This window comes from Phocoena phocoena, chromosome 11 (assembly GCF_963924675.1).
Source record: "Phocoena phocoena chromosome 11, mPhoPho1.1, whole genome shotgun sequence".
Taxonomy (NCBI): Eukaryota; Metazoa; Chordata; class Mammalia; order Artiodactyla; family Phocoenidae; genus Phocoena; species Phocoena phocoena.
This window is the reverse complement of record NC_089229.1, coordinates 31787611-32075968: the sequence shown is the minus strand read 5'-3', so window position 1 is coordinate 32075968 and position 288358 is coordinate 31787611. Positions and strand designations below refer to the sequence as shown.

The window sequence follows — 288358 nt, the reverse complement described above, 5'->3', positions numbered from 1 at the left end:
AATCTGGCTAGAGTGCAGCTGCGGGGAAAAAACAACATATGCCTTGGAATATATACAATGTGTGATGCTGTGTTGAAAGTAAACAGTGTGTGTCTATAACATAAATAGAGAAGTGCAGATAGAATCCATGTGTAGACAAATACAGTAAGTGGGTTTTTTTTAATAAATGTGAACACTTATTTTTTTTAATGAATTTATTTATTTATTTATTTTTGGCTATGTTGGGTCTTCATTGCTGCGAGCAGGCTTTCTCTAGTTGTGGTGAGCAGGGGCTACTCTTCATTGCGGCAGCTTTTCTTGTTACGGAGCCCAGGCTCTAGGAGCATGGGCTTCAGTAGTTGTGGCATGCAGGCCCAGTAGTTGTGGCTTGCAGGCTCTAGAGCGCAGGGTCAGTAGTTGTGGCGCATGGGCTTAGTTGCTCCACAGCATGTGGGATCTTCCCAGACCAGGGCTCGAACCCATGTCCCCTGCATTAGCAGGTGGATTCTTAACCACCGCGCCACCAGGGAAGTCCTCAGTGTTAAGAGTGGTTAAAAATGGGTGGTTGGATATCTGCAACTTTAACATTCTTTATATAATTTTCTATTTTTCCGGTTTTCCTGTGATTAAGTATGCTTTATAATATACAGTGCTTTATAATAAGAAAAGTTAACAATGTTAAGATGATTTTCATCTTTACTCTTATTTGGTCGACAAAAATCCTGAAAAGCAATTGGTACATTATCAAAATCCTCTGGATAGACATGCAGGAACAGCAGCTTTAGAAATTCCAAAACTACTGAATTTTTCTATTTGAATTAGCACTTTAATGTATAAGGTTCATTGTATGTCCAGCATTATCTCAACGTTATAGAATAACAGTCCATAAAATCTTTTATTATTTTTGTTTCAGCACATATCTACTTACCAAATGAGCTTATTATTTTTTAAAAACAGCTGCTTATTCTTTCAAGAATGAAATTGTAAAAGTTTGCTTTTAAATCATATTATTGTATAAAATTATATAAATAACTACTTCTCTAGTTGAATTTTATCTTTTATTTATCACCCAGATGCAATGGAGAAAAAAATTAAAAAATAAAATTCTAGGCTATATAAAAATATTGCTAACATAACATTTACTCTCCATTTAAACAGCAATGCAGGCACACTGCAGAGGAAATATTTCCATATGGCATGCATAAACACCCTGGTTAGTGACCCCTTAAGAGTTTCTGTGCTGTAATATGTTTGAAGACTGGGGGAATATTTCTATAGCATTTTCCACATTTTTGCATTTTTTTCTTATTATAATTTTTTCATATTTACTCCAAATCATATGCCTCTATTACTACTTTTTTGTGTATAGACTACTCTTAACTACTATCAAAATTGTTGAATATCTTTGGTTAGTGTGTACTATTTACCTTTGAAGCTAGAAAACTGATTTCTAGGGAGAACCAAAGGTATATAAATATAATGTATGCATGTATACCTATGTATATAGGTGTGTATATACATACGTACATATATGCATATATATACACACCGATATACATACATACAGGACATCATGGGATTTTTGCTTGAAAAATAAATTATGGCAGACCAAACACTGGTAGGAAGAGATGTGACTGAGACAGGAAGAGGTTTGCCCAGGGAGAATTGATATCAAATTCAGGAAAAACAAGTAAGGTTGCTTTATTCCCCATCTCCCTTCCATTTTTTTAATATATCTCTGTTAATATATTTCCCATGGTGTTTCTCAGAAGTTTAATCCCTGGAAATAGTACTAGTAGAAAAAAAAATATCATGGTCAAGAAATATGGGGAAAAGCTACACAGTAATATTGCTTTCTGTAAGAACTTTAGAATATTAAAGGCTCTGAGAAGTTCTGTAATAATAAATCTGTCCAATTTTTCCCGAATCTCTTAACTGCAATGAAGATATTTTTTAAATAATATTAAATAGCACTCATACAACACATTATCCAATCCTTGTCTGTCATTGTCACACTTACCTTTTAGACATTAAATTCATAAATGTTCTAATTTTTAATATTTTTCTGAGTTTTCTTCCTATTTTTTTATCCTCTGTATCTTTCCCCCATTTCTTATTCCTCCACTTGCTCACCCACCTTTAACTGTTTCATTTGTTTACTTAGTCATTAATGTTTATTTAAAACACCTGCACTGTTCGTTGCATTCCGTTCATTTAACGTTTTTCTCATTCCCCTTCATTCCTCTCTTTGTCACTAATTACCTTTTACAAAACCAGAGCATTTGCATGGACCCTTCCTTCTGTTTCAACTATTTTCCCCCAACTTCACTTCCCAAATTCCTATTTATCCCCTTCCACCACACATACACACATATGCACAGGGTTAGGTATATTCACTATGTTGGGTGTTTTCATTATCACAGCACATTTACGGTAATTGGCTTTGTATTTCTCTCTCACACTACACACTCTGAGAGGTACAAACCATGTCTGTCCTTTCCATTGTTAAATCCTCAGAATCTACCATGATGTACAGAGTATATACACATGTTTAATTGTTAAATTAATGAATGGATAATACTGCTAACACAGCTGTATTCTTCAAAGACTCTTGAATATGTTTACACAGAGTATATTATTATAAGTATTTCATTGTTTGAGTGCAGTTGCTTATGCAAAAGCTTATGTTGTTGAGTAGGTTGGTATTTTTCATGGTTGAATAGCAATTTGTTTATGGGCCATTGATTCCATGGAGACAGGTAACAGCACTTTGTCTTTTGAGTTTAACAATTCTTTACAAATACTAATCTGAACCAATCAATTTTTGAAAAGTGACTTTGTATTGATAGACATACCTAGTCAGAACAGTGAAAACATCCAAAGCTGTTTGGTGAAAAATATATATTTTTTTGCTTGTTAATAAAGAATGTCAGACCCCCAAAAATCCCAAACAAAGATACATTTAAAGTCATCTACATTTGAATGAAAAATGTATGGTTATTAACTATATTATATGCTTGGTTTATTTAAAATAACACTAACATGTTGTAAGGACCAAAAAATTCTATTTACTAAAAGTGGGTTATATCTCATTGCAATACAGCACACTAGAAATTTAAACACGGAAGAATAATATAATGAAAAAGACTTCATGAAATGCAACACTAAATATTAAATATTTATTATGGCCTGATAGGTTGAATCATTTGGATTAGCAATAATTAATTACTCTGAAAACTTCAGATACTTTATAAATATCAAAGACTTAATAATTACTTTACAAATCCTAAGTAGCATAAAATCTACAGACTTCATATATCAATGGAAATGAATACAAGTTAAAAAGATGGGTGCTTTAAAATGAATAAACTAAATCTAAAATATTCATATTTTGAAATGTTTGCTCTTATAAAGAAATGAGTGTGATGACAGGAAGGTAAAAATAATACCATCTCTAGACATGAATAGAGCATATGTGTGAGCAAAAATGCCAACAGAGCAAACTTGCTGCCAGTTCCTCTTTTGAAAATATTAAATATGCATCCAACTCACAATTAGTCTGGATAGAGGAGGAAGAAATAATTCACAGATTATCACTTCAGCCATTTGTATTAACGCTCTTCTCCAAATATATAAGAAATGTTAGAATTAACCATGTTGAATTTCAACTCCTTTATGTGTTTTCCTTTCAATTGTAATAACCATAATTTTGAGGATTATAATAATGATTGATATTGGTTTCACACTTATTGGGTAGACAATGCCCCATACCAAGAACTTTACATATATAATCTCATTTAATTCTCTTAATAATTTATTGGTAGATTTTATTATAGAAAAACCCCACCATAATGTAATAGGTGAAGTATAAAACTTTCAACTGCATAATATAAACTAATGTTATTGCAAGTGTAATTAAATGACTAGGTTGAGACTGCACAAGATTTTTTTGCTGGGGGGAAGGGGTGAGATGCAGAATGCAGCCATCCTGGTCCCAGCTGTAGCTTGGTATCACATTATAACCGTTGTCAACTCTGGCTTACATATCTCTGTGTGTCTGACAATGATGGTTTGGACTCCTAGGTCATAGGCAGCAGTTCCAGGAATCTTTCAATGCCCATTTGGTCAAATAGATATGAGGTGATTGGGCTGAGAAAATGCCAGGGACTTGGGGACTCACTCTCCTTCCTCTCACAAAAATAGGCTAGCCTGTCATTCATTCACCTGTCCTTTTGCTCCCATTCAAATCCCATCATGGCTACTCTCCACATGTAGTATGATTAATAGAAGCTAGACAGAGAAGAACTCAATGCTAATTGCATTATCTGAATTTGTATTATCCTCAAGTATTACAATTTTGTCAAACTTGTTTTAAGGAAATAGGAAACTAAAACTTAAAGAAGTTACATAACTTGCCTAAAATCATTCAGTAAGTAAATAAAAATTGAGAATTAATCCTAGGACTCTTTTCTTTGAAAGTAACAGAGATCAATGCCAGTTAACGAAACACAAAAAGACGAAAACTAGTTTACAATAAGGATTGGGGTATTGTCTCTTGACCCTGTAATTCAGAATACAAACAGGAAGAAACTGGAACTAGCTGAGCTGTACCACAGGTGACAAAGAAACGTCTCGATCTTTGCTTCTCTCTACATGTCTGCTTCATTCTACTGTTGTTACAAACCAGCTTTCTTTGCTTCTATTCTTTGTGGCAGAAATAGACATCATCAGCTTCCAAATATTATTTCTTCCCTTTAAGGGATCAGACAGAATAAAGTTAACATCTTAAGAGAGACCCTTGGACAAAAACAGAAACTCATGTATTGAATAAGAAAGAATTTATTGAGTATCTCTTGGGTTTCAGATATTTTTCTGGGTGCTGGACTTTCAAAAATAGATAAGATATGATTCATGTTCTTGAGGAAGCTATAGTTTAGAGGAAAATGAATTTATATAAGCAAATAAGGTCTACATAACATGGAAAATGCTAAAACTGAAGTGCTTTAAGTGTTTCCTTTCTTCCATACTTCCCCCTACAATCAATATACCTCATAGAGCCTCATAGTTTACAAATCTGACCATGGAATTTCCCACTTTAAACCTCCCATAAACTTCTCATGCACTTTGACTAAAATTCAAACTCATTATCACAGTCTAAACTTTCTACAAGAAATAGCCCTGTTTATCTTTCCAATTTCATCTCCTCCCATTCTATCCCTTGCTTCTTCCACAAGCCAAGCTCATTCCTACAACAGAAGACCTTTGCCCTTACTAATCCCTCTGCAAGGAAAATGCCAATCCTAGATCTGGGCTAATATCTTCCTGTAATTCATTTCATGTCAAATGTCATCTCCTCAGAGAGGTCTTCTATAACTAAGATATAATAAAGTACCCCCTCTTTAGTTACTCTTTATTGCCATGCCCTGTTTTACGTTCTCACAGCACTTATCACTAATGTGTGCGCTTGTTTAATGTCTGTGACTCCCACAGAGTGAATTCTATGAGCAGGAATCTTGTCTGTTTTCTTCACTACTATGTGCCCCACCATGTAGAACATCTCCTGGCACATAGCAGGCATCCCACACAATTCTTAGTGGAATGAGGTAATGAATGTATAGTATGTGGGACAGGCAAAGAAGAGGGGCCTTTGGACAAACACAGAGATTCACGTAAGACTTCCTAGAAGAGCAATTGCCTTCAGTCTTTTATTCTTTATACTCAAAATTTCAGATACTTCTAATACTTCTTCCGATAATATGGTTTCTAGACCTCACCAGTTTCACAATCCAAATGGCTGTCTCTTTGACAAATCCCAGTTTTAAGTCTCTTAAAATATGATTCAAAACTGAATACAGTAATGCCAAAAGAGTCTGTCTAGGACAGAGAATAGTCGGGTATGTACTTTGTATGATTTATTTCTTGCATTTCTATTAGTCCAAACTAAGAACGGGCTAATTTTTAAATAGCATAAACCAACAAAATATCATTAGCTCAAATTCAGGTTATAGTGAATTAAAACTTGCAGTTTTCTGGGCTTCCCTGGTGGCGCAGTGGTTGAGAGTCCGCCTGCCAATGCAGGAGACACGGGTTCGTGTCCCGGTCTGGGAAGATCCCACATGCCGCGGAGCGGCTAGGCCTGTGAGCCATGGCTGCTGAGCCTGCGCGTCCGGAGCATGTGCTCTGCAACGGGAGAGGCCACAACAGTGAGAGGCCCTCATACCGCAAAAAAAAAAACCAAAAAAACTTGCAGTTATCCTGTCACTAGTGGAACAGCAATTCCCTTGGCTCTTGCCCTCTCAAGGGAGAGAATTCAGGCAAGAGGCATAGAGCAGTTTTAAGTAGCAAGAGTTTTATTAAGCAAAGCAAAATTATGCTCCCAAGAAAGGATGAGAGTGAGCTCTCCAGAAACCAGAAGCAACCCCGCAATGGGGTAGGGTTGTATTTTTCGTTTTTTATTTTTTGTTTTTTTTTTACAATTACAAATACAATTAAGGAATGCTTAAAGAAATAACTTTAAGAACCCACTAAGAAATTAGAAACAACTCTAGGTATTTCAAGCATAAAGGGAATTAATACAGAAAAAAAAGGAAGTTTACAAAATAATTGGAAGGGCTCAAAGAAAAAAAAAAAGAAACAGCTACTAGTTCTTTAGATCACAAAGCAGCAAACTGTAATCAAGAGGTCAGGAAACCACCATACAAGTTCAAAAAGCCACAGTTGCTCTCAACCCCCAAGCCAATGACTGGCAGTAGAACATGGAGTCCAGCTGGATGCTGCAGAAGCACACATCTGCTCAAGCTTTATGCACCTGCCAGAGGAAGAATGGTTTCTGCTTCTCTTTTTCTTTCCAAGTCTCCACGAGTGCATCTTATTAGAACATAAATTGCATCAAAACTGTTGAACCAACATATTCTAGAAATGTAGTTCCCATACTTTCAGCCCCCTGAGAAAGAGTAGAAAGCATAGAAAAAGAGTGGAAATGAATAACACAACTAACAAAGAGATTGAGAGAGTGTTCAACATCAAGAAATTGCAACATATTTCTAGAAGATGTAAATCAGATGGAAGGGTTCTGATAAAGAAACAAAGTGGAAACTACTGAAGCCCACCCGCCTAGAGCCCATGCTCCACAAGAGAAGCAACTGCAGTGAGAAGCCCATGCACCACAGCCAAGAGTAGCCCCCGCTTGCTGCAACTAGAGAAAGCCTGTGTGCAGCAACGAAGACCCAATGCAGCCAAAAATAAATAAATTTATATTAGAAAAAAATGAAAGTGGAAAAGGCAGCAGTCTAGAATATGCAGATAATTGGGCTGCAGTGAATGAGGCAGCCTATTCTTGCAGTGTAATTATGACCAGGCATAGCCTCAGGGTGTACAGGTATAGAAGATAAAGAAAAGGTAAAGGTACAGAAAGAGATTAACTGAAGATCTTTTTATTAACCACTATGCCAGTTGCTCCCATCTCTACACTCTCATGCATAGAATCAATAAAAAGCAGTTTAAATTGGCCAAAAATTAATTTGTTTTCTCTTAATACTTGTGTGATAGTAAATTAGGGGGATTCTCATGAGAGTTAATACCCAGTGCATATCCCTCATCATATTATTTGTGAGGCAACTGACCTTTAGTACCTCGAAAGCAACATAGCTATAATATTTTGCAGCTCCTCCTATTGAGAAGTAGAATCTCTTTTCCCATCCCTGGACTTCTCCTTGTGACTTATTTTGACGAACAGAATGTCACAAAAGTGACCCTGTGCGAGCTCTTGAAGCTCCTGTCTTCATCCACTTGGAATCCTCCTACTTCTGTCATCGTGAGAAGAAGCCCAGCATGGAAGACCACATCAAGAAGACTGCCCGGGCTTCCTGCCTGTCCAGCCCTGACTTCTGAGCTTCAGAACTTGAGATCATCAATCCCAGCTGAACTTCCAACCTAATGAACCCACATGAGTGAGCCCAGGTGAGACGAGCAGAAGAGGATGAGAAGTACTTTATGGCCATGGAATTTAGGGGTGTTTTGTCTATAACCAAGGCTAAATTTAACATTACTCAGACAATCCTCCACTCCCTGCACATTCAATACAATTAAAGTTTATCCTATCCACAAACTCATTACCCCTTCCCTCACCTCCTTTATAACTTGTTCAAATACCTGATACTCAAGGAGGTCTTTTCTAACTACCTTATTTTAAATTATAACCACAATCACCACCACCCTCTTATACTCCATCTCTACTTCTAGGAGACAGAGATTTCTACTTGTGTCATTCCCTACTATTTACTCACTGCCTGCCTTGTACCTGCCACATAGTGGGCACTCAGTAAATATGTGTTCAGCAAATTAATGAATGAATTGATAGGGTACGAGTAGTAAAATATCAATTCTAGGAACACTCTCTTTTGAGTGAAAGAGGGATCATTACTTTGGCCCTCTAAAGATGAAAATGCAAATCTAGCATACCCTAAGGGAACAACAGGGAATAAGATTTGCTTTATGACCATAATGTGAATGCTATTTACTGGTTTTCATATTTTAAAATTAATCTATAGATAAGTTATACAAAACAATTATAAAATAAAATGTAAATGTTATTAACCTCAACAACAAAACAATAAAAGCCTCCATAATAGTTATTAGAAAAAAAAGTGGGGAAGGAATAAGGTTATAATAACCCTGTTGTGCATAATGGGAAAAGAAAAATAAAAGCATTGTCTAAAGCCAGTGGAACAAGAATTGGGTGCTTAATCTAGTATTAAATTGCAAAGGTGACTTGTGGGAAAAGTGAAAATAATGACTATCAAAACATGGGAGGATAGCAAAGGCCAGGTTGGAATAGAAGAGGCAAATGCCTGAGTACAGATTAAGTTTCCTTATTTTCCAGAGAGAAGTTAAGTTGCTAGTAAGATAGTGTAAACATATTGTTTAGATTTTCAAGTGTAGCCACCAGAAGAACCAAAACAGGGACAGTTAAAAGAATTTACCTCTGGGGTATGGGCCTGGAATAGGGGAGGGTACCTGTTGTTTGTCTTATAAGCTCGATGGTAAAATTAAATTTTTCACCATATTCACAATTTTTCTATTTTTAGAAACAGTAATGATAAAATGAATGAATAAAAATTACTTAAGTATAAAACAAAAATGAAATGTTCATCTTGAGGAAACTGAAAATCATTGAACTTTTCTAGACATTCTTTATAGACCATAAATAAATCTCCATAGTTTAAAATAAAAGAGAACTCATCTATGAGATACTAAAATTATTTAACATACAGGGGAGTTTGGAAAAATAAGGGTGACAGTGTCACTCATCGTCTTGTTCATCTTTATGGTGCTCACAGATGTCAGAAGAGTAAAGCAATGCAAGGAATCCTGTATAAGTTTCCAGTGTTCTTGCTGACCTGTTTTACCAAGACCTCTCTGTAACTTTGATCTTGTAACTCTTTAAGTTATTTCAGTTTGATTTTCTACAAACAGGAATTCAATCTCTGTGAACACACTGAATTTGTAGGTCAGGCAGCAATCAGATCAATTTTTACTTCTAACTTAGAAGAACAAAATGTTTTCTCTGGAATTGTAGGGGAAAAGTAAATGTTTCTACTGGGTCTTATGATATTCAAATTGTCTTAGGAACTTTAGAAGAGTTCATCATATTCTCCCCTCCTAAAGTTTTCTTTCTGACTTTGCATTTAAAACTACATCCTGAAACTTGGCAGAGCTGTAAATTTATTGAGTGGTTCCATAGACATAAAGAATCTTTTTAAAATCACAATAATTTTTGAAGTAAATCAGAAGAGAGAAAAGCAGCAAAATTGTATACTCTCTAGTCAAAACATGATTTAAAATTAAGAAAAATCACAAAATTGATGCACCACTAAATGCAATGTAGTATCCTGAATTGAATTATAGAACAGGGAAAGAACGTGAGTGGAAAAACTTGTGAAATCCTAATAAAGTCAGAAGTTTAGTTAGTAGTAATGTACCAGTGTCAACCTCTTAGTTTTGACTAATGAACCATATTTATATGAAATGTTAACATCAGGAGAAACCGGGTAAAGCAGAAACTGTCTACTATCATTGTCAGTACCTGGGATGGGGAGAGTGAGACAGGAACTAAGTATTACTGTGACTTTGTAAAGAAAATATTTGACACAAGAGCAAAATGATTAACCTGTTCTATCCAATAGAAGCAAGGAACAAAGAATGTATTGAGTTAGCTAGACATTTACACCTGCCCCACTTAGTGTCCATTCAGGTTGCTATAACAGATACATACCATAGACTGGGTAGATTATAAAAAACATAAACTTATTTTTCATAGCTCTGGAGGCTGGAAAGTCCAACATCAAGACCCCTTTAGATTCAGTGTCTGGTGAGAAGCCACCTCCTGGTTCACAGATGGCTGTCTTCTTACTGTGTCCTCACATGGTAAAAGGGATGAGGGAGCTCTCTAGGGTTTCTTTTTCAAGGCCACTAATCCCACTCATGAGGGCTCCATCTTCATGTCCTAATCACCAAGTAAATGCACTACCTCCAAATACTATTACATTGGGAATTAAGTTTCAACACATGAATTTGACAGGTACACAAACATTCAAGCTATAGCACCCATTTATTATATACAATAAAAACTTGAGAAAACAAAAGCTCTTATGTAGAAACATTCATTATTTTTCCATACATGATCAGCTTCATAAAGCTCTAGGTCATTGGGGACATAGTAGGAGTTCAGTTAAATTTTGATAAATAAAGGATAAATAATTTCTCATTAAATATTGCCTTTGTGTTCATGGCATTTTAAAGTTCTAACATATCACAGAGTGAATTGACTAAATGGAATTAGACTGGTTCTGATTCATACAGTCATACTATGGAGACTGACTTGTTATGCATTATAATTATCAGTAAATTCATATCTAGGTAGGGTGGTATTATTAGGGTTGTTAATGATAACAATGACTATATGCAGAAAAATATTTTGCTATAGTTGTGCAGTTGCTGCTTCCAACATGGAAAGTCAGTAGCAAAAAGAGTCCAGGTAGCTTAAAAACAAACTCTCCCTATGATAATAAAGAAAGATTAATAGTTTTTAAATATGAAAGGATTTAGCTTTGTACCATACCAATAATTCATTACTTGTGACTGAATGTTAACACATCTCTGAAAAGTAACTGTACATGTTATTACCAAAGATAAATATATCTATGATTTGATAACTTGTTAAGAAAGCTGATTCTGGATTCTGGGAAAGTTATTTCCCTATTCGAGTTAGACATTCATACACCTAAAGCTACCACCATTTAATTTATTATATCTACTTAGACATATAACAAAATATCTAACTTTGTAATCATTAGAACAGTTTAATTATTCATAAGATTTTTAACAGTGGAATTTACTTCAATGAGATGGAGATTATGAAATGTTTTAATGGGGTCATTCATTTGAAAGAAAGACTTTCATCTTACAATTAATTTTCTGGTTACCAAAATGTTAAATTAATAAAATGTTCATATTTTTTTCATGTAATTACAATGTAACTTTCACAAAGCTCAATGCCTAATGCATTTTCTTTTGCATGACTTATTTTCTGATTGGACCAAAAATATACAGTTACGTAAGAGAAATTCAAGAAATACATTGCTCACTGGAGAGTGAGGATCATTCTATGGTTCTTATTTTCTTGACTTAGAGCAAGTCATCTGTCACAATATTTATATTCACTCTTTATCTTATTGCTGTCTTTACATGTGATACTACAATCTAGTTTAAAGTGTTGCTACTACCTGGTATTTCCAAAGTTTGGAACCAAAATTTAATTAACACATAAAGGTCTTGATAAACATTTTAAAATACCTCTTTTCATTTGTTTCTTCTAAGTAGAACAGTATCCTTTTTCTAATATAAATTCTACATTTGGTAAATTACCCCTAGACAACACTACAATTGTTGATTTTTATGAAATAACTCATTTTGATGGTCTACATCTTCATTCACTAAAAATAACACTTAAATAAGGTTCTTCCTAGTTTTTTCTAAATGTACTAACAGAATGAAGCTCTACTTTAATCACTGGATGGCATAATCATCATTATGCACTTAATGGTCCAAAAGTTAAAGAACACATCAGAGTACCTCATTTATTTAGGAATCTATAAATATCAATATATTATATAGATCCTAAAGACATGTATAGACTTTATTGGAGAAAATTGAGTATAGATTGCCTAGGGAGTTTAAATTACTTCAGCATTGATAAAAGGCAATAAGAATAATTCAAATGCAGGATCCTTATTTAATCCTGAAAATCAAAACTCTTTCAAATAAGAAGATAAAGGTAAAGTATGAATATGAATGTCAAGAGTTTTCAAAGGTTCTTAGGGAAAAATTAATGAAAATTTTAGAAGTATGGGCCCTGTATTAGTTTCCTAGGGCTGTTGTAACAAGCTACTGCAAATTGGGTGGCTTAAAAAACAGAAATTTATTTTCTCACAGTTCTGGAGAATAGAAGTCCAAAAGCAATGTGTCATTAGGCCATCCTCCCTCCTAAGGCTATAGAAAGAGTCCTTCCTCAGCTCTTCCTACTTTCTGGTGATTGCCACCAATCCTTGGCTGCATCTCTCTAATCTCTGCCTCAGACATGGTCTTCTTCTCCTTGAGTGTATTTGTGCCTGTTTCTCTCTGTCTCTGTCTCTTCTTATAAAAACATCAATGATTGGATTTAGATCCCCCCCACCCCGATCCAGTATGATTTTATCTTGATTTGTATGGTAATTATATCTGCAAAGACCCTGTTTGCAAATCAGATCATATTCACAGGTACTGACAATTAGGACTTGAATATATACCTTTTTGGATGATAGGATTGAACCCCTGAAGGAAGGAATGTACAGGCCCTGAAGGAAAATTACATTGAAGAGCTTTTTCTTAAGAAAAATGTGGCATAACAAATAGAAATAAATTTAGGTATGAGAACCAGTCTGTTAGGAGTGTTCTTTAGTTGTTTACCTCAATGTGGACATCAAGAAAGGAAGTGCAAATATTTGTCAGGCCAAGGATTTCCAATGGACACAACTCCAGCGGTGCCATTCACAGAAGCTATAATGGTGCTTCCAGGAGTTGCACAGTGCAAAGCCTGTGTCTCAGTTTCAAATCCTTTACAGGAGCAAACTATTGGAATAAATCAAGCCAATTGTAAGATAATAATGGGGAGTGTTAGGGACTAGAGAACACTGGAGTGCCCTGTCCAAAGGCTCAGTGTTACTCAACTCCATCCTACTCTTGCCATGCACGAATGCAGGCCCAGTGCAACTAGGAAATCCATTTTTCTAAGGAGAGATATGAAATTTGTTTTAAATATAAAATGCCCTCATATTTAAATAATGAAAACCAAGTTTTAAAATGTTGCAACTGTGTAAAGGCTTAAAAAAAAAAATCCATCTACAGGACTACTCCAGGTGGTGAGTCACCAATTTGCAATTTCTCTGATTTGGGCCCACCTGATTCAAGTGCATCTCCCTCACATACATGGTTTCTTATGTTAAGAATTCTGACCTTGAAAGGAAAAAATTGTGAAGACTTTAACCCAAATGATCTCATAAACTATACACCTTCAACCTAAGCATAAGTATACTCTAGTGACTTGCTTTTCATTTCCCTGCAAAAATGGAAACAATCAGTAGAGAATTCTCCTAGTGTTGCCAAAAAAACTGCCAACATCTGTCCCTATTTCCCTGTTTCCTCTGCCTTCCCTCCTGTTACAATGGATAAATGATCCATGCTCCTCTCTAAGGCCAACACATACATTCACTTGTGTCATCACTCTTTTCAATCACATTCGTTTTTAACTACTCAAAGCATTGCCTTTGCAATGCAATGATGTTTCTGTCTCTTTTTCTCTCTCTCCTGTGATTCTCACACAGCACAGTTCCTTAGTATTGTTCACATTCAACAGTCTCTACTTCCACTCCTCATGTTCTCACTTGAACACACTCCATGATGATTTTTTCCCCCAAATTCACTGAAAATATCAAAATCCAAGGTCAGCAATGACCTCTACTTTCCCAAGCTTTATCAATTCTCAGGCCTCATTTTACTCAGTCTATCAATACATATAACATAGCTCACACTCCCTTTTTAAACACATTTTCACTTGACTTCTGAAGTAAATGTTCAGCCACATCCTTGACTTGCCTGGGGCCCAGGAGTCCTATGGGTAAGAAATTTGAACACAACCCATAAATGAGGTATAGGTAGGCAAACAACTATCTAATGGACTGGGGGCCCCAGTGAAAGCTGATTTGGAAAGAGATTAAAAAGGGGGGAGCTTCATAAAGATAAAAAGTACCTGAGTGAAGAAGTCTGGCAAAATGGGTGAGACTGGGCAACAAGGATTGGAATGCAGAGGGAAAAGTTATTCCAGGTCCACTATGAGGTGCTACTTAGCTGGCCTGACCCAGCCGCTCCTGAAACACTCTCTCCACCCTGCAACCTCAAGAAGGAAGAAGAGAGAGCTCACATGTCAGGGGGGATTAAGGTGTACCTAGAGGCTCAACAGTTCTCCCAAAGGGAAACCCTCTAAGTAAACTGAGCAGGTCTCAAGAAGCTGAAGGAGCTTTATTGTCAAAAGGTCATGGAAGTCAGGGGTTTAAAGGAGGTTGGCAACACAAGGGTACCGATACAGGCAGCCACCATAGGAGAGAAGGCAGCAGCTGTCATGGAGTAGAAGAAGAGTAGAGCAATAGACACTAGAGAGGAATGACAGCAAAAAGGACCAGCTGTGACTCTCATTTACAACTTTTCCAAGGACTCTCAGAGGGAAGAATTGGGGAGAACAATGTTAGTCAGCCTTTCTATAAGTCTCAAATTATGTCAAAATATTTTTTAAAATTCAAAGATCCCCATAATGCACCTGGTTTTTAACCTCATAAATGTTTTTGATTCCTTTTAAAATTTTTTTATGAAAAATAGACTTTCATTTAGAGCGATCATAATAAAGAGCCTCCCTCCATTTTGGATGTTTGAACACAAAGCTTTCCGGCCTCACCCCTGGCCCTTTCCTCTTGCCTTCATCTGAGAAAGTCAATAAAAAGGCCCAGGTACTCCTTCTCTTGATGTCAGTGGGAAAGTTCAAAGCTCACAAGCTTGGAGCCCTTCCAGGAACCCTCACTGGGACCCTACCCCCTAACCCAAGCCATCATCCATCCCTTTGCTCAGGCCATCCCAGACTTGCTTGGGTGCCTGCCCTGTTCTCCCTACAAAGTCTCATTATATGAGTAATAAACCTTTCCATACTGTCTTTGTGCATGCATGGTGTCCTCAGTCTCCATATCAAAACCAGTTTTGGTTTTGCAGGGATTGATACCATGCCCTCCACAGGCTACAACAAAATAGCAGTATTATGATAGAGGATAATAAAAAGTCCTCTAAGACATAATATCTAGAAAGAACAGGGAAAATACAAAAAAAAAAAAAGTTGAAAGAAAAATTTTAAATGAATGGCAGAAAGTGAAATATGAGGGTTAATTTCATCACTTCTCAAGGATAACTTTTTAAGTTGTACCTCATTTATTAGTATTAGTTATAAATAAACCCTTAGAAGTGTTTCCGGTCAGCCATTACAAAGGCAGAAGTCACCCCTCAGAATTCACAGAATATTTTTCAGTCACATGCCATCAAAGTTCATGATATTTTAAAATATGTAATGAAATGAACACTTTGCAAAGATATTTTGTTGCCTTAAGAAGTAGTTCCGGGCTTTCCTGGTGGCGCAGTGGTTGAGAGTCCGCCTGCCGATGCAGGGGACGCGGGTTCGTGCCCCGGTGCGGGAGGATCCCGCATGCCACGGAGCGGCTGGGACCATGAGCCATGGCCGTTGAGCCTGTGCGTCCGTAACCTGTGCTCCGCAATGGACAGGCCACAGCAGTGAGAGGCCCGCGTACCGCAGGAAAAAAAAAAAAAAAAAAAGAAGCATTTCCCTCTCATCTCCAGCATCTAATTATGTTTCAGGTGCTATTCAACACAAAACACTCCAATTTCTGCAAGTGTTCACAGACTTTTTGTAGATGATCACAATCTATTCATACCAGCTGACAATCGTTGCAAAAATCTTGCTATCCCTCTGAAGGGTAGAGTAAGCATGAAAAAGAGCAAGTCTGATTAAAGGCTCCTTGCCTAAGGAAAAAAAAATTCATTGACAAATCCTGAGGGATCATTGATTTTTAGGTGAAAAACAAAAAAAGAAAAAAAAGAAGAAAGAAAATAAGGCAAAAGAAAATTAAAGCCTGAAAATAGATGTTGGACATTGTTTGCAAGTAGAAAATACTTGTTCCTATTCAGAAAATCAACATCTTGGGGCTAAAATGTCACTGGTTTTGGATGAATTCTTAGACCAAAAATCCAGCATTCTGCTTGCCATGAGCTACATTCTGAATTTTATTGACTATTTTAAAATTCTGACATGGTTTTCAACTTTAATTATTTAAATGTTAAAATAGATGTCTGAATAAATAGCAGGATAAAATTCACTTTTTAACCTTTGCAGCTGAGCTCAGATTTGGTAAAATATCAATTCTAGGGCAAACCAGTTTTAAAAGTCCTTTAACAATAGTTCATTAGTTAAAAGCATCTTTAAGGCTGTGGCAAGATATTACACTGTCTTGCAGACAGAAAGTAAGAGACATAATTCACCTTCCACAGAATTTTCATTTTGCACAACTGGAGAATTCTAAGAACTAGTGGTCTTGTATAAGGTGGCATTTCAGTAATACTAAAGCACTAAAAGTATTTATGCTACCTTACTTTGGTCATGACTTGGGCACTTAAGTACCTTATATTTAATTAGGGTAATTTATACTAATATTGTATCCCTCTCACACATGATGCCTTTATTGATAAGAAATCTCTCTACTTCCCAGAAGTTCTCAGAGAATAGCAATGAGCAGATGCTTTACCCATGATGGGCAAGTGCCTAGCTTAGTGTTTTGAAAGCAAACAGTAATAACACATAATAGATAATAGATAAGATGCTAACAAGTGAAAAATAAGATGGTGAATTGGTTAAAGGCTGCACTCCATTAATACCCTTGAATAACCAGTTCACTTTATGGTATTTTGATAAATGCAGCTGTTGGAACATCCTCTATAAAGCTTCCCTCTGGATTTTTTCTCACTTGAAGAGGAATACATAAAGGCTTCTGGGGATTAGGCAAAAAGCTATTTCAGCTCTCTCTTTTCCCTGCCTCAGTAAATCACTCTCCGTAATTGTGTTGGCAAAACAAAATTGTAGTTGTGGGAATTAAGAAAAGGGAGTATAGGGATTTACAAAGGACTAAGACTAAGACTTTTCTGTCTCTGAACAACCTTTGATAGAAGCAGAAGTTTGCTTGCCATCTCCATCAGACAGACACGGCAAAGAAGAAAGGATTAAAGAGAAAATCGGGAAGCTACTACAGAAAAGATCTGTTGTTTTAGAGTTTAATTCTTCTTGACCACACAGGAGCATTTCTGGGGTTTTTTGTTTGTTTTTCACTTCAACCACAGAAGCAAGATTAATACGCTTTTCTAGGATTCTGAAAGAGAATAGCAGACTAAAGAGAATGATAGTACAATCTATGGGATGGGGTCATACCCAAAAGAGGTCAGGGTGTGGTCTTTACTGGCTATAAAGCTTGACTGGTGATATGGACATTTGTTGGTAGTCTTACCAGAAATCTTTCCTTCCTGCCACTTCCCAAATTATTAAAAGAAGTGAAGGAAACCCAGGAAAATGGACTCCAAACCTAGTCCCATGTTGAAAAAGAAGCTCATTTCCTCTTATTAGGCAAAGGATTTAGTCCAGGGGTAAGCTATGACCAAACCAGTGTATCAAGGAGTTATTCTCTTCAACTCTGATCCAGGAATTCTGGATCCAAATCTGTCTCTTGTCTGATGGACATTAAAAAAAAAAAAAAAAAAAAAGACATTCGTAGTTCTGGTAGCTGTTGGCAACCATTTCAAGATGGTGAGGGAACAATTACTGAGGAAATGTTGTCCATGCCCAGGGCTAGGCTGAGAGAAAGAAGTTGGTTTTTTGTGATACCCAAAACCTACTCTACCTCTGATCTTTTCACTTATATGACTCAATAAATTTGCATTATTGGTTAAGTATATTTGAGGTAGGTTTTCTGCTATTGCCACAGAAGTATAGTGAGACTGGTAACACAACAACTTTAGTCAAATTTGTTAAAAATATTTTTTAATTTATTCAGCATTTATTTAAAATACATACCAAACCCTGTGTTAAGTCCAGAAGGTGCATGCTGTGGTAAACAAGACAAGCATGGTCTTTGCCCTCCCAGAATTTAGAACCCAGTGAAGTATTTAGAGAATAGGCAAGATAACATGGTAAGTGTCATGAGGAGGGAAGCATAGAGTACTGTGGGAATAATCATAAGCCACAACATAGTGGACATTTGTATTTTTGAGGACCCTTGCTTTATTCTCCCTTCCTAGAGCTCCTGGATTTCCTTTTGGAGAATTACCTTTCCATTGAGTATTGATAGAATCGTAAATTCATATGCCTGACATCCTACAGAAATGAAAATGTTCAAGTTCTTTTTTTTCACAGCCCAGTTAATTCAGGGCACAGGTATGTTAGCTTAACTCAGTAATCGGTTGCTTTTTTCCAGAGCACACACCTTGAGTGAGTATTACAAATATAGAAGAAACTATTGGAATTCATTATTCATCCCCAGTGAAGCAGCCAAAGCAAATGGTTGCTGTTATAAGATAGTTGCTGAGCTTCCTGCTTCTGTAGCCTCCAACACTTTTCCCCTAATTATCAGTTCTGAGAGCCTTCATCGTCATCTTATAAATTCTGTTGTGCTTCTGTTAGCTGAAAGTTGTTGTTGCTTGTGATTGAGCAACCCTAACCTGTACTTTGGGTGTCAAGGAAGACTCCTGGTGGAAGTGACAACTAGGTTGGTATCTTTTTCTTGTACGTCCATAAATGCAGTTTATTAAAGGAGGGATTTGCCTAAGGTTAGTTTCAGGGGAAGATAGGTAGCAAAATGTGAAACTGTAACTTTGAGAGCTTAAGGAAAAAGAAAGAAGCAGAGAAACAAGGCTATGCACAGAGCGAAGTAGTACAATATATACAGAAAGCAGAGACAACAGGAATAGTAAAATTGTTATGGCATGGTCTTGAGATAATAAACTGTGAGAAAATGCAAAGGAATTTAGAGAGCTCCTGAGTTCAACCAAGGGGAAACAGCATATTCAATAAGTAAGAGGCAGAGCAAATGGTGCAGAATAAAAGGGAAGTGTAAATTCTGTCATTGGCTATAGCCATCCATGGTAAGAAGAGTTTTCTAATCCATTTGTAAAGGATTCATGATTAATTGAGAGCACTCTTGTTAGTCAACTGGCACAAGTAGTATATGTACATGGGCATATCTTACCTATGGTTAATTTGTAATAAATGGATATTGATGAATATTTAAATAAATCTGCAAATAGCTAACCCATAGTTCCTTTGGCAGTCTTCTCAAGAAGTGTATCCTCTTATGTTTCAGAGATAACACTGTGGTATTGGGGCTGAATATATCTGAAATTTGTATCCAAATGACCAGCTGGTCATAGTTTAGTGCCAATGTTAAAATAATTATGTTTTATTGATTCCTCCAGGTCACCTGTCACGGTTGACATGCAACTCGCATACGTAACCTAACAGTAGCTCCACCTCTTGTCTCTTACCACCTGCAGTAAATTCTATATAATCAAGTCAAAGCTACCTGGCTTTTATACTATAATAAATAGAATCATAACTGTTCATCTGAGGAATTAAAATTTCCCTGGCACTGAATTGTAGGAGCAATTTGTATTAAGAACTCTTATGTAAGAGCCATGGACTATGTCTTCACATATAAATTTGTTATTAAAAAACCTTAGGAATGCAACCTTTTTCTTTTTTTTTAAAACATCTTTATTGGAGTATAATCGCTTTACAATGGTGTGTTAGTTTCTGCATTATGACAAAGTGAATCAGTTATACATATGTCCCTATATCTCTTCCCTCTTGTGTCTCCCTCCCTCCCACCCTCCCTATCCCACCCCTCTAGGTGGTCACAAAGCACCGAGCTGATCTCCCTGTGCTATGCAGCTGCTTCCCACTAGCTATTTTACGTTTGGTAGTGTATATATGTCCATGCAACTCTCTCCCTTTGACCCAGCTTACCCTTCCCCCTTCCCGTATCCTCAAGTCCATTCTCTACTAGGTCTGTGTCATTGTTCCCATCTTGCACCTAGGTTCTTCATGGCCTTTTTTTGGTTTTTTTTTTTAGATTCCATATATATGTGTTAGCATACGGTATTTGTTTTTCCCTTTCTGACTTACTTCACTCTGTATGACAGACTCTAGGTTCATCCACCCCACTACAAATAACGCAATTTCGTTTCTTTTTATGGCTGAGTAATATTCCATTGTATATATGTGCCACATCTTCTTTATCCATTCACCTGTTGATGGACACTTAGGTAGCTTCCATGTCCTGGCTATTGTAAATAGAGCTGCAATGAACATTGTGGTACATGACTCTTTTTGAATTCTGGTTTTCTCAGGGTATATGCCCAGTAGTGGGATTGCTGGGTTGTATGGTAGTTATATTTGTAGTTTTTTAAGGAACCTCCATACTGTTCTCCATAGTGGCTGTGTCAATTTACATTCCCAGCAACAGTGCAAGAGGGTTCCATTTTCTCCACACCCTCTCCAGCAATTATTGTTTGTACATTTTTTGATGATGGCCATTCTGACCAGTGTGAGATGATATCTCATTATAGTTTTGATTTGCATTTCTCTAATGATTAATGATGTTGAGCATTCTTTCATGTGTTTGTTGGCAATCTGTATATCTTCTTTGGAAAATGTCTGTTTAGGTCTTCTGCCCATTTTTTGATTGGGTTGTTTGTTTTTCTGATATTGAGCTGCATGAGCTGCTTGTAAATTTTGGAGATTAATCCTTTGTCACTTGCTTCCTTTGCAAATATTTTCTCCCATTCTGAGGGTTGTCTTCTCATCTTGTTTATGGTTTCCTTTGCTGTGCAAAAGCTTCTAAGTTTCATTAGGTCCCATTTGTTTATTTTTGTTTTTATTTCCATTTCTCTGGGAGGTGGGTCAAAAAGGATCTTGCTGTGATTTATGTCATAGAGTGTTCTGCCTATGTTTTCCTCTAAGAGTTTGATAGTGTCTGGCCTTACATTTAGGTCTTTAATCCATTTTGAGTTTATTTTTCTGTATGGTGTTAGGGAGTGTTCTAATTTCATTCTTTTACATGTAGCTGTCCAGTATTCCCAGCACCACTTATTGAAGAGGCTGTCTTTTCTCCACTGTATATTCTTGTCTCCTTTATCAAAGATTAGTTGACCATATGTGCGTGGGTTTATCTCTGGGCTTTCTAGCCTATTCCATTGATCAATATTTCTGTTTTTGTACCAGTACCACATTGTCTTGATTACTGTCACTTTGTAGTATAGTGTGAAGTCAGGGAGCCTGATTCCTCCAGCTCCGTTTTCCTTTCTAAAGATTGCTTTGGCTATTCGGGGTCTTTTGTGTTTGCATACAAATTGTGAAATTTTTTGTTCTAGTTCTGTGAAAAATGCCATGGGTAGTTTGATAAGGATTGCATTGAATCTGTAGATTGCTTTGGGTAGCAGAGTCATTTTCACAATGTTGATTCTTCCAATCCAAGAATATGGTATATCTCTCCATCTATTTGTATCATCTTTAATTTCTTTCATCAGTGTCCTATAATTTTCTTCATACAGGTCTTTTGTCTCCTTAGGTAGGTTTATTCTTAGATATTTTATTCTTTATGTTGCCATGGTAAATGGGAGTGTTTTCTTAATTTCTCTTTCAGATTTTTCATCATTAGTGTATAGGAATGCTAGAGATTTCTATACATTAATTTTGTATCCTGCTACTTTATCAAATGCACTGATTAGCTGTAGTAGTTTTCTGGTAGCATCTTTAGGCTTCTCTATGTATAGTATCATGTCATCTGCAAACAGTGACAGCTTTACTTCTTCTTTTCCAATTTGGATTCCTTTTATCTTTTATTTCTCTGATTGCTGTGGCTAAAACTTCCAGAACTATTTTGAATAATAGTGGTGAGAGTGGGCAACCTTGTCTTGTTCCTGATCTTAGTGGAAATGGTTTCAGTTTTTCACCATTGAGGACGATGTTGGCTGTGGGTTTGTCATATATGGCCTTTATTATGTTGACATAAGTTCCCTCTATGCCTACTTTCTGGAGGATTTTTATCATAAATGGGTGTTGAATTTTGTTGAAAGCTTTCTCTGCATCTATTGAGATCATCATCTGTTTTTTCTCCTTTATTTCTTAATATGGTGTATCACACTGATTGATTTGCGTATATTGAAGAATCCTTCCATTACTGGGGTAAACCACACTTGATCATGGTGTATAATCCTTTTAATGTGCTGTTGGATTCTGTTTGCTAGTATTTTGTTGAGGATTTTTGCATCTATATTCATCAGTGATATTGGCCTGTAGTTTTCTTTCTTTGTGACATCTTTGTCTGGTTTTGGTATCAGGGTGATGGTGGCCTCAATAATGAGTTTGGGAGTGTTCCTCCCTCTGCTATATTTTGGAAGAGTTTGAGAAGGATAGGTGTTAGCTCTTCTCTAAATGTTTGATAGATTTCGCCTGTGAAGCCATCTGGTCCTGGGCTTTTGTTTGTTGGAAGATATTTAATCACAGTTTGCATTTCAGTGCTTGTGATTGGTCTGTTCATATTTTCTATTTCTTCCTGGTTCAGTCTCGGAAGGTTGTGCATTTCTAAGAATTTGTCCATTTCATCCATGTTGTCCATTTTATTGGCATAGAGTTGCTTGTAGTAACCTCTCATGATCCTTTGTATTTCTGCAGTGTCAGTTGTTACTTCTCCTTTTTCATTTCCAATTCTATTGATTTGAATCTTCTCCCTTTTTCTCTTGATGAGTCTGGCTAATGGTTTATCAATTTTGTTTATCTTCTCCAAGAACCAGCTTTTTGTTTTATTGATATTTGCTATCGTTTCCTTCCTTTCTTTTTCATTTATTTCTGATCTGATCTTTATGATTTCTTTCCTTCTGCTAACTATGGGGGTTTTTTGTTCTTCTTTCTCTAATTGCTTTAGGTGTAAGGTTAGGGTGTTTATTTGAGATGCTTTTGTTTCTTAAGGTAGGATTGTATTGCTCTAAACTTCACTCTTAGAACTGCTTTTGCTGCATCCCATTGGTTTTGGGTTGTCGTGTTTTCATTGTCATTTCTGTCTAGGTATTTTTTGATTTCCTCTTTGATTTCTTCAGTGATACTTGGTTATTAAGTAGTGTATTGTTTAGCCACCATGTGTTTGTAAGTTTTACAGATTTTCTCCTGTAATGGATATCTAGTCTCATAGCTTTGTCGTCATAAAAGATACTTGATATGATTTCAATATTTTTAAATTTACAAAGGCTTGATTTGTCACCCAAGATATGATATATCCTGGAGAATGTTCCATGATCACTTGAGAAGGATGTGTATTCTGTTGTTTTTAGATGGAATGTCCTATAAATATCAATTAAGTCCATTTTGTTTAACGTATCTTTTAAAGCTTGTGTTTCTTTATTTATTTTCATTTTGGATGATGTGTCCATTGGTGAAAGTGGGGTGTCAAAGTCCCCTACTATGATTGTGTTGTCGATTTCCCCTTTTATGGCTGTTAGTATTTGCCTTAGGTATCCAGGTGCTCCTATGTTGGGTGCATAAATATTTACAATTGTTATATCTTCTTCTTGGATTGATCCCTTGATCATTAAGTGGTATCTTTCTTTGCCTCTTGTAATAGTCTTTGTTTTAAAGTCTATTTTGTCTGATATGAGAATTGCTACTCTAGCTTTCTTTTGATTTCCATTTGCATGGAATATCTTTTTCCATCCTCTCACTTTCAGTCTGTATGTGTCCCTAGGTCTGAAGTGGGTCTCTTGTAGACAGCATATATACGGGACTTGTTTTTGTATCCATTCAGCCAGTCTGTATCTTTTGGTTGGAGCATTTAATCCATTTACATTTAAGGTAATTATCGATATGTATGTTCCTATTACCATTTTCTTAATTGTTTGGGGTTTGCTATTGTAGGTTTTTTCCTTCTCTTTTGTTTCCTACCTAGAGAAGTTCCTTTAGCATTTGTTGTAAAGCTGGTTTGGTGGTGCTGAATTCTTTTAACTTTTGCTTGTCTGTAAAGGTTTTAATTTCTCTGTCAAAACTGAATGAGATCCTTGCTGGATAGAATAATCTTGGTTGTAGGTTTTTCCTTTTCATCGCTTTAAATATGTCCTGCCACTCTCTTCTGGCTTGCAGAGTTTATGCTCAAAGATCAGCTGTTAACCTTATGGGGATTCCCTTGTGTGTTATTTGTTGTTTTTCCCTTGCTGCTTTTAATATTTGTTGTTTGAATTTAATTTTTGATAGTTTGATTTATATGTGTCTTGGCATGTTTCTCCTTGGATTTATCCTGTATGGGACTCTCTGTGCTTCCTGGACTTGATTAACTATTTCCTTTCCCATATCAGGGAAGTTTTCAACTATAATCTCTTCAGATATTTTCTCAGTCCCTTTCTTTTTCTCTTTTTCTTCTGGGACCCCTAAAATTCAAATGTTGGTGCGTTTAATGCTATCCCAGAGGTCTCTGAGACTGTCCTCAATTCTTTTCATTCTTTTTTCTTTATTCTGCTCTACAGTAGTTATTTCCACTATTTTATCTTCCAGGTCACTTATCCGTTCTTCTGCCTCAGTTATTCTGCTATTGATACCTTCTAGAGAATTTTTAATTTGATTTATTGTGTTGTTCATCAATTTTTGTTTGCTCTTTAGTCTTTCTAGGTCGCTGTTAAACGTTTCTTTTATTTTCTCCATTCAGGTAGACTGCCTATTTCCTCTTCACTTGTTAGGTCTGATGGGTTTTTGCCTTGCTCCTTCGTCTACTGTGTGTTTCTCTGTCTTCTCATTTTGCTTAACTTACTGTGTTTGGGGTCTCCTTTTTGCAGGCTGCAAGTTTGTAATTCCTGATGTTTTTGGTGTCTGTCCACAGTGGCTAAGGTTGGTTCAGTGGGTTGTGTAAGCTTCCTGATGGAGGGGACTAGTGCCTGTGTTCTGGTGGATGAGGCTGGATCTTGTCTTTCTGGTGGGCAGGTCTACATCTGGTGGTGTGTTTTGGGGTGTCTGTGGCCTCTTTATGATTTTAGGTACCTGCTCTGCTAATGGATGGGGTTGTGTTCCTGTCTTGCTCGTTGTTTGGCATAGGGTGTCCAGCACTGTAGCTTGCTCTTCGTTGAGTTGAGATGGAAAACTCTGGGAGATTTTTGCCATTTGATATTAAGTGGAGCTGGGAGGTCTCTTGTGGACCAGTGTCCTGAACTTTCCCCTCCCACCTCAGAAGCACAGCCCTGATGCCTGGCTGGAGCACCAAGAGCCTTTCATCCACATGGCTCAGAATAAAAGGGAGAAAAAAAAGAAAGAAAAGAAGAAGATATAATAAAATAAAGTAAAATGAAATACAATAAAGTTATTAAAATAAAAAATAATTATTAAAAAAATGTTTTTAAGTAATAAAAAAATAGAAAGAGAGCAACCAAACCAAAAAATAAGTCCACCAATGATAACAAGTGCTAAAAACGATACTTAAAAAAAATACAAAAAAATAAAACAAAAACGCACAGACAGAACCCTAGGACAAATGATAAAAACAAAGCTATACAGGTATAATCACACACAGAAGCGTACACATACACACTCACAAAAAGAGAAAAAGGAAAGAAAATATACATATCATTGCTCCCAAAGTCCACCTCCTCAATTTGGGATGATTCGTTGTCTATTCAGGTATTCAACAGATGCAGGGTACATCAAGTTGATGGTGGAGATTTAATCCGCTGTTCCTGAGGCTGCTGGGAGAGATTTCCCTTCCTCGTCTTTGTCGCACATCTCCTGGGGTTCAGCTTTGGATTTGGACCCGCCTCTGCATGTAGGTCTCCTGAAGGCGTCTATTCTTCGCTCAGAGAGGATGGGGTTAAAGGAGCAGCTGATTTGGGGGCTCTGGCTCACTCAGGCTGGGGGGAGGGAGGGGTACAGATGCGGGGCGAGCCTACGGCAGCAGAGGCCAGCATGACATTGCACCTGCCTGAGGTGCACGTGTGTTCTCCCAGGGAAGTTGTCCCTGGATCCTGGGAGCCTGGCAGTGGCAGGCTGCACAGGCTCCTGGGAGGGGAGGTGTGGATAGTGACCTGTCCTCGCACACAGGCTTCTTTGTGGCAGCAGCAGCAGCCTTAGCGTCTCATGCCCATCTCTGGGGTCCGCGCTGATAGCCGCAGCTTGCGCCAGTCTCTGAAGCTCCTTTAAGCGGTGCTTTTAATCCCCTCTCCTTGCGCACCAGGAAACAAAAAGGCAAGAAAATGTCTCTTGCCTCTTCGGCAGGTCCAGACTTTTCCCCGGACTCCCTCCCGGCTAGCCATGGCGCACTAGCCCGCTTCAGGCTGTGTTCACACAGCCAACCCCAGTCCTCTCCCTGGGATCTAAGCTTCGAAGCCTGAGCGTCAGCTCCCAGCCCCCGCCCGCCCCGGCAGGTGAGCAGACAAGCCTCTCGGGCTGGTGAGTGCCGGTCGGCACTGATCCTCCATGCGGGAATCTCTCTGCTTTGCCCTCCGCACCCGTGTTGCTGCGCTCTCCTCCGTGGCTCCGAAGGTTCCCCCCTCCGCCACCCACAGTCTCCACCCACGAAGGGGCTTCTAGTGTGGAAACCTTTCGTCCTTCACAGCTCCTTCCCACTGGTGCAGGTCCCATCCCTATTCTTTTCTCTCTGTTTATTCTTTTTTCTTTTGCCCTACCCAGGTATGTGGGGAGTTTCTTGCCTTTTGGGAGGTCTGAGGTCTTCTGCCAGCATTCAGTAGTTGTTCTGTAGGAGTTGTTCCACATGTAGATGTATTTCTGATGTATTTGTGGGGAGGAAGGTGATCTGCACGTCTTACTCTTCCGCCATCTTGAAGCTCCCCTGAACCTTTTTCTTGTGGACATTTATATGTCATATTTGAGTGAGAGGGGTTTTTTGGTGATATTTTGTAATGTAAACTCCTTTTATATGTTCTAGTTTCTCTCATTCAAATCCCTAGTCATTTACTGAGGATGTAATTTGTGCAAAGGCATTATGCCAGGTGTTAAATCACAGTAGTTCTCTTATGTCAATCATCAACATGGTGAAAGCTACCTTTTTTTTCAAAGTAATCTTGGAAGGCTTTAGAAATTCAGACTCCCATGTTCCTGTGAAGACATTGTGATTCAGAGGGTCTACTCTAGGTGGGGAGCATCCGTATTTTTTTTCAATCTCCCAAAGTGATCTTACTGAAGACTCAGTTTTAAGAATAGTGCTATAAGTAAATCAAAGACGTAGATGATACAGCTCTTACCTTTAAGCAGCTCACAATCTAGTTATGAAAATATACCACATACTCTCATAATCAGATTATGGGGAAATTGTGGTAAATGCTATAACAGAATTACAACTGAACCCCAAAGCTTGTGATCCTTTATATTATGGATTTTTATTGACTTCCTGAAACAGTGTTCTATGACAGGGGTTCTTGATCTGGGGTCCATTAAATTCAAAGAGGTCCATGGATAGAAGGAACTTGGTAGACTAAGGTGGGAAAAATAATTATATCTTTGTTTTCATTAATTTCTAACTGAAATTTGTAAATTTCTGCATTTATTAATGTATTAATAAATCCACAGTAGTATTAGCAATGTCTGAAATCATAAGAGAGATCTTAAAATATTGTTTACTCTTATCACTACTTCAAAGTTACGTAATTATTATTATATATTGTGCTACTAAAAAACAAAACTATTATTATACATAATAGTTTGGTGTTTTACTAACTACATGCCAATATAGACTTTTTATTTTGCAATTATTCTGAGGTGTCAAAAAACGGTTGAGGGCTTCCCTGGTGGCGCAGTGGTTGAGAGTCCGCCTGCTGATGCAGGGGACACGGGTTCATGACCTGGTCCGGGAAGATCCCACATGCCGCAGAGCGACTAGGCCCGTGAGCCATGGCCACTGAGCCTGAGCGTCCGGAGCCTGTGCTCCGCAACAGGAGAGGCCACAACAGTGAGAGGCCCGTGTACCGCAAAAAAAAAAAAAAAAAATGGTTGAGAACCTCTAACCTCTGCTCTCTGATGGAAAGCCATAGAGATAAAAAGGATGTTACTAATCATTTAATCCATCTTCTTCATTTTATAATTGAAAAATAAAATGTAGTGAATACCGTAGTTGACTCACTAATATTTTCCTCCCAATAAGACGTAAAAGTGCAGTTTTTACAATTGACCTTAAATCAAGAGTAAAGTCTGATTACTTAAAGGAAAACTATCCCTCCTATAAGTGATTCCTCTGTAATGGGCTAGTATCCACTTCAGTGGAGAGGAATGCTAGAGTTTTCTGGGAAAATTCTACTTTATTCCTTAAATAAGAAAGCTGGGATTCTGTTCTCTCTCTTTTACTTAAGTGAGTGTGGAGAAAAGTCACCTTGTTTTGGCTGGCAACCATCTTTCAGTTAAGATAGGAGCCATCCTTAAGACAATCATACATACAAAAAGGGGTAGAACCAATAGAAAAGAGAAAAAAGGAATCTGATCCCTGAACTGAGACTGGTGCTGACCCTACTCCACTTTTTAATTCTCAGTTATGAGTGAACAGATTCTATATTGTTTTTTTTTTTGTTTGTTTGTTTTTCTCTTTTTTTTCTCTATATTGTTTTTAATCTAGTATGAGCTGGTTTTAAATTTATGACAAAACTGATTTAGCATTTTTCCACCTGCATTTTTAAATTCAGTATTAGCATAGCACTTACTGTATGCCAGATACTTCCCTAAGCAGCTTACTTATACTGAATTCTATCTTCTTCACAAAAACCCTATTAATAGCCCCATTTCTATAGATGAAGAAATCAAGGTAGAGAGCAATCAAGTCACTTGCCCAAAGTGGTCCAGTCAGTAATGAATGGAATTGATCTCTGAAACTTCCAAAGACTTGGGATTCACAATGGATATGGCAGCTCCCTGCTGCCCATCCAAGACAACCCTGTAGCTGGAATAAAATAGTATTATAGTATGTATGAAATAACAATAATAAGATTAATATGAATTTTCTCTCAAGGAACTTATTATTATGTTCTATAGAACCATGGGGGATATTTAGTTACATCTATTTTACTTATGCATTTAAATCCCCTGAGAGGAGATGTAATTCAAAGTAAAAAAAAAAAAAATTCAAAAACTTAAAATTACACTAACTTAAAATGTGATAAATGGTTTTACATAGTTACAACATCAGCGTTCCCACAGGAATTGCTATTTTGTGACTCCGGAACACCTGGGTATGAAGTAAACTAGGAAACTCCATTCTGGGAAGTGAGGGGCTTCACTGAATTAGGTTTAATTTTGGTGTAAATTAGTAGCAAAGGAGAAAGAATGAGTCAACACCAAGCAGTGGCCACCTCCAAAATGATAACGTGGTGGGCCCCAGAGGTTGTCAGCACAGGCGAATGCATGAAACGATTCTGGGAAGTGAGCTGTGGGAAAACAGAAAATCAACTGCTGAGCCAGGGACAAGCCAGCAGAGCTCAGTTCTGCATAAATTCTAGCAACAGTTAAGTAATTAATGAAGCCGGTACGTACATATATACAATGGAATATTACTCAGCCATAAGAAGGAACAAAATTGGGTCATTTGTAGAGACATGGATGGACCGAGAGTCTGAGTGAAGTAAGTCAGAAAGAGAAAAACCGATATCGTATATTAATGCATTATGTGAAATCTAGAAAAATGGTACAGATGAACGTATTTGCAGGGCAAGAATAGAGATTCAGACATAGAGAATACAGGTGTGGACACAGGGGAGTAAAGGGGAGGGTGGGATGAATTGGGAGATTGGGATTGACATATATACACTACCATACGTAAAATAGCTAGCTAGTGGGAACCTGCTGTCTAGCGCAGGGAGCTCAGCTCAGTGCTCTGTGGGGACCTAGATGGGTGGGATGGGGTGGGGGGTGGAAGGGAGGTCCAAGAGGGAGGGGGTATAGGTACACATATAGCTGATTCACTTCGTTGTATGGCAGAAACGAACACAACATTTTAAAGCAACTATACCCCAATTAAAAAAACAAAAAAAGCCAGTAGGTGTGCAATAGTGAATAGTATGTAACCATTTTAAGCCAGTGTTTCCAAACGTGTTAAATCACAAGAGTTGCAAAGAGTATTGGTTAAATAGATTCATGGATCTTCCTCTGTAGAGGTTCACAGTGGGTATCAGATAGAAACAAATATTTGCATTTTAAACAAATATCCATAATCATGAGTCTTGAAATCTGGAAGATTTAGGAACCACTGACTTTAGACTAATTAAACCAAAGTTTATGGTCATAACTATAAAACAGGGATGCAATACAAGTCAGTTTAGTAGAGATTTGTGCACATTCTTTTTAGTTTAGAAATGTGTACTATGTACATTCATGAGCTATTTGTTGACTATGTACTACATGCTAGCCATGGTGCTGTAAGTGGAAATTTGTGATGAACAAGTGGCGGCGGCTTTTGTTTACTAAGCACTTCCAGAAGAAGAGATACACAGTCAGTAGGCAATTATAATACACTTTGATAAATTCAATGTTAGAGTTAAGTATACAGTTTTACAGTAGCAAATAGAAGCTTGTGACCTAAATTTAGGAAGCCATACCTAAATTGAAAGTTGAAAGGCAAATGGAGAATAAATGGAACATGTGCAAAGACTGAAGGTCTTCCATGGCTGCCATGAGGTGGAGGCAAAGTACTCAGAAGTAGGCAGGAGAGGTACATAGGAAATAGATAATGAAGGGTCTTCAGAAGATATGTAAAGTCACTGGAGAGATTTAAGCAAGGCAGTGACATAATCAGATTTGTGTCTTGGAACAGTGACTGCAGAGTAAACAATGAATTAGAGTAGGACCAACCTCACAGAGGTTAATTAGGAAGCTGGGGCACTAATTCAGCCTTTGATGATAGTCACCTATTGTATTAATTTTCTTTTGCTACATAATAACATCACAAACTTTGTGGCTTAAAATAATACTTGTCTGTTTCTGTGGATTAGGAGTTCCATGGCTTCCCTGGCTCAAGGTTTTATAGGTTTATGAAGTGTCAGTCAGGGCTGTGTTCTCATTTGGAGACCAGGAAAGGATCTGCTTCCCGACTTTCATGGTTTTTGGCAATCTTAAGTTTCCTGTGGTTGTAGAACTAAGATCTTCAGTTTTTACTGACTCTTGCCAGGGGCCATCCTCATTCTCAGAAGCTACCAGCAGTTCTTTGCCATGTGGAGTTCCCCAACATGGTTTGGGTGGTAGAGGCATCTTAAGATCTGTCCACCACATCTGAATTTTTAAAAAATCATTAGGATTGGAAAGAAGTAGATAAATTTGAGCTATGTTAGATTATTTTAAATAAGAGATTACATTGTTTACATCAATTACAATTGAGCCACTCATGAACCTGTATTACATTCATTAAATGTAAAAACAAAAATATCTGAAACTTCTCTTTTGGAGGGATAATTTACTCTATTAGATGCAAGTGCTGGGTTTATAGAATAATTGTTTTCACTACCATGCGATGATTATAAATTGTTTGCTCTAAGTAGAGAAATAGACTGGGGAGGAAAATTCTCCCCTAAGGACAGTGAGTTTGAAGACAGTCTTTAATAACCAAGAAAAGGTGCCCAAGAATGACGTGCTTTTCCAGCAGCACTAACAGCAGGCATTAGTCATAGTCTTGGCACACGAGCAGATGCTAGAGTCCTGGAACTTCACTTGCAAGTAGTTAAAACCAAGCACATCATTTCGACATGTCACAGTTATTTGACATTTCAGGAAAGAGATTACCAATTAGTTTAAGTAATCTAGCCAAAACCTTAGGAAATTTTTCCAAATTATTTCCACCTTGTAGCCTTGCCATATGTGTGTCTAAATTCTACTTCTCCTATATATGTCCCAGGTGTGTTATTATTCAGAAAGATAGAAACCTGTTCAAATCATTCACAGAAATCCCATAAGCTCTAGCAGTATCCTGGGCAGTTAATAAGACTAAATTAGGAATCTTTCATTTATCTTCCATGCTAAAAGTTCAAATTCTTGTGTGTTGATCTAGCAATAAATTATGAAGTGTTGCTCAACAGTTATACAGATCAAGTATTATTTTTCACTGATTTCCCATATCATTGTTAGCATATAGGAATAAAAATGGTTATTTCATTGGTATTGACACCGCTAGATGATATCAATTTGAATTTTAAATGCCTTCTTGATCACCAAGGTGTTATATCAGACATGAAAACTGGATATGCCCACAGTGAGCACTCCAGCAGGTAAACTGAAGCTGGAAACTGAATGTTGCCCATGGATGTGTTGGATTATACAGAGCAGCTGCAGAATAGCCTCGTGCTCACTTCCCTTAATAGAGTTTTATTTTCTCCAGTTTACTGCTCCTGCAGGCAAGACACATGGGTAAGGAAAGCAAGCGCTGCTTTTAGTCTACAAGTATAAGTTAGACTTTAGAGAAATAGATACAGCTAACAAAATAATGATAACAATGCTTTATATTATTAATTGTAATACTAATAGTGACAAATAATATAATTATATAATAATGCTAGCTAAGAATAATAATAGCTAATATTTTGGTGGTATATGTAGCTAAGGTGTTGAGGTACGTAACCACCCTAAGCCTATTCTTAGTCCCCATTTTAGAAAAGAAACTGAACTTTGGACCTATTCATATGTTTTATCGAAGATATCTCACTCATAAGTGCCAGAGGCAAGATTCACACTCAGGTGTATCTTCCATGAAGTTTTTGAAGTCCTTAAAGATATACAGTATGGCCAATTTCACTCCAAGGATATGAAAAAAAAATAAAACAAAACACACAACAATCTGAATAAACTGCAGGTTGAAATAAAAGAAACTTTTACAGCACGTACGGTCTCTTCATTATCATGTGTAGCAAAGAACACTTGCCAGTAAACCATTACCTCCTAACGCACTAAAGTTCAAGCCTGTATCACTCTGCTTATGACTTTCTTTCCTTTTCTTCTTAACTTGAATTCTGGACACATAATTATGCCATTATAAATACTGCCTGTGGGAAATGAGGAAGTAGAGCCATTTGTATACTACACCAACTGATATACCAGATGACAGCCAAATGCATAGCATTTAGCCAGTAAAACAAACAGAAACCACATTGAGCCTTCCACACATGGAGGAGAATTGCAAGCATATGCTCACCGTGCCTTTCTTAATGGAAGCCGCTCAGCTTATGCTAGATATAGAATATTTTTTTTCTTTTTCTTTTTGCGGTACGCAGGCCTCTCACTAGTGTGGCCTCTCCCGTTGCAGAGCACAGGCTCCGGACGCGCAGGCTCAGCGGCCATGGCTCACGGGCCCAGCCGCTCCGCGGCATGTGGGATCCTCCCAGACCAGGGCACGAACCCGTGTCCCCTGCATCGACATGCGGACTCTCAACCACTGCGCCACGAGGGAAGCCCTATTCTAGATATTTTATGTATCATGTTCCACCCAGAGCATTACAGAGGGTGTGAGGAATGGGATAAATAGTACAGAGAAACAGTATGATGTTTGGGAATGAAGACAACTTTCCAGTGAAACAATTGCCTCTCTTTCTACTTGCTTTTTCTCATTTTCTTCCATTCCCTACATATTGAGAACATGTCTAACTAACCAGTAATAAACTGAGAGTGAAGTCAATGCCTAGCACATTATCTACAGCTCCCTCCTCAAAGTCTTTCTTCTTTCCCTTTCTCTTCTTTACTCCTGGAGAGTCTAATGAATAGTCCACAGCACAGTTGAGAAATATTGTACTTCTTAGTACCCATCATCATTTCAATACAATCAGTGAACACAGAACACAGCTTTGTGGGGAAAGTAATTCTGCCACATATTAAGCCACTGTCTCTCAGCTCCAAACCCACCTTCTCCTACTCTTTGTGATGGGACTCTGCAAACCACTTTTCTTGTTCGCAAAGTGCTGCCTGTTAAGCTCTGACAGTGAGAAGAGCTAGAAGGAGCCTTCTAGTTTGGAGGAGGAGAAGGGCCTTGCTTTTTCCTGTTCTCTATTGGTTTCTGGTTGGTTTCCTGACTGCCATGGTTCCTGTAAGCATCATATCAGCAAGGCTTCTTCACCCTGGCAGTGGCAGTTTCTTCTCTTAGAACGATAGAGGAAGAATGGGAAGCCAGAACCAGAAAAGGAAAGCTTATTTGCATGTGTTCCCTGTGTGCTTCTTCTGGGATTCCTCTTTGCCTTAGTTTGCTGAGAGCATCACACCAGCAGCACACTGTCACCCGGACAGAGGCAGTTCCTTCCCATCGAAGCAAGTGAATCCAGTTTTCAGTCTCCCCAGCAATTGCAGAACCAGCTCCACTGATACCAGCTCCATCTCACTGGTACCCCCTCCTCAGAAGTCTGGCTTACAGCCCTGTGGGACCCCTCTTCTGAGCTCAGAGATGGCCGTACCAGCTGAGCAGCACCCTCTCTTCAGAGAAGTGTGGCATAGCTAGAGCCTGGCTTGCCCCGGGCCAGGATAAAGATGGCTGAATGACAAAGTATCAGACTCTGTCTGTGAACTCTAAAGATCTTCACACTTTTGCAGAGTGTGCTAGCAGATTAAACGGGAGCTAGAGATCATGATTTAAAGCTGAAGAATTAATTTTTCAGATGCTGTTAAACATTTTTTACTCTGTTTTTAGAGCTTGTTAATATCACTGCCTTCACTAATTTTAACTGATCCATTTGCCCTAAGAGCTTATATATCTTCGAAGACCAGTATTGTAAGCATGTAGAGGGTAGGAACCTTCTGTTTTGTACGCTCAGTACATTGACAGTGCTCAATATATCTGAAATGACAACAACAAAAGAATTGCTTGGCTTCTGCTGTAATTCCTGATTTGTGAACAGCAGTTTGCTGGAAAGGCTGTCTACCTGCAGTGTATGGAGATAGGGTTGTCCCAAAGGAATGGAATGGTAACAATAACAACCTTAATTCAAAGTGTCAGCAGGGGAGAAAATGTAAGCAGCAGCAAGAAATGGCAAATTGCAGCTTCTCCATGGCAAAGGGAAAAAAGAGCCAAAGCAAATACAAAACCCAAGAAACTCAGGACAGTTATATTAAGATTGCTCCAGTAAAGCTTTCTTAAAAGAGCAGTCTCTGGCGCCTGCCTGTTGCCATCATTAATATCATCGGCTCAGAATAGATGCTGTGAAACGCTATGAAGCTTCCAAAGAGTGAAGAGAAACTGAAGGGGTGAATAATACACTGAAAGCACAGTACTGCTAGGCTTCTAAGGCTGTTTATTCTGCAGCAATTTCATCCAGAGCAAGCTGATCGCTTTTCTAATGCCTTGAACAGCAGGTATCTACAGCCTCAAGAGGCATTAAGTTAAGAGGTAAGAAGCATTAAGCATTGGCCAACTTTCAGACTTGAAACATTGCAGAGGTGGAGTTGGAAGACTTCTCAGGGTGGTTTTTCTCCCAATTATTTTTTTCCTTTTTTTGCCTTCATATCCTAAAAACTGATAAGAATACAATTCCACTTCCCTATCCCTATGTTGTTGTGAATTTCATCATCTTCCCTGTACAAAGATGAACACTTTTTATATGATTCATGGCCTAAATTTCAGTCAAAACCCGTGTAAGTGTTTTGGAAATGTTTATACTCAAAACACTTCTGTTCCTTTTTTTTTTTTTTTTTTTTTTAAATAGAAGCCTATAAGGTGGAAATTCAAGATTAAGATAAAATGGGCTGTGGTCCTCTTACTTTCTCTCTACAAATGATAAATCTTAAGAGATATTGGCATCAGTTCTGGAGAAGTTTCCATAGGAAAATGTCCTGGACTCAAGAATCATACAGCCAAAATCTCAGTATTAGAAGGGACCCAAAAGGTCATCTAGATCAAGAAGCAGCACACTTTTCCTGTAAAAGGCCAGATACTGAATACTTTAGGTTTTGTGAGCCATAGAGTCTCTGTTATAATGTTCAGTTCTTCTGTTGCAGCATGAAAGCAGTGTCTACAATACATAAACAAATAAGCATGGCTGTGTTCTAATAAATTGTTATCTACAAATACAGGAGGAAGTGGGCTGTATTTTGCCCATGGGTCAAAGTTTGTGACCCTTAATCTAGACTATTCAGCCATGAGATGGAAAAAGAAAACAGAAAGAAGAAACTCTTTTAAGTAGGAAAACAAAAGAGGTCCTAAATATCTGACCTCTATTGATTATTCAACTTTTTATTTTTTTAAGGTATAATATTCCAGCAGTTAAGGACATAAATCTTATATGTACAGCTTGATATAGTTATTTAAATATATATATATATACACACACACACACACACACACACACCCCTGTAGCATCACCCAGATCATCATGATATAGAACATTTTCAACATCCTCAGAAGTTTCTCTTATCTCCCTTCTGAATTCACTACCCACAGAAGTAACCCCCATTCTTACTTTATCAATATAAATTAATGTTACCTATTCTTGAATGTCATATAAAAGGAATCAGGTAATTTATAACTTGTTGTGTGAGGTTTCTGTTGCTCAACACTATGACTGAGGACTTACTATTTTATAAAATTCTTGCTCTAAAATGTGAAATTTCGAACATGTTTATTACAGCATTACTTATGTCAGTAACCTATATATTCAATGATAGAGCAATGGTTACATAAATGTGGTAGATCTTTTTGTGCCCACTGTATTTGTTTATAACTTAAATTATATTAGAATTGACTTGAGCCTCCACCTAACATACTGGCAAAAGTTTTATCACACTCTTGGGACTCCTTCTCTCCCCATCAGCTCATGCCCCTTACCCATCATCCAAGAGCCATAAGGGCTTATGCAGTACAAAAGAAGGCTGGGCCAGGCTTCCTTTCCCAGGCTAGGGAGAGATCCACTGTATACCAGTCTGCAGCTGCCATCACTGTAGTTGATCCTCCCAACCTCACAGGTGTGCTGTGCAGAAGGGTTTACCCCAGCCCTGCTGGCCCATGCCACAGTGAAGTCTCTCCCCAGGTCTTTCCAAGTCTTTGAAAGAGACCAATCTACCAGCAACTCCACTCTCTCCAATTTGGGCTAGGCCACAGACAAACCACATTTAAGGTCCCAAAGTTTTGTAGTGCGAAGTTTTTAAGGAATTCACACAGCTAGTTACTTCCTCGGTGTACTAACCTAGAGGAGAGTCAGGACCCTGAGAGGCAGTTTGAGTGTAGTAGTTAAGAACATGAACTCTGGATTCAAACAGCTCAGATTCAGTTTCTGGCCCCTTTACTTACTAGCTGTGTGAACCTCAGTAAAACACTTAACTAATCTGTGCCTGTGTTTTCCTGTGCCAAATGGGGATGATAACAGTACCTACCTTATAGGGTTGATGTAGGATTCAATTAATTAATGCACATAAAGCACCTGGAATGATAGAATAATGCCTAACACATAGTAAGCTACACTACAGAGCAACAACAATTAACTTTGAAATGCAAAGTCTTCCTGCTTACCTCTTTTGTAAAATAATCTAGGTATTATTATTCTAGGCCCCATAGTAATAAAACTTAATTGCCCAGATAGATTTAGTCAAAGGTTCCAAACTGGGCTGATACAGAAATGAAAAGAATAAATACAAAACTGAATATATTGGTAGTAATTAGGGGGACGCTAAAGATGGCAGACGAGTAAGACGTGGGGATCACCTTCCTCCCCACAACTACATCTAAAATACATCTACATGTGGAACAATTCCTACAGAATACCTACTGACGCTGGCAGAAGACCTCAGACTTTCCCAAAGGCAAGAAACTCCCCTTGTACATGGATAGAGCAAAAGAAAAAAGAAAAACCAGAGACAAAAGAATAGGGATGGGACCTGCACCTCTGGGAGGGAGCTGTGAAGGAGGAAAAGTTTCCACACACTAGGAAGCCCCTTCACTGGTGGAGACAGGGGATTGGGTGGTGGGGAAGCTTCGGAGCCATGGAGGAGAGCACAGCAACAGGGGTGCAGAGGGCAAAGCGGAAAGATTCCTGCTCAGAGGATTGTTGCCAACTAGCACTCACCAGCCTGAGAGGCTTGTCTGCTCACCCCCTGGGGCAGGTGGTGGCTGGGAGCTAAGGCTCCAGCTACGGAGGTCAGATCCCAGGGAGAGGACTGGGTTGGCTGTGTGAAGACAGCCTGAGCGGGCTAGTGCGCTACAGCTAGCTGGGAGGGAGTCCGGGGAAAAGTCTGAACCTGCCTAAGAGGCAAGAGACGATTGTCTCGGGGTGCACGAGGAGAGGGGATTCCTTCCACATGTGCCCACAGAAGGCAGAATACCGCCTAAGTGAGTTCTAGAGACGGGCGCGAGCCACGGCTATCAGCTCAGACCCCAGAGACGGGCGTGAAACACTAACACTGCTGCTGCAGCCACCAAGAATCCTGTGTGCAAGCACAGGTCACTATCCACACCTCCCCTCCTGGGAGCCTGTGCAGCCCGCCACTGCCAGGGTCCTGTGATCCAGGGACAACTTCCCCAGGAGAACACACGGCGCAACTCAGGCTGTTGCAACGTCACGCTGGCCTCTGCTGCTGCAGGCTTGCCCCTGCATTCCAATTATGACTACCCTACCCCTCCCTCCCTGTACCCCGGCCAGAGTGAGCCAGAGCACCCTAATCAGCTGCTGCTTTAACCCCGTCCTGTCCGGGAGGGGAACAGATGCCTGAGGGTGACCTACACGCAGAGGTGGGGCCAAACCAAGGCTGAACCCCAGGAGCTGTGAGAACAAAGAAGACAAAGGGAAATTTCTCCCAGCAGCCTCAGGAGCAGCGGATTAAATCCCTGCAATCAACTTGATATACACCCTGCATCTGTGGAATACCTGAATAGACAACAAATTGTCCCAAAACTGAGGCAGTGGACTTTGGGAGCAACTGTAGACTTGGGGTTTGCTGTCGGCAACTGATTTATTTCAGATTTTTATGTTTATCTTAGTTTTTAGCGTTTGTTATCATTCATGGATTTGTTTATTGGTTTGGTTGCTCTCTTTTCTTTTAATTATTTTTTTAATTTTAATTATTTTATTTTCTTTTATTATTTTCTTTTATTTCTTTTTTTCTCCCTTTTCTTCTGAGCCATGTGGCTGACAGTCTTGGCACTCTGGCCTAGTATCAGGCCTGAGCCTCCGAGGTGGGAGAACTGGGTTCAGAGCATTGAACCACCAGAGACCTCCCAGCCCTAGGTAATATCAATTGGCGAGAGCTCTCCCAGAGATCTCTGTCTCAACACTAAGACCCAGCTCCACCCAATGGCCAGAAAACTCCAGTGCGGGCCACCCTATGCCAAACAACTAGCAAGACAGGAACACAACCCCACCCATTACCAGAGAGGCTGCCTAAAATCGTACTAAGTTCATAGGCACCCCAAAACACAACACTGGACGTGGCCCTCCCCACCAGAAAGACAAGATCCAGCCCCACCAATCAGAACACAGGCACCAGTCCCCTCCACTAGGAAGCCTACACAAGCCATGGAACCAACCTCAACCACTGAGGGCAAACACCAAAAACAACAGGAACTATGAACCTACAGCCTGAGAAAAGGAGACCACAAACACAGTAAGTTAAACAAAATGAGAAGACAGAGAAATATGCAGCAGATGAAGGAGCAAAGTAAAAACCCACCAGACCAAACAAATAAAGAGGAAATAGGCAGTCTACCTGAGAAAACGTTCAGAGTAACAATAGTAAAGATGATACAGGGCTTCCCTGGTGGCGCAGTGGTTGAGAGCCCACCTGCCGATGCAGGGGACATGGGTTCGTGCCCCGGTCCTGGAGGATCCCACATGCTGCGGAGCGGCTGGGCCCGTGAGCCATGGCCGCTGAGCCTGCGCGTCCAGAGCCTGTGCTCTGCAACGGGAGAGGCCACGACAGTGAGAGGCCCGTGTACCTCAAAAAAATAAATAAATAAATAAATAATAAATGCTAGAGATCAAAAACACTGTAACAGAAATAAAGCCCTTGATGGGCTCAATAGTAGACTTGAAATGACTGAAGAAAGACTCTCTGCATGACAGAAAACGATAAATGCTTCATGATCTCATTTATATGTGGATTCTTTAAAAAAAAAAAACTGAGCTCATAGATACAGAAAACAGATTGGTTGATGCCTGAGGAGGGGTGAAGGGGGTCAAAAGGTACAAATTTCCACTTATAAAATGAATATATTGAGTTGGCCAAGAAGTTCATTCAGGTTTTCTGTAAGATGTTATGGAAAAACCCAGACAAACTTTTTGGCCAACCCAATATTATGAAGGTGTACAGCATGATGAGTATAGTTAGTAATACTATATTGAGTATTTAGAAGTAGCTAGGAAAGTGGATCTTGAAAGTTCTCATCACCAGAAAAAACATTTTTGTAACTCTATGGTGATAGATGTTAACTGGATTTATCATGGTGATTGTTTTGCAATGAGAATCATTATGTTGTACACCTGAAGCTAATATAATGTTATCTTAATTATACCTCAATAAAAGAATAAAAGAATCTCTGCACTTAAGGATATGACAATAGAAACTTCCAAAACTGAAAAGCAAAAGGAAAAAAGAGTGAAACAAAAAAACAGAATATGCTAGAACTGTAGGACAACTAAAAATGTGTAAAAATGTGCATAATGAGAACACCAAAAAGGGAGGTGGGGGGAGGAAAGGAGGGAAGGAGGTGGGGAGGAAGGGAAGGAGGGAAGGAGGTGGGGAGGAAGGGAAGGAGGGAAGGAGGGTGGAAGGAAGGGTTTGAAGCGATAATAACTGAGAATTTCCCCCAAATTAACATCAGACACCAAACCACTGATCCAGGAAGCTCAGAGAAGAGAACATCAAGCAGGGTAAATGCAAAAAAAAAAAAGACCTCACCTACTCATATCATATTCAAACTTAGAACATAAAAAATAAAAAATCTTGAAAGAAGCCAGAGGAGAAAAACACCTTACCTGCAGAGGAGCAAAGATGAAAATTACACCTGACTTCTCCTCTGAAACCATGCAAGGAAGAAGAGAATGGGTGGGATGTTTAAAGTGTTGAGAAATAAATCACCAACCTAGAATTCTGTATCCGAAAAAATATCCTTCAAAAAAGAAGGAGAAATAAAGACTTTCTCAGAGAAAGAAAAATTGAGGGAATTTGTTGCCAGTAGACTACCTTATAAGAAATGTTAAAAGAAGTTCTTCAGAGAGAGGGAAAATAATATAGGTCAGAAACTTGGATCTACATAAAGAAAGGAAGAGCATTAGAAGAATGAATAAATGAAGATAAAGACTTTTTCTTAATTTAACAGCAGTTTTTTTCATAATAATAATAGCAACAAATGTACTCGGTTATGTATGCTTATGTATATATGCGTGTGTGTTTATGTAAGCTTATGCATAAGTAAAATGAGTGACAGCAGTGATACAAGGGACAATAAGAAGGAATTAGGATTCTTTTGTTTTTGTAAGGTACTTGCACTACCCCTGTAGTAGTATAGTGTTATTTGAAAGTGAGCTTAGATTCATTGCAAATGTATATTGCAAACTCTAGAGCAACCACTGAAAATATAGTTTTAAAAGGAGCATAATTGATGTGCTAAGAAAGGAAAGAACTTGCTAAAACTTTGAAGCAACCAAGATGTTCAGTAAGTGAGCAGATAAACTGTGGTACATCCAGACAATGGGATACTATTCAGCACAAAAAATAAATGAACTATCAGTCCATGAAAGGACATGGAGGAACTTTAAATGCATATTACTAAATAAAAGGAACCAAACTGAAAGGCTACGTACTGTATGACTCCAACTATGTGACACTCTGAAAAATCAAAAAACTATGGGGACAGTAAAGGTTTTGAAGGGAGGGAATAGGCAGAGCACAGAGCTTTTTTAGGGCAGTGAAACTATTCTGTATGATATTGCAATAGTGGATACATGTCATTATACTTTTGTCAAAACTCAGGATGTACAATGCCAAGACAGTCCTAATGTAAACAATAGACTTCGGGTGATAGCAGTGTTTCAGTATAGGTTCATCTTTTATAACAAATGAACCACTATAGAGTGGGATGTGTGGCAGGGGACAGGTAATATATGGGAACTCTGTACCTTCTGTTCAATTTTGCCCTGAACCTAAAATTGCCCTAAAAATAAAATTTAATTTAAAAAAATATTATAAACCATACCTCATCCTTCAAGAGCTAGGGTCTCTCTAGATTTTAACAGGATGCAAACAAATAAACCAATTCGTAACACTGAAAGCATTCTCTATTGTATTGAACAGTTGGAAAATAGGCAGGGGAAGACAGTCACTCAATTCTTCATTGCAAAAAAATTATTCTATATTAGCTACAGAGGTAGTTGAGAAAGAGATCTAGCAATGAAGGAACTAGAAGTGAAATAAGAATCACAAAGAAGGGCTTCTCTGGTGGCGCAGTGGTTGGGAGTCTGCCTGCCGATGCAGGAGACGCTGGTTCGTGCCCCAGTCCGGGAAGATCCCGCATGCCGTGGAGTGGCTGGGCCCGTGGGCCATGGCCGCCGAGCCTGCGCGTCCGGAGCCTGTGCTCCGCAGCGGGAGAGGCCACAGCAGTGAGAGGCCCGCATACCACAAAAAAAAAAAAAAAAAAAAAAAGAATCACAAAGAAAAGAAGTAATGTAAGTGTTCTATAGAAACATGAAAAAGGATATAATGAAGGGTGAAACTGTAGTGGCAGCACGGTAATTTTGAAAACAGCAACATAAATACTTCATGCAACCTACTCACTATTTGATGATTATGAATTTTCATGTGTGTCATTTGACTTCTCTAATCCTTTCATCGTATGTATAAAGTGAAAATAATGATGAATATTCCACTGGGTTAGGAGCTTTAAAATAGAGAAAACGTGAACTCCTTTGATATAGCATTTATTGAGCAGCACTTTATTTGTGCTCATATCTGTCTATCTAACTGATCCTGAGTTTCTTGGGAGCAGGGATGATTTGTCCTCTTCAGCTCTCTAATCTTGCCATCTAGCATAGTGTCTGCCATATAGTGAGCTTAATACATGCTCATTAAATACAAGAAGACAGGAGGAAGGGTGGGAGAGAGGGAGGGAGGGGATAGAGGAGGGAAGGAGCCAAGAAGAGAGAGAACAAGGGATGTTGACAAGGAAGAAAGAAGGGAGACAAGGAGGAATTAAGGAAGGATGGAAGGAAAGGAGGAAGTCTGGCTTTAATGATCCAAGAAAGAAAGAGAAAGCGGAACAAAATGTATCAATACCTAAAGTCCTAGTCAAAGTTTTTTATATATAGGAGATAGGGGGACTGTGGTTGAAAGGAACAAAGATATATAATTGATCTCACAGGTGAATGAAGTAAAGACAAAAGGAGAACTTCACTGTGGATGCAAATAATGAGTTATATTTATAGAACTTTGTAATCATGTGTGCCTGATTGGCTTTAATAGTTTTTTAGTCCATTTACCTCTTCAGGGTTTGGGGGCAATAAATTACAATGCATTTGTCTTGTATCCCTGTAAAAAATATAAACATTTATATATTTCTCTATTCCACAGAAAAAATGAGGCAGCAGTTTTGACACATAATAATGTCATTCTGTGGCATCATATTTTTAAATACCATTGTGAAGAACCATGAATGTATTTTTAGCATTATAAATAGCAGTTTAACAGAAGGTAAAGCAGTACCTGGAAAAACAGATATTCTGTGTCTCTGCCTCTGTATTTCTCACACAGACACAGACACACACACACACACACACCTTTTCAATTTGTTTATCAAAATAACTAAATTTCTCCAATAGATAATCACCCTCCCTCAAATTTAAATCTAGTACATTACCTCCTGGTCATTTACTTATCTGTATCAGTACCTACTCTATTTTCTAACAAAAATAGATACACCACCTATTTTACACAAGTCTGTGTGTTCCTTTCACTCATTTTCAAATAAATAAATATTTCTTTTTTCTCATTCTTTCCAGCAGACTCTAAAGTTTTATTACTTTTGCCGTGACCCTGCACTTTCTTCCTTTATGCACTATTTCTTTTCATTTTATTTCTTACATCTTCCTCTATTCCCTGTTGGAAGGAAGATTACCATCCCTGACTCAAGCACTCATGACCTACTGGACCCAACAGCTACAGCCGGTTTAAGTAGGGCCTCAGGCGGTACTGTCACCTTTCTTAGGAGGCACGTATACCAAAGCTGCAGCCTGGCCCTTGAGAGGAATACCAGCTTGCTCTGTTCTCTACCCTAATGTGATTAATTGCTGCCAGCATGATTTCAGCAAGGGCATCCAGAGAAAAATATGCCCCAGAGTGTCCTTTGCTCCATCTATCTTTAGGCTTTTATTTTCAAATACTATAGAAGCCCCCAAGCTACGTTATAGCTTCTATGGATCCTTACAAACTGAAATAAATTATTTTTTCTTTATATAAAATGTCTTCGATGAAAAGGTTATGCTTTGTTTTTATTCCTGAAGACTCCTACTGCTAGCATCAGTGAGTTAGAAATAAATGTTCTCAAACTGTCTTATTGTGGTTTCTACCTAGATGCGTTTTCTGTTTGTGTGATACTGCTGACCTCTAGTGTTCAGAACACCAATATTTTCTTTAACTTCACTTGTGTTTAGTATTTTCGAACTTCATGGGTTTGGCTCTCCTTTTAGTGGAATCTGATAAAAATTCTAAGTTTAGTAATAAGTAAATGACTGTCTTTTTAATATAAGTACTGAATCTTAGAATTAAGATGTGGGGTCTTTTTAAAATATGAATTGTTAGAAGAGATGTAAACATTTTCAGTTGTCATCACAGGCATTCCCTTTGAAGCATCTCAAACTGAACATAACCCAAAACCAAACTCCTTATTCCTCTTACAGTCGCCAGCCTGCCATTTGTAAATCTTGCAGTTAACCTTGAATTCTCTACTTCCCTCATGGGAACCCATGAGAAATCCTATGGGTTCTACTGCTGAACACATCAGCATCCAGCCACTATTCACCCTCTTGCCACCGCCCTGTCCCAAGCCACACCCTCCCTCACTGGGATTGTGGTGATAACCTTCTAACTGGTCTCTCCCAGGCTATAGCTCTCCTCCTACACGGAGTCTGTTAGCTTTAGCAGCCACCGTGCTCCTTCAGAATAATGGAAGGCAGATCGTGGCATTCCTCTGCTCAGAACCTTCAGATGGCTTCCTGGGCTCTCAGAGAAAAGGCTGAAGTCTAGAGATGACAGCAAATGCCCATCTGACCTGCCTCCACAGCACACCTCTCTAACCCCATCGTTCACAACAATCCCTTTCCCTCTCTTTCCCTTCCATCCAGCCGCACTGGCTTCTTGGCTATTTCTTAAACAAAGACACTGACCAAGATGACCTGAAAGTTCTCCTCAGCTTGGCTAAAGTTTAGACAGTGTTCTTCCTGCCTCTAGGATTTTGACTTCCCTTTCCTAGTATTATTCACTTTGCAAAGCATCCAAATGAAAATTTGAACCCTCCATGACCGTTTTGTAATAACAAAGAAGAAAATTAGTGTTTACAAGACTGAACACAGAGGTTGAGAACATAGATTCTAGAATCAGGAAGACTTAGGTACAAAAAGGAGCATTACACTTATTGGCTATTGACTCGAGTTACTGAGAAATTTGGAATCACAGCATTCTCATTTATAAGGTGGAAAGGTAAAATTAATGCATATTTGAAAGAATAGTGTGAGAATTAATAATATAATTATTAAGAATTATAATAATACATGTAATTAACTTAGCATATGCCTACCACGGAGTAAGCACTCTATAAAGTTTTGCTATTACTGTTGGTGTTATTGCTGTTATTATTTGCAGAATCACAATCAACATATAACACTTCAATAAAATATAACTTTTGCTAGAGATAAAAGTTATTAATTATAGTATTATGGATTTTATTATAATTTAATATTCAACTTTAGAAAAATACTAAGGCTTGTTAATTATTACATGCTGTAATCTGTTTTTCTCCTTAAGAAACATTTTGTTTCATTTTCTGATAGACTGTAATCTTGTTAAAGACAGAGATTGAGTCTCCTTCATTTGATTCAGCATCCTTATCGCCTACTGTGTGTCAGCCATCGTTCTAGGCTCAGAGAAATCAATAATAAACTAAAAAGAAAAATTCCTTACCTTCATGATGCTTTATTCTTAAGGATAAAAACTGGCAATAAACAAACAGACATACAATATGTATATTATATAGTTAGTGGGATATCACCAATACCTTGAATAGGAACTGGTTCAGAATAGGCACTCAATTAATATGAATTAAATTTAATTTGATTATGTTAAATTATTTTATTATTACATAGAGAATATGCAGAGATGTGCTGGAGTGAGTGCTTTCCAGCTCAGGAGAGCCAGTTGTGTGCATTCCTTCCTAATTCTGTGTTCAGTGACTTCAATTTGGTAGCTTTAAATCAACCGTGGTGAGAGTTTTTACACTACAGAAATCACCAGTGCTACGGACTGAAGCCGTTTTTCCTGAGAATCAGTTGTCAAACATTTATCAGCAGACCACTCGATAAAGGCTGACAAAGTGTGGAATCTGTATTTTATGCACTTCTGAAAATAAGTAACCCTTAATATATCACATTAATACATTAACATATATTAATATAATAGTACATTAATATGTTAATGTTTCAGAGAGTCAAATTTACAAATTATATAACACAATGCTAGTCTGAAGATGATTCAAAAATATATACTTAGTTAAATGGAGCTATTTTCTCCCAATAATGAGTAACCATCTCTTGATTATTCAGGCCCATGCAAGAAGCAATAATGTGGATAACCCATAAAATCAACCAACTAACAAATGTTCTCTCTATAATTTTAAATATAGCTTTTTGATAAAACAATTTGCAATTTGAATAAGTATTTAGTATGATGAAAGCAATTTTATATCCTTTAAACATAACCCACTAGCTATGGAGGGAAAAAAGAAGCTTCTGGATGTCAGGAGGGAGCAAATTTGAAATTACTTCCCTGTGGAATGCAGAGCTATAGTGCCCTGGGCTAAAAATGTCCCGGGGCCGCATGCCTGGGGAGCATAAATTATTAAGTCATAATTTTAAAAAAACTAAAAAGGAATCTTTTAAAAATTCTCCTACAACTTATGACCTGGTATTTAATTTTTAATGGTATAATGTATCAAATTTATTTTCATTCTTATTGTGTTTTATATATATATATACCTATTAAAATTGGATATAGATTTGTTTTTGAATCAAAAATATAAGAAAGGGAAACATTTCTGCATCCTTAGTTACCAGATCTCATGGGAAAGGAGCAAGTGAGTCTGAGAATTATCATTCTGTTCTCAAAAACAACTTCAAACTGTATTTCTAGCCTATGCTCCAGCAGAAATATACAGATTTTATTATACTAAGTTGCTGTTTAATATCAGGCAAAGATTAAGTCCTAAGAGTATGGTCACATTATTTCTATTATATTGATCAACAAGTAGTGGTAACCTGTCAGATAATTTCCAGTAATAAATGAGTATCATTTATTCAAAACCACCTCTATCCCAGACACAACTCTTAGCACTTCATATATTATCTCTAATGCCCGTAACAACTCTATCAGGAAGGTGTTATTACAAATGAGGACATTTATGCACAGAGAGACTAAGTATTTCCTCCTAGGCCAAATGACTAGCAAAAGGCAAACCCAGGAGCCCAAAAATGTCCTCTGGCTCCAAAGCTCATGTAAGTTTATTGAACTCCTTGGCAATTACCTACTCTTCTTGAAAATCACCCTTAATTTGTTCTGTGGCAGTTTTTCCCTGGGGGAAAGAACATAAATATCAACTTGGCAATAGGGACAATTATCTTCACAAACACTACCATCCAAAGCCAACCCAAAGCAGATTGAATTGGAACCAGAAGTTCTCCCAGCCTACTGTGGATGATCTGTTCTGATTAGCTTGCAAATGGTACAAATTGTCCTGAGTTTATGCCAGGAGCAAAGTAGAAGTTGTGGCTTTTATTTTTTCAGGCAGTTTAAACTCCAATTTGTGACAAAATAATTGTAAGTAGGAAGAAACTGATTTCCAGGTCAAATGGCAGCCTCTGGTAAAAGGAGCCAAAATTCATTTTCAAAGGAAATGCTGTCTATAGAAAACTTTTCTTAAAGATAGCATAGATATGTCCTAAGATTAGAAGTGAAAACAAGCTATTTGGATCCCTCAAGTAAATCTAAGAGGATTTAGGTAAAAATGTATAATAGTCCTATTGTAAGATAAGAAGTTATTTACATCAAAGGAATAAAGGCTTTTAAATAAGAGAAATAAAACATAGCCCCTTAAGTGATAAATGCAAGAGGACTTGTGCCTAATTTTTATAAATGTTTATAAAAAAACATTTGGAAAGTATATTTGTTTATTTGGAAAGTATATTTAGGGGGTTCTTGTGACTTTAGGAGTGGAACATGCTTGCCTGTCCCTCTTCCAGCCTTCCTTCCTTTACCCAAATATTGGCAAGCATAGCAGTAAAGAGAGGTTTATCAAACTTTTCATTCAGTGGTACATTTCTAAATATTCTATGACTCGTGTATACATTCAACAAGCAGTTTTTGTAGAGTTTAAGTTTTGCCTGTGCCATTGTGTTTGATTCATTTGAAATTTACTTCTTGTGTGATATTAGGGATCCATTGTCTTTTTTTTCTTTAGGGATACTCAATTTCCCAAAACATTTATTTAATAACCTCTTCTTTCTCTACTGATCTACAATACCATTTCTGCCATATGTCAGATTTACATAGATAGGTAGGTTGGTTTTCTAGGCTCTCTGTTCTCTTCAATTTTGCCTCAGATATCATAATAATGTCAATACTATGCTGTAGCAGATATAAAATATAGTTTTATAATATTAGATAGCTTTAGAGCAAATCGTGATATATGACAGGCAAAGCCCCACACTTTATTCTTTTTGGTATTATCTTGTTTATTCTTAAGGCTTCGGAATTTCATATTAGTTTCAGAATAAGCTTGTCAAGTTTCATGAAAAAAGCCTGTTAGGATTTTGATTGACATGATGTCATGACTAGGTCAATTTGCAGACAACTGACATTTTTTTAACATATTGTGTTTGTCTATCCATGATTATGGTATAGCATTTCATTTATTTTTTTTAGGTGTTGTTAGAAACTTTCCTTAAAGTTTTATAGATTTATGCACAAAATTCTTGCCCATTCATGAGTCAGTTACTTAAAATAAATTCCTTTCTCCTTACACACACACACACACACACACACACACACACACACACACACCCTATTGGTCATGTTTCTCTGGAGAACCCTAATAAAAATTTTGGTACTGAGAGTGGCTCTATGGGAACATAACCTAAGGATAAGTTTTCTGAATTGGTTCTAGGGTTTCTGCCCTTGGATCTCTAATCTAACTAGTTTTAAAGGCACTAATTACTCTATTTCTAGCAGTAGAGCATTGATAATTAATGGTGTTATGTGGCAATAGAAATATGCAAAAATACCATTGGATACTCATAATCAAACACTTCTATGGGGCAAGGATCTAGGTAACCATGTATATGATACTTCTGATCATTTTTGTCAAACTAACAAATATAATGAGATGGGCTGGTTGCTCCTAATGTCACTGAACAAAATGAAAAAAGAAAAACAAAATGAACTCAGGAAATTGAATATTTAAAAACAAAAAGGAACAAAGAGTACCACTCACCATCCAGTTATACTAAGGGTTAAATCTCAACCCACCGCAGTCACCCACTGACAGAGCATGCCCTGAGAGGAATTCAGGATGGAAAAAACAGGATGAGACATTCTGAGCTTTGGAATAAACAGACCCCTAGATAGTTAGATATATATCTCAGGAAGAACTTCAATAATCCCAGATTCTTGCATCTTCCCATACATAGAAAAGCAGTAAAATCATTTGTTCTTTGTGGTTAGCAGTAATCTTTTACTAAGATACATGCATGATTGATTATGTTTTTTCTAGCCAAAAAATTCATATATATATACTGGCTTCTCCCCTACTTCTCCAGAGCTGGTTACTCAGAGGTACTAAGAAGCTATCTCCCAGGTGGTAGTCCTCAGTAAGATCCTGAATAAAACTTAAACTCACAACAGTCATGTACATTTTTCTTTACATTGACAAATTCCTAGCTCATACATCACATAGAAGGTGAAACCTGAAAATTTCTATGTCTGCCCTGAAAGAAGGCTCTTTATTTGTCATAGGCACAGGGTTGAGAATGCTGGAAAACAAACCTAAAATCTCATCCTGGAGTGACTGAATTACAATGCAAATTGAATTCACAGGCTCACAGGGTATTTACTGTTACAATTATGGCATTGATTGTGAAGGAACATAATCCTGAAAGTTGAAATAGGAACATATAGGAAGACTTGATGAAACTGGGAACCATGAGGAAGTATGCTACACTCCAAAGTAGCTGCTTGAGTTTTCTAATTTATACAGACAAAAGTCCAAGGAATGTGTGTGGGAATGAATTTTAAAGATGTGGAATAATCACGGAAGGAACATAGAATTGGATCGAGCCAAATTTGTTGATATGGGCCCACTAAGCAGAGATTCTGCACTTACGTGCAGCTTGGGAAATTAGAAAGTGTTCTAATTGGTTGATTGGTTGGTTGGTTTAAATATGGACTAAAAGGTAGTCCAGAGTGAGCAAATCCAGAGTGAGTCCAGACCTGCCTTGATTTATTGTAGAGGAAGGGATTTAAATGTTTAGAGAGATTGGAGTGTTAGAGTACGTTTGTCACTTAAAATCTACTCACCCACCCTGGAAGGGTCCCAGAGCCACCTTCGTGTCCTCCCAAAATTCATATGTTTTTGAAGGCTTAACCCCCAATGCCTCAGAATGTGACCTTATTTGGATATAAGGTCTATACAGAGGTAATCCAGTTAAAATGAGGTCATTTGAATGGGCCCTAATCCAACATGACTGTGTTCTTATAAAAGAATAAATATGAACACAGAAACACACATTAAGGGAAGATGATACGAAGAGACACAAGGAGAAAACAGTGATCTATAAGCCAAGAAGACAGTCCTGCAATAGATCCTTCAGAAAAAACCAACCCACTGACACCTTGATTTCAGGCTTCTAGCCTCCAGATTTGTGAGACAATAAATTTCTGTTGAGTCACTCAGTTTGTGGTACTTTATTATAGCAGCCCTAGCTAACTAACATACTAAACACCCAATAAATGCTATTTTTATTATTATTTTTATTACTGTTGTATTTTGAAAAGAGTCGAATCATTGAACACCAGTGAAATTCATTGAAAGCTTTTGTATGTGCCAGATACGCAACTGCCCAACAGTGGCACTGTGGAATTGAAGCTTAAATGCACTACTTGTATATTTAGGAGTCAGTAAGCATTGCATCTTGCTGGCTTCCAAATGTTTGGTTGTCCACTTACCTTTGTCATCCCCTATCTTTTCTTATTTTGGGGTTTGTTATCTTTTTCCTTCCTGGTTACTGGTTTACCCCCATTTAAATCAAGTGCCATTTCTCTAAATCACAAACATTAAAACAAGGTTGATTAATGCCACTGTCTGACTTGGTCCTTTAGACAAAGTTTATCATAATAAAAATGTACATTTATTCAGGAATTATACATGTACACATTCAGAAGAATCACATTCAAGCCTTCCTTTACATTTTCCTCGTTCCTCATTGATTCTTCAGCATTGGGCATGCAATGCAGATACACACTGAGAATCTGTACTTCAAGAAAGAGATCTTGAATTTCCTTCTTTGAACCCCTCCTTCTTCATCATTAGTTGAAAAGTTTTAGAAGGACACAGATCTGTCTGTTAAATGGAATTATAGGCTGTTTCCTATCACCTTCCATCTAGACATCTTTTCAGCTCAGCTCTTTTCTTACATCCCTCTCAAACTATCTTACCAAGATACTTTGCTGACACAGTTTTCATTTCTATCTGCTCTATCTGTAAAAAAAACAAAGTGGCTATAACCTCAAGTTTTTGCAAATGTGGAGACAGAGCACCATTAGAAGCCAGAAACTAGGGTTTATTATTCCACAAGCTGGAATCACACCATATAAAATGTTTTAAAATAATATATTTCTAAGAACCCTGATTGCCTCCCTTCCCCAATAAATATTGAACAAGAAGCTACCAATAACCACAAGATGCATGCAAATATAAAAACAGGGTGTTCTAAAGACTTAGTGAAGTTCTGAGCCTTCATAAACTCAGAAGTATAAGTCTTACAAACTTAGAAAAACATCACTTGAAAGGTTAATTACTTATATTGCTCTCATACTTTTTTTTTAAATTAGGGTATAGTTGTTATATTTGTAAACATTTATACTTCTGGAGTTTACTGAAGCCTTAAAAGCTCACTCTAGACTTTGTGGATACCATGTTATTAATTCACTTTTTCTTTTCCATTTACAAGTTCTTTTCTCCAGTATGATCATATAATTTTTATTTTCATGGTAGGAAAATGTTTATTTTTCAGTTTTGAATGTAGCACATTTCAGCAGATAGATTTTGTAGTTGTCAATTAAAAGACATTGTTCAGCAACTTCCCTGAATAATAAACCAATCTTTGTCTCTTTCTACAACACACTGAAGTGTATTTCTATTAGAATTCCTCTCATACTTACCACCAAACTGTAATCCTGGGACTTCATTGAATTTGTTTACATTTTATCTGTAACTATCACGGACGCCCAGCTTAAAATCTAGGTAAAGAAAGAAAATGTGAGGTTTCTTCCTTAAAGAATATTGCAAAATAGAAATCAAAGGCACAGTTTTACTCCTCAATCTGTGCAATCTTAGTTTACAATTAAAGAATGATTTTAATTGTCAAACTTTTAAATTTTATTAAATGTTTGTGGCAATGCATTGAATGAATTCCAGACTTATATAAATACACAGGCAGCTGTTTGTAATTTGCATTTTTATCAGTTTTGAAAGAGCACAATGTACTTCCTGCATCTTATTTTCAGAATTTGCAATTATCATATTTGGCTATCCAGTATACAGTATGGACTACTTGAGTATCTCATTCTTGGAATTTTCATTTTGATTGTAAACCAGATGATCTCTGGCACTTTTCTCTTTTCTCATTTTTCAACCTCCAGGTTTACTTCCTCCCATTTCTTCTTGGCTCTAATAATAAAGTAGAAAAAATATTTCAATTATTTTCTTTTTCAGGGTACCGAAAATTTGCATTTCTTTTGCTAATCAGTTACCATAAATCTAAAGACAAAACAAAAACTAAGCTTATCGTTCTAATTCATAAATTTTCAGAATGCCATTCAAACTAATTCCACTTCTTTCTGAAGCTCGCTCGCTGTGATTTGAATTTAGATGGAGGGGTGGAGAGGAATGGAAATAATACTACAGTATGTAGAAGGCTGCACCATGGGGCACCCAGAATGAACAGAATGAATGTCCCCTCCTCTGGAGAAAGGCACCTCCAGTCACACCAGCTGTATGTCTATCAGAAAGGACAAGTGGCCTCAAGGAAAGGCTGACAATGACATCTCTAACTGCCTTCAGCTCCTTTCCTCGATTCCTGCAGACACATTTTCCTCTTCTATTGCATTAGCCTCATAGCAGCCAACATTGTCCCAAAGACTCCTCTCACCCAGTTACACTTCTGAGGCCTTGGCTCCAGATATTCCTTAGAGGAGTAGACTAGTGGCTCTCTCTAGCAGTCCACCTGTCCCCTGGGAAACACTGAAATCTCTCCTTTGTGCCCTGGCAGGAAGTGCAGGGGAGGAAACACAAGCTACTCTTTCTCTCCCTATTCTGGTGATGACAACAACAACTGGAAAGGATAAGAGTTTAGGGGTGGGCTTCCCTGGTGGTGCAGTGGTTGAGAGTTTGCCTGCCGGTGCAGGGGACACGGGTTCGTGCCCCGGACCGGGAAGATCCCACATGCCGCGAAGCAGCTGGGCCCGTGAGCCATGGCCGCTGAGTCTGTGCGTCCGGAGCCTGTGCTCCGCAACGAGAGAGGCCACAACAGTGAGAGGCCCGCGTACCGCAAAAAAAAAAAAAGAAAATTTGCATATAAACTTAGTCCCATTCAGTGCTTTCTTAGCTACTTCACATGTATATGTCAATCACATTCAGATTTGAAATTCTGAGGGTTTTTCTCCCTCCCTTACCTTCCTGCTGCTTATCCTAATTTCTAGGGTTGGGACTGGGGAGGATGGTTGCTGCTGTGTGACAGGTAGGAAAAGAATGTCCTCTCAACAATCTTGGGTTTCAACAAGGTGTGGGTCCTGTGCTGGTGAACAGTGGCCCAGATAACATAGTCTAAGGTTTCTCAGGCTTTAATGTGTATCCTAATCACCTGAGGATCTTGTTAAAATGCAGATAATGATTCAGTAGGTCTGAGATGGAGATTCCACACCCCTAACAAGCTCCCAGGTGATATCACTGCTGGTGGCCCCCAGACCATACTTCACGTAACAGGGGTTTGATCAGTGGATGATGGCTTGGTTTCTAATCGACTTCCTGGCACAGCAAACAGTTGAGTTTCCAGCTGAGTCCTCCCCGGAATAGCACCCAACCACAAAGGCATCTTTTTGATGCTATCCCTTTAGGCCTAGCCAGAAGACTTTGTGTAGACCTGCTGGTCCTCTCTCCCAGGAACTCACTCTCACTTGAAACTCACAGGGTTATGTGATGCCCTCCCAATCAACCCTGGAGCTCGGCAATCTCAAGAGGCTCTGTCTCCAGCCCTCTTGCGTTAGACGTGCCTCGTCCCCCCCACAACCCCACCACCAGATGGCGTTGAGAAACTCTCTCCAAAGCTTCCCCCCTAGATTGCATCTGGGAAGTACAATGCAGAGCCTCTTTATACTCAGATTCTTAAAAGTTCCAGAGGAATTCTATCATAGACCTTTCTATCCCTGGGCCCTGGCATAGCTGGAGGTGGTGGGAGAAGGGGAGGAGGGAACTAGTACTGTGTAAGTGGCTTCACAGTTTCTGCTCTCCTGCTGTCTCACCATACCCTCCTCCTTACTCTTCAGATTGAAAGAAAAGAGCAGTTTTGTTGGCTCACATCCCCTGTCACATCCCTTTTCCTGTGGCATATGTGGATGGTATGTGCTTCATACTCTCAAGTGACCCCTCCTTCCTCCAAATCCTTTAGTGATTCATGTTTCACTGTGTGGGATGGGAGGGGAGAAGGCTGCTGCAATACAAGAGTAGTCACTGGGACAGGAGCAGGGGGGTGAGAAGCACATCCTTTAATACTTCAAATAACATTCCACCCACAAGGAAACGGTGGGAGAAAAAGATGTGACTTGACAGTTGGTAGTTTTATCTAGGATTTTCATTGCCTTTTCACCTCCTTCCCCCCAAAATTAAGTGCAACCCACATGAAGTGAAGAGGAAATATAATCAATGAAATAGTGCCACAGCAGAGTTTTCTTGCAGTACAATATGATTTGGGAAGAGATGGGAAAAAAGAAAACAACTGACTCCGGTATAAATATATATACAGGTCTGAATACTGCATCACAGTTATAGTCAAGAGTTTATAGGGAAATACTGCTTTAGAAGATCTTAGCTGTTTATTTTGGAAAGTGTACAGTTTCTAGTCTGGATGTGTTCTGATTCATTCTGGGAACCTCTCATATAAGAGTTGATGGATTTCAGATGATTCTGAAAGTTCTAGGCTACTGATTTAGGTAGGAACTCCCTATCTAGGTCTTTTTCTGAAAGGTTCAGCTTTCCAAAAAATAACTGAAACCATTTTATCCTGTATGGTTTTCCAAACCCACTGAGCCAGCCCCAGAATAAGCTGGGAGAAGACAACAAGCTTTTTAGTATAAGAACCAGATCCCAAACCTGAGGCTGGATCTGCTACAAACCTTTACACTGAGGAGGTTCCTGGAATCCCTACACCCTCCCAGAGCACAGAGCACAAGGCGGAGACCATAGTCACTTTGAACCTCCCAGCCTAGAAACTACGTCTTAGATGCCTTGTCAGCCAGCACCAGCCAATATGTGTCCATGGTGGATATAGTAGGGCTTTAATATTTTGTGTCAAAATATGGATTTATATATTGCTTTGTAGTTCAACAAAGAATGCATCTTATATTACATAACTGCTGAAACTGCTATGCTTCTAAGGAGAGAAATATATCAAAAGATTTCTGATAAAATTAAAATAGGCAAAGGAAAACACAATAAAAAAGTAAAATTAAATTGCTAGTAGAGAAGATATCTACTACTAAACTCCAAGTAATTATGTTCAGGTATATGGTGAAAACTTTCTAAATTTTCTAAAATATGTTCCTTGAGCTTAAAAACTTGTCATTTATTTTCAGAATTGTATGATACATTAAAATCACTAGTAAATATTTACCTGAATATATCTTTTCAGTTTTTGAATATGTTTTTGAAAAAGGAATTCTTTTTTGCCAGGCTGAACCATTATATGATGCTGACATATATTTATCTGAGAGAAAAAGGAAACAGGAATTAAATATTTTATAATGTTAAAATCATATTCCAGGAGCATTTCAAAGTTATAAATGTCTCAGAGGTGAAGCTATTCTCTAATAATTCATTTTACCATTTCAAAGCTAAGGCATCAGGGATACAAGTGAGCTTATTAAAACCATTTAAGTTATCAATGAACACGGTTATACATCTCTTAATTGACTGTTCAGTTCCTCAAATAAGGCTTGCTCCCACGAGGCTAAGCTAGAGAAGAGTATGATATGTGTATGTAATCAAAATGTTTCATTGCCTGGCTTTACCATGATTTTACATAAAATTCTGTTAACATTTGCAGAGCTAAAGAAAGGAAGGAAGGAAGGTAGGTAGGTAGGTTGGTGAGGCCACCTTAACACAAATCTAGACTGTGGCATCAAACTGTTCTGGTAGTTACTGTATTCTTCACAGCTAACTACTCACAGTAAAATTATAATAAAATTAATAATAAAATAATAGTAGTAAATAAAATTAAAAGTCTGTTTCACTTAAGAATATCCTTATTTTTATATATAAATCCATACATCATTCCATTCTAAAACAAATAGAAGAAAATAATTTAAAAGCTAACTTCTATTTAAACTGTAAAAGGAGGACCTAAGAGAGACATAGAGTTTTCACTTATGTTTCAGAAAGTACACAACATTCAGAACTCTACTAACTAGACTATGCACACAGGAGAATACAAACATGAAATTACAGGGAATTGAGTGACCTTTTGTTAAGTTGAGAAGACAAACCCAACTTTAAAAAGAGCCAAATTCATCTGAGAGAGGGGAAAAAAAAAAAGAGAGATTTGGTTCCCTCCTCCCTTGTGTCCTTGTACTTCCTGAGAAATACTATGACTTTGCCTATTACATGATGAAATGATTTAGAAGCAATCTGGGCATGGGTGGGAGAGATGAGAGGTTGTCAAAAATATTGCAGTTAACCCCCAAACTAACCCTTTCAGAAAGTAATCATGAAGGCCTAAAGAAAAACCACAGCACTAGACAGAAAGTGATAATTGAACAATGCAGTCAGTGGAACAAGAAAATGTCAACCATTCAAAAACAATCCTCAAGAGTGAAATAAAGTTATCCAGGGGGAACAAAGTGCAGTGCTCTGAGACAAAATTCTAGAGAGGGTCATGTCAAGCCATCTGCATCCAACATGTTTTCTCCAATATCCTTTAAATCACGTGCACTCCTGCACATAGACAAAAATCCTCTTACTAGTTTTCTAAGATGTTATGGTGGTGATTGCCTGGAAAAAGAAGGGGGTGGATAGCAATTAAGATTAGTTGGACCATCAGGAAATTCCATGGGAATGCAAACCACAGACATGAGTAAAGAGCCTATATAAGTGTAGAACTCCACCTGAACAGAGGTTGAATTTGGGTTCCTTGTTAACATCAACTTTATTGTAGGACCCGTTTGTGGGCCTGCTGCGGGGAGGTGCATTCATTGAGACAGTTCTGACAGCATCTCTCTGACCATGGATATAGGAGTCATTCTCAGAGTTTCTGTTTTTATTATTGCGATGGTAACTCATTTTATTTTTGGGATTTGGAGCCTGTACTGCTATAAAAGAAAGGGGGAAGAGAGTGAGGGATAAAACAAGCTGGTTTCACACCCGTAAATAACATATTGCACTTTAAATGTTTGATAGCACAATGGAAGATAATGTAAGCTAAAAGAACTAAGTTTATAAGAATTGGGCTGACATCTAAAATAACATGTTGCATGACAATGACTTGTTTTTCTGCTAGAAAAAAAATTTAATCTCTTTTCAAATTACAATTTAGGAATATCAAATACATAGACACTTTACCTCTCTGCATTTCTGGGCCAGGAAAGTTCTTTGGTTCATCATAAATCCATTTTCTTTTTTTCAGGCCTTTAAAATGAGGCTTCCTCACTGGCTGGACATCATTTACTTAAAGAAGATACAAAGTTTTACAGTTTTTAAAGAGACACTTTCATCTGAAAATTACTGAAGGTGATAATTACATATCTGTGCATTCACATGTCAAGCAAGAGAAAAAAATAAATGTACCACCCCAATACTTTACTTTCTAGAACAAAGGGTTATTTAATTTTAAGTACCAAAAAAATCTATCTTGGAAATTGATTGATGAGAAAACTTTCAATAAGTAACATTCCTTTGGAGAAAAATGCTTTTCTCCAAAGGAATGTGTGGATCTTTTTAGGTTTAAAAGAACATAAAATTACAATCCAAATATAATTATATATCTCATTATAATGTTATTTTTAAGTAGTTTTAGAATAGTTATTTTGAACATAAATCTTTTTGTACTTTTTAAGCCTAAACTACTACTTCTTAAGAAGTTGCATTAGTGTAAAATACTTTAATGACTATTACCTTACTGTTTTAAGATCTTAAGAAGTTGGGGGTATAGATAGTTTGGTGAAACAAGCCTCAATAATCAGAATTTGTAAGTGCTAATATCACTAAGTTATTCACTTCTTGCTTGCATGTTTTTACGTGGAAAATTTTATGTGCATGCTCAATTTTCCAGGAATTTCTAAGGTACATTTCTCCAGAGTATCTTAAAACGATCTAGTAAAGAGGAGCATTTTTTATTATTTCTCTGTGTGGAGATCCTAAACATTCACAAGTAACTACTACACAGAGAAAATGAACATCAAATTCACTATGTAGATTACATTAGCTCTCTACAGTGGGCTGATTAATCTCTCTTTGCCCTAGCTCTCATCTTCAGCTTCAGCAGTAAACCTTCAGTGAAGCTCTGATTCACCACCTCCTCTCCAAACATCATGCTCCACCCTTACTCTCATGCTCCCACTCCTAGAACTTGGAAACCATATTTTTCACAAGTGTCACTAAACTAAGCTGCTCTGAGGTAAACCATCACGGTTCCCTTTGTTTCTCAGCTGGGGCTGAAGAATATTACAGGGGTTCAATAAATGAAATAAGGAAAAGGAAGGAAGGAGGGAGGGAAACAGGAAGATTCATGAGTCTTAATTGTATCAAGAGAAGAAGCTCCAAGTACTAAAAAGCAAGGAGAAGCCCAATCAAGAAAAATAATCTGAAACATAATAAAAATTTGTCAACGTATCCCAGCACGGGTTAAATTTAAAATGTACTAATGAAGCTTCAGAGAACGTAGTATATTATTAACTTTAATATCTAAATTAAACTAGTGGGAAAGTGTATAATTTACTAGGACCTACATCACAATTCATTGTCAATTAGAAGAATATTGTGTCTTTAATTCTTAATCCTGAATAGTTTTCAAACCATCCTTTTTTCTTTCCTTTTTAAAATTCTACTGCAAATAAGCAAAATAAATCCACAATAAGGCAAATATATCTAAGGCCAAAAAGTGATAGAGCTGATGTCTCACTTGAAGAAGGGTCCTCTCTGCACTTCATACTGATATTCTCAGTAGCATTTAATACATGCATTGTAGGTACTAGTCGGGTAGTTAGTGAACGCTTTGGTTGAGGACTGTCCTTGTTATCTTTTAAAGCAAATTAAGAAAATAGAATGTCACTATTAGTAAAAGGAAGTGTTTCCATTGGTATTTCACTTTGCAAGCATTATATGATGGGCATACCTATTTAAAATATATATACGTATATTAATTTTTAGAACCCACCACTGAAATTCCCTAATTACCACATTGAGTCCCCCAAATTTGTCACTAACAAAACATTAAAAATTCAGAAATAACAGCCAGTATCTTCAATATGTAAATTATATATTTGTGGCAATATTTTTAATACCTCTGTATAATAAAATACAAAAAAATAAAAGGTTATCAATTTTACATCAAGTGTGCCAGTTTAAACCAAGGATGAAGAAATATCTGTAACAGTCGTCATTTGTTCTAAGCTTTGGAGCAGGGCCATCCAATAGAGTTTTCTACAATGATGGAAACATTCTAAATCTGTGCTGTCTGAAATGATAGCCACTGGTCACATGTGGATATTGAGCACTTATAATATGGCTGGTGCAACTGATGAGCTGAATTTTAAATTTTTATTTAATTTTAATTAACTTAAACAGCCACACGTGAATGGTGGCTATGGTTATTAGTGTAGTTAGAGGTGTGTGTTTTTTGATGGATTGAGCAAAAGAGAGGAAACAAGATTTACATATAATTCTCCATAAGGAGAATTTGATCACAAGTGTCTTCCTGTTCTTGAGAATATTTATTTAATGGTGGGGAAAACAGTAGATGTAACTGGTTAATATTTAGATGGAGAACATGTAAAGTTCTCTAATTACAGGACAGCTGTACTGCCTGTGACTGAGAGAGCTGCCCAGCAGAGGTCCCAGCTGGGGGATTCTAAGCACAATAAAGGCAGCATAACACTATAGAGGGTGTATTTTATTATCATATCTCTGGATTATTCACAGACTATAATTAGTAATAATCATAAAGTGGGGAAGTCAGCGTGAGAATTGATACTCTTCTCAGTATATATATCTTCACAAGTCTTTCTAAGAAAATTCAATCACACTGAATATTGGAAGATGAAAAAAAAAAAAACAACTAAAGAGGACTGGGTATTACCATTTAAGAGGACCAATAACTTTAGAGCTAGCAAGACTCCTAGAAATTATGTAGTCCAACAGGCTAATTTTTCAGATAAGGAAACTGAAGCTAAAAAAAGATGAAGCCCCATAGGCAAATAATTAGGGATAGAGCCAGGACTGGAAACTTAGGGCTTCTGACTCCTCTCTAGTGTATTTTGTGTATATTTTTATTTATAACCTTGCCTCTACAACAATCATGCTTTATATTTAACTTGTCTGTACAAATTACAAATGGATCAAAATATAGACTGGCTTATTACCTTTAGCATTTGAATATTTCGACATCGTGATTTCTTTCTCTTCAGTTAAAGCTTCATTTTCATCTACTCCAAGAAATATGATCCTCTGTGGAATGTAGCAGTCACCTCCTATGACAATAACTTACTGTCAGTGGCAATGATGGCAGAAAATTGTACAAAACTATCTTTTAATACAGGATAATCCTCCCCTAAAATACCCCTTTTGCACAGTTTTATGTAAATACTTCTCAGTGATACCATCACCATCTCTATACATATCATATATGTTTCGATTAATACATGTGTATATATATATATATATATATATATGTGTGTGTGTGTGTGTGAAAATACAGTATGTACACTTACAAATAATTGGAAGAAAATTCACACAGTCAACACAATTTTCCACATAACAATCTTTACCACATTTTAGAGATACTCAGAGTAAATATAATTTATCTTCCACACAATTTCTTCAGATATATGAAAGCAGTTTTTATGTTCCTTAAAGATCTTCTATATTCCAGCATAAATATTCATAGTTGCTTTAAATATTACTTAAATACTTAATTTCAGATCCTTGACCATACAAGTTACCCTTTCTTAACATAAAATATTTGTTTCAAGTAACCTTGTTTAAAAATGATGCCCAACTTCCTTGGTGGCACAGTGGTTGAGAGTCCGCCTGCCGATGCAGGGGACACGGGTTCGTGCCCCGGTCCGGGAAGATCCCACATGCCGCGGAGCGGCTGGGCCCGTGAGCCATGGCCGCTGAGCCTGCGCGTCCGGAGCCTGTGCTCCGCAACGGGAGAGGCCACAACAGTGAGAGGCCCTCATACCGCAAAAAAAAAAAAAATGATGCCCAAATGTGGACTACCCTGTGAAGAAATCAGTGGAACTAGTATAATAATAGATGACATTTATGGAGCATCATTCTATAAGTTATACACTCTACTGAGTATTTTAAATGACTTATCACATTTAATTATTTTCCTATACTACTCCTAATAATTCAATGTAAGTTTACCTTAGCTATTCGGTAGCTGACACATGTTACTGAATTATATTGAAACCTTATGGCCAACAAAAACATTTTTTTTTCCCTCACAATATATGTCAGGTCTTTCCCAGCTTGAAGAGAACCTACCGGTAATGTCTTGGACTTAAATACAAGAGATTTTGTTTTATCACAGTTTGAGTTTACCTTGTTAAATCTGGCTCATTGTTCCAGCATATTAACTTCCAGTCATCTGTAAATTTTATAAACGCGTCTCTATACATCTAGTCATTCAATTGTTTAAACGTAAAATCATTTATTCTACAAATATTTACGGAGTGCACATCATGTGCCAGACATTCTACTAGAGATTTGTCCAGAGCAATTGATTATACACAATTCCTGACCTCAAGGAGTTATCCAAAGCCAATGAATAAAATGCTAAAAAGATGTTGATGAAACAAATCAGTTATGAGAGAGAAAATTCAGACTCATTTATTATATGGTGACATACTCAGAATCAATCAGTAATAAACTAATTCACCTCCATTTTCAAAAGCAGCAGTATCAGTCCTTGGTTTCCTATCCAGTGATGCTTTTATCACACCTTGCCTTTCAAATAGGCTGAATTTTGTTGGAACTGTCAGACTGTCCCCTAGGAAAAAAAAAAAATCACTCTAGGAACCATTAGGCGTTTACCTAAGTTTATTATAGAATTTATGATGACAGTAAAAAGCCTAAAAGTTAATGGAAATATTGTTTGCACAGTGATTTGATGAGCAATAAATTTATAATTATACAAATTTTAAGCCAATTTATAATTAGAAGGAAAGCAGAAGGCAAGTTTATTTCCCTATGTGGAAAATGTATCAAGTGACAGTTTAAAAAGTTAAGCAATCTAACTCTATAGTGTATGTATATTTAGTTTATTTGATGTGCTTTTCATATAATGAATTTTGTAATATTTGTTTTGTTTTCATCTACTAACCATGAACAAAGTAAAAAGTATTAGGGTCAACTACTGATTAAAAAATGCTAATTATACTGATAATTAATTCTCACCATTTCCTTATACATCTCTAGCTAATTTTCTCTGAAAATAAAATATTAAAAGGAGAATAAAAGAGCTATGACAATCTGATACAACTCGTGATTCTGGACTGGATTCTAAACCAGGGAAAAAACTTCATTTTGTTTTAAAGGACATTGATGGCACAATTGGTGAAAATTTTTTTAAAAAGTCTTTAAATAATATTGAATCAGTAGTAATTTCCTGATATTGATATTTATACTGCATTTGGGTGAGAGTTATGTAGGGGCATCATGCCTGCAACTAACTCTCAAACAATTTGAAAAAAATAACAACAATGTGTGTGTTGTGAGAGAGAGGGAGAGAGAGTGAAAAATCAAATGTGTAAAATGCTAACATATGGGGAAATCTGGGTAAAGGATATTCATTAGTTAACTGAAATTATTTAAAAATAAAAAGCTTTTTAAAACCATAATATAAAGCAAAAATGCATATAATTGTCTTTAAAATCTGCCATTTTTAATATTCATTGCTAATGTGTTTGTTTTTGTTTTGTTATTGTTTTAATTTTTCTTGTCTCCATAATTCAAGAAATCTGTCCTTCACTAGATGGCTCCCATTTATCAGCTAGGTCTCTTCGATTGTTCTACCATCTGATGGCATGTTGCTGCCACCTACTGCCATATGTTTAAATAGTTTGCCACACATATGTACTTGCAAGACAGACACTCTACTTTTTACCCTATGCTCATATTGATCCTGGGAGACTTTGCCAACTATCTCTTTTTTTTTTTTTTTTTTTTTTAAGAGGAGAAAAGGACTCAGATCTCTCCTACTCCTGCAAAACTTGTTTTTCAGCTCATCCCAGGGGCAAGAAATCTACTTAAACTCATGGAATCCATGGATTTTTTTCTCTGAGTTCCTTTTTTTTTTTAATTTATTTTTTTATACAGCAGATACTTATTACTCATCAATTTTATACACATCAGTGTATACATGTCAATACCAATCGCCCAATTCAGCACACCACCACACCCACCCATCCATGGCTTCCCTCCCTTGGTGTCCATACGTTTGTTCTCTACATCTGTGTCTCAATTTCTGCCCTGCAAACCGGTTCATTTGTACCATTTTTCTAGGTTCCACATATATGCGTTAATATATGATTTTTGTTTTTCTCTTTCTGACTTACTTCACTCTGTATGACAGTCTCTAGATCCATCCACATCTCAACAAGTGACCCAATATCATTCCTATTTATGGCTGAGTCATATTCCATTGTATATATGTACCACATCTTCTTTATCCATTTGTCTGTCAATGGGCATATAAGTTGCTTCCATGATCTGGCTATTGCAAAGAGTGCTGCAATGAACATTGGGGCGCATGTGTCTTTTTGAATTATGGTTTTCTCTGGGTATATGCCCAGTAGTGGGATTGCTGGATCATATGGTGATTCTATTTTTAGTGTTTTAAGGAACCTCCATACTGTTCTCCATAGTGGCTATATCAATTTACATTCCCACCAACAGTGCAAGAGGGTTCCGTTTTCTCCACACCCTCTCCAGCATTTGTCGTTTGTAGATTTTCTGATGATGCCCATTCTAACAGGTGTGAGGTGATACCTCACTATAGTTTTGATTTGCATTTCTCTAATAATTAGTGATGTTGAGCAGCTTTCATGCACTTCTTGGCCATCTGTATGTCTTCTTTGGAGAAATGTCTACTTAGGTCTTCTGCCCATTTTTGGATTGGGTTGTTTGCTTTTTTAATATTGAGCTGCATGAGCTGTTTATATATTTTGGAGATTAATCCTTTGTTGATTCGTTTGCAAATATTTTCTCCCATTCTGAGGGTTGTCTTTGTGTCTTGTTTATGGTTTCCTTTTCTGTGCAAAAGCTTTGAAGTTTCACTAGGTCCCATTTGTTTAGTTTTGTTTTTATTTCCATTACTCTAGGAGATGGATCAAAAAAGATCTTGCAGTGATTTATGTCAGAGAGTGTTCTTCCTATGTTTTCCTCTAAGAGTTTTATAGTGTCCGGTCTAACATTTAGGTCTCTAATCCATTTTGAGTTTATTTTTGTGTATGGTGTTAGGAAGTGTTCTAATTTTACTCTTTTACATGTAGCTGTCCAGTTTTCCCAGCACCACTTATTAAAGGGGCTGTCTTTTCTACATTGTATATCCTTGCCTCCTTTGTCATAGATTAGTTGACCGTAGGTGCGTGAGTTTATCTCTGGGCTTTCTATTTGTTCCATTGATCTATGTTTCTGTTTTTGTGCCAGTACCATATTGTCTTGATTACTATAGCTTTGTAGTATAGTCTGAAGTAAGGGAGTCTGATTCCTCCAGCTCCGTTTTTTTCCCTCAAGACTGCTTTGGCTATTTGGGGTCTTTTGTGTCTCCATACAAATTTTAAGATTTTTTGGTTCTAGTTCTGTAAAAAATATCATTGGTAATTTGATAGGGATTGTACTGAATCTGTAGATTGCTTTGAGTAGTATAGTCATTTTCACAATATTGATTCTTCCAGTCCAAGAACATGGTACATCTCTATATCTGTTTGTATCATCTTTAATTTCTTTCATCAGTGTCTCATAGTTTTCTGCATACAGGTCTTTTGTCTCCCTAGGTAGGTTTATTCCTAGGTATTTTATTCTATTTGTTTCAGTGGTAAATGAGAGTGTTTCCTTAATTTCTCTGTCAGCTTTTTCATCATTACTGTATAGGAATGCAAGAGATTTCTGTGCATTAATTTTGTATCCTGCTAATTTATTAAATTCATTGATTAGCTCTAGTAGTTTTCTGGTGGCGTTTTTAGGGTTTTATATGTATAGTATCATGTCATCTGCAAACAGTAACAGTTTTACTTCTTCTTTTCCAATTCATATTCCTTTTATTTATTTTTCTTCTCTGAATGCTGTGGCTAGGACTTCCAAAACTATGTTGAATAATAGTGGTGAGAGTGGACATCCTTGTCTTGTTCCTGATCTTAGAGGAAAGGCTTTCAGTTTTTCACCATTGAGAATGATGTTTGCTGTGGGTTTGTCATGTATGGCCTTTATGATGTTGAGGTAGGTTCCCTCTATGCACACTTTCTGGAGAGTTTTTATCATAAAATGGTGTTGAATTTTGTCCAAAGCTTTTTCTGCATCTATTGAGATGATCATATGGTTTTTATTCTTCAGTTTGTTAATATGGTGTATCACATTGATTGATTTGAGTATATTGAAGAATCCTTGCATCCCTGGGATAAATCCCACTTGATCATGGTGTATGATCCTTTTAATGTGCTGTTGGATTCTGTTTGCCAGTATTTTGTTGAGGATTTTTGCATCTATATTCATCAGTGATATTGGTCTGTAATTTTCTTTTTTATAGTATCTTTGTCTGGTTCCGGTGTAAGGGTGATGGTGGCCTCATAGAATGAGTTTGGGAGTGTTCCTTCCTCTGCAATTTTTGGGAAGAGTTTGAGAAGGATGGGTGTTAGCTCTTCTCTTAATGTTTGATAGAATTCCCCTGTGAAGCCATCTGGAACTTTCGTTTGTTGGAAGTTTTAATCACTTTCGTTTGTTGGAAGATTTTTAATCACAGTTTCAATATAATTACTTGTGATTGGTCTGTTCATGTTTTCTATTTCTTCCTGGTTCAGTCTTGGAAGGTTATAACTTTCTAAGAATTTTTCCATTTCTTCCAGGTTGTCCATTTTATTGGCATAGAGTTGCTTATAGTAGTCTCTTGGGATGCTTTGTATCTCTGTGGTGTCTGTTGTAACTTCTCTTTTTTCATTTCTAATTTTATTGATTTGAGTCCTCTCCCTCTTTTTCTTGATGAGTCTGGCTAATGGTTTATCAATTTTGTTTATCTTCTCAAAGAACCAGCTTTTAGTTTTATTGATCTTTGCTATTGTTTTCTTTGTGTCTATTTCATTGATTTCTGCTCTGATCTTTATGATTTCCTTACTTCTGCTAACTTTGAGTTTTGTTTGCTCTTCTTTCTCTAGTTCCTTTAGGTGTAAGGTTAGATTATTTGAGATTTTTCTTGTTTCTTGAGGTAGAATTGTATTGCTATAAACTTCCCTCTTAGAACTGCTTTTGCTGCATCTCATAAGTTTTGGGTCATTGTGTTTTCATTGTCATTTGTTTCTAGGTATTTTTTGATTTCTTCTTTGATTTCTTCAGTGATCTCTTGGTTATTTAGTAATGTATTGTTTGGCCTCCATGTGTTTGTGTTTTTTACATTCTTTTCCCTGTAATTCATTTCTAATCTCATAGCGTGTGGTCAGAAAAGATGCTTGATATGATTTCGATTTTCTTAAATTTACTGAGGCTTGATTTGTGACCCAAGATGTGATCTATCCTGGAGAATGTTCTGTGCACACATGAGAAGAAAGTGTAATCTGCTGTTTTTGGATGGAATGTCCTATAAATATCATTAAGTCTATCTGGTGTATTGTGTCATTTAAAGCTTGTGTTTCCTTATTTATTTTCATTTTGGATGATCTGTCCATTGGTGTAAATGAGGTGTTAAAGTCCCCCACTATTATTGTGTTACTGTCGATTTCCTCTTTTATAGCTGTTAGCAGTTGCCGTATGTATTGAGGTGCTCCTATGTTGGGTGTATATATATCTATAATTGTTATATCTTCTTCCTGAATTGACCCCTTGATCATTATGTAGTGTCCTTCCTTGTCTCTTGTAACATTCTTTATTTTAAAGTCTATTTTATCTGATATGAGTATTGCTACTCCAGCTTTCTTTTGGTTTCCATTTGCATGGCATATCTTTTTCCATCCCCTCACTTTCAGTCTGTATGTGTCCCTAGGTCTGAAGTGGGTCTCTTTTAGACAGCATATATATGGGTCTTGTTTTTGTATCCATTCAGCAAGCCTGTGTCTTTTGGTTGGGACGTTTAATCCATTCACGTTTAAGGTAATTATCGATATGTATGTTCCTGTGACCATTTTCTTAACTTTGTGTGGGGGGGGGGGGTTGTTTTTGTAGGTCCTTTTCTTCTGTTGTGTTTCCCACTTAGAGAAGTTCCTTTAGCATTTGTTGTAGAGCTGGTTTGGTAGTGCTGAATTCTCTTAGCTTTTGCTTGTGTGTAAATCTTTTGATTTCTCCATGGAATCTGAATGAGATCCTTGCTGGGTAGAGTAATCTTGGTTGTAGGTTCTTCCCTTTCATCACTTTCAGTATATCAAGCCACTCCCTTCTGGCTTGTAGAGTTTCTGCTGAGAAAACAGCTGTTAACCTTATGGGAGTTCCCTTATATGTTATTTATTGTTTTTCCGTTGCTGCTTTCAATAATTTTTCTTTGTCTTTAATTTTTCCCAGTTTGATTACTGTGTCTCAGCGTGTTTCTCCTTGGGTTTATCCTGTATGGGACTCTCTGCACTTCCTGGTCTTGGGTGGCTATTTCCTTTCCCATGTTAGGGAAGTTTTCGACTATAATCTCTTCAAATAATTTTTCTGGTTATTTCTCTCTCTCTTCTCCTTCTGGGACCCCTATAATGTGAATGTTGTTGTGTTTAATGCTGTCCCAGAGGTCTCTTAGACTGTCTTCATTTCTTTTCATTCTTTTTTCTTTACTCTGTTCCGCAGCATTGAATTCCACCATTCTGTCTTCCAGGTCACTTATCCATCCTTCTGCCTCAGTTATTCTGCTATTGATTCCTTTTAATGTAGTTTTCATTTCAGTTATTGCACTGTTCATCTCTGTTTGTTTGTTCTTTAATTCTTCTAAGTCTTCGTTAAACATTTCTTGCATCTTCTCAATCTTTGCCTTCATTCTTTTTCCAAGGTCCTGGATCATCTTCACTATCATTATTCTGAATTCTTTTTCTGGAAGGTTACCTATCTCTACTTCATTTAGTTGTTTTTCTGTGGTTTTATCTTGTTCCTTCATCTGGTACATAGCCATCTGCCTTTTCATCTTGTCTGTCTTTCTGTGAATGTGGTTTTGTTCCACAGGCTGCAGGATTGTAATTCTTCTGGCTTCTCATGAGTTCCTTGTTTTATATGCAGAAAATAACGTTCTTCTTATCTTGCCTTCAAGGGCAAGATGTTCACCAACAGAAAAGTAAGATTCATCAGAACATAAGATCCATAAAAGGCACAGCTTTGGAATTATTCCCCTGCTTTGCCCTTGAAATTGGCTGGTACACAGGAGGCACTCATTCAATGAACAAACACCCTTGTTCTGCTGCTAACGTTGTTCTATGATCTCCCTTTTGTCCTTCTAGGGCTAAGTTGTCCCTTCTACTTATAAAGAAAAATCTACACCTGTTTCACAGGGAGATTTATTTTCGTAGCCAAATAAAATGGTAAAACCAAATTATTTACAGAATTATTGCATGGGGTGTGTAGTGCTACCATGTGTTTATTAAGTCTATTCATTCTGTGGTTCCTCTGGAAATACAATTACATTAATAGCAGCTTTTCATATTAAATTTAGGTCATCCAATAAAATCACTTCCTTCTCACTCTCAATTCTGATGTATTATCATTTGCCTTCAGTGCATACTTTACTAAATAATTCACAGCCTATCATACCAAGTACCTCTTATTCATCACCTTGAAATGCTTCCTTTTCATTCCTTACCTTCCTGCAATTCACTTCCATTTTCCAAAGGCTTTTCTAACTCTTTTTCCACTGTAGAGGCTATGCTTTTAGATGATAAAATATCTGGAGGAGTATGAAATCTGTAGTATTCACCTAATCTCCCACAAGAAAATTAACAGTTAGTGTACGTCTCACATCAAATATTAGAAAATCCACAAATGTTTGATTCCTTACCAGATTTATGACACATCTCCTTTATTGCTCTTTTTTCTTCAATTTCTTCAGGAGTCTTTGTCCATAAACTAGAAGCATCTATAGGATATATATATTTTAAATTAAATTGTCCCAAAACCAAATAATCTGAAAATGTATAAACCACAATGAAACATCCCACACATTGTTCTCATGAATGGATTACTGTTTTAAAAAACATTTAAAATCAATACTTTGCGCATTGTCAAATGTTTCTCATTGCTATTTTTTACATTTTAGATATAATCAGTCAAGAGGAAGGAAATGACTATACGTTATGTGTCTTGAGATGAGAAGCTGCAGGTACAGATTCACATTTGAGATCATCTTTGTTTGCTTGCTTGCTTGTTTGTTTGGAGAAGGAAGATGTAAGTATGGGAGACCCAGAGGTACAGAAGAAAAGGACACATCTCCTTCCTCCTCTTCTTCCTCAAAGTCAGTTTTTAAAATTAAAGGATGGTGAATGGGTTGCAATATATCCTCCTGAGGTTTCAGGGGCTCCCAACTCTGGGACAGAGGTGCAATTCCCTCCTGAGTTTGTTTCTGTAGTAAAACACCTACAGAAAATATGTCACATTTCAATTTCTCAATGTGCCCACCTCCTGTATCTCCATGGAAAGACATATTCCAGGGTAGAGACAGACTGAGAGTTTATTTTTCCACATGCCTATCTTGTTTGTACATACTTATTGGCACTGCAGGGCTGTGACGATATGGGAGGAATAGCATGGGCTACACTGCAAAAGACCTGGCTTCTAACCTTGTTTATACTTTGGCAAGGATTACCTGGGATAATGCAGATGATAGTGCTTTATAAATTATAAACTACTCTATTGATCTCTATAACTTGAAGGATTAAATGTGAGACAGATGGATATAATCATGTAATAGATTGACACTCATGTATATCAATGTTAAGTTATATATAAATAATAAAGGTTATATAAATCAATGTTATCAATATTAAGTTATATAAAAGTAAAACAGGTTATTAGTATACCTACAAGCAACTGTGCATATTTAAACATGAGATCTGTCTTCTAGCCATCATACAACAAAAAACTTCCAATCCAAATGATAAGCATATGTGTACACATAGAACAAATTAGAACATAATGAATTTAATATACTTAATAAAATGAAAGCTATTTTCTCACCCAAATCTGCCTTATATATTACATTATACACTTCTAATAGTTAAACAAATATGTAGAAAATACCATGAGGTTTTTGAATGCGCACTGTAAATCTGAGAAAAGTTTTACTAACCATTTTGTTCATCTTCTTCCTCCTCTTCTTCCTCAAAGTTTGTTTTTAAAATTAAGGGATGGTGAATGGGTCGTGATATATTCTCCTGAGGTTTCAGAGGTTCCTGACTCTGGGTTGGGGGTGGAATGCCTTCCTGAGTTTCTTTCTGCGGTGTGATATCTATAGAGGAAATGCAACATTTCAGTCTTTTCAAGGTACACGTTTTGGTGCATGTTCAATGATCAACTGTTGTCCTCCTGATTAACTGCATATTTGTTAAAAGGTGTCTTTTCTTATTTCTGGAAAGGTTATTGAACTAACTTGCAAAACATATCAACATTTTGCTGGTAAGGTGTGGAAAATATGCTAATTCATAGACTTTAGATAGTAATTATAACCATGACTTGGTATATATGATACTTTGATATAAATACAAAGTGATCATAAGCATTCCTGTATTCTTACATTACATCCATGGGATAAGAATAACTTAACTAATCACATTACAATAATTTAACAAAGGCAAACTCATATAAGACATAGCTTATAATGGCAGAGTATACGTGTTCAAAAGAGGAAAAAAATCCAATGGCTGGGGGTTGATAACTTCAAAATGAGATTGACCAAAGCTCTAGGTCATATTTAAATGTTCTGTAACCTTCAAAACTAACCAGCAAATAATAGAAAAAGCCAGTGAACACATGTATCGTCTATCATTACTTATTCAATTTTCTTGGTTTTTCAAACCAATAGTTATCAAATTTGGCTAATTATCAGAATCAAATTTAAAAATTATTCAAATCATCTTTTGGGTCTCTGTTTTTCAAATTTCTGATTCAGCAGGTCTAAATTAAAGCCTAGAAATATGATACTATTTTTAAATGCCTCAGATAATTACAAAATCAGTCAAGTTTGGAAACCACGGCCCCGAATCAATGATCATCTATGTGGGGTCCTGGGTCATGGGAAGGCTTTCAGTGGGTTTGCCATCCCAATAATTTGAAAGCAATCTATCGTATTCCAGATCCTTAATTTCCACATCCATTTTCACCCTAAAATTAGTTTGCCTGAGAGCAAGCCTCAGTTCACAGTAGCGTTTCTCCATTTTACAAAATAAAGCTCTACTTTACCCATGCCAAAATTTTCTATAACACATTGCCCGAAAAAGAAATCCTCCTTTACTGATTAATCAAACCACCATGAACTCATAGGGCTTTTTCCATTACCTTGACTTATACACATTTCTACCAGCAGAAAATCATTTTGTGATAGGCAGAATAATGTTCTCCCAAAGATGTCCAAGTCTTAATCGCTGAAACCTGTGTATACATTAGGTTATACAGGAAAGAGGAATTAAGACTGCTAATCAGCTGACCTCAGAATTGGCAGATTATCCTTTTATAATTCAGGTGGGCCTTTGAAAGTAAAAGAGAGATGCAGAGGAAAAGAGCCAGGAAAAGAAGTGTGACAGTGGAAGCTAAGTCAGAGTGATACAGTGTCAGAATGGATACATTGCTGACTCCGAGGTGGAGGAAGGGGGACATGAACAAAGGAATACTGAAGACCTCTAGAAACTTGAAAAGGCAAGGCAACAGATTCTCTCCCAGCAATCTCCAGAAGGAATGCAGCCCTGGAGACCACCTTAATTTTAATTCAGAGAGATCTCATCAAATTCCTAAACTATAGAACTACAAGACAATAAACTTGAGTTGTTGAAGTCACTTAGTTAAGGGTAAATTGTTACAACAGTAACAGAAAATGAATACACGGGGTATTAGAAAAAAGTCCTATCTGGTTGGAATGTTCTGAATTCAAATGCATAATAGAGTATGTTGCTAGTTAAGAATTTTTGTTGAAAAATTTTGCTTGCTCCATTTCTAGACTATTGTGAAAGAATATGTCACTCTCGAAAAAAAGTCTTGTGGTGTCAATGAAAAGAGAGCATTAGTAAGAAGCTGTGAAGGAAATACATATTCCCAAGACTTGTCATTAGCTTCAAAGAAAAGCTTCACCGAACATTCAATACAAGTTAAAATCACATTTTATAAAAGCTTTATTGAGATATAATTCACATACTATGTGATTCCTCATTTAAATGTATAATTCAATGTTTTTTAGTATATTCAGGGAGATGTGCAACTATCACCATGATCAGTTTTAGGATATTTGATCACCCCAAAAAAGGAAACCCATACCAGTTAGCAGTTACTCTTCATGTCCACCCAATGTCCCCAGTCTTACACAAGCACTAGTATACTTTGTTTCTACGGATTTGCCTGTTCTGGATATTTCATATAAATGGAATTATACAATATGTGGTCCTTATACATGACTCCTTCCACTTACCGCAGTGTTTTTTATAGCCAAATAATATTTCACTGTATGCATATACCACAATTTATCCATTCATCACATGATGGACACTTCTGTTATTTCCACTTTTTTTGGTTGTTATAAATAATGTTGATATGAATATTGTTGTGCAAGTTTTTGTGAGGACATATCTCTTAGGTATATACTTAGGAGTGAATAAGTAGGACATATAGTGACTCTATGTTTGATCTTTTGAGGAACTGCCAGACTGTTTTCTAAAGCAATTGCACCATTTACATTCCTACCTGAAATGTATGAAGATTCCAATTTCTCTACATCCTCGTTAACTCTTATTATCTTTTTGATTAAACTATTCTAGTAGATGTGAGTGGCATCTCACTGTAGTTTTGATTTACATTTATCTAATGGTTAATGATGATGAGCATCTTTTCATGAGCTTATTAGCCATTTGTATATCTTTGAGAAATGTCTATTCAGAGTCTTTGTCCATTTTGTAATGGGATTGTCTTTATATTATTGAGTTGTAAGAGCTCTTTATATATTCTAGATGTGCCTCTTATCAGATGAAAGATTTGCAAAGATTTTCTCCCATTCTGTAGGTTGTCTTTTCACTTTCTTGATGGTATTCTTGAAACACAAAAGTTTATAATTTTGATGAAATCCAATTCATTTTTTTCATTGATTGCTTGTTTTTCTGGTGTCATAACTGAGAGGGGTTTGAGTAACCTACAGTTTCTTATAAGAATTTTATCATTTTAGCTCATATTTAGGTCTTTCGTCTATTTTGAGTTAATTTTGTACAGTATAAAGTCTAATTTTTTTTTTATGGCTATCCAGTTTTCTTAGCACCATTTGTTGAGAATACTGTTCTTTCCCCCATTGAATGGTCTATGCACCCTTTTCAAAAATCAATTGACCAGAAATTGATTTATGGAAAGGTTTAGTTCTGGTCTCTCAATTTTATCTCATTGATCTACATATTGATTTTTATGCCAGTACCAGATGGTCTTGATTACTAGTTTTGTAGTAATTTCTACATTTCAAAATCAGTAAGTATGAGTTCTACAACTTTGTTTTTCACTTTCAAGATTGTCTTTACTATTCTGGGTCCCTTGAAATTCTATATACCATTGATCCTTGAACAACACATGCTTGAACTGCAAGGGTCCACTTGTACATGGATTTTTTTTTAAAATAGTAAATACTACAGTACTTGACAATCCAAGATTGATTGAATCTGAGCATGCAGAACCATGGATATGGAGGAACTGCAAATTCCAGAGAATCCTCTGAATCTATAGTTATCTGAGTATAAGTTATACTCAGATTTTATATGGCTTGGAGGGTCAGCTCCCCTAACCTCCTCTGTTGTTCAATGGTCAACTGTACATTTTAGAATCAGCTTGTCAACTTCTTCAAATAAGTCATTGGGGATTTTGATAGGAGTGGCATTGAATCTATAGACCAAGTTGGGGGGTACTGCCATATTAGCAATAAAACCAATCTATGAACATGGTCTATCTTTCCATTTTTAAAGTTTCTTTAATTTTTTCAACAACGTTCTGTAGTTTTTGAATGTTTTGTTCTTCTTTTGTTAAAGTAATAACTAAAATTTTTTAATGCTGTTGTAAGTGTAATTTTTTTTTCATTTCATCTTTGCTTTGTTCATTGCTAGTATATAGAAATACAATCAATTATTGTATATTAATCTTGCACCCTGCTGAATTTATTACTTCTAATAGTTTTAAACAAGTTTTTAGATTTTTCTAAATGAAAGATCATGCCATATGTAAATAGAGATCATTTTATTTCTTCCTTTCCAATCTGAGTGCCTTTTATTTACCTTTATTTCCCAATCCCCCTGGCTTTAATATAATTGGCAAGAAAACATCCTTATCTTGTTTCTGATTAAGGGGAAAGGCTTTCAGTTATGCCAGTAAGTATATTAGCTGTGGATTTTTCATATATGTCCTATATCAGGTTGAAGGAGTTTCCTTCTACTTTTAGTTTGTTGAGATTTTTATCATGAAAGAGTGTTGGTTTTTGTCAGTGCTTTTTGTTCATATACTATGATGACCATGACCATGGTTTTTTTGCCCTTTATTCTATTGATCTGGTGTATTACATTATTTCATTTTTTGTAGTTAAACCAACCTTGCATTTCTGGGATAAATCCCACTTGGTCATGAACTAAAATCCTTTTTTTAATGTTGGATTTAGTTTCCTAGAATTTTATCAAGTATTTTTGTGTGTATATTCTGTATAATCCTATTAATATTATATTACATCTGTAATGTGTTACAAACCCCCAAACACATCGTTATAATTATTACTTTCTATAACTTTATATTTCTTAAAGTAGTTGAGAGGAGAAGGAAAATACATATCTATAGAGTTTGATACATTAGCCTTCTTATTTATCATTTCTAGTTTTCTTCATTTGAGTTATCACCTGGTATCATTTCTTTACAATACAGGTTTGCTTTCGCATGCCTCTTTTGTGCTGTTATTGTCAAATATATTACATTTCCAAATGTTATAGGTTCAAAATACAATTATATACATGTACATATATATATTTTTTTCTTTCAGTACTTTGAGTATGTCATCCTACTGCCTTCTGGAGGACTTTTTTTCTGGAGAAGTCAGCTGTTAATCATACTGAGGTTCTCTTATATATGACAAATCATTGTTATTTTGCTTCTTTCCAGAATTTGCTTTTGTTTTGGCATTTACTCTTTTAACTATGATGTGTCTAGATGTGTCTATCTTTGGGTTTATTCTACTTAGCATTTGTTGCGCTTCTTGGATATGCAGATTAATAATTTTCATCAAATTTGGGAAGTTTTCAGCCATTATTTCTTTGAATATTTTTTTCTATTTTCCCTCCTCTCATTCTGGTACTCCCAGTAGGCATGTCCCACATTTCTCTGAGGTTCTGTTCATCTTTCTTTTTCTTTTTTTTAATTGAAGTAAAATTGATTTACAATGTTGTGTTAGTTTCACATGTACAGCAAAGTGATTCAGTTATACATACATATACTTCTCTTTTTTTCAGATTCTTTTCCTTTATAGGTTATTATAAAATATTGAGTATAGTTCCCTGTGCTATACAGTAGGGTCCTTGTTGGTTATCTGTTTTATATATAGTAGTGTGTATATGTTAATCCCAAACTCCTAATTTATCCCTCCCCCTCCCCCTTTCTCCTTTGGTAACCATAAGTTTGTTTTCTATGTCTGTGCGTCTATTTCTGTTTTGCATACAAGTTCATTTGTATCTCCGCCCCCCTTTTATTTTTTGGATTCCACAGATAAGTAATATCATATGATATTTGTCTTCTACGTCTGGCTTACTTCATTTAGGATGATAATCTCTAGGTCCATCCATGTTGCTGCAAATGGCATTATTTCATTCTTTTTTTATGGCTGACTAATATTCCATTGTATAAATAAAGGGAGAGGGCCCAAATCAATAGAATTAGAAATTAAAAAGGAGAAGTTACAACTGACACCACAGAAATACAAAGGACCGTAAGAGACTACTACAAGCAGCTATATGCCAATAAAATGCACAACCTAGAAGAAATGGACAAATTCTTAGAAAGGTACAATCTACCAAGACTGAACCAGGAAGAAATGGAAAATGTGAACAGACCAATTACACGTATTGAAATTGAATCTGTGATTTAAAAACTCCCAACAAACAAAAGTCCAGGACCAGATGGCTTCAGAGGCAAATTCTACCAAATACTTTTCTTTTCAATTCTATACCTTTTTCAGACTATATGATGTCCACTGATCTATCTTTAGTTTACTGATTCTTTCTTATGTCAGCTTAAATCTGCAGTTGAACCCGTCTAATAATTTGTCATTTTGGTTATTGTTCAACTCTAGAATTTCTATTTCATTATTTTTCATAGTTTATATACTTTTCCAATAAAATTCTAATTTTATGTGCAGTAATTATTTATCTAAGTTTGTAATGTAATTATGTTATTTTAATAAATTATATATCAATAATAATTGCAATGACAACTCAATCCTAAAGAAATGTATTAAAGAGATAAGTTAATGACTATAAGTCTCCATAATGTGGAGTCTTGTTCTTATAGTGAATTTAGATTTTAATTTATCCTATTTTATTTTTTATTATATTTAAATTTGACACCTATTTGCTTTTAAACTTGGAGATGATCACCAGAAGGATTAGGCCTCTTTTGAAAATATCTGGTTTAGCAACAGTTAAATGAAATCTTTTTTTTGGCTGTGATGGGTCTTGGTTGCAGCATGCGAGATCTTCGTTGCCGCGTGCAGGATCTTCATTGCGTCATGCAGGATCTTTAGTTGCGGCGTGTGGGATCTTTTAGTTTGGCATGCAGAATCTTTTTTTTTTTAGTTGCGACATGTGGGATCTTTTTTTTTTTTTAGTTGTGGCATGCGGAATCTTTAGTTGTGCGTTCAAACTCTTAGTTGTGGCATGTGGGATCTAGTTCCCTGATGAGGGATCAAACCCAGGTCCCTGGCATTGGGAGCATGGAGTCTTAGCCACTGGACCACCAGGGAAGTCCCTAAATGAAATCTTTTTCAAGAGTCCAAAACCTTTTTAAATTTGTTAGCAGATTAAAGTTTAAATTGCAAAAAGACTAACTGGCAGTTTTATATTCCCAGACAAAAAATGCAGGACTCAAGTATTGAACTGAGTGCTTAAAGATAACAGACAATGGCAAATCAACTAATGGGAAATTGCTTTTGGCAAACACCTCATTCTGGAAGAGCACAGCTGGTAATTTAGATAGCATTGCTGTGGCTCCAACTCACCTACTTAATATGGACCACGTGATGGGTCCTAATTCCTTGATCAGAGGCCCTAGAAATTTTCACAGATTACACATTTAAATGCGTAAATTTTATCTTATTTTAACTGGCTACAAACTTACATGTGAATTGCATAATGCTATGTATGAAACAATAGTTATATTTCGCTACCAAAAAATCGTCATTAATCCCACCCTGATCACATGCACCTATTGAAACATAAAGGTAGATTTTAAAATAAAGATATAACTTTGTAATTTAATTTTTGCCTAAGGTGAGATGATTTATTTTCCCGGTTTTGGTTAATATGAACCTTGGTAGGTAAATGTCCCTGGAAATATTTTAGGAAATATTAGGTCTACAAAAGATCAAATTATACCTTCTGAGGTACTGAAATATTTTTAGAATGAACAGATGATGCAGTAGGTTCAACACATAATTCAAATGAGCTTTGTAGTTTCCTCCAGTCTGGAAATTGAATCCTATTTCCTAGAGCACAGACATCTGTCTGGGCAGAGAAAAAATATTTACCTGCTTAACATGAATAAATACTTTTCTGGACTTCCTGGGATAGAATTAGCCACTATGTGAAAGGTAGTACTATGTACCTATGTTTCATTGGGATTCATCAGTAAACAAAATAAAGATTCCTACTCTTATGTTCATTCTATAGGGAGGAATCAGACAACAAACAATAGATGTAGTGAAGAAATAAGTTATATTTTATCTGAGAAAATAAGGGAAATGGCAAAAGAAAGCAGAGCAAGGCCAGGAAGAATGTGTAGAGAGGAAGTGGGAAGGCTGCCACATTTCAAACAGAGTATTCAGGGTAGACCTCATTAACAGATGATATTTGAGTAAGGGCTTGAAGAGGTAAAGGAGTTTACCATAAAGCTGTTGAGAGAAGGGCGTTTCATGCAAAGCCCTTGAAGCAGGAGCCTACTAGCAAGGAGAAGCAGGGAAACTGGTATGGTTGGAGCAGAGTGAGCAAGTAGAACAGCTGCAGGAGATAAATTCAGAGAGGAAACAGGGCACCACATCAAGTACAGTCATTTAGGCCTTTGTCAGGACTCTGATTTTACTCTGAATGAAATGAAAACCAATTGGAGGGGTGATGTCTGATTTATGCATAAGATTATCACTGACTGTGCTTTGAACAGACATAGAGGGACAAGAGTTGAAGTAGGAAAACCATTTAAGCTATTGCAGTAATCCAGTCAAGAAATGATGTCTGTGTTTTGGCCCAAGGTGGGAATAGTAGAAATAGTGAGAAAAGACGGATTTTGGATATATTAAATACAGTAGCGATAACAGGATTTCTGTATGGATTGGATGTGGGATATGAGAGAAACAGAGTTTGAGGATGATTCAGTTGACCTGAAGGATAGAACTGCCATTAAACCAAGATAGAAAGCCCATGGATATAGCAGGTTTGGGGATATAGGAGTAAAATTGTGAGTCGAGTTTTGAATGTGTTAAGTGGGAAATATCTACTCAAGTTAAGAGCCCAAGTGAAAAGTTGAATATAAGGATCTTTGAAGTTCAAGAGAGAGGTCTGGAATAGATATGTAAATTTAGGAGTAATTTACATGTGGATCATAATCAAAGGCATGAGACTGGATGAGATTACCAAGGGAGTAGGCAGAGAAGAAAAGAGAACAAAGAACTAACTCCTAGAACATACCTCATGTAAGAGGATGGGGAAAAGAGGAAAAACCAGTGAGGGAGAGCAAAAACAGAATACTAGGTAGATAGGAGTAAAACAAAGAGGTACAGGGTCTTGGAAGCTAGATAAGGAAATTATATCAATGAGGGAGGAGTGATCAAGTCTGTCAAATGCTGCTAATGGTTCCAGTTATGGAAGGACTGAAAATTGACCACTGGATTTAATAATTTGTATATCAATGGTGAAAGAGGCTGAAAAGGATGATTTACATGGGATTAAGAGAGAATGGGTGGGGAGGATTTGATAATACCAAGTCAAGGATAACTATTTTGAGAACTGCTACAAAGAGAAAGAAAAAAATGGGGTGGTAGCTTGTAAGAGGATGGATTAAGACAAAGGAGATTTTTTTCCCTCAGTTCAAGTTTAACAGAAACTACAAAAGATCAAAAGTGACACCCTACCACTGTACCCATCAGTTGGCCTGTCCCATAATACAGCCCAGGCCATTTCCTCCAGAGGAAGAAAGGCTGGCAATTAGGATTTAGAGTATAACTGAGAGAATGACTGAGATGGGGAAGGGTAAGCTCAGTGGAGGAATTGAGTTCGAGGAACTGAGAGGCTAGGGTGGTAGATCACATACTTACATATTGGAATCACCAAGAATTGACACAGGAGTACAGTTAGACTGACTATGAGCCAGGAGTTCATACTTCTGAAAAATGGGGAGGAAGGATGTGGACAGACGTAGACAAAAGCAAAAAGAACAGCAACGCCGAGGGGGGATAATGGCATGAGATACAAACTGGATGGTTTTAAGGAGAAGTGATAGAGAACAATCTGAAATTGGCAATAGGACCCAAGGAAACCTTCTACGTCATCTCCAAATCAAGTGGTACTTGAGAACTGGGGATAAAAACAGCCACCACTTGGAGAGTGCTGCTGGAGAAGGAGTGGGGAGTGACGCTTACATTCGACTATGAAGACAAAGGGAAAGTTCAGGGAAGAAGTTGAAAAAGAATTCTGTTGATAATGAAGTTTGGGGAGGAGTGGATGAAAGGTGCCAAATAGGGAGAGGAGTGAGTCATTTGAAAGATGGGGTTTTTGACTGATGTGAAATAATAGAAAATACATTGGTCTCTGCCCCCAGTTCCTGGCACAGAGTTCCTAAAACCTTCGTGATTTCCTAAGTAAAAGGAGCACTGGGCACATCTTTTGTTCTAATATTTGGCCTTTGACCCGGGTTCCTGACACAGAACTTGAAAATCCCTTAGAGTTTCCTCAGTGATGGGAGTGTCCTTTGTTCTAATGAGGTGACTCTGGGTGGGCTCCTGGTAGCTTCATGAGTAGGGTTTGTCACCAGAAAGACCAAGCCAGCATTAGAAGCTTAGAACTCTCAGCCCTGCCCCCCTGTCCAGGAAGGGGAGAGGGGCTAGAGGTTAGTTTAATAATCAATCATGCTTACCTGACGAAGCCTCCATAAACATCCCAAAAGTATGGAATTCAGAGAGCTTCCAGGTTGATGAACACATCCACGCACTGGACGGTGGCACACCCCAACTCCACAGGGACAGAAGTTCCTGTGCTCAGACCCTTCCAGACCTCACCTTATGTGCCTCTTCATCTGGTTGTTCATCTGTGTGATGAACATCCTCTATTACAGTAGAGGATGCCATCCTCTATGGCATCGTCTATTACAATAAACTGGTAAAGATAAGGAAGCGTTTCCCTGAGTTCTTTGAGCTGTCTAGCAAATTATTTAATCCAGGGAGAGAGATCATGGAAACCTCCAATTTGTACCCAAGTTAGACAGAGGCTGTGGGTAACCTAGGGACTTTCTACTTGCAATTAATATGAAAAGTGTAAGGTAATCTTTGGGGATACAGCCATTAATCTGTGGGATGTGTGCAAACTCGGGTTAGTGTCAGAATTGAATTAAATTATAGGACACCCAGCTAATGTCACAGAGAATTGATTGGTGTGGGAAAAAACCCACTTGTATGGTGTCAGAAGTGTTGTGAGTATGGTACTAGTGTGAGAATAAAGGAGAAACACACAGGAGTATTTTTTTTCCCCCTGGGGAAATTGACATAAACTGGAATACAGGGCAGAATAAAATTAGTCCTGGTGAATTCAAAACACATACGTGGATTTGTTCCCTGTAGACAGATTAAAGGAGGTTTGAGGAAGTAGGGTATTAGCAGCCTATGAAGCCTGCTTATCCCCTCTCATGATGGAGGTAGAATGGCTAGGGGAAGGATTTGGTCCCAGTGCATGGATCTGGTTTTGACCCTATTGAGAGAGAGGAAACCTTATTCCAAAGCCAGGAGCAGTTTTGACACATGTTGAAGAAACTGAGACTTCCAGAAAAGCTAGAATTTATTTTTGATGTCCAGATTCTATGCCTAATAAATGAGAATAATAAAATGTATCCCTACAGAACTTAGCCCAGGGCATGTCTTATAGTGGGGAGCCCAATAACTGTTACACAGACACTCTACCTTTCCTTTGCCCAGAGATGGAGTGTTTGTTTTCCTCTAGTCCTAAAAGAATTAGTTTGAAAGATAGCAATTTTATCCATAGACCTTTAGGAAGCAAACTATTACACTATATATAGGGAATTTAGTACAATGTCCTCATGAAATAAAATCACACTAGATGTAAAACAATGGGATCAAGTTAACCACTTAGTAAGTGTAATAACTTTCATCCCAGTAGGTTACCTTCAGTAGTTATCTATCTATCCCCATCCATCTATCCATACATCCAATTTTATTGAGCATCTGTGCTCCAGACATTGTGCAAAGCATTGGTAAGGAAACTAGTTATGATCCCCATCCTTGTGATGTTTACAGTCTAGTGAAGAAAAACATTGATCAAGGTACCACATGTATAATGAATGCTATGAGATCAGAGTTTTCCAGAAGACTATAACAAAGAAACATAATTTTTAGTCATTCATTTGCCAAGGATTATCTGAAGCCACGTTTTCAAATCCAAAGGACTGATATTCTGTAAACTCATTTCTAGAATAATTCCATCGTAAGAAATATGGTGGCTACAGCAGGAGAGTGGCACAGCTATAGCACCAGGGAAACCTGACAATCCCAATTTCTTAAGCAAGGTTCTTGCCATTCACTGTTATAGGGCATGGTGTCTTCCCTATCCCCTTCCCAGAACCTAGTTTAAGGTTCATCACATAGTAGAACCTCAGTGTCATTTAGCTGGATTGAAGTATGCCACTCATGCTTACTCTGCAACAATGGGATTGCATTTTATCCACAAATGAAGTCTTAGGAAGAACCACGCATCGAGCTGTTCTTCTAGAAGCAGAAGTGTGCAAACCAGAGCATGCCCTTGCTCTCCCCACCTATGAGATAAGGGCACAACGGTGAGGCCAGTTGTGCGATGATTTGCTGAGACAGTTCCCCTCTACCTAGTGAGGTCAGTAGTCCTCTCACTTTTCAGATGAATAAATCCACTTTAGAAACACAGAGAAAGTTTGACTTGCTCTTTGTTCACTACATTTTTGTTGGCTACTTGATGGCTCATTCTAAGCTTCATCTCATGATTCTTGATAGAACCATCCCAAATCATTCAGTGGCTGTTAAACTGCATTACTCACCTTTCATACTTTATTTAACGTGTCATTCTATGCTGCTACTCCAAAACCAGATTATAATATGGTATATCCGTGTTATTCAAAAAAAATACTCACTGCTACTTGGTGGCAAAAATAATCCATTGATATTTCGAGGTTTGCTGTGATAAAAGATACAACTGATCTTCACACATCCAAGAGGCTGAGTTTCCCAGAAGCATGAAATGCTGCAGTTTTGCTAGACAAAGGAGGTGGGGGAAATGTAATGATCAGATGCCATATTCACAATAAATACAATGTGCTACAACACAACACAATGTGACAAAAACTACTGCAATTGCCGATTTAAGATCACGTGTGTTTCTAGGCTTTGAGTGTTTCTAAGCGAGCAAAGTGCAAAATGCCTAAAATTAAGTAATGGAAGGAAAAATCATTTCTTCTCAATTGTGTTGTAAGAGTATAGTTCAGTATTATCGAAGGGAGATGCTTTTAACAAACACGATGATGCTGAGTAATTCTACCTGCATTTCCATGTGTCTAAATCTGCAAAGTGGATCTAAACATTTTCCTTCTCTCCATAATGAGCACACAGTGTCACTGCCAAGGGCCTCTTCACAGTGTCGGAATCGGCACTGGGAACCCTAAAAGGAAAAAGTAAACAGTGTAGAAAACTCAATATATGAATGTTAGTGTTTAACAACGGATTACTAATCAACTAAAGAAAATATGAGGAGATCAAATTAAAATTTTAAAAAATACTACAAATACAATGCCATAAAGTCTAAATTCTAGCAAAGCAGTCTAATTTTAATGAAAGACACAAGATAATCTAATGATTAAATAGTACAACACGCCATGAGTCACTGATAAAATTCTCCTTCTTGTTATCAGTTAATCCATATGGCTCACTAAGGATAAACATACAAAAGATCAGTGACACTCTTAATCACAATCCAATGACAGAAGGATCTAATTTTTCTTTGTTAAGAAAGCCAGAATTTTTTTTTTAAGAATCATCATCCATATTCTAATTGTAGAGATGATCTCTATTAATCATATCTTTTATTAGATAATTGTTTTCTTACTTTATGGAGATACTAAGTGTATTTATATAGGGAAAGTGAATGGAGCTTAAACTTTATATTATTGTGGAATTTTTAATAACTGGTACAATGTGCTATGTTACACGTATATGCTATATGCCCTTGGTCTACAATTGTGTCTATACATTTACACATTTACATCATTATATCCCAACAAAAGCAGGTATGGATTATTTTAAAGGGCTGCTATTTTTTTATTTTGTATCTTTTACACATAGATCCACAATTGGGAAAACATCAGGTCATTGGCTTTTGGGGCAGAGGGTGGGTAACATAGAATAAAAATATCCTATTAAACTCATCCCTTTTTTAGACACGTGTTTCAGGGTTGTTCCTTATTTTTTTTCCCACCCTCTTACTCTCTGTCTTCAGTCTCTCTCCCTTTTAAGGTGGATCTGTAGGTCTCGTAGTCCAGGATAGTAGGCAGGAACCAGATAAACTGGTATTTGAACTCTATTTTGCCCATAATCAGAAAGTCAATCTGTTACTCACCCTCTCTGTGCCTCAGTTTCCTCACCTGTAAAAAGGGAATAAAGCGCCCTCCTCACAGATTGTTGTAAAAATTATGGGAGATAAAGTATTGTCATTGCTATTATTTTTTTTATTTTTTCATTTATTTATTGAGAACTTACTAAGTATTTGAGGATACAGCAGTGAAATAGACAAAACTCTCTGCCCACATGGAACATAAGTTCTATTATTTCTTATCAACCTAGGGTTTAATCTTAAAGTAACAGGTAAGAGAAGTAGATCTCGCTCTTACACTCAAGTTGACTCCATTCAGTTGTCCTAGCAGAGATGAAATGCTTTAAACCAGACACAGCATGTCTTTCACTGGGTTCATTCTGATATGAACATGAAGCTCCAAACTCTGAATTTCTACATTTCTTATTTGGTTTCATTGAGATCCATTAATCCTAATCACTTAGATTAAATATTTTTTCCCATTTTAACTTTATAAACTTCAATTCATGTTTGGCCAATTTGTTTGTATTACTTTCTTTTCCTTTTTCCATAATATTATTTGCTGTTACTTTGACAGGGGAAAATTCAGTAATTTCGTTAATAAATTTCAAAATAGGGGGTAAATTAGATTTATTTAACTGTTTGATAGTGACCTGAATTTATTCGAATTTATATGACTGGAATCACATTAACCAAAACAGTACGATGTATCATATAATGTTTCAATATTAGGAATTTGATGTTTCAAGGAGCCATAATATAGACAAAAGTGCCACACTGAGGACTAAAAAGCCAGGGGCATATAACTGGCATATAGAAGGGTAGTTTCAAACAATTTTAAGTTATCCCAGATTTTATCAGAGAAATTCAATATATCAAAAATACATGATAAGGGGCTTCCCTGGTGGCGCAGTGGTTGAGAGTCCACCTGCCGATGCAGGGGACACGGGTTTGTGCCCCGGTCCGGGAGGATCCCACATGCCACGGAGCGGCTGGGCCCGTGAGCCGTGGCCACTGAGCCTGCGCGTCCGGAGCCTGTGCTCCGCAGCGGGAGAGGCCACAACGGTGAGAGGCCCGCGTACCGCAAAAAAAAAAACATGATACGGATTTACTTCAGATTTTAAATACATAAAGTATTTTGTGGGAAAATAGTAAATTTTGATTCAGCAATGCAAATTATTGCCATATCTTCCTTCATTCTACTAAAAAGCTTAAGCATGTGAAGTACCGTAAATTGTACAATATTTACCTTTATGCATATGGAATTAAAAAAGAAATAGCAGTCATTCCCAACTTCTGCCATTTTCAACTCTCTTGCTACTAATCCTATGTTTTTTAATATAAGAATTGCAGGAATGCAAATATAAGAACTATGAGTGTGTACGGGGAAAAATAATTTCTCTTCCACACTCTTTCAGGCTATCAGTAGTATTTTTAAAACTGATCTCCTGTTGACAGTATATTACACAATAGATAATTCTTAAATAAATTTAAATTAGAAGATACCTTCTCTAGCTTGGCAGAAATGTTGAAAGTGGTTGCTATAAGCACACAAACTCAAACTTCCAGAATTTTGCTCACTGTTACCTAATCCATTATTTGCTCATCATAAATGACCTCACATCTAACTGTAGGCTAGGTTACCTTAGTGAATACTGTACAGTAATTTCTCTTACTCAATTCTAGTATATTGACCAGAAAAAGCTAATAAAAATAAAATAGTATGTTTTATCCTTCAATGTTCTGATTGAAATTGGAACATAAACTAGTTCATACTTTCATAATTAAGAAGTATTAAGTATTTCACAAGTAAATATTTTCTAAACTCTTATTTCTATACATGATTTGGAAACAAAACTAAAATTTTTAAATAGGTAAATATACTAATCTATATTTCAAGATAAAAGTAAAATTATTTAATTATGTACTCACCGCTATCCACTGATTTGAAAAAAATCATTCAGATTGTGATATTTAATAGATGCCTGAAAATAAATTGGACTACTTATTCATCTTGTAGCTATATTCCATTTACTCTTCATCCATCATTAAAAGGGGAATAGCTTCTTCCTATAGCAGAAAGATTCCAGAATGCTTGCAAATTTTGAGAATTTGTTGAAAGCAAAATGAAGTACTCTGATTCCCAGAATGAGACATTTCAGTCAGTAGTTACTGAGGTCTTCATCTTAGTATCTTTACTAAAAGAACTAGAACCTAGCAGAAATTAATAAAAATATCCATAGAAGGTAACTTAGAAAATGCCATAGAGAAGACAAATTACAGTAGATCAAAATATATTTTTAAATTGCAGTGTACTTTTAATTGTAAATTTAAAAGATCAAGACATATAGATTTTCATTTTGGTTAAGTAAAAAAGACTAAGTTGGTATGAACTTTTTGAATACACTGCTTTAGGATAAAAATCTAGGAAATAAGCTAAAATTTAGAAAAGAGTTATTCACCTATAACTGTAAATAAAAGAAAATAATAAAAAGAACTATGCATTAGAAGTAAATCAAGTAGAGAACAAAGACTTGACTAAAACCTTGGAAATAATAGCAATGATATATAGAAAAATCTAATATCTCAACTTTTGTTTTGCCCTACCTTCTAACTCTAGAATAACAATGTACCCATCTTAAGCACATAGGTTACTGGGAGAAACACCCCTAAGAAATAGCTTTAAGTGGTCTTTGCCTCCAGATAAACTTCCTCTCCACCTATGAACTTTTAGCTGCATTGGACTATTTTCAAATACTGTTACCAAACACCATTGTTGCATGATTACATTAACATCATGATTAAAGCCATTGTGAGAACCCATGTTTTACACAGGGGAAAGCCTGAAGAAATGCTTTTACCTCTTGAAGTTAGTTTTGAACAATTATGTTCCATTAGAAACAGCAAAAACACATCAAACCCAGAAGGGAATTTTTTTTTTTTTGCCATTGTAAATAGATCTGTGCATTTCGGTAGTGTCTAGAATGCCTGGAACTCTAATTTCTTCTTTTTTTCCAACTCTCTTTTCTTTTCCTTTCTTTCTACCCTTCCTCTCCCCCGCCACACACACCTTTTCCTTATTCTCTTCACTCCTTTCCTGTAGTGAAATTCATTCTAGTTTTTCAGGGAAAGCTATGACTATACCCAGGACGATTTTTTCTCCCTGTAATGGGTAAAGAAGAGTTATGAGAAATTTGCCTGCACAGCTCACGGTAGGCCTGAAAATTCTGTGTTTCTGTGTTGGCCAGAGTACACTCTGCACTGAATCTTTCATTTTGGGTTCGTGTCAGAACACTAACACATGAGAGAAAAAAGGCTTTCTTCCAGTTTGTGTTAACACCACTTTAAGTACTGGGGCTGGTAGTCACTCCTTGCTGACTCTTCAGACTTATGAGAATCGGGCAAAGGGGTCGGCTGCTACCCATCAGAGAGAGTAGGAGTCCAGATTGTAACTGTGAATGGGTTCTGTGGCTGTCCCCTGCGTTGGACTCCCCTGTTTCTGCCAGAAGCTTTGCTCCAGGCACTGATGAAATCAAAGCACTAGAAATAGAGTGCTTCCTAAAAAATGGTTAGCTTTGCTGCTACTTTCAAACAGCAAGTGGAATGTTTTGGAAGATGATCTTTTCTCAGAAATGATAGAATGTTGGAACTAAAAGACTGTGGCAGTTTGGGAAATGACAGTTGAGAGTTGTGACGGTTATTTAATTGTTGTCTCCTTGAGACCAATGAAACAAGCTGCTTTTTAGGATTCTTCTGGAGGAACAAAGTCACTGGTTTTTGACTACAAAATGCTAAGACGTTTCTGGTCCCAGGATCTCACATCAGGTGTTTTCGCCCCTAACCCCCTTATTTATTTATTTAATTTATTTTTCCTATGAGAAAATCAAAGATAGCAGAAGAGAAAGTAAATACTTTTATACAGCAAATCTCTTCCATCCCTCCCCTCTGAATCCAGCAATCAAAAACCAGTGAATTTTTCGGAGGGTTATTTTATTCTTTGGGAATTTCCTTATACATGGATGACTCCAAGTGAGATATAGTCGTTTAATTTCATGAGGGCTAAATCAGGAAACTGCTGGGCAGTCTGATACCTGCAGATAAGACAATTATAGGAATGAGACCTGGGCATTGTCCAGACACATAAAAGATGGCAGTAATCAAAACTCTCCTACTAGGGACTACTAGCTTCAATGAGATAGAAAGGCTACTATTACTAAATATTTAATATTTATTAATTTTTATTCAGTCATTGACTGTCATTACTTACCCTCCAAAGTTCTTTTGAACAATAAGTCAAAGCTGTTTTTACCTCTGCAGGTGATTGACGACAAGTACTCAAGCCATTCGGACTCTGTTGGAGCTCATACTTAACTAAGGTAAATGAGGTTCCTATGAAAGATGGAGATTGAAAGCTGGATGTTGGTATTCGTGTGGTTTTGGATTGGTCTAAGGCTACACTTTGCATTCACTCTGGAAAAGACACCAGAACCAATTTTGACCATATTATGCCGCACAATGAGGCGTAATACAAACGGTAATATTTCTTTCTTGGGAGGGTCCTAGATGTTTTAATTGTAGCGTTTTCCAACATTTTTCCAGGGAAATTACTTTTCATTTCGCCTTGAGATGTCTCCGGATATTTCTAAGCTTCTACAGTGCTTCTCCCAGGAACATATTAAAGGGAACAGGCAAATCGGTTTCATCAAAATGGTGTTAAACCGCCACCTAAAATCACTGATTACTTATCACTTCATAGCATTTAATTTTCATAAATATCATCGGCTACTAATACACACACACACCAGAAACGGATCTTCGTGTTTTCAACGTCATCACAACCCTGAGGGACGCTCGCGAGAGCACACACGGAGGTACCTTTTGCTTCCGCACTACAACTTCCAGAAGGCTCCGCGGCCAGGAGGCCGCTTCCGGGCGTGCGTCCCGGCCCACCTCGGTGCCGGGGGACGCGGGAGCGCGGCCGTTGGGCCAGCGCGCGGAACGTGCGTGGCTTGAGCAACTCGGCTGACTGCTGTGGATGTTGTCCTGGTACGGACCCGGCGCTGTTCGCAAGCGCGCTTTCCACTCGCACTGCCTGTGGACCCACCATGAGGCGCCTGGGCTCGGTGCAGCGGAAAATGCCGTGTGTGTTTGTGACGGAGGTGAAAGAGGAGCCTTCCACCAAAAGGGAGCATCAGGTACCGAGGAGCGCGGGGCCCGCGGGGCGGCCGCGGGTGGGCTGCTCCCCGTGGCGCGGGCTACGTTTGAACTCGGAGAGGGCTCCCAGGCGCGGTGGAGCCGCCCTGTAGACTGGGGGCGGGGGCGGTTTGCAGGTTTCGCTGGGGCGGTCTAGGGTACGGGTCTTCTACGCCCCGAGCTCCAGGTTCTTGTACCTTCTTAGTTGCAAGGGAGGGAATCTACGGGAGAATTTTTCTGATCCGGCGATTCAAACTTGCCATCGCATGGAAATTGAAAACCCGCATCTTAAATAATGTTCCTTTCTTCTTAGGTTACCACCTTTTGAGGAAAGTCCCTTAAGTAGTCGTATAGTCACCGCAAAACAAGCTTTCCTACTTTTCACGAGTGTGGTGTCAAAGTGGAGATTTTAGAAGACTTGCTTCACCTGTTCAAACCTGGGAACCGATGACAGTGTTGACAACTAACCTAAATAGGTCACTAAAGATCAGACCTCGTGTATTGTTACCAGTAATTAACTACTTGATTCTAATTTTGGTGTTTCCATCTCAAGGTTTTCTATTCTGGCAGCAACGTGTTTTACACATGGAGAGGGCCCTTAATAAATACTGGTGAATGATCCTGTATCAGGATAACTCTTTAATACATAGTAAAGTCCTTGATAGCAAAATCACCACTTACCGGTTGGGTGCTTCAGCTCATCATACAAAATCAGCATGTGCATTTGACTCCACCTCTACTTCCTGTTAACGTCGTTCACACTGGCCTTCTTGTCTCCCAGGCTAAAAGACTTTTAAGGCCAAGACTGCTGTGTTATTTCTAGTCCCAGTTTTTAGGACCTGGCACATGGTAGGCACTGGATAAACCCTGGCGTCATTTCATGCCAGCTTTCCATTTACCTTGATGCTTTTTACCTTATAACGTCTCACTGCCACTGCTATTATAGTTCTTAATATTTTACGCCCTTTTGCACTAAATTGTTCTTTCTTGCCGCTGAGAATGATCATCATTATTCTTTCCTAGTCAAAACCCTGCAGTTACTACTAAATGTCTGTAGCAGTAGTTGTCAAGATTTTATTTTTTAAGCCCTAACAAACTTAATTCATACGAAACAATGGCATCCTGAATAGTGGTTCGCTGTAGCTGTGATTCTCAACTTTGTATGTTGTGGGTGAGAGGCGAGTAGTTTGTGAAAGCACTCTCCACCAGGAAAATAAGCCCCTTCTCTTGTCCCTCTGCAGTCAAGTATAGCTTATAGTGTTGTTTATAGCATAGCATTCAAATTCTTAACTGCAATTCAAGGATTCTCATTAATCAGGCCCAGTCGTAAAGTGCCTGTTAGGCCCACAATGAGGTGCCTGAGCTCAGTGTAGTGAAAAATGCCGTGTGTGTTTGTGACAGAGGTGCCTACTTAAAGTGACATATCTGTTCTAGCAAAGTCTGTTTCATCCTGTGAACATAGCAAGCACAATCCTGTCTCTCTGCTCAGGCTACGCACCCTGCCTGGATCACTTCCAGGATTTTAAAAATTTGGGATCAGAAGTTCTCTATGAAATCTTTCATCAGCTTACTTATTCTAGTGATTTCCCCTACCAAGAAATTGTAGAGGATCACTCAGTTGATACTAGCTATTACTTTTTATACACACATGCCTTCTGTTTCCAGTCAGAGTTTAAAGATTTAAGTAACAGAGAAGGAGAACTCTGCGTACCCCTTGGTATCTTATGCTGTCCTTTGGACATGTCAGTAGCATGGAGTGGTAGGTAATTCATTCTTATGGAAGGGATATTTGTTCTTATCAAAAACTCCATAAAGTCATCTCCTCCCTAGAATCTTTGATAAATTTAAACACACACACGCGGAGAGCTATTGGGCCAAACCTTGGTCCTACTGCCACAGGTTAAATTGATATCCTCTGATACCAATGTTATAAGTTACTGATAAATCCCTAACCATTCAGCTTTATCTTAAAAATACTGAATCAGTACCAGAGTGGGGCTAATTTCCTAAGTTTGCCAGACTCTGAAACAGTACTTCATTTTTTAGTCTTAAGCCTATCACACCAGTATGTTTATATTGTACAGTGTTTTTTCACATTATGTAAGGTGAGTATTACTTCAGATAATTTAGACTAAAACAGTGGCATAGTCTTTTCTCATAAATGAAAATAAATTACAGATAAAAAGTTGGTAGGAATCCTAGAAAATGTCTTTTCCTCCATTCTTGATACTCTTGGCTTGTCTTCCTGACAGTAGAAAAACCGTAAGTTAAATATGCAAACAGTTCACTACTGATAAAGCTGAAAGGGTCCGCATTTGTTTTTCTCCTCAGCACTTACCATAGCTAACATTGTACTATACATTTTGTTGCTGTTATCATCTCCCTCCTTAAAATGAACCTTCCACCAAAGGCAGGTCCTTTTTTGTTCACCTCTATCCCAGTGCTGAGGACAATACTTAACCCATAGGAGGCATTTAGCAAATAATTGTCAAGTAAATGACTGAACACACTTAACACCTGTGCTAGGGATGTAGCTCTGCATAGGACATGGTTCCTGTTGTCAAGCTTATTATGGTGGATAAAGAAACATGTGAATACAGTTGACCCATGAGCAATGCCAGGGTTAGGGGCTTGGATCCTACTGCAGTGGAAAATCCGAGTATAACTTGTGGTTGGCCCTCATATTCGAGTTTCCTCCATAACCAGGGCTCTGCATCCAGGATTCAACCAACCTTGAATGTGTAGTACTGCGGTATTTACTATTGAAAAAAAAAATCTGTGTATAAGTGGTCTCATGCAGTTCAAACCTGTGTTGTTCAAGTCGACTCTGATTACAAATCTGTGTGGAAAAACATGTATTGCTATGATAGCATAGAAGGGGAGTGGGTGATTTGTAAGAACTTCACAGGGGAAATATTTTGAAGGATAAACTGGTGATCATCCCTTAGAGCTAGTGAAATTAAGAACTTCCAGGTAAGAGTGTGTGCGAAGGTATAGAGGCTATTTATCTTAAACCAGTTTTCTCTTTCTCTTTTTTAAGCCATTTAAAGTTTTGGCAACTGAAACTATAAGTCACAAGGCATTAGATGCAGATATACACAGTGCAATTCCAACAGAAAAAGTGGATGGAACATGTTGTTATGTTACTACTTACAAAGGTAATATAAAACTGTACTACAAATATTACTTATTTTTCTTAGTCACTTAAACTATATATATCTGAAATGGGGCATTGCTCTTCATAAACCCTTGGAAACCTAAGTATAATAGGAAAATAATAAAATCACAATTGGTACATTATACTTATTTATTATATCATTGTATCTTTCTCTTGGGGGAAGAAGGAAAGATAACTAATATTTACTTAATACCCATTAAGGGCCAGACAGTATGATAAATGCTTTATATGTGTTATCTCTAATTTGCACAATAAGCCTCTCCATTTCACAGAAATGGAAACTGAAGCTCAGAGAATGTAAATAATTTGTTCGAGACCATAAAATTAATGAAGGCTCAACTGGTAATAGGGTTTATCTGACCCTAAAGCTTGTTCTTATTCCACTGGTCCCAGTGCTGATTCCATTGTTTTTATTACTATTGGCAATGTCTCTAATTTATTTCATTTTAATGTACTTTAAACTCAAATAGAAATTGTCAACTATGTTAAGGAAAAAAATGCATTGAAAAGAGAGAAATAATCTTTGTGATTTTTTTCTGGATAGTGAAATTACCTCTCAATTCCAGCAAGAGAAATAGAACAGTTAAATGCATATTGAACACATTCTTTATATCAGGAAATCTCTTCTGAAGTGCATCTTCTTTCATGTTTAATTGTGATAAAATACATATGACATAAAATTTACCATGTTAACCATTTTTAAGTGTACAGTTCAGTGGTGTGTACAGTTCTTATCGTTGTGCTATCGACACATCCATCTCCAGAACTCTTTTCATCTTGCAAAACTGAAACTTCCTACCCATTAAACAACTCAGCATCCCCACCTTCTTCCAGACACCATTCTACTTTGTCTCTAGGGTTTTGACTACTCTAGGTAACTCATATAAGTGGAGTCTTAACAGTAGTTGTCTTTTTGTGGCTGGCTTATTTCACGTAGCATATTGTCCTCAAGAGTCATCCATGTTGTAGTACATGTCAGAATTTCCTTCCTTTATAAAAGGATGAATAATATTTCATTGTATGTATATACCACAAGTTTGTATATACTACATAATTGTGTGTATATACCATTCATCCATCAGTGTGTACTTGGGATGCTTCCATCTGTTGTTGGCTGTTGGGAACAGTGGTGCTATGAACATGGTGTACAAATATCTGAGTCCCTGCTTTCAATTCTTCGGGGTATGTATCAAAAAATGGAATTGCTGGATCATATACTAATGCTTTTTAAAATTTTTTGAGGAACTGTCATACTGTTTTCTGTAGCAGCTGCATTATTTACGTTCCTAGCAGGACTTCAGAAGGGTTCCAGCTTCTCCATATCCTCACCAACACTTGTTTCTTTCTATTTTTTTGATAGTAGCCATCTTAATGGGTGTGAGTGCAATGCGTTCTTTTATGTTTATTGTGAAAAGAACAAAAGGTCCATTCAACAGAAATGACAATGTAGTTTTAATCTGGTTCTTCATATTATTTATTGGTATAGCTAATGAGTAATATATAGTGCCTAAACCAAACTTTAATCAATAATTTTTAAGATAAGTCTCTGATTTATATGTTTGAAGAAACTAAAAGATTTTTTTAGACTTATATTAAGAAACTTCAGTGTGCATCATATGTGTAATCATGTATAATGGTAGCAGTTAAACAAGATTGGATTGCTAAAGACAACTTACGGAACCCAGAGTGACAGTGCTTGCAGAGTCACAGTTTATTACAGGTAAAGGATAGGCAGTGCAGCAAAGGCATTAAAAGGATGCGCGTCACACCAAAGACTCACAGCAAAGCATATGGTGGGACCAGGTGAAAGTCCCGCCCCGACTCCTCCCCCACCTTCCTGACAAATCCAGGCAGGACACACTGTCTTAAAGCAGGGACCACCACTGATATAGACAGGGAACACCTCAGAAACCGGGAATCTGAAATGGAGTCTCAGCTGGGGATTTTTATATTTTGCTGGCCCTGAAGGTATCTTCCTGCTAAGTAACCAGCCTCAACATCAGCCCTCCAGGAGTCTCACTGAGACCAGGTGCAACTCATTAGCCTCACTGTTGTCAATAAAGAGTGCTGGCACCTGCCCTGAAACTTCTCAGATCCCTGACTGTAAAGCATTGTTATCAATCAGTGTTCCTTGCCTTGACCCCAGGGGTCAGAGCCATGCAAAACAGTTTAGCCTCACTCCACATTTTTGGGAATTAACCCTCATAGCACATAGTTAGGTTTCAAGGAAAGTGTGAATACAATTTTCTGGTTACGTTTCCATTTAGTATAGAGGTAGCTTCGGTTTCTCACAATTGCTAGTTTCTAATAAAATATGGCTGTGGAATGTCCTTATGAAAGAGTCACATTTGTTTTTTATCTCATCCCCATCACTCTCTAATCAAAGACTTAAGTCTTATACATCAGGTACTGTTAGGTAGGATGTCTGTTATACTGCTTATCTCCCTTTGTCTTCTGGGTTGCTTCTCTTAGAGGAGATGACTCCTACTGTTTATTGAAAAATTTTATATGGAAATGTCTTTCAAGATAAATTTTATTGTTTGCCTCTTAAACTTTTTTTTTCCTTTCATTATTTTTTAGGTCAGCCATACCTTTGGGCTCGGCTAGATAGAAAACCTAACAAACTAGCTGAGAAAAGGTTTAAAAATTTTCTACATTCAAAACAAAACTCTAAAGGTTAGTGGGTCCTTTTTTTCTTTTTTTTTTAAAGCTTTACATGATTTAAGTTGAAATTTTTGGCTTATTTCTTGCTATGGTGTTCTTTATATTATATGCTTCTTTACAATTTAAGCACCTTGGGAAAAGAAAAAATTATAATTGAATATCTTTATATGTAAAAGCATATTCTTGAAAAATATTTCAAAATATTTTCCTAACACTTCTGTGACTCTTCATTGTAGCATGTCCATTTTATTAAAACATACAAATTATTGTGTGTGCGTAGATATATATATATCTACGCACACACATATATATATATATAAAATGAGTGACACATTTTGGTTTTGTCTCCCTAAGAGACAAATGGGTAATTTTATAAATCAGGCACAAATCTCAAAGGATTATTAATATTTTTAATTATTACAGTAGATACATACATTTATTGTTATATATCCACTGATTCATACATATAATCTTTATATATTTATATTCATAGTGCATTAAAAATTTACCATAAATCACACATGCTGGAACATTGGTTGCTTTAGTTAGACTGTTACTACTGTTACAGATAGTGGTGGGTTCAAAATTGAAAATTTAAAGTGTTAGTACCTTAACCCTGAGTAGTCACATTGTGGTGGTAGTGAATGGAGACTAATTATATGATACCTGACATTATGGGGTTCATTAGCTGTTCCCACTTTGAATTTGTTCAGTGTTATATGTATTTTTTTAAAGTATCGCCACACATAAGATTGTTTAACTCTTTTAGAATTTTTTTGGAATGTTGAGGAGGACTTCAAACCTGTTCCAGAGTGCTGGATACCAGCGAAGGAAATAGAACAATTAAATGGGAATCCAATGCCTGATGAAAATGGACACATTCCTGGTATTATTATACATTCAATTGGAAATTACAGAACTTAATTTTAATATGGTTCTTCATGGTATTTATCTGTATAGCACAACTTTTCTAAGTCTAATTTAAGTTTAATGATACCAAAGATGTTTCATATCAAGAACGTCCTCTCAAGTTTAGAATCTTTTCTCAGGTGGACAGTTTACTACCTGTAGTCTGTGAAGATTAATAAAGCATTGAGTGTGGGAATAGCCTTGAAGTGTTGTCACGATGATGGTATGTTCTAATCTGAAATGGGATATTAAGCTTTTTACTTTTTAGACTGGGGATAACAATATGTATATTTTTTTGCAAAGATCCTAGAAGACTGTCTCGAAGGGAAGTGAAAATAGGTGTCTCACAGTAGTTTTTCTGGAGATGGGGAAATTTTGCAGAAGTGTGCTGAGTAGAAGGATAACTCCAGATTAAAAGAACCTATAATGTGCAAAGTACTCTTTGATTCTAGTAATGCAAAAGTGAGGAGGATCAGAACCTTTATCCTTGATGATCTTTTAGACAATAGGAAAAATCTACCAATAATAGTATGATTTAAGAACTAAAAGGAAATACACAGGGTACAAATGGAGAAAAGAGGAAGAACTCCTAGTTCAACCTGTGGTGGTTAGAGGAGGCTTCTAAGTAGAGTGGACATTGAAACTGAAGCTTAAGAACCAGGAAGTTAGTTGGCGAGGGAAGGGAGAAGGTCAGCTTAGGCAAACTCCCATGAAGGGGAGAGATCATGGAGTCTTTGAGAAATTTTAAATAACACCTTATTGTGGCTGGAATGTTTAGAGTGTATGACACTTGAAGCTATAAAAGTAGAGGCTGGAGATGTGGAATGGGCTCAGATCTTAAAGGGGTTTATATTCCATCTGAAGAAGTTTGAAGTTTATCCTGAAGATGATTATTAAGCAGAGCTACAGCAGAACTAAATTTAAATTCTTGAAATAGAATTACAAGGGAGATAGTAGATCAGCAAAGAGGTTATTATAGTAATCTGGGTGAATAATGAATGCCAAAGATGTGACGGTCATAAAAGTGTTTATGCCCTAGTTTGTCTTTTTTTTTTTTTTTTTTTGGTAAGGAATTCTCCACAACAAAGAAGCCTAATCTGCCATCAGTAGTTAGGAAGGGAGTAGCAGTAACATTCAATAAATGTAGAATCAATAAATTGTTCAATAAATACTGGAACAATACAGTAAATTGCGGAACACTTGCATCTGTCTATCGTCCCTGAAACTGGAGAGAAGGTAGAGAGAAAACTTAATTTAAGAAAAGGTTTTGGTGCTGTGTCTTAGAATGGTGCTCAATTCTTATTGAAAATGTGAATTTTCTATTAAAAGAATGCTGAGTGCTCTGAAGTGACTAATCAAACAGGTTAATTCCTCAGCAGAATCAAGAATGAGACCTTATGATTAAAGAAAAAGATTATGATTTACAAAGTAGTAAAACTGCTAATATTTCCACTGATGTTAAAAGTGATACCTATGTGTGATAGAACATCCAGAAAATACAGAAAATTTGCAACAAAAATTAAAATTACCTTAGGTCTTAATCCAAAGAAAAACAGTGCAATAAAAAACACTTTTTTCTTTAAATGATAGGTTGGGTACCAGTGGAGAAAAACAACAAACAGTATTGCTGGCATTCCTCTGTAGTAAATTATGAATTTGAAATCGCCCTGGTACTGAGGCATCATTCTGATGATCCTGGTCTTTTGGAAATTAGTGCAGTGCCACTCTCAGATCTATTAGAACAAACACTGGAGCTTATAGGAACCAATATTAATGGAAACCCATATGGTGAGTAAAGCCTTTTTCTTGTTTAGTTACGGTAGTCATTTTTAAAGAAGACTTCCTAGGTTCAGCTGAAAAAAAATACACACTAAAGAAATGACTAATAAACTTGAGTTATTTGTTTTGGTTTTTAGATTCCATATATAAGTGAAATCATACAGTATTTGTCTTTTCCTTCTTTCATTTAGCATAATATCCTTTAGGTCTATCCATGTTGTTGCAATTGGCAGGATTTCATTCTTTTTTATGGCTAATATTCCATTTTCTGTGTGTGTGTGTGTGTGTGTGTGTGTGTGTGTACACACACCCCATATCTTTATCCATTCATCTATTGATGGGCACTTAGGTTGCTTTTCATGGCTAGGTAATTAGTTTAGCATTAATTAACAGCTAGGAGTAAAGTAAATAAAAGAATTAGCAATGGATAGTATATCAAGCATTAGAATATACACCATGATGATCTGAGTACAAGTCCTGAGGGCACTATGGAGTATTGTTAACCCAGGGATGAAGACAGACCCAAGGTCATTAAAGCTGGAATAGCAAAATCCTGTATAGAGATCAGAAGCAGACTGATTGGCAGGTGAAAAGAATCTAAGACAGTAATTATACAAGTTATCAGATACAGCGTGGCTGTTTGGTAAATACTGAATGATAGTTGAATGTGGCTAATGGTGTAGAGCAGCAGTTGGTGGACTTTTCTATAAAAGGCTAGACAGTAAATATTTAGGATTTTTGGGCCATATCTCTGAAAGAGGCCATAGAGAGTACTTAAGTGAATGGGTTGGCTGTGTTCCATTGAAACAATTTACAAAAACAGGCACCTGGCTGGGTTTAGTCATAGTTTGCCAATTCCTGGTATAGAGCACACAAAGGTGGAATTTAGCTTTAATGGGATAAGGTGCCGACTTTTGAGTGAGGGCACTTGTCTCTGTTCAAGGAATTAAACTTTTTGGTAAATTTATTCCTCAGTGTTTTAGAGGCTTTTTTTAATTTGGAGGGAGAAATTTCCTCATTCTTTTTGAAACTTCTGTATGGCTAATGGCAAAGTTTTACAATTTTAGGGTTAGGAAGCAAGAAGCATCCATTACATCTTCTTATACCACATGGAGCATTTCAAATAAGAAATCTACCTACTTTGAAGCACAATGATCTGTTGTCCTGGTTTGAAGGTTGCAGAGAGGGTAAAATTGAAGGAATCGTGTGGCACTGCAGTGATGGCTGTTTAATCAAGGTAACGGCAGAAAATAATTAGTGGGATTGTCATTTTATGTTCTTAAAGTAGAAGTGGCACTAAAATGCTCTACAAATTGCAGTAATTCTGATTTGCAGTAATTTAATTTCTTCATCTCACATGCCACCATCTTTATATGATAAAGTTGTGTTTCCCAATATGTATTTATTCTGTGGGGCGTTGGTTCTTCTAGATGTGTTTCAGAATTAAAGTGATGAAAATGTCCGGAAAACCCTGCATACTATGTATTGCCTTCTTGTATTGAAATTCATGTTGAACATTAGTGTTCTCTAAGACATCTGTACTAATAACTTAGTTTAACGCAGCATTTCTCAAAGGTACCTGATTATAGAATTCATTGAGTTAAAAGAGTGCCAAGGTGACAGTTAATATATACAGAATGAATTCTTTTACCCTTTGCACCCTTTCTGTCTCCTGGACTTGTCTGTTTGATTTCACATAGGTTCTAGTTTGTAATGTTCAAAACTGGACCCTAGTCCAGTTTGGACCAACCCCAACTCCAAACAATTCACTGAAGCCAAAAACTTAGATATCATTTTTAACCCCTCTCTCCATCACTTCCTACATCCGATTATCAGTTCTAAAAGATTCTCATCTGTTGCATCTGTGTACTTCTTACCAACCAACTGGCTGTTGATTTTAATTTAAAACAAGATTCATGCTTGAATTATTTTGTCACCCTCCTCAGTGTTATCTTTCAGTCTTATCCCTGTCCTGTCCGTGCTTCACAAATGAATGAGAATACTACTTCCCTGCATAAAAGTGTTCAGTGACATTAAGATTTTTCATGATCTGGCCCCTGCTCAAATTTCCAGAACTCTTTACCCCCATCTCCCAAACACACCCACGCTGTATATGTTCTTAACTAAATGCAACCAGAGCAAAAACACGATTCTATCACATGATATTTCTTTTGGTTAGAATGCCTTCTGCCCACATTTTTGAATTGGCTAACTTCTGCACTCAGCAATAGACTCTATTATTCATTACATTTTTATGGAGCCCCTGATTATGTTCCTGGCATGTTTCCAGGTGCTGGAAATAAGAGTCAACAAAACAATGCCTCTGCCTTCATGAAGCTTACATTCTAATGGGGAAGATAGACAATAAGCAAGTAAATATGTAATATGTCAGGAGAACAGCTATGAAAAAAAAAAAGGGTAAGATGACATGGAGCCTTAAATAGTGCCTGGGAGATAGTAGGCACTCAAAAAATTTGTAAGTGAATGAAGATAATACAGGCTAAAAGCTAATGCCCTTTTTTTTTTCCTTTTCAGGTCCATCGCCACCATCTTGGTTTATGCTGGCCAATCCCAGATACCTATATGAATTCAAAACCAGTTATTATCAACATGAATCTGAACAATTATGTGTATGCCTTTGATGCTAAGTGTTTATTTAATCACTTTTCAAAAATAGATAATCAGAAATTTGGTAGGCTCAAAGATATAATACTCAATGTATAAACTGGAAATGCAATTAAAAACCAGCTTCTTTGTTATTATATTTCAATATTGAATACTCTGCCATGTTTAGAAGGTAAAAATATCTGAGTTTCTATTTATTGTTCACTGTCTAATATAGCATCATGTCTTCTAGCATTTGAAGAAATGAATTTCCCACCTGCAAATATCTATTCAAAATTTTATTGAGAAACAGCAAGTGAGTTTTTAACGTCTGGAATTTAAAATATAATAGTAAGCTGCCCAGCTTGTACAAAGGTTAGATTCAGTCCATTATACATGGGTAGTAGCATAAAAGACAAACCAACAATTCTGGACCGTTTACTTTAAAAATTAAATAGTTCAAGCTGAATTTAATACTGCTAGACATTTAAGAAAACTTATGGCTCAACTTCATAATGTATTTTTATCTATATATATACACACACACACACACACACATATAATTTGAGAATATGTAAGTATATATAAAACCCCAGTTTTAAATGTTTAAGAAACTTAAAACATTATGAATGTATAGGAATTCACCATAGCTCATTGCCTATTTGACAGATATAACTTATCCTAAAAGTCTTCAAAAATACACTTTTCTAATACGTTGAAATTTTCGTATAATTTTATTTACTAAAAATTCCAATTTAGTTAAAGGTACAAGGTATTGGGAAGGAAATCATGTAGGTCAGAGACTTGCCTGATTGCCAGATGGAACTTCCAGATGGAATTTTAACTTATAAAGTTAATAAACAGTTAAATAAAACTATAGTTAGAGGTGGCCCTTAGTATATGGGAAATTAACAGGATTTTCCTCCTCTTCATCTTCAAACTCTTCGGAAGCAGCAACAGGACTAGTTAATTCAACTCCAAATTGTTCAGAAAGCTTTTTTAACTTCTCTTCTAAGAGAATATTTTTTTTCACTTCTTCTTTGTAATTATACTTCAGATCTTCGATTTCTTCAAAAAATGAAGGATCAAAATTTTCCAGTTCTTTTTTCAGCTTTTTTATTTCCTCCTAATAAGAACATATTATCTTTAAAAGGTATATATAGGAAAAAAATACATTCTTTAGGTGTGAACTAAAGAGATTAATTACAAACATGAAAGCCAAAGTAACCTGAATAGTCAAATATACGGCAGAAGTATTTTCTTAAGATTTTATTAATAAGGTTTCATTGTACAGTGTAAGTAACTAACTTGTTAACTGTCAAATTATTTGTTCTCTAAGTTATGTCCTGGTCTTGGACTAAAATTTATCAGCTCTTAAATCAGAGGGGATTTAATCTTTCTCCAAAAGAATATTAAGATACTCTCAATGAGGCAATCAAAAAACTTGGCTATTCACAACATTGAAGTTATTTTGGTTAAGATTCTTTGGTTAGGCTTTACTTGTATTTTCTTTACAAATATCTAATTTTCAATGAATAATGGTCACTTGTTATAAATATATTTATGATCAGGTAAACTGTTGGGCTTCTGCCTGGCTAAAAGGCATCTGGTAAAGGAACAATTTGAGCTTTAATGACCATGTAGAATAGCCAGTGATCACTAGTTAATTTTCATATTTATGCTCTCTTGTTCTGTTTACAGATTCTTAAAGAGATAAAGCATATCAAATATCTTTCTTTAAGGGAACTATTCCTGAAAAGAATTTCTAAAGGAAATAAAAGACACTTCCCAATGTGACCCAAAACTTAGAAAAATATTAAAATAATGAGCTATATTTGTGACAATTAAAAATATTTACTCTTTAATCCTATTTGTCTCAATTTTTTGATGGTTCTGTTTTAATAAATATTTTTAATACAGTCAGATGAATATAATCAACTTTGTAGTATCAAGGTTAAATGTAAGTATAAAATGTGATCCCAGGAATATTTAGGATACATACTTAAAACTCAGAGATGGTGAGCATAAAAACAGTTTTCAACAGCTGTTTTCACAAAACATTTATAATACTATAATTAAAATAGTTACCTTCAAATGCTGCTTTTCTAGATCTGAGGTTTTGAGCTGTGTCTCTAGATCTTTGACCTTTTCCTTTAGTTGATCAGGATCTGCCTCCAAAAAAGTGAAAATTAGACTAAGCTTTTCCCACTCTGAATAAGTTCAAGATAAAGGATTTATTTTAGAGGATAAGGAGGAAATTTATGAAACTAGAGCCTGGAAAATGTTGTCTTTTATGGTTGAAACACTTTTCAGGCTGTGAATTCTGTATGCTACCTCTGTATCAGGTATTATAATTCCATAAGCAGACAAAGAGAAGAGGCATACGTTAGATGTTTGTTAGAAGTATAGATCCAGGTTGATTTTTTACATGGAAGAAACCATTATTTTCAGAGAAAATTTCTAGAACCAAGAAAATTTGTTAGGTGCTAATAGTACAACATTAGAATAAGTAGACTATTAGGGAAGGGGCTACAACCATAAGGTGGCCAAATGCTCCTGTTACCCAACAGCTTTGACTATTCCGTGTACTTCAGTGCGTATTTACTGTAATTATTGGGTTGGCCAAAAAGTTCATTTGGGTTTTTCCGTAAGATGTTATAGAAAAACCTGAACGAACTTTTTGGCCAACCCAATACTATGTGAAAAATGTGCTGGGCAGGATGGATAACACAAAGATGAATAAGTCCTGATATTTTGGTAGGAAAACATAAAAAGCACAAGGGCTTTAATTTATTGATTTCCCCCAGAGTTAACATATCTCTAATTTTATAATGAGAATCAATGGGCAATAGTATTTTTGCTTTTATTGCCATCTTTGCTAGAAACGTACTTTCTTTAAACTGCATATAATGTGTCATGTGGTCATATTTTACATCCATTGAGGGGTAAAATTTTTAAAATAACGCTGAATTTTGAGAAAATAATGGTCAGCAAATACATTTTCATGAATGGGACAGGAAGCATATTCTATTAAAGTGACCTTGGAATGGTCCTCCAATTACTGTTAAGTTGGAGACAAATATTTTCCTCATACTTTTCAAAGCTTCCCTCACCTCTGCAGAAAGTACTAATGATTTTTTTACAGAGTTGATTTTTGATCACTGGAATGCTATATTGAGTTGTCTTAATCAGTGGGATGCTATATATTACATAGCTTGGCAATGAAATTATGCAGTAAAAGTGATTATTATGTATAGCACTTTCCAAAAGTTAGCTTAATGATCATGTATACTTAAATAGTGCTTTAAAATTTCCAAAACAGTTTTGGTTTGATTTTGAGCCTTAACAGTCTTTGGTAGATATCCTTATTTTTAAATAGAAGATGAGAAAATGAGGGTTCAGAAATTCCTTCTCAGGAAACTGAGGTTTAGAAAGAGAACTTGCCTAACATCAACAGCATTAACTGCTCTTTGGTGCTGTGTCTGGTTTAGTACACCAAGCTGGCTGCTGGAAGAGATGTTATCAAGAGAGGTTTACGTATGTACTTCTAGTCACCAAGAGAGGAGGCAGTCTAATGGTCAATAACAGGAAATGGCAGGGAGCTTTGGAGTTTCACAGATTTAGGCTTCATCCTGCCTCTGCCACTTCCTAGCTGCTTTGAATCTGTTTAACACAGGTAGAATGGAGACAGAGGTACTCAAAATTCAGGGCTATAAGAATTAAATTATAAAACGCTTGTAAAGCATTTAGCACAGTGTCTGGAATGACTCATACATGACAGCCTTAATACAAAGTAGCAACAAGACTACTTGCTAGGATATTGAAAAGCTATGTGAAATAGTCAAAAACTGTTTAGATATAAATTGGTATAACCCTTTGGAACAGAATTTGGCATTTTCATAAAAGCTATCAAATACAATATGCATACAAACAATTGATTCTTATTATTTGCAGTAGTTATGTTCTATAAAGTCAACATGAACAATGAATTAGTGAATACTGAACCACTGCTCTTAGGGAAAATAAACCTACATACACATACATCTCACATAGATTTCATAATCTTAAATCCTGGAAACAACTCATCCTGGTAGGTCCTATTTTCTTTGTTATACAGGAGAGAACAAGGTTCGGAAGTATCAAGTGACTCCTGAGGCTGCCCTAATGACAGGCATCAGAGCTGAAATTTAAACCCAGTCCAGCTGGTCCCAGAACCAGAGGTTCCTGCCCTGTTCAGCAGTGCCCCCTGTTGTCTCTTCCTCTGGTCATCCTTGTATGAGAGCTGAAACAATGCAGAGCATCACCTTGCTGAATCTCATCTAGGAAAGTGTGGATCATAGAACTTAAATTTTTCACTGCTCTGTGTGTATGTCTGCAAAAGTACCACACAGTGCTGATTTGGGGTTACAAGTAAATTTACTGAGTAGGTGAATATGCAAATACAGAATCTGCAAATAATGAGGATCAACTATTCACTGTATGTGTGTTCACGCATATACATATACATTACATACCTATGTGTATATGTGCATGCCTATGCACACAGGAACAGGGGAATGATTAGTAATCACTTCTGAATGCAAACGGAAGAGGGTAGGATAGACTTTTTTACTTTGTAAAAGGAAAAAAGAAAGGATATAGGCAATGTTTACTTATATACATGTAGTTTTTAAATTAATAAGATGAAAGTAACATTTAGAAGAAAATGTTCAAAGGGCTTAAAAGGGCCTATACTGAGAAACTGGAAGCAACAGACCTAATATTTATTACTTAGCATTGTATCACGGTTAAATCCATAACATCCAGATGGAATACAAGGAGAAAGACACTTGAATACTTGCTACTCAATATTACAGACAACTCAAAGGGCTCAATGGGAATATTGTTTCGTGGAAGACAGAGAGACAGCTTTAAAAACTTAAATCAAGGATTTGATTTTATAAAAGGAAGACAGTTATCAGAAATGTGTGAACAAACAAGAAAGGCAAACCCTAATTCAAAAACTTGGGTTATCTAATATGCTATGAGTGTGTTAAAAAATATACTACCGGGTATGGTGCTTTCAGGTCCATTCTGGTCTTTGTTAACTTCTATCTGATGGATTAATTCTTCTTTTTCTTTTTCCAGCTGACTGTTAGCTAATCTAGAACACAATGATAATGTGTTAAAAAAAAGACAAACAGACATTGCTCCACAAAATACATGAGCATTTCTTTAATTGTGTGATGTACAGTGCTTAGAACTTGCTGATATTTATAAAGGTAAACATTTGTCCATTTACTCTCCCTGCTGCAATGCTACCATTCTCAGAGATCAGAGAATCAAAATCCTTCATGTTCCTAAAATCTGATCTGATGTCATTTTCAAGAGTAGTTTTTCTCTTGCAGGGAGGAGCCTCACAAAAGTACGCTACACAGAGCCTTGGAAGATTTTTTTTCCTCATTTCAATTAACATTTGCCTTTGGAAGCTAAGGTTTAATATATTCTATGCTATTAAGAAAGTTTAAATTACAAACTTGACACCTATATTAAGATCTGGTTTACCCTTTTTTTTAGCATCCATTATATAAAAGAGTGATTGGCATTAGAAGGATGAAATAAGGCTGAAAAACCTATTAGGTAGCAAGGTTGAAAAATCTTAACTGTCTAGATATACCAAATGTGGTTATATTGAAAAATAATTTTTAAAAAGTAGTCATATGAATAATATACCTAAGAACTTGAAGCTCCCATTGAAGGCCTTGCTCTGTTTCATCACCTTCAGGAACATGTTTGAGAATCTCAATCTTTGGGCACAATGAAAAGTTAGAAGACAAAGTTTGACACGGAAATATGAGGTTTTATAAAGATACTTTCAATGAAGCATAATTTTAAAAGTTGAGTTTTCAAAAGTTCATATGATCGTACATCTATGGTGATCTATCCACTATTTATTCAACAATTATCTACTGAGGAACTACTGCATGCCAGGCATTGTCCTAGGCACACTGGATACAGCAGTGAATAAGCAAATCCCTTCCTTCATGATCCTGTGGTCCTTACATTTTTAGTGGGGGAAGACAAACAGTGAGCATGTGATGTGACTCGATAACACTTCAAGATGGTGGGAAGGGCTATTAAGAAAAATAACCTAGGGTAAGAGGACAGAGTGATGGAAAGTAGTATAGGTTTGGGAGGGTCTGAGGAGCTTGCATTTAAGCAGAGACATGAAGTGCAGGAGTGAGCTATGAGAATATTTGGGTAAACAGTATTCTAAACAAGGGGAACAAAAGCAAGGCCCATAAGTTTGAATGAGTTTGGTTTTCCCGAGGATTGAAAGAATGTCAGCGTGGCTAGAGCACTATGAGTGCTGGAGAAAGTAAAGGTGAGGCTAGAGAGGAAACCAGATGCCATACCATGTAGGTCTTTGCAGGCTATGAAAAGAACTTTAGGATTTTGTTCTGGGGTAATGGGAACCACTGGAAGATTCTAAGGATGGGACTGCTATGATTTGCTTTATACCTTTAAAAGGATTACTTGGCAACTATGTGGAAAATAGGTCAGGGATAAGGAGAAGGTGAAACAAGGCAAGAGCGGAAGCAGGGAGACCAGTTAGGAAATTACTGCTATTCAGGTGTGAGAGAATAGCTTAGACTAGACTGGCAGTGTTGGAGGTGCTGAGACATCATCAGATTTGGGATACGTCTGAAATAGAGCTGACAGGATTTAATGAAAAAGACACGGGGTATGAGTGAAAAGAAAGGAGTCTATGATCCAAGGTTTTTGACTTAAACAAATAGGTGAATGGTGGGGCCATTCACTTAGATGGAACTTGTAGGAGAGGAATTAGTCCAGAGTTCATTTTTACCTACATAAGACAATGAATGCCGAGGGGTGGTTTGAAATATGATGCATTATTTTATCACATTAAAAAAATGACATTACTTGCCTGTTGCTCAAGATCTTCCGTGTATTTCTTAACTTTTTGTTCCCTCTCTGTTGCTTGTCTTACAAGCTGTTTAAGATCAGTAAGGCTTTTAGTTTTTTTGGCAATATCAGTTTCCAATTCTTTCAACTTGGTTTCATACATTCTAAAAGTATAAAGAAAAAAAAATGGTGTAGACATGGCAAATAATTTCTCTAATTCATTTAAAAGCTAGTTCAAGTTACTGCACTAAAAATAAAGAATATCTTATTATACTGTGTCTTCTAGTCAAATCTTTTCCTACATATTTACTTAGCATTAGGTGACAGCAACGGATAAGTACCCCTAATTAACAGGCCAATTAAATGGAGGATTTAGATGTTTCCCAAAGTTGTAACAAGGATGGAGCCTGAATTTTACCACTGTCAAAGATTAAAATCAATACCTTTTTTCAATCACAAATAGAAATTAAATTCATAAGAATATCAAATTCTGTATTATTGAATATTCTTAGGAATATACTTGGAGATAACAAACTAAAGCATTTAATACACACACACACACACACACACGTAGGAGGTATCCAGGTAGAGCAAAACCAAAAGAACACTGCTGGGAGAGGGAAAAGAATGTGTAAAAGCAGGGGTAAGAAAAATGGCATAAGATGGAGGGATGAAGCTTGTAAAAATGGCATAAGATGGAGGGATGAAGCTTGTAAAAATCTGAATAGATTTGTAAATTTTCAAGAAATGATCAATAGTTCAAAAAGAAATCCAGACTCCAAAAGAAACTTCTAAAACACTGAGCCAAAATGGTTTTACAAACCCATCATACCACCTTAAAGGAGACAATGCTTATAACATTCAAATTTTTCCAGAGAAAAGGAAAGAAGGAACACTTTGGCAACAAAATCAGGTAAGGACAGGATAAAGAAGGAAAATTATTATCTCAGTATTACAACAAAATAATACAATTATTATCAAAGAGCTTGTGATAAACCTTAGGAACCTAGATTAGAAGGCAACGTTCTTAACCTGACAAAAGCTATCGAAGTGGTGAAATATCTGAAGCTCACTCTGTCATTCAATTCCCAGCTCTAAATGCCACCCAGTCAGAGAGGCCTTCTCTGACCACCCTATCTAAAACAGCTCCTGCATCACCCCGGCCTGTCTCAGCAGTCAGTACTATAAAGCTGGATGTGGAATAGATGTTATCAGTTTGTTGAATAAATAACAGAGCAACTATAAAGATTTCAGCGTGAACATAATGGTTAATGGGTACCAAAAGATTATCTCCAAACCACTTTACCGAACTGGGTGTCTAATCCCATCTGCAGACTTCAGCAATTTTTTTGGTGGATTTAGAGAGGCTTGAGGCCAAAGATGAGAATTAGCCTCTGTCAAGTGGATTCTACTAGGACTTAGTTTTTTTAAAAAATGCTTACTGAAGGCCTACTCTATACTCAGTAATCTGTACAGTTCTCAGATGAAAAACACATAAATGATCTAAAGGGCAAAGTCATTTTCAGTTATGGTTAAATCTCATCACCCCTTAAAATATTTATAAACTTTATAAACCCTTTTCACATTAATAACCTTTTCTGCAGCCCCAAAGAGCCCTTTTTTAGAAAAGAAGAGGACAGGGATTATCATTTCCACAGCTTTAAAAAACCTTAAATTCACAGAAGAACTGTAATTTACTTAAGGGCATAGTGAGAAATAGGTATTTCTAAGCCCTGGAAGCTACCTGGCTCTCTGAAGGAACCTAGTCAAAGCAGGCCTTTTAGAAATACATCTATGGCTTCCCTGGTGGCGCAGTGGTTGAGAGTCCACCTGCCGATGCAGGGGACACGGGTTTGTGCCCCGGTCTGGGAAGATCCCATATGCCGTGGAGCGGCTGGGCCCGTGAGCCATGGCCGCTGAGCCTGCGCGTCCAGAGCCTGTGCTCTGCAACAGGAGAGGCCACAACAGTGAGAGGCCTGCATACCGCAAAAAAAAAAAAAAAAAAAGAAATACATCTAACATAAAGCAGAGTCTGGCATGCAGCAGGTACTGAGTAAAATACCTGCTGGATAAATACATCTCGAAGCAACTCAAAATTCTTTGAGTCCATGTGTGATTGTAGAAGGAAATAAAGGGCCAACCAAGAAATCAACTGATAGGGTTGCTGGTTGAGAGCCTCTGCTGGAGTCCAAGTAGGCAAAAGAAGACCCCTTCTCCCCTTTATACTATCACACATATTATTTCATTTAGCCCTCACACCAGCCCTCTGACAGAATTAAGAAACAGTTATGGGGGAAGAGTAGATTCTGAGTACTCTCAGTATGATGTTGGGACAGGAACCAAGGACCCTTCTCCAAGACTGCCTGGCCACCTGGGCCTTCTAATCTACCTGCAAAACCTTTCTCTTTTCTCCTTAGACTTGTCTGACAGGGTCAAGTGAGTGCAACAGGCCCACTATGGGACCTGCTGTGGCCTCACAGTGCTAAGATTCCCATCCCAGCTGTAGTGATGGTGACTGCCCATCCACATCAAGTCCATTCTGAACAGCAGGTAGATATCCAAGGGGATACTGAGATGCACAGACAGAAGAACTCTAGGAATATGGTAAAATAAAGATATGTTTGCCTTCTGAAATGGGGCCGGTAGATGTCAAGAACACCACTTCACACAGGATGACTTTATTGGGACAGGACACGGGCAGGATGTCACTGGTCTCTGGCTTCTACATATACTCCTTGAAGCAGCTGCTTAACGTTGGAAGTGAGAATGACACCAAAGCCTTTTACTGACTCATCGGAGTTATGATGAACCACCTCCGGGGATAGTGACAATGAACATATGAATGTTTACTACTGAATTCCTATCACCTCTTTCATAGCCACAAAGTTGATTTGACAGGCAGGAATTGCACATACTTTCAGAAAAGGCTCAAGGGATGGGAGAAAATCAAGTGCCAGAAAGCAGAGGCCAGTAAGACACTAAAACTGTTTGCTGAATTCATCTGTTGAGGCTACTTGAAGAGCAAGATGCCCAGAACATAACTCCAAAATTGCAGTTGTAGCTGGAGAAAAGCAGAAGAAGAAGCTGCCAGGAGAAGCTGGCACCATCAGTCCAGGCTCATGGCTGACGGCAGCTTCACGATGCCCACCCAGCTCCAACACCCTTAGCCCAGCCCCAGCTCTCCTCTGTCCCATGCCGACACCCCAATTAGCTAAATATTTTAAGGAAGAAAAAGTGAGGATCATGCTAAAACAAACAACCAAACAGTTCTTCACGAAAGAACTAAGTGAATCAGGATACTGTCATATTCTTTAAAAACAATAATGGCAGAATTAGAGCTCATTAAACTGTGCAAATTTTAAACTGTTTGTTCCTACCTTGTAACAACAATTGATTTCCATCTCTTGCTGTCAGCACCTTCAAGCTGTGGACCTCTACTTTCTGCCAACTGTAGTCTCTTACCAGTCTCTTCTAGTTGAACTGTCATCTTCTCATTTAATATCTCCAAATTATTCTTAGCTATCCGTAATTTTTCTGCAGCTTCAGTTTCCTATCATTAAAAGCTAATTAGTATATTATGCCAAAATGTAATACTGTTCTCATGGACATAGTATATTCAAAATTATCAATCACTACAAACTAGAAAGAAAATAACCTGGAGTTCTAAATGCTGATTAAAATTCCAATAAAAATCCAATGTTTCTTTTACTCTAAAACAGCAATATGGCCATAATAATTAGAACAGATCACGTAAATGAGGTTAGAAAAATACATTTACAATATTTTACTCTAGTGGTTACTTTAAATTTGTCATATTTGTAATAGTTAGAGAAAATGGGATAGTTTATGTCTTTAGATTTTTTTCATCATTCACTGAGTATTTTAATTTCAATACCATTACCCAAACACAATTTTTCTAAGTATTTAAATAAATTCATAAGGTACATATATCCAGTTAATTAGTTAATGGGATTAGATTTCAAGTTGTTTTAAAATGCCGTGGGGGAAATGTCTTTAGATTTTTAAAAGATGTTTTGACTTTTTAGTACCTGAGAGACATAACTGTAAGTATAAACTATGTGTAATTACCACAGATTATTTCCACTATTAAACATCCACATTCACAGCACAGTATCACTCTGGCCTCACAATACATTCATATACCACTGTAACTAGTTTAAAAATATTAATTGCAATTTATTCACTGGATCATCCATATAAATAACAACACCTATTTTTCTGGGGCAAGGAGTATATTTTGCCACTTAAATAGAAAGGAATCTTACTGTTTAACAAAATACTTTCATATACTCTTTTTTTTTTTTTTTTGCAGTACGCTGGCCTCTCTGCTGTGGCCTCTCGCACTGCGGAGCACAGGCTCCGGACGCGCAGGCTCAGCGGCCATGGCTCACGGGCCCAGGCACTCCGCGGCATATGGGATCTTCCCGGACCGGGTCAAGTACCCGCGTCCCCTGCATCGGCAGGCGGACTCTCAACCACTGCGCCACCAGGGAAGCCACATATACTCTTTACTGTACATCAAGCATTATTCTAAGACATGTGCATAAATATTAACTCATTTAAACCCTGTAGCAGCTCTGTGAAATAGATATACTCAATATTCCCAGTTTTACAGATGAGGAAATTGATAGGAGAGGGAATAGTAGATTCCCCTAGCTCCCACAGTTAAGAAGTAATAAAGCAGGCTTCCCTGGTGGCGCAGTGGTTAAGAATCCGCCTGCCTATGCAGGGGACACGGGTTCAAGCCCTGGTCCAGGAAGATCCCACATGCCGCGGAGCAACTAAGCCCGTGAGCCACAACTACTGAGCCTGCGCTCTAGAGCCCAAGAGCCACAACTACTGAGCCCTCGCGCCACATCTACTGAAGCCCACGCACTCTAGAGCCTGTGCTCTGCAACAAGAGAAGCCACCGCAATGAAAAGCCCGCGCACCACAACAAAGAGTAGCCCCCACTCGCTGCAACTAGAGAAAGCCCGCGCACAGCAACAAAGACCAAACACAGCCAAAAATAAGTAAATTTATTTAAAAAAAAAAAAAGAAGTAATAAAGCTAGGATTTGAATACTGGCTAAGTGGCTTCTACATTATACTGCCTCTGAATTTATTAATTTTTTATTTTCAATGTTCCTCATAGTGAAAGGATGGTGGGCATAAAAACACAATTCCTGGATGAATTGGGAGATTGGGATTGACATATATACACTAACATGTATAAAATAGATAACTAATGAGAACCTGCTGTATAGCACAGGTAAACTACTCAGTGCTCTGTGGTGACCTAAATGGGAAGGAAATCCAAAAAAGAGGGGATATATAGCTGCTTCACTTCGCTGTACAGCAGAAATTAACATGACATTGTAAAGCAACTATACCCCAATTAAAAAATAAATAAATAAAAACAAAACAAAACAGCACAATTCCTAAATCTCTTAATACCTACTCTGAGTAGATACTCTCATCAACTTTTTCATTCTGTTTTCCCAAAATGTAGCAGTTAATTAACATAAAAATAAGTATAGTCAGTAATGAAAGCCATACTTTTTTAAGTTCTTTACGAAGCCTTTCATTTTCAGCAACAATTTTCTCTGTGCCTTTGGTCTTGGATTCATAGTGCATGCTCAACTGATGTCCAAGATGAACTTTGAGTTTTTCTAATTCAGCCTAGTAATTTAAAAAACCTACATTATCAAAACAAGGAAATAAACGATGATCTTGTAAACTCATAAAACTTAGTTTAAGGTGGTTTTAGAGACCATATTTGATATAATTAGAATTAAATTCTTCCCTTTAATACTGGTCATCTAGAGTAGAGGTTCCCAATCTTGGCTTAGAATGAGCTGATGACTTTAAAAAAGAATCACAATACCAATGGTAGGACCAATCCCAAAATAATCTGATCAATCTCAAAATTGGGGGCTTAGGCAGATGTATTTTTGAAAATAGATACAGTTAATTATTTTATGCTGCCAGACTGAGAAGCAATGGTCTGGAAATAATAAAATGACCAAGTGGTGCTACTCTAACTACTCTTAGCCTTGTCTCCAACATTTTTTTTTCTGTATGTGTAAAATATCTACTGCATCCATTAAAGCCACTTTATACACTATATTTTAAATTGTCTTTAAAAATTATATCAGTAAAACATTCTGTACAAATGACCACATTAAGAATATTACCTTCAGTTTTTCGTTTTCCATTTCAATATTAGCCATTTTTTCACTGGTTAATATTCCTGATGTTTTTTTCAGCTGTTCATTTTCCCTTTGGACTTTTTCAACTACTTTTTTCATTAAACCAATGGTTTTTTCTAGTTCTGGGATTGTCTTTCCACTTCTACCAGACTAGGAAAAAATGTTAACTTTTTATTTAATCAAATATTTTAGAGAGTATAACATAAAGTACCAAGAATATAAGAGGTTTATTATTAAACTCATTGTTGATTCCTAACATTTGAAGCCAAGGCTTGTACGACTTCAACTCGTTATAATAACCCTGTGAAAGAGGAATTACCCTTACTTTGCATACAAGAAAATCAAGACTCAGAGAATTTGATATTCCTAAAGTCATGCAGCTAATAAGTAACACCTTAAACCCTAGTATACTGGAAAGAACATTAGTATAGTAGCATTATAACTAGGAAGCTGCCATGGATATCATAAAAAAGTAATTATAAAATGTTAGAATCAGACCAAGGAGCAGTTAGCAGTTACCTCAATGAACAGATGGAAGATTCCTGGAAGTTAAATGTTTTCAAGGTGTAGAGGGATATGCAATGAAAAAAGAGATGGTATAGAGTCCAAGTGGGATAAAAAGCATGTAAGATGAGACAGATGATAAAATACATTAACTTGAAACAGAGAAAGCTTAATGATGTTTTACATTATAGATGCAGCAGAATAAAATTGAAACTAGAGGCACTAGTAAAGGCATATCAATACTGTTATGACATATCCAAACTTTTTTTTTTCATTTCCAGCTTATCACTTCTGAAGCCAAAACAAACATATGGCATACTCTCACATACTCACCCCTCTAACGTGGCCAAGTTTCCTCTCTACTTCTGCTTTTTCTTTCTTAAGAAATTCACACATTTCCTTCAAATCCCTTACCTGATTCTAGAAGATTAAAGAAAACATGTAACAATTTAACATAGCTATAGCCATTGAAAAGGAAAGGCAAACAATTCATCTGACCTACCAGTCTCTTCAACTGTATAGCTGAATTAAACAAGTGGGTCTTTACACCAATGAGGAGGATTTTGAACCATGACATATGCTGAATTAATATAACAGCATTTTGTATATGAATTTCAAGAAATATTTCCTGCATTATTGCCTTAGTATACAATAGAAATTTGAGTTTAAAACTCCTGATTTCAACTCTCCCAGAGACTACATATGTAGAACCTTACCCATATAGTACAGAGAAAGAGACAACTGATCTTCTGACACTGGTTCTAAGTGTAAAAATCAGAATGAGAGAAGCAGGATATAGCTTAATTATACTGTTACCAGTGGAATTAACAGATTGCTGATATTCTAAGTTAAAAAACACAAATGAAACAATCAGTCAAGAGAAAAGGACTCCCTTAAATAGGATAAGATTTGGAAAACCAAAAATAAACTTATTATAAACATCAAAATAAATTTCTAAAAGAGACAATTATCCTAAAATATTTTAATTTAAAGACTATATTTTTAGAGCTATCCTAATATTTTAAAGTGTGACAACTGTTAATTAAATACACCAACCATCATCTTGCCACACACATGACATTTGAACTTGCTATTTCTGTTGCCTGGAACTCTTTTTCTAGTATCTGTATGACCTACTTCCTTACCTGTCCCCTAGCTCTCTGCTAAAATATCACTTTATTAAGGAAGCCTCCCCTTACTACCCTATTTTAAAGAGCAATCCCATATTCAGTTGACCCTTGAACAATGTGGAGGTATAACTTATAGTTGGTCCTCTATATCTGCAGTTCCTTTGCATCCGTGGGTTCAACCAACCACGGAAAAGGTAGTATAGCAGTATTTACTACTGAAAAATATCCCCATATAAGTGGACCCTCGCAGTTCAAGGGTCAGCTATACCTCTATGCAACACACACACACACACACACACACACACACACACCCCCTTCACACTAACTGTGCTTTTTCTTCTTAGCACTTTAACATCAGCTGACGTACTACATATTGACTTGCTTACCTATTATGAGCCTCCCCTTACTGGAATGTAAGCTCTACAAGTGCGAGAATTTTTTTGATTGCTGTTTACCAACACCTAGAAGAGTACCTCACACAAAAAAGGCCCTCAACAAATAACTGTTAAATGAGCAAATGTAGAAAGTATAACACTACCATGATATTTTATGAATATGAGTTTCTGACTTCTACATAAGCTAACATGGTAAACATAACAATTAAGTAGGGAGAAAAAGGCATTAGATTTCGTAACTATAATAAAGAATATTAAATTTACCTTTAATCTTGGCAAATCTTTATTTGCTTGTTCAAGCTGAAATTTTAATTCAATATTTTCAGATGACAACTTCAAGTTTTCCCTCTGGAGCTCCTGTTCTCTTTGATAATGATCATCTGACTCTATTCCTGAAGTCTTCAGGAAAATGAAGTTAGGAATATTTTTAAGGTGTAACAAATAAAAGCTACGCTGAAACACTACGCTGAAAAGGAACATTTTTCCTCAAAGGAATGAGAAAATTGGAGAGCTCTAGAGAAAACAACCATAAACAAACAAACAAACTCACATGAGAAAAGGTAATCAGTCTGTTGTAATTAATACAGAAAGCAAAGTCAGTGTGATTTAATAATGTCCACACATATAATGCCTCCATATATACTCTCATAATGACTAAACGAATTTGTAGTGGTCCTTCCATCCAAAAATAAAGTACTGTTACCTGTTACAGATTGTCTCATGCCCCAAGCCCCACCCAGCCCCAAATTCATATGTGAAGTCCTAACTCTCAGTACCTCAGAATGACCTTATTTGAGGATAGGGCCTTTTCAGAGATAACTAAGTTAAAACAGGGTCATTAGGGTGGGCCTTAATTCAACAAGGTCTGATGTTCTTATACCAAAGGGAAATGTGGACATACAGACATACATAGAAGGGAGACACTGTAGAGATGGGGAGAAGCTAGCCATCTATGAGCCAAGGAGAGAGGCCTGGAACAGAGCCTTCCCCCACGGCCTAAAGAAGCAATCAACTCTGCCAATATCTTGATTTTGGACTTCCAGCTTTCAGAAGTGAGAGAATACATTTCTCTTGTTTAAGTCATCAACTCCGTGGTGTTTTGTTATGGTGGCCCTAGCAAACAAATCTACAAGCCTACAAAAAGTGCCTCAATTCCTCCTCCTTTAGAAAGCTATTCATCATTCCTTGAGCTAAAGTAATCACTCCCTCCTCTGAAATCCAGTAACACTTTATTTGCATTTCTTTTGGCATGAATCCACCTTGGGTTATTATTTATGTTCAATTTCAGTTCTCACTCTAAGCTATAGATTATTTGAAAGAGAAATCTGTGCTTGGTTACTTTTTCCTATAAAGTGGATAGAATACCCCTTACCTTCATAAACTTGTTAAGAGCATTATATGAGATAATTTTCTGAAAGCACTCAGAACAGCTTTAGTTTTTTCTCCCCCATTCCATTCTCTATTGGCTTGATTGATGATCAACTCAATAACTCCACAGACATTATGATGATTATCATATTATTATATAATACAGTTATATATTACACATTTCATTATTATTAAAGTATAATATTCTATAAATACATTTATTATACATGGCTCTGTAACATCTTTTTAATTAGCACTAGGTTAAATACATTCTGACATATTCACCATTAGGTTAAAAAAAAAAAGTAAAAAAAAGAAAAAGTTTTCTTAGGTAAAATGCAGTAAAAGTAAAGAAATTAGAAAATAGGATACAGAAATGTAAAGAAATTCTGGGCTGAACTTTGATTCTGACCTGAGGGCATACAACACAACACTGGCAGAAACATTGCATGTATCTACCTGATTTCTAACTGTTTGAGGGAATGTGTGTGCATATGAACATATACAGTGGCAAGAAAAAGAAGACAGACATATTTCATGGTGTCAGTAAACTAGAGCAATATGTTCCTACTTATTCTCTGTCAGATAACCCAAGTATACATTCTGATTCTACTACTATTAAGGTTAACACTAGGCAAATCATGCCACCTGCAAGGTCCTCTGTTTTTTTGTGGGTTTTTTTTTGCAGTACACAGGCCTGTCACTGTTGTGGCCTCTCCCGTTGTGGAGCACAGGCTCCGGACGCGCAGACTCAGCGGCCATGGCTCACGGGCCCAGCCGCTCCGCGGCATGTGGGATCTTCCTGGACCGGGGCACGAACCCGTGTCCCCTGCATCGGCAGGTAGACTCTCAACCACTGCGCCACCAGGGAAGCCCCCGGGTCCTCTGTTTTTGCATCTTACAAATGAAGGCACTAGACAGGATGATTTTTAAGGTCTCTTCAGACGTGGAAATCTATAGTTCCCTATCCCTGAGCTCTTCTGTCTCCCTTACTTCACCTCTTCAGTCTATGATAGCTATTTAATAAATGATAATAAGTACCCCTAACTGATAAATATAAAATATACTAAATTTCATTCACAGAAGAGAATAATTCTATCTGATGATATTACATGAACTGCTGAATTTTTTCAACAGTTCTCCTCACTAAAATATGGATGCAATTCTTTGTGTAAGTGAATGTGGATCATTTTTTCTTCCTATTCTCAGAAAACAAAACTAAAAGTATTAGTTGAGATTGTCCAAATTTTTGGAAAATAAATTCTAATGAAACTTCTATAAAAGTTAAATAAAATTCTTGTGTAATCAATTTTGGGGGGACTTCCAAATTGTTCTATAGAAGAAGAATCCTGTTAAAAGGTATACACTGCCAAAAGTCAAATTCTTAGTGGATGAGAGTTAGTGATAACACACAGTGGAAGTCTCAAATTCTCAATTACTTATTATCAAGTGAAAAAAAGAAGCATTATGTACCTGGATAAGGAAACGAAATAAGAATTAAGACATTTTCATCCATTTTCTCTTAATTTAAATGTCTGATCTAATGAGAATGAGGACTTAGGTGACTGGAATATCCAAAGTGGAAAGGAATGAATGAATGAATGAACGCTATTTGATTTCAACTGGGAACAAACTTCTTATTCTGTTGCATAAATTGACCAAAAGTAGTGTGTGTATGTAGAAAGTTCATAAACTGTAGAATCAGACCTCCATTTAAATCCTGGTTCTGCATCTTCTTGATCACTAGAGATGTTACTTATTCTCCAAGCTTCCCACATAAAGTAGAAATAATTCTCTGCAGGGTATTGTGAAAACTATACCTAGGCAATACACGTAAGCTTCCTTTTCTCATTATAAAAAAGCATCTGTTACAAGGCAAAAAGACCATTAAAGGAACTTGCTATATATGTTAGAATGTTACACAGCATCATAACAGATTTTTACTGATATTATTCATTGTAGTGAAATTTTACTCACAGTGAGATTTTACAGCATGCTGAAGTAGGAATTTCTAAGGCAAAACGAACTCATCTAAAGTGCCTTATTTTTGTTATTCTGTTATCTAATCTAATACTTGGTAAAACAGTGAGTACTAATGGCAATACCAATACCAATGGTAAAACAGTGAGTACTAAAATGAATCGGGAAGTGTACAACCACTAAGTTTTTGTAGGAACTAGTCAAATATTAGGGTTTAAGGAGAAGTTTATTAACAATTCATATTCTTTACAAATCCTACACAGTTTGTTTCCATTTGCACCAAATATGTACACCACTTGCTATGAGAAAACTCAGCCAAGAGAAATAAAGGACTGCCATGTACTCAAACCTGGGACGCTTCATTTCTTGGCTGGACTGACACAGCAGTTTCAGAGTTTGCCTGTGCATCCTCCTCAGCACACTGCCTCACTGCAGCAGCGCTTGTGGCGTAACCACAGTCCTCCCCAGCAGATTCTTCTGGATCCATGTGGTGGTTGTGACTCACATCTTCAGCTATGTGTCCCTTTTCTTTCTCATTCTTGCCTAGCTCATTCTCTTCCTTGTTTTTATATTCCTGTTTATTATTTTCACAACAGTCTTGATTAATTTTTTCAACTTTACAATCTGGTTCCTTTTCAAAATTGGAGTTAAAATCCATCAAGGTACCATTAGTTGACCTAAATGGACGTGATTTATTATTTGGTCTTGACTCAGATTTATTTAACTCAGTAGGATCTACAATATCTTCTGCTTTGTGTTTTTCTTCATTACTGTAACACTGTAGAATATTCCTAGGTACCTGATGATATAAGTTGCCCCTAACATCTATTCCTTTCCTAGTTTTGATTCTGAGTACTGTTATGGGTTTTTTTTGGTTCCTGTGTAAATTGTTCTTTTTGTGAAAAATATTATGACTGTATTTATTAACACTGGTAGCAAGAGGAGAAAGCGTAGCTGCATCACATAACAGATTCTGCTTGAAGCAGACGAAAGAGAAGAAACAGGAAAAGAAAAGGAAAAAAAATAATAAAAATATACACATGAATGTTTTAAAATAAGATACAACAAATAATTCTACATTAATGAGACTTTATAAAGAAAAACGAGAAATGTATCACATATTTGAATGGAAATAATGTTATAACACACCTTCCTATTTTATCTAACTATATGTTCTTGTCACAGCAAAACTCATAACTACATTTAAAAATCTCCAGAAATCATTGGTAATGACATTTTATGCAAAGCATAAGAATCATAAGTTTACCATTATTATGTAAAAAGGATTATAGAAGTTAACATACATCATTACCTAGTAAAAATAAAAGTTGGATTTATTGCATTAATATGAATGAGAAGGATCTGTTTTTAGCTAGCTAAAGGTAGAAGTTGATTTCACTTTTAAACTTTAGAATACAAAAAATGAAAAGATGTGCACTTACTGAAGGCCTAGAATATGCATCCTTTGAAAACTGTTTTTCTAAAGCATGAAGTTTTTCTTGGAGGTATTTATTTTGTAAACGTAAATCTTCTATAACAGAATCTCGAGGAAGGGCCTGATGGGTCCTATGAACAACAATCACAGACTCTTTACTGTTCAAACTTCCAACTTTTTACTGTTTTATCATATTAAAAAATAGAAAAAAATATTTTTAACACTGTATTTCTTTTAAATTCTACAAAACTTGAAAACTTTACAAAATTAAATTAAAACATGACTATATTATAAACTGATCCTCTACAGAGGATTCACGGCTGGCCTCCTTTAAACTATGAATTAAAAAGGGTATTTTGATTTTAAAAAAATACATTAATATATGTAAAGAACATGCATCTATTTTGGGGATTGTGTAAAATAGCTGAATAAAAATACCTACTATTTTTAAAACATTATATAATAATTTCATAACATCCATGCACTTCTCAAGATGGTCAAGCATTTTATAAGGTTCTTAGTGGAGCCAGATAATAATCTATTTCTTCAATCTATACTACTCACCTGCATGGCCTACAAGGCCCTCCGCTATCTGGCACAAGCACACCTGTTCAGCACATTTGTCCAGGACTCTTCCCTTACTTCGGCAAATAAATCCACTCTTACCCACACATGAAAGATTCACTCCTGCCACTATGTCTCTGCTAGGGTTCTGTTTTCTCAGAATGTCCCTTCCACCTCTAAAATCTAGATCTGATTCATAAAATTCGGAAATTCACATTTGAACTGAGAAGACAAGTTCAATCTCTTTTATAAAGTCTTCTCCAATTACTTCAGCCTCCACAGATTCATATTAGAAAAAAAGCTATTAACGAAATTGAGTTATTTGTAGTGAGGTGGATGGACCTAGAGTCTGTCATACAGAGTGAAGTAAGTCAGAAAGAGAAAAACAAATACCGTATGCTAACACATATATATGGAATCTGAAAAAAAAAAAAAGGTTCTGAAGAACCTAGGGGCAAGACGGGAATAAAGACACAGACCTACTAGAGAATAGACTTGAGGATATGGGGAGGAGGAAGGGTAAGCTGTGACAAAGTGAGAGAATGGCATGGACATATATACACTACCAAACGTAAAATAGATAGCTAGTGGGAAGCAGCCGCATAGCACAGGGAGATCAGCTCCATGCTTTGTGACCACCTAGAGGGGTGGGATAGGGAGGGTGGGAGGGAGGGAGACGCAAGAGGGAAGAGATATGGGAACATATGTATATGTATAACTGATTCACTTTGTTATAAAGCAGAAACTAACACACCATTGTAAAGCAATTATACTCCAATAAAGATGTTTTAAAAAAGCTATTAAATATCTAAAAGTATTAGAAGGTTTCAAAACTAAAATATTTTGATCCTTGAGAAAACTGCAAAGGAGAATAAAAGGATTCGGTTTTATTCTGAACATATGTTTAGACTAAGAAAAACAGGGAAGCTAGGACCAGACAGTAGCTATAAATAGATGTCAAAACAAAGAAGAATGTTTCATTTTGTTCTTCTCCATCAAGGAAAATTCTGAAGAATTTAAGAAACAATGACTTAGAAGGAAATGAGATGGAACGTAGGTTGAAAGCTCACAAGGACCTTGAAAAGTAAATATTTTACAGGTTGGGACAAAACACGAGAATCTGAAATATCAGCAAAGAGGTGGTAAATTTACCTTTTCCTTTCCTCTAGTATTTCCTGACCTGAACACAACACAGCTTGAAACCTGAAGATGAGCCTCAGCACAGAGGGAGAGAGCTCCACAGGCAAGGCTTAAAGTTCTAGCTCCAGTAAGGAGAAAGGGTGCTTAACAACTCTCACAGACAGTGCAAAAATCCCTCTTATTTTTCTCTTCTATGCATTCTCTCATGTCCCAACCCTCAGGCCATTCCAAGGCAGTGGTGGCAGAGGCTGCAAGGGGAACTCACAGGAGCCAAAACTTTTAGGGAGAGGAATCTTCTTCTCCAATTGGTAGAGCTGTAATTAATAAGGTGGGAAGGCAAAGTAGTGCCCCTCCCCCTCCGCCATGTCCCCTTTCTGCCCTCCAGCTGCTGGCTTAGCTGCAGACAAGATCACAATAGCTGAAGTGCACGATGCAACAGGGCAACAGATTTGGTTCGAAGTACCAGAAAGGGGAGCCCGAGAGAAACCAAATGTATCAGGGAGATCAATCACAGAAGGAAAGGAGCTCAAGAAAGGAACCTTATAAAGTTGCTCATGAACTTCTGGGCTCACCCCTGAGCATGAATGCATGGATCTGATCCTAATCAGAATATTAAAGAGTCTGAGAACTGAATAGAAGACAGCCCACATAGCAGACTGTCAATAGGGAGTTGCATAGGCAGAACAGAGCCAAAGAGCATTGTAAAAGCTTTGAAAATGATACCGGAACCACAGCCCACATAAATCAGGTTAGCACATGGGGCCTGAACCTATCCAGACTTGCTAAAACAAAAATATACCTGCATTTTCCATACAATTTAACCAAGATCCAGAGTCACAGAATATAATATTCAAAAGTTCAAGAATATAATCCATATTTATGTGGCATAAAAAGAAGCAGGAATATTTCAACTCACATAGGAAAAGAATCAACAGAACCCAAGCTTAAGATGACACACATTTATTATATCAGTTTCTATATTTCCATGTATTAGCTTACCTCATATATGATATGTCATTTTCTAGGTCAAGATTTCTCTTCTTTAATTCTTCTAACTCTTTTTCTGACTGCAATGCTCGCACTTCCATAACATGATCAACAGTCATGCCAGTTGTTTTTAGTTTCCTCTGCAAAGTAAGTTTCTCTTTATCAGCTCTGTGGGATTTAATACAAAATCATGAAAAGATACCATTCACTGTTTGGCTTGTTCAATTTATTAAATTGTAGCTTCCTTATTGTAAGGCCAATATACAAAAATTGGATCATTCTGTATTTGCTATGAGCTAATTTATTTCAAAATTATAGGAAACTACACTTATAAATTGTTAAAATATATTTAATACACATTTTAAAGAAAATAAAAATTGAACTATAGATAATAAATGATAATTAAAACTAAAACATTTTTCATATTATCAAAAAACTAACTTCCAGGTCAATTAAAGACTATACATAATTAATTAGGTTTACATTAAATTTAAACTCACTTGGCAAAAAGATCCTTCAAAGTATTCAATTGCTTTGTTAGAATACAGACTTCCCCCTCTTTCTCTTTTAACCTGTTTCGAATTCCCTCTATTTTGGTTTGCCATTTTTTACCTTCTTCCCACCTAATTACTTCTTCTCTGGCACTCTGTAAATAATAATAAAGGAGGAAGAAAATTACCAATATTGTTTTTTAGAATGATCAATTACAATTTACTAGAACAATGGTAAACCAATATTTCCTAAAGAATATGTAAACAGGTTCATTTTGCTATGTCACTTCCAGAATCTTTAGGCCTGCCAAGCTGTAAGCAAAAATGCCCTTCAGTCTAAGATTCTGTATTCTATAACTTGACAGATAAAATTCTGGGGAACAGTCTGGACTAATAGCAACACTCCTAAAGGAGTCTAATACAAATGGATGATGACTAAAGTAAACTTCCAACAAAAAATGTATATGTATAAATGACCAACCCGATCTTGTCAGCCCATAGCAATCTCCTAGTGCCACAACTCCTTCAAATCTTCAATGCACATTATTTCTCTTATTCAAGAGATATTTACTTATTAGCATGAATCATGCACCAGGTACTACTCTAAGTACTAGGAATAGAAACAATGAATAAACCAGACAAAAAAGGCTTATCTTCATGGGTATTACAGTCTAGTTTATGTTGGTTGGTTGGTTGGTTGGCTGGATTAGGGGAAGGGAGCAAAATACAGACAAAGAACAAGAAAAAAAATTTTTTGAAGTATGTTAGCTGGTGATAAGTGCTTTAAAAAAAAAAAGGGGGGGAAGGAACTAGGATACTTCAGGGCTAGGTGTTATGGTTTGTTATAATTGAGATAAGGTGTCCAAGGAAAGTCTATGTAATGCAGAACAGTCCCATGTACTGAAGAAATATCAAGTGTCCTACTGAACATTCATATAGTTAAAAATTCTGTTCACAATTGTCTGAGCTAAGAATTTATGTCCTTTCCACCAAGCAATTTTTTAATGGTTTTATTATGTACTGAATTTTCTAGGAATACAGCAGTCTTATAAAAGTAAAGACTATAGACGTCATTTTGCTGAGAACTACAGAAACAACTGTTTACCACTTTGGAAATCAAATTAACAAATGGCAATGCCTTTGTGACATGTGGGGAGCCAACAGACCACATTTGTATTAGTCTGCGTTTGTAGCTCTGAATTCACATCGATGTTTCCTAAAGGTGGAAGCACATGACTATTTCATTAGGTATTCTATGAAGCATTTACATGGTGAATTATGAAAAATATATTAATATGTTTATTATTTTTATAAATTATTTTCCTTCTATGTTTCTCCATATTTCATTTAGGGCATTTATGGTGAAATTTTGAAATTATGCACGTAGGTAGTTTATATTAACTAAAAATTTCATTTGGAATAGTAAAGGGGACATTATGAAACACTGTATTTACTATAAAAGAGAATGTTGGGGCTGAAAGGATTAAAAGCCACAGTTTAAAGTCAAATACCCAACTAAGATAAGTAGCCCTATCAAAACGATCTTCTCCCATAGTGGCCAATTTTTTACCTTATTTATCTAGTTCAGCTAACATGTATCCTTTAAAAAAATGTAAAAGACTTCAGTAAGTGTTTGATAGTTTTTAACTTCTATTTTTTCTAAAATACATACAAGGAATTTTGTGTATTTCCAGAAATGTAAGTATTAGTTGAGGGCAAAAGGTATATGTAAACAATTCTGCAGCATGGTGTATTCTGTAGAGATTGGGCAGTTCTATCCCATCTGATATTATTCTCTGAAGTAGGAGTGAAGTAGGGAAACAAGACTGAAGTAATTTAAAAATAAACAGAAAAACAACAAAGGCAAATGTCACCAACGGTCTGATCTTGACTGGGGGAGAAAAGAGGAGAAGAGAGGACGAGAAGTTCTCTTTTTGTATTTTCTGTACCAATAGCTTCTTATCATAAATTTCAGGATAATGTTATTGCATTTTAAAATTTTCATTCATCCAACGAATACTGAACATCTACTACGTGACAGGGACTGTCCCCGTGGCTGAGGATACAAAAATAAACAAAACCAGCAAAGTTCCTGCCATCAAAGTTAACAGTCCAAAAGATGAACACATGGATAAGTAAATTTCTAGTATGTCAGATAGTAATAAATGCTACAGAGACAAGCAGAGAAGTGTAAGAAACACAGGAATGTAAGGATTGGGGGTGGGTTTTGTTATCTTATATAGATAGGCCTCAAACATTGTTTCTTTTTTAAATTAATTAATTAATTTTTAAATTAATTAATTAATTTTTAAATTAGTTTATTTTTGGCTGCGTTGGGTCTTCGTTGCTGCGTGCGGGCTTTCTCTAGCTGTGGCGAGCGGGGGCTACTCTTCGTTGCACTGTGTGGGTTTCTCATTGCAATGGCTTCTCTTGTTGCGGAGCACGGGCTCTAGGTGCGCAGGTTTCAGTAGTTGTGGCACGCAGGCTCTAGAGCACGGCCTCACTAGTTGTGGCGCACAGGCTTAGTTGCTCCGTGGCATGTGGGATCTTTGTGGACCAGAGCTCGAACCCATGTCTCCTGCACTGGCAGGTGGATTCTTTAACCACTGCGCAACCAGGGAAGCCCCTCAAACATTGTTTACAGAGAAAAAGGTGTTGAAATTTCAATATGAAACCATTTTTTGAGTAAAAAAAAAAATTAGAAATGACCAGTGCTGTGGAATCTGAAAGAATAGTCTCATCAAATTCCTGAATATAGATTGTAATATTATTGTAGCTCTCTGTGTTCTCACTCTTTTTCTAATATCATACCCTGGTATAGACTTGAAGGCTTACAAAGACTTTCATATATTATTTCATTTCATGTCAAAATAATCTTGAGAAGCTGGAATTACAAATAGTATTATTTCTATTTTAAGGAGAAATAAAGTGAAGCACAGAAGTTAGAGGTCTAGGCAAAGCCACAAGGCTACTGAGGTATTTTGATAGGAATCAGGTTAGGAACTAGTACCCAAGGATTAGACTTAAGGCCAAGTAGGGAGGCAGCAAAGAAAGCAATCCTGAAGAGTAAGGACATTTTGACCTTGCAGTTTTCACCAGCAAAGCTTCTGACAAGTATGTTGTGGTTCCATGTATATAAATGCAAACATTTAGATCAAAATTATACTGACAATGATAAATTTTCATGAGGAAAATGTTTTTCTAGAACATACCCTACTAAAACATTTTAATCCCATTACCTATTTTCTATTCAGTGCCATTAAAGATACTTAATTTTCTTTCATGTTATTGAAATTATCTTATAGATATGAATCTTTTCTGGGTAAACGTTACAATAAACATTCTTCCTAACTATGGCTCCTCCACTGAGATTTTCTTCAGGGGCAAACATTACTACTAACACCAATATTTCCAAGGTCACTTTTGATCTTGTCAATGCTACTTATATCTTGTCTCCAGTTTATTATTTACAACATATTTAATTATGTGGATTTTAGCCAGTTTTAGTTTTTCCTTGGGTTATGTCTATCAGTAATTTTTATTACAAAATAGCTTACTAGTTAACTTGTAAGAAAATTTTAAGCTATTTTTCTCACATTACAGAATCAATTTATGAGTGGGTTGGTTATTGATTATTACTGCAAATATTGAATATACTCCAAGTCACTTTGTTTACCCTGAAATAATAGTCCAGTTCATTGAAGGATTAAAAAGGACACATGTGGGTCAAGATAGTAGAATAAAAATGCCCAGCTTTCTTTCCCAAAGGTCTATATAAACCAATCTATATAAACAATTATATTGAGAAAAGTGATAAATACAGCTGGGTATGTATGGTATGAAGGGATTTGGGATGTACTGTAACGTCAGGAAGATGATATAGTAATTTCTGAATAAGAGTTACATTATTGGTGTCTCTTCAAGCTGATCTGTAAATTCCTAAAGGACTGAAACTTGTCTTAAACTTCTCTATGTTATCCAGTACCATTTATGGTATATGTATCAGGTCCTCAGATCAATGAATTATCTGTTCTTCAATTACATATTTAACTAAGTCCATCACTACCTTAAACATATCAGTACATTTCTTCACGTACCTTTTCTTTCATAGGTTTTATTTCTACCTCATCCACCTTTTTTTCCAGTTGGCTTTCTAGCTTTTTAATTTTCTTTTGGAGTTCTTCAATTAAACTTTGTTTGTTATCTATCAGAGCTTTGCCCTGAAAAATAAGATGTATTTTTACATTTTACAAATAAAAAAGTATCAAACAAAATACACAACAAATACTCCAGTTGTAGAAACTTTCTGAGACTACAGCTAACCATGCTTTCTAAATGACACTATTGATATTTAAGAATAACATAGTAGCTACTTCTGTATTTTAATAAGATATGCTACCCTGAAACTACAAATACAGTAAAGGTCACTGAGAGAATTAGCAACTACATTAATCAAAGTGATTTGAAAGCTAGTTTCAGCAAATATTATAGACAGAATTAAAAAGTGGGAATAAACTACTACCTGTATATTATAAATCAAAACATTATCACAATTAAATATAAAATTACCTGTAATCCACTGGTTAATCTTTTAATTTGCCTTTTCAGTTCATCATTCTCTTGATCAATTCCATCTTTCTCTCTAAGCATTTTATTATAGGCTTTTTGGTTTTTTTGTAGTTCACTGGTTAGGTCATTCAAATTATCAGTTAGTAAGTTCTCTCTGTTTTTACTTGTTTTAAGAGCTTCTTTAAGTTTAAAAATTTTTTCGCATAAATCTTCAACTTGTGACTAATACAAGATAAAGAAAGGTTTAATTCATGAATCTTCAGCAAGTATCAATGATAAAAGCAACAATAATAGAGAAAGTACACCATTAATACTTACTAAAAAGAAAGTTTCAGTCTAAATTTTTAAGCACATACATGCAAAAAAAACCACCACAAACTACATAAATTTTTCTAGCTTCATTTCAAATGAACCAAGTTTACTTTGAGGGGAAAAAAAAAACAAAACATGAAGAAGCTGTCTAAAGCAATTCATCTTTAACAAACACCTAGAACCAAAATTTCATCAAATAAGCAAATGTTTCATTATGGCTGAATTAATTTATTAGAAAAACAAGTACATATCAACGTACACAGAAATTTCTTTTTTGAACACTGAAGCATAAGAGTAGTATAAAACAAAATCTTTTACTCTAAGTAGTTTCTAATCTACTTTGTAAAGACAAGACATAAAAGGGTAGCTCACAATACTAGACAGTATATATAAGCCACTAGAAAGGAGTTCTTAGCTGTCCCATATAGTAACATTGATGGGAATACTGGTACTTATTATATGTCTTGTTGAGTAAATTATTACAGGCCAAGAGGGATTACCAATAGCACTAATAGGAAACTAGTAGTATTATAGTGCAGTTACGAGACAAACAAACTCTCCTGGAGAGTCAAAAAAGGCTTCAAGAAAAATGACTGGAAGAATGTAAAGAATTCAGAGCAGAAATTTCAGGCAAAGAGAAAGGTACTGAAGAAGACATCATCAAAGGGCTATACCTATTTATAAATTTATTACTGAATGGATTTTTACTGTCAACTATGCTAATAATCTTGATAGGCACAAGAGATTTTAAAAATCGGACTAAAATCCAGTCCTTACATGGTTTAATGGCAATGAAGGGTATATGGTTTAATGGCGATGAAGGGTATATACAAATAAACCAAGAGCAAATAAAAATTACAAACAAAACATATACAAAGTAAATTTTTCATTTTACTCAAAATATACTATATGAAACTTTATGTGAAGAAATTTGAAAATCATCATTAAATGTATATGTTTTGGAGAAAAAATTTTATACAGTTCCAAACGTAACAATTGGGTAAGAAAATAATAAAATACATTGTCAAAAAATAATAAATAACTTCAAAAAAAGGCTTTAAAGTTAGGCAGCTCTGTAGATTAAATGTCAAGGACCACATGATTTCCATAAACTATTTCAGGGGCTAAAAAGGGAAAGCTAACTAACTCATATTATGAACTTAGCAAAAACTAAATGGAAAATTCTGTAAAGGCAAAAGAAATAAAACAAAACAAAGGAATCTGTACACCTATCTTGCTTATCAATATAGAATTTAAAATCCTAAGAAAAATGTTTCTTAAATTTAATTCTGTTAGGAGAAATAGCTTATAATGGCCTATCCTTTGCTAATCCCCAAGATGCTATTCAGTGAGTACAATAAACATGCTTAGTGTTCAAAATTGTGTGTAGGATTTCCCTGGTGGCGCAGTGGTTAAGAATCTGCCTGCCAATGCAGGGGACACAGGTTCGATCCCTGGTCTAGGAAGATCGCACATGCCACAGAGCAACTAAGCCCGTGCACCACAACTACTGAAGCCCTTGCACCTAGAGCCCATGCTCCACAACAAGAGAAGCCACTGCAATGAGAAGTCTGCGCACTGCGACGAAGAGTGGCCCCTGCTCACTGCAACTAGAGAAAGCCTGCCCACAGCAATGAAAACCCAAGCAGTCAAAAATAAATAAATAAATGAATTTTATTTTTAAAAACCCCAACTGTGTGGACATGTGTATATCCACCAATAATTCATTAGAATAAATTCCCTATTCATTATTAAAATTACTATATATCCAAGTGGATTCTCTTCCAATGGGAATTAGCAGGAATTCTGTTATATTAATGCACATGTCGATACTCACCTTTAGCTCTTTAGTATGTTGATCAACAATCTGTTGAACATTGAGATTTGCCTCTTTCTGAGAAGTCGTGGAAATAATACGTTCTTCAGCTGCTGCTGTCATTTCTGCCCGAAGTTCCAAAAGTGCCCGACTAAGGGCCTAAAAGTTACAACATACGTAATATTTTTAAAAAATTGGTATTTCATATAAGCAATACAAAATATATATAAGCTTTATTACTTTAAACTGTTTTCCTAAAATACCATGTGTTTAATCAAACAGAATTCACAAACTAACAACCCAACTTTTTCAAATGAATTTCCTTTAGTAAGTGAATTCAATTCTCTCCAAATTGAGTGTGAATTCAAAATCTTGATAATAATAATTGTGAGAACCCAGCATCGAATCAAGCAATCTGTACTACAAAACCCAGGCATGTTTTGTTTTCAAACTTCCAAGTTGAAATATTTATTTAAATTACTCACTTAGTACATACTTCCATGTGAAATTAATTGAATGTAAGTAGACAAGGAAAGTTACAAGATTAGAAGACTTAAAATTTGCCAATAAATTTCATGAGCTAGCACAGAAAAACAGCAGCACCTTCTAAAACAGTTAAGTGTATAAAATGAGATAAATAAAAAAACTAATAAATCTGTTAATCCACTGACCAACTCCTTTTCATAACACTATCTCTGCGTCTCCTTCTTTAACCTTTCCTCCTCTTATCCTAACTCCCTCTTAATCCCCAGAGTTACTTAAAATTTTTCAATTATTCAAATTGTTCAAAATAGCCTCAGTAACATACAATCCTAATAGGAAAGGAGAGAAAATAAATAATGTAATGAAGATTTCCCTTTATTTCCTACAGCTAACCCACAAATCAGGTTGAAAACATAAAAAGATAAATTAGACTATATCTGAACTTAAAAACAACACCTATCTATAAAGCTATTTAAAAGAATTATAAAGACCCAACCCTGTTCAAGATAAGGCTTATACTTTTTATTACGAGAGAGATACATGCTATCATCTTCTACAAATCTTTTGTAAAAGCAATCTACCACATGTTTTTCTTAAATATTGATAATTTTCTATTGTTACTTACTTTTTGTTGTTTCTCTTTCAAGGCTAATTGGCTCTTCAGCCTTTCTACTAGATTCCTCATTGTAGTTGTTGGAGCTCTTGAATTTGCTTCTTTTTGAGCCTGAAGTTCAGATTTTAAACTCTGCGACTCTTTTTGTGACTGGGCCAGAAGACACCTCAAATCCTCTACTTGTGCTTTTATTTGTTTCACTTCATCTGCATGATTTTCTTGGAGCCTAATATAAAGCAAACATATATACTTAATAGAGTAGTTGCTGCAATTAACAATTTGATTGACACAAATTTTACAAAGAACAAATGTTTGGTCCTCAGCATCCTTAAAATCTAAGGTTTGGGGCTTCCCTGGTGGCGCAGTGGTTGAGAGTCCGCCTGCCGATGCAGGGGACACGGGTTCGTGCCCCGGCCCGGGAAGATCCCACATGCCGTGGAGCGGCTGGGCCTGTGAGCCATGGCCGCTGGGCCTGCGTGTCCGGAGCCTGTGCTCCGCAACGGGAGAGGCCACAACAGTGAGAGGCCTGCGTACTGCAAAAAAAAAAAAAAAAAATCTAAGGTTTGATCCAAATCCAAAAGATGAACAATTCTTTATTCTACTTAACTACTCTTAAACTTAACATAAAATAGAGTTTTTTCTTCCAGTTTCTACTATTTTTTGCAGCAATTGCATCAAGTAATTTGTGGCTCTAGATGAAATAATATAGAGAATGAACAAAATTACACTTTAAATATTATGGTTCCTGCGAGATGTGACTGCTTCCTTTGTATCAGGGATTTCTCAACCATGGCACTATTGACATTTCTGACTAGATAATTCTTTATTGGGGTGGGGGTTACTGTCCTATGCATTTTATTTTATTTTATTTTATTTTATTTTATTTTATTTTATTTTATTTTTTGCGGTACACGGGCCTCTCACTGTTGTGGCCTCTCCCGTTGTGGAGCACAGGCTCTGGACGCGCAGGCTCAGCAGCCATGGCTCACGGGCCCAGCCGCTCCGCGGCATGTGGGATCTTCACGGACTGGGGTATGAACCCGTGTCCCCTGCATCGGCAGGTGGACTCTCAACCACTGCGCCACCAGGGAAGCCCTGTCCTATGCATTTTAAAACATATTTAGCAGCATTCCTTGCTTCTACCAACCAGATGCCAGTAGTACCTCCTAGTTGTTCATCAAAAATGTCTACAGGCAATAATAAATGTCCCTGGAGCGGGGAGAGGAGAGCAAAATTACTTCCACTTGAGAACCACTGCCCTATAACAACATGTTACAAAGACAAAATATAAACCTTCACAGAAATCACATGTATTATGGTTCTAAAGTCACTAGTATTGTATCTATAACTCTATAGCTGTATACTATATAGAAGTAGATACTATCAAAAGACTTAGTTAATTCAATTAATCCTACTGCCCAGTCAGTATTAATTACCCTTATAAACTGAATTATATCCAGTTCACTGTGCTTATATAGACACTGCATTAATAAGGTCACCAATATGGAGATTCAAATGATTAAACTTTGATCAGTGAGAGGAAGGTCTGTTAAACCACGAACAGGTATTAAACACACTGAGACTTGTTGCTTACAGCAAAAACTTAAGTCACTTTAAATAATCATCAAAGTGTAAAAATACAAGGTTTCACTAAAAAAATGACAAAGAACTATAATTTCTTAAGACACATTAAAATATGTATGCCAATGTGCACACAGAGAATAGAAGTATAATTTTAGGCTAAAATGACATGGTAAGGTACAAAACAACAACTTCAAGTATTTCATGTGGCAAAAAATTATATATACAAGGTAATGTCAAAAAAATGATTATTTTCCACATCCAGGAATTAGATTCAAAATGCAAGAAATTAAAAAAAACATTAAAAAAAATGCAAGAAATTTTATGCTCTAAAATATGACAGAAACTTACTATATCAAAAATAGCATCTCATGTATAAAATTTAACAGAATGGGGAAAATCAGATTGAAAATATACCATATGCTATTGCTAATTCTCTTTTCTCTTAGAGAATAACTTATTTAAAGTAGCAGCTTCTTAAGCACAAATAGTGTTAGTTTTGTCAGAAGCATCTTGGATAAATGAAAAAAAGAAGCAAAGGTTCTAATAAGGGCTTCAGAGATGGAATGGAATTATAAGTCAAGTAGTTAGCTTTCTTATTTTTTTCAGATACGAAACTGAGCCTCAGAGAGATAGTTCTACAATGATTACAAAATACCTAAATATAAACCTATTTTAGTTTTAAAATACACATTCTGATAAATGGTTGAACAATGTTTCGAATCTCTAATATAGAGAATGCTGTGAGCCCTCTACCGTCACTGTGGTTAATAAAAAAGATTGGTTAATTTTTCATTCAACAAATATTTGAGCCTTTAATGTATGCCAGAAACTGTTATAGGTATGTAAATAGAAGTTTTATATTTATATGTTACTTTACAATTTTCAAATTACTTCCACATACATCATCATTTGGCCTTTATATAACCACCTTGAAAGAGCCAGGGTAAGCACTGTCATTTCACTTTTTAGATAATAAAATGGAAATTTAAAAAGGTTAAAGATGAGATTCTATATAAGAATCTGAGTTGGCTCTTGAGTCAGACTGACTAGATTCAAATCGTGGCTTTCCCATCTTCTCCTAGGCATGTAACTGAGGCTTCCTATAGCCTAGTTTCCTAACTGCAAAATGGAGTGAATATGCTATGTCACAAGTAGTATAAAATGAGATAATATATTCAACATTTTTAGAACAGTGCATGACATAACAAATGCTTACATTTATCTTTATTATATCATTATTCCCATTTGCCAATATCTACATTTCTAAGACTTACCGTAATTTGATATTTTCAAACTCTTTGACTTTTAATTCAGTGACTTCTCTTTGTCTCTCTAAATCCTGAGATACATTTTTTAGTTTGATCACAAGTGAGGAGAGAGAGTCATCTTGTTCTGCTACTCTCTGTTCCATCTCAGCCAAATGAATAAAATGCTTGTTGGTAGGAACTGGAGTAGGAGACTGTTTTATTAAATCCTATGAAATATGGTTGGTTATATTAGCCATGAGCAGGTACAATGCAATGCCATACTTACTCCATAATTTTAACTTGGTTCCTTAAATGATCAAAATATAATATCAAATCTAAAATGTAATGATTTAATAGGTAATGAAGGCTTAAAGAAGATAGGAAATATGGATCTTATTCTTTGTATTCCCAGTATATGGCAAAGTGCCTACATGTAGTGGGGGATCAATAAATAAATGTTGATTGAATTAATGAGTTAAGGCTTGAGGAAGCTAAGGTTTGCTTAAGGTCATTTCGCACATATAGAACACAGTGATCAAAAGAGGCAAGAATGAACTGAATTCAGAACATGGAAAGCAGTTAGACACAGGTAAACTTAATGTGCAGATTTGAAAAGAAAGATTGAGGTCAGATCATGGAAGGCTTTGAGTACGTGGCTAAGAAACATAAACATGATTTTGTAGGCAGCAGTAAGCTACTAACAAATGTCGGTTTAGGGAAAAAAATGATTACAGCTGTGTCTTCAGAAGATTATTCTGGCAAAAAAAAAAAAAAGGTAGGATGGCTTCTAGTCCAAAAAAAAAAAAAAGGGAGAGCTAAATTTTCAATTGCATGGTCTCAAAAATCAATAAAGAATAGAACAAAGTTCTTAGAATCTTACCCAAGTTGTTTCTTTGAATTTACTGAGTGAACTATCAGCCTGTAGTTCTAATTTATGATGAAGAATATGAAGTTCCTCTTCATGTTTCTTAACAATTTCTCTTTGTTCCTGTTTTACAAGAAATCAAAACTATATCTTATATTATGATTCAAATAAATTCACATTCTAAAGGTCTTAAATATTTTCTTATCTTTACCTTCTAAAATCCTTATGAGATAGGGAAGGAACAACATCTGCATATATTTATTTATACCTGTATTTCCCCTAGCACATGTTCAAACTGACAAGCCCAGCCTTAGAGCATAATTTATTGTTAATATTAGAATAATATGTATCCATCAGCTTTTAACTTGTTTCTAGCAAATTTTTAAATGTCAGATTTTTTTTCCCCTCCAAGTTCTAGCAAATTTGATGTCCACTGATACCTGTGTGACAGATTTCATTCTAACTTACTGCCTCAGTCTTTACCTATTAACTCAAATGATATTTTTCAAAATCACACAGTTTCACCATGAAAGCCTAATTTAGCAATTTAGTCGGTCCATAACACAACTGCCAGTTTTACTGACAGATCTGTAATCCAATCACGTGAAAGTAACAATACCTGAATAGAATCATTTGAAAACAAGAAATGAAATACCACTTCAGGGCAGAACAGTATTTGGCATTTGTCTAAAAAACATCATAATAAATAAAAGAGCATAACATAATATAATAAAATACCTCTCTGGCTTTTTCTAGAAGATGTTGATACTTCTTTAACACTTCTTCCTTTTGATTTAACCTTGCTTGCATGTTTGCAATGGTCTGATGAGCAAGTTTCAATGTGTGATGAGATTTTGGTTCCACCTCTTTTCTTCCTAGCTCAGCTATAAGCTTTTCTCGTTCTGCAGTGGCAGGCAATCGAAGCCTCAGTTCATTAATTACTTTGTCTCTTGACAAAATATTTTCCTCTGCTAACCGTAAAGCAGATTCTTTTTTTTTTAGCTTCTGCAATGATCAAATCATAAAAAAATACATTTTTCTTTTAAAAATGCTTCATCTGAATTTTAGTCAGATTAGCTATAAGCAAGGAAAGGAGTTTCATTTTATTTTTCACATCATACTTATAATAGCCAAATGATACTTAATAAGGTTAATCGACTATTTCTATGTGACAGCAGTTATCTACATGTATATTTTACTTATTTGTAGATTATCACATGTGTTAGAAATTTCACTGTTATGATGAAAATGAAATTTACTTACAGTACTTTATTTAGGTCTTATAGATTTAGAACTAGAAATGTGTGGTGGTGATAGATTTAGAAAGAAAATGTAATAAACCATTCCTTTTATTTTGGTCCACTGACTACTAAAGCACTAGAAGAGTAACCTATAAAGTCAACAAAGTATAAAAATTGGAATTTTAGTGGCCTGAGTCAATGGGTCACTATTATAAAATCTGCAGCTTATCAAAACAAAACAGAAGAAAGTGTGTTCTCCTCAACAGAATTAAGGCAGATATTTAAAATCTAGTACACTCAGCGGCAATACACATAAACAACAAATTTACAATTACAGAAGACAATCTAAGTTTCCTCAGTTGGTTTAGAAGTGCACAATTTAAAAAATTATTTTAAATGTATTTACAGTTAATATGATTTTCATTTTAGTTGACATCGAAACATACTCAGTTTATACTATTTTCTGTAGAATTTAATAAAGAAGACAGATCTAATCATCTATTAACCATATTTAAGACCTAGATTAAACTAAGAAATAATTTCTAATTTACATTCAAACCCTTTAACTATCTACAAAAAGGAATAAACTGAAAATTGATTCAGAGTATAAAACATGCACTTCAAAATAAAACATAAAAATAAACAAGGATGAAAACAGTTCTTGATCATAGAGAGGAAAGAAATACATTGCTCATAAAGCTACAGTCAAATGCTCTTTTTGTTTCCTTTCACGCTAGCAACTGAAGAACATGCCCAAAAGTGGCAAATAATGATTAAAAGGAGAGTAATTTCAAATTAGCCATATCTGCTGTTCTTTATCAGCTACTAGAAACATTATAGGAGAATAAAAAAGGAGAACAGAATAAGCAACAGATTCATCATTTTACGCTTCATCCTCATTTAAAAATATTACTTAGAAAATGCCACAAGCATACCTAATAATGCACTAATCAAAATGCAAATTCTTCTAATTACCTCTTCTAGTGATTTGCACGTTGCCTGTGTTTCTAGGATTATTCGAATATTCTCCTTAATTTTTCTTAGAGCAATCTCAAGTTGATTTGGAAGGGGCAAACTAGGGTCTGGCATTGATCCTGTAGCCTCTTCAAACTATTGAGAAATAGAATTTTTTTAAAAAAGCAGTTGCAGCATTGAGAAGAACAATATTAATTTTTACAACTGTATGACATGACATGGTTAAACTCCACTTACAGTTGAAACATAAAAAGATACCATCAATTAAAATTCCATCCGACCTTAGAAAATATTTCTATCTGTTAACATTATAGGCCGTGCTACAGAGTAGCAAACAAGACTAATCATTCATACCTTTTGTGCTGCGCTTAGTATTTCATTTTGCTGACGGTCAAAAACATCTAGTTGACGTTCTAGCTCAACTTCTCTCTGATCCCAGGCCATTTGTCTTTCTTCGTGAAACTGAAAAAGACAGTTTGGGTCAGACACACACAGAGATACTCACCAGGAATTTTTACACACATTTTTCTTATTTAATCCTCACAACAACCCTTTGAGGTCACTATTATTTTCATTTTATGGAAAAAGGAAGTAAATTCAGAGATGAAGTGATTTGCCTAAGATCACAGAGACAGGCAGATATGGAGTCAGGATTTCAATCCATCCATATACCCATCCATCCATTCATCCAAAACATGTTTAATGACACATTCTGTGTGGCAAGCACTATTCAAGACAATGAGAACACAGCAGTGAACAAAACCAAGTACCTTTCACTACAGAACTTATACACTAGTGAGGGGGAGATAGTCAATAAACAAGTAAGTATGTAATATGTCAGAGCGTGATGAGTGCTATGGAGTGAAATGAAACTAGGTAATCCCTATTCAGGGAATCTTGATGATAAGATTTACTGTTGTAGACCGAGTGGCTAGTGAAGGCCTCACTGATAAGGTAAGACATTTGAGCTAAGACCAGAAGGCAATGAAAGCATTATCAATACTGTTATCTGGGGTAAGAGCAATCTAAGCAGAAGGAACAACAGAATTTCTGAAGCAAGCAAGCATGTGCTTAGTGAATATCATCTGCCTCCTTAGTGAATATTCTACACCAAGCTGCCTTCTCCTATTCCATCAGTGAGAGCCAGGAGAAACTTGTAACCATGAAAAGTCAAATAACTAATATTGAAATAAAAATTAACTTACCAAATAAGTTTGCTTATGAATTATTCCTTTTAAGACTATTAATGCAACTAAATAAATATGCATTTTTAGAATAGTTTAAAAAATAACGAACAGAATATTTTATAACAATAATAATGGGAGCTACACTCAATTAGGAAAATAATGTAGTCACTCATGCAATGTTGTTATGTTAAAAATCTTAGCAACAAATACGAAAGTAAATACAAAATGAAACCTTATTCTGTTGCACAATATCTTCCTCCAGACTACTGATTGTATGCTCATATTCAGAAATTATATTATTCAAATATTTTATTTCTTCTTTATCTTTGACTAATTCTCGACTGAGTTTAAGCTCTTGAAGACGGAGTTCTTCTATCTTCGTATGCCAAATGATTACCTGAAGATTCACAAATTATACATACAAATGTAAATACTATATAAACAAATATTTCTCCACTGATCTTAATGATTTTAATTCAAATTAATGGACATTCTATAACAAAATAAGATATAAAATTATCCTTGGTTGTTCCACAAGGAAAAGTTTATTTAGAATTTCCAGACTTTTCTAATATGTGGGATCTTAACATAAAACATTTTTCAAATGATGTTGGAATGGATATCACTAACATTCACTTTCATTTATTCATTTACTTTCACATATTTACTGGGTCCTTAGTGTATGTATGTAATTGCAACATTCATTTTACTTTCGTAAATAAAAATCCTAAATGTTTCTAGCCTAGAGAATAAAATTTAATTTCAAAATAATTATTTTTCGTTTAATTCCTTCCAAATGAGGGCAAAAACAAATTTATCTTAAAAAATAAATGTGGGCCTACTACTTGTAAATAATTTTAAACATAATAATTATGAAGAGTAGAATTCAACTAACCACTATAATGTTTAAGAATAATTATAATTAGTATTTAATTAATATATAAACTTTCCTAGAGTGTTTAAAATTCTTTGATATTATACAATCTAAGCATTTCTATTGAAACCATGGCTTAGAGGAGTCTCATTTTATTTATAAAAAGATATCCAAATAGCCCAAACTCCTAATTTATAAAACCTGAATTAATAAATTATACATGGAATTTTGTTCATATATTAAGCATTATTCACAAAGGCACATATTAACTCTAAGTTATTACATAACTCTTTTGAAAATACTGAACTTAAAATCAATGTTTTACCTTTTGGGCTCCCCTGGCATCCTTTAAAGTGCTTATTAACTCTTCCAGCCCCTTTAACTTTAATTCCATCTCCAGTGTTCTGTTCTTCATATTTCTATGTTCTTGTTGAGAATTTTTCATTTCTTGCATTATCTTCAGTTTGTCGTTTTGTAACTGAATCATTGTTTTAGAGAACGTTTCCTGCTGTGCCAAGGGTAAAGCTCCACTAAATTGCCGTCGTAGAGACTGAATTGTTTGGCGCAGATGTGTTGCTCTGTTTCTCCCCTCCAAACGGGCAGAATAGAGAGCTTGTTCTTTTTCATCAAGTTTCTGCTCTAAGCGCAAATTATGGGCCTCCATCTTCTGCAGCTTAGACGTAACCGACTCCAACTTACCAAGAGCGGTAGCCTCACTAACTTGAAGAGAGACAACGTGTTGGTGCAGCTTGGCAATTAGTGCCTTTTCATCAGACTGTGCCTAATATAAAAAATATATGTTTGTAGGAAGTTTCAAGTTTTCCCAATGAAACTTATCATGGTTTTAAAATCACAATTTACTAAATAAAATTTAAAACAGGGTGCTACATGAGATCCTACAAAAATCTAACCTTGTTTTAATTGCAAAAGTGTAGAAACCTAGAATCAAACTTATTTAAAATCTAAATCTGGCATCTAACAGTTGGAATATTACTGTTTTTTTGAAAACTTCCATATATTAATAACAGTACTGATAATAATACTAATGCAGACAATGTGGGGTTTTTTAATCCTAAAAAAACTTATAATGTGAGAATATGTGAAAAACTATATATAAATACAAGAGAAAATATTGTTATGAAAGACATGTTTCTCCTCACTGTCTGGACTTTGATCAGCAGCCAGCACAATGCATCTGTAAGCATTTAAATGCTTTTCTGTGTTATGAATGGCATTTCAAATTAACGAGTTTTTCTAATCAACTTACAACTAACAAAAATAGGAGCCTCTATCTGATATATCCTCTGATTAAAACTACAAAATCATCCCAATATCTAATGTAAATTTAGGAAAAAGAAAAGAATCTATATAGAAGAGTTAATACTGCACATACCTGATAGTCTAACAGCTGCATTCTGATGGACTCTACTTCCTTTTCCCTGGACTGTTGTTGTGCATTCAAAATTTCAACTTGCCTTTTGGCAATGTCAGAAATCTCTTTTAGTCTAGGAAGTGATAAGATACTTCAGATACAACTGGGTACATTTTCTAAGTAAATAAATATTAAAATTTCAAATTTCTAGACCCTTGGAAAAGCCATTAGTTTGCAGCATCTCTTCTTTGTATGAAATACTAAAGTTTCCTGAACTGTTTCATGAAACATAATTCCATGAGGCGCTAACAAATGTTCTGTAAAAAATACTCCATTCCCAACATTCCTCTCCCTTGAAGACTCATATGCATATCATATCAAATGCTCTGAGAAGTTCTAGAGTAAAAAATTATTTCAACCTGTACATTTTTTGCATTTTCCAAATGTATATGGTCAAAGAACTCCTCTCTCACACTTTTTTTCATGAGATGCTTATTATCATGGTTTGGTATAGACGGAATAAGGTATTAAGTAGGCTTACTTGATAAACTGTACAGTTAAGAATACAGAAATTTAAAATTGCCAGGTTCCCTAGATCAATTAATGTATGTTTTGATTTGCTTTAATTTGCTAGTTACCAGAAATGTGAAAAAGAGATTACACAATTACTACAATTGCAAAAAAAGGGTGGAGCTTGATGGTCAGTTATTAAATTTCCTATATGACTATTTTGATAAGATTAAACAGGTAAAATAAAATGCATTTTACTTTGGGCTGGAATAACTTTAGTTCAGCGTAACAGATAAGTCAGGTTTCCTCATATTGATTAGAAGCTCTTACCGCCAGTTATGTAAGTTTTCACCAATTAAAATATAACAAAATGAGTAATTATAAATTAGTTTACTTCAAAAGATGAAGTACATGAGGTGAAAGGAAGAATAAAAAATGGGGTCATTCATAGTGAAAAGGGCTGGGAATAACTGATATTCCCAAAAGGACTATCAAGACTCTAAAACAGTGGCTATAACTTTATGGGTAAGCCATAAACCCTTTTTACTAATTATCTGTGCTAGACAGATCAACTCAGGGATCCTCATACTTTTCTAATGAAGTAACACATAATTACAAAAGAGTGATTAGACAGCATCTACCTGGTATACACAGTATCTCCTCCTTACATATATTGACACTTTGAATTCTAAGAGAATAAACTGTTTCCTTATGTAAAATGAAAACAACACTGTTATCAGGGTTATTAAGTGTAATTAGATGAGTCAGTATATGTTTATGTTTAATAGATGTAAACTGAATCAAAATCTGTATTTTATTTCTATTTTTACAGCAACCTTATAAGTATTATTACTCCCTTAATAAATTAAGTTTAAACAAATTAAATGGTCACAACCCTTCCCTCCAAAAAAATATTAGTATGTGGAAAAACTAGATCTCAGAGAGTCTTGATTTCAAGTTCAGTGTTTCCTGTAATACTATTCCTGGGCTCTGAAAAATGTAAATCTTGAGAAGTTATTTCCTCTTCAATATTATTACTTATGCTAGTTAAAAATCAATCTTGTTAATATTGTTTAACCCTGTTCTAATAAAAAGAAACCAGTAACAATTGCCACTACGGATACTACCCCTTTACCACTGTAATTAGAGTTCATAAACACAAATTAGAGTAGACACAGCTAATCAAATGACTAAAAACTCCACATGAACTTACTTTGATACTTCAACTTTTAGTTCCATTTCACTCTTCTCTAATTCTAGAATATGTTGCCTATCAGCGTCACTTACTGTCTTGCTCACACTATCAGCTAATTCATCTCTTAACATCTGTTCCACTTTCTGCGCTTCCAAATTGATTTTGGTAAGCTGAGAAAAAGTAACAAAAACCGTTCAGAAACGTTAGTTTTTGGCGACATTTTCCTTTTATTATACCTTTCAGCACACTGCAGTCCTCTTTACTTTGCATTAGTCCAGATACTGCATTGGGTGTGAAGTATTAAGAATAGATTGATGAAGATAAGGGGAGAAAAAGCCAGGAACAAATTATGAAAACTCTAGTTGTATGTCAACCCACCCGAAGTCATTTATATTAATCAACTCACAATCTAATAAGATATGAATCTCTGATATTCTTAATTTACTTGAAATGCCATATGCTCATTATATTTTACTTCAACTATATCATCTATAAATAAATCTAAATAGTTAATAAAATCTTATTAATATATAATGACATTTAAAATAAACAAAATAACATGAATGATTTGAGAAATACACATCCTCAAGGTAAAGGAATATTATGAGTGCTACTTCATCATAAATTATTGAATATTTGCAAACTATATTATTACCAGCCAATTTAGTAATTTTGACCATATCAAAAGTCTAAAACTTCCTATTAGAATGAAGTCCCTGAAAGGAGAGATTACTGTCTATTTTGTTTCATGCTATAACTCCAGTTCCCATACAGCATCTGGCATGTACTAGGCACTCAGAAATAATAACTGTTAAATGAAGGGATGGTAGTGGAAGGCAATTCCATTATTAAGCAAATAACATCTTTTTGCACATTAAATCTAATAATGTAATGCTGGTGAGAAATAAAAACTCAATCACAAAAATACCTGCTTTCTTTTTAAACATTTCAGATTTAAAAATATATTATTTACCCATTACATGAAACACAAGCACTATATTAATATGCTACTTCTGAGTTACAAACAAACCTCTTCCAATAATACAATGGCTACCATGACTAATTTTTTTACTCTCTAACTGCATGAAAAAAATTATAATATCAAACCTCAGCAAATTTGGTTTCCAGTTCAAAATTACGTTCCTCCACTTGCTTCAATGAAGTCTTCACATGTTCATACATTTTTTGAGAATGTTCAGCCCGCTGCCTTTCATTTAATTCCTTCATCTCCAGCATAGTGATTTTTTTTGAAATAGAAACAATCTCACTATTGGTTATTGATTTCTTTGCCTTATCCATGTTAGATTCATTTCCTAAATGCAACAATACTTTGGTAAATCTCACACTGTTCTTATCTAAAGCTTATCCCAGATATTTTAGACATTGTATGTAAGGAGGCAATATTGTTCTGCAGAAAACACATGAGCCTTCTGAATTATGACAGACCTGGACTCTAGAGTCTCAGCTCTGTTACTTCTTATCCGTATGCTGCCTATCCTAATCTCTCTGGGATTTACATGTTTCGTCAATCAAATGATAACACAAATTATTCTTCATAGGATTACAGGCATACCTTGTTTCATTGTGCTTTGCTTTATGGAGCTTCGCAAATACTGCATTTTTTTGGTTTTGTTTGTTTTTAAATTGAAGGTCTGTGGCAAACAACCCTGAGTCGAGCAAGTCTGTCGGTGCCATGTTTCCAACAGCATTTGCTCACTTCATGTCTCTGTGTCACACTGGTAATCCTCACAATATTTCAAACTTTTTTATTATATTTGTTATGGTATCTATGATCAGCATTTTTTAGCAATAAAGTATTTCAAAATTAAGGTATGTACATTTTTTTTTAGACATAATACTGTTGCACACTAATAGACTATAGTATAGTGTAAACATAGCTTTTATAGGTACTGGGAGACCAAAAAATTCCTGTGACTCATTTATTGCAATATTTGTTTTGTTGTGCCAATCTGGAGCCAAACGTGCAATATGTCCAAGGTATGCCTGAACTGAAATAACAATGTAAAAGATGTAGTGTAGGAGGTGTCACATGCAGACAGTCAAAAAAGGGCAAATAAATATATTTTTTTAACTGAAAGGAGATAAACTGTATTAAGAGGCAATACAGTGAAGCAACACGACTTTGTGAATACAAGTGCAATGACTCAGAGTAAAAAAGTAAAATCTGAAGCCATGTGATTTAGGGATTTCGCCAAGTATCTTCTTTAACCCTGACTTTTTTCTGGCCTTTGTATACATCTAATATCAAATATTTTATTTTAAATTATTTTATCAGTTATTATACCCTTATCTCATGTATGCAGTTGTATAGCTTATCTTTGGACACAGAAATTTGTGGTTAAATGAAAAGAGAACGAAAGCCCCCTCATTGACCATGAAAAGGCATCACGTAGGATTATCATAAGTTAGTCACCTTTTAAGAAGAGAAAACTAATACTTTTGCTTTGCATAACACACATGCTCCAGGAAAAAAAATTTGGTAGTTTTATTTTTTTTAGAGAGTCAATTAACCATATGTTCAGGGAAGCCAATTATTTTAAGGAACTAATAAGCAGTGATTTACTCTGTAAACAGTCGTAACACCAATAATGCCACCTCCTATCTTTCTAGCTTCACAAGCTTGAGTTTTATAACTGAGTTTGCTCAAAGAAATATATGTATTTTTGAAACTAAACTGTTTTGGTGTCTGTCTCAGCTTTAAGAAGTGCTTCATTTTGTTCTGTATGTGTCTTTAAATAGTATATGATTTTAGAATAGCTGCTGCAAGCAGTGATCAAATAGCTAACAGTAATGTTACTGAAAGAAGCTAAAAGTGTTAGGAAACCATTATGGTACAGAGATTCATTCAGGCAACCCTAAGCACCATGAAGAAAAGAAAAAAAAATTGCAGTAAATACAGATATACTAGGAACATAAAAACTCTTCTCCACTCTCTTTAGTGCTAAACTTTGATAATGAAAAGAGGCACATCACAGGGGCTGCAATAGACACTAGTCTACTCTATATTCTTGTGTTCGGAGTGTCCTAGAGAGAGGGTAACAGTCCAACACCAATCAATTCCTGCATGGAAAAAGCTAAAAAAGTGACACTTTTAAACAAAGATATAAGGGCACCAGGAAATAAAAGCTTTTAAACTTCAGTGATGTATTGTGGAGTTCCAGAATTTGGAGCGAAGCTTCTCATGTCTCTGTTCAGAATTGAGGGGTTGACATTCGAACCTCGGCTTTGGAAGACAGGCAATGGTGAGGTCATTCCAAGGTAAGGAAACACCTTAAACAAAGGTATTTAAACCACCTCAGAGCTGCCTCTCCACAGGACCTTGCTGGAGGCTGTACTTCTTCTCTGGCTTGTCACAGAGCACTACAGGATGCATTCAGTGTGCTTTTCTGGCAGCCCAGTTAACCTTTATTTTTCCTCTATAAGATTTGGACCCTGGAGCCAAACCAGGGAGCTAGCAAGAATAAGGCATGCTTTTAAAATTACAGCCATGTGCAGCTGTACAACAACAGTACTACCACTAGCAGCTGTGTTAAAGTATTTATAGAGAGAAAATTTCAGAACTAAGCTGAGTAATGTAGTGGATAAATATTTGTGAAAAAATTTATTTTTTACTTATTTTTTCTGAGAGGGATTGAAACTGTAAGCCTCATCTGATGGAAGATATGAATAATTCACCTATGTATGTTTGAGGTTGACAGACTTGTAAAATCTTTAAAAAAAATAAAGCTAGACTTTATATTAAAAAAAAAACTTCAGTGCTATAAAGCCATGTATTGGAGAGATTAAGGTATTTGAAAATTAAGGAATTTCTATAGGGAATTCAGCACTTATTAAAGAAACACAGGATAGAATGAACAAAGAGCTTACTAAAACTGTATATAATATCCTTTTCTATATCTTAGTTAAAATGGTATCTTCTTTTGTGTAAGAGCTACATGGAAGTCAATTCACTGTTAATCTTTTAATGAATTAAAAAGTACATTTCTAAGAGTAGCTTATTTTAGACTTCCCAGTGTTAAGCCTCTCTAAGCTACATGTCTCAGTTACCAATTTAATAGTAACAGAAACTTTGAATAGCATTAGCACTCTAAGGTCTAGAAAACAAATTAAAACATTTTATCCAAAGGGGCAAATTTATTTGAAAATTATAAAGCATAATGCTAGTGAGATAAAATTATTTAAATGTTGTGAACTAGGATAACCATTTGAAAAACTAACATGGAAAATCCTAGCAGAAGCCACAAAGATTTTAATACCCTTTAAGACAATATCTCTGTTAGATGTAAATGAAGATGTTCACTGCAGCACTATAAGCAATAGCAAAAACTGGAAAAGCTAGTGATTTAATCACCCAAACACAGTAACTTACTGCATGAATATTTTTAAGTATGATGAATAAAAAATGAAATATTTTGATATCTACTAAATATAGCATATAATGTTTATTATAATTTAAAGTATATAAAATATATAAGCATGTATAAGGTCATACAAAAAAATGATACAGTAGTGGAACTATGAGCAATATAAATTCTTCTCAAATTTTTCTGATGTTCTAGGTGATCTTTTAATTTAAAAATATAAAATGACATATTCCTAATATAACTTTATACAGTGAAAAAACTCATAATACTATCATTAAAATACAGGTATTTCAAAATTATCATCAGTCTTAATTGTTAAATGGTTCAGTATAGCTAATGCTCAGTCATACATTTTTAACATATATGATTTCATTAGAAACAACTCCAATTTAATAACTAAAAACCTAACTTTGGTAAAGGTTAGTACAAGATATTATTCATCAACTGCCTGTTAAATTAAACTGTTAGGCAGAGAGTGAATTTTTATCAAAATACTTCCGTTTTATCTGGTATAGAAAGGCACTTTAAATGAAAAATATTCACTATCAGACCTTAATCATTTTATATTATGAGTCATAATACTTACCTAATTTAGTTTCTTGTTCCCAGGCTTGTTCAATAGTGTGAAGTTTTTCCTTGGTAATCTCCAGTTCCTTACTTACAGACTCCATTTGTTCTTTTAGGGATGCATTTTCACACTGAATAAAATAGAAACATCACTGAGCAACTACATTGTAATTCAGATTAATACCACAGATGTGACACTGTCTGAACTTTATATAATAATCTCCTAAAGCTCACAATCTAGTTTTTTTTTAACGAATGTAGAAGTTCCTCTGCATGTAATACAGATAGACATACACATAACATATGTTGTATACACACACATATATTATTTTAAAATAATCATCAAAACCTTGTATATCCGATATGTGGCCCTAAACTCCTGAGTATTAGCTTCTGCCATGTTCACTTTGGCCAACGTGGAACACTGAAGAGTCTCACAATCTTCATAAACCAGTGCTTACTTCCCTCATTCATACCAAGGGTTACTAAGCATCCATAGCATGCCATCGGTGACAGGTACTGTATGTTCATGATGAAAAGAAACAGACAAACTTCTGGCCTTCATAGGCCTCACCATTTGGTGTCTGTGGATATATGTGTGGTAGGAGTTGGGGAGAGTGTGGAATGCAGCAGAATGTGAACAGATAATCAAAGAAAAAAATTCACTAAACAGGTCAAGATCTAGAAAGAAACAGAGTACAAAACCAAAGAATAATAAAAAGTAGCATATCCAGATAGAGTGCTTAAAGAAAGTATTAACCACTGAAGAGGTAGTATTTAAGCTGAAACTGATGGTAAGAGAAGGAGCCAATCTTGACAAGAAACCAGCCATGGAAAGAACTGATATACTACTGGTAAACCCAGATGCTCCAAAGCAGGAAAGAGTCTGGAGTATTAGAGGACTTGAACACAGTGAGCAACAATCAGAGTGAAGAGGAATAAAAAAAAAAATTTGGAGAGATAATAGGGGGCCATACCAGGCAAGGCATGGTATGTCAAGACAAGTAACTGGAATTTAACTTAATGTATAACAGGAAATCATTTAAAGATTTAAAGGAAGAACTTTTAACAAATCATTCTGAATAAAATGTGGAGAATCAATAAAGGGGTAAATAGAGAAATGAGAAATTAGTCAGGAAGATACTGTAAAGTCCAGATGAGAGATGACACTGGTTTAGATTACAGTTATAGCAGGGAAGATGGAGAAAAGAGGACACATAAGAATTAATTACATTTGGGTGGAAAATGATAAAGGAAAGGAATGACTAGAGAATAATTCTAAGATATCTGCCTTAACTAAATGAGTAGATAATAGTGGCATACACTGAAACAGAAACAACTATGACAGAAATAGATAGACATCAGGAATTAAATTTGGACATGTTAAATTAGAGATCCCCTTGAAACATGAGTTGTTAAGTAGGTAATTCCATACAGAAGAACAGAGTTCTGAGAAGTCAGGCTGGAAACATAAAATGTAGGAGTTGGCACATAAGTATAATATTTTAAGCTAATTTATTCTTCATTTTAACAAATAGAATGTCTACTACGTGCCAGGTATTCTAAGCACTGGACTGCAATGGTAAACAAATTCCATCCTAAAACTTGTATTTTAATGGAGCAATTTGAAAATAAGCCAATATACAACATACTGTCAGGTAATAACCATTATGAAGAAAAATAAAACAGGGTAATGAAATTTTTTTTTAATAAATTTATTTATTTATTTTTGGCTAGGTTGGATCCTCGTTGCTGCATACAGGTTTTCTCTAGTTGCGATGAGCGGAGGCTACTCTTCGTTGCGGTCCACGGGCTTACTCATTGTGGTGACTTCTCTTGTTGCAGAGCACCGGCTCTAGGCGCACGGGCTTCAATAGTTGTGGCGCACGGGCTTAGCTGCTCCACAGCACGTGGGATCTTCCCGGACCAGAGCTCGAACCCGTGTCCCCTGCATTAGCAGGTGGATTCTTAACCACTGCGCCACCAGGGAAGTCCCGAGATTGTTTTTTTTTAAAGGGCGATGTTATAATGAAAAGGAAGATAAGGGAATAAAACATGACTCTCTGGTAACACGCACAATTACAGCTCAGTTCCTAGGTACTGTAAATTCGTAGGAGAAAAACAAAAAAGGGCTTAAGGTGTTTTAAATATCTTGCTACCCTTTTTGCTTCTCTTACTTCCAGACTCTTTCAAAGGATAACTGTGGCCTTGCTCCATATCCCATTTCCATACTCCTGCCCTGGTACTGCACCCTCATTTATTACCACTCTTACCTCTAATATTCAATCATTCTCTCCCTTTTAGCTCTAAATTTTCTTTTTCCTCTCCTCTCAAACTTCATTGGTCTCCTTATCAAAAAAAATTTTTTTGAAAAAACACAGCAAATCCTCTTCTTAATTTTACCTTAGTCCATATCTATTTCTCTTGTCTGCTATTATCAAAATTTCCATGTTTTTAATTGCCTTATCACCCATTCGGTTTTTTTATTTCTTTACCACCCACTCTGTTTTTCATCTTTTAAAATTTGATTTTCATCACCTTTATTCAATCCCTGAAGTTAACATCTATTAGCTCTAACTCTGTGCCAAACAGCAGGTACCAAACCCACAAAAATGAACTAAGTAGAGTTTCTGATATCAAGAGGCTTATATTCCTGTAGGAGAGGCACACGTATAAACACATATAATATGATGTGATATAAATAGCAGAACTAGGTACAAAATATAGAAATAACAGAGAGGGTGAGTTTTTTCTATAAAGAAGGATGCTACAGGAAAAGAGGTAGTGTCTGAAAAAAGTTTTGAAACATGAATAGAAATTCACTGAGCAGAAAAACTGGGAGAGGAGGAAGGGCTTTCTAACCAAAGAAAACTGCATGTACAGAAGAACATACGAAACACTGTGGTGGAGAAAACTGGTAGTTCACTTTCTAAAACATTAATTGTGAAACTCCTTAGAATGTCACAGTAGATGACATGAGTTACGTGCGGGCTAATCACAAAAGTCACTTATTTTTTAAGTGACTGGCAACTTTTGAGAGGTTTTAAGCAAGGGAAGGACATGGTCAGATGCAGGTTTAGAATGATCACTTTGGTGGCAGCAAGGAGGATACAACACTGGAGGTAATGGTATGGGTAATGGTTACCACAGTGAAGATAATAAAGAATAAAACTAAGACATTGCCAACAGAGAGGGACATATGTTCAGAATTATAACTGAGATACAGGAAGTAAAGGAGAGAAAAGGATACAATACAGAGACAAAATTTTTTAAGGTTTGAGTAGAGATGAAAAATATTATCTGGGAAAATAAGTTTTAAAAGTTAAAAATTACTCATTGATACGCTACCTGCAGGAGATTTCTTATCTATGATTGTCTAATGCTAGAGAAGAGAAGACAACAGACATGAAAGATGGGAAAAAATAAATTTTTATCACACTTAAATATTTAGAATTTTCCATAAAAATTAACATAATCATCTCTCTTCAAAAGTAATAAAAAGTAAACTGATCATGATTATTTCTAGTTAATATTAATAAATAATGACTCAGATAACTTTGTAGGAGTCATTGAAAGCTATTCAGAATGTTTTCTTGAATGTGTCCCCCTAAGCAAGTGAGAACTTTTGAGCCAAAAGAATTATATCTCCTTCCATTCCAATGAGAGGATCATAAAAGAGAATGAACCAAAAGACATAAGCCTTTATTTTTCATAAAGATAAACAAAATCAGGAGCTTGTTTTGCCTGCTGTAAAAGGTACGAAGGTCGAGTGGCTACAAGACAATTACAAAGGGTCTGGGCCACATTCATAGACTCCTTTAATTAAACTAATGATACTCCATCCTATTCTTCTCTCTCTACAGTAAGAAAGGATAGGGATTTGCAGAACTCATCCAAGGTCCAGGAAGAACCATGGATATCTCATCTACTCTCTGCTACATCCACCCCAAAGAGCCATGGACCATGAGGGAATAATTTACACTGGAATCAGGGCAAGAGAAAGGAATGGGTACTTAATAATGCTTCCTCTTCTGACTACATTATCCTATCTGTTCCATGTTCTTTTTTCTTTTTTAAGTACCTGATGGAAAGAGATTTCATTCAGCTAAATCACACAAGTGGGCTAAGGAAGATAACCTGGAAGAAGTCATCCAGAAGTCATTTTGCACCTATAGATAAGATATCACCAAAGAAGAATGGCTAAAATCACAAGGTTTAAGGATCACACATACTTACCTCTAGGTGTTCCAAGTTATTTGTTCTTTGAACAAGCATATTATCTTTTTGCAAGATGTCTCTGTACTTAGCAGTCAGTTCATTGTATTGTTTATTGGCCAATGCTAGTTCAGACAGAGAGACACTATTATCTATAACTTTTTGGAGTGCTGCAATCTTGAAAACAGCCATTTCCTATGTAAATAAAGATACACTGGATTAAGGTGGTGTATTTTTTTCTGGTAAAGGCACTAGCCACTTATGAGGATAAGATAATACAGCTGAAAGCAAAACAGATTTTAGAATAATTTAAAAAATTAGATTTCTCAAGTAAGAATTGCATATATTGCATATATTATAATATATTACAATAACTATTAAATACTTTCATACAAGAAATAATATTTGGAAATTTTAAATCATAATAAAAATAAAGTGAATCTTTTTATAACTCCTGTCATAGTTAAATGAAATTCAGTTAATTTGAGAAATGCGTAATATACAGCAGCAAAAAAACATATCACTTAGAATATATCTTTGGATGGCTTTTCTAAATTTCATAAGATTAAAAAAAAACTTGTCTTTTAAATGGCAAAATTTGCATCATCACAGGTAACATTTCCAACTTTGCTATTTCTGCTTATTTATAATTAATAACAAGCTAGCTTTATAATAAAAGAAAATTTTTTGTTCACAGGAAAGAAACATTATTTAGGGAAAAAAAACTTCTCTGCATCAGAGCTATCTGTAACAAATAATATCAAAGGCTTTAAATTACTTGGTTCATCTTCAACTCTTTAGCTACAGAGCTATAAGAGTCACTATTCAAAGACACTGTATTAACACCAAAAAGAAATGACTGAACATAAAACCAAATTTATGAAGTGAGGAAGAAAAAGAATTTATGAGTTCCCTGGAGAACTCATAAATTGGTTAGGACTCAGTGCTTTCACTGTGGTGGCCTGGGTTCAATCCCCGGTTGGGGAACTACGATCCCGCAAACTGTGCGACTTGGCCAAAAAATTTTTTAAATAAAAAAATTAAAAAAAAATAAAAAGAACTTATGGTTATAATTCATTCTGAAGTAGAGTAATGAGGGGAAAATATTTGTAATAGTGCTTCAGATCTCAATTTGAAAACTTCTCTATATAAATAAATACAACCTAGTCTACCTTACCCTTGGGATTCAGTTTCACTTTTGCTTTGTGGTGAGGGAAATCATGTTTCCCATCCTTAAAAATATCCCTCTTTTTGGCTTTCCAATTGTTGCAAAAACAAACAAAAAATCCAGGTTGAACAATCAGGTTGAAGAGGAAGAAGATTCTAGTTCTTTCTTCCCTTCTATCTCAAACACTAGCTATATTTGTAATACTCTAAGAAAAGTACATTCTACAAAATCTAACACAAAATAAAAACAAGAACATTTCATATTGAAAATAGGTTTATTAGCATGACAATTTCACCCATTACTATATTTAAAAGGGGGTGGCAAGGAACTCAAGTTCATTTTAATTTTACTTTGAATTCTTCTATTTACATGCTCCTATGTAAATTTAGACACGTCAAATGAACATACACATGCTTAAATAAGGTCTGATCAGATGTAAAGCAAGGTGCAGAAGAGTTGCATGGCATGCAACTTTTTGTGTCTTTGTTAATAACTTGCAAAAGGAAACATTAGAAGGATTATCAGTTACCTAAAGGGGGTGGAAGGATGAAGTAGAATGAAGTGAAAGGTATAAGGACAGACATCAGATTTCTCTGCTGACATCTTTTGTACATGTAAATGTTTTATATATTCAAATTTAATTTTTTAAAAAGTTATCCCTAAAACTGAAAACAAATGTAAAATAAATGAACCTAACTATATAGCAATTGTATGGCATAACCACACAAAGAGGAGAATTACTTCAAGTCACTATAGAATATGTTACCATGACGATACATCCTTAGTGAGAGATATTCTAAAGAAAATAAGAACTGTAAAGAAACTTTATATCTAGTAACACTGGTATTGTTATTGTTAATACCAATACAAGATTATTGTTTTCAAATTAATGTATGAATATTGTAGTATAAAAAAATAATGATTTTAATGTTATTTTAATAGATTTCCGTGTTAAAAAAATAAAGTACAAAATCAAAGGTTAGTAAAAACTCCATACTCTTACTTATCCTAAAATGTTAAATTTGAATTAAAAATAACAATATGAACTCATGATTTAAATCTATACATATTTTCCTAACTGGACTAGTAGCAATGACACTCCAAGAGCAATGACACCTAGGACTAGTTTTTGGTATCTAAATGCTGTTCCCACTAAAACGAACCAGGGCTCTTTAGAGAAATGGCTTATTCCAAGCCTGCCTAAGAAGTATACAAGGTACATCCTGGACATATGTTGTTCCAGAAAACAAACTAAGTTTTGCAGCTTGGTTCAAAGACTAATGTATTTCTGTCAAATAGGATACAAGAATCTTCTTTAAAGGGCTCTCACTGGCCAAAGTTGAGACAAAAGAATAATGACTACACCTGAGTAAAACACACTGAATATTTAAAAGTGTGTGAGTCTGTTATGATACTTAAAGAAGAGAAAGCTGGAGGGTGCAGTGGGTGGGAGGGGATAGGCATAAGCAGACTATACAAACTCTGTATTCTGAAAACTGGTCATTAAAAGGAAAGAATGACCAGTTTTTATCTTGCCTTTCTAGTTAGGAATCATACTTCAAGAGTAGCCCAAAGAGCTTGGGCTAATGAGGAGAAGCTCTTTATTTTATAAAGAATACCTGCTAGTAAATGAAGAGAACATAATATAATTAGAAAATCATGATTTTTGCAATTCTTAATGAAATAATTGGGTCAGGCAACAACGATCACCAGTGAACACTAAAACCATTAGGAGAATTGATGAAGAACTGGTTATTTGCATGGTATCAAAATATCACTGAAGAATTAACTAAATCACTTAATAATAGAGATATATGGCTGTCTCCCCCTTAACAAAGTAATCAATCATGAAACATGGGACTACCAGACATTCCATCTCTTGAAGTGATACACTATAAAGTATTACTTATAAAGTACAAAACATTACTTAGGAAGTGTTCTTGCCAAAAATGTTTAACCTTAATATAACCAAGGCTTCAAAGCTAACTTTTAGTAAATACAATGGATACAGGAACAAGTAGAATTATGAAAGAAAATAATCAGATAAATATTCATTATTTTTCAGAGAGAGGAGGAAAAAAAGGGGGAGATTCTATATTTAAAAGACTTAGGACATGTAACATCCAAATACAATGCAGGGTCCTTGACTGGGTCCTGGGACAACTGAGGAAATGTGAATATGATCTGGATGTTAGATAATATAAGGTATTGTTGTCAATTTTGTTAAGTGTGATAAAGTTATTGTGGTTATGTAAACAGAAAAAGACTTTTTTAGAGATGCATACTAAAATATTTAGGGGAGAAATGTCTGCAATTAAAATATTCTTACAAAAAAACAGATGAAGCAATTAGAGTGGAATGTTAATAAATGTTAACTATTAATCCAGGTGATGGGTATTCATCATACTATCCTTTCTTCTTCTTTTTTTTTTTGCGGTATGCGGGCCTCTCACTGTCGTGGTCTCTCCCGTTGCGGAGCACAGGCTCCGGACACGCAGGCTCAGCGGCCATGGTTCACGGGCCCAGCCGCTCCGCGGCATGTGGGATCTTCCCGGACCGGGGCACGAACCCGTGTCCCCTGCATCGGCAGGCGGACTCTCAACTACTGCGCCACCAGGGAAGCCCTATCCTTTCTTCTTCACGTTTGAAAATTTTCAGAGTTGAAAAAAATCAGACATACCTTAAAACGTTGCAAACGTCCAATTTTTTCACCAACTTCAGCCTCCATTGATATCAATTCATTCTTCTGTTTCCAATTTTCTTTTCTAAGCTGTCTCTCCATTTCTACTAAAGTAGTATATTGCCTTATGAGTGACTTTTCATTCACTTGTAAGACTGTGATCTTTCTGCTATTTTCTGAAAGTGTTTTTTTTATTTCATCTGAATCCATCTGAAGAGCACTGAGCAAATTCTGCACAAAGTCACATTTATATTACTTGTTAAATCTAGCTATTTTAGTTTGTATGGTATTATATATTGATTTTAAAAGTGCTTTACTTACATTATATTCTTTTATTTTTATAGCATCTTGTTGGATTTGATCCTCAAGTTTTCTCTTTTCCTCTTTCATTTTTTCAGATTCTGTTTTCCAGGTCTCCTTTTCACTTAAAAAAATAAAAATGACAATACAGTAAACCTAATAAAATATTTAACTATAGGAAGAGATAGCTATAGATTATGGAAATTTAGTTTCTATAAAATAAGAGAAATCATAACTAGTCAATATCTGATAACATAAGTAGAAATGCCACTTGAAAGGATTTATCCTGAAAGTTATATTTTTATTTAATAAATGAGAGGTAAAGAAATTATTTTATCAAATTATTTTCATTAATCTACAAATTATTACTTTACAATTGTTACAATATAACAATTGCAGCTGAATCTTATAAACATTTTATTAAAAACAGAAAACAATTAAGAAAATAATCAATACCCCAAACTAATTCTGGAAATCAAGTCTCAGTATTCTGACCCTACTCTTACAGTAAAATTCTTTTTTTTTTTTTTCGGTACAGGGGCCCCTCACTGTTGTGGCCTCTCCCGGACATGCAGGCTCAGCGGCCATGGCCCACGGGCCCAGCCGCTCCGCGGCATGTGGGATCCTCCCAGACCGGGGCACGAACCCATGTCCCCTGCATCGGCAGGCGGACTCTCAACCACTACGCCACCAGGAAAGCCCCTGACTGTACTCTTAAAATTTGAGTGTTACTTATAAAATATCTAGAATACAAACAAAATGAGAAATAATTAGACTTAAAAGAAGGTGTATAAGACATTGTTGCCTACCCAGACCTGCAATCTGCTTGGCATAAACCAATTATGGTGTCAGCATTCTCTTTGAACTGAATGATTCAAACCTGGACATATGACTTGGACAGCTCATTAACCCAGTTCTGACTAATGAGGTCTAAGTCTGCCAGCAGCCTCTGGAAAAAGTTTCATGTAAAAATAAAAAGTTATGTGAAAAAAAAAATGCCCCTCTTCTTCAATGGTCATGGTTCCATCTTCCTTAACTCCTTCCTTCAGCTATTTTATAACCAACATAGGAGATAATATGACCTATATTATAAGACTCCCAAACATGACCTACCCTATAATTAGCTTTGGTTTTCTTGTTAGATCAAATCGTAGTCACTCTTAGTGTTTAAATCACCTTTAATCAGGTATTCTAACTATTACTAAGGATATTAGTCCATTGGTACAGATGAGATGGCAGAGATAAGCACAAACAGGTTAGTTCCCCATGAAAATATATGAATAACGATGATGGTGACGATGAAGAATGATGCAAACAGCTGACATTTATAAACAGTTCATATGTGCTATAATATTCACAAAATGCTCATATCTGGGCATTTTCACATAATTCATTTAAGTTTCATAATAACCCTATGAAAAAGTATTACTATCACAGAATTTTATACATAAGGAACTAAGACACAAAGCGGAGGTGAAGAGGCAGGAAGAAAAAGTAAAAGAAAATATCTAAATATTTTTTGTTACTTAGCTTTAACACGAATATTCTTCAATTATATTTATAAAGTTTTGCTAACACCTATACCTTAGGTATTCTTTATATAATAAGCTCTGTTGATGACGAATTACTGCGAATTTTCTGTTATAGTCTTCAAGAGAATCTTCTAAATTCTTTAACTTATTTTCTTTATATTCTAGTTCCTAAAAATTGGTTTAAAAATGAGAATGAAAAAAGCATCAGGACATATTTTAAATTTGAATGTATAAATTCATATTCTGACAAGATTATAGAAAAATATACAAAAGATAATAGCAAATCCATAAGCAGCACAGGTCATTTCTATGATTATTCTGAACACCTTATGGCATATGGAATGAGGTAATATGTGTAAATGAGAAGTGCTATGAAACAGATAAAATTATTTTCATCATACAGAATAGTTACAGTAACCATACAAATCATCAGATACAGTGGTTACAAACTTACCTTTAGCCACTCAGTCCCACATACCCTTTAGTGAACATATGCATTCATAGCTCCAGTCAAATTGTCCTTTCCAATTATTTCATTTTGAAGATGAAGAAACTTGAGACTTAGAAAGATCAAGTAACTTACTCAACATTAAAAAACTCATTAATACTACCCTTGGTAACCATTTTCTAAGCACACATGCCAAGCTCAGTGCCAGGTGCTTTACATATTGCAGATCTAACACTTGCAGTCAGGTCTGGCTGACTCCAAAGACCTTGCTACTTCTATCACTCTATGCTGCCTTAGGATTGGGAGTCCAAGTACTTGTTTTGCCACTTTGAACAGGTTTTCAGATTCCCAATTGGTTCTCTAATCTACCACAATGCTTCTCATGTGTTTTTTATATAAAGATGAAAAAAATGAATCTTATCACAAGTAACATGACAATGCAATACTTCTATCACTTATTGACAATGTTCCTGTATTGAAGAAGAATAAATTCATGAAGAATGCTAAAATTATAAATTTAAAAGTAATGATATAACATGAATTATAATGTTCTAATAAGTAAATTCTAATACTCAAAAAATGATTAATTAATATACAAATACAAGCATCTGATAATCATAATGCAAGTATATTCACAAATGGATTATTTAGGAAAGGGAAACAGCAGTGCTTATAATCAAAAACTTACTTTCATTGATTCTGAACACATTTTTGTGATTATATTTGCAGTGTATGTGATATTACAGGTATTCACACTCAAATGAAATAATGAAAAGCATCTCTCATTATGCCATTCATAATGACTGTAATATAGACAGCAAAACTGAGAAACAAACACAAGGCAAGCAGTATCCTTTCTAATTTGCTAACAGATTAACTAACACCTTACAGGGTAAAGGGAAGAAAGAGATAAAAGACAATTTTGTTTAAAAGTTTCTTCTCGTAGTTAACACACAAAAAAAGGAACGATTCTAATCACTACGCAAAAAGCTGTGTCAGACTTTATTCATGTGAATTGCTTTTCCAACCAGCAATAAATAAAAGAGCTCACCTTATTTATACATTACTACCTCATAGTAGCTGCATGTTATTCTATCTGTCAATCATATATTTCATATGAATGGCATGCATGCTTCTCATTCAGATGAATGGAATAAACTGCTTTTATTCATAACATTCCATCTAATATCAAAATCATTAAAAAAATTTTCACTGTTAATATTCTAAGAATGCAAAGGAATATATGATGATTAAATTATAAAACATACTATCAACTATTTTTGTTACTCACATATAAAATTTTCAGTACCTGTAAGATATGTATTAAATATTCATTCTGAGAATTAATGATATTGGCACTAGATGGTGCTACCCCATCAGGTAAGTCTACTCCTTTAAACACAACATTTGATCCTTCTGATTGTCGTAAAAGACTGGTCTCTTTTTCAAGATGATCTATCTGCAAACGAACAGTTCAGAAATCAGAATCTCATCTCTTATACCCAAAGAAAGACAAATTTAAAAGCAGTAACTAACACTTCCTACTGAATATCTTGAACAAGTAGATATATGAATGCTCTGCCAAGTATTAATTAAATTATAGTTTAATTTATAATTACTACTACTTAGAAATGTCTAGGAATATATTTAGAATTTTTGTATCCTTTTATGTTACACAGTACTTATTTTTCCACTAATTTAATTAAAAAAATTCAAACAGAAGCTTTCCGAATGTTGAAAGAATTAATTCAAGGGGCATTTTCTCATAAAATAGTCATTTAAAAAAAAATTAAATGTTTCACATTAAATCTTTATTCATATGCTTAGCATTTTCTTTTATATAATAAAATTCTCACCTTTAAATTTGCTTTTGTCAACTGCTGAGAATAATTTATAGCCTCCTTCCGAGATTCCCTGAGCTCCTGTCTTAATTCTTCATTCCTTCCAGTAAGTTGATCAACTTGGGCTTTTAAATGCAGATTGGCATCAAATATTCCTTCTGCATTCTTTGATTCTATAGCCTAATATATTTAAATTATATAGAAGAAATGTGAAGAAAAACACTAAAGTCATAGTAAAAAATCTATGTTTAAGTAAAATTCACATTTAAGCATTTTACTATTCCCATGTATAATAAAATATACCAAATCTATCTCTTATTTATAAATTTAAATTGATAAAATACCAGTTTAACCTACAACAGTATTACCAAGCATACTAATCACTTCTTTCTAACAATTAACAATATCTAGCTAATCCAAACAGACTGGTAGACCAGAAAAACAGCTAGACAGGAACAACATGACTAGGGTTCAAATATTAACCAATCTCTTATTTGCTGGGCAAGTGACTTGAAATTCCTTATACCTTAGCTTCCTTAACTCTAAAGAAGAGGAAATAATGTTAGCTCTGTCAACTTCACAAGGTTTGTATACAGTCAAAATGAGATAATTTATATGTAAATGCTTTGAAACCATGAAGCATCTGAATTTAAAGCATGAGCAAAGGAATGAAATAGCTACTACATTTAATTAATTAAATTTTTCATTGCTTCCTCTCCAGTTGAAGCATACATAATAACAAAGGCAAAGTATGATAAAACAGTGTTATCCAAGAGTGCTGGATAAGCAAAAATAATCTGTCAAATATTAAAATACTATCCAAGAGGCTTCACTGCTCCTAATTCCCCAATAATGGCATATATAAATATACCTACCCCCATGTACACATATACACAATACATACATACCAACAGATCTGGACTTTATGGAACAAAACTGTTAAATACAAAGTAAAGCTTCAGAAATGAAGGCAGAAGACAAAGAAAGTAAGATGAGTAAAATCATATGTAATATCCTATTCAGGAGGGTGATCTGGGATTTAACTCAAGGCAGTAGGTCTGTAAGAGTAAGCCTTTACCCTAAGGAGATGAGAGCAGGCCATGTGGAGTAATAATTTATACTAATTCAAAGGGGATAGCAGAAAGAGGTAGGCAGAAGGAGGTATTCTGACAGATGACAAAGTAGTCTAGTTAGTTGTCTTGCTGAAAAATAGCAACATGTTATCTGTAGATCCTTGTGGTAAAATGAGATTGAAGTAGATGGTGATTAGGGGCCCTGAAAAACACCCTATAGCAATAGAAAGTGAACTAAAGTGCAGAAGCTGGAATTATCTGATCTAAAGTGTCATTGATTCTGATGATTTCTTAGAGGACGTACTGTTAGGTCATTCAGATGGGGCATATCAATCAGAAAAAAAAATGATAACCCAGAAGAGAAGCAGACAAAATCGATGGAAACAAGAATCCTAGGAAGGCCACAGGCTGTCAATTAAAATAAAAAAACTTAAAAAATAAATAAATAAAAATAAAAAAACGTAGAATCTTTCTCGGCTATTATTCTGTTTCTATTTGGTCACTAAATAGAGTTTCCCTTGTAGAACAGAGTTTGATCTGAGTATTAGTAGTGGGCAGCATCACAGACAAAAGATGTTCACATAAGAAAGTATGAAGAATCATTTTAGATACTTAAAATAGTGGAGAAAAAACAAAGTCACCAACCAGAGAAGAAAAGTCAGAACTATAAAGGGATATATAGGGAACAAAGGGAATCAAAAGGGTTTCATAAATTTTGTTAAATGATTTTCTACCTCAGAAAGATTTTAACATATTAGTATCGCTCTCTGCTAAAAAAATGGTATTATTATAAAAAAAAGCATTCCATGCAAATGGGAATCAAAAGAAAGCTGGAGTAGCAATACTCATATCAGATAAAAATAGACTTTAAAATAAAGAATGTTACAAGAGACAAGGAAGGACACCACATAATGATCAAGGGATCAATCCAAGAAGTAGATATAACAATTAGAAATATATATGCACCCAACATAGGAGCACCTCAATACATAAGGCAACAGCTAACAGCTATAAAAGAGGAAATCGAGAGTAACACAATAAGAGTGGGGGGGGCTTCCCTGGTGGCTCAGGGGTTGAGAATCCACCTGCCGATGCAGGGGACACGGGTTCGTGCCCCGGTCCGGGAGGATCCCACATGCCGCAGAGCGGCTGGGCCCGTGAGCCATGGCCGCTGAGCCTGCGCGTCCGGAGCCTGTGCTCCGCAACGGGAGAGGCCACAACAGTGAGAGGCCCACGTACCGAAAAAAAAAAAAAAAAAAAAAAAAATAGTGGGGGACTTAAACACCTCACTTCACCAATGGACAGATCATCCGGACAGAAAATTAATAAGGAAAGACAAGCTTTAAATGACACAATAGACCAGTTAGATTTAATTGATATTTGCAGGACATTCCATCCAAAAACAGCAGATTACACTTTCTTCTCAAGTGCACACAGAACATTCTCCAGGATGGATCACATCTTGGGTCACAAATCAAGCCTCAGTAAATTTAAGAAAACTGTAATCATATCAAACATCTTTTCCAACCACAATACTATGAGATTAGAAGTCAATTACAAGGAAAAAAACATAAAAAACACAAACACATGGAGGCTAAATAATATGTTACTAAATAACCAAGAGATCACTGAAGAAATCAAAGACAAAATCAAAAAATACCTAGAGACAAATGACAATGAAAACACGATGATCCAAAACCTATGGGATGCAGCAAAAACAGTTCTAAGAGGGAAGTTTAGAGCAATACAAGCCTACCTCAAGAAACAAGAAACATCTCAAATAAACAACCTAACGTTACACCTAAAGGAACTAGAGAAAGAAGAACAAACAAAACCGAAAGTTAGTAGAAGGAAAGAAATCATAAAGATTAGAGCAGACATCAATGAAAAAGAAACAAAGAAAACAATAGCAAAGATCAATAAAACTAAAAGCTGGTTCTTTAAGAAGATAAACAAAATTGATAAACCTTTAGCCAGACTCATCAAGAAAAAGAGGGAGAGGACTCAAATCAATAAAATTAGAAATGAAAATGGAGAAGTTACAACTGACACTGTAGAAATACAAAGGATCATGAGAGATTACTACACCAACTCTATGCCAATAAAATGGACAACCCTGAAGAAACAGACAAATTCTTAGAAAGGTATAACCTTCCAAGACTGAACCAGGAAAAAATAGAAAATATGAAGAGACCAATCACAAGCGCTGAAATTGAAACTGTGATTAAAAATCTTCCAACAAACAAAAGTTCCAGGATCAGATGGCTTCACAGGTGAATTCTATCAAACATTTAGAGAAGAGGTAACACCAAGTTTCTCAAACTCTTCCAAAAAATTGAAGAAGTAATACCCCCAAACTCATTCTATGAGGCCATCATCACCCTGATACCAAAACCAGACAAAGATACTACAAAAAAAGAAAATTACAGACCAATATCACTGGTGAGTATAGATGCAAAAATCCTCAACAAAACACTAGCAAACAGAATCCAACAACACATTAAAAGGATCATACACCATGATCAAGTGGGATTTATCCAGGGTATGCAAGGATTCTTCAATATATGCAAATCAATCAATGTGATACACCATATTAACAAACTGAAGAAGAAAAACCATATGATCATCTCAATAGATGCAGAAAAAGCTTTTGACAAAATTCAACACCCCATTTATGATAAAAACTCTCCAGAAAGTGGGCACAGAGGGAACCTACCTCAACATCATAAAGGTCATATACGACAAACCCACAGCAAACATCATTCTCAATGGTAAAAAACTGAAAGCCTTTCCTCTAAGATCAGGAAAAAGACAAGGATGTCTGCTCTCACCACTATTATTCAACATACTTTGTAAGTCCTAGCCACAGCAATCAGAGAAGGAAAAGAAATAAAAGGAATACAAATTGGAAAAGAAGAAGTAAAACTGTCACTGTTTGCAGATGACATGATACTATACATAGAGAATCCTAAAGATGCCACCAGAAAACTACTAGAGCTAATCAATGAATTTGGTAAAGTTGCAGGAAACAAAATTAATGCACAGAAATCTTTTGCATTCCTATACACTAACAACGAAAGATAAGAAAGAGAAATTAAGCAAACAATTCCATTCACCATTGCAACAAAAAGAATAAAATACCTAGGAATAAACCTACCTAAGGAGGTAAAAAACCTGTACTCAGAAAACCCTAAGACACTGGTGAAAGACATCAAAGATGATGCAAACAGATGGAGAGATATACCATGTTCTTGGATTGGAAAGATCAATATTGTGAAAATGACTATCCTACTCACAGCAATCTACAGATTCAATGCAATCCCTATCAAATTACCAGTGGCATGTTTTACAGAACTAGAACAAAAAATCTTAAAATGTGTATGGGAGGGAGGAGCTTCAAGATGGCGGAAGAGTAAGACGTGGAGATCACCCTCCTCCCCACAAATACATCAGAAATACATCTACACGTGGAACAACTCCTACAGAACACCTACTGAATGCTGGCAGAAGACCTTAGACCTCCCAAAAGGCAAGAAACTCCCCACGTACCAGGGTAGGGCAAAAGAAAAAAAATAAATAAAACAGAGACAAAAGAATAGGTATGGGATCTGCACCAGCGGGAGGGAGCTGTGAAGGAGGAAAAGCTTCCACACACTAGGAAGCCCCTTCGTGGGCGGAGACTGCAGGTGGCAGAGGGGGTAAGCTTTGGCACCATGGAGGAGAGCACAGCAACAGGGGTGCGGAGGGCAAAGTGGAGAGATTCTTACACAGAGGATCGCTGCCGACCAGCACTCACCAGCCGGAGAGGCTTGTCTGCTGCCCCGCCAGGGCGGGCGGGGACTGGGAGCTGAGGCTCGGGCTTCAGTCAGATCCCAGGGAGAGGACTGGGGTTGGCTGCGTCAACACAGCCTAAACAGGGCTAGTGCGCCATAGCTATCCAGGAGGGAGTCCGGGAAAATGTCTGGAATGGCTGAAGAGGCAAGAGACTTTTTCTTGCCTCTTTGTTTCCTGGTGCGTGAGGAGAGGGGATTAAGAGCGCTGCTTAAACGAGCTCCAGAGACGGGCGTGAGCCGCAGCTATCAGTGCGGACCGCAAAGATGGGCATGAGACGCTAAGGCGGCTGCCACCGCCACCAAGAAGCCTGTGTGCGAGCACAGGTCACTATCCACACCGCCCCTCCCAGGAGCCTGTGCAGCCTGCCACTGCTAGGGTCCCGTGATCCAGGGACAACTTCCCTGGGAGAACACAGATCCTCAGGCTGGTGCAACGTCACGTGGTCCTCTGCCGTCACAGGCTCGCCCCACACTGTACCCCTCCCTCCCCGCAGCATTAGTGAGCCAGAGCCCAGAATCAGCTGCTCCTTTAACCCCATCCTGTCTGAGCGAGGAACAGATGCCCTTAGGAGAGCTACACGCAGAGGCGGGTACAAATCCAAAGCTAAACCCCAGGAGCTGGACGAACAAAGAGAAGAAAGGGAAATCTCTCCCAGCAGCCTCAGGAGCAGCGGATTAAATCTCCACAATCAATTTGATGTACCCTGCATCTGTGGAATACCTGAATAGACAACAAATCATCCCAAATTGAGGACGTGGACTTGGGGAGCAACGATACATATTTTTTCCCTTTTTCTCTTTTTATGAGTGTGTATGTGTATGCTTCTGTGTGTGATTTTGTCTACATAGCTTTGCTTTTACCATTTGCCCTAGGGTTCTGTCTGTCTGTTTTTTCTTTCTTTTTCTCTTAGTATGGTTTTTAGCTCTTTTTGTCATTGGTGGATTTGTTTTTTGGTTTGGTTGCTCTCTTCTTTCTCTTTTTTGATTACATTAAAATTTTTTTTAATATTTTTATTTTAATAACCATTTCATTTCATTTTATTTTATTTCATCTTTTTCATTCTCTCTTTCATCTGTCCTCCCTTTTATTCTGAGCTGTGTGGATAACAGGCTCTTGGTGCTCCACACAGGCATCAGGTCTGTGTCTCTGAGGTGGGAGAGCCAAGTTCAGGACATTGGTCCACCAGAGACCTCTCAGCTCCACGTGATACCAAACGGCAAAAATCTCCCAGAAATCTCCATCTCAGCCAAGACCCAGCTCCACTCAATGACCAGCAAGCTACAGTGCTGTACATCCTATGCCAAAAAACTAGCAAGACAAGAACACAACCCCACAGATTAGCAGAGAGGCTGCCTATAATCATAATGTCAGAGACACCCCAAAACACACCACCAGACGTGGACCTGCCGACCAGAAAGACAAGATCCAGCCTCATCCACAAGAACACAGGCACTAGTCCCCTCCACCAGGAAGCCAACACAACTCACTGAACCAACCTTAGCCACTGAGGGCAGACACCAAAAACAACAGGAACTACGAACCTGCAGCCTGCGAAAAGGAGACCTCAAACACAGTTAAGTTAAGCAAAATGAGAAGATAGAGAAACACATAGCAGATGAAGGAGCAAGGCAAAAACCCACCAGACGTAACAAATGAAGAGGAAATAGGCAGTGTACCTGAAAAAGAATTGAGAATATTATTAGTAAAGATGATCCAAAATCTTGGAAATAGAATGGAGAAAATATAAGAAACGTTTAACAAGCACCTAGAAGAACTAAAGAGCAAACAAACTGTGATGAACAACACAATAAATGAAATTAAAAATCCTCTAGAAGGGATCAATAGCAGAATAACTGAGGCAGAAGAACGGATAAGTGACCTAGAAGATTAAATAGTGGAAATAACTATTGCAGAGCGGAATAAATAAAAAAGACTGAAAAGAATTGAGGACAGTCTCAGAGACATCTGGGACAACATTAAATGCAACAACATTTGAATTACAGGGGTCCCAGAAGAAGAAGAGAAAAAGAAAGGGACTGAGAAAATGTTTGAAGCGATTATAGTTGAAAACTTCCCTGATGTGGGAAAGGAAATAGTTCATCAAGTCCAGGAAGCACAGAGAGTCCCATACAGGATAAATTGAAGGAGAAACATGTCAAGACACATATTCATCAAACTATGAAAAATTAAATACAAACAAAAATTATTAAAAGCAGCAAGGGAAAAACAACAAATAACATGCAAGGGAATCCCCATAAGGTTAACAGCTTATCTTTCAGCAGAAACTCTGCAAGCCAGAAGGGAGTGGCAGGACATATTTAAAGTGATGAAAGGGAAAAACCTACAACCAAGATTACTCTACCCAGCAAGGACCTCATTCAGATCTGATGGAGAAATTAAAACCTTTACAGACAAGCAAAAGCTAAGAGAATTCAGCACCACCAAACAAGCTTTACAACAAATACTAAAGGAACTTCCCTAGGCAGAAAACTCAAGAGAAGGAAAAGACCTACAATAACAAACCCAAAACAATTAAGAAAATGGTAATAGGGACATACATATTGATAATTACCTTAAATGTAAATGGAGTAAATGCTCCAACCAAAAGACACAGGCTGCCTGAATGGATACAAAAACAAGACCCATATATATGCTGTCTACAAGAGACCCACTTCAGACCTAGGGACACATACAGATTGAAAGTGAGGGGATGGAAAAAGATATTCCATGCAAATGGAAATCAAAAGAAAGCTGGAGTAGCAAATCTCATATCAGATAAAATACACTTTAAAACAAAGACTATTACTAGAGACAAAGAAGGACACTACATGATGATCAAGGGATCAATCCAAGAAGTAGATATAACAACTGTAAATATTTATGCACCCAACAGAGGAGCACCTCAATACATAAGGCAAATACTAACAGCCATAAAAAGGGAAATCGACAGTAACACAATCATAGTAGGGGACTTTAACACCCCACTTTCACCAATGGACAGATCATCCAAAATGAAAATAAATAAGAAAACACAAGTTTTAAATGATACATTAAACAGGATGGACTTAATTGATATTTATAGGACATTCCATCCAAAAACAACAGAATACACATTTTTCTCAAGTGCTCATGGAACATTCTCCAGGATAGATCATATATTAGGTCACAAATCAAGCCTTGGTAAATTTAAGAAAATTGAAATCATACCAGGTATCTTTTCTGACCACAACGTTATGACTAGAAATCAATTACAGGAAAAAATCTGTAAAAAATATAAACACATGGAAGCTAAACAATACACTACTTAATAACCAAGAAATCAGTGAAGAAATCAAAGAGGAAATCAAAAAATACCTAGAAACAAATGACAATGAAAACACGACGACCAAAACCTATGGGATGAAGCAAAAGCAGTTTTAAGAGTGAAGTATAGGGGCTTCCCTGGTGGCGCAGTGGTTGAGAGTCCGCCTGCCGATGCAGGGGACACGGGTTTGTGCCCCGGTCCAGGAAGATCCCACATGCAGCGGAGCGGCTAGGCCCATGAGCCATGGCCGCTGAGCCTGCGCATCCGGAACCTGTGCTCCGCAACTGCAGAGGCCACAACAGTGAGAGGCCCACGTACAGCAAAAAAAAAAAAGAAAAAGAAAAAAAAGAGTGAAGTTTATAGCAATACAATCCTACCTTAAAAAACAAGAAACACCTCAAATAAACAAACTAACCTTACACCTAAAGCAGTTAGAGAAAGAAGAACAAAAAAACCCCGAAGTTAGCAGAAGGAAAGAAATCATAAAGATCAGATCAGAAATAAATGAAAAAGAAATGATGGAAATAATAGCAAAGATCAATAAAATTAAAAGCTGGTTCTTTGAGAAGATAAAGAAAATTGATAAACCATTAGCCAGACTCATCAAGAAAAATAGGGAGAAGACTCAAATCAATAGAAGTAGAAATGAAAAAGGAGAAGTAACAACTGACACTGCAGAAATACAAAGGATCATGAGAGATTACTACAAGCAACTCTATGCCAATAAAATGGACAACCTGGAAGAAATGGACAAATTCTTAGAAATGTACAACCTTCCAAGACTGAACCGGGAAGAAATAGAAAATATGAACCAACCAATCACAAGCACTGAAATGCAAACTGTGATTAAAAATCTTCCAACAAACAAAAGTTCAGGACCAGATGGCTTCACAGGAGAATTCTATCAAACATTTAGAGAAGACTTAACACCTATCCTTCTCAAACTCTTCCAAAACATAGCAGAGGGAGGAACACTCCCAAACTCATTCTACAAAGCCACCATCACCCTGATACCAAAACCAGACAAAGATGTCAGAAAGAAAGAAAACTACAGGCCAATATCACTGATGAATATAGATGCAAAAATCCTCAACAAAATACTAGCAAACAGATTCCAACACTACATTAAAAAGATCATACACCATGATCAAGTGGGATTTATCCCAGGAATGCAAGGATTCTTCAATATATGCAAATCAATCAATGTGATACACCAAATTAACAAATGGAAGGAGAAAAACCAGATGATCATCTCAATAGATGCAGAGAAAGATTTCGACAAAATTCAACACCGATTTATGAAAAACATCCTCCAGAAAGTAGGCATAGAGGGAACTTATGTCAACATAATAAAGGCCATATATGACAAACCCACAGCCAACATCGTCCTCAATGGTGAAAAACTGAAACCATTTCCACTAAGATGAGAAACAAGACAAGGTTGCCTACTCTCACCACTATTATTCAACATAGTTTTGGAAGTTTTAGCCACAGCAATCAGAGAAGAAAAAGAAATAAAAAGAATGCAAATTGGAAAAGAAGAAGTAAAGCTGTCACTGTTTGCAGATGACATGATACTACGCGTAGAGAATCCTAAAGAGGCTACCAGAAAACTACTAGAGCTAATCAATGAATTTGGCAATGTAGCAGGATACAAAATTAATGCAGCGAAATCTCTTGAATTCTTATACACTAATGATCAAAAATCTCAAAGTGAAATTAAGAAAACACTCCCATTTACCACTGCAACAAAAAGAATAAAATACCTAGGAATAAACCTGCCTAAGGAGACAAAAGACCTGTATGAAGAAAATTATAAGACACTGATGAAAGAAATTAAAGGTGATACAAATAGATGGAGAGATACACCATGTTCTTGGATTGGAAGAATCAACATTGTGAAAATGACTCTACTACCCAAAGCAATCTACAGATTCAATGCAATCCCTATCAAACTACCACTGGCATTTTTCACAGAACAAAAAATTTCACAATTTGTATGGAAACACAAAAGAGCCCGAACAGCCAAAGCAATCCTGAGAAAGAAAAACGGAGCTTGAGGAATCAGGCTCCCTGACTTCAGACTATACTACAATGTGACGGTAATCAAAACAGTATGGTACTGGCACAAAAACAGAAACACAGATCAATGGAAAAGGATAGAAAGCCCAGAGATAAACCATGCACCTTTGGTCAACTAATCTATGACAAATGAGGCAAGGATATACAATGGAGAAAAGACAGTCTCTTCAATAAGTGGTGCTAGGAAAACTGGACAGCTACATGTAAAAGAATGAAATTAGAACACTCCCTAACACCATACACAAAAATAAACTCAAAATGGAATAGAGACCTAAATGTAAGGCCAGATACTATAAAACTCTTAGAGGAAGACATAGGCAGAACACTGTTTGACATAAATCACAGCAAGATCTTTTTTGATCCACCTCCTAGAGTAATGGAAATAAAAAGAAAAATAAACAAATGGGACCTAATGCAACTTTAAAGCTTCTGCAAATCAAAGGAAACTACAAACAAGACAAAAAGACAACCCTCAGAACGGGAGAAAATATTTGCCAACAAATCAACGGACAAAGGATTAATCTCCGAAATATATAAACAGCTCATGCAGCTCAATATTAAAATAACAAACAACCGAATCCAAAAATGGGCAGAAGACCTAAATAGACATTTCTCTGAAGAAGACATACAGATGGCTAAGAAGCACATGAAAAGCTGCTCAACATCACTAATTATTAGAGAAATGCAAATCAAAACTACAATGAGGTATCTCCTCACACTGGTTAGAATGGGCATCATCAGAAAATCTACAACAACAAATGCTGGAGAGGGTGTGAAGAAAAGGGAACCCTCTTACACTGTTGGTGGGAATGTAAACTGATACAGCCACTATGGAGAACAGTATGGAGGTTCCTTAAAAAACTAAAAATAGAATTACCATATGACCCAGCAATCCCAGTACTGGGCATATACCCAGAGAAAACCATAATTCAAAAAGACACAGGCGCCCCAATGTTCATTGCAGGACTATTTACAATAGCCAGGTCATGGAAGCAACCTAAATGCCCATCGACAGACGAATGGATAAAGAAGATGTGGTACATATATACAATGGAATATACTCAGCCATAAAAAGGAACGAAATTGGGTCATTTGTTGAGATGTGGATGGATCTAGCGACTGTCATACAGAGTGAAGTAAGTTAGAAAGAGAAAAACAAATATCGTATATTAACACATATATGTGGAACCTAGAAAAATGGTACAGATGAACCGGTTTGCAGGGCAGAAACTGAGACACAGATGTAGAGAACAAACGTATGTACACCAAGGGGGTAAAGTGGTGGGCGTTGGTGGTGGTGGGATGAATTGGGAGATTGGGACTGACATATATACACTAATATATATAAAATAGATAACTAATAAGAACCTGCTGCATAAAAAAATAAAATAAAATTCAAAAAAAAAGTATTCAACTATTGACTAATCATAAAAAAAGCAATTCAATGAATAAGACTTTTTTCTATATAAATCAAGCATAGTATAATAATTCATGTTAAGTATGTTCAGATCATGTAACTGACATAGATTTAAATATTAAGAATCTAAAAATTTATGTTTTATTCAAGTTTATATAACAGACACTCATCAATACTGTAGAACTCTTTAGTCCCTATATGGTAAATATAAATAGAACATCATTTAATGGCTAAAATCTTTCTCATAGTAATTCTTAAGTCTTTAAGTATTCAAAATATTCTTACTACATCCTATTACCTTCTAGGTTTGTGGTGTAAGGTCCTAACAGACCTACCCTCCCACATTTAACAAGTGAATACAAAAAACTACTACATAAAAGTTCTAGAAAATGAACAAAAGCAACAGATTTTGGAGGTGACTTGAAACTTGGAAGACAGGACTAGCAAGCAGTAAATTTGTTGTTTTTAAGGCTTAACTGAGAGGGCAAGCTGCAGTTCCAGTGACCTGTCTTCTTTCTGGCCTAAAAACCAGAGGATAGGACCCAAAGCCACAGAATAGTGAGAGGGGAATTCCAGAAAGAAAAGAACCAACAAAAGTGATCTTCAAATTCTGTGTAAAAGCTCTGCCAGGTCTCAAGCTGACCGTTAAAACAGAAAAATGGAGATGACAGAAGCAAGTATCAGTGAACTTGAAGATAAATCAATGGGAATTATCCAACTGGGAACAGAAAAGATAAAAAATTAGGAATGAAAAAATGAACAGAGCCTAAAGAAGTTGTGGGACAATACCAAAAGGTCTAACTGTTTCAGTGGAGTCCCAGAGAAAATGAGGCAAAAAAATGACTGAAGAAATTAATGGCAGAAAACTTCCCAATTGTGGTGAATAGCATAAGTGAACAGATTCAAGCTCAGCAAACCCCAAACAAGCTACACACACACATACACACACACACACACACCCTTAGCACATTGCAGTCAAACTGGCAAAAACCAAATAAAAAGAGAAAGTTTTGAAAGTAGCCCAAGAAGAACTACACATTTCATACAGGAGAACAATGATTCAAATGACAGCAAATGTTTCATCAGAAACTGTGGAGATCAATGAGAATGGAACAACATCTTTGAAGTGATGAAACAACAAAATAAAACCATTAATATAAAAATAACTTACATTAACTAGTCTTTCAAGACTGGGAATAATTAGAGATGTTTCCCCTCCTTTAACATCAGGATCTTTCTGCATTTCCTTAATAGCTTGCAATATTTCTTTCATACCTTCTTCAAGTTGCTTATTTTCTTCAACTAATTCTTTTACTAAAATGAAATATTTTTTTCATTGAATGAATAGATGTTTTTACAATTTACACTATGCTATATAGATTACAAATATTTCACACACAGTAAAAATAACCCATTTATAAAATGCAAATGCAAATAAATGTACAAAAAATTCAACTATAAATCCAATGTGTGAATAATGAAGTTAAATCACACACCTATTTAAATCCTGTGCATATACATATATATCTCATGGCTGAAAGAAATAAACCATAAGCATACTTTGCCTTTACTTTATATTAAAAATTTCTTAAATTTGTTTTTCTAACTGTACTTTCATTAGAGAACAAAAGAGAAAAATAGACTTATTTATCATCACAATAAATTCAGACTAATAACATGCTCTGAAAATGAATATAGCAAGGCAAACCAAATAGATGAATGAGAGACTGAAGTCTATACATTATAGTTAGTTAAGGCTAAAACAGACTAGAAAACAGAATGGAGTAAAGTCCTTTCAATCCCATAATTTTCAGTACAGACTAAATAAATAAGAAAACTAAGAGATAATAGTGACTTACATTTATTCTGAAACTTGGCTATTACTGTTCTACTTCTTTCTAAATCTCTTTCCTTTTCAATTAGTTCTCTTGAAAGAAATTCATTCTAAACAAAACATAAAGAGAAAAAAAATGATTTAAAAAAAATGACAATAGTTTTGAAGCTTAAAGAAGTTTGACCAATTGAGGTTTAACATACCTACAGCAAGCTACAGAAACGTAGCAGCACTCACAAAAATAAAATAAAATCTGAAAGGTAAAACAGATAATGATCCTCCTCCCACCTTCTCCCCCCGCCCCCCGACCCCACACCCATGGCAAAAGGCAAACAGATAAGGAAAGTTTTTGTCTTTGGCACTACAATCATCTCTTTTAATGATCTGCCTTTACACTACCCGTTCTGCCTGGCTTCTATGACGTTCAAGCTCTATTTCTGCATTTCTACTTTGTGCTTCTTTGATCAATAAATCCTGTGCTATGGCTTCATTCTAAAGAAACATTTAATAAATTAGGCAAGTCAATGAGTTCATTTCAGATGTATTGCATTTTTAGATCTTTTAAAAGACAGAATGTGTATAAATTAGTGTTAATGTGCAAACATAAAAGAATTCTTATTATAATTGCTACTTATCGAATTCTGTTAGTCATAAAAAAGAATTTAAAAAAAAAATCCCAGGAATGTAATTTGGAGGAGAGCTCACCTGAGATCTAAGAAATACTAGTTCTGTCCATAGCTGTTCTATAAGATTTGCAAGTGGATCTATCTGAGATAATTTTGATTGTGCAGTAATTGGCACAGGGTCCAGAACATTAACTTCAAGATTACTTTTCAAAATCTCTGTCTGTACGGGTACTTCACTTTTTCCTACATCTTCTTTGAAATTGGTATAAGCGTAGTTTATTGGGGTACGAACCTGTTCATCTTCTGATGTTGCTACTTGTGATTTAGCCACGTCAGCTCTATTTTCATGAATTTGTTGACAAAGTATTGCAGATTTTTGCCTAAGTGATAATTTCTGCATTAAGTCTGAAGCTGTTGATAAGGCTCGTAAAGAAGAATCACTTTTTTGTGTGAAATTAGTCTTCTCAAGTGCCTGATGGCTTCCTGATACTTTCTTCATAGATTCATCAGAAACAGAGTATAAATGGTCATTTATTTCTTCATGATTCTCCCTACTAAAGGTATTGACTAATGATTCTAGATTTGTTAAAGACTATAGACAGGGTGCTTTAAAAATCTCTCTTATTGTAATAGTTTCTGGAGGTGAAATATTATCTTTCACTTGTATAGATGAAGAATGTCTAGTTAAAGAGACAAAAGGATCCACTTCACTTTCTACACTATGACGAATTTCAGATAACATTCTTGATAATGATCCTATGGTCATATTCTCTTCAGGCTCATTCTGACATGACTGTGGAATATTGAATGATGGTCTCCTATGCGGCAGCTCTACTTTATCTGAACTCCTAATCTGTATTCAGAGTAAATAATGTCTCATTAATGAATCTTGGGATTGACAGGTTATTGAAATAAAACATTTTCCTTTTATTTAACAAGTATAAAAAGAAGCAGTGTCCAAAATGAGACAATGGGGGCAGAAATGAAAGCCCTGATAATAATATTTTTCTTTATTCTCTTCACCATAGCAGTACCTTACTATTTACCTTTGATTGTGCTTCACTCATATTTTTGAGGCTCATGAAATCAAATTTTCTTCCTTCCATTTTATTCTCTTGAGAAAAGTCTTCAGTTAGGTTCAGGTCCTCAACAGTTAATCCTACATATAAAAGAATTAACAAATGAGAAACATAAAAATAACTCTGCTATTATTCCAATACTTTAACTCTTAAAAACTAGAATCAAATTTTAACTCAAACAAAATGTAGAATAATTATTTCCAAAATCCTTGATCTATATGTAGCCTCCTATACAACTTCCTGATTTAGCTCACTTTTAATAAGATATTAATAAGTTGTTTATTTTTTGATATTGAGCTCCATGAGCTGTTTGTATACTTTAGAGATTAATCTTTTGTCTGTTGTTTCATCTGCAAATATTTTCTCCCATTCTGAAGGTTGGCTTTTCTTCTTGTTTATGGTTTCCTTTGCTGTGCAAAAGCTTTTAAGATACAATGGAATATTACTCAGCCATAAAAGAAACGAAATTGAGTTATTTGTAGTGAGGTGGATGGACCTAGAGTCCGTCATACAGAGTGAAGCAAGTCAGAAAGAGAAAAACAAATATTGTATGCTAATGCATATATATGGAATCTAAAAAAAAAAAATGGTATTGATGAAACTAGTGGCAGGGCAGGAATAAAGATGTAGACATAGAGAATGGACTTGAGGACACAGAGGGGGCATGGGGGGAAGCTGGGACAAAGTGAGAGTAGCATTGACACATACACTACCAAATGTAAAATAGATAGCTAGTGGGAAGCAGCCGCATAGCACAGGGAGATCAGCTCAGTGGTTTGCAACGACCTAGAGAGGTGGGATAGGGAGGGTGGAAGGGAGGCTCAAGAGGGAAGGGATATGGGGATATATGTATGCATATGGCTGATTCACTCTGTTGTACAACAGAAACTAACATAGTATTGTGAAGCAATTATACTCCAATAAAGATGTATTCAAAAAAATAAATAAAATATAATAAAAATAATCTTAAAAAAGATATTAATGAAAAACAATTACAAATTTTATCTTCGCTATCATTCTTTTCCCATATTAATAAGTACTTAAATAGTTAAAAGACACATATTAAGAAAGTAGATAAGAATCATGAATAATGACTAAATTGCTTAATACACTAATAAATTATGAAGTTTTGCCCTTCTAGAAATGTTTGATGTATTGTACTATAGACAGCATAATGCTAAAAAAAAATAAAACAAAAATAAACAAGCAAAAAAAACCTCTATTATTCATAGATACTTATGGGCTTGGGCCAAGTTAGAAAAAAAAATGCCTTCTCTATGGTCTTACAAAAAAGCACTGTAATAGCTATTAAAAAATAAACCAGCTGTTCTCTTTATATCATGTAAGATAAAACAAAACAAAAAATTGTTAATTTTTATTCAATAAAACATTACTTTCACTTAGTAAAGAATAATGTACAATTAAAGCTTCCAATGCATAGCTTTTAAAGAAAAAGAAAATATTAACAGTAACATATATTAACAAAAATTACTGTTTTATCATTACTAATCACAACATACTGGGATTGTCTAGAAATTAATACAGACTATATTGTAAATTTTTCAAAAGTCCATGATTCTGATGTTTGTTTTTTGTTCACTTATCATTCTTTTAACTGTTTAGATTTAGGACTAAACTCAATGACACTCACTCATACACTCTTCATCAGGCCATTATTTTCATTTATCAAACTTGTAGCAAAACCACAGTAATACAGCAATACTATTTCTCACATACAGAAAATAACAGATCCAGACAATTCATTTTCCAATGATTCTTTTAAAGATTTGGAATAACAGTATACCTGAAGTTGCAGTTCTTTTTCCTTTTTCTTGAGCCATTTGACGAATTTTTTTCTTCAGATCAAGTCTTTCTTCCTCTAGGCTTTCAATCTACAAAATTAAAATTGTTAGTATTTTTCTTTACTTCAACCAGGAAAATAACCAATTGACTACTACACTTGCCTCTTTCAAAAGAATCTGGTTTTCAGCTCTGTACTGCTGCTGTTTTAAACTTTTGCTATTTCTAAATTCAGTTAAATCAATCATTGTCTTTGGTTCAAGGCCTAAAATAAAAAGCAGAATGATTAAAACCTTATTAATATTCAAATGAACTACAAAAACTTCATACGGCAACTGATTATCATCAAGCAACTGGTTATAATCTATTTAGCCACCATCACTGAAGAATGGGGGATTTTTGTGCAAGAATTTTTCAGGTATTTGAACTGTAACCATACAAGCTAAAATTTTATCACAATTATTAATGGAAATCCTGACAAAGACATATTATGATCTGTCTTCCATGTTGGACTGTCAGAGAGGTACTATAATGTACTAAGAATAGAAGCTTTGTAATAAAACAAAGTTGGGTTCAATTCCCACTTTCAACTATTAACTGGTTGTAAGGATAATACTATATGTAAGTACATGTGTATGAATGTATACACGTATTTCTTTTTGGCTTGTTGTCAGGGGTATAATAAAATTAACCCAAATAAAGTACTTATAGCAGTGCTTGGCACATAGTAGTCAATATTAATATCATTATCAATTATATTTTATCATGACTAGACTGATGCTCTCAGTGTGCCACTTTCCTAACTTCCCATTACTAAGCAGCTATGCTCTGAAAACCAGATATCAAGATTGTCTCAAGTAATTATAAAGCAAGATTTGGGGCCTTTAAAAAACAGAAAATCTGGTGTTTGTGACGGCTCAGTCACCTTTAGGAACGTCCAGATTGAAGTTGGCCATGATCTGGTAGATCAAGTTGATTAGACTAAGTCTAACTTGAGGTCCTGGCATTACTCTGGGTCCTAGATAGACACTTTTTTACGAATAAATAATATGTATAAAATATTTATTTTTCCTTCCTTTAGAGAATAGTTTTTACAGGTGATCATTTTAACTCTAAGAAAGCATTAACTGGTATTTACCAAGTATAATGAAATCATGATTTAGATATTTATTTCCATTTTAAAGTAGCAATTTAGATTGGACTGTCGTAACATTCAAACTAGTAATATTCACTAATGAACTATTAATTGATATCAATATATAAACTCTCAAGCTATATTTATTAATTACTTCTTAGAATCAATAGTAACCTTAAAATACTTAACCCAAGTAAAACTTAGTGCCAATTATAAAAGTCAAGTATTTAAAAGTCTTAAAAAGGATTAAACAGTATTTCTAAATGTCCCCATGCATTCATCTGAAACTAGAGCATTTTGCAAACTAACACACTACTTTTGTTGGAAAAAAAAAAGGTTAATTTCTAATAGTGGTATTAACTAAGTAGCTTTCCATTTTTTAAGCATGCAATTATTATTGAGGAGATCTCCGACTGAATATAGCAGTGCTCCAGGTCTGTCCAACCACCATCGCAGCTCCATCAAATCCATAATCCCACTTCAACTGGAACAGCTCCATTTTTACTTGTTTTAAGTATTTTTATAGGAGGAATTATTAAATTAAAAAAAGCATCCAAATATTTAAAAATAATCACATGCAAAAAAAAATGACGTGACAATTAGGTTGAGCAAACTACGTATCTTAAAAGATGACTTACCCATACGCTCTTTAAGTGCCTCATTCTCATCAAGGAAATCATTGATCTTCAATTCAAGTTTATTGATTTCCTTTGTCAATACTTCAATCTCTTGATCTCTTATTTTAATTTGGTTTTTACAATTCTTTATTTCAATAACAGCATCTTCTAAGCCATAAACTCCCTGAAAAATACCCAATGTAATTTAAATATAACATTGTTTATTTGAATAAACTGTCAAATTCATGAACTTGTTTTCTTATTAAGTCTGAGGGGAAGTACACATATAACTAAGATTTACAACTATAAACTGTGTTTTTTACTGTACTTTTAAAAAACAAATCCAGTAATAATAATAACGGGAAATGGAACAGCTGAAATTTCCCTGTATAGCATCCTAATGGCAAAGTGACTCAGAATATTACACATAAAACACTTAATAAAATACAGAAAAGGAATAGTAAGGGAGAATCAGCAATACCATTAGAATATGTAGGTTATTAGTTGCCTGACTTAGCAGTAATCAGATTTAAAAATATAAAAAGTACAAAGTAAGGCTGTGTTGGCACAGTAGGTGGTAAAACTGTCTCTGTTACAACTTTTAGACAACTCATCAGTGGTGTCACATCTACATGGTGGTACAATGACACAGATTACAAAGAATCTAATCCTGCTGCCTCACCAAAGCTGATTATCTGGGCAAAATGCTTTAATCAAATGGCTTGAAAACAATTCTGCCAAAAAGTAAATGCTGCACAAAAGTTTGAACACTTCAGTATAAATCAATTAGGATAATCTTTATCACGAGATACTTCTGGAATGTTTTTAAATGGTATAAAGAAAATGGCACAGAACAGTCTATAAGTGGCAAGATAATTCTAAGCTCCTTGATTGACAAGATAAAAATACATACCAATTCATAATCTTTTAATCGCTTCAGAGTCTCAACTAGTTCTTTATCCTTTTCCCTAGCATCAGCCTCAGCCAGTTCAGCTGTTCTCTCAGCCTCTTTAGTTCTCTCTTCTAAAATTTGAAACTTAGACTGAATTTTCATATAATGAGTCCGTTGAGAAAGTGCTGAAGCTCCTACAGGGTAAAAATTAAAATCATGAATGAACTGAATTGACTACTTACTCCTATAAAACACTGGTTGAAGCATGGGAAGCAGGAAATGTGGTATGTCACTAAAAAAAGTCCATTTAATATTATAATTTTATATTTGTAAAATAAAGTTTTGATTTGGTTTTATTTATAAAACTAAAAAGGAAATTTTAATAAAATCTTAGCTGAAAGGGTATGGATTATAAAAGATTGGAAAACACTGCTTTACAAAGAATGATAATTGTGGCAAAGGCTGCTGTTTCTAATAGTTAGCTCCCTTTCGTCCACTGTAATAGAACTATGGATTTTTAGACGGACACATGGCCACTTGAAATAAAGACTAAATTTCCACTTACATTCCAGTAGCTAGGTGTGGTCATAAGACTAATAGGATATAAACAGAAAGACCATGTGCACATTTCAGGAAATGTTTTTAAAAGAGAGGAGTGAAATTTTCTTTTCTCCTTCCTCCTTGCTGCCAGCTGGAATATGGACATTAGGGCTGGAGCTCAGTCTTCTTAGAACATGAGATGGAAACCTCATGCTGATAGTCAAAGCAACAAGATACAGGGTCCCTGGTATCTGGTATTTGTACAAGTAGCACACCTACACTAAACTAGTTGCCTCAACTTTGATTATATCACGGAAAAATACATTTCCATCCTGTTTAAACCATTGTTACATTCGATTTTTTTCTGTCAGTTGCAGCTAAACTCAACTGTAACTAATAGTTTAAAAATTCCTACTTGTACATCTTAACAAACTGTTGCTAAGACCAAAATATAGTATTCATATCATTCTAAAGTGTACTGACAATCATTCTTACACTCATCCATAATAAACATCTACTGATTTATAGGTCATATACTTACATACAGGAACTGGACTAGTGTGGGAGATCACACACATTTATAAGAAGTGAGCCCTGTTCTCTGGAGTTAACAGCCTAGCTGGAGAATGTGACAGAGGCTCCTGTCCCCAAAATCTATTCTCCCTTTCTTCTGCAAGGCCCTCCACAATATATTACCTGCCTATCCTTCAGTACATGCTCTTTGCTTCTTGCCTCCTCTTCCTCTACCTCGCTGTTTGGGATTGGATGTGAGGGTAAAGTTCCATTTTGCATGAGGCAGATGAAGGCAATACCCTAGACTGCCTAACTAGACCAATACACAAGTGAGAAATAAACTTCTATCTTGATTTTGCCACCATTTTTCAGATGCTTCTACGAGCTAAAACTAATCTTAACCAATGAAAGGAGACCACCATTAACTGTCATGCACAAGTTAAATTCAAGATACAGAGTATAGTCTAGTACACACACCTTCTGTGGACTTTAGGAATTACATGACTATGGACTGACAGAAGCGTCACTATATAAGACCTTTCCGTATTTGACAGCAGAAATCAACCGCCACTTTTTCTCCTGGTGACTGGAATATGCAAACCCCACAACATCAGTGATCCTTTTAAAGCAATTTAAGCTATTGTCAAAGAATAATTCTAGTACATACATAATACAGACACATGTAGAAATAAGTATAGCAAGTGGGGCTTGACGCTGCTCAACAGTCACACTATATTTCCCTAGTCTGGTTCCTTCTTCCAGATGACCATTTCCTACCTTCTCTTTACTTCTCTCTCCTCAAACTTCTAATATATCTGCCTCTATCCTCACTTTCAGCTGAGAACCTTGCTTCCTCATTCACTGAGAAAACCAAAACTTTTACTGTCAGGACATCTACCCAGCCACATCGGACAGTAACTACACACCCCACCCTTCTTCCTGTTACTATGGATGAACTCTCTGTGCTCCTAAGCCAACTACTCCACTGAACACTAGATCCCATCCCATTGCCTTCTCAGGAATATTACTCCAGAAGTCCTTCTCTCCCTCCCTTGCTTCATCAATTCATGAATTGCTTCCTCTTTAATGGATCTTTCCTATTAACTTAGAAGCATGATTATTTCTTCCATTTAAAAGAGAAAAACATTTTCTTTATCCCCCTTTCCCCTCAGGCTACCACTCTATTTTTCTCCTTTCCTTTTCCTCAAAAGTCTCTGTATTGGCTCTATTTCATCTCTACCCATTTTCTCTTGAACCAAAAATGACTACTGCTAAATCCAGTGGTCAATTTTTAGTGCTCCTCTTGTCTTATCAGCAGCAATGAATATAGTATGGAACACAGTTGCTTAGGCTCTTCCTTGATGACATTCCACTGTGAGTTTCAGGGCTCTACGTGCTCCCGGTTTTCCTCCCATCTCTCTGGTCATTCCTTCTCAGCCTTTTTGGTTGTTCCTTTTCATCTCCCCAAGTTCTAAAGTAAAAGCATCCCAAGGCTCAGTCTTAAGATTTTTCTTTTTAACCAACATTTTCTGCTTTGATGATCTCAGCCAGTTTCATGACTTCAAGTACCATTTTTATGCATAAAGTTCCCAAATTAATATGTTTAACCCAGACTGTCCTCATGAACCTCAGACTTCTATATACAAGTACCTACTTAACACTTTCACTCAGATGTCTAATAGCCATCTCACACTTAACATGTCCTGTTTAACTAAGTACCTGACCACCTCTAAACCTGCTCTTTCCACAGCCCTCCCCAGCATTCAGACCAAAAGCTCTGATAACTTTCACATCCTACATCTGATCTGATCTGTCAGCAAATTTCATTTCTATCACCTTCAAAATACATCCAGAACTGACTACATATAACTCCACTGCTACCTCCATGCTTTAAACTACCATCACCTCTCTCCAGGTTATTGCAGTAGTCTTATAACAGGTTCCCTGCTTCTCTCCTTACCACTCCTAGAGTCTATGGCAGACACAGTCCAAGTCAAAATATATCACTCCTTTCTTCAGAAATTTTTTGATGTCCATTCTCACTTAAAAGAAAAGCCGAAGTCCTTACAATGAACTGTAATGCCCCATATGATATGGCCCCTCGTTACCTCTCTGATCTCATCACCTACTACTGCCCACTTGCTCACCCTGCTCCAGCCACAAAGGCTTCTTTGTTGTTCCTCAAACATGCTCAGTACACTCCTGCTTCAGGGCCCTGCACTTATCCTCACTGCTTAGGGACATCCACATGGCTCACTCCCTCATCTTCTTTAAGTCTTTGTTCAAATATCTCCTCAGTGAGGCTTTTGCCTCACTACCTAAATTACAACCACACTACCATTATTTCACTTACACACAAACACACACTCATTATTTCCCCTTTGTGTCTAATTTTTTTTTATCTTCAGCAATTACAATAAATATGTCATGAACTTATTATGAATAGTTGCATTAATGTGTTCTGGTATAACTACAGTATATAGTCTTTTGGAAATACAAGATCACTAATGTTGTAAGGGCTTACATTCAAAGGATTTGATGAGTTAGGTAAGCTAGCATGACCCAAGGTAGGGAGAATATGATGACATATCAAGTTGGGTAAGGTTAATTCAAATGTTGACAAGTCAATTACTTCTGAAAAATCTCTGCAATGTTGCTACACTGATCAAAATTTTATTTTCTTCCATTCTTTGTTAATTACAAAAAGGAGGATAAATACAATTATATCACCATTTTTCATTTCTTTTATACAGCCAATCTGGTAATAGGGGTTAATGTAGTTTTCATCAGAGAAAAACTACAGAAAATACTGCCATCATTTACATGTGTAAATACTAATATCATATATACAGTAGTCAATAATACCTTGTACAATTTTTTAAGAATACAAAATTCAAATACAGAAAAATCATTAATATATCTGTTGGCATAATATAATTTCATTTTAATAAAAATAAAATATTTTAAAAACTTAATGGTATATAAAATGACTATATACTTATAAAACACTGAATTACCTTTGTTTCTTTGGAGCTCATTTTTCAAATCTTCAATAATAAAAGTATTTTTTTCCATTTCTTTTGTATATTGCTCTACTTGGTCAGTGAGCATCTTAATTTGACTATCTCGTTCTTGTATACCCTGTAAAATATTTTGAATATTACATATTATCACTTCATGAATATTAATCTACATTTTTAAAGTAAGAGAAAAGGTAGGTCTTGTTTTTTTCAACAAGACTATAGAATATATTTCTTGTGAGTCAAAACTGTGCTTTTACTATTTTGTATACCTCAACTGCACTAATCACTGTAGGAATACTGCTGTCACTCTAGTACTTAAAGATGATATAAGGGCTAGCACTCTCACAAATACAAATTCCAGAACTCTCTAATATTTGTGGCTTCTAATAACTCCTTTTGTGTTACTTTTCCTCATCATCCAATTCTATCTTTTTATCATTTTATGTTTGTGTTTTACCTTGTGCTTTTTCCTTTACTCAACTTAGCTTTCACCCCTGCAGTACTTCATTCAAAAATCTTGTCCCTTGCGATCGTCCTTATTCTCCAAATACTTTCCAAATTTCCTTCTTTCTTTTGGACTATGACTAGAGAGCACAGCTGATGCAAGTGTAACTTCTTTCTATATGAATATATTTGTACTATCAATAAAAACAAAAATTTTATATAGTACAAATTATAACCATACTTTAGCTTATTTCACATTGTACAGGATATTTCAGCACTAAAACACAACATAATAGACTTTAGTAACAGAGAATTAAGATATTTTTTTAATTTCTAAAAGTTTTTAAAGTTTCTTATTAAATAATTCCCAAGCAAAACAATAAATGTATTATCTGCATCAATAGAGAAAAATACATAAAATAATTTTATTCCTAACTCTAAACTTAATTCTAATTTTTTCTTGGGACTGGACGGTGTAAGAAATTTCAAAAGACTTTATTATATACCCAAAAGTGCAAGTGACTAGATTAGGCACAGGAAATAAATAAGACATAATTTAGAGTTTCATTGCCAACTTTAATAAACCTCGTTGATAAACCAAATTTTGAGAAAGTTTTACCTCTTGTAGAGCCATAATATTACTTTTATCGGCATCAAGTTGGGCATTTTTCAGTTTCTCCCTCAGGTTATGTAACATTTGCTGGTACTCAATAATTTCATCATCTTTAGAAGACAAAATTAACTAGAAACAAACAAAATAGAATCTGTTACATAAGAGCAAAATTAATAAACCATTCCTCATTTATGGTATTTTAATATATACCATTAGCAGATTTCGAGAAAATACAGGAAATAAAATTCTTTGAAGTGAGAAAATAGCAACTATTGGAATGACCACTGTTCTTTTGTGCATACAACCTGAAATTCAAATAAGAAATGATTCAAAAATATACACTGTATTTTTTGCTTTTTAAGAAACTCAATCTTTTAAACAATCTCTAGTTTCCAAAACCCATTCCTAGAACACTAAGCTATAAATAACTCCCTGCAATTATAAAAGGTTTTGTACAACTAATCTTTTATGAAGAAAACATTAAAATGACACTAAGAAGCATAAAATATCTTGAATGAATAAAAGGTATCTTGTTATGTTGTATGAAAGGAAAAGGCTAGCATTCCTCTGGACAAGAATGGAAGAGGTCCTCAGGCTTGACAACATGCATATGGTTAAGGCATTGCCATCCACTTCATGGCCTCTAATCATCATTTTTTTTTTTTTTTTTTTTTTTTTTTTTTGCGGTACGTGGGCCTCTCGCTGCTGTGGCCTCTCCCGTTGTGGAGCACAGGCTCCGGACGCGCAGGCTCAGCGGCCAAGGCTCACGGGCCCAGCCGCTCCGCGGCATGTGGGATCTTCCCAGACCGGGGCAGGAACCCGTGTCCCCTGCATCGGCAGGCGGACTCTCAACCACTGGGCCACCAGGGAAGCCTCTAATCATCATTTTTTAATACTGTACTGCATATTTGAAAATAGCTAAGAGAGTGGATCTTCAAAGTTCTCATTACCAGAAAAAAAAAAATTGTAACTATGTATGGTTACAGATGTTAACTGGACTTACTGGGGTAATCATTTTGCAATACATACAAACATCGAATCATTACACTGTATACCTGAAACTAGTATCATGTTATGTCAATTTTACCTCAATTTTAAAAAAATGAAAGGTACCTTGTGTTCTTTGCTAGGACCAAATATCAAAATCAATCTATAAATTAATTTATAAATTTAATATATACCCAATAAAATACCTAAAATATTTTAAAGAACTATTTCTAAAATTTGTATTTAAAAAGCACATTTATAAGAATCTAAAAAACATAAATAATGAGAACAGCTTTTTCAAATATTTAAGCATAATAATTAAAACAAGTGGGGCTTCCCTGGTGGCGCAGTGGTTGAGAGTCCGCCTGCCGATGCAGGGGACACAGGTTCATGCACCTGTCTGGGAGGATCCCACATGCTGTGGAGCGGCTGGGCCTGTGAGCCATGGCCGCCGAGCCTGCGCGTCCGGTGCCTGTGCTACGCAACGGGAGAGGCCACAGCAGTGAGAGGCCCACGTACCGCCAAAAAAAAAAAAAAAAGTGTACATGGTTAGAAAACAGATCAATCAATATAAAGAAGAGAGTCGCAAAATAAATTCAAATTCAACAGTTTTGTATGTAATAAAAATGGAAGTGTATTTTAGTAGGAGAAAAATGAAATGTTCAATAAATGATGTTTAGACAACAGAGTAGCTCGGTTACACCCATATCTCACTCTTCATAGCAAAATAAATAATATATGCTTCAAAGATTTACATGTAAAAGATGAAACTAGAAGATACTAGAGAAAATATAAGAAAATAATTTTATACTCAGAATCCTTTCTAACTATGATACAAAGGCCAAAAGCCATAAAAAACATTAAATTTATGCAATATAAAAAAAATACTTCAGGGGCTTCCCTGGTGGTGCAGTGGTGGAGAGTCCGCCTGCTGATGCAGGGGACACGAGTTCGTGGCCCAGTCCGGGAAGATCCCACATGCCACAGAGTGGCTGAGCCCTTGAGCCATGGCCGCTGAGCCTATGCATCCGGAGCCTGTGCTCCGCAACGGGAGAGGCCACAACAGTGAGAGGCCCACATAACACACACACACAAAAAAAATTCATAGTAAAAAAACACCATAAAGCCAAAAGACAAGTGACCAACTAGAGGAATATATTTGCAATATATATCACAATTACACTTGTAGCATTTATTCTACAGATACACATTTTCAAAATGAATATACAAGGATATTCATTAAAACATTGTTTCTAATAGCAAATATTGGAAACCTCCTAAACGCCACATAATAGGGAATCAATAACATACATATCTACAAGAAAAATTACATTAAAAAGAACAAAGTAATACCATACATACTGATATAAACTAAGTAAAAGATACTAAGTAAAAATGAAGTGCAGAAGAATACATTTGCTAACATCTCTCCCCCAAAATTAAACGATTAAAAACAACTCTTTTTTTCCTGGTGTTGGTAAACTATGGCTCACAGGTCAAACTTGGCCTGCTGCCTGCTTCTGTAAAGTTTCATTGGGAAAACAGCCTTGCTCATTTATTTATGTATTGTCTATGGCTGCCTTCATATTATAATAGCAGAGTTGAATAGATACACCAGAAACCAAATATTCTAAAATATTTACTCCCTGGTCTTTTACAGAAAGTTTATTGACCTCTGATTGATTCTATAAACTTCATTTCCACTGCTACTGCTCTTGTTTAAAATATAGGTTAGCTGAGATTCCCACATGATAATTTCAAATAGCCAACAAGATTTATGTGAACCTTGTTAGAAACAAAGACTATAAAAGTGATAGCTTTTAAAATTAGATTTATTCAGAATCATTTCAGATTTTTCAAAATATATAATCATCACAATCCTAACTTCTGATATGGTAAGGCTTGGGGTTGTGGTTGGAGTTAGAGAGTGGTGAGGAGGAACAGACTTCTGAAAAGACTTCTCAGGTAATTCTGAAAGATCCCTTCCCTTACTTCCATTCCTGATCCACTTCCTTACTCCCATTTCCACTGAATGCCAATACCTTGATTAATCTAACATGGAAGGAGAGCCAGAAAAACTAAAATTAAACCTGGAACTATATAACTAATATATACAAGGTACCTATGGTTTACATGAAAACATTTAAATTTTATTTATAATTATCTATTTTAGATGACATATTATATTTTAGACTTAGATTTCTATCAGAAAACTAAAAATTTTTAATTTAACTCATTGATGTAGAAGAGCTCATTCAACAACAGATAAGCTAGAGGTCTACACACGAGTTTTATTTAGAGTTTTCCAGCTAAAACATTTAATACACTTTTTTAAATGCCTAATAAAAATGTCATTAACTAGTACAAGAACTTTAAAGAAAATTAAGACTAAAAAATTGAAATCTAAAATGAAAATGAACAAGCTATTATAGCAATTGAAAAAAGCACCTTCCATTCTTCTACTTTTGCGTTGACAGCTGCCATGATTGGATCATCTTCTTCATTTTTTGCTTTCAGAAGATTTGTAAGCTCCTGCACCTAAAAGGCAACAACTATTTCAAGAACTGTTGCAAATTAGTGTACTATACATGTATTTGTTGTATATGAATATTTACACACATGATAAGCATACACATGCACATATATACATATACATTACAAATGCATATTCATTATGGGAGCAGTTCTGTAGTTAAGGTGACCTTTAATTGTTTGTGCATCTTTACAGTTGTATAATTATTTTTTGTCATTAGAGAATTGTATTTTTAAGTATTACTCTACTTTTTAAACAAGTTTAATCCCCTGTAAGTAGTAAACAATATATTGGTTTCTATGATACTTAGAGTGTATTTATTTTAAGGTATAAAATTAAGCTTGATGATCCACAGGACTTCTAAGAGGCTTTAGCAGAAAATTTGCAGGATTGTTATCTACATATTCATTCAGGTATCACCCATATACTCTACATGGCAGTAATTACAAGGTATATGTAAGGGGACTAGAGAAACACATAGAGACAAGTATATTACCATGGCAACATATTACAGTATAAGATGACATACTAGAGCATAAGACAAAAATTCATACCCTAGAAAGTTAAAAGTACTTTCTAGTTTCATATAAATAGTAATGAGGCAATATGAAGTTTGCCCAAATAAGTCAAACAGGAATTCTTACTTGAAGCTGGTAATGATCATTTTCTTTTTTTAACTGGTCCATTATATTATCTGTCTGATGCACAATAGCTTTCATCCTATTATATTCATCAGTCATCTTCTCCATTTCCTGTACAGACTCTTCTAGATTTTTTCTCATTTCTTCATTCTGAAGTTCAAGTTTCTCATTAGCTTCTGTTAAAGTCTAAGAAAGGTAAAGATGCTACAGTTAAAAACAATTTAAGAAACTAAAATTTAAATTAATACTAAATGGAGTCATACGTGTCTGCTGGAGAAAACAGAATTCTTCATAGATATTTAGTATCAATTGCTATTGGTCAATTAAACCAAATTAAATATCAAGAAAAGTGTAAGTATCTTAGTTCTTAAACAATGCCCAAGATAGGCATATAACAAGAATGAATTTGCAAGATTTGCAACTTCAAAGATGCAATTTATTTCATGTTTTACAAATACATAGTTGCAGATTTATACTAAATATATTGAAATGTAGGGCTAAATACTAATTTTATATTACAATGAAATTAAAGCTTTATAAAGATCATTGCTTTGCAATGACTTCTATCCATTTTACCTGAATTTCATCTAGATATTGGACAAGTTCATAGTTTTTTTTAGACAATTGTGATCGGTAGTCACTGTCTTCTCTTCTTGATGAAAGGGTTTCTTTTTGCGAATCTATTTGTTTTTGATAGTCAATAATATCCTGACGAAGCTGTTCATTCTGAAGGCAGATCAAACACAGTATTCTATTAAAAAAACTATCCAAAGAAACAAAATTTCACCCTCTGAATAGTGATCTCAAAACACATCTTTAAAATTCCAAGGTTTCACCACCCTTAAAGCCTCACCTTTTTCTTTAGACGTTTGTTCTCCAGAAGAGGACAGGAAAAAGTTAATTAGAAATAAGAAAGGCAATATATAATTAAATATAATAATTAGAAATTAAAGAAAACAAAAAAAAAATTTTTAGGAGAATGAGATATTATTTTGGATAATCAAAGAAAGCAAGAATACTAATTACCAACCAAAACAAAAAAACATTTTGATTATGTTAAAAAGATAAGCACTATCAGGATAAACAATGTACAAATATTATTTGCCTCAGAAGAACCAAATAATAATCAGAATTTGTAATATTTAATGAGAAACAAAAGTTTTAAAAGAATGCCAGATAAAGTAGGAGGAAATAAGGCAGAAATCCAGTCATATATTCAGTTAGCAAACTAGCAAAGAACAGCTTAAAAAAACAAAGCAAGATTTACCCACATAGACCTAAGAGATGAATGTAGTACTTAACGGCCTCACCTTTCAACTTATTTTCTATTTCCCTAAGACAAAGTCATATCATAAAATACGGTTTGAAAACATCAATTACTTAGACGATGCCAGTTCTGGTTACAGAATTAATTTATGAACACTTTTTTAATAAGTATCTTTGTTGAACCACCACAACTACTAAAATTTATTACCAACCTCTCTCCTTAATTTGCTGTTTTCATTTTCTGCCTCCTCATTTCGAAGAGCCAACTAAAACAGCAAAAAACAAATAAGATAAAATTCAGCAGTAGTTCTATGTAATGCCAGGTTTTCAGTTCCTTTCCAATAACACAGAGAATGTTTAACTACTGAGGACTTCAGGTCGACCCAAGACATGAATTATATGCCAAAATTTTGAAAACGAACTAACTAAGGATTAGGAAGGATGAAGCAGGTTGAGTTTAAAAGATTATAAAACAAAAAACAAAAACCTCTAACCAAAGGATACAGAAAACAAAACATTACCCTCTTCCCCCAGCGTAAAACCTAAAAATGAGTAGTCTTCCAAACAAGATCTTCATCATTTTGCAGTTCTATTACCAGAGCTAGAATACTCTTTGCTCTCAGTGAGCATTAAATTACTTAGAAATACAAAGCAGTAGAACATAATGGTTAAAAAGAAGCATGGATGCTTGGATATTGGGTGGGGAGACTAAAAGGACATTATTGGGCCAATAGAGGAAATCTGATTATGGACTACATATTAGACAACAGTACTGAATTGATATTACATTTCTGAGTACGCTAATTATATAAGTAGCTATATTGGAAAATATAACTACTTATATAGTTATAAAGGAAATATAACTACTTCCTTTCAGTGGAAACACACTGAAATATTTAAGAATGAAATATCATGATATTTGCAATATTTAAGTATGAAGTATCATGATATCTGCAATTAACTCTGATGTCTTAGCAAAAAAGAAAGGAGGGGAGGGGAGGGGAGGGGAGGAGAATAAGTCTGTGTGTACAAAGATAAAGCATATGTGGCACAGTGTTAACAGGTGAACCTATATGAAGACTATGTGTTTACTGTTTTTCTTACCATCTTTATGAAGATAAAGTTTTCAAAAAAAAAGTTTAAAGAAAGTTCATAATAAAATGCAGTGTGCTATACGAATCTTAGAATTTTACCATTATTACTATTATCATCTGGGAGTTAAGAAACAGTCCCATCCTGTTTTGAATTGGAAAATTTTAACAAGAAGAGGCATGTCAGGAACTTAAGGCTGAAGTATTTAATACTACTGATGCTCCTTTTCCTTGGTTTTGAAACATCATACTCTTGATATTTGTCCTTTCTTGGTCTATTCTTGAAGCACCACTTCCTCTTGCATTAGACTAGACATCTGCCTTACAATCACTTCTATTGCTTCAGTATCTATGCTGATGACCCACAAATTCTTATCATCTATCCGGTATCTCTGAGTTTCTTATCCAGATATCCTTTCTGAATATGCCCACAGGGACCTCAAACTCAACATGTACAAAACAAATAATAATCACAAGCCTTCTAAACTCCCCTTGTGTCACTTCTAAGTGAATGGCGCTATCTACCTATCCAGTGGCCCAACCCAGAAAATTAGGTGGACTACCCATTCCTCCCTCTTCACCAACAACCAATCATTCATCATATCCAATTACATCTACATCCCTCAAACATGTCTATGTCCCTAATCCCCCTCAGTCACTAATTAGTCCATCGTCACACTGACTTAGCATAAATGTCTCCTTACTAGTCTTGGCCTCCTTCAATCCACTCTCCACAAAGGAGAGTAAACTTGCAAAGTACAGATCTGATCATGATATCCCTGAGTTCAAAATCCTTCATTGGCTCCTTTTTGGAAAAAGGACCAAATTCCTCAGGTACCGGCCTTTGCTTATCTCTCTAGAGGATCATAAATGTTAAAGCTGGAAAGGTAGGGTAGCACAGTAGATAAGAGCACAGAATTTGAGTAAATCTGGATCAAATCCTGGCTTTATCATTTATTAGTTGTATAACCATGGGCAATTACCTACCCTTTCTGTGTCTGTTTCTTCATCTGTAGCCTGGGGGAAATGTCACCTCTCTCATATAAGTATCAAATGAGGAATAATGAATTAATGCATATAAAGTATCTGGCACATAGTAAGGACTCTACACTAGCTATTTTTACCTATATTCCAGCCAGAATGAGTAACTGTAGTTCCCTGAATACACCATGCTATCTCTTACCTCTAGGTCTTAGTAAACACTGTATTTTCTACGCAGAATGCCTTTTCCTTAACCACCACCTACATCTCATTCCCTCTTCCAGGCTAACTCTTATTTCAGGTCTCAGTTTATAGATCATTTCTTGAACCTCAAGACTGACTCAGGTATACCTCTCCAGAGTACTCCAGAGTATTCTTATATCCTTATGTATCCCCAGACTATCATATTATCTTATGTTACCTTTGTTATTGACAGTGAATAACGTTGAGAAGCAGAATAGCGTTGCCCACTGTATCCTCAGTATTTAGCACAGTCTCTGGCATGCTATAAGTACTCAGTAAAACTGAATGACTGGTTAAGGGCAAAGAAGAAATTGCTAAAGCAACTCATATCCATATTCTACTTCAAGAAATCTAGCAGCTGGAAAGGTACATAAGCCATATATTCAAGTTGTCTGTGTGTGTGCCTATGAATGAAGATAGTAGTCTAAGATATGAATAGACATGGTGGTTCTGATTAGCTAACAGTGTGTGGTATCATTGGTGAGAAGCTGACTAATATATGGGCTAGACAAAAGAACAACAGCCCAGAAAAACACATACACGGCCACCTCCCTAAGCAATTCTATTACTGTATAGCATAGGTTGGACCCTTTATGATTAAGAAATCTATAGATCTGTTATGTTTCTCTGAGTCAACTAAACACATAATCCTCTAAGAGCTTATTCCTAACCTTCAGGTGGCAACAATCCATACTTTTTCCACTGCAAAAACTGTACAGATGGCTCACTTTTACGTGACTTCCAAACTATATAATAAAATAGATATATCAAGAATGGGGATGCTTTTCCTTACAAATCAGTCTATGATGAATTCTTTTTAAATAGCAATGTTACCTCATAATCAATGTCATTTACTTAAAATTTATAACCATCTATTTCCAAGAGAACAATGGACAAAATAAGATTATCAGGATGTGATACAATATTGACCTTATAAAGGACACAAAGGTAGAAAAAGCTTCTGGGCACCAGGGATGGGACAGTTAATACATGCACCAGATTTTGTACTAAGTTCACTGACAGCTGAGGCAAAAAAAGAAAGCATACTATTTTCTGACAGGAAATACAAACTTATCAGCAAAAAAATAATTTTTTCCTCAAACTAAATTTAAGTGAACATTGCATGAGTTATTTTGTAAATAACAAGTATAACATAAGAGGTAATAATAAACTATGCTTGTATAAAAGATGACATGTCATGGTTTAAAATATGAATTGATTTACAAAATGGTGAGATTAACACTTTTTAAGAACCTACGTATTACATAAAGCGAGGTACACCTGAAAATAAAAAACTTATTATTGAATACATCACTAAAAGATTAATTTCTAAGTCTACTACTAATATAGATACAAATAAATATCTTTTTTCCCAAAATATATTATGAAAAATAAGAAAATAAAAAAACTTTTTAAATTTTATTTATTTATGTTTGGCTGCATTGGGTCTTCATTGCTGTGCATGGGCTTTCTCTAGTTGCAGCGAGCGGGGGCTACTCTTCATTGCGGTGCACGGTCTTCTCATTGTGGTGGCTTCTCTTGTTGTGGAGCACGGGCTCTAGGGCACGGGCTTCAACAGTTGTAGCAAGCGGACTCAGTAGTGTGGCTCACACGCTCTAGAGCGCAGGCTCAATAGTCATGGTGCATGGGCTTAGTTGCTCTGTGACATGTGGGATCTTCCCGGACCAGGGCTCGAACCTGTGTCCTCTGCATTGGCAGGCGGATTCTTAACCATTGTGCCATCAGGGAAGCCCAAATCAATTGTTTCTGAATGCCTATTAATTTCTTCATACCAATATTCCAGATCAAATCATCAACTTTATGTGAAGAATTCTAACATCCGGAGAAAAAGGTACCTCCATGTATAAAGAATTAATCTCTAGGTCATATTCATTCACTAGATGTACCTGATCCATTACATTTTAAAGACATGATGACAACATGAACTGTTATATAAAACCTTATTAATAAGCATACATCAATTCCCACAAATAACATAAAACATAAAAATTGAAACTGTCAGTAATAATTATAAAAAGCATAAACAGGTGGTGTTTTTGGTAACTTGAACAGTTAAGAGTCATTAAAAAACTGGGCCTTACTTGCTCATTAACTTTCTTTTCTTTTTCTAACTCTTTTTCCATGTCCTCCAATTCTCTATCTTTTTGTTCCAATTGCTTTTCAAGTTGGCGAATTTCATCACGTAAAAAGCGAGTGTCACGTCCACCTGCAGAGTGCTGTGCCATCTTAAAGTAATAAACCAAAAGTATAAATTAATTCCATTATATCTGGAGATTCAAATGAATCAACAACAAAAATAATTATCTTGACTTTAAATTTTATCATAATCAGCACGAGATGTTTAAAATCATGTTGCTTAAAAACAATTTTTTAAAATTAAGCATATTTAAGCTTTAGTTCACAGGCTGACAACCCCTTAAGCTCTTCCTGAGCCATCCAGAGTATGAAGAATTAACAGTCAATCACTCAGGCTCTGTTATAGCCGCTGAGCCACAGACACCAGGGTAAAGTGCAAAGGCATACAATGATCCTTGAGATGAACTATCTAGGCTTCCCCTGAGTATCAGAGCTCTGAAACCAGGCTACAAATCACCAGAGCCTCCACCCTAGCCACTGAGCCATGGTGCTCTTAACCTGTCCTTTCCCTCATACCACTGACTATTTAGACCAGTGTTCTCTAAAAGGACTTTCTAGGATAAAGGAAATGTTCTCTACACTGCCCAATACAGTAGCCACTATCTACATGTGTCTACTGAGCACTTGAAATGTGGCTAGTGCAACTAAAGAACTGAATTCTTAACTTTAACTGTAATTAATTTAAATGCTAATGGCCACATGTAGCTAGTGCTACCATATTGAACACCCAAAATTAGATTATCTTTAAAAGTTTGCAGCAGACTAAATACATTTTGCTTCATTTTCCTGTTGCTTTGGGTCATAGTCAAAAACATCAAAAATCCTTTAGTCATCTAATCTGTCTCACATTCATCTCCCTAGCATACAGTTGTGTTACTCTTCTACCTTAACTAAACTTTTCTTACTCTTAACCTCCTTCAAAAAGCACTTTCTTACCAACATCTCCAACTGTCCTATCCTTCTATTCTGTAGTAGTTGCCTTGCTAAACACTAACACAGAATCGACCTTACTTCATAACTCAACAAGTATTTATTGAGAATGACTGGTATTTCCCTAGAAGCTGGATATACGACAGGGAATAGAAAATAAACCATCTAAATTCGCAGAGTTAACATGCTAAAAAACCAGGGTTTGAACGTAAACTATCTGACTCCAGATCCTGAAATCTCCAGTTCATTCCCCACCATATTTCTGGTTTTATCTGACTTCTTTAAAATTTGACCACACATCTTTCACTCTTATTTTTAGCAGATGACCTCTCCATCCTCTCAAATTCCAGGCACTAAACCTACAAACATCAAAAGCTTCTGTTCATATCCATTCTTCCTTCCTCCCTTTTACCAAGGAAAAAGGTCCTTCCTCCTTATAAAGGCTAATCCATTTCTATCACATTCTTTCCCACAGTCTCAGTAATCTCAATGTATTCAGTTCCTTAACGATACATTCACATTTTGGCTCTTGGCTTTCTCAAAAGCTACCTCTTCTCCTATACCCTTCTGTCACTGTTCCTCAAATTCCAACATGCCTCATTCCACCTCAGTTATAGTAATCTCTCTGTATATTTCTCTGTACTACAAGCTCCATGAGGTTATTCAATGTTTTTATTTTGTTCACAATTGGATGTGCAATCCCTAGCAGAATTTAAGATACATAAATAGGCACGTAAAATATATACTGAACAATTATAAACACAATATCATTCCAGTGACTTTTTCCAGCTAATTACAATGAAAAAATTTTTAGAAAATAATATTTACAACGATTACACCCTAAGGAATACAAAAGAACATACCTCCAGTTCATTTTCCAGTTTCATTACTTTAGTTTTTAATTGATTTTCTATTGAAAAAAGATAAATATTTCAATTGGTCAGATTTATCTCAAAACAAACTTTTCAATAATTTTCAATAAAATAAAATTAAGTTTTAAAGATTCCATCATGGTTGTAATGATAAGGTAACATAAGAAAATAACTATTTTGTACCTGATCCATGAAATAGGAGTTGTAGAAAAATATTTCAAAATAAACTGAGTATACACATTTTATAAAATATTGGGTTGGCCAGAAAGTTTGTTTGGATTTGTCCATAAGATCTTACTTTTTGGTCAACCCAATATATTAAAGCTAATTCTTCACTGCTTAGTGAATAAATGAAATCCACTATTTAACACCATAATAATCTTTTCCCCAAGGCATTTACCAAATTTTGCTTGTTCTTCTCCAGCTTTTTCAACTTCTTCCAAAGCTAGCTCTACTTCTTGAGCTTTCATCTAAACGTTAAGAATAAAAAAAAGTTATTTCAGTATGCCTTTACACTAGAATGTAAGCACTGAAAATAAGAATTTTGTTTGTATTTGCTATCCCAATACTTACTGCCTGCAATGCCTGGCACAAGGAGACATTCAGCAAACATTTGTTGAATGAATAGATGATTTTCTTAAGGCTATAATTTCTAGATTCCTAAGAGTTTGAAATATCTTTTATTCCTCTTTTCCCTCAAGTCTTACATCTAGTATTGCAACTTTTCTCTTTGTAATGTTTTCAACTATCTCTTTTATTCTATTCTAATTTTCATTATTCTAGTCCATAATTTTGTCTAACTTCCTTCATAAGTTTAACCCTCTTAAGACATATTTTTGTATCTACCAATTAGAAATCAAAAACCTTTAATGGCTCCTAATTGCTGATATCATAAAATACGTCTTTAAAGGCCCTAGACAGCCTATTCTAAACTATAGCCAACATTGTTTCCTCTACAACCTGCTATTATAAACTTTCTGCACTTGTCTCGATAAATGTAAAGAACATGCATACTTTCTATTCCCAGTTTTTATTTATAGTAACCTCCAGCTCTAGAATCTCCTTAACATTTTATCACTGCCCTCCACTTACCTAAAACTATTCATCAGTCTTTCACCCTTACAGTCTTCTCACACCTAAATCTCTTCCCCTCCTAACAAATCCCAAAAGTAGTCAGCTACTGTAACAAGCTGTATCATAATTAACATAGGACCTCTCTATGCTTTTTTAAACATAACTATTCTGTTTCCCCTACACACTCTTTTAGGAACTTTAGAGCAGAAACTAGTAATGTTTTTCACCTAAAATTCTCAGTTGACATTTGAAGATATCTCATTTTTTAGTGGTCATTTAGATTTTGCAAAGTACTTTCACAGAGATTAAATTATCTAAGATGAGATTCTTACACTTTCTCTAATAGTCAAAGCTATTATTAAAACCTACTGTATACAAACCTTCATTAGAGACTGAGTAATTCTGAAAAGGTGTATCATATTTTCTTGACTTTCACTTTTTAGCTCATTTACTTCCACCTAAGTAAAGAGAAAAGCAACTATTTCATATTTTATAACCCTTAAGCAAAATACAAGAAATCTTCCAGTTGTACCATTCAGTGATTTCAGGGACAACTTAGACTATCATAGTTGTATGTATATATCTATGCATTATTTATCAATTAAGTACCTTAGATAAGGAAATCAATAAATTATCTGCCAATTCTTCTTGACGAGGCAACTCATCTGGGTCAACTTTTCTTATTTCTTTCCAGTTTATATTAGGTGGCATCTTGAATTCTTTCACTGTGCTTTACTTTCTGTAACAATACAAGTGGGTATTAGCATTTTCAAGGTAAACAGCATTACTGTTTTTACAGATTACGCTATTACAACTCTCCACGATGTTAGCAAAGAGGTATGGCTCCTTAACTGTATAACAGATATGTGGGTAAAATAGCCTTGATCAAACTTACAGCAGTTGCGACAAATCATCAGATATTTTATCGGCTAAATTATGACGGCTTCCATGGTTAAACTAATGTAAGCTAGAACTAGGATTCTGTGCCCCCTTCCTCCACGCCCCCTTACCACCAAAGCGTGCGATGCTTGGAAGGCTGAAATTGACCCCTGATTCTGAGAGACAGGAGCTAGGATTAAGGGGGGAAAAAAAAAAAGCGAGAATGTAAACGATTGAAATGAGTGCAGCTGGGCCGAAGAAACCAGGGCTGAAGCGAGGGGAAGGCAGATGGACTGCAAATCAAAGGCTAAGGGGCTGTTGTTTATTTGGGCCGTTAGGCTTAAAGAACCTTTGCGGGAAGAACTCTCTGTCCGCGCTCTCCAGGATCCACCCACCTAAACCAAGCCTGGCATCCAGCGGCGGCCCCTCAGCTACCGCACCCACCCAGCCGAGCCCCGCCGCCACGCCTGACGACTCCCCAGCGCGGTTCCAATCGGACACTGGATACTGCCAACTGTTCTCTAGCGAGTAATAGCTGCAGCGGCTGCTAAGCGACGCATTTCCCACCTAGCCGAGGCCGGAACAAGAGCCCGAATGCAAGCATCGCCTACATTTCACGACCGTGGGCGATGCTTTACGTTTAGATTCCGCAGCGAGGTCCCTGGACTCTGTGTTAAGGGCGGGGAGAAGGCCTGGGATGAGGACTGCAAATCCCAGAGTGCAGTTCTGCTTGGAGGCCGGGGCGTCCTGGACGCTGAAGTCTGAGAAGTGGAGATAGGCCGTTCCCGGCGTGCAGTGCGGGAGGCTGCGACTGTACCGGGGTGCGGGGGAACCGCCTCGAGGCGGGAGGCGCGGCGGCCGAGGCGTGTCTGCACTGGTCGGCTGAACGAGGCGGACCATGACTGTGTCTTCGGTGGCGTCTCTCGCCGGACCGCTCTTCCCGAGGTTTCTCTAAGCCATTCCCTGGTGGAACCGCTTCCAGGTGAGGTCGGGCTGTCGGTCAGCGGTGGGGGAGGAGTTGAGGTTAGCGATCCCGGCTGAGAGAAGCTCTTAACGTTGGGGCCGGAGTCTGAAGAGGTGGGAAGACCTCGCCCTCTCCTTGGGCGTTTGCCGGCGACGCTCCGGGTGGTGCCCTCTGTAAGAAGAAAAAGTTTTAGCCTTCTTCTGTATCAGAATCTGTCTGTATAGTGGACTGGGGGCCGCGATCATGGTTTGGCGGCGAGTGAGGAATTGGGGACACCGCATCTTCTGACCCTGGTCGCCTTACCTGTAGCGCTATTACCTTCGCGGATTGAAGGACTTGAAGGTTGAGGAGCTAGTAGGTGTAGAGGGAAGGTTCTAGAGAGGAGAGGTTATAACTTGCCCAGGCCACTGCGGGGGGTGGAGAGAGAAGGGGCCTCAGTACTCACCAGCCCTGTTGCTGTCACTTGTTTGGTGACGGAGAGTGCCTTCCTATGAAAACGCCTTCTCAGGTGTTTACAGCTCTTATTTGTGCAAGTTTTGCTCATCTGGCTGCTCAGCCGTGCTGGAGTATGATACACCACTAGGAAAACTTTCTTAAGAAGATGTAGACTTGAAAACCAAATGACATTTTCAACTCTTTGGAGCAGTGCCTCTCATCTTTATTTATTTATTTTAAGCACTTTCTTGCATTTATTCCCTGTAATTGATATTGAAGTTTACTTTTGAAAACAATAGATTTCTTTCCAAACCGTTCAGTAGAAATAGCTCAGTAGAAAATAAAAACATATATACTGATTTTGTGAGATACATTTAAAGACATTCATCAGATTTGTAGGAATTATAATTTTGTCTAGTCCATTACTGAAAGATGATATGTCAAACACTGTTCATTAACGTTTTTTTAAACCATGCTGTACATTATATCCCCAGAAATTATATATCTTTTAAATGAAAGTTTGTACCTGTTGATGGATCTGTTTGTTTCTATGAATTCGGTTTTTTTAGATCCCACGTATAAACAAGATCACTCAGTATTTGTCCTTCTCTGTCTGGCATTTCACTTAGTGTAATGCCCTCATGGTCCATCCGTGTTGTCATGGTGTTACAAATGGTAAGATTTATTTTTTGTGGCTGAATAATATTCCATTGTGTGTATATACTACATTTTCTTTATCCTTTCATCCATCGATTTATACTTAGGTTGTTTCTATGGGTTGGCTATTGTAAATAATGCTGAATGAATATCACTTTAAAATAGTGATTTTGTTTTTTTTGGATATATACCCAGAAGTGGAATTGCTGGAAAGTATGGTAGTTCTGTTTTTAATTTTTTGAGGAACTCCATACTGTTTTCTGTGATGGCTGCATCAATTTACGTTCCCACCAACAGTGCACAGCTGTTCCCTTTTCTCCACATCCTTGCTGCCAATGCTTGTTATCTCTTTTTGATGATGGCCATTCTTAGCAGGTGTAAAGTAATTGATAATCTCATTGTAATTTTGCTTTGCATTTCACTGATGATTAGTGATGGTGAGCACCTTTACATGTACCTGTCGGCCATTATGTGTCTTCTTGGAAAGAAGTTCCTGTGCCCATTTTTTAATCAGATTTTTTTTTTTTTTTTTTTTGCTATTCAGTTGTAAGAGTTCTTTATATATTTTGGATATTAACCTGTTTTCATATATATATTTTTGCAAATATTTCCCCTCATTCCATAGGTTGCCTCTTCATTTTGTTGGTGTCCTTTTTTGTGCAGAAGCCTTTTTAGTTTGACATAGGCCCACTTATTTATTTTTGCTTTTGTTGCCTTTGCTTTTGGTTTCAAATCCAAAAAATCATTGCCAAGACTAGTGTCAGGGAGCTTACCCCCTTGTTTACTACCAGGAGGTTTATGGTTTTAGGTCTTAAGTTCACTTCTTTAATCCATTTTGAGTTGATTTTTGTGAGTGGTATAAAATAGGGGTTCAGTTTATTCTTTTGCATGTGGTTCTCCAGTTTTCCCAACACTATTTATTAAAGAGACTATTCTTTCCCCATTGTATATTCTTGGTTCCTTTGTTTATTTCTGGCCTCCCTATTCTGTTCTGTTGATCTGCGTGTTTGTTTTTTTTTTTTTTTTTTGCGGTATGCGGACCTCGCTGTTGTGGCCTCTCCCGCTGCGGAGCACAGGCTCCGGACATGCAGGCTCAGCGGCCATGGCTCACGGGCCCAGCCGCTCCGCGGCACGTGGGACCTTCCCGGACCGGGGCACGAACCCGTGACCCCTGCATTGGCAGGCGGACTCCAAACCTCTGCGCCACCAGGGAAGCCCTGCGTGTTTGTTTTTATGTTAGCTGTAAACTATTTTGATTACTATAGCTTTTTCATTATTTAATCTTCATAACAATCCAATGAAATAGCTGCTTAATTTGTCCTCATTTTCCAGCTAAGTTAAGAAAGCAAAGTTTGGAAAGGTTAAATACTCTGCTCAAACTTAAATAGTATGATGGAACACGAATCTTTCTGGCTAAAGGATATGTTCATAACTGCTATATTGCCTTCTCAGGCATGCTGGGAGCCAGTACTTGTAATGTACTTATTCTTCAGTCTTACAATCTACATTAAATATCATCATATTCTAATTATGTAACTTTGATTACTCAAGAATTTGAATTAGATACCCTTCATGTTCAGTGTTTGTTTGTTTTTTTTTTTTTTTTTTTTTTTGGTACGCGGGCCTCTCACTGCTGTGGCCTCTCCCGTTGCGGAGCACAGGCTCAGCGGCCACGGCTCACGGGCCCAGCCGCTCCGCGGCATGTGGGATCTTCCCAGACCGGGGCACGAACCCGCGTCCCCTGCATCGGCAGGCGGACTCTCAACCACTGCGCCACTAGGGAAGCCCTGTTTGTTTGTTTTTTGACTACACTGCATGGCTTGTGGGATCTTAGTTCCCCAACCAGGGATCGAACCCACGCCCTTGGCTCTGAGCGTGCAAAGTCCTAATCACTGGACCACCAAGGAATTCCCACATTCATTGTTTTTATTTTTTTTCATTCATTGTTTTTATTCATAATTTAGCAGGGGAAGGCAGAGATGAAAGCTAATGTTTATGGAGCACATATTATGCCGTTTACTATGCTTAAAATTGCATATTTATTTTTGTAGTAGTAATCTGTTATTTTTATTGTAACACCTTATTTTTCTTCTTGTTTTTTCATTCATTACAACTGTTATTTTCTATTTATTTATTTATTCGTTTCATTTTGTCTGTGTTGGTCTTTTCTACCCTTACTTCCTTCACCTTCTTATTCACATTTATATTCTCAGGAACTGAAGGTACCTGGCGTAATGGCAAGTTTTATTCTCATTTTTCTGAAGTGAAAACAGGTTCTGAGAACCTAAGCAATTTCACAATAATTAGTGAAGCTAAGGTTGTAAGCCAGGTCTCAGTTACAGTCCCGACTAAGTGCAAAATCTTGCTTAAATTTTTTTTTTTTTTTTTTTGTGGTACGCAGGCCTCTCACTGTTGTGGCCTCTCCCGTTGCGGAGCACAGGCTCCGGACATGCAGGCTCAGCAGCCATGGCTCACGGGCCTAGCCGCTCCGCGGCATGCAGGATCCTCCCAGACCAGAGCACGAACCCGTGTCCCCTGCATCGGCAGGCAGACTCTCAACCACTGCGCCACCAGGGAAGCCCCAAAATCTTGCTTAAATTTTATTACTTTACTCACTCTAACAATATTTTTGGGCTTATACACTGTGCTAGACACCAGGGATGCAGTAGGAAACAAGTTAGCTAGGGTCTAGGCTCTAATGCACTAAAATATGTTTGTATCTAACTGTTAACTAAGAAATTTAACTCAAGTTCTAGTTCATTTGCTCACTATATATAATTTTGAGAAAATCACTAAAACCCACTATTATTTTTCATGAAGTTTTCTGAATCATTCAGTTTTCACCAAGGGAAATTATCTGACAATTTTATAAATGGCCTTACTACAGGAACGCTTGCCTGAATCTGCCTTCTTTCATCTCTGTTGTTTTATGAGCAGTATTAGATGACCAAAATCACTTCACAAGAAAGACTTGCTTTTTAAAAGTCTACAAACAATAAATGCTGGAGACGGTGTGGAGAAAAGGGAACCCTCTTACACTGTTGGTGGGAATGTAAATTGATACAGCCGCTAGGAGAACAGTATGGAGGTTCCTTAAAAAGCTAAAAATAGAACTACCACCCGACCCAGCAATCCCACTACAGGGCATATACCCAGAGAAAAGCATAATTCAAAAAGAGTCATGTACCACAATGTTCGTTGTAGCACTATTTACAATAGCCAGGACTGGAAGCAATCTAAGTGTCCATCGAGAGATGAATGGATAAAGAAGATGTGGCCCATATATACAATGGAATATTGCTCAGCCATAAAAAAAGAAACGAAATTGAGTTATTTGTAGTGAGGTGGATGGACCTAGAGTCTGCCATACAGAGTGAAGTAAGTCAGAAAGAGAAAACACACTGTATGCTAACATATATATGGAATCTTAAAAAAAAAAAATGGTTCTGAAGAACCTAGGGGCAGGACAGGAATAAAGATGCAGATGTAGAGGATGGACTTGAGGACACGGGGAGGGGGAGGGGTAAGCTGGGACAAAGTGAGAGAGTGGCATGGACATATATACGTTACCAAATGTAAAATAGATAGCTAGTGGGAAGCAGCCGCATAGCACAGGGAGATCAGCTCTGTGCTTTGTGACTACCTAGAGGGGTGGGATATGGAGGGTGGGAGGGAGATGCAGCAGGAGGGGATATGGGAATATATGTATATGAGTTTCTGATACAGCAGAAACTAACACACCATTGTAAAGCAATAATACTCCAGTAAAGCGGTTAAAAAAAAAAAAGACTTGCCTTTTATAATTGCTACCTCTGTTCTATGTACCAATTAACCTATATTCCAAATGTTAATCTCCATTCCTTTTATGCTGTCTTATCAAGAAAATGAATGGTAGCTTACTTTTCCAGCTTCTAACATAAAGCATGGCTGTGAGAAATTTAGTCTCCACTGTGTACAGAAAATGTTTTGTTTTGCCTTGTTCTTGTGGAGAGGAATCAGTGTACAGCAAGCAAACACTTGTCTTCTCCCAACATGAGGAGACTGGAAAGATTAGTAGGAGTCATTGTGAATACAGACTTTGCAAACTATGCAAGCCAAAGTTTTACTTATTGAAAAAGATATAATCATGAAATTATTGAGCTGAGAAGACTATCCTTTCCAGACTAAATATTCCCAGATTTCATATAAACTTTTCCTCTAGGCTTGTTTTTTCCATAATTGTACTGCGGGAGTATTAGGAAAAGTGAGCATTCAGTACAATTGTGTTGAAGGAATTATATTGTTTTGTATGCCTGTAATGTGTTCATGAGTGGTCTTCAATTGCGTTTGGATTCTTTGCACATATATAGTGACATCCCATTTTGGTAAGCAAACATAAATCAATCATTCTATCTGCTCAGACTATGTGCATCTGGGTGAATATGCTTCTGTGCCTAGATAAAGAACTGGAAGTTCCCTCTCTTAGCCTGTTCATGTTGTTCTAGCACAATACCCTAGATTAGGTGGTTTATAAACAGTAGGAATTTATTTCTCACAGTTCTAAAGACTGGGAAGTCTAAGATCAAGGCATCAGGAGATTCAGTCTCTAGTGAGGAGCTGGTTCCTAGTGAGCATCTTTTCACTGTGTCATCACATGGCAGAGGGGGCAAGGGATCTCTCTCAGATCTCTTATATAAGGGCATTAATCCCATTCATGAAGGCTCCACCCTCATGACCTGATCACCTCCCCAAGGCCCCCTACCTCCAAATGACATTACATTAGGCATTAGGATTTAACATGAATTTTGGGAGGACACAAATATCCAGTCTATAGCATTCTCACAACTAACATTTAACAGTGATGTGTTACATTGTTATAATAATGGCCCCCAGTGAATTATGCTGCCCTCTATCTGTGTCCTTATGTAACCCTCTTCCTTTCCCCTAACCTCTTCCCTTGCAGGTGGTTTTTTTTGGACAAAACCTAAGATGACTCCACAGCTAAGCTCATGACATGCATGAGAAGTAGCGCGCTCTCTCCCTTTCTCTCATAATATGCTTCCTTGGAGAACCTTCAAAAATAGTATTGTCTTGACTCTTTTATTTTATTTTATTTTTGCAGTACACGGGCCTCTCACTGTTGTGGCCTCTCCTGTTGCGGAGCACAGGCTCCGGACGCGCAGGCTCAGCGGCCATGGCTCACAGGCCCAGCCGCTCCACGGCATGTGGGATCTTCCCAGACCGGGGCACGAGTCTGTGTCCCCTGCGTCGTCAGGCGGACTCTCAACCACTGCACCACCAGGGAAGCCCTGTCTTGACTCTTTATAACCTCTCCCACATTGCTTCTGGGTTTACCTTGCTTGATTGATAGTAAAAATTATGCAGTAAGCAGGACTTGAAAAGTGCTTGTCTGTTGGGATTTCCCCTCCAGCTCTCCTGAGGACACCATTTAAAGAAGTTTAGGCTACCTGTTGAAGGATATGACCACAAGTAGCAGAGGCTAGCTTTCCAAGCTGAGACTCCCCCCCACCTACCCTTTAGATATCCAGCTTTAATCAAACCAGATAACTAAGCATATATCAAATCAAGACATTTATATGAAAGGATGGACTTAGAGGATTTTGGAACTAGTGAATCCAAAATCTGTAGAGTAGGCTGGCAGGCTAGAAACTCTTCAGCAGGACCTGATAATGCAGTCATGAGGTAGAGTTTCTTCTCAGGGAAACTTCAATTTTGCTTTTAAGGTGATTCAACTGATTGGATGAGTTCCATCCACATTATGGAGTATAATCTCCTTTACCTAAAATCACCAGGCTATAGGTGTTAACCACATCTACAAAATACCTTCAGGGGGCTTCCCTGGTGGCGCAGTGGTTGAGAGTCCGCCTGCCGATGCAGGGTCCACAAGGTTCATGCCCCGGTCCAGGAGGATCCCACATGCTGCGGAGCGGCTAGGCCCGTGAGCCATGGCCGCTGAGCCTGCGCATCCGGAGCCTGTGCTCCGCAACAGGGGAGGCCACGACAGAGAGAGGCCCGCGTACCGCAAAAAAAAAAAAAAAAAAAAAAAATACCTTCACAACACCTAGATTAGTGTTTGAATACTACTATAGCCTAGGCAAGTTGATACATAAAACTAACCATAATGGTGGTAGTCATGAACAGTAAACATTTTGCGACGCCATTGACTCAGTGAAGATTAGCACCCCATTGATAAATCTGCTTGGTTCTGCTTAAACACCTCACCCATACCAAGTTTATAAAAGGCCAAGAAAATAAAATTTTAAAACATTACCCCAGGGAGCTTAATAATGAGAGAAAGGGAGAGAGCTAGTTTTAGTGTATGCTCATGAGCTCAGTTGTGGACTCATCTGAAGCCCTGCCCCAAAAAACCACTTGTGGGAGTAGAGCTTGGAGGTAGGGGTGGTGGTTGCAAAGGGACCCAGCAAAGAAAAGCTGGATACCACCAGTTTCTAAGGAGGAAGTAGACATAAAGGGAATTTCAGGTGACAGTCCCTAATGGTGTGGGGTTTGTCCCCAAAGAACCCTCAAACACCTATAAGAGATTCATCTTGAATATAGAGGTCAAGTAAGCTCTTTTGCTTTCCTTCCTTTCTTCTCTCTCCATTCTGCTCTAACACTGTAGTGCTCAGAAATTATGTTTAACAAGAATGTAGGTAAAGAAAGAGAAGAATAAACTGTATCCTCATTCCATAACAACACGCTTCTCCTATGCAGTGATCCCAAGCCTAGAGCAGAGGACAGTGCCCAAGAGTTAAATCGAGTTCAGGGTCTTGATTATTAAGTTGGAGTTGAGTATTTCAATTACTGAATGAATTTGCTTTGCAGCTTAAAGTGACTGCATAACTTTTTATTACCTAATTGTATTTAGAAATCATGAGATCAGTCCAAGTTTCTTTAAGTAACATTTTATAACCTTGTGTTCTTTAAGCCTTTAAATTCAACCTACAAATCTTATTCTGTTTATAAAGTAACATATCCCTTTTCAACGTATAACAAATAAATAATAATTGAAAGGACTGAATACCCTTAATCAGCTACATTTAAAACCTAATTAAGTTGCCTGAATTTAAAACTGCATTTATAGTTTTAGTATATTCATTTTTATTTGAGGACTTCAGATGCCTAACTTAACAAGCAAGACTTTCTCAAACAACTTTTATAAAGCTAGTAAACTAAACTTAAAGCCGTAGCAACTCCCAAGGTCTTATAAAAACTTGAATATTTATTTGTAAACTTGTCTAAATTCTTAATATTTTTCAACTAAAAGTCTTAAATCCAAAAATAGCATGGTCAATAATTTAATATTATGTATGTTATATATATTATTATATAATGTTGTATTTAAAATTACAGTTTTGAAGCTAATATATCAGAATCTCGAGTGTATGTTAATTACTCTTTTTTTTCCTTTTATTTCTTTTTCTTCTCTGATTGCCATGGCTAGGACTTCCAAAACTATGTTGAATAACAGTGGCAAGAATAGACATCCTTGTCTTGTTTCTGATCTTAGAGGAAATGCTTTCAGTTTTTCACCATCGAGAATAATGTTTGCTGTGGGTTTGTCATATATGGCCTTTATTATGTTGAGGTAGGTTCCCTCTATGCCCACTTTCTGGAGAGTATTTATCATAAATGGGTGTTGAATTTTGTCAAAAACTTTTTCTGCATCTATTGAGATGATCATATGGTTTTTCGTCTTCAGATTGTTAATGTGGTGTATCACATTGATTGATTTACATATATTGAAGAATCCTTGCATCTCTGGGATAAATCCCACTTGATCATGGTGTATGAGCCTCTTAATGTGTTGTTAGATTCTGTTTGCTAGTATTTTGTTGAGGATTTTTGCATCTATATTCAGTGATACTGGTCTGTAATTTTCTTTTTTTGTAGTATCTTTGTCTGGTTTTGGTATCAGGGTGATGGTGGCCTCATAGAATGAGTTTGGGAGTTTTCCTTCCTCTGCAATTTTTGGAAGAGTTTGAGAAGGATGGGTGTTAGCTCTTCTCTAAATGTTTGATAGAATTCCCCTGTGAAGCCATCTGGTCCTGGACTTTTGTTTGTTGGAAGATTTTTAATCACAGTTTCCATTTCATTACTTGTGATTGGTCTGTTCATATTTTCTATTTCTTCCTGGTTCAGCCTTGGAAGGTTATACCTTCCTAAGAATTTGTCTGTTTCTTCCAGGTTGTCCATTTTATTGGCATGGAGTTGCTTGTAGTAGTCTCTTAGGATGCTTTGTATTTCTGTGGTGTCTGTTGTAACTCCTCCTTTTTCATTTCTAATTTTATTGATTTGAGTCCTTTCCCTCTTTTTCTTGATGAGTCTGGCTAATGGTTTATCAGTTTTGTTTATCTTCTCAAAGAACCAGCTTTTAGTTTTATTGATCTTTGCCATTGTTTCCTTTGTTTCTATTTCATTGATTTCTGCTCTGGTCTTTATGATTTCTGTCCTTCTACTAACTTTGGGATTTGTTTGTTCTTCTTTCTCTAGTTCCTGTAGGTGTAAGGTTAGATTGTTTATTTGAGATTTTTCTTGTTCCTTGAGGTAGGCTTGTATAGCTATAAACTTCCCTCTCATAACTGCTTTTGTTGCATCCCATAGATTTTGGATCGTCGTGTTTTCATTGTCATTTGTCTCTAGGTATTTTTTGATTTTGTCTTTGATTTCTTCAGTGATCTCTTGGTTATTTAGTAACGTATTGTTTACCTCCATGTGTTTGTGTTTTTTACGTTTTCTTCCCTGTAATTCATTTATAATCTCATAGAGTTGTGGTCAGAAAAGATGCTTGGTATGATTTCAATTTTCTTAAATTTACTGAGGCTTGATTTGTGACCCAAGATGTGATCTATCCTGGAGAATGTTCCATGCGCACTTGAGAAGAAAGTGTAATCTGCTGTTTTTGGATGGAATGTCCTATAAATATTAAATATATCTGGTCTGTTGTGTCATTTAAAGCTTGTGTTTCCTCATTTATTTTCATTTTGGATGATCTGTCCATTGGTGTAAGTGAGGTGTTAAAGTCCCCCACTATTATTGTGTTACTGTCGATTTCCTCTTTTATAGCTGTCAGCACTTGCCTTATGTATTGAGGTGCTCCTGTGTTGGGTGCATATATATTTCTAGTTGTTAAATGTTCTTCTTGGATTGATCCCTTGATCATTACGTAGTGTCCTTCCTTGTCTCTTGTAACATTCTTTATTTTAAAGTCTATTTTATCTGATATGAGTATTGCTACTCCAGCTTTCTTTGGATTTCCATTAGCATGGATTATCTTTTTCCATCCCCTCACTTTCATCCTGTATGTGTCCCTAGGTCTGAAGTGGGTCTCTTGTAGACAGCATGTATATGGGTCTTGTTTTTGTATCTATTCAGCAAACCTGTGTCTTTTGGTTGGAGCATTTACTCCATTCACATTTAAGGTAATTATTGATATGTATGTTCCTATTACCATTTTCTTAATTTGGGGGGGTTTGTTTTTGTAGGTCCTTTTCTTCTCCTGTGTTTCCCACTTAGAGAAGTTCCTTTAGCATTTGTTGTAGAGCTGGTTTGGTGGTGCTGAATTCTCTTAGCTTTTGCTTGTCTGTAAAGCTTTTGATTTCCCCTTCGAATCTGAATGAGATCCTTGCTGGGTAGAGTAATCTTGGTTGTAGGTACTCCCCTTTCATCACTTTAAGTATATCATGCCACTCCCTTCTGGCTTGTCAAGTTTCTACTGAGAAATCCTCTGTTAACCTTAATGGGAGTTCCCTTGTATGTTATTTATCATTTTTCCCTTGGTGCTTTCAATAATTTTTCTTTGTCTTTAATTTTTGCCAATTTGATTACTATGTGTCTTGGTGTGTTTCTCCTTGTGTTTATCCTGTTTGGGACTCTCTGCGCTTCCTGGACTTGGGTGGCTATTTCCTTTCCCATGTTAGGGAAGTCTTCTGCTATAATCTCTTCAAATATTTTCTCGGGTCCCTTCTCTCTCTCTTCTCCTTCTGGGACCCCTATAATGCGAATGTTGTTGCGTTTAATGTTGTCCCAGGGGTCTCTTAGGCTGTCTTCATTTCTTTTCATTCCTTTTTCTTTATTCTGTTCCGCAGCAGTGAATTCCACCATTCTGTCTTCCAGGTCACTTATCCGTTCTTCTGCCTCAGTTACTCTGCTATTGATTCCTTCTAGTGCATTTTTCATTTCAGTTATTGTATTGTTCATCTGTTTGTTTGTTCTTTAATTCTTCTAGATCTTTGTGAAACATTTCTTGGATCTTCTCAATCTTTGCTTCCATTCTTTTTCCGAGGTCCTGGATCCTCTTCACTATCATTATTCTGAATTCTTTTTCCAGAAGGTTGCCTATCTCCTTTTCATTTAGTTGTTTTTCTGGGGTTTTATCTTGTTCATTCATCTGGTACATAGCCCTCTGCCTTTTCATCTTGTCTGTCTCTCTGTGAATGTGGTTTTTGTTCCACAGGCTGCAGGATTGTAGTTCTTCTTGCTTCTGCTGTCTGCCCTATGTAAATACTCTTAAACATTATAAGTACTCTAAAAATCAAATATATCTTATTCCCAAATATAATTTCAAAGTATTAAAGCCATAGTTTTAATTTACTTATTTTTCCTCTATTAATTTTAAAGTTTCTTTTTGTGAAAACATTTAACCAAACAGCAGTTTGTCACCCCAACCTGAGAGGTTTGTGACCCCATACACAAGACTTGATTTTCACTACCCGATGGTGGATATCCTGACTTGTTTTTGTTTTTCTGAATTACAATTACACACACACAGTTTAAAGGGAAAATAGTTCTTTATGCTGTGTTTAAACACATCAGGTGTTCTGTCAGTTATATCTTCTTGGGACTGTCATTCAGGAATGTGCTGACCTATCTCATTGTTGCCTGGGTAGTAGACCTGCTTGCATGGCTATAGTTCTGTGTTGCATCCCTTATCTCCTGATTTCCCTATCTTTATGTTTCTTAGTATACTTCCTCATGTTATTGGGGTATCTCTTCTATTAGTTTCCTGAGAAGAAAAACATTAGAGGTACATTTTTGAGACCTTGAATGTTTTAAAGTATTTTTATTCTACTTTCTACTTGGCAAATTTGGGTTTATTAATATAGAATTTTAAGGTAGAAATTATTATCCATCAGAAATTTGAAGCATTATTCCCTTTTTGTTTTCTGAATTTCACCCGCCCCCCGAGCTTCTAACGTTGTTGGTAAAAAAAAAAAAAAAGTGATTTATTTGGATTCGTAACCTTTGGTATGGAACCTGCATTATTTCTTTCTGGAAGCTTTTAGTACCCTCTCTTTGTTTCCAGTGTTGTAAAATTTTATAAGATTCTGTTTTCAACTGGTAGAAGATAGCTGGAGGGTCTAAAACTATACTAAGAAGGGTATTGAGGGTTACTCTTCATTGCAGTGCACGGGCTTCTCATTGCGGTGGCTTCTCTTCTGGATCGTGGGCTCTAGGCATGCCGGCTTCAGTATTTGCAGCACAAGGGCTCAGTAGTTGTGGCACACAGGCTTAGTTGCTCTGCGGCATGTGGGATCTTCCCAGAACATGGATCAAACCCATGTCCCCTGCATTGGCAGGCAGATTCTTAGCCACTGCCCCACCCGGGAGGTCCATCTGTTCCTAGCCCTACTTCCTGAGATCCTTGGCATCAGTTTTTGTGATGATGCCGGCAGGAGTGCAGAAAACTTTTCAGCTTTTCCCCCTTCAGGTAAGGATTCACTTTCTTGATCTCTATTGAGTCACTTATTAAACATTTTACCTTTCCAGCTTCCAAAATGTGCTGTGGTCTCCTTTCCAATTGTCTTTATCCTTGTGAATTTATAGGCTTCCTTTTTTAAAAAAATATTGACTGTCATTTTAATGTGGTTGAGAAGTTGAGCCAGATCTCTCCAATCTTTAAACACACACCATCAACTTTTTTTTTGATAATAATGTGTACAAGACCATACCATTTAGAGATGCTAAATTTCTTCTGGATTCAAGATAAACTCTTAGATAATTTTTCTGTTAATTGAAAACTAGACTTCTTCAAAAGGTACAGCTAATTTCCTTTCTGATTTGTTGGTTTCAGTTTAACATTTCTTTCAAAAGTCTAATGTATTCTGAAATTTTTCTGTCTCATTCTAAAGAAACTTCAATACCTTCCCATAGGTGTTTATGTATATATATATATATATTCTTATACAGCTCATATCTGGTTTAAGGTCTCTACCTTATTCTTCTCTGATCTGACAAAAATTCCTGCAGATATATCTCTGGTTCCAGATCTTCTGGCTCTGTGAGTGATATATTAATTTCCTATTGCTCCTATAACAAATTAACACAAATGTAGTAGCTTAAAATACAAATTTATTATTTTACAGTTCTGGAAGTCAGAAGTCCAAAATGGATCTCACTAGACTAAAATTGAGATGTCAGTAGGGCTGGGGTCCTTTTAGAACCTCTAATGAAGAATGTGTTTTTTTGTCTTTTCCAGCTTCTAGAGGCTGCTGTCAATCCTTGGCTTGTGGCCCACAGGCAGCCATCATATCACTCTGACCTCTGCTTTTTCAAGTCTCCTGCCTCCCTCATTCATTTGTGAGGTCTCTTATCATTGAATTGGCCCACCCAAGAAAATCTAGGATAATTTCCTTATCTCAAAATCCTCAATTTAATCACACCTGTAAAGTTTCTTTTGCTCTGTAAGGTAACATATTCACAGGTTCAGATGATTTACATATTTGGGGGACCATTATTCTTCCCTCCACAAGTGGTAACACTAAAGTGATACTAATGACACTACTCAAGCTAGAAAAATATCTCATCAGCTTGTTTTTTTAGAGTATACCTTCAAACCTTATTTTTATAGTAGGGTTGATTCACCAGTATCCTCCAGTTCATATAGTTCTTCTTACTCTATAAACATTCCCTCACTGAATCTTTTCTAAAGCAATGACTTAGTTATGAATTGTCATGTATGAAGACCAGTCTCTAGATTAAAAGCTTTTGTTGCAATGGGAAGAAGAAAAACCATAGTTTATATCTGTTTCATAAACTACTCCTATGCCCCAGGGACCAAACAGGTAAGTCCATCAAATAACTCAATCCAGTAAAAGATAAAGGAACAGTAGTTAAACTGGCTAGTGTACAGTTAGCATAAAGGCATGCAAGACATATATTTTTAAAAGGCTTTTGATCAAGCTGAACAGGGCTTCAGGCTTCAAGTTTGGACTCCTGATTTAGGTAATAGTTGATCTTTATAGTCATAAGGTACTTAAACAGCTTTATTTACATTTCAGAAAACCCATGATCAGTGTCTTTTTAAGTATGTATTTGTTTTCCCACAAGGATTCATTTAGATACTGCTGGAGCACATCATGCCAGGTTTTTTTTTAGATATCTTATATATATTTGTTTCCCAGGTGACCTGACCTGTGACGGTTGATAAGGAGTTCACTATCTAGTTAGCTAAAGAGATAGGTTTAAAGATTGAGTGATGTGAAAAAGGCTGTATTAGAGGTATGAAAACACACATGAAAGAGCAATTAATTCTGTCTTAGGTTAGGAATATGGAGAGGTGGTCAGCTAATACTCCTTAAGTGGATGGAATTTGAACTGAGCTTTAAAGAATTAATTCTCTGTGAGAATTAGCATTCTATATTTTGCTTATTCTTCTATTAAAACTATACTTATTAGAGAAAAAAATGTTGCTTATTTCATTTTATCTTCATGATTTCCCCCCCCAGATTTTGTCCACAAGTGCTTGTGGAAAAGATGGCTGATATTAACCTCAAAGAAGTAACCTTAATAATAGGCGTAGTTGCTGCTTGCTATTGGAACAGCCTCTTTTGTGGTTTTGTTTTTGATGATGTGTCAGCAATACTGGATAATAAAGACCTGCATCCATCTACACCTTTAAAAACTTTATTTCAGAATGATTTCTGGGGAACCCCTATGTCTGAAGTAAGTATATATTACTTATATGTATCTCAGATTTTAAATTATTCCGGTAGTTTAGTACTCCTAATTTTTTATCAACATTGCATTGCCATCATCATAGTAATTATGGATTTTTTTCCTCAAAAATTTTATACGAGACATAACATGTTTGTAATAAATTAGATAGGAAGTTGAAAATGTGATTATATTTTTTATAGTACTTGATTCTTTCCTTGGTTGTGTACCTTGGCTTAATCTCTTTAGAAATAATATATGTGTGTAAAAACCAAATGTGTTAGAACAGTAGGCGTAACACAAATCTAACTGAATTTATTTCTCTTTTTTCTCTCTTATGAGTCAGGCAGAAGAGATGACTGCTTGTGGTATTTAACCATTTAAAAATATATGTAACTTCAATATAAATAGATTAGACTTTAAGGGTAAAAATGCTAAGTATACATATTGCCTGTTTTTCTGCAGAAAAAAATGATTTATTAAAAGTTTTAATTTGTGCCATATCTCCTACCTGATACTTAATTTGATTTTATATTGAGAACCCAAAAGTTTAGTTCATGTTTATGGAGATATTTTTACTTTGCCAGTAACTTTATTTTGAAGGTCACTGGTAAACTGTTTGGGATTAAATCTTTGTTAACTTGGGATCATAAAGATTAGATTCTAATTTTAGTTCTGTCATGTAAAAGCTGTGTGAAATAGGTGGGAACACAGCTTTTAGATGACTGAGGCATTTTCCTGATCTATAAAAGAATAATACCTTGAGGATTAATTAATCTGTCTGTAGTACATAGCCCATAGTTGTTGAAACATAACATATAACACTTTTTGTCATTTGTCATTCTTGGCCCCTTTCCGCATTCTCCAAATCTGGAAGCTTCTCAAGGAGGGGTATGGAATCTTCCATTCCTCTCGTCACAAACAAGTATTTTTTCTTATTAAATAAGCAGATTATTTATTTTCCTGCAACCTTTCCTATTCTCACCAAATTCTAGCCTTTAGAAGAAATAAGTCTTTTGATAACAAGGGGAAAATATGGTACTATTATAACATGTATTCTAGATAATTTATTCCCCTCTACCCATACCCTTTATCCCCAGAGACTCTTAGAAATATGTCCATTCCCCCAATTTATGCTAATATCTATTTTGATTTTAATCATGTCATTAGATTTTGACCTGAAAGGTTTGAAACCAAAAGGTTTCTACAACATTTTTCTGCTTTCTGTTACAAGTCATTTCAGTTCAGTACATTGCCTTTAAAAGCAATTTTGTGTGCTTGAGGTGAAATTCGAAGGATGTATAGGAATTAGCCAAGCAGGAAAATGCATTCTAGGTAGATAGCACTCATGTTGTGTATAGTCAATACAGACAGAGATATTAAAATGCTTTTAATTTCAAAATGGGAACTGTCTGCTTCTTGTGCTTCCTAATGTTCCCTATTGGGGATGAGCAGGCTTAAGTCTATAGCTATATACCAGAGTTACAGCAAATTATGGTAAGAGGTAGGAGAGCAAAGAAGGTGAGTGAATGCCTTTATAAAAAATTACAAAGAATAGGGCTTCCCTGGTGGCGCAGTGGTTGAGAATCTGCCTGCTAATGCAGGGGACACGGCTTCGAGCCCTGGTCTGGGAGGATCCCACATGCTGCGGAGCAACTAGGCCCGTGAGCCACAACTACTGAGCCTGCGCGTCTGCAGCCTGTGCTCTGCAACAAGAGAGGCTGCAATAGTGATAGGCCCGCACACCGCGATGAAGAGTGGCCCCTGCTTGCCACAACTAGAGAAAGCCCTCACACAGAAACGAAGACCCAACACAGCAAAAATAAATAAATTAATTAATAAACTCCTACCCTCAACATCTTAAAAAAAAAATTACAAAAAATAAATAAGATAATATTTTATATCTTTTTAACTTGTGTGTTTTATTCTTAAATCTGGTTTGATTTTGTCTTAGAGTAAAAATATTTCTTGTTAAATATAACTTGTAGTTTATAAAGAAATTCAGTACCTCACATAGAATTTGATTTATTGCCAATAGAGACTGCAATAACAAAGGTATCTATTCTCTAAGAAAGTTTTTGCTCTTGTATTACTCTCTGTGTAGTATGTTTGGTTTAATATATTCAGGTTTATACATTATGGAGGTGTCGTTTCAAAAGACAACTAGACAGTACCTTTTTGAGTCATCATTGTTTAAACTGCACTGGGTAAGCATTCTGTTCTTATGTTTTCTTTTGAAGATCTAGCCAGCAATTACATGAATGCTTGTATTGGTAATAGTTTGGGTAGCTGGTTTTGGAAAGAAATCCTGTGCTACAACTTGATTAATATCACTATTGTCCTACTTTTTAAAATTTGTGCATTGAAGAGGAATTAGTAGTTAGGTCTTCTTTTACTGTTAATTCTTTGACTACTATATATCAGAGATGAAATTGCCTTGTTTTTGTACAAAGGAAATAGGAAAACACAAAAAAAACCCACGTAGAGCTATCTTTTATGTTTGTATTATTCTTGGGGCATTTCATTATTTTATTGTTATTTCTCAGCCAAATGTAGTAAAAGCAGTGATTAGTTCATGTACCCAGAAGAGCCGAGATACTTTAATAATCAATGATTGATGATTCTTTTTTCCTTTTAGGAGAGAAGCCACAAGTCTTACCGTCCCTTAACAGTATTGACGTTTCGCTTAAATTATTTGTTTAGTGAACTGAAACCTATGTCATATCATCTCCTAAATATGATTTTTCATGCTGTGGTTAGTGTGATATTTCTTAAAGTCTGCAAACTCTTTCTGGATAACCGGAGTAGTGTGATTGCTTCTTTACTTTTTGCAGTGCACCCAATACACACAGAAGCAGTAAGTAAAACTATAAATTGATGTTTTTTGCATTATTCCTATACGTGTCTATAATGGTATATATTTTTAAGGAAAAAAAAATTAACCATGACTTTAATCCAAGTATTTGAAGACTCCTATTGGTACAGTGTCTTAACTTATTAGTGTAGAGTCTAACTTTCCTACTATGTAAAATTTTTTAAAACAAATTTTGAAACAAACATTTATTCAAGAACATAAGATGTAATCACTCAACTTTAGCGATGTAAAATATAAATGAATACAGTAATTTTCTTTGCTAATTTTTTATGAATAAAGATTTTAAATATTTGTCAACTTGGCATTTTTTTTGTTTCAAAGGACAGAAAATAATAAGAGAAACTTATGTAAGGGATCAAAATTTATCAAAATATATGCAAACATGGACAGATATCCTAACAAATCATGCTCAGTAATTTCTTATTTTCTATTGCCATGTGTTTAAAAATTGTGAGCTGTCTCTACTATTGCCAATATGCTCATCTCATCACATTCACAAACTATAACTGTATTTTTCTTGGTAATCTTGAGACTCCAGAATTGCCTCTCAGCAGAGCAAAGAGGACTCTATTCAGTTGCTTTGTTACAAGCTTTCAATTTTAAACAAGAGTCTGTATGCTTAAACTCTGCCGGGGTGTGTGTGTCTGTGTCTGTATGTGTGTGTGTGTGTGTGTGTGTGTGTGTGTGTGTGTGTGTGTTGGAGGGGAGTTGTGTGTCTCTCCCAGTATCTTGAAACTTTTGGTGTCTAGCTGAACATTTTTCTATACGTCTACAAAAATAATAGGTTGTTTTAAGTTTTATAGTGAGTTCAGAATACTTTAAAGGGATTTGGGGGCTTTATATTTAAATTTTTTGAATTTAAAAGGATGTTTTAAAGTTTATTGTCTTTTTAAATTTTAGTTTGCAGGTTTATTTGTGAGCTATAATGTATTGAGTTTATTATATTTTTGTATTTTAAGAACACTTGTATTTTAAGAAAACATGTAAGAACTACATCTAGATAGTGTACTATAATTGTGTAAGATGTTACCATTAGAGGAAGCTGGGTAAAGGGTAAACAGGACTTCTCTATACTATTTTTGCGACTTCCTCTGAGTCTATAATTACTCCAGAATAATAAAAAAACTGTTACAGTCACTGATAAATTTACTTTTATAGAAGACATACAAATTCACCACATGAGGGCACTCAAAGAATGCTTAAAAAACAGAAATGTGCACTTGAAAAGTTATGGCAGTTTAATTTCTAATTAAACTGCTGTTGCAATTATAGTTAAATTTTCAAGATGCTTTTTATTAATATGAACCCCTCTCCTTCCCTTTCTAGGTAACAGGTGTTGTAGGAAGAGCAGAACTTTTGTCATCTATCTTTTTTCTAGCTGCATTTTTGTCATATACCAAATCAAAAGGACCAGATAATTCTATAGGTAAATGTCTAACATTTAACTTTTTACTTTAGCTATAAAACTCAATCAAGTAATTTCTGTTTACTTCAAGTGGTTCTTATAAAACATATGCCATTTTTGGTATTTATCTTTATATATCATGCTATTGTACTTTAGCATCTATGGACATAAGAAAAGTATGTGACATTGTCAATATTAAAAATTACTGTTTGTAGTTTATATTTTATCATGACTAACAGTTTCTATTTGATCTAATTTTTAAAAATTTCCCTAGAATGTAAGAGTTTTAGGATCATTCTTAGTTCCATTTGCTGTTACCTGTAAATGATGAAGTACCAATACTTCAGTTGTCTTTCTATAGATAACACATGTGAAGGCTATGAATTGTATTGTTTAGGCAAAGTTAAAAGCCTGTTAGAGTATAACTTTTATTATGTGTTGATCATAGTTCAGCTATTTAATGAGTCTCCTCCATGTAGCCCACCCTGGAAAATGCTTTGTATACATTAACCCATTAGCCCTAATGATGTCAGAAAACAAATTCCAGGCAATAAAAATGATTTTTTAAGAGTGTGGGCCCAATGGGCATGAAAGGGCACATACTGTGAAGCACATTATGACATTAACCTGTACTTGGTTAATCTTAAAATTTAATGCTGAGGTTTTTTTCTATGTTGTTGGAGAATTTTCTCACTATAAACCCAAGGCACTGATGATAAGGAGCTTAATTTTGTATGTATGAAAACAAAGTGTCAAGAGAGAAGCAATTTAGTTAAACAGCTTCTTAGATCTGTAATATGAGTAGGTTTCCCTCTTGATGCTATGCACAATGCCTTCTTAAAACAGTTTTGAGTTCAGTATAACATAGTGGTTCAAAGCATGGACTCTGGAGTCTGGTTTCACATTTCAGGTCCACCATTTAGTAGCTCCATTTACTATGTTGGTCATTACATAACCTCTCTGTGCTTTAGTTTCTTTATAAAATGTAGATAATAATAGTCCCTACCTGTTGAGAAGGATTAGTTGAGTTAAGCATGTTAAGGGATTTAAAGCAGTACCTGGCTCATAGGAAACAGTGTCCCTATTTTCCCTGTTGCCTGTAATGCAGTGAGAGGTAGTTCAGTAGCTAATATTGAATTGCAAACTAATATCGTCTTTAAATACCATCCTAAGCAAAACATGAATGATAAACTTAGAAAATACTGTGAACTTCAAGACCATGATCAGGCTCCTGCCTATCTCTCTAAACATGTCTCCTGCAGTTTTGCCCTAGTCACTTCACTAAAGCCAAGCAGACCTTCTTGCTACTCTTAAACAAGTGAAGCACTGGCCTTTATACTTGTTGTACCCTCTTTCTTGAATTTTCTTCTTTTAGATCTTCACATAGTTGTTTCATTTATATTCTTTACATCATCAGGCCTCAGCTCAATGGTCTCCCTCTTAGAGAAGTTCTTCATTCTAACTAAAATATCCTTTCATTTTATTATATTTTTGATCCTTAATAATTTTACTTGGTCCTTTTTAATGATTTCATATTCTTTATAACTCCAGTATTTTTCCTTTAGAATTACTTATTTTAAATTCTTAGTCTTTTCAGTTAATTATTAATTAGTCATGTGTGTTGTTATATTTGTGCTCTCTCTTTTGTAACTGTGGTACCCTTCAGGTATCTACTTATTTTGACTTGTGAGCTCAGGCCACATGTTCTCTGAAAGTTACCAACCACTGTGAGAAAGTGATAAAGAGAAAGACCAGTGCCACTCTGTCCATCTGGTGACTCATTAAAATCCAGGGTGGAGATCTCCAGGTTCCCCAGGGCCACTGTTGATCACTATTGTTACCATTCTACCAACCACCTGCTCTGGTCTCTTAAAGAGAATCAGCGTTAAGAACAGGCCAGTCTACCACCCCCCTGCATTTAGATGGAAGGTCTGTGGGTGGAAGAGACTGCTGAAGAGTGGTTGGTCATTTTGTACTTTTAAAAAAAATCTTACTCCTTATCCCAGCAGGGCTTCGGAAGTATTCTCATTTAATCCCTGGAACACCCACAACCTACGGTAGCTGCAGATTTCTACAGTAAAGGCGCAAATAATGATTTACCCAGGGCAGTCAGGATTGGCTAGGAAAAACGTTTAAAAAAAATTTTCTCACTCTCTGCTTTAGATGTAGTCCCTCGAAACACCCATGCAAACATACATGATGTTTAAGATAACCTTCAATGCCCAGGAATTTCTCTCTTTTTTTTTTTTATATCTTAGAAGCCGTATTTTCCTCTCACTTAATCTTTCTAGGCTTGATTTTGGGGAAAGGGGCTAACAGGTCAACAGGTCGTGCTAGTTTACCACTTGACCAAAACAAAAACCAAATCATGTTGCTTTCTATCCCTTTAACCTACATTTCTCATAAAACTCATTTTTAATCTAAAAATACATAATTTTTTTAACCCATTTATTGTTCTCTTACAATAGGATATAACCTTCATTGGAGTAGGTAACTTTCTCTCACTTTCTTATCTCCATTTCCTAGATGGTTCCTGGTATACAGTGAGTGTTCAGTATATATTTGTTGAGGAAATGCTTAGGTGAATGAATATAATATATTTTAAATTCTAATTGAAAACATACTGAAACTTGCTCAGGACCTCTCTCTGTCCTCTTTTCCGCTGTGGTATTTTGTACGCCACATTTCATTATTTCACTCCTGAGACCACAGTTTTGTCATCATCTTTGTATTCTCCATTCTATCTAAGGTATTTGTCCTATGCAAAGATTTTCAATTTGTAATTATTTAATCAATTCAAATTCTGGGTTATTCATGTCCCATACCCTTTTCACAAGCATCATTCATCATAGGCCCTTTGCACTTGAGTTTTCATTACTTTAGGTTTCTGCTCAAATGTCATCAGTAGCGCCACTCATCTTCCCCCCTCCGTTTTATTTCCCTTCACTTTCTGTTTTTCTCTATAATACTTAGGTCACCATTTGACAAAAAATATTTATTTATTGTTATCTCTCTCCCCTACAAATGCAGTAAATACTTAAAATAACTATTTAAATACATGATTACTGAAGGTGTGTATCTTTACACATGTAAAGTCAGCTTGGAAACCTATATTTTGAAATTGGAATAGATTTTGATGATTGAAATTGATTCTACACTTATACATGTATTTTTTTTTTCAGTGTCAACTTATTTAGCACGGGTACTTGTTTTGGACAAAATCACACATGGTAACTTTAGCCACAGAGACCTGATTATGAAAATCAAAGTGTGTATGTTCATAAAGTAATTTAGTCACCAAAGAACTGAAGTGACTGGTTTCAGCAAAACGTTTGCCTTTATTAGAACTATTAGTTGCTTACATTGAATCCAGCATCTTGGAAGGCAGCTGTTTGATTTCTCTTCCTTGGAGTGAAAATACAAATTAGTGAGAAGCTCTGAATTTAGTATCAGAAGAACCAAGTTAAAGTCATGGTCTCCTTATTGTGCATGACTCTTTTTAAACCTTCAAAATTCTTTCCTCATCTTAAAAATGAGTACGATTGCACCTGCCCTCATATCCCATTAGGTGATTGAAATGCAATGAAATATACTGGTAATATAAACTGGTTATATAAACTGTTTAATATACCTATTTTCAAGGCCATTGTTTCCCACTAGTTTTTAATCTGTGCATACCCATTCAGGCATACCATTCTGTATCATCTGTATCATTCATTTGCCAAGCTTATTCCCTCCTCTATTCCTTTATTCATACATACCCCTTTCCCAATTCTTTCATGTCCTGTATATCCTTCAAGGTCCAACTTAGGTTCAACTTGTTTTGTAAATAATCATCTACTAATTTCTTTGCTCTGTGAATTTCTTGGTGACTTTAGCAGGATAGTTCAACCCTTGATATAATCTGTTACATTAATATTGATGGTTTAGGCCTAACTAGAATATGAGATACTTTTTTGAGGAAGGAATACTATTATATCAATACTTAGTATTTCCAATAGTGTTCTCATTTTTTTTTTCAGTTGTTTTTCCTTTCGGTAATGTTAGTCTATAGAGTATTTTAAAATTGAAAATGATTTCAAAAACAGATGTTTCTATATGAAGCCCAGTGACAAAAGAAAAATGTATTAGATTCATGAATTCTGTTCTTATTTATACCTGGATTTAAGTCAGTTATTTGAGTTTACTTTGATTAATGTCCTTAATAAAAACTGAGGTCACACAATCAAAGTACCATGTTTCTTAAACTGGAAAAGAATTAGAAATCATATTTGCCAATAAGAAAACTAAAGCTCAGAAAAGTTGCCCAGAATCACAAAGCAAGTTAGTAGTAGATCCAGATTTACTCTCACAATTCATGGTTCTTTAATCAAATTACTACTGAGTAGTAGACATTTACTTAAAATTGATGAAGTAGGTTTTCCACTTAAATAGAACTTGTGAATATTCTGTTACAAATTTTTAAAGAATAGTATTGATTTAAATGCTTATTGCTAACATGTTTTAGTTTTTATAGTCTTTTTTTAGTAAGAATCGTACTGTAGTTTGCCCAGTATTTTTCACTTTCAAGTTTTTTTTTAATTACTCACAGATATAATAAAGTATATAGGTACCTCTATGATAATTTCAGGTATTTATCTTCATTTCAAATTGATAGTTCATTAATTACCACACTCAACCCTGTAAGTTTCCCTTCTCCAGATTGGCCACTCTACCTTTGTTTTTAAATGTTAGCATTTGGTTAGATAATTTTCCTGTCCACAAAAATTTTTTAGTTCAAATTATATATCTTGATTTTTTTTAATATATAAAGCAAAAGTTACAGCATTTCAATATGTTTTAAAATATAAAGTATGTCAGTGGAAAATAACAAATGTGAACATAGAATCACAAGTAAAGTTTTTCAGTAATGTCTAATAGTTGTCTAACTTAAAATATCCTTTTATGATATTATAAAATTGTTTTGTGTGTTTTTATATTTTTCTGTTCTTAAATTGCAGTGTGGACTCCTATCGCGTTGACAGTGTTTTTAGTGGCTGTTGCAACACTGTGTAAAGAGCAGGGAATAACAGTTGTGGGAATTTGCTGTGTGTATGAAGTATTTATTGCCCAGGGGGTAAGGAGAAATCTAAATTTCCTTGTTGCTATCTTTTATCCTATTTGAATCAGATTATAATAAACTTATTTTCTAAGTGTATTATTATATAAATTGGACTGTTTACCAATTATGATTACTAAAAATTTGCAAGAAACAAGCATGTTTTGCCTTCATACCCACTGAAAATTACCTAACATTTTATATTATACCTTCAGTTTTTTAAGAAAGTTTCAATAATGAAACCATTAAGCAACTTGGGAAAGCACACAGTAATACTGTACAGTATAATTAATTATTGGATAAGATTATTGGGCTCAGTTTTATTGATTATCAGCTCCACCATTTGCTCCATGTTGGTTTTATAATTTTGGTCAATTTTTATTTAATCTTGCATTTAGAAAGTATGATAATTGTTGAAAAATTACAGTAAGGTGCTATTTGTTACTTAAACTTTTTTTTTCTTTTCTAGTATACTTTGCCATTATTATGTACTACTGCTGGACAGTTTCTTCGCGGAAAGGGTAGTATTCCATTTTCTATGCTGCAGACACTAATAAAACTCATTGTTTTGATGTTCAGTACACTATTACTTGTTGTGATTAGAGTCCAGGTTATTCAATCCCAACTTCCAGTATTCACCAGGTATGATATTCTGGTTCTTTTGTTTTCTTCCATCTTTTTTTTTTTTTAACTTTGCATTTTAAGTGATTGTAAATGTTCCAGAAAGTCTTTGATTTACATTGAGGTTTTTTAACAGCTTTATTGAGGTATAATTAATACTTTTTAAAAACCTGCATATATATAAAATGTACAAATTAATAGGTTTTGACATACGTGTACACTCATGAAAACATCACAGTCAAGATAATGACCCCCCAAAATTGGTTAAGTCTTCTATATCCTTAGTGAGTTTTGTCTACTTGTTTTATTAATTATTGAGAGAAGGATGTTGAAATCGCTGACTATAGCTGTAGATTTGTCTATTTTGCCTTGAAGTTTTATCAGTTTTTGCTTCATGTTCTTTAAAGCTCTGTTATAAAGTGTATCAGTGTTTAGGATTGTGATGTCCTCTTAATGAATTGATCCCTTTATCATTATTAAATGAGCTTCATCTCCAGTAGTAGTCTTTACTAAGACATTCATTTTGCCTTATATTAATGTAACCACTCCAGCTATCTTTTGTTCGTGTTACATGGTTTATCTTTTACTTTTTAAATCTATCTATATCTTTATTATTTAAAGTAGATTTCTTGTAGGCTGCATATAGTTGGGTCTTCCTTTTTTGTTTGGTCAGATAATCTGTCTTTTAAATGGGGGGGTTCAACTGTTGATAGTTTGTTGTAAATCTACCATCTAACTAATCATTTCCTCTCTGTCTTGTCTGTTTTGTTCTGTGTTCCCTTTTTTTCTCTCTCTCTTCTTTTGAATTGAGTATATTGTAATACTCTGTTCTTAGCTCCTTGTTGGCTTATTAGCTGTATATCTTTGCTGTGTATTTTTAGTGATTGCTTTAGGGTTTTTTGTTTATGTTCTTTGCTTATCACAGTTTATCTGAAAGGCATATTATAATTGCAAGTATATATAGTATAAATGTCAGCATATATAGTACAAATATTATGTATACAATAAATTTTTATGTAAATATATAAACTTATTATAAATAAGAACTTAGCCTTGGTGCTATTTGCATACATTTTTATTGAGTATACATTGTAAATCTGACAATACATTGTTAACTTTTGCTTTCAACAATTATCTTTGGAAGAGATTTAAATTTAAAAATTCTTTTATGTTACCGCGTAGAGTTACCACTTCTAGTGTTCTTCATTTCTTTGTTAGATCAAGATTTTCATCTGGCACCATTTTCCTTGTGACTGAAGGACTTCCTTTGACATTTCTTGACATGTAGGACTGCTGGTGATGAATTCTTTAAGCTTTTGTATATTAAAAAATCTTTATTTTACCTTCATTTTTGAAAAATATTTCCCATGAGTGTAGAATTCTACATTGACTGTTTTTCATTCACTAATATAAAAATGTTGCTCTGTATTCTCTGCTTGTGTTATTTTAAATGGGAAATCTTATCCTTATCTTTATGCTTCTGCATGTAGTATCTTTTTTTTCTATGCCTGCTTTTTTTTTTTTTTTTTTAACATCTTTATTGGGGTATAATTGCTTTACAATGGTGTGTTAGTTTCTGATTTATAACAAAGTGAATCAGCTATACATATACATGTGCTCCCATGTGTCTTCCCTCTTGCGTCTCCCTCCCTCCCACTCTCCCCCTCCCACCCCTCCAGGCTGTCCCAAAGCCCCGAGCTAATATCCCTGTGCCTTGCGGCTGCTTCCCCCTAGCTATCTACCTTACTACGTTTGTTAGTGTGTATATGTCCATGACTCTCTCTCGCCCTGTCAAAACTCACCCTTCCCCCTCCCCATATCCTCAAGTCCATTCTCCAGTAGGTCTGCGCCTCTATTCCTGTCTTATCCCTAGGTTCTTCATGACATTTTTTCCCCTTAAATTCCATATATATGTGTTAGCATACGGTATTTGTCTTTGTCTTTCTGACTTACTTCACTCTGTATGACAGACTCTAGGTCTATCCATCTCATTACAAATATCTCAATTTCATTTCTTTTTAAGGCTGAGTAATATTCCATTGTGTATATGTGCCACATCTTCTTTATCCATTCGTCCGATGATGGGCGCTTAGGTTCTTTCCATCTCCGGGCTATTGTAAATAGAGCTGCAATGAACATTTTGGTACATGACTCTTTTTGAATTTTGGTTTTCTCAGGGTATATGCCCAGTAGTGGGATTGCTGGGTCATATGGTAATTCTATTTGTAGTTTTTTAAGGAACCTCCATACTGTTCTCCATAGTGGCTGAACCAATTCACATTCCCACCAGCAGTGCAAGAGTGTCCCCTTTTCTCCACACCCTCTCCAGCATTTATTGTTTCTAGATTTTTTGATGATGTATGCCTGCTTTTAATAGTTTCTCTTTATCATTGTTTCTCTTCTTATATATTTTTTTAATTGAGACATAATTGACATATAGCATTGTATTAATTTTAGGTGTACAATATAATGGTTTTATATACACACACACACAAATGATTATCATAATAAGTTTAGTTAACATCCATCATCACACATAATTACAAAATTTTTTTTTCCTTTTGATGAGAACTTCTGAGATCTACTTTCTTAGCAGCTTTCAAATATACAATACAGTCTTGTTAACTACAGTCATCATGCTGTACATTACATCCCCAGGACTTATTTATCTTATAACTGGAAGTTTGGGTGAAGATGGACAAAAGGTACAAACTTTCAGTTAATGTTTCTTTTATCTTCTTGTTTCTTATGCTTAGGTTAATTGAGCTTTTTAGAATCTGTAGGTCTTACTTTATATAAATTTTGGAAATTACTTCTTGAAATATTTTTTACTTTGCTCTCCACTCTTCTTCTAGGACTCCAGTTACATGTATTTTAGGCTTCTTGAAGTCATACTGATGCTCTGTTTATTCCCCTTCCCTCCAAAGCTATTTTCCCCATTTTCATTTTGGATAGTTTCTTTTGTTGTATCTTCAAGTTTACTAATCTTTTTTCTGCATAATCTAATCTGCCCTTAATTTTTTCTAGTTATTTTTCATCTCAGACATTGTTTTCATCTCTGTTTGAGTTCTTTTGGGGCCTTTTTTGTGTATTCCATGTTTCTACATGTTCTAGTACTTTAATGTCTTCTAATTTTATCACTTGTTGGTCAATTTAGATTGTATAGTTTTTCTCCTCATGGATTGTATTTTTCTACTTCACATGCCTGGTAGTTTTTTTAATAGGTGCCATATGTGAACTTTACCTTAATGTATTCCTGTATTGTAGACCATTGTTCTGGGATGCATGTAAGTTATTTGAAAAATGTTTCATCTTCAAGTCTTGCTTTTAAGCTTTGTTTTGGGAGACCACAGTAGCATTTAGGATAGGGCTAATTTTGCTTCCTTGCTGACACAAGACCCTTCTGACCACTCTACCAATAGACTACGAATTATGAGGATTTCCACTCTGGCTGCTGAGGAACTATTCCCAGTTGTATTTTATATTTGTGAATGTTTAATCCTTTCAGAAGGTATTTTCCTAACTGTATTAGTTTTCTTAGACATGCTTTAACAAATTACCAGAAACAGAGTGGCTTAAAGCAGCAGGAATTTATTCTCTCACAGTGCTGGAGGCCAGAGTCCAAAATCAAGGTGTCAGGCATAGTTGGTTCCTTCTGAAGGCCCTGGGAAAGAATCTGTTCTGTGCCTCTTTCCTGGCTTCTGGTATTGACATTCCTTGGCATGTTGCTGCATCACTGTAATCTGCTCCATCTTCACCTGGACTTCTTCCATGTTTGTTTCTCTGTATTTTCTCTTCTGTGTATAAGGACCTCAGTCATTGAATAGTGGGCCCACCCTCATCCAGTATGACCTCACCTTAACTGTAATTACATTGGCAAAGACCCTACTTCCAAATAAAGTCACATTCTGAGGTTTTTGATAGACGTGAACTTTGGGGAGACATGAATCAACCCACTACACTGTCCCCTAGGTATTTCCCCACATATGTGTGCTGATCAGTTCTCATTAGTACTGGAAACTGGAGAGAGATCCTCTACAGATCTGAGTTCTCTCTCAGCAGCTTTCTTCTCTCTGATATTCTGCCCACTAATTCTAACCCCCTGGACTTCTAGGGCTCCCAGCTCTATTTTCTCAACTCAGAGATCCAAGTGGATTCCACTCAGGTTCTCTCTTGCTGCACAGACTAAAAACTATTTAATCTCTCCAGGTAGGGCTCCCCTCATTTGTTTTTTTTTTTCCTATCAGGCATTGTCCTTCTTTGCCTGATACTCAGTATATTAAAAGAAGTTTTAGGGCTTCCCTGGTGGCGCAGTGGTTGAGAGTCCACCTGCCGATGGAGGGGACGCGGGTTCGTGCCCCGGTCCGGGAAGATCCCACATGCCACGGAGCGGCTGGGCCCATGAGCCATGGCCTCTGAGCCTGTGCATCCGGAGCCTGTGCTCCACAACAGGAGAAGCCACAACAGTGAGAGGCCCGCATACCGCAAAAAAAAAAAGTTGTTTTATATATATTGTGTATTTTTTAGTTGTTTAAGGCTAGAAGCAAAAGTTTTACTGAATTTTAACAGTCTTCATATCGTTTTTTCCCTGCTCTAAGATTAGGATTATTCCATTTCACCTTACTTATCTAAAGTTTAAGAGGAAACTTAGACTAGTTCCCTATTCAGTTTTAAGTGACAGACATTACATGCAAGAACTTTTTTTTTAAACAAAAGCCCAAAATATTGTTCATGTTGCTATCCATGATAGTTCATTTCTGGCCCTGGTTAGAATAAATTTTATTCAGATAATTTCTTTTATGCCCAACACATTCTTTGTGATTTTCACATAATTATCCTTTTTTTTCTCTCTCTCTTTGCTTTTTCTTTTTTAAATTGAGATATAGTTGATTTACAGTGTGTTAGTTTCTGGTGTATAGCAAAGTAATTCAGTTTTACATAAATATATATATATATATTCTTTCTTAGATTTTTTTCCATTATAGGTTATTACAAGGTATTGAATATAGTTCCCTATGCTATACAGTGGGACCTTGTTTATCTGTTTTATCAATATATATAGTAGTGTGTATCTGTTAAACCCAGGCTCCTAATTTATCCCTTTCCCGCCTTTTCCCCTTTGGTAACCATAAATTTGTTTCTTATGCCTGTGAGTCTGTTTCTGTTTTATAAATAGGTTCATTTGTATCATTATTTTAGATTCCACATATAAGTGATACCATGTGATACTTGTCTTTCTCTGCCTGACTTACTTCACTAAGTATGATAATCTCGAGGTCTATCCATGTTGCTGCAAATGGCATTATTTCATTGTTTTTTTATGGCTGTGTAGTATTCCATTGTGTAATAATTATCCTTCTTAACAGCATTTTTTTTCTTTAAAAAATAATTACTTTTTAACTTTCAGAATTTCTGAGTCTAGCCATGCTGAACTAAACAGCTCATTTAAGCATGATAGTATGGGAAATAAATTGAATTGTAGATAGATATTTTATATTTCCTTCTTCACTAGTTTTAGTGTTTTTGTTCTGTTTATCATTCCTTTCAGACAATTTGAATCAACTGTTTTCTGTCTCTAGTTTTACAATATGAAAATGTGGTTTATAGGTGTGAATGTATTTGTTTTGTATATGTGTGTGTGGATGACTGTATGGGGTATGTTATAATTATATATTTTCCAAATATAAGCATTTAAAAATGTGTGTGTGTGTGTGTATGTATTTGTGTGCGTTATATAAATTTTATTCTATTACCCTGTGAGGTTGATTGTAATATGATTTGACTTGCTTTGACATGTACTCTTTGACTGCAGTTCAATTATTAAATCACCTATCCTAGATAAACTGTTAATTTTTTAAAATGAGCTCTGAAAGTGGATTACGGGGGAAAAGCTTTGTATTCAGTGCTGTTGGTTATTTTGAGAATTCAAGTCCTGACTTTCAAGACTTAGTATTTTTCATATATGTATATATTCAAATATGAAAGTTTAGAAAATATTATTTGTTCAAAAATTGTGTACTTTTTCTCAACCATTTGATATTTTTAAGAAGACCAAGTCAAATAAGTAGTAGAGGTTGATTTTTCATTGGCTTATTCATTTTAATGAGAAATAGGGTTTTTAAAGGACTATATGTTAATATAGCCAATACAATTTAGAACATAGCCTAAAGAAATAAAAATCTGAAATGATTCATTTAAATGTACTTTTAAAAAAAATGAATTGACTTAATATGCAGAAAATAGACTAAATTAATGAAATGTACATTTAATGTATCATGGCCTGTATAAACTAGGATATAAGCTTATATTAAGTAGAACACAAATAAAATGTTACATAGGTACAGTTACTCCTCTGTACTGGGAATTTGGTTTTTAGCTTTCTAGAAGTCTAAGCAAAGAGGAAAAGCCCATAGGTAATATAGTTTTTTCTGTTCGTGACAAAAGAAAAACATAGTAATTCTTTCTAGGAAGCATAAGTTTTATTAGCATTTAGTGGTGAAAGAAACGTCTCATGTAGGAAAACATTGGTTAGTGTTCTCAGAAGCATTCATAAACACATGCAACAATGAATCTTATAAAACTTTTCTTATGACTTTTAATCAGAAGGTCATAATTTAATGAAAGCGCTTCTGCAGAATGTCATAATATTATAGAATGCATGTCTGAATCATAATAATAAACTAAAAATAGATCACCTGCTTGCCCTTCAAACAGTTCTTCATAAATATCATTGCTCTCAACTAGGCATTTCATAAAGGTTAGACAGTTTGAACTTTGGCAAGAGTCTGAAATATCCATAAAAATATTTGTCTTTGGTTTAACAAGATTACATGTAGAATATTGCTTTTATTATTATTGTTCAGTACTTTATTTATATCTGTTATGTATTAACTTTGTGTTTAAAAAATGTTTTAGTTTAAATAACTTTTTTTTTCATTCTTTATACAGGTTTGATAACCCAGCTGCTGTAAGCCCAACTCCTACAAGGCAGCTAACTTTTAACTACCTCCTTCCTGTGAATGCTTGGCTTTTGTTAAATCCTTCAGAGCTCTGCTGCGATTGGACCATGGGAACAATACCACTTATAGAGTCATTTCTAGATATTCGAAATCTTGCCACATTTATTTTTTTTTGCTTTTTGGGGGCTTTGGGAGTATTCAGTCTCAGATACCCTGGTAATTCCTCCAAGACTGTTTTAATGGTAAGAAAGTTTCTTAAATTTTTAGGTGATATTATATTCAGTTTATTAATTAAGAGTGCCTTTAATTCATCAAAAGCATCTTTAAAGAACTACTGTCTTTCTTTGTTCATGTCATCCTACTTTATGAACTTATTTTAGGTTATCCTAGAATTATATGTCAGAATTTGACTAATGCTGCACATTCAGCATATGAAACAAAGAGTGATTATGAATTTCCATAATTTGATGGGAACTCTGAAATCATGAAGCATTCTTTTTAGCATCATTTTTAAAAATATATTTCTTACCTTTACCCAACTAGATTATACACTGTTTAAAGAAATGAGTCATATTATATACTTCTTTGTTTTCTTGGCACAGAGAAGAGTGTCAGGTAAGATAAGCAACCAGAAATACATAGCTCTTTATTTTTCATTAGTAAGACTTTCATTACTCCCTGAGGTTTTTCTTACTGTGTTCAGAGAACTCTGATTAAAGTCTTTTCTTGTTTTTCTGAGATCTGTTTCTTTGTAATTTTCTTAACTCTGCCCTCACATCTTACTCATAATAATTCTGTTGCCTCTTACTTTAAATTATGGAAGAAGATAATAATCTTTAACTTTTCTTGAGCATTTACTATATGCCAAAAAGTGGCTTTAATACTTTGCAAATATATTATTTCTGGCTGCAGCCACTAGATTCACTTATTCATTCAATAAAAATTTTTGATTTTCAGCCTGTGTACCAGGTAGCATTTTAGGCACTGAGTATATGATAATAAAAGGAAATACAGGGTCCCCATTTCTAGAGAACTTGCATTCTAGAGAGATTTGAAAGAATATAGGATTTGAAAAAAGAATATTTACTATTCTTTTTGGACCTGTTGAGTTTGAGGTACCTATGAAACAATATGATAGAGATTTCGAATAGCACTTTGTGCCTGGAGTTCAGTGGCGAAGACTGAGCTACACGTAAAAATTTGATTGATTACCGTAGAGAAACTTGATAATTGCCGTAGAGATAGTAATTGAAACCAGGATGTGGAGAAGAAGGCCTATGGAGAGGTTATAGAGCAGCCTTTCTCAACTGGGATTTTGTCATATTTCTTAGAGATGGTAACTAGCTGGCACCATTCTAGGTGTACAGAAGTTAATTCATACACATAACGCATGCCTTAGAGTATTTGGTCTTAATTTTCCCTCAATAAATAGTTGAAGGAGCTTTATAGAATGAAAGAGAAGAAGCCTATATCTAAGTCTTGAAAAGCTTCCACATTACATACCATATAAAGGAAAATGAACCTAAATGGGAGGTACACGAAATGTACAGAAAGGTAGGAAAGTGTTTCAAGAAAGATAGAATGGTTAACACAGCTGCTGTCAAGTAGAGAAGTGAGATCAGTTGGATTTGACCTCTTTTACGTATGTTAGTTACTTAAATGAAATTTATTTCTGTGGAGTGATTTGATTAGGAAGTGAGGAAGTGAAGATTGCTAGTGTAGGTAACCTGTAGGGGTGCTTTAACTTTGAATATTTCAAAGGATGAGACAAGCTTGAATTTCCTAACTTAGGAAAGACAGCCAGTCAGGCAAGGGCTTCAAGTGTAATAAACTGCTGATCTTCTGTAGGGCTTGGGGGAAGCACAGAGATCTGGAATTGATGGACCTTCAGAGGCTGGAGTGGGTTGATGGTGGGGGAAGACTATTGCTTGGTTGGCATGTAGAATCACTTTCATTGGAGCACTCAGTTGGCTGTCTCTTTTTGACACAAAGAGATATCACTAATGGGTTGGCTTACAAAAACATTCATTGAGTTGAAATGTTTATATCACTAATGGGTTGGCTTACAAAAACATATTCATTGAGTTGAAATGTTGATTAAGTGAGATTACAACCAATTTTCCTAAGAGTGTGGGAACTTGTTTTATACTTAAGGGGTATAATGAATTGGGTAAGATAACTTAAAGATGTGTTGTCAGATAAGATTTTTAAGGTTGGAGAGGCAAGAGCATTTTTAACATAGGTAGAAAGTTCATAAGAAAGTGATTAAGTAAATGAAAGAAGAGATGATTGATAGATTAGAGGTATAGAGCTCAGGTTTGGCCTGAGACAGATGGAGACACCGCTTATGGTTACAGGAAGGATGGAAATGAACATGCATGTGGATGTTGGTAGGTTTAGTAGTGGAGAATTGAAGGAATTCTTGTTTCATTGCTTTAGTTTTCTCTGAAAATTTGGAAGTGTGGTCACCTGCTGAAAGTGACATGGGTCAAAAGTTTGAGAAAAGTAGTCAAGATTCAAAATAGTCAAAGAGAGTGGGAGTGAGCCTACCAAAGAAACCTAGGAATCCTCAACAGTCTTAAGGATCAATTTGAAGTTGATCATGAGTTTATGATGATATTAATCTATTTTGCTTTGGGACTTTCTAGTAGTGCTTTGCTGCTCTCATAAATAAAGATGAAGTGTATATGTGGTAGAATACATCCAAAGCCAGGGTTCTAACTAAAAGAAAGGCAAAAAAGGAGGGGTGGGTAAATACACAGAGTTTTGGCAAATAAAATAATGATTTGTGTAGTTCAAGCTGAATGAAAAATAGGATATTGCCAGTGAAATAAACATATTAATTAATTACATTAATTATGTTTTATATGTATAAAAAAGGAACACTTGTGACCTTAGGTATAACTGCTTTAAGTATAGTCCTAAGCATACTTTTTTTAAACTTTTTTTAATTTGAAATATAGTTGATTTACAGTATTGTGTTAATTTCATAGAAAACAAACTTATGGCTTCCAAAGGGAAAGGGGAGGGAAGGGTGGGATAAATTAGGAGTATAGAATTAACAGATACAAACTACTATACATAAAATAGATAAACAACAGGAAACTGTATTCAATATATTGTAATAACCTATAATAGAAAATAATCTGAAAATATGTATAAAACTAAACATGTTGTTTTTTAATGGTGATAAGATTAGATACATAGATCAAAGATACATAGATCAAAGGAGTATCTCAGGTACCAGATACCACGTTAAGCACTTATTAAATAAGATGTCATATGTATCTCAACAATATTAGTAAGTAGTTATTAATCCCTGATTTATTTATAACGAAATGAAGTCACGAGGTGATATGAATAGTTTTCCTTATGTTATATAACAAGAAGTGAAACAGATTTGCCTCCAAACTCCTGGCTTATTCCACTACCATCCTTCCTTTTTTTTTTTTTTTTTAAATTTATTTACTTATTTGTTTTTATTTTTGGCTGTGTTGGGTCTTCTTTGCTGTGCACAGGCTTTCCCTTGTTGGCGGCGTGCAGGGGCTACTCTTTGTTGTGGTGCACGGGCTTCTCATTGTCGTGGCATCTCGTTGCAGAGCATGGGCTCTAGGTGCGCAGGCTTCAGTAGTTGTGGCACGTGGACTCAGTAGTTTGCGGGCTTTGCGGGCTCTAGAGCACAGGCTCAGTAGTTGTGGTGCACGGGCTCAGTTGCTCCGCGGCATGAGGGATCTTCCCGGACCAGGGCTCGAACCCATGTCCCCTGCATTGGCAGGCAGATTCATAACCACTGCGCCACTAGGGAAGCCCCCATCCTTCCTTTTAAGGAGAGTTTACATCACTGGAAGAAGGATATTATGTTCGTTACAGTAAACTTGGTTGGCATACATTAATAGAGAGCATATTAGAACTTCTGAGTAAGTTAATCATTGAGACATTTCTTATTCAAAAAACAGATTTTTTTGAGAGATGGTTTTTCTTTTTTGTGTAGCTTACGCATCAGTCTGTGATGCATCTTTGGCTGAATTTAAAACTTTTAATTTTTTCCGGCGAAATTGCCTTAGGGCATCCATGAATTAGTAGGGAATATATTTTTTTTAAAGGATCATGTATTTATAAACAAATCTCTGTTTCACAGCTAGCTGGTTGTTTTTAAATCAAGCATTTCTGCGAAGTGGAAAGTGAATTATGCACTCTTAATGTTTTACCTTTTTGATTAAAAAGAAAACACTAAAATTTCAGACATATAAGTCGATATGATACTGAGCAATTCGATGGTAGTGCTTTTCTTCAGATTCAATCTTTTGTATTATTACAAGTTATTAATTTGTGATTCATGGAGAAAGTATTCTTTTCACTGTATTTACATTTCTACATCGATTTTTACTAATAAAGTATAAAATAGGCATTCCTTCCTCTCAAACTGTTAGAGGACTCTCAAACTTCAGAATTTTATTCCATTAGGTACTATAAAACAAATCAGGGTAATGAAATATGGAAGCAGATGTCCATAGAAACAGATGTCCTAATGACAACCAACTTATTTCTTTCCATAAGTTATTTGTGTGCTAGTTATTTGTGTCTTATCTTTTGTAATGGCTTTGTAATCTGGAAACCATATGCCATCCCATTTTCAAAATGGCAAAAAGTCTAAGCATTTTGTGATGTTTATTTCTAACACAGTGTACAGTGTTAGAATTTTAGAAATTCTCATAGAATAAAAGACTGTTGATTTAAAGGGACCAGGTTTATTTTTATACATATACTAAGTCTCCGTTAATTGTATGTGACCCATCAGAATACTATGAAAAGTAACGCTGAAGTAATGTATAGAAGTAGTCTACTGTCTTGTCTGAACTGTACCTTATCAATTTCCAGTATTACAGATAGTAGTAAAATAATAAAAACTGATATGTTTGGCTATTTTATCAACCTACAATTTGTAGTTTTATTAAAACCTAATATATTTTACTCTCAATTTATTTTTACCACAAGCACATAAGTTAGATATATAAAAATTACTGCTTTTTTATTTTAGATATATTTTCAAAAAATATTTTTTATTTATTGATAATTGAATGAGCCTTAGGTATAAGTTCTAGCATTCAAGAAGACTTCATTCCACCTTGCTGACATACCTCCTCATGTTTGTTGTTACCATCCTTAAGCGTCCTTCTTTATGTTTAAATCAGTATCCATTATAGTATTATTAAAAATGGTCCACCAGTACATTATCCAAATTAAATGATAAAATATTTGGATTTGACTGTTTATGTGCATATATTTTTTAATTTAATAAAATGTCTTTTTTTTCTTTGTAGGCACTTTGTTTAATGGCATTACCGTTTATTCCTGCATCAAACCTTTTTTTCCCAGTTGGATTTGTTGTTGCTGAGAGAGTATTATATGTTCCTAGCATGGGGTTCTGTATTTTGGTAGCCCATGGATGGCAGAAAATATCAAACAAAAGGTGAATTAAAATGTTAGTGCATTTAATGCTTATTAACTATAGAATACATTTAAGTATTTAAAATGTTTATTTAGTTTTTATGTCATATTTTATACCTTCTTGTTTTTCACATTGACAGTCTCCTCATTGTCTGTAATTCAGGTTAGGAAAGCTACATAACCCCTACCTCATCCTGTGGTCTTCCTCATATTTATATAATTTTATTTTAAAGCCTGAGACATAACAAACTTTCAGTCAGACCCAAATGCAAAATAGAATATTATTGAGACTAAAGTTTCAGGTGATCATTGCTACTTCCATATGCAGTGAACTCAGATAACAGTCTTCTTCCTTAAGTGAGTTATATCAGGTTAATATATGTAAAATGCATATAGAAGGCAATCTGTAATTTCTTGCTTCATCGTAACCACCATGTCCTAATTGCCTTAAACCAATAGTTAAGGAACAGAATAGTCACTATCTCCTTTTTCTTACTTTCTCAGTCACCCTTCAACCCACAGAATTCTGACTTCTCTCCACGTCACTTTACTAACATGTAACAAATTGCCTCTCATAGCTAAATCCAGTCAATGCTTTTATTTAAATTTTATTTCCCTGGCATGTATTAAAAGTCTCTGTCCTGATTCTCTTCCACATTTGTTCATTTCTGCTCAGTTTTCAGATTCTCCCTGCTGCACCTGCTCTTTAAATATTTTTTATTTCTCAGAGTTTTACTAATAGCCATTTCCCTCACATTGCATGTTCTCCCTGGATGATCTCATCCATGATTACAATTTTCAATGCCATCTACCAAACCTTTTCTCTTAGCTTCTATCCATATATCCAGTTATACTCACTACCAATTTTGGAGTGCCTATCATGTACCAATTCCAGGATACACTCTTTAGATTTTTCTCATTTAATCTTGACACTCCTTAATTCCATTTTGCACATTTGAAAATTGAAGCTCATACAAGTTACCTGAATTACACAAGACCACGCAGCTAGTCAACAGCCGAGTCTTGATTCAGATTTACACCTGACTACTTCCAATGTCCATGTTCCTTCTGATCCACACACTATTATCCTGGTTAAGTGGATCTATCAAAATGAAAGAAATTGAACTCTGTTACTGAGACAAAAAGCACAGACTCAGAGAACATTAATACTATTAATACTAAATAAGATCATAGGGCTTATTGAATTATAACCATTTTAATTTTTTTTGAATTTTATTTTATTTTTTATACAGCATGTTCTTATTAGTTATCCACTTTTAGGTATTAGTGTATATATGTCATCCCCAATCTCCCAATTCGTCACACCACATCCCCCATCCCCACTCCCCACTGTTTACCCCCTGTTGGTTTCCATACGTTTGTTCTCTATATCTGTGTCTCAGTTTCTGCCCTGCAAACCAGTTCATCTGTGCCATTTTTCTAGGTTCCACATATATGCGTTAATATACGATATTTGTTTTTCTCTTTCTGACTTACTTCACTCTGTATGACAGTCTCTAGATTCATGCACGTCTCTACATATGACCCAATTTTGTTCCTTTTTATGGCTGAGTAATATTCCATTGTATATATGTGCCACATCTTCTTTATCCATTCATCTGTCGATGGGCATTTAGGTTGCTTCCATGACCTAGCTATTGTAAATAGTGCTGCAGTGAACATTGGGGTGCATGCGTCTTTTTTCTTTTGTTTTAATGCAAATTTAATATACAGTAGTTAAATTAATCATTTTTCTCAGTTTTTTTTAACATCTTTATTGGAGTATAATTGCTTCACATTGCTGTGTTAGTTTCTGCTTTATAACAAAGTGAATCAATTATACATATACATAAGTTCCCATATCTCTTCCCTCTTGCGTCTCCCTCCCTCCCACCCTCCCTATCCCACCCCTCTAGGTGGTCACAAAGCACCAAGCTGATCTCCCTGTGCTATGCAGCTGCTTGCCACTACCTCTCTATTTTACATTTGGTAGTGTATATGTCCATGCCAGTCTCTCACTTTGTCACAGCTTACCATTCCCCCTGCCCGTATCCTCAAGTCCATTCTCTAGTAGGTCTGTGTCTTTCTTCCTGTCTTGCCATTAGGTTCTTCATGACCATTTTTGCCCTTAGATTCCATATATGTGTGTTAGCATATGGTATTTGTTTTTCTCTTTCTGACTTACTTCACTCTATATAACAGACTCTAGGTCCATCCACCTCACTACAAATAACTCAATTTCGTTTCTTTTTATGGCTGAGTAATATTCCATTGTATATATGTGCCACATCTTCTTTATCCATTCATCTGTTGATGGACACTTAGGTTGCTTCCATGTCCTGGCCAGTGTAAATAGAGCTGCAATGAACATTTTGGTACATGTCTCTTGTTGAATTATGGTATCCTCAGGGTATATGTCCAGTAGTGGGATTGCTGGGTCATATGTTAGTTCTATTTTTAGTTTTTTAAGGAATCTCCATACTGTTCTCCATAGTGGCTGTATCAATTTACATTCCCACCAACAGTGCAAGAGGGTTCCCTTTTCTCCACACCCTCTCCAGCATTTCTTGTTTTTAGCTTTTCTGATGATGCCCATTCTAACTGGTGTGCGGTGATACCTCACTGTAGTTATGATTTGCATTTCTCTAATAATTTGTGATGTTGAACAGCTTTTCATGTGCTTCTTGGCCATCTGTATGTCTTTTTTGGAGAAATGTCTATTTAGGTGTTCTGCCCATTTTTGGATTGGGTTGTTTGTTTTTTTAATATTGAGCTGCATGAACTGTTTATATATTCTGGAGATTAATCCTTTGTCCGTTGATTCATTTGCAAATATTTTCTCTCATTTTGAGGGTTGTATTTGCATCTTGTTTATGGTTTCCTTTGCTGTGCAAAAGCTTTGAAGTTTCATTAGGTCCCATTTGTTTACGGTTGTTTTTATTGCCATTACTCTAGGAGGTGGATCAAAAAAGATCTTGCTGTGATTTATGACAAAGAGTGTTCTTCCTATGTTTTCCTCTAAGAGTTTTATAGTGTCCGGTCTTACATTTAGGTCTCGAATCGATTTTTTTTTTTTTGCGGGCCTCTCACCGTTGTGGCCTCTCCTGTCGTGGAGCACAGGCTCCGGACACGCAGGCTCAGCGGCCATGGCTCACAGGCCCAGCCCCTCTGCGGCATGTGGGATCCTTCTGGACCGGGCCATGAACCTGTGTCCCCTGTATCGGCAGGCGGACTCTCAACCACTGCGCCACCAGGGAAGCCCTCTAATCCATTTTGAGTTTATTTTTGTGTATGGTGTTAGGGAGTGTTCTAATTTCACTCTTTTACATGTAGCTGTCCAGTTTTCCCAGCACTACTTATTGAAGAGGCTGTCTTTTCTCCATTGTATATTCTTGCATCCTTTTTCATAGATTAGTTGACCCTAGGTGCGTGGATTTATCTCTGGGCTTTCTGTCCTGTTCCATTGATCTATATTTCTGTTTTTGTGCCATAACCATATTGTCTTGATTACTGTAGCTTTGTAGTATAGTCAGAAGTCAGGGAGTCTGATTCCTTCAGCTCTGTTTTTTTCCCTCAGGACTGCTGTGGCTATTCAGGGTCTTTTGTGTCTCCATATAAATTTTAAGATTTTTTGTTCTAGTTCTGTAAAAACTGCCATTGGTAATTTGATAGGGATTGCATTGAATCTGTAGATTGCTTTGGATAGTATAGTCATTTCACAATATTGATTCTTCCAATCCAAGAACATAGTATATCTCTCCATCTGTTGGTATCATCTTTAATTTCTTTCATCAGTGTCTTATAGTCTTCTGTATACGAGTCTTTTGTCTCCCTAGGTAGGTTTATTCCTAGGTGTTGTATTCTTTTTGTTGCAATGGTGTATGGGATTGTTTCCTTAATTTCTCTTTCAGATTTTTCATCATTAGTGTATCAGAATACAAGAGATTTCTGTGCATTAATTTTGTGTCCTGCAACTTTACCAAATTCATTGATTAGCTCTAGTAGTTTTCTGGTGGCATCTTTAGGATTCTCTATGTATAGTATCATGTCATCTGCAAACAGTGACAGTTTTACTTCTTCTTTTCTAATTTGTATTCCTTTTATTTCTTTTCTTCTCTGATTGCCGTGGCTAGGACTTCCAAAACTATGTTGAATATAGTGGTGAGAGGGGACATCCTTGTCTTGTTCCTGGTCTTGCAGGAAATGCTTTCAGGTTTTCACCATTCAGAATGATGTTTGCTGTGGGTTTGTCGTATATGGCCTTCATGATGTTGAGGTAGGTTCCCTCTGTGCCCACTTTCTGGAGAGTTTTTATCATAAATGGGGTGTTGAATTTTGTCAAATGCTTTTTCTACATCTATTGAGATGATCATATAGTTTTCTTCAATTTGTTAATATGGTGTATCACATTGATTGATTTGCGTATATTGAAGAATCCTTGCATCCCTGGGATATATCCCACTTGATCATGGTGTGTGATCCTTTTAATGTGTTGTTGGATTTTGTTTGCTAGTATTTTGTTGAAGGTTTTTGCATTTATATTCATCAGTGATATTGGCCTGTAATTTTCTTTTTTTGTAGTATCTTTGGTTTTTGGTATCAGGGTGATGGTGGCCTCATAGAATGAGTTTGGCAGTGTTCTTTCCTCTGCAATTTTTTGGAAGAGTTTGAGAAGGTTGGGTGTTAGCTCTTCTCTAAATGTTTGATAGAATTCACCTATGAAGCCCTCTGGTCCTGGACTTCTGTTTGTTGGAAGATTTTTAATCACAATTTCAATTTTATTACTTGTGATTGGTCTGTTCATATTTTCTATTTCTTCCTGGTTCAGTCTTGGAAGGTTATACCTTTCTATGAATTTGTCCATTTCTTCCAGGTTGTCCATTTTGTTGGCATAGAGTTGCTTGTAGTCGTCTCGTAGGATGCTTTGTATTTCTGTGGTGTCTGTTGTAACTTCTCCTTTTTCATGTCTAATTTTATTGATTTGAGTCCTCTCCCTCTTTTTCTTTTTTTTGCGCTATGCGGGCCTCTCACTCTTGTGGCCTCTCCCATTGCGGAGCACAGGCTCCGGACGCCCAGGCTCAGTGGCCATGGCTCACGGGCCCAGCCGCTCCGCGGCATGTGGGATCTTCTCGGACTGGGGCACAAACCCGCATCCCCTGCATCGGCAGGTGGACTCTCAACCAGTGCACCACCAGGGAAACCCTCCCTCTTTTTCTTGATGAGTCTGGCTAATGGTTTATCAATTTTGTTTATCTTCTCAAAGAACCAGATTTAGCTTTATTGATCTTTGCTATTGTTTTCTTTGTTTCTATTTCATTTATTTCTGCTCTGGTCTTTATGATTTCTTTCCTTCTGCTAAGTTTGGATTTTGTTTGTTCTTCTTTCTCTGCTTCCTTTAAGTGTAAGGTTAGATTGTTTACTTGAGATTTTTCTTGTTTCTTGAGGTAGGCTTGCATTGCTATAAACTTCCCTCTTAGAACTGCTTTTGCTGCATCCCGTAGTTTTTGGGTCATCCTGTTTTCATTGTCATTCGACTCTAGTTATTTTTTGATTTCCTCTTTGATTTCTTCAGTGATCTCCTGGTTATTTAGTAACGTATTGTTTGGCCTCCATGTGTTTGTGTTTTTTACATTTTTTTCCCTGTAATTCATTTCTAATCTCATAACGCTGTCGTGAGAAAACATGCTTGATATGATTTCAATTTTCTTAAATTTACTGAGGCTTGATTTGTGAACCAAGATGTGATCTATCCTGGAGAATGTTCCATGCACACTTGAGAAGAATGTGTAATCTGCTGCTTTTGGATGGAATGTCCTATAAATATCAATTAAATCTGTCTGATCTGTTGTGTCATTTAAAGCTTGTGTTTCCTTATTAATTTTGTTTGGATGATCTGTCCATTGGTGAAGTGAGGTGTTAAAGTCCCCCTCTATTACTGTGTTACTGTCGATTTCCTCTTTTATAGCTGTTAGCAGTTGCCTTATGTATTGAGGTGCTCCTATGTTGGGTGCATGTATATTTCTAATTGTTATATCTTCTTCTTGGATTCGTCCCTTGATCATTATGTGGTGTCCTTCCTTGTCTCTTGTAACATTCTTCATTTTAAAGTATTTTGTCTGATATGAGTATTGCTCCTCCAGCTTTCTTTGGATTTCCATTGAATATCTTTTTCCATCCCCTCACTTTTAGTCTGTATGTGTCCCTAGGTCTGAAGTGGGTCTCTTGTAGATGGCATATATATGGGTCTTGTTTTTGTATCCATTCAGCAGGCCTGTGTCTTTGGTTGGAGCATTTAATCCATTCACATTTAAGATAATTATCGATATGTGTTTTCCTATTACCATTTTCTTAATTTTGGGGGGTTTGTTTTTGTTGGTCCTTTTCTTCTCTTGTGTTTCCCACTTAGAGAAGTTCCTTTAGCATTTGTTGTAGAGCTGGTTTGGTGGTGCTGAGTTCTCTTAGCCATTGCTTGTCTGTAAAGCTTTTGATTTCTCCATGGAATCTGAATGAGAGCCTTGCTGGGTAGAGTAATCTTGGTTGTAGGTTTTTCTCTTTCATCACTTTAAGTATATTATGCCACTCACTTCTGGCTTGTAGAGTTTCTGCTCAGAAATCAGTTCTTAAACTTATGGGAGTTCCCTTATATGTTATTTGTTGTTTTTCCCTTCCTGCTTTCAGTAATTTTTCTTTGTCTTTAATTTTTGCCAATTTGATTAATATGTGTCTCGTCTTGTGTCTCCTTGTGTTTATCCTGTATGGGACTCTGCGCTTCCTGGACTTGGGTGGCTATTTTCTTTCCCATGTTAGGGAATTTTTCGACTGTAATCTCTTCAAATATTTTCTCGGGTCCCTTCTCTCTCTCTTCTCCTTCTGGCACCCCTATAATGCGAATGTTGTTGAGTTTAATGTTGTCCCAGAGGTCTCTTAGGCTGTCTTCATTTCTTTTCATTCCTTTTTCTTTATTCTGCTCCACAGCAGTGAATTCCACCATTCTGTCTTCCAGGTCACTTATCCGTACTTCTGCCTCAGTTATTCTGCTATTGATTCCTTCTAGTGTAGTTTTCATTTCAGTTATTGTATTGTTCATCTCTGTTTGCTTGTTCTTTAATTCTTCTAGGTCTTTGTTATACACTTCTTGCATCTTCTCGATCTTTGCCTCCATTCTTTTTCCGAGGTCCTGGATCATCTTCACTATCATTATTCTGAATTCTTTTTCTGGAAGGTTGCCTATCTCCACTTCATGTAGTTGTTTTTCTGTGGTTTTATCTTGTTCCTTCATCTGGTACATAGCCCTTTGCCTTTTCATTTTGTCTATCTTTCTGTGAATGTGGTTTTTGTTCCACAGGCTGTAGGATTGTAGTTTTTCTTGCTTCTGGTGGATGAGGCTGTCTCAGAGGCTTTGCAAGTTTCCTGATGGGAGAGACTGGTGATGGGTAGAGTTCAGTAAAACTTTAATCTGCTTCTCTACTGATGGGTGGTGCTGGGTTTCCTCCCTGTTGGTTGTTTGGCCTGAGGCCACCCAACGCTGGAGCCTACTCAGCTCTTTGGTGGGGTAATGGCGGTAATGAAGGTCTCCCACCAAGGGGTACTTCCCAGAACTTGTGCTGCCAATGTCCTTGTCCTCACGGTGAGCCACAGCCTCACCCTGCCTCTGCAGGAGACCCTCCAGCACTAGCAGATAGGTCTGGTTCAGTCTCCTGTGGGGTCACTCCTCTTTCCCGTGTCCCAGTGCACACACTACTTTGTGTGTGCCCTCCAAGAGTAGAGTCTCTTGTTTCCCCCAGTCCTGTCGGAGTCCTGCAGTCAAATCCCACTAGCCTTCAAAGTCTGATGCTCTAGGAATTCCTCTCCCGTTGCTGGATCCCCAGGTTGGGAAGCCTGACGTGGGGCTTAGAACCTTCTCTCCAGTGGGTGGACTTCTGTGGTATAAGTATTCTCCAGTTTGTGAGTCACCTACCCAGCAGTTATTGGATTTGATTTTATTGTGATCGCGCCCCCCCCCCCACTGTCTCATTGGCTTCTCATTTGTCTTTGGATATGGGGTATCTTTTTTGGTGACTTCCAGTGTCTTCCTGTTGGTGATTGTTCAGCAGTTAGTTGTGATTCCAGTGCTCTCACAAGAGGGGGTGAGAGCACATCCTTCTACTCTGCCATCTTGAACTGATCTCTGCATAACCGTCATTTTTAAATGAGAAATTCAGTCCCAAGTGATTAACCTAAAGCTATATAAGTAATTTACATCTATTTTATAGAGTTAATTTTACTGTGACTTTTAATAAATAATTCTAGCTTTAAAATGTAAAATTCTTCAAGAATACCGTGATAATCTGTGGTATTTATTGTAAAACAATAATGTTTTTAAATATAGCCGGGGATAAGATTGACCCTTTATAAACACTACTAAGAATATGCAAGTTATAGGTAAATGGTACAAAAGAACTCTAAATATAAAAATTCACAATTAAAAAATGGTTTTATCAATTTTTTGTCATTAAATCGAAACAAAATTTTTGAAATAAAGGCAAATACTGAAATATTTAATGTAATTAAAGAGTGAAGTGTAAGTGTATAAGTGTTCATAATATTTAATTTTTTCGGTGTTGTTCCCTCTCAAGTTGGATGATTATTAGAACAATCCCTAATCTTTAGAATAAATTCAAACATTATATTTAGAGATATTTAGCATATTTCTTACCTCTGTTTTGGTGATGTAGACAATGTTTTTTTGTTCTGCTTTTTTTTTTCTTAAATAGTGTATTAAAAAAGTTATCCTGGGTTTGTCTGTCTATGGTGATACTCACTCATGCCTTAAAAACACTCCATAGAAATTGGGATTGGGAGTCTGAATATACGCTGTTTATGTCAGCCTTGAAGGTAAAGTATTATTCAGAATATGTCATCAATTATTTCTTATAGCCATCCCTGATACAGTGTTTTAACTTTACTTTTAACTAGGCAGTTAACTGTCAATGTTAAGTACTTCACCACAAAATTAATAAAAAGAATTTTTTCTTTGTATAATATATACCATAACTAGTGCCCTGACTAGTGCTTAGGTGTATGTCTAGAGCATATGTGAATAATTGCACAAATGCTATACCGTTGTTAGACACTCAAATGATAAAATGTTTAAATATGAATGCTTTTGTTTCATTGGTTCTTAAGGTGTACCTTTTTATTTATTTATACCTCTCAACATCTCTGAAATCAGAATAAATCTTACAGTAAAAGGCATTTTACAATTAATTAGTGACCTTTTTTCTTTCTTAATGGTACCTAAAATAATGGTGAGCCTTATAATTGATGGCATCTTAGATTGAATGAAGTAAAATACATGGCAAAAAATGGTGCCCTTCCATATGGAGAATAACCAATGGTTATAATACTGTAGGAAAGATAGGAACTGACAGAAAGGAGTGATACTGCATTTTTATAGAATGGACAGCATAAATGAGAATAAGTCACAAAATTTGTTTTCTGCAAAAGTTATAAGCAGTGATTTTTTTTCAGATGCTCCCTCTCTTCAAATCTCTAAATTCTTAACTTCCTTTTGGCTGTTTCTGTGCTCGCCAGGGTTCCCATTACCATAATAGACTACATAAATAGCTTTATGTCGAGCCTCAAAATAAGTCATCAGTGCAGTGTTTAAACATATTCACTTGTTCAAATTCTGTCTTTCCCAAAAGAACATAAATAATAGAGCAGAAGTTTTCAAACAGTTCTATGTTTTGATGAAATAAAAGTTTTAGTAAAATTTTAATATGTAAAGTAGATAAACTGTGGTTTTAGTATTTTAATGTTGAAAGGGAGGAGAGGGTAAACTTCGTGAAGCAGTGTTCTTTTGACTTCTTCCTTATCTCCATGGAACACTCCATTCCTAATAATATACCAAACAGATATCCATGTTAATTGGAGTTGTATGTATACAGACACAGACACATATATATACACATTTTTTTTCTGGAAGAAATCGGAATGATTATTTTCCAGTTTTATTGAGATATAATTGACATATAACTTTGTCTTTAAGGTGTACAATATAATGATTATATGCATGTGTGTGTGTGTGTGTGTGTGTGTGTGTGTGTGTATGTGTATAAAATGACTACGAGAATAAGTTAACATCCGTCACCTCATATAGTTACAGTATTGTTAACTATAGTCACCATGCTGTACATTACATCCTCAGACCTTACTTATCTTAAAGCTAGAAGTTTGTACCTTTTTACCCACTTCATCTGTTCATGGACATTTCTATGGAGTACTCCATTCCTAATAGTATACCAAACAAAGTCTGTGTTAATTAGACTCATTTTTTTAAATTTAACTAATTTCTATCTGTACTTCCATATTTAAGGTAAATAAAAATAATGCCAAATTATGGAATAATGTGGGTCATGCTCTGGAAAATGAAAAGAACTTTGAGAGAGCTTTGAAATACTTCTTACAGGCTACCCATGTTCAGCCAGGTAAGCATTATTAACTAATAAAGCTATTGTGGTAGTTTATTTTCTTTTTAAAAACATGATTATATTTGTGGCAAATAGGTAGAGTTTATTTTCAAGCTTTATTCCAACTGACTGGAATGGTACAGTGTTTGGTGCTGGCTTATTCCTGAATTGGATTATATGTTAGGGCTATTTATATCAGACATTTAAGGAGTCTTTTTTAAATAGAGTTGTTGGGTGGCATTGATGAGCAATTTTAGTGAAGGGATAGATGCAAAAGCTTGATAGTGAGTTTAAGAGAGTGGGAGAAGAATAATTGGAGACAGTTGATATTAAAAACTCTTTTAAAGGGTGTTGATAAGAAATGTTGGTGCTGAGTATGGGGTCAAGAGAGGATAGTAGGATGAATTTTTGTTTTGTTTTTTGGGAATTTGGGGGGTTTTGTTTTAAGGTGAGAGAAACAAAGCATGTGTGTGACTAATCCATTGAAGCTGGGAAAAATAATAATTCAAGGTGGGGAACCGAAGTACTGGGTCAATGTCCTTGAACAGATGAGAATAGATAAATAGGATCTAGTGCTCAGGGTGAGGATTTCATTCAGTCAACTGAACCAATAGTTAACCTGTGGTAACAGGGAAAGCAGAGTGTAGAGACATGATATAGGCAGGTGAATAATAGATGAATAGCTTCTGGAAGTTGTCCTTTGTTTGCTTCTGTTTTCTCAGTGAAACAGAAAGTAAAATCAATAGTAGAGTGTGGGGAATGGAGAGGAAGTGCTGGAAATCTAAGACCAGGAGAGGGTCTGAAGTAATCATCTAGGACATAGCTTCACGAACTTTAATGTACCTGTAAATCACCTGGAGATCATATGGTTCATGTTCTGATATACAGAGATTTAGAGTAGGGCTTGAATTTCTGCATTTCTAGTAAGTTCCTAGGTGATACTTAGTCCATGAATCACGTGTTGAGAAACAAAGATCTAGGAAAATGTATACAGTAGGAAAATATGGTATGACTGTCAAGCAGCTCTAACACCCTACTTGAGCTTAGCAATACTTAATTACAATTAAACCAGTTGATGTGGTTAAAAGTTTTCTCCCACTACTTTATAAGTGCAGTGGTACAGCCATGGAGAATTTGGTTAAACAGGATTAGAATTTTGTCAGATGTGTATTACTAAGCAAAGGGATAAGGGAATATTGAGACACAACCTAAGCTGGTTATGAAGGGATGTGAGAGAGGATGAAAGATGAGGAAAAGGTGATCAGATCAGTTGTTTATAGATCTGAAAAATTGTTGGTGTCTGAGTAAGGTCTAGCTAGAGCATTTTTAGTTTTCAGTGTTCCAGGATATGTACCAAACGTGGCCACCACCTACCGAGTACAATCATTACTTTCCATTCAGTATGATGACCAAAAAGTACTTCCCCACACACACATTTCTAAATATACTCGGAGGGGTGGGGAGTGGTGGGCAGTGCCCCCTGTATTTCGACTAGATATGACTGTGGCCATTGAACTGACTAGTTAAAGGAGAATGGAGGTGAAAATTATTGGAAGAAAGGATATCAAGGCAACTATTGGAAGATACATCTATATAGATTTTGAAATTACTAAGAATTTTGACAACTGTATGATGTTGGAAAGAACAACAAGGAGCCAGGAGCTATATATGAGATCGGTGACTGCAATAAGGAAGGGTAGTGGATAATAGAGTTTAATGATCTGAAATTCAGAGTTGAGTGATTTTAAGGAATTACAGTGGTCTGGAAGTGGTAAGGATCAAGGAGGACACCTAACTCCAGGCCCAGTGTTGCAAGAGATAAGAAAAAGACCACAGTCACCACTTGGAAAAGCTGCCAGTGTCCCCAAAGCAAAGCCAAATTCCTGTTAGAGAATGTTGTAGAAATATGTAACTGATGGTCTAGCTATGTTTCCAATTTTATCTCTCCTGGCTCTTCATGTAGTTTAATTTTTCTTGAAATCTCGGATACATGTCATGAGCTTCCTCACCTCTTTGCATTTTTTCGTGTTCTTTCTTGAGCCTAGAATTCCTCCCTTCTCCTTTCCTTCCCATCCACCTTCTACCACACCCTACCGATCTTTTGCAACCCATCTCACATGGCTTCTTTTCTAAACAAAACAAAAAAACCCTCCTATCTTTCCAGTTAGAAGCAAATATTTCTCCTCTTTAAGACTCCTTACAACTTTTGTATCTTTTCTGTGATATTTGTTATTTAAATATTCATTTAAAATATCTATGTATTCAAACTGAGGAGTTTCCTAGGGGCAGCATGAACATCTGATTCATCTTCATAGGCCCTGCGTCATCTAGCATAGTCTTAACACACAGTCAGTGGTCACTAACTATGGCAGTTTCAATTCATTGCTTTCTGAAGCCTTCTGGGAGTTTTTTTTTTTTTTTTTTTGCTCTATGCGGGCCTCTCACTGCTGTGGCCTCTCCCGCCGCGGAGCACAGGCTCCGGATGCGCAGGCTCAGCAGCCACGGCCCACGGGCCCAGCCACCCCGCGGCATGCAGGATCCTCCCGGACCGGGGCACGAACCCGTGTCCCCTGCATCGGCAGGCGGACTCCCAACCACTGCGCCACCAGGGAAGCCCCATTCTGGGAGTTTTTAAAAAGAGAAACAACGTCATCTTTATGTCAGACACACAGGGACCTGGAGACTTAGAAGGTGATATTTAGGCCCCTTCAGCCCTATCTTTCCCATTTCTAAGTTGGGACAGTAATTTCTATCTCATTGTATTGTCAGGACAAAATGAAATCGTGTTGGTGGGTGGGTGTGATTGTGGATGTTTGGTTTAAAATCATTTTTCTTCTCGTTGTCAGTTGTCACTTTTGGCTGTTTTTAAGATACTTACTTGGGGCTTCGCTGGTGGCGCAGTGGTTGAGAGTCCACCTGCTGATGCAGGGGACACGGGTTCGTGCCCCAGTCCGGGAAGATCCCACATGCCGCGGAGCGGCTGGGCCCGTGAGCCATGGCCGCTGAGCCTGCGTATCCAGAGCCTGTGCTCCGCAACGGGAGAGGCCACGACAGTGAGAGGCCAGCGTACCGCAAAAAAAAAAAAAAAAAGATACTTACTTGAACCTATCTGCTTTAGTTAGTATGACTTACCTACCATACTCTCAAAATTGCAGTCTCTAATAAACAGTGGGCTAGGAAAACAGGCAAATCATTTTATTACAATTTATTATGAAAAAGTACATAGTCTTGGGAAAATTGAATTTGTTATTCAGAGACTTCTTGGCTCATTCTGTGTTTTTCAGCTGTGTTCTTCATAGATAGATTTGACAGCTAAAACGACATGTAGGGAAGGAAATCAAGAGTCTTTTTTGTCCCTGTTAGATATACTGGTGGAGATAGAACTATAAGTCTGGCGATAAGGGGAATGGTCAGGACTAGAGATAAAAATGTGAAGTAACAAGCATATAGATGGTATTTAAAATCCTAGAACAGTATAGGATCACAGAGAGCAGAGATTCTTAACATTTAAAGTAGCTTAAAAAAAAAAAAAGACATTCAGTCTGAAGGCTTTTTTTGCTTAGCCAGAATAAGAATATAAACTATACAATGGTCGCTGACCAGGTAACATGAATGACATGTTAGACAAACAGTTGATTACAGTCTTTTCTTTGTTTTGGGTTACAAGTTTTTTTTGTTTGTTTTATTTTTATTTATTATTATTTTTTTTACATCTTTATTGGAGTATAATTGCTTTACAATGGTGTGTTAGTTTCTGCTTTATAACAAAGTGAATCAGTTATACATATACATATGTTCCCATATCTCTTCCCTCTTGCGTCTCCCTCCCTCCTACCCTCCCTATCCCACCCCTCCAGGTGGTCACAAAGCACCGAGCTGATCTCCCTGTGCTATGCGGCTGCTTCCCACTAGCTATCTACCTTATGTTTGGTAGTGTATATATGTCCATGCCTCTCTCTCGCTTTGTCACAGCTTACCCTTCCCCCTCCCCATATCCTCAAGTCCATTCTCTCGTAGGTCTGTGTCTTTATTCCTGTCTTACCCCTAGGTTCTTCATGACATTTTTTTTTCTTAAATTCCATATATATGTGTTAGCATACGGTATTTGTCTTTCTCTTTCTGACTTGCTTCACTCTGTATGACAGACTCTAGGTCTATCCACCTCATTACAAATAGTTCAATTTCATTTCTTTTTATGGCTGAGTAATATTCCATTGTATATACGTGCCACATCTTCTTCATCCATTCATCCGACAATGGGCACTTAGGTTGTTTCCATCTCTGGGCTATTGTAAATAGAGCTGCAGTGAACATTGTGGTACATGACTCTTTTTGAATTATGGTTTTCTTAGGGTATATGCCCAGTAGTGGGATTGCTGGGTCATATGGTAGTTCTATTTGTAGTTTTTTAAGGAACCTCCATACTGTTCTCCACAGTGGCTGTATCAATTTACATTCCCACCAACAGTGCAAGAGGGTTCCCTTTTCTCCACACCCTCTCCAGCATTTATTGTTTCTAGATTTTTTGATGATGGCCATTGTGACTGGTGTGAGATGATATCTCATTGTAGTTTTGATTTGCATTTCTCTAATGATTAATGAAGTTGAGCATTCTTTCATGTGTTTGTTGGCAGTCTGTATATCTTCTTTGGAGAAATGTCTATTTAGGTCTTCTGCCCATTTTTGGATTGGGTTGTTTGTTTTTTTGTTATTGAGCTGCATGAGCTGCTTGTAAATTTTGGAAATTAATCCTTTGTCAGTTGCTTCATTTGCAAATATTTTCTCCCATTCTGAGGGTTATCTTTTGGTCTTGTTTATGGTTTCCTTTGCTGTGCAAAAGCTTTGAAGTTTCATTAGGTCCCATTTGTTTATTTTTGTTTTTATTTCCATTTCTCTGGGAGGTGGGTCAAAAAGGATCTTGCTGTGATCTATGTCATAGAGTGTTCTTCCTATGTTTTCCTCTAAGAGTTTGATAGTTTCTGGCCTTACATTTAAGTCTTTAATCCATTTTGAGCTTATTTTTGTGTATGGTGTTAGGGAGTGATCTAGTCTCATACTTTTACATGTACCTGTCCAGTTTTCCCAGCACCACTTATTGAAGAGGCTGTCCTTTCTCCACTGTACATTCCTGCCTCCTTTATCAAGGTTACAAGTTTTTTTTAAAAATCAATTCACAAGATAAAATTTTTGCAAATTGAATTACAGTTTCCGTAAACACCTTTGTAAGACGAGGGTAGGTTTTTCTCGAGAAACACCAGATTTCTCCAAGGTTAATTTTTGCCTTAAAATCAATGATTTCATTTTTATCTAACTTCAAATCTTTGAAACGAAAATAATCATGGATTTCTAGTTCAACTTTGATGCCATCAAGGTAGAAATGATTTTTAGAGTTTTCAGGAGTTTCCAGACATTTATAAATATATTTTTTTAAATAAGTTGACAAATTTGTGAGTAGGAAATAACTGGAAAGCAAATATGCCTGGGCCATCAGTGTGACAATACTTAACTTCACTGTTGGTGGCTGAAGAATTATTAGGCACAGAGTTGCCTGATATTTGCCAGTCCTCGTTTACATTGAATTAAAGACAGACTGCTAGATTCAGGCTGCTGTTGGTTTGGATAGCGCACTCATAATAGCAAGATTGTTTTTTGAAATTCTGTAGCTTTTTAGTCATTCTAATGTAATTGATTTTTATATCTTGCTGGCTTTCTTACCTTTTTTTTTTCAAATATAGATTTACCTTACCAGTAATGCTGTTTCCTCCTAGAATCTTAAACTTTGTAACTTATTTTAAAAATTGCTTAAAAATTGTTTCATTTTATTAGCTGTGTTGTGTAGGTTTTTTTGATGCTAAATGCTATCTGATTGCCATCTTTGTTCTTTGAGAAAGTAAGGGTGCCTTACTCTAGTGTCTGTGGTCTTCACTGATGAGAGTATCTCCTTGCCATAGTTCTAAGAACCTGATTAGTAGATAGTAATTTGCCTTGTCTTTCATCCTAATGGATAGCCTCTTCTAAGGTTGGTTGGGGCTCTTTTCAGTAACATTTTAAATACTTACCTGACATAATTTCACTTTTATTTACTTAAACTTTCAGTTTGTTCTTTTCTTAGATTAAATTTTTACTGTATAAATAATTTTTTCAGGTTCTATATACCCTTAGTTTTTTCTGGGTAACTTTCTGATCTCTATAGTAAATGGTATAGATTTATCTGATGTTTAAAAAAAAAGAGCTTAGATAAACAAGGTCCTATTGTATATAGCACAGGGAACTATATTCGATATCCTGTGATAAACCATAATGGAAAAGAATAGGAAAAAGAATGTATATATGTATAACTGAGTCACTTTGCTGTACAGCAGTAATTAACACAATGCTGTAATTCAACTATACTTCAATAAAAAAGTTTTTTTTTTTAACAGCTGTATAAGAGCAAAAACTCTATATACTCTTGGTAATGTAATGTATTTCAACCTTGGATCTACATCAGAATTGCCTCTGAAACTTTTTAAAAACATTTTTGCAATCCTATTCCTGAAGATTCTGTTTTGATCGAGCTGGGTAGGGTAAGGTATCTGAATTTTTCAAAGCTACACAAGTATTCTGAATTGCAGCCAGTATTGGGAAGCCTTTTTTCCTCTTCTTTTCTTTTTTTTTTTTTGGCTTGACCGCCTCCTGAGACCCCATGAGATTCAGCAATATGTCTAAAAACAAGAAATCAACCTCTTTCCCCCAATCCTGTCCCCTAGTTCTCTAACTAAACCCATATGGCATCTAACAGTTTTTGTACAGTGCACACAATTGCCAACCTGAAACATAATTTAGCAAGATCTTAGGACTGTTACTCTCCTCCTAGAGGAATGCCTAAAATATATATGCTTGGCCCCTATGTGTCCTGGGAGTTGCAGGCAGAGAACTATTCCACAACTGCAAAATCATCATTGGTGTCACAGGCAAGTAGTAATCATAATTTGAAACCTTGTCATGTCTGTTAGAGATTCATGTTGAGTAAAATTTGTCTAATTTAAGATCTCCCTTCTTTCTATCTTTATTCCAAAGCTTTGAAATATTTACTGGGAAGTATATCTTAAAACTAGTGTGCAATGAACCCTCATATCTTTTTTATTTAAATTTTATATTTTTCTATCCCTGAATAAATTTGCTGAGGATTCGATATTAAGACAACCTTTTTAAAAGTTTTAATTAAATTATATGGGAATGTATCATCATTTAAGAGATCTGGGCTGCTGCATCTTAAGTAATATTATAGAATCCAGATAACTTGCACTCCAACCACATTCACAAAAATTTTTAAAAACAAAGTCACAAAGTTTTTTTCACAGGCTCTTTGCCCCTATGCCACCATGGATTCATTTTTGTTATTTATAATACTTGAAATAATTCTAGTAATCATGGTGATCCTTTTCACTTGTAAATCCTTTTTGCTTTTGAGTGAATTCCAAAGCTATGAGATTAAGGAAATAAGAGTAAGCCTTAGTATAGGATAGTAAAATATAGTGGGGAAAAAAAGATGTAAATTTAATCATTACCTTTATTTCTCCCCTCTCATATCTTAACCCTTCCAGGAGCCATTCAAATAGTTTTTTCATGTCATATGTGTATTTTCTGTTCTTATGGTACTTTATTTAATAATTTTCTAGTGTGGCCTTGCTCATAAGTTATAATAAATTGTGTTAGAAGAGCTTTAAGGAGGAAGCAGGACCTATTGCCTCCTTTTGCATTCTTTTGCTTTAGTGTGTTTGTTTCTAGAAACATGTCTTCTTAGTAGTTTACATTGAATGCTATTTAGTGTATTTGCCAACAAATGATTTTTTTTTAATTTTAGATGATATTGGTGCCCACATGAATGTAGGAAGAACTTATAAAAATTTAAATAGAACCAAAGCAGCTGAAGAATCTTATATGACAGCTAAGTCGCTGATGCCTCAAGTAAGTAGTCATAAATTATTTCTATTGTGTCATGTCTGCTAGATGTCCATATTGAATAGAATTATCCAAATGGAAAATCTTTATCTATTCTTCAATTTGTTGATATTAAAAGTAAGTTGTCCAGTGAACCATCTATTACTGTAAGTGTTATAAAAGATTACATTCACTTTCATAGCTCACTTAATAAAAATTTATAGTCTGTGAAAACCAAATTATGATATTATGAATTTTAGATATTTTTGATTACAAGTTATTTATGAGTTAAGTGACTTTAAATGAAAAGAATTTTATTTATGTGCAGTAAGCACTAAATTCAACATTACTCCTATCAAGAAATAAATGAAGAAAACAAAGTGATAAAATGAGTGGATACATCTCTGTTGCTGTCCTGTGCCCATCATTTGCTATAATGTCACAAGTACAAGATTTCTTGGATATCCACAATACAAAGTCAAAGTTAGAAAACCTGATACTGCCCTTGGCCAGCTAGCTGTGTGTAATCTGCAAAGATAGTTTACCCTGGGCTACAGTTTTCTCAATTGTAGTTTATATTAATACTGTATTAATAACAGTAGTAATATTGAAATGATTTGACAGTTTGCTAAATGTTTTAAAAATAGAGTTGGACCACATGATACATTAAGAATTATTTCAGTCCTAAGATCCTAAAGTTAAATTCTGTTCAATAAAGATTTTTATCAGATATAATTTATTATGTTCATTGAGAATTTGGGTTCATATATATTATATATAATAACCTTTACTTAACCTGAATAATCAGTTAATTAGAGAATTTTATTTCCTAACTCCACCAAACAAGTGAGGGTTTACTATAGCTCTGAAGTAAAATTAACTACCCTGTTATCACAACCAGTAAATATTTTGCTGACAACATGAAAGCTGACATAGTGTAACAAATACAGTAGACTGAGAGAAAAGATCCAAGTTCTATTCCTGGTCTGACTCAAACATACTAAGGGACCTTAGCCTCTAGAAGTTCTGATTTCTATGACTTCATAAAATAATACATATATAAAAATCTAACAGTTATCTGTTGAGCTGGCATGAATGAAAAAATACAACCTTCATTGCTACTAAACATTAATTATTTTACTTACATTTTGTGGATACTGCAGATTATTTCACATTTTTTATGTATTATTTTAGTATTGCAGTGTATCTTTTTATGTTCTATGTAAATTTTAAATAAAACACTAGGACTGCTTACTTCAGATTTTATTTGGTACTGAAATGTCAAATTATAAACCCCCCTTTTTTTTAACAGATTATTCCTGGTAAAAAATATGCAGCCAGAATTGCACCTAACCACTTAAATGTTTACATTAATCTGGCCAACCTGATACGAGCAAATGAGTCCCGACTGGAAGAAGCAGATCAGCTGTACCGACAAGCAATAAGCATGAGACCCGACTTCAAGCAGGCTTACATTAGCAGGTGTTGTAGTTCGCTTTAGGCTTTCACTATAGAAGATTAAAGCTGCACCTGCATATACTTTTAAGCTATTTTGACTAATTTGGCTTTTTTTTCTTCTAGTAAATCCTAGTTAGCAACCAAGAGCATAGAAATTACAGCCTGTTTTAGACTAACAAATTTAATTGATTTCATTTTAAATTGACAAGGAAGTCCATAACTCATAATAGCAGACTTAGGTTTATTTATACAAAAGGAAGGGTAAGAAAAGCTCCTCTTTAATTTCATTTGCTTCTCATCACAAATTCACTTTTATTTAAAACAGCTGAAATTTACCTTTTATAATTCATAATTATTACAAAATAATTAAGTTATTTTTACAAGAAGTTATTCTTAATTATTATAGAATAATTAAGAAATCATTATATATAAAATTAATTAAGAAATAATTATATAATATCAAACTCTCAAGAGCTTTCTTAAATTAATACTGAGAATTGACTGGTTATTGTTACTACAAAGAAACTTTTTAGTTGCCAGTAAAAAAATTTTTGTAATACATATTAGAAGTTGATATATTTTCTCATGTAAGTCTTATCATTTGTATTGTACCTGAGGAAAATTTTATGTTGAATTTTGTTTTGCAGCGTGCTCCAGAAACTTAATTATAATTTGTCACATTGTTTATATGGGGAAAATGCATTCAGAATTTAAGTTTTTGAAATAAAATCCATTCATAGCTGGAAGCTGTCTTTGTTCAGCCTTATCTAGTACTTGGTGAAATTCACTAAGTTTACTGGGGTTGTTTCTATAAATAAAACCTGTCATATGTTAATTTATAAAGAATTAATAATCTCTGCATTTAAAAAAATCACATTTTGGGGCTTCCCTGGTGGCGCAGTGGTTGAGAGTCCGCCTGCCGATGCAGGGGACACGGGTTCGTGCCCTGGTCCGGGAAGATCCCACATGCTGCGGAGCTGCTGCACCCGTGAGCCATGGCCGCTGAGCCTGCGCTTCCGGAGCCTGTGCTCCGCGACGGGAGAGGCCACAACAGTGAGAGGCCCGTGTCACGCAAAAAAAAAAAAAAAAAAAAAAATCACATTTTGGACACTTATTCTAGAAATTGGGAATATTAGTAGTTTATTTGATTTCATGCCTATGCTAATACTTCAAGAAAGAGTAGTATTAAAATAAAAGTAACTCATTTCAGTACTTAAACTGATTTGCACGTATGTAAAAATGACTTTTTTAAGCTCTGTAACAGAAAATGTAACCATATTAGAATGATTTCTAAAATGATTTTCAAACTATGATCATTAGTTTCAGATGTGTTCCTCAAAAGTATCTACAGGTGGCACTATTGCCCTTCCATCCTACCAGATCGGCTTTTTAAATTCCTTTTCTTTTTAATGAATGGTCATTTTATAAGAATACCTCGAAGAAAACTAAATAATTTTAAGGGGTAAACAATTCCTAATGTTCTTCTTTTTGTATAGTGAGACATTGCTAACAGATTTGAATACTGGAATTTCCCCATCACTACTGTATTTATATTCCTTCTTCAAATGCTGTTACTTGATCTGACAAATTAATCTCCCACTCTAGTTGCTATCATTTTTCTGATGTAGACTAGTCTGCTGTTTTTCAAGATATATTCAAAGAATATATTTTCTCTGTTACCCTTTCTTTGATACCTCCTGACATCTTACTCTCTAGCGTCAGGCATGCTTTTTCCTTCTTTAAACATATTTGAAAATGTATCAAGCCAAATTTGCTAAACTAATGTGTTCAGGTTTAAGGACAGTTTGTTATTTTTAAAAGAAAATTTTAAAAACCTAAGTTAAAAGAAAAGCTGTGAATATGTGGAAAAGCTTAAAACTTGTGAAAAATAGTATCTATAAACTGACACGGTAATGTAAGTAAAGCTTGTGTTTGATTTTTCCACAGAGGAGAATTGCTTTTAAAAATGAATAAACCTGTCAAAGCAAAAGAAGCATATCTTAAAGCACTAGAGCTGGACAAAAACAATGCAGATCTTTGGTACAACTTGGCGATTGTTCATATTGAACTTAAAGAACCAAATGAAGCCCTAAAAAACTTTAATCATGCTTTAGAACTAAATCCAAAGCATAAGCTAGCATTATTCAATTCTGCTATATTAATGCAAGAATCAGGTATGTTTTTTCAAAATATTTCTATATTTAAACATATTCTAGTTTGAAATATAATAAAACCTAATCTTACCCCCAGCAAACATTTTATGAATGGATGGTTTATATCAAAACTGCATAAATAATTTATAAGAAGAATATTTAAAATACTTGCAGTAAACTTTTCAAATAATAGCCTTAACATATATGACAATACTAATTGTTAGTTCTTCTGGTATATGTTAAAACTGATTTTTCAGACAGTCTATTAAGCAATACCATATTTATCTATTTTGTCATTTTATTCTTGGAAATATATCTTATGTATAAATATCATACTATTCAAATAATCTGAATTTGTAAAAATTTTTAGGTAATTATTTCTAGGGAGCCAGGAGCATTATATGTTTTAGACAAAATAGTATATTCTATTTTCTCTTGATTTATAAGTCCAAATACTTTTGATATCATTTTGTATCATTTTACTGTTTTCTGAGACGTTATTATAATTTCCTATATTTTCTATAAATTTAGCAAAACTAAATTATTCATCACGATAAATCAGGATCTTTGATATATTTTAGTATGGCTTCAGAAGGCAATATATATAATTTATAGTCTTAATTTTTATGTTTGGAAAAATCTCTATATTAATTGTTAGATACTTTTATAAAACTTTTGCAAAAAATGTAAGAATCATATTTTATAGCTAAAGAGGGCCTTTGAGTTTGTTTTTGCCAGTCATCTGTTTTGTAGATTAGAGAGTCGGGACCAAACAGATGTAATAACTACCCTAACTTTATATGGCTAGGTTAGTAACTAGTCCAAGACAAGAACTTAAGCCTACTGATTTATTTCACATTTTCTTTATTTATCATATTGTCACATAAAAGAATAGAGGAAGATCTTTATGTCTGTTATTCAAAAAAGCTATGTTTAGGAAACTAATGTTTTTGTAAAGTTAGCTAACCTTAGTAATCATGAAAGGTGCCCATTATCTGACACAAGATTGCACCCTGGGGTGTGTAGTTTTAGAAATTGAATTCTTTTGTATTTATTTGCAATAGAAATTATCTCAATAAAATATTTGTTTCCTAAAACCTGATTTATGTGTAGTGAGACATTGGACATAGGCTTTATATATAATGGTGTATTTTTACCTTTGAAAAGTACTAAAAAATTTTAAATAACATACAGAAAATATCTGATTTAATAAGACTAGAACATTTTGTTTATCCAGTCATAGTTACTATTTACTGAGCATTTTTTATATATCTCATGTAATTATTAGAAAATTCAGTAGGTTAACCCAGACAAGTTAATAATTTGTTTAGTGCATAAAGTCATAACATTAACAGAATCAAGATTGAACATCTGTTTTTGTTGGCAAATCCCATGCCTCTTCCTCTTAATTCTCTATTCTTCGTCTACTCCCAGTTAGAATCTAAACTATCAGGAGATATTTCATCCCTTTTGTTTGTTTTTTTGTTTGTTTGTTTTCATGTTTTTTTTTAATTTATTTTTTATACAGCAGGTTCTTATTAGTTATCTATTTTATACATGTCAATCCCCATCTCCCAATTCATCCCACAACCACCAACCCCCAACTTACCCCCCTTGGTGTCCATACATTTTTCTCTACATCTCTGTCTCTATTTCTGCCTTGCAAACCGGTTCATCTGTACCATTTTTCTAGATTCCACATATATGTGTTAATATACGATATTTGTTTTTCTCTTTCTGACTTACTTCACTCTGTATCAGTCTCTAGGTCCATCCACATCTCTACAAATGACCCAATTTAATTCCTTTTTATGGCTGAGTAATATTCCATTGTATATATGGGCCACATCTTCTTTATCCATTTGCCGGTTGATGGACATTTAGGTTGCTTCCATGACCTGGCTATTGTAAATAGTGGTACAGTGAACATTGGGGCACATGTGTCTTTTTGAATTATGGTTTTCTCTGGGTAAATGCCCAGTAGTGGGATTGGTGGGTCACATGGTAATTCTATTTTTAGTTTTTGAAGGAACCTCCATACTGTTCTCCATAGTGGCTGTATCAATTTACGTTCCCACCAACAGTGCAAGAGGCTTCCCTTTTCTGCACACCCTCTCCAGCATTTGTTGTTTGTAGATTTTCTGATGATGCCCATTCTAACCGGTGTGAGATGATACCTCATTGTAGTTTTGATTTGCATTTCTCTAATAATTTGTGATGTTGAGCAGCTTTTCATGTGCCTCTTGGCCATCTGTATGTCTTCTTTGGAGAGATATCTATTTAGGTCTTCTGCCCATTTTTTGATTGGGTTTTTTTTTTTAATATTGAGCTGCATGAGCTGTTTATATATTTTGGAGATTAATCCTTTATCTGTTGATTCATTGGCAAATATTTTCTCCCATTCTGAGGGTTGTCTTTTCATTTTGTATATAGTTTCCTTTGCTGTGTAAAAGCTTTTAAGTTTCAATAGGTCCCATCTGTTTATTTTTGGTTTTATTTCCATTAGTCTAGGAGGTGGGTCAAAAAAGATCTTGCTGTGATTTATGTCAAAGAGTGTTCTTCCTATGTTTTCCTCTAAGAGTTTTATCATGTCCGGTCTTACATTTAGGTCTCTAATCCATTTTGAGTTTATTCTTGTGTATGGTGTTAGGGAGTGTTCTAATTTCATTCTTTTATGTGTAGCTGTCCAGTTTTCCCAGCACCACTTATTGAAGAGACTGTCTTTTCGCCCTTGTATATCCTTGCCTCCTTTGTCGTAGATTAGTTGACCATATATGTGTGGGTTTACCTCTCAGCTTTCTATCCTGTTCCACTGATCTATATTTCTGTTTTTGTGACAGTACCATATTGTCTTGATTACTGTGGCTTTGTAATATAGTCTGAAGTCAGGGAGTCTGATTCCTCCAGCTCCGTTTTTTTCCCTCAAGATTGCTTTGGCTCCCCTTTTAGTTTTTGAGGCACTTTTACTGTTTTAAAGGAAAGGAAATGAGCTACCATTTCAGTGCTTCATACACATCTTTCCTATGAAAACTTTGAGATTTTTTCTTTCTGCTTTTTAGTTTAGGCACAGCATTTAATTGTTTTGATGCTCTCTTTTTGTAATCTAGATAAATATTTGCAAGTGGCTTTGTTCCTCAGACTTATTCATTTGCTCATAATATAATTTTTTTTCTTTTTAAATTCTTAGGTGAGGTTAAACTCAGACCTGAAGCTAGAAAACGACTTCTAAGCTATGTAAATGAGGAGCCACTAGATGCTAATGGTTATTTCAATCTGGGAATGCTTGCCATGGATGACAAAAAGGACACTGAAGCAGAGATGTGGATGAAGAAAGCCATAAAATTACAAGCCGATTTCAGAAGTGCTCTGTTTAATCTGGCTCTCCTGTATTCTCAGACTGCAAAGGAATTAATGGCTTTGCCAATCTTGGAAGAGTTACTCAGATACTATCCTGATCACATCAAAGGTCTCATTTTAAAAGGAGACATTCTGATGAATCAAAAGAAAGATATACTTGGAGCAAAAAAATGTTTTGAAAAGATTTTGGAGATGGATCCAAGCAATGTGCAAGGAAAACACAATCTTTGTGTTGTTTATTTTGAAGAGAAGGACTTACTAAAAGCTGAAAGATGCCTGGTTGAAACATTGGCATTAGCACCACATGAAGAATATATTCAACGCCATTTGAATATAGTCAGGGATAAAATTTCTTCATCTAGTTTTGTAGAACAGCCAGTATTCCCAGCTGGTAAGACTTCAGGTATAGAAGGAGACAAAATTCCAACTGAAAATGAAAAAGAAATCAAAAGTAAACCCAGACCCATACAGATAATAAAAACAAGTGATAATAAAAGTCAGTCAAAATCCAACAAACAATTAGGAAAAAATACAGACAAAGAAACCCCCCACAAAACAACAAAAGAAATCAAAGAAATTGAGAAGAAAAGAATTGCTGCTTTAAAAAGACTAGAGGAGATTGAACGTATTTTAAATGGTGAATAGCATTACCCTTTATCACGTGACAGTGGTTTCAAAGAACTTCAGTCTATATCACGTGATTACTTATACTGAGAGCTTTGAAAAATAGCAAGGATACTAACAGTCTATCATAAGCTGCCTCTACGTAGGATCAAAATAAGATTTTCATTAAAGACCCTTTCATTACCCCAGGGTATGTATTATATATGACAGTAGTTATTAGAGTTTTGGTGACTATAGCAGAAATTACAGGTGGCAAATTTGTATCTTTTCTTATAGAAGGAAGATTCTTTCAGCAGAATAACATTGATTACCCTCAGTTAAAAATAATCTGAGGCCTGAATGGTAATCCCATGGGGGCAAATCCAACATGTGCTGGTTTATTCTGTGAATTCATATTTATTAGTTAACTTCATTTTTCCTTTAACTATTGGAATTTGACTATGGATTTGAAAACACTTACTGAACACATTCTTTTTCTTCAGTAACCTTCTATTTCCAAGGGACTTTGCACTACAAAAGAATGCTGGCTGGCTTTCTTTATGTTGTATTCTTTTTTTGATTTTTAGAAGGAACACCAGATTAAACATTTTAAAATAAGTCGTATGACATGTTAGCTTAAGAATGTGTTTTCGTAACTGTGTGCTTGTCCTTCACTCTAAATGGCAATTTTTAATCGGGTAAAGTTTTAAATACATATACGCACACACATTTCTGATGGTGCTCATATATACTGTATTTTCATTTTGTTACGTACTGAGGGTTTCACAGCATGAACCACATAATCATGACTCTTTGACTTTTGTTTCCCAAACTATTCCTGTTTATGAGGGTCATAGTCATATTGAGAAGTCCCAGTAGCTATAACTTGATTAAACTTTTGAGCTAAAACATAGTAAGTTTCTCTTTCATCTTAGTGTTATCTTTCTAGTGTTACTTGAATTTTAATTTTGTTTCCAAAAACATACCTTAATTATTCTTAAGATACCTTAGATACCTAAATTGAATTCTGTTTAACTGAAGGCAAAACAATGTGACAAAGTTTATTTTTAAACACTAAGTTCTTGATATCTTATGGTGTATATTTTTATTAAATATTTATTTTGACTACTGAGCTTCCACAAAAAATTTAACGCTGTTGGGGCTTCCCTGGTGGCGCAGTGGTTGAGAGTCTGCCTGCTGATGCAGGGGACACAGGTTCATGCCCCAGTCCGGGAAGATCCCACATGCCGCGGAGCGGCTAGCCCCCTGAGCCATGGCCGCTGAGCCTGCATGTCCGGAGCCTGTGCTCCGCAACGGGAGAGGCCGCAACAGTGAGAGGCCCGCGTACAGCAAAAAAAAAAAAAAAAAAAAAAAAAAATTTAATGCTGTTTTAAGTCCATCGAGTATGGAAAATAAATTGCTATTGTATTTTTCTATACATGCATATATTATGGTTGAACCAAAATTTCATCAGTTTTGGCCTGTTGTCCAGCTAGAAAAAAGATAATTAGCCTAGTATGTGATTAATAAATTAATCAGTTGGTTTTAGCAAATTTAAACCTGAAAAATGTTATTCTGAAGAGTAGATACAAATCAAATTTATTAAATCTGACTTTTTTCATGAGTTAAAATGCATTTTATAATACCTAATAAAGTTGGCTTTAATTTAAAATGTTAAAGCTCAAGCTATTGTCTTGGGATAGTAACTAATTTCTAATTATGTAGCATTTCAAAAACTATATTTCTGTTCCTTTGAAATAATTAATTTCTAATTATGTTTCAAAACCCATATTCCTGTAACTTTTTTCTTAAAGGGATGTTTTATAAATAGGTCATAAGAAACATGGTCTGTATTAAAGACCTACTCTTACTAGGTTCTCTGAGGCGCTGTCATAGATTATTTTTTAGGCAATATAAAGCAAGCACTGACATCAATGGTAGTACATTTTTGATTCATTAAAACAATACCTAATTTCAGTTTTTAAATTATAGCTTTGTGACTCCAGATATAAGGTGGAGAATACCTCATATACCATGACTTGAAAAATGAAACTGTTATTGTTACATTCTCTACTTATATCTTGAGAAGAAGTTTGAGTTTGATCTATTCTGTTATAATATCAACTGAGGATAGTTCAAAAAAGTAGAAGGAAATCTTTTATGACAGCAGACCGTAATAAAAGCTTTGAGTAATAATTTAATAAAATTATGTAACTATTCAAAAGATAAAAGATATATTAATATCCAATGATTTTTATAGAAAAAAGAATTTTCTCCGCATTAGCACTTAGAAGAGTGCCTATCATGTAGGAAGTGCTCATATTTTGAATAATTTATTTAAATCAAATTCACCCTGAGTAATCAATAGCTTTTCCAAATCAGTTGTTTCTCAACCCTCATTTCATATTAGAATCATCTAGACCCCACCCTACAACAATTAAATCTGAATTTCTTATGGGTAGAGCCATGCTTCAGTTTTTCCAGAGGCTCTCTAATTTGTAGTCAGGGTTAGGGACCACTGCTCTAAATTCGTTCAAGAAAATCCTCTTATCTCTCCTGTGTTAACTTTTAAATTAGTGACATAATCCAATTAATTTTGATGTTTTAACTTCCATTAAGGAATATGCTCTTCTGATACCTAGTATTTATTCCATCTTAAGTTCCATCAAGTTTGCTTATGTGTGAGGTGATTATTTTTTCTCTTTAAATTCGTAATATAAATTTTATTCAAGCTGTTGAGGTGAAAAAGTCAATGGAGAGTTTTTTCCTTTGAAGCTGCCATTTGGGGGAAATGGAGGGTAGGGACATTTTAGCCCAATTCACTAACCTGTGTTTCACAGTTGTGAGCATCTGTAAGTTTGAAAAAGAAAGCTTATCATAGGTTTATGTACTAATAAGGGGATGTAGTTTTAGTTCTTACTGTTTTACAAAAGAAACTTTTTCTCATATTGCTCCTATATGTGTGTCCTTACTAACATTCAGAATTGGGAATTTTATCTTATAATAATTATTCCAGTAAGTAATTTTATGAAGTTGATGACTTGGAGGATAAAGCAAATATGTTTGCAATTTTGTCTTTACTTTTATGTAGATGTTTGGTATGTGAATTACTCAGTTCTATTAAAAACCTCATGCCTTTCATCTAATTTGAGCTCTCAACTTCATGTTACAGAATGCTTCTTTAAGGATGCTTTAATGAAAAATATTATGAAAATATATAGATTTGTATGTCAGTTTATACTTCAGAAATCCATATATTTGTCATATTTATTTTTTTAAAAACCTAATTGTCTGCATGACTAAATCGTATTTAAAATGAAAACTCAAATATATCTGGTACCTTTGTCTAGAGTTTTATCTGTTGGAAGATGTCAGCCATCCATGTTAAGTTTTCATAAAATAGTTGATAATTGTATGCATTTTATATTACTGTGGTGTCTGTGTGTACCATATTTCTAAATATTCAGTATTAAATTGATACTTTTAAAAACCTTATCCTGAATTGCCTTTTAGTGTTAAAATGAAAAATATAATAGCATATCAAGAAATTTCTTCCCCCACAAAGAAAGAAGAGCTGGCCAGTAGTTTTATAAGCAATGACCTGAGAAAGATACATGTTAACTTAGTTCCTAACAGTCATACATTTCCAACCCAGAGTGACAGAAACTCAGTTAAGAAAATGAAACAAACTCAAATGTGAAATTTTATAGACATACACAGTTGAAAGTCAGTGTAGTGAAATAATTAGGAGTTTAAGTTATGAATCTACTTGGATTCACATACTGGTACCACACTTGCTAGTATAACTTAGGGGAAGTTGTTTAACCTGTATGTCCTCAGTTTCCCCATCTGCAGGTTGGGGAAAATACTTTCCTCATAAAGTTATTAAAAGGGGATATATACATATATATGTAAAATGTATGTTACATATTTATGTGTATGTATTATAATGGATATATATATCTCATAACAAATTGGCAAGTATCTTTTTTCTTTTAAAAATTTATTTTTATACAGCAGGTTCTTATTAGTTATCCATTTTATACATATTAGTGTATATATGTCAATCCCAATTGCCCAATTCATCCCACCGCCACCACCCCCCAACCCCCGCTTCCCCCCCTTGGTGTCCATGTTTGTTCTCTGCATCTGTGTCTCAATTTCTGCCCTACAAACCAGTTCATCTGTACCATTTTTCTAGATTCCACATATATGTGTTAATACACAATATTTGTTTTTCTCTTTCTGACTTACTTCACTCTGTATCACAGTCTCTAGATCCATCCATGTCTCTACAAATGACCCAATTTCGTTCCTTTTTATGGTTGAATAATATTCCATTGTATATATGTACCACATCTTTTTTCGGCAAGTATCTTTATAAATAGTGCATGCTCAGCCATGCACACTGTAAATAGCCTTTACCAAAAGTTTTGACCACAACCATAATTAACATCACTCAGTGAATTGTGATTTTTTTTAAGCCATGAAAATTATTTGATATGTTTGGCTTAATTGTTTTTATGTGTCTCCAAGAACTAAACAGTTTTAACAGCTGTAACCAGTGGTACTGATGGATCCATCCAATGTTTTCTTTATTATATTTGATTATAGTTTGATAGTATTGCATTGTCATACGAGAAAAGCTAAAGAAACAAAATATTTTTAGTTTTGCTGAAGACTAGCCTTATTTATGGACAGCTTTCCAACAAGCAATTATTAACTTTTATCAGGTATCGTCTGTTTCAGGAACATGACAGTATGCTTATATGTCAAGTTGTGTTTTGTTTAAATAAATTCAGCAAATGGAAATATGTTATATATTTATATTAAATATATTAATAGATTTAAATTGCTTAGGACAGTTCTTGGCACATAGTAAATAATAGATGTTAGTTATTAATGTAATTGCAAGATTTGGGCTTGCATTTGATGTATATTATTTGATTTATATATGTGTTAGCAGAAGTAATGTCAATGATGGTCATGATAGCAAACAAATTATTAGAAATATAATATGAATGCTTGTTCCATAGGCATCAGGTACATAAATAACCTAAAATAATATATATTTATTAAATATTAAGTGTATAAATTTATTTAATAAATTATTAAAATGCACAAATAACTCAAACTAAGACCTTAAAATTGTACTACCTCACTGTTTCTCTTCACTGCCATTAAGAGGTAGCATAAGATGAAATATTAGCACCTAAAAGTCTCTGGAGACTTGATACTTTTCTTGATGAATTCTGCGACTATAGTAATGGGTAGCGTATTTCCCATTAAGTAGCATATATATTCTGCAAGAACCTTACCAAACCATTCTACTTTGGTAAGAGCCCCTTACCAAACCATTCTACTTTGCCCTTTCTTAAAGACTTATATGGTTAAAACTCAGTCTTCTTTACTCCTTCTTTCCCCTGTGGCTTTAGTTTCTGATATTAGGAGCACAGTCTGATTAAATTAATCCTTACTAAAGTATGGGTGATGGGTGGCCATCTCAACAGTTAATTCAAGTGAACCTCTTGCTTTGTAAAGTTGCAGGCAGTGTAGTAGGATCTATTTGAGGAATATGGAGTTTCTCCCCCATTCTTAATTGAGGGAGAATTCTGCATAAAATTGAAAGAGGCCACAAAAAAGATCTGTAATCACAGCAAGGCCACTCCTGACCAGAGTCCTGTTTTTGATGGGCTCTGGGAGGTGACTGCCCCTTGGAAGTGGAATCAGCATAACTGGGCTGTCAGCAGAATTGCACCTACACCTAATAGCGATATCTGTAAAATTAATTCCTGGGCAGTAGATATAGTGTGTACATTTAAAATGGCCCCTTTATATGACACCATTTCCTTAGGTGGATCTACAGTGTCATTTGCAGGCTTTTTCTCTGCTTATACCTTAAAATCTAGTGTTCTCTCTTCCATCCTTTCTTCCCCCTCTTCTTGGAGCAATGGTTTTAGCTATATGTGATTCCAAATGTCCAGCCCAGATTTTCTCTATGCCCCCGACCTATGAGTCCAGTGGTCTACTGAACATTACATCCACAGGCATTCATTCCTCCCATCCTCTCTTCCAAATCTCATGCCTACTGGATAATAAGTTTAAGAAAGAAAATATATCCAGCTTAAAGCAGGGAAGGGAGGTAGAGTCCAAAGGGACATGAGATCTTGATAATGGTATAGTATCTACTCAAATACTCAAAGTTTAAGACAGCAATAGGGTAAATAAACATGATTATGGGACTTAGGTTAAAAATAGATACTATAATTGTACACAAAAAATTTATGATTTGTAATCCATCAGAAGTAAATTCACTATCCAATGAAATGTAGTAATGAGGACAGGGCAAATAAATAGAAAGTGCAGTACAAAAGGTGTTAAACTAAAGGGCTAATGTAGCAGTAATTAAAGTGAATGTAAATGGGTTAAACCTAACAAAATAGGTTTTTTAAATATTTTAATTATATTCAATTAAATTATATATATATTACATTGAATTATAAATACAAGGTCCAACAATAAAACTATGACAAGAAGTCTACCAGTAAATATGAACTAAAACAAGCTAGGGTAGCAATTTTAATACACAACAAAATAGAATTTAAGGCCAAACAAGAAAAAAAAAATAAGGGAAAATGAGTGGTGTATACTGGTAAAAGGAACAATAGAACAACAAGATATGTCCATCACGAATGTACATGTCTCCTAACATTACAATCTAAAAATAAACCAAGCAACAACAAACAACAGTACAGGGAAATAGATAAATTGTAACTGGATATGTTAGAACCCTCTGAGAAACTAATGAATGCAGCAGAGAAAAAAATAAGCAGATAAATGCCTAAATAATAAGTTTGAACTACTAAATTTATGTAGAATTACTTGACACATGGAGAATACACATTTCCTAGCACATATGGAATATTTACAGGAGTAGATTATGTATCAGTCTCCAAAGGAAACCTTAATAAATTCCAAAAGATGATGTTCTTTGACCATAATGCAAATGTTCTTAGCAGCTTTATTCATAGTAACACAAAACTGGAAACAAGCCAAATGCTCATGAGCAAGTAAATGGAAAAAAAGGTTGTAATATATTCCAACAATGAATATCTTTCAGCAATTACAAAAAAAAAAACTGACATATACAACTACATAGATGAATCTCTGAGCAGATGAAGCCATACACAAGAGTACATTATATACAATTTCATTTATATGAAATCCCATAACAGTTACAACTAATCTATAGCGGCTGTCTAGAACTACAGGGTTGGGGCCAGGAGCAAAGGAGCCCAAGGGAACTTTTTAAGAGTATGTGAATATCCATGACCTAGTATTCCCACTCTGAGTTGCGTAGATGAAAGAAATACATATAATGTGCACTAAAAGACAGCTATAAGAATATTCTTAGCAGGATTCTTAGGGCCACAACAAATAACCAAAATATGCATGAAAAGTGGAATATTTAAGTTGTATAAGCTTTGACACAAATAACACACCTGTGAAAAGATCACCACAATTATGATAGTGAACTTATTTATCACTGCTCAAAATTTCCTCATGCCCTTTGAAACCTTTCCAGTTCCATCCCTGCCTTCTAGCCCTGTCCCTAAACTACTGATCTGCTTTCTGTCTCTATAGATTAGTTTACCTTTTCTACAGTTTTATATAATGGAATCATACATTTTGTCTGACTTCTTTCACTCTGCAGTGAACTGAATGTGTTTACGCCAAAATCATATGTTGTAGCTCTAACTCTCAATGTGATGGTATTTAGAGGTGGAGCCTTTGGGAGGTAATTAGGTTTAGATGAGGTCGTGAGGGTGGGGCCCACATGATAGAATTAGTGTCCTTAGAAGAAGAGGAAGAGAGAGCAGAGTTCTCTCTCTCCCCCCACCATATGAAGACACAGCAAAAAGGTGGCCATCTGCATGCCAGGGAGAGGGTTCTCACCAGGAACCAAACCTGCTGACACTTTGATCTTGGACTTCTCAGTCTCCAAAACTGTCAGAAATAAATGTGTATTGTTTAAGCCACCCAGTCTGTGGCATTTTGTTACAGCAGCCCAAAGCTGACTAAGACACACTCAGAATAATTATTTTGAGATTCATCCCAGTTGCTACCTGTATCATTAATTCATTTCTTTTTATTACTAAGTAGTATTCCATTGTATGGATATACTACAGTCTTTATTCATTTATCTTTTGATGGACCTACAAATGTAGATTTTCATCTCTGGTGTAGTGATTTTTATTTTCTCTTTTATGCATTATTTTTCAAATACCAATCAATAAAATTATTTTAATTCCATTATTTGTAGTGCATATTTTCTGACTGTTAGCTTCAATTACACCATTTCTACAAATGGCCATTTGGGAATTTAGCCCTCATTCACTATTAGTCCATGTGTTTCTGGAGGTGTGGAAGCCAGAGCATATGACTCAGACCTAAGTCATTCAGCACTTGGTATTGACCCATCTACTGTGATTCATTTGGAAATGGGAATTTGACCAAACCAAAACGAATGGAATTACCCATGATTTTGCTAACATTTTATTGTCTTAAACTGAGAGAGAATGTAAGTTTATATTTGTGGCAGCCACCTTCCCACCATAAAGAGAGGTCCTATTAAGAATGGAGTCAGGACAGAGTTAGGCAGATCATTGAGGTAGGAAATTGGGTCACAGAGATATTGTTAGAGACCTGGTCCAACTGCATCTGAAAGGACAATAAAGATAACCAAAGTGGAAGCAACTTGAGCTATATCTGAGTGGTTGTGTGAACTTTTGAACAGGGACTAGACCTTTTATGTAGTCTAGCCAAGCTCATGAAGTCATGTGAAGGGCAGTGTGGGCCACTCAATCCAAGTCTTGGAAGTTAGCAGTTTTAAGTGTAAGACAACTGGTTAAACTGACTGTCTTGTGCTGAGTAAGGAAACAGGGTGAGAGACCTGGTTTTGAAAAATTCAACTTATTAGAGCCTTTAAGAAGGTCAAACAAGAATGAGAAAGTTTTAAGGTGGATCTGTTCTCTCTGCAAGCGGATCAGAGAATATTATTTTAGTATAATGATCCTTTCTACCTGCAGTCTGAAGTCTGAGACAGCTGCTACTACAGTAGCTGGATTGGCAAGGGTTAGCAAGCCAAAGTCTCTGCCCCAAACTAACATTGACTGAAGCAAAAGCAGAGGTGGGAGACCTAGCAAGAATGGAAGATGAGGAAATTGTAACCTAGTATCTCAGGTCCCTTTCACATTCTTCCATTTAAGCCGACATTTCCCGAGGCAGGGACAAATTACTCCTATTGAGAAGATGCAGTCCAGAGGCACAAATACTAAGGAAAAGGACATTCAGCTCAGGGCCAAAGAGATTGGCCATGCATTGTGGCTGTATTAGGTTCCTGGGGCTGCTGTAACAACATACATAAACTTGGATGGTTAAAACAACAGAAATGTATTGTCTCACAGTTCCAGAGACTAGAAGTTTGAAATCAAGATGTTGGCAAGGTTGATTCCTCTGGAAGCACTAAAAGAAAATCTGTTTCATAACTTCCTCCTAGCTTCTGACAGTTGTTGGCAATCCTTTAGAAGACAGAAAATCCAAGGATGATTTCCAGATTTAAAGATTGACTCTTCTTGATATCTCTTTGTTTACTATCCCTTGATATAGAGTGAATGGAAATAGATTGAAAGTATATCAAGAGTTTAAATAAATTTTATTATTAGAGAAATCCCAAGCCTTACAAACAAGAGGCTAGGGTTGCTCAAACCTTAAAATAGTCCTCAGGCTCCAGAATCTGAAGTTAAAGTACACTGATAAAGAATTACAAGAGGCATCTCAGATGTGGTCATGGAAAACAATCATGTTAACTCAATAGATTGGATTGTCAAAGCAGTCTCGTACAAATCATAGATCTTACTTTACACCAAACTTTATATGAAAAGATATAAGCAAACACCAAGTATAGGTAAGAATCCATAAATTTCAGGTTTGCCTACAATAAGAAAAACAGATGGGTCAGAAATATCCTACTAAAACATTTTGTAGGTAGGGAATCCCTGTGTGCAAGGAGATGTGGTGGAAGTCATTCTTTCCTGTTGTCTCCACTAGGGAAGAAGTGGTTTATTGACCTGTTATTAACAATTTTCTCCTCAACAGTGGAAGAAAGATCCTTCCAGAGAGCAGATCTAGAACAGCCAGACTCGTTGACAAAGGAACTGCATTTCACTTCTAGACTGAGGGGTCCTTGCCTTATACTTCACATAAGATACAATGTAAGTTATATACCAGAAACTGTGTTGTTTTCCTTCCCCAATGGCAGCCTAGGAAAAAAAGGGTGTTTTAGATGTTTGGGGATTCATTAAACTTACTATTTCGCATTAGTTTTCTAGGCCAAGAGGAGTTAGAGAGAAGTCTGACTGAGATGACTGTGCACTAAACAGATATTTTGGGCTTTGAGCTGTATCTGTAAATGAATGGGACTTTAAGTGTTATTGCTTTGGGAAGGTAGAGGAGAGTGTGTTTTCATTGGGACATAGCATAGGTTTATTACGGAGGCAGAGATATTTTTGAAGGTGATTGAATGGGAAGATGGGGTAGACGAATGGATATTTCCTTGGTTGTGTTTGCTTGCTATTCAACACCAATTCACCCTGTTTCTAGTACTGCCATTTGGAGATTTGTTCAGGGATGCGCTATCAGAGGGAAGAAAGTGATCCACGCTGAAAGAAATAAGTGTATTTCATCCCCTGGACTATAGCCATTTGTAGCCATGAGTTCAGGAATTTGTATGTGACAGAATAAGTAAGATGCTGGAACTTCCCAAAATCTCTTCCTCTTTTCCATTGGATTTGACTGAGAGACAATCTAAGTCTGGAGTTAGAGCAGCCACCTCCAAAGAGAAGACATGGAATCTGGCAGTAAAGGAGCATGATGAATGAACAGAATCGAACAGAAAGAATCTGGGTCCAGGTGACATCATTTGGTCCTCAGTCAAGATGCAGTAGAACCCTAAAACTGGATTTTTTAGATACATGAAGCGATTATTTTCCTTTTGTTCTTAAACCCCCTGGATTGGATATCCTGTTATATGAAATTAAATAAAACCCACTGATATAGTTTTTTAAACATTTAAATACATTTTCAATGCTTTGTAATCCAAGAAAAACTTTTTTCAAAGCAACATGTTTTTCTGGAGTCAAGTCTGACATTAATCAAAGACAGATTGGAATGGATAAAATTGCTCAACAGGAGGGAATATAAGGATTCTTTTGCACATTTTCTGGGTCTTGTACCCTCTTTTAAAAATCTGCAAAAAAAATAAGTCTGATTAATATGCCTTTAAAAGTCCTACATGATCCTCCTCCTGGCTTAATCTCCTGTCTCTCTCCACTTCACCCATTTCACTCCATCTCTACCAGCCTTCTTGCTGAGCTCCCACCCCAGAGCCTTTGCACTTCCCATTCTCTCTGCCTAGAAACACTTCTTCCACGTATCCACGTGGGTTCCAAAAGTCATTTAGATTTCTTCTCAAACAAAACTGAACACCAAAAACAGTGAAAAGTTGAAGAATGCATAAGTGTAAAGACCTATAAAAGAGGTAACAATTGATTATAGGCCAGACCATAATAAATGGAAAACTAAGTTCTTGAAAGAGAATTATTAAAAATGAAAAATGGAAATTAATTACCATGGAGGCCATGTCTTCGAAGTCCACAGTTTAGGACACTGCCTGCCTAGAATGTATGTCCCTAGGGTCAGAATATACAAGGGTAACTGTGGGAGGTTGTGGAAATTTCAGGGACCAGAGTAAACATATTATGATTCTATAAAATATGTTCTTTTAATAATTCTCTCCTCTGCATAATGCTTTCTTCTTTTTGGTATGTTTTGTTTTGATCGGTATTCCTTTGTCCTTAGTTATCTTCCTTCCAAGTTAGCTTATATATGGGATCACATCTAGGAACACTTCTGAGAAGAAGGTCTTTGAAAATCTTGAATAGCCAGAGATGACTGAGATGTAGCTCAGAGGATAGGGTCTGTGAGGTAGACAACATTTTACTTGCTACTTTTAGGCATAGCTGGAATGATGAGACATACAAATGTAGGCCCAAGTTTCCATGCAGTGGCAAGTAGGAAAGGAGCAGGTAGTCCCTACTCATGCCTTTAAGCAGAAAAAGGCAAAAAAGCCCTTGAGGCTTATACATAGTTTAGAGCTAGGGCATGGGTGGACAGCAGAGGTAGTTATTGAAGTTCTGAAAGCATGCAGACACATTTTGAAGATAGATTTTTTTTTCATTTTGTGGTCAGCATTGCTCCTGGCTGGTATGGATGGGATCAGGGATGAACAGGAGCCAGAGGTAATTTTCCTTTTCTTTTTTTAAATTTATTTTATTGAAGTATAGTTGATTTACAATGTTGTGTTAATTTCTACTGTACAGCGAAGTGTTCAGTTATACTTATATATACATTCTTTTTCATATTCTTTTTCATTATGGTTTATCACAGGATAGTGAATAATTCCCTGTGCTATACAGTAGGACCTTATTGTTTATCTATTTTACATATAGTAGTTTGTATCTGTTAATCCCAAACTCCTAATTTATCCCCCACCCCCCGCCCCTGCTTTCCCCTTTGGTAAACATAAGTTCATTTTCTATGTGAGTCTGTTTCTGTTTTGTAAATAAATTCCTTTGTATTATTTTTTTAGATTCCACATGTCAGTGATTTCATATGATATTTGTCTTTGTCTGACTTACTTCACTTAGTATGATAATCTCTAGGTCCATCCATGTTGCTGCAAATGGCATTATTTAATTCTTTTTTATGGCTGAGTGATATTCCATTGTTTATATGTGCCACTTCTTCTTTATCCATTCATCTGTCAATGGACATCTAGGTTGTTTCCACGTCTTGGCTGTTGTGAATCAGAGATAATTTTTAAATGACTCAGCAAGAGGAAACTCAAGCACCTTTGTGGTGGCTTGAGTACTTTCCAAATTAAATGTTTGATGAAAACAGAGAAGTTGAGTCAATCAAGCCACAGTTATTGAATAGAGAGACACTGAGTCCCTTATCTTTAGATCCTACTGTATTTCCCAGTCTCAGAAGATCTAGAACAGGGGTTGACTGTGCTGTTGCTAACATTAAGAACAGTGCTACTAGTATTTCTTTGTATTCTCATAAACCCCTTTATTGAAGGTACATTAGTGATTGTGCATGTGACCTTAAATAGCCCGACCGATACAAGTACTCAAAATCCACTTAGTAATAAACAATTTGTAATGGGCCATAGGTCCTTTAAGTTCATATGCTTCAGAAACCTAGGTGATTAGATGGAATTTAAATAATTCTATTTTTTCTATCTATAATACCTATATTTATTATTCAGAAAGTTGTTTGCTAAATATATTTAAATTAAGAAAATATTTATTTAGGTAATAATAATTATCATTTATTGACAGAAACTATTCTAGGAGTCTAAGTACATTTCTCATGTGATCCTCACATCTAAATAGATCAGATTATAATTTCTATTTTTAAAATGATAGATTGAGGTTTAGAGAGGTTAAGGAAAATATCCAAGGAAACAGCTAATGGAAAACTCAGGACTTGAACTCAGATGTATCTGACTTTGAAATTTGTTCATTCCACTAGGCTGTTCTCCCTCAATTACATATTCCCAGTTTATTGGTGAGCACTTGTTTTTTAAACAAATATTTATTTGCATAATAATAGGTGTCATATATTGAACATCAACTACATGCCAGGTATTGTCTTAAACTAATATTCTTGTCAGGTTTACTTCATAGTGTAAAAACAGACATTTAATTAAGAATTAATTGCAATAATATCTGAAAGAGTACATATATTTAAACAATTGATCTCAAAAGGTTCATGCTATGGGAGGCATGAGAAAATAGAGCCTAACTCAAAAAGAGTAGAAGCAAGTAGTCTATAGTCACTCTTTCATGTGCCCATTGGGTGGAATGATAGGTAGAATGGCATATATTATTTACATTATTTATCTCTCTCTCTTCAAGAATGCAAGTTAATTCAAGTAATTTCCATGTAACTAGAATGAAATTTCAGTGTACTGCAAACATGCAACAAAAGTATTAAGTGTATTCCTTTTGCCCTCAAGAGTCACTTTTTAGCACAATGCCCACAGTACTCTTATATGATGGAGTGGAAACAGCTTTTTATACACTATGTCATTTAGTCCTCAGAACATCTCTATTATGTAAGTAGGCATTAGTTCCATTTTACAGGTGAAGGACACACAGGGTTCAGAGAACTGGCACTTGCCCAAATGTGCAACCATACAATGAACTGTTTTTTAAAAAGTGGGTTAAATATGAGTAAATAAGTGTGTGGATCAGCTGAGTGTCTTCTCCAGTTAGTTATGAGTTCCCTGCTATAGTGATTGTGGTAGGCTGAATAATGGCCCCCAAAAGATGTCCATGTCCTTATCCCTGTAATGCGTAAAGATGTCACTTTATATGGCCAAGAGGGCGTTTATAGATGTGATTAAATTAAGGATCTTTAGATGGAAGATTAGCCTAGCTTATCTGGGTGAATCCAATATAATCACAAGGGTCCTTACGAGAGGGAGACAGGAAGGTCAGAAGCTGAAAAGGGATTAACAATGGAAGCAGAGGTGGTTGTGATATGCCAAGAAGTGCCAGCAGCCTTTAGAAACTGGAACAGGCAGAGACCTCCAGAAGGAAGATAGCCTTAGAAACACCTCGATTTTAGACCTTTGACCTCCAGAGCTGTGAAAGAATACATTTGTTTTAAACCACTATGTTTGTGGTAATTTGTTACAGCAGTAGTAAGAAACTTACAGTGATTTTGTCTTATACACCATGGGAATGGATAGAACTGGGGTTCAAAATCCAGATCTGTTTCTTTCCAAGAGTCCATTCCTTTTCAAACGTGATGCATTTTCCCTGCTTATATTTGTCCCTCTGGGGCAGTACAGTGTAAATACTGACAAATCCAAATGTTCAGTTCCTCTTTTCAAAAATCTATCAGCAAACAAACACATCTGCTTTATGCTGTGTGTCAAGTGGTATAATTAAAGTGTTTTTTTTTAAACCGAACATGATTTATTCAAGAAGAGGACTGAATTCCAACCTTGTAATATATACTCAAGAGTATTGTCATAAGAATATAAAAAAAGTATCCTTTGATACTGTAATCAATAAATTCAATGTTAAAATGGATGAAATGAGCCATGAGTAGATATAAACTAGATTTAATGATATGTTGCTAAAGATATGTTGCTATTGAACAAAGTTGTCTTCAGAACCAAATAAAAAGTAAAGGGTATCTTAAAAACTTTTATCTTGATAAATAGGTCAGATCCTCAGAAAGATGTGACTGTAGGCTAATTGATCAGGGACCAGTGCTGATTTGCTCAACCATATATTGATACCTTCAGATCCTAGCTGTTAGAGACAAGTAAAAGGCATTCAACAAATATTTTTGAGTGGTTGAATAAAATTGCTCTATTAGATGTTTAAAAGTACTTAATACTACAAAATAATCAAACTATGACATTGATGCAAAAATAGATACACTAATCAGTGAAGAAGATAAAAAATCAAAACCCATACTCTAATATAAAAGTAACAATGCTATGAACTACTAATGCTTACTGTGAGCCAAGCACTGTGCTTTAAATGCATGATGTAATTTAATACAATAAACTATTGCTATTTTGCTATTTTCATCTTTCCCTCTCAAGGAACCTAAGATTTGAAGAGGTCAAAGTGGTAAAAATAGGTTTTCTGTGATGCCAAAGCCTATGTGTTCATTTACTCTGTGAAACTGACTTTAATAATCTAAAATGTGATAAAGTTGGCATTTAAGTTTCATAAGGAAAACTAATTTTTAAATATATGATATTGGGATGACTGTTTAAAACCCTTTGTCAAGTCATTTATCAAAATTAATTTCAGATGCAATAAAAATCACCAAGTTATAAACAACTTGATGGATTTTATTATCAAAAAATTAAATTTTTGTACTCTAAGAACATCATAAATAAAAATCAAACCTGGAAGAATATTTGAAATATATAATGTATAATATGCTTACATATTATGTATTTATACATTGTATAAAGTTGAAAGTTTACTCGAATATTTAAAGCACTCTTGTAAATAAAAAAGAAAAGCATATGGGATTTCCCTGGTGGTCCAGTGGTTAAAACTCCGTGCTCCCAATTGAGGGGGCCCAGGTGCAATCCCTGGTCAGGCAACTAGATCCCGTATGCCACAACTAAAGATCCCACATGCTGCAATGAAGACCCAGCGCAGCCAAAATAAATAAATATTTTTTAAAAGAAAAGAGAAGCATAATCGCTTCAGTAGAAAATGAATGGATAATATCCCCCAAAGATACAAAACAAATATAAAAAAAATATTTAACCTCAGCAGTAATCAACAAGTACCAAAAAAAATTACAGTGAAGTCTTCCTCCCAATCAAATTGGCAAGGATTTAAGAAATGGCAACACAAAATATTGCAGAAATGGAAACACAAAATATTGCAGAAATGGAAGGAACATAGCATTCCTCCCATGAATGCTAACAGAAATGTAAATGGATACAGCCTTTTAGAGGGAATAATTAGAAAATGGGAACATAAGATTTAAAATATGCATGCTCTTTGATCCACCAGTTCTATTTCTGTGAATTAGTCCTAGAAAAATAGATATATAAGAATATAAATACAAAGAACATCATTCAGGATTGTTTATGATCTTGAAAAAAAATGTTCGTTTACTGAAAAGATGTTTACAGTATAGTATTAGGTGGAAAAAGTAAATTTTAAAAAGCTTTGTATAATAGGACTCATTAAAATGTATAATTACTTTTAAATATATCATGAGTATATTTATCCTGATTCATGGGGAAAAGTACTTTATATTAGCTGAAAAAACTTTAAGAGATTCATCTCTGAGTGCATAGGACTGTAGTTGATTTTTATTTTCCATGATTTTACTTATCTTTATTTATAATTTTAAACATGAATAGATACTGTTTTCTGATAATAATAAAAGAAGAAAAACCAAAACTGATAAAAAGGTTACACTCACCTCCACTCCAAATCTGCTTATGTACTTACTACCCAGCTTAAGAAATCTCTACTGACTCATTTACTGCATAAATATCCAAACACTTTATCTTGGCACCCAAAGTTGTTTCACATCTGGTCTTACAAATGATATTGACTTCATTATTCACCTCTGTATCCCATGCGTCCTCCTCTGAATACTTTTGGAAACTGCCAAGCATTTTTTTTCCCCTTTGCTGAAGAACCTCTAACCTTATATTTCCATAAAAGGTCACCTCTTCTGTGAAGGCTTTCTTTCCCTGCTAAGAAGAGTAAGTGATCTCTCAGCTTTGCTCTTACAGCATATTTTTAAGTGACTTGTCTATTTTAAGTGACTTGTCTATTGTCTTCCTAGCTCCTGCCACTGAGAATCACATATTAGCAACATTCTAGGTAAATGCAAGTACATCCATGGTAGCTATGCTTTCCCTATCTCTTGGGAGTTCAAAGAGTTGGCCCTGGAGGATGCTGCAGATTAGATGAAATAAAGTGGAGATTTGTAAAAAAAAAAAAAAAAAAACCACAGCAAAGCCAATATAAGACCATCACAAATGTAATTAGGAATTCTTCACGTGTAAACAGAGTTTATACAATATAATTAATTGTATTTTTTCACTCAAATTAGTGAAATTCAAAATGACAATTTTAAGCTCTTTCTAAAACAGTAGCTCACAGGAGCTTGTGCTAAGGGGAAATGTAACAAAAAGTAGATAGATTGATGGAAGGATGGATGGATGACTAGATGATAGATAGATAGAAAGATAGGTATGAGAGATAATAGTGTGCCATTCTTCTTGATTATGGATTCATGAAACTATGGGCATATACTATTCTGAAAATACATTAAAATAATCCATTTCAAACTCTTTTCCTGGATAACTTTTGAATGTTTGGGGGATGGCGATTTGTTTTCAAATATTTAGCAAGCTAGCTCAGATCAGTTGGTAGTGGATGCCTAGAGTCCTACGCTGGCTCATCCCTATTCAGCAGAAAGGAGGAGAATGATCAATGGTAATGGGCAAGGGACAAGGGATTGGCAGTATATGCCATCCCTGGGCATATCAACCTCTGAAACACTTTGATAACAGGAAATTAAGAGTTGCAGGACTGTATAAACTTTCTTCTTTTGCTTTTTCATTCCTTGATTCTTGTCTGTTTTTGCAGGGTCTATGTTCTTGGATAACATCCCCAAATGATGTTTTTTTTCATAGTCAATTCTATATAAATTCATGTTGATGATTAAAGTACCTTTAGTCTTTAGCTACTTCAACATAAATAAAAAGATTGGATTATCATGGTTCATTTTAATGAGTCAGTAGGTAAAATCACTTAAAGCAATTCATTTTGTGGCTGAATAAGCACAAACTATTTCTCTGCTATTGCTGTAGTTTGGCTACCAGCTTACACTAATGAGCCGTTTTAAGAAGAAATTTGGGAAGTTATTTGGCTGGGGTATGCAAAAATAAGATGTCATGCTAAGGCTTGTTAAAAGTTCCTCCATGACAAATTCAAAGATACACAATATTATTAACTGTATCTTGGCAGCTCATTTTCTTCTTTTATAAACAGTCCAAAAAGCTGCTCTGGTTTATTTAATTCCCAGAAAAGAAGAATTGGAACCATTTAGCCTGCTTAATATCAAAACCTACCTGACCCAAAGGAGAATCAGGAGGAATTTCACAGAACACTTTATTTTAGTTACATCATCCCATACAAAAACTCTCTGACTGCAAATAATAAAGAATTTTTTTAAAAGCCCTAATGCAAATTTTATAACATTCATTTCTTCTATAATTTCTTCCTTTAATGCTCTTTCTCTGATTCCTTTTCTTTTCTACCATCCTTTAGGAATTCTCAAGAATTAATGTCTTATTCTTTGCTCCTTTCCCGTAACATTTATTCTTTTCAGAAGCACCTCCATTCTCATGGTATGAATTACAAACTTTGTATGGATTGATTGCTAAATGTTTACCATAAGTTCCAAACTCTGAATAATTTTCTGTAGATCAATCATGCTAATATCAAATACTAAACTCTTTCTTTACCGAAAGTGATGCCTTTAAAAAATATATTCATCCACTCATTCTCCATTATATTACTACCTATTATCTTTTACCAGAATCATAAAAGTGATCAAGTGCTAGTCATTTCCTGAACTCTTCCCCATCTCTGTCTAAACTTTTCTTAGTTTCACTTCAGCTCTTCTTTTAGGGCCCTGAAAAATTGTTCATTGAATAGTAAATATGAGAAGATGATAAGAATTATGATTTTAGAATATCACTCTGGCAATAGTGTAGAAAATGGATAGTTGGAACATACCTTAAAGGTGATTTTAATTCTTCAGTGAAGTTAGGGGTGAGGGAGGAGAGGAAGGTGCAGGTCATAATTATGTGCTAGTGACTTTCTGTTAATGACTTTCTATGTTATCTCTTCCTGGGAACAATCATATTTAAAATGGCCCAAAACTGAAAGAAAGGAGGAAGAAAAGAAAATACTTGCGCTGGCACCCATACAACTTGGTGTGTGGTATTCAATAAGTATTTTCCGGTTAAATGAATAGCTAATGGGTTGGATTAATGGTGAAAATTTAAGTCATCTTGGACGGCTGGCAGGGGGCATATTTTTTCTCTAAAAGTGGCTTTCTCAGCACATCTCCATTTGCATCATGCACCTGGCAACCCAATTTATTTCTGGGATGGGTGCCCATCTCTTATCTTCCCTGACTAATCACATTTTACTCTTACCAGTCTTCTACGTCATTTTGATATTGTACACTTCTTAGTAATTGCCATGTAGTAATTCTCTGTCATTTTGCTTGCACTTATCTTGACTCCCCGCAAAGAGTATTTAAACTCCTTAATGTCAGAGACTGGATTTTCTGAATCAACCACAATACCTAACAGAGTCTCTGTACATTGGAGATCTAAATATGCTGGATGCCTTATTATGGAGTTCTAATTAAATATGTTAACAAATACTATGTTATGATAGAAGATATTCAGTTTATTCAGTTACAGGTGTTTCATTTTGAGTATGTTAGCCTGTTTTATTTTATTCTATTCTGTTTTTGTATTTAATTCGAAACATTTCTCACCTTATAGGAAAATTGCCTTTAGTTTCCAAGAAGCAAACATTTCCAGAAGATTAGTATTTCAATTCCTTTGTTGTCATTACACTATCTCTTCCCATGATTTTAGTTTCCAGATGTTGTTGTGTTTCTTCAACATCTGTGAATCTTGATATTTGGTTTTATTCATACGCAAAAGTCCTGGAATTGAAATGCATCTAGTACAGTCACAAACAGCTTTAATTGAATAATTTATTTAAGCCTTGATAAGAATATTTCATCACTTGGGACTTAGTTATGACTAGTATAGTCTGCGAGTTAGTAAAGGAAATTAATCTGGTAGTTCCTTTGTGACAGGAGATATTGCATATTATTTTACAATTTATATAATATTAATTCTTTGGTATTATGAAAGCACTTTCTTTTGAATTTTTATATTTTTCCAGTTTTATTGATATATAATTGACATATAACATTGTATTAGTTTAAGGTATACAATATAATGATTTGATATATGAATATATTGTGAAATGATTACCACAGTAAATTTAGTTAGCATCCATCACTTCACATAGTTACAATTTTTTTCTTGTCATGAGAACTTTTAAGATCTACTCTCTTAGCAACTTTCAAATATGCAATACAGTATTTTTAACTATAGTCATCTTATACATTATATTGCCAGAACTTAGTTATCTTATAACTGGAAGTTTCTTTTGAGTTTTAGAACTTACTTGTCATGAAGATAACTGTTTGCCTTCTTGTGAGTCAAGACTTTGCTTTAAAGTCATGCCGCCTTTGCAAGCGGGATCCTGAGCCCCTGGCTTCCTCAGAAAGTAGGAGTGGTGGTATCTGTCTCTCTGGGCACGAAGACGACAAGAGAACACACGAGGAAGGCGCACTCTGAGTTCACCTTTAAGACAGCTCAAGGTTATCTTCTCCCTTTTGAGGGACTTTACAGAACAAACAGCTCTGCCTCTCTGGGTCTGTTCTAGACCTGTCATATAAAATATTGAAAAATTTTAATTACTTACTCTTTCTATTATGGAAAATATTTTCACCATGATAATTTCTATTTTAACACAGTTGGAACACTAAAGGAAAGCAAAGATTATAAAATTTATTAAAGTTTGTGTGTTAGTATTCTATTACTGCCATAACATACTACCACCAGTATAATGACGTAAAGCAACGGAAATTTCTTATCTTGCAGTTCTGTGGATCAGAAGTCGAACAGAAGCCTGAGTCTCACTGGGCTAAAATCAAGGTGTTGACAGGGCTGTGTTCCTGTCTGGGGATTCTAGGGAAGAATTCATTTCTTTGCCTTTTCCAGCTTTTAGAGGTTACTGCATTCCGTGCCTTGTGCTCCCCTTCCTCCATCCCCAAAGCCAGCAATGTTGGGTTAAGTCCTTCTCATGTTTCATCTCACCGATCCTTCTGTCTGTTGCATCTCTCTCACCACAGCCAAGAAAGGGTCTCCATTTTTGAAAGATTCACGTGATTATATTGGGCCCCCACATCTACAAGACACCAGCTTTGTTTTCACATATGAAACTTTAAAAATTATAGTTTACTGAACTAAAATACCCCTACCTTCAATCTATTTCTGGTATTAAAAAATAGCAAACTCGGGCTTCCCTGGTGGCGCAGTGGTTGAGAGTCCGCCTGCCGATGCAGGGGACGAGAGGCGGGTTCGTGTCCCGGTCCGGGAAGATCCCACATGCCGCGGAGCGGCTAGGCCCGTGAACCATGGCTGCTGATCTACATCCGGAGCCTGTGCTCCGCAACGGGAGAGGCCACAACAGTGAGAGGCCCGCGTATGGCAAAAAAAAAAAAAAAAAGATAGCAAACTCAGTCTCAAACCTGATCCCTTTCCTTGAAGTCTTCAAGCAAATACCTGAACATAATACTGCACATGTTATTCCTGGTCAAGGACTCTTGTGGAAGTTTGCCTGTAGTTCTGAAGATAGATTCAGGCTAAAAGCCCAAAGAAGACCACAGAGAGGAAGAGTAGAATCAATGGAAGAAGCCAGGTGAAGTGTTGGTTCATAACATCAACACTTCATGACACTCAGAAGTTTACCTCAACTATGGATTTTACTCTGTTTTTTCTCTTGGCATAGATCAGCTAGCACTAGTAGAAATGACTTTGCAATGTAGATGGCAGATATAATAGGAATTGGTGGCTTCAAAGGTGGAACTTTAGATTCCAGTTCTTCTTTATGTTTCTTGAAGCTAGTGCCTCTTCAAATTGCTCACCTGTACTCTACACTATATAGTACACTCATACTGAATAGTATATATATACTATATGCACTATGTACATCTTCTATAAAAACAATAAGAATAATAAAATGTACAACTCTTCAGGAGTACAAAATATTATGATGGGTAGCCAAATTTAGTAACTACCATAGAGCACCATGTTTGAGTGAGGTATTAGATTAAGCACTTGATATTATCTAATTTAGTCCTCACAAAAAACTTATCAGGAAGGCATTAGTTGTCTTCACTTTATAAAGGAGGAAACCAAGGCAACTTTCTCTAGGTCTCACAGCTAATAAGTGGCAGAGCCCAAATTGAATCCAGGTTTACTTGGCGCCAAAGTTTTTCCTCTTACATGCTAATCAGTGTGGTTACATTTAATAATAATGAAACTTCTAATAACACATTATTCCAAATTTCACTTTCAGGTCAGCTGGAGCACTACTTAAGTTCTAATTTTTTTTTGTCACTTTAGTCTTTCACATTTACTCTTTGGTCTCTACTGAAATTTTAACTCAAAATCATCTGATGTGAGCAAATTTTTACTGAGCCTGAGAACAAAAGTGTGAAGGAAATTTCTAGTTAAATATTACAGGTGAATTCTTGTTTGCCCTCTCTGTTTCCAAAACTATTGTAAAGGAATAACAATGTATAAATTAGAAGGGCAAAAAGAATGGGAGATGATGTAACATAAAATATGTCAACAAATTTTTGAATATGGAAAGCTGACAGATGAATTGGTAACTGATTTAATCAAAGAAGAAAAAGCAGAAATATGTTTTTGTAGAGAGAGATGTCAAATGACACAAGAGGATAAGTGTCATAGAACCATAAAGATTCAGGAATCAGAGACATTAGGTACCCAAGAAGATACAAAGATTGTTTGAAAGTCTCTTTAAGATGTAGTTAGACATCTTGATTTCATCCTTACCTTTTGCTAGTGTCTACCTTCCTGCATCCTGGTATTAAAAATAAATTTGTTGTCTGGAGAAATTGAATTCACCGGCACTAGACTTAGAGACATATACTAAAGATTTGATGATTAATTGAAAGTATACAGAGTGAACTATGAGACCCCAACCCTCTTCCCATATTTAGCTTCAAGAATACTGACAGCTAAGCCTATGCCATCCATAACATGCATTCCTTAGTCAAAGACTGGAGCAGTACTTTCTGAGGAAACAGACCAGTCTAAATGGAAAACCCCACAGATACTATGATTTGAGGATCCTAAAACAAGCATCTACAATCACCACGTGATCTAACCGCCCAATCAACACATCTCACCCCTGGACGTACAATATCCAGTCAGCAATTTAGGGCTTCGTTCTTAAGTATGAATAAATAGCCAAGAAGGAGGAAGAGGCAAGATTTTCTATGACCTTTTGGTGCATATATATTGTGTTCTATTACGTTCATGTATCTCAAAGTGCTCTTATGAGCAAAACAAAAATATCATCAACACACCTGATGCAGACATTGAATGCCTGCCTGAAGGTTGATTATCTAGCTCATTCTGCACTGCGTTTCAAAGAATTGCTTCCTTGTACCTTCTTCCACCATCCACCACTCACTGTCAAGTCTACTCTTCCTCCCTGTGAGTACAGTAAATGTTTATTTTATTAATAACATTTTATTAAATGTTTATACTATTGGGTGGGCCAAAAAGTGCCTTCAGTTTTTAAATTAAAAATAAAAGACATTTTTCATTTCACCAAGAACTTTATTGAACAACGTATTCACTTTTTTGTTCCACTACCTTCTGCTATTTTTTAGGCAACTTCATAATTCCATCTTCCCAAAACTTTTTATCTTTTTGAGCAAAGAACTGTTCCAGGGAAGACTTTCAGTCTTCCAGGGAATTGAAATTTTTTCCATTAGGAGAATTTTGTAAAGACCGAACTAAATTGAAATCCAAAGGTACAATGTCTGGTGAATACGGCGGATGAATCAGAACTTCCCAGCCAAGCTGTAACAGTTTTTGCCTGGTCATCAAAGAAACATGCAGTCTTGTGTTATCCTGATGGAAGATTATGTGTTTTCTGTGGACTGATTCTGGACGCTTTTCACTGAGTGCCGCTTTCAGTTGGTCTA

General features: G+C 35.7%; 4 protein-coding genes and 1 non-coding gene across 6 annotated transcripts; 3 read left to right on the top strand and 2 right to left on the bottom strand.

Annotated features, from left to right (window-relative positions):
• Positions 1-53300: 53300 nt before the first annotated feature.
• C11H12orf50 (chromosome 11 C12orf50 homolog) lies at positions 53301-84535 on the bottom strand. The gene is given in 12 exon segments (XM_065887841.1): positions 53301-53339; positions 56557-56649; positions 58046-58072; positions 58074-58246; positions 58500-58604; positions 61517-61624; positions 63040-63150; positions 70129-70242; positions 70324-70401; positions 71611-71769; positions 84120-84240; positions 84524-84535. Coding segments are annotated over 12 exon segments (1140 nt in total).
• Positions 84536-90526: 5991 nt separating this feature from the next.
• Positions 90527-102365, top strand: RLIG1 (RNA 5'-phosphate and 3'-OH ligase 1). The gene is made up of 7 exons (XM_065887346.1): positions 90527-90765; positions 93804-93921; positions 96522-96617; positions 97375-97491; positions 99105-99302; positions 100361-100530; positions 101829-102365. Exons 1-7 carry the CDS (start codon positions 90676-90678, stop codon positions 102015-102017), a joined length of 978 nt encoding a protein of 325 aa, XP_065743418.1. The 5' UTR covers positions 90527-90675; the 3' UTR covers positions 102018-102365.
• Positions 102366-102777: 412 nt separating this feature from the next.
• Positions 102778-199299, bottom strand: CEP290 (centrosomal protein 290). The gene is made up of 53 exons (XM_065888153.1): positions 199198-199299; positions 198969-199046; positions 197915-197984; positions 197506-197552; positions 195658-195801; positions 191453-191506; positions 190828-190848; positions 190551-190700; positions 189978-190160; positions 189249-189338; positions 185820-185942; positions 184751-184874; positions 180702-180874; positions 179810-179972; positions 178201-178301; positions 178041-178128; positions 176204-176316; positions 174557-174641; positions 173869-174011; positions 161003-161167; positions 160456-160605; positions 158751-158866; positions 157188-157290; positions 156867-157097; positions 153040-153213; positions 148823-148934; positions 144959-145164; positions 143870-144021; positions 142168-142279; positions 141100-141555; positions 140133-140297; positions 139068-139175; positions 138714-138848; positions 137236-137502; positions 136513-136620; positions 135660-135859; positions 132814-133027; positions 131727-131864; positions 129578-129799; positions 129106-129228; positions 125018-125163; positions 124530-124685; positions 121834-121957; positions 117308-117442; positions 115852-115938; positions 115000-115164; positions 114362-114484; positions 112181-112353; positions 108826-108967; positions 107610-107683; positions 106946-107040; positions 103986-104065; positions 102778-103023 (listed from the first exon to the last, which is right to left on the bottom strand). Exons 1-53 carry the CDS (start codon positions 199297-199299, stop codon positions 102778-102780), a joined length of 7455 nt encoding a protein of 2484 aa, XP_065744225.1.
• On the top strand, positions 186349-186472 carry LOC136131663 (U6atac minor spliceosomal RNA). The gene has a single exon (XR_010656393.1). It is a non-coding gene; the product is annotated as a U6atac minor spliceosomal RNA (small nuclear RNA).
• Positions 199300-215269: 15970 nt separating the features above from the next.
• Positions 215270-263851, top strand: TMTC3 (transmembrane O-mannosyltransferase targeting cadherins 3). Of its 2 annotated transcripts, XM_065887290.1 has the most exons (13): positions 215270-215467; positions 218097-218315; positions 219660-219759; positions 224739-224854; positions 225306-225478; positions 232406-232658; positions 237738-237886; positions 246618-246738; positions 248222-248333; positions 256162-256265; positions 257551-257720; positions 259644-259870; positions 263037-263851. In XM_065887290.1, exons 1-13 carry the CDS (start codon positions 215279-215281, stop codon positions 263849-263851), a joined length of 2748 nt encoding a protein of 915 aa, XP_065743362.1. In that variant the 5' UTR covers positions 215270-215278. The 2 variants fall into 2 exon arrangements, with proteins under 2 accessions (XP_065743362.1, XP_065743361.1); XM_065887289.1 differs by lacking the exon at positions 218097-218315 and having other exon boundaries at positions 215279-215467.
• The last annotated feature ends 24507 nt before the right edge of the window (positions 263852-288358 follow it).

What these genes read in the sequence shown, in the direction of transcription:
- TMTC3 (XM_065887290.1), top strand. Translation starts at nt 215,279, where the DNA reads ATGGCTGATATTAACCTCAAAGAAGTAACCTTAATAATAGGCGTAGTT. An exon ending in ACCCAATACACACAGAAGCA is followed by an intron (nt 218,316 to 219,659) that starts GTAAGTAAAACT and finishes TTCCCTTTCTAG; the next exon opens with GTAACAGGTGTTGTAGGAAG. An exon ending in GGCTACCCATGTTCAGCCAG is followed by an intron (nt 248,334 to 256,161) that starts GTAAGCATTATT and finishes TTTTAATTTTAG; the next exon opens with ATGATATTGGTGCCCACATG.
- CEP290 (XM_065888153.1), bottom strand. Translation starts at nt 199,299, where the DNA reads ATGCCACCTAATATAAACTGGAAAGAAATAAGAAAAGTTGACCCAGAT. An exon ending in AGAAGAACAAGCAAAATTTG is followed by an intron (nt 197,553 to 197,914) that starts GTAAATGCCTTG and finishes TTTTTTCAATAG; the next exon opens with AAAATCAATTAAAAACTAAA. An exon ending in GACGTTTGCAACGTTTTAAG is followed by an intron (nt 153,214 to 156,866) that starts GTATGTCTGATT and finishes TTATTTACATAG; the next exon opens with GAAATGGCTGTTTTCAAGAT.
- RLIG1 (XM_065887346.1), top strand. Translation starts at nt 90,676, where the DNA reads ATGAGGCGCCTGGGCTCGGTGCAGCGGAAAATGCCGTGTGTGTTTGTG. An exon ending in CCACCAAAAGGGAGCATCAG is followed by an intron (nt 90,766 to 93,803) that starts GTACCGAGGAGC and finishes CTCTTTTTTAAG; the next exon opens with CCATTTAAAGTTTTGGCAAC. An exon ending in TTCAAAACAAAACTCTAAAG is followed by an intron (nt 96,618 to 97,374) that starts GTTAGTGGGTCC and finishes TAACTCTTTTAG; the next exon opens with AATTTTTTTGGAATGTTGAG.